Source organism: Micromys minutus (genome assembly GCF_963924665.1).
Source record: "Micromys minutus genome assembly, chromosome: 23".
Taxonomy (NCBI): domain Eukaryota; kingdom Metazoa; phylum Chordata; class Mammalia; order Rodentia; family Muridae; genus Micromys; species Micromys minutus.
Window position 1 is genome coordinate 4,114,515 of NC_137958.1, and position 288,358 is coordinate 4,402,872.

Below are 288,358 nucleotides of genomic sequence, written 5' to 3' on the forward strand. Positions count from 1 at the left end.
GGCTGGAGTTGGGTTTTCATCCCCTTTTGTCTTGCGGTGAGCAGGAGACTGCTGCTGTGGTTGGGCTCGCTCCACCCTGTTGTGTAGAGAGCCAAGTGCAGCTCTGCTAGTAAAGGAGTCATGCACACTGGACACTGGAGAGACCTGTCTAGGAGTGGGGAGTACAGTGTCCGTGCATCCCACCAGGTCCCTGCCTTGCAGCCACCAAACCACAATATGGTCTTGGAGGAGTGAGGGAAACTGGCAAAAGCCTGCCTGTGAGCCAGTTAGGCTTTCCTAAAAGTACTGCTGCTCAGGGCTTTCCATGAGTCATCTCTCAGACAGGCATGAGCACTCTGTCCTGTGCAGCCAACTCCACAGCTGTGGAAACCAGGCCGCCCATGACCCTCCTTCCAAACATCCCATAATAGTTTTTTTTTTTTTTTATTTCCAGACAGTCCTTGAAAGTCAATGTATTTTTACTGCATTAGCCTCTTCTGCCAACTGGGTTAGAAGCAAGACAAGGCTATTGAAACTGGTTTCCCCGTCTGTGCCTTCCACTAGGGACCTGGGGGAGTTGCCTTTCCCTGCAGGTCCTGGCTGACAGACGGTTTTCCTCAAACCCTGAGCTAGATGGCCCTGCGTAGAGCTGCGTGCTGCTGCCGGAGAAGGATCATCTCAAGTGCTCTGTTTCCAGTCAGCCTTCATTTTATATTGGGCCTCTTGTTGCTTAGGAACTGGAATTTGTAGTGCTGTCTCTGCCAGTGAGTGGACCAGTGAGAAGCCAGCCTCACTGCCTGCAGCCAGCTCACTTCCCCATGGAGGCCCTGACCTTCAGGGACATCTGGACTTTGTTCTCCAGCCAGATGTGTAAGACACATAATGATGGGGTTAATCTATACAGGCGTACTTTTTACAACCATGTAAAGAACTCTAGTTTGCTCCCCACCTCCGCCAGTAAGTCCCAAGGTGTAAGGCACCAGACACACAAAAGGGACAGTGACTCTGACATCTTTATTGATGCTCCCTGTCTTTGCACTTATATCGTACCTGTCATTTAAGGAGCCCGGCAGGTTTCATAAATAATGTCTCTTACAGCCACCTCGGTAGCAGGGCCCAGTGAGCAGAGATCAGTACCAGATTGTACCGGCAAGCAACTGTGGGACAGCCCACGCCAGCGCTTCAGTGTGTAGTCTTCTACCTGAAGTGAAGAGTCGCATCCGTACAGTGTCTTCCAGCTGCATCCGGCCCAGCCCAGTCAGCGGGCAGCATGAGCCTCCACTGGTAGCACCTAGTAGGTCCAACCCAGGAACCTCGAACAGAACTGGCTTTTAGGCAGCACAGGAGAAGCCAGCTTCCAGCAAAGGGGACTTAACAAATCTTCTGGTTGTCCAGTTACAGTGACAGAATTCTCACTTCCACAGCTGTTTGGAAACCAAGGGTGGCAGTCTCTACAGGGAGGTAAGGGCTTTATCCTGGGGGCAGGCAGAGTGTGTACAGCGGACTAGTTCAGTGCTCCAGTTACATAAACCAAATATATTAAAGCTTTGGAGTTTTTACAGCCTCTTCCCCTCCTGGTCTCCCTAGAGGTGGGAAAGGAAAGGATACAGGAAAACACCACTAAAGGTGGAGTACATTTCATCAAAGTCTGTGTGAGCCAATCTGCCCCCAGTCACCACAACGTTGACTCCATCCCCTGCCTTCAAGTGCACAATGAGGTGGAAGGCCCCCGGGCCCCCACAGGTATGCACAGCCCCAGGGGGACGATGGTACTCCAGGAACTCCCTCCTATACCCAGCCGTGTGTAGCTGGGCAACACTGGCGTTGGAAACAGACAGGACGGCTTCTACGTAGGCATCTCTCTCAGGGGTGAGGGTGGCTGTGATCAAGTAGCGCCCATCATATGGTGCTGTGAAGATCCCTACAGAGCCAAACACAGGTGAATTCATGTGCGGTCTTGGCCCACACCCTGGTTGCAGACTAACTTGGACCCATCTCACATAAGGCAACTTTAGATTGCCTCCGATTGCCCCTGGGTTTTGGCATCCAGTGTCTTAGGATGATTAGTCACCAAGCCTGTAGAAGGAAGGCTGACTTGGGAGAGTGTACCACCTGCCCACATCTGTTTTTCCAAAATTAAGATCAACCTTAGGGACGGGTGCATTCTAGACAAGCATTCTACCGTCAGCCCCAGTATGGCCGCTCACTTGCAAACCAGAGACTCGGGTCACTCAATTCAGAGCCACTGTCCTATGCTTATAATGTCCAAGCAATAAGAGCTCCAGTATCCCAGGACCTGGAGTAATTTTTTCCTAAATTTACAGCAGGCCAGGAAACAAAAACCACTTGTGGCCGTGCTTAGACGGGCAGCCAGTTGGACCAACAGTCCTGGTCTGCCATCTATGACTTAGCCAGAGGGTAGCAGGGCTTGGAATTGTGGAAAGAGTGGCCAAACATTACCAAGATGATCAAAGCCCTCCCCTCTCTGTGCAGGCCATGTTCATGTCTACATAAATGGGAGCAATAACTGCTAAAGGCAAGGAGACTGGGCTAGACCTCCCTCCCATGAGCCACAGGTTGCCCCATGGTCTAGACGGAATTATCCTTTAAAGGAAAGACCCATGTGTGGCTATCAGGAAGGGCTCTGTGCCAGCAAGTCAGATGGTGGTCTGGGAACCGGTGAGACAGGACAAGCTGGAGGAAGGGAAAGGAGGCTCGATGCAACTTCTACCACAGTCTCCAGGGTTCCCTGGAACACACACGGTGCCATAGGCGCCTTCCCAAGTCCGCTGTGCAATTGCCTCCGTGCGTGAGGCCCCACACTCTAGGCTCAGCCCTTTTTTGCCTCATCATAAAAAAAAAAAAAAAATTGTGAAGGGAGTCTCTGCCTCTGAACATTCGTAGATAAAGCATGTCTGATGACCGATAGAGGGCAGATGGAAGGGGGGGGGCTGGGGTATGACAGGTCATAGCTTATCAAAAAATGAGCAACCATTAAAAATTGAGCAGCAGTTCCAAAAGTGGTGAGTCCACATGCTGCCCTCCCACACCTGCAGACCAAGAACTGGAGGTTTGGTGACAATCCACTGCCCAGCTTATATTCTCCCCAGGTTCCAAGTGCCACACGAGATGACCATTTTAGATACTCACCAGTGTTGGGGTTGTATACATCCCCATCATTCACGAGCACCTTATTAAAGAGGACGATGCCTCCATCACTGGGAAAAGGCTTCTGGGTAAGACCAGCTGAAAAGGACACCAGAGCAGGCAGTGACACCCCTAGGGCAGAGAGAGGCAAGAGCACGTGAACCTGCCTATCTTCTGAAAGTGTTGATGGACACCTAGTACAAGTTATACCTCCTACTGGAAGCCCAGAGACTCCTGGTCAGACCAAGGCTAGTACAGAGAAATGGGGAAACTGGGCATGCGCGCGTGCATATGAAAGCCTCCAAGGGATTGTCTGTGTAGAGTGTGTGCTTGTGAAGCAGAGACAGAGAGAGAGAGAGGGAGAGAGAAAAAGGTGAAGCTGCTGTGCGCTGACTAGCTATGTCTCTGCTGGGTGCAGAGGGTTATCTAGGGATCTGCTTGCTTGAAAGCCAATAAGGCTCATCTGGACCACACGGGACAGCCCATCCAGCCTCCCTTTGATAAACATGAACAGAGACCATGTAGGAGGGAAAATTCCTGCTGCTGAGTTCTCTCTAGAGAGAGTCTTACAGAGGCCAGGACCAGGGGGTCTGCTGGGTGTAGATGGGCCTAGGCTCCAGGCTGTCCGACCGTGGCAGCACCCCCAAGGGAGGAGACAGGAAGTGGGGGCAGAGGCCACCAAGGAGAGCAGTCCCATGCAGGGTTCTGTGTAGACATACCTGGGGTGGCTACAGGAGGTGACTTGGGGTAGCCTGAAAACAAAGAGTGGAATGTCAGCTCCTGCACAGGTATTTCTCAGTCCTCCTCCTCCCTCATGGCATGGCTGTGGTCTGACTCTCCACATCTCTGTTCTCATCCTCCCCGGGGAAACTACACTTTTAAATATTACTTTTGTTCTTCTGGGGTGCTCCTGATACCTACATTTCAGATAAGCAGAAAGAGGTTTCTCTGAACTCTCATGCCCTTTAGAAGCTACCTTTCCGAACATTGTCCCGTAAAGGTGGAATTCTGGACCCACAGAACAAACAAACAAGCATAGGCTAGAACAATCTAGAACAGGCTAGAACACCCCGTGCCTTCTATGGGGCAGACTTACCTGGTGCACCTGCATAGCCTTCTGAGCTAGGAATTGGCCCCTGCCCCATCTGTCCATCCACTCCCTGAGGCAGGCCCCTTCCGGACATGCCCATCCTGCCTGGAGGCCCAGCCTCTCCGGTCTCCATGATAACTCCGCTGGAGCCAGGCAGGAAGGGCAACCCAGTGCGACCAGGCCAGGCAGGCAAAGGCGGTGGCTGCAGGGGCCTCTGGGGCAGTACTGGCTTCTGGCCTGTCTGTGGTGGTCCGGTAGGGTCTTTTGGGAGTGGGGTCAACTGGGGCGGCTCAGTGGGGGCCTCCTCCGAGGGTCTGGTGGATTCTAGGTCTGGGGTCTTCCGAGATGGTTCCTGGGTTGCTTCTGAGGGTTCCTCTGCTAGAAGTGAGAAAACAATGTTCAAATGTCTCCAGGTCCCCTGTGTGAGGCTCCCATGACCTTTGATCAATGTCCCTTGATTGGCTACAACAGGCTGTGACTGTGTAGCTGAGGCACTGTCCCCAGTGGGATGTAAACCATACTAGAGCTTGGGACAGCTCGCCTGGCATCTTCCAAAGAGACTCCAGCCAAGCTGCCTTCCATCACCCAGGGAGCGCGGGGAAGACAGCTGGGGCCTCCTTGATGTAGATGGTGAAACTCCAAAACAGTGTGAGTCTGACTCCAGCACCGCGTGTCCTTCAGCATGTGCTCCCTCACTGATGAGTCACATTACCATGAGGCTAATGCCACCGACTACTGCAGTCTCCAAGTCAAGCCAGCCTCGGTGTCAGGCCAGTGGCCTCACCGCTGGCTTGTGAAGGGCTGTTGTGAAGACCCCCAGGCTGCCCCAGCAGGTGTCAGGAACCTTGGCTGTCCCTACAGTTGGCACAGACCCCAAAGAAGCACCATCACCATTTCCCACTCTCAGATCACCAGTGGAGGAACCTCCTGCTTCAGGTGTCTGCCTGTCTGAGGTGGGCCACCACAGTGACGCAGGCACGAGCTGCCACCTCTTCCTCCCTCTGAATACTCAAGACTGTATCAGGGAGCTCTTGAGCTTTATTTAGAGATCCTGCCCCAATGAACATGGGAGCCATGACCACAGTTCAGTGACATCAACCTCAGCCTCTGCTTCATTTAACAAAGGTGTGCATGCATACAAAGGTGTGCATACATACAAAGGTGTGCATACATACAAAGGTGTGCATGCATACAAAGGTGTGCATGCATGCAAAGGTGTGCATGCATACAAAGGTGTGCATGCATACAAAGGTGTGCATGCATACAAAGGTGCATATATACAAAGCTGTACACACATACAAAGGTGTGCATGCATACAAAGGTGTACACACATACAAAGGTGTGCACGCATACAAAGGTGTGCATGCATACAAAGGTATACATACATACAAAGGTGTGCAAACATACAAAGGTGTGCATTCATACAAAGGTGTGCATACATATAAAGGTATATACACATACAAAGGTGTGCATGCATACAAAGGTGTGCATACATATGAAGGTGTACACACATACAAAGGTATGCATACATACAAAGGTGTACATACATACAAAGGTGTACACACATACAAAGGTGTGCATGCATACATGTGTTTACATGCAGGTAAACATATACACATAGAATTTAAATCTTGGGGCTGGAGAGATGGTTCAGCAGTTACAAACTGGCTACTCTTGAAGACCAAGTTCAATTCTCAGTGTCCACACAGCAGCTCACAACTGTGCATAAATCTACTCCTAGGGATTTGACACCTTCTTGGGCTTCTTTGGCAGTGTTTGTGTATGTGTGTGTGTGTGTGTGTGTTGCACAGTCAGAACACCCATACACATAACAAAGACATTTGGCCTTGATCTCTACCCACCACATATGTTTTTACAAGCATGTGCATAAAAATCTTAAGGGAAGAGGGCGTGCTCGCCTTCACTGTCTCTGATCCCCACGGTTTAGCGTAGGACCTGGCAGGGGACACCAAGATAGAGGCTGTGACGGTTACCATTCAGCCGGGACACTAGGAACCCTAATTCTACCCACAAATCACGGCCACTCTAGGTTCTACTTGGACTGCTTGGGTGCACAGGACCATGGTAATTCATTCTGACTCATTTTCCTTAACACCAGGCTTATCAAAATAGCAAGAACTTAAAATCCTGTTTGAGCAAAGAAATCAGGGCTCCAGGGGCGAGCAGAGCGGCCTGAACCAGACAACACAGAAGGCTGGGCCTGGTTCAGCCCAGCTTGGGCTCCACCCAGTGTCACATGGTCTTTCTACAGACATTCAGTACCAAGTCCTAACAGACGGGAGCAGCACTCTGTTCAGAGAGAGAGTTTCCCTGAATGGACACAGCTCTCACTCAGAAAGGGAATCCCTCCCCTGAAAACTGAGAGAGCACAGGGCCCAGCTGCCAAGGGGGCTGGGGGTGGGGCACACGGGGAAGAGAGAGGAGCCAGGAGGGAGGAGGAGGTTGTTTTTCCCCTGGGTAATCCTGCCCTGTCTTCCAAAGCTCTGATTAAGTTTTATGTGGCAGCTCATGCCTATAATACTAGTACTTGGGAAGCTGAGGCAGGAGGATTGCTATGAGTTTGAGGTCAGTATGAGTTATAGTGAGCTCCAGGCCAGGTAGGGATACAGAATAAAACTATCTCAAAATAAGGGCAGTAGGGGAGCCAATTAAAAGCCAATGTCAAAAACAAGACTCCTGTGGAGGCTGGAATGCTACAGAGCGTGTCCCCATCTGAGCTGATACCCTCCGCCCAGCCACAGGAGTTAGGCTTTTATCTGCTGTCTAGTCACTGACCGATCCTCACTGTTGGTGTTAGAGTCTGCCTTCCAGGGTTCTGGGTCTGGCTGTGGGACAAAACCTCCCTAGCTCTCAGCCTCAGCCTCAGTGCCCCCTTCTGCCATCCAGGCAGAATTCAACCTGGTGCTGACAGGTGTGAATAAATTATTTAATTATTTATTTATTATTATTATTTATTAATGAAAGTCAAGTGAGGGCCATCAGAAGACTGGTGGGAATACCTGGTTTCCAGGTGTCTAGCATTTGCTCAAGTAGTGAGAGACAGAGACAGAGACAGACAGACAGACAGACACAGAAATAGAGAGACAGAAGGACAGATACACAAAGAAAGACAGGAGAGAGATACAGAGAGACACAGAAACAGATAGAAAGACATACAGAGACACAAAGAAAGATGGGAGAGAGATACAGAGAGACATAGAGACAGAGATATGCAGAGAGAGAATCAGAAGAGACAGAAGAACTCCTGGGGAGATGACACCCTGAGTGAGTGCTTGACAAGCAAACGTGAACATCTGAGTTCAGACCCCAGCACCCACCCCTGCAAAGCAACTAGGTGCAGGGGCATTGAGACTCCGGTGCTTTGAGAGGGAGGCAGACACAGCTGGGTCCTGGAGCTTGTTGTAAAGTAGAGAAATGGCGTTCCAGGCTCAGTGAGAGACTGTCTCCAAAATAAGGAAGAAAGACCAGAGATGCCTTGGTGTTAAGAGCGCAGGGTGCCCTTGCAAAGACCCAAATTCAGTTTCCAGCACCTATGCCAGGTGGCTTGCAACTCCAGCTCCAGATACCTGAGGCTTGTAGCCTCTGGGAACATCTGCATTCACGTGCACACATCCACATACATATGATCCTGAAAAGAAAATTAGACACTCAAGGTGAAAATGGCTAAGGAAGTGACCAAGCTTGACTCCTGAGCTTCATCCACACGCACATACAAATACCACATACAAAATCACACACACACCATGTTCCACGTTTATGGCTATGTGTTAGGCCATAGTTGGTCATGGGTTGGACTTGCCTGACCAGAGGATACACCTTCTAGCCATGTCCTAAGGCCAGAGAATCTACACATTGAGACTAAGAAATCCACTATCTATATACAGTGCATGTACGGTATACTCTCAGCACTTAGAAGTTCGAGGCAGGGGACTGCAGTGAGTTCAAGGCTAACCTGGGTACTAGAGTGGCTAGTAAGGGGTACCCACCAAGAGCCTGTCTCACAGAAACAACAGAGTACAGCAGGTTAGCTCAGTGGGGAAGTGGGGAAGCTGCTGTCCAAGCATGGCATCCTGAGTCCCAGCCTTGAACAACACATTTTAAAGGCTGTATGTCATGGTGGCACGTCTGTGATCCCGGAGCTCCAACAGACAGCAGAAAGGGAGGCAGAACTGCATGGAGGTTGAGGACCAGCTAGCCTGGAACACACAGTGTGGCAGAAACGAAACCCTGCTTCACTAGGGGAGGAGAACCCACTCCTGGAAACAGCCCTCTGGCCTCCACATGCCGTGTGTGCGCTCTACTCTCCCTAGTTTAATACAAGTTTTAGATGTGAAAGAACCCAGAGGGGCGGCTCTGGTGCTTTGATTTAATCGGGAATCTGTGAGTACTGACACTGAAGGTCCTTGTTCCCAATTGGTTATTCATCAATCAATAAAAATGCCAGCGGCCAATGGCTAGGCAGAAAAAAAAGGCGGGGCTTCCAGGTTCCGAGGGGCTAGGAGAAGAGAATTGAGATGGGGGTTGGAGGGGTGTGGGAGTGGAACAGTTTCAGAGCTACCGGGGAGATCTTCCAAAGTGTAGGTGGAAAGGGAAAGCGGTCTGTGGGCGTCAGAGAAGGAAACTGGGCAAATAAGTGGAGGGCAGATTTAGAGGTGTTGACCGAGGAGTAAAGATAAGGACACACTAGCCATGCGAGGCTTAGAAGAGCCCAGCCATTGAGCCAGTAAGATAGGTTAAAAATGAGCTAGGGTTTGTGTGTCTTTCACCTGTGGATCTGAGACAGCTGCTGGGCAGGCACACTCCGGAAACTCTCTGGAAACTCAAGCAGTGTAGCCAAAAGTACACGCTACAAAAGAAACCTATCAAACTGACACTTCAGAGTGCTAAGTGACAAACATGGGATGTCCTGCAAGCAATATGGGCCTAGGAGGACGATCTTTACCATTACAGCCTGCAGAGAGAGAAGCAGCTGCTTGCCTATTCAAAACACAGGCTCCAAAGCTCTAGGGCTGCTTACCGCCCCCCCTCCCCTGCAGGGTGAAGAGGTTCCTGCAGGACAGGAGGCCTAGCCATGAAGTAGCAACTGGTGGGCAAGTGAAAGGCCCCTCAGATCTCACAGGCCATCACATGATCTCAACTGTGCCCTTGACAGTGTAGAAGGGGAAATGCACCCAGCGGAGGAAAGGCCCTGCCCTGCCCAAGCCGCTCACAGAGGACACTGCAGGGACCTTCTTCAAGAAGAGCAGAGAGCCTGTGGCCACTCAGCTGGGAGGACTCGGGTGTGAAGGCAGTGAACAGAAGTCAGAACTGGTACAAGGGTCTGATTTCTGCTTGGTCCAAACCAGTGAAGACGGGAATCCCCACACGTCTGCATCACACGTGTGACACCGTGGTGACATCAGAACTGAAGCCCCTTTACCATAGCACTTGGTCCCATGGGGGCAGGGAGAGGGTGAGAAGGGAGGGACCAGCCTCACTTGAGGTTCGTAAAAGATAAATTCACAGTTAATTCTAATATTCACATGAATACGCTATGCAGGGAGACTCATCCTTGGCTGTGGGTGTGGCTCTGTGGTACAGTACTCACTGAGCAAGGCAGCTGACACTGGAGCCGGTACACGGGCTTGCCCACGTAGCTGACCTTGTGTTAGTGTTATGGTATCACTGTTGGTAATTTGTCCCCCTCCCCCATTCTGGGCACCTCTTGCCCTGTGTGGCTCTACCTGCCCTGCTACTTGTGATGCGGTTTCCTTCCATTTCGAGGACAGGTCTGGAAGTGGCTTTGTATTTTAGCAGCCAATTCCCAGGGCTCACCTCGCCTCTGCTGAGTAAACCTCCTGGGTGAGCCATGTCTTCGAAGTTACACAGGGCTCACACATGTGACCACATGGAAGGCTCTGGACTGGAGTGATTCTGTTCAAATTCAGAGTTTTGTTTTACCATGATAACTGTTTAAATTGTGTGATGTGTATGTGAGTGTGTGTGTGAGTGTGTATATGTGTGTGAGTGTGTGTGTGTATGTGAGTGCATGTGTATATGAATATGTGTGTATGTGAGTTTGTGTGTGAGTGTGTGTGTATGTGATTATGTGTGTGTGAGTGTGTATGTGTGAGTTTGTGTGTGAGTGTATGTGTGTTTGTGAGTGTGTGTGTGTGTGTGTATGTGTGTGTGTCCTGGGAACAGAACTCCATCCTCTCTAAAAGCTGTGCATGCTCTTAACTGCTGAACCATCTCTCCAGACACAAAATTCAAAATTTTGATGAATAAAAGCTGCTACTTACAGCAGCTAGAGTATAACAAAACCAGATGCCCCAGGGAAGAACACAGTGTGAGTTGTAACTACCTAACATGCATATTCGTTTGGTTTTTTGGCTTTTTTTTTTCTGAGTTCACAGAATTATAATAGTCCCTCACTGTACCTTGGACACAAGCTGCCCCCAAACTCTGGATTTTAAGCTCAAGGCCAAAGCCATCAGGATGCAGCTGGCAGGTACCAGCCCCAGCCAGACTTTACAGCTCAGGAATCCACCAATCTGTGGTTTTCATTGTTATAGCTTACTGTAGGAAACTTGACCAAAACGGGATCCTTAGTCTGTGGTCTCACAGAATCCCAAGAGGAAGGATTCCCAGGGCAAGACCAGGAGCCCCAGCCAGGCCCTCTCAGCACAGGATGTCGAAAGGCTGTCTGTGGTTGTGTCAAGGCTGTCCCTTCTTGGAAGGAGGACAAGAGACTTCCCCATAGCAACATCTCTCTTTCTCAACTCCAACGCCCTCCCTCCACAAGTTAGAAGGGAAGTGGTGGTTTCTGAGAGAGAGACTCGGCATCAGCTTGTCCTCACACATGCTTGATCTTGCAAAAGTACTTTCTGTTGACATTTGTGCTACAGACTAGGGTCCCTGGCAGGAAGGCAGATCCCACCCTCCGTGCTTATCCTGGAGGGTTAACTTATCCTGGAGGGTTAACTTGTCCTGGAGGTTAATGTTTGGGCACCAAACATTCTTTCGCTCAAGGGCATGCGGGGGGAGAAACCGCAGCTTGAGAAGAATGGAGTGAATAACAAGAAAAGAAAGGCAAAGATGTGTTAAATTGGCTTAAAGGACTAAAAGTGTCCCCCACATAAAAAAATAAAGGCCAGGAATGTAAGGACCCAGGTCTATGCCCCAACAATAAGGTTGTAGAAGGAATCTTTTGTGCAGTGTGCAGGAGCTTCACCACTCAATAAAAATGCCTATGGCCAGTGAGCTAAGGCAGAATTAGAAGGTGGGCCACCCAGCACAGAGAGAGGGGATTCAGAAAATAGGCTCAGGACATTTGCCCTGAACTATGAGGAGACAGATGTATGAAACTGAGACCATGTGGCGCTCTTAGAATAGAATAACTGAATTATTGGAATATGAGCTATTCATGGAACAGAGCCAAAGCTATTGGCTGAAGTTTATCCATACATAAGAAGTCTCAGAGTTGTGATTTCATGTACAAAGAGGCCCGGTAGAAAACCACAGGTCACAGACGGCCCCAAACAGGAAGTCTTGGTGCACAAAGAACAAGGGGCTTGGAAAACTCCCAATGTATTCAGAAGGAGCACACTTGCAGTCAAGAAGGGTGTCAAGATGTGATGTTGTGGGTTCTGGCAGGAGACTTCTAGGCTCAACATTCTCCATTAGACCCCTAATTAGAAAGGAAGGGAGGGGTGGTATTACCCTGCAGCTCTCTGCAGGTCTCCCCAGAAACTGACCCACCCAGGTCTCCACTCTCCTCAGTGACAGCAGGAGTTGGAGTGGGACACATGAGCTCAGCCAGGAGTACATTCTACACCCATTGGGTCGAGAGTGAATTAAAACAGGCTGGGGAGGGGGTTGTTCACTGATCACAGCTGCCATCTTTCTTCTACTCACAAAGCACCATTGTGACTGTTATTTCCAGCGCAAAGACAGAGAAAGGAGGTGGGTAGGTGTTCAGGGTGTAAACCACCTACTCAAGTCACGGAGTTTTAGTACGGATGAACCGGGACTTCAAGCCTGGGGAGGGCCACCGTCTCCCAGTTGTTTCTCATGGGACTTCAAATCCAAGGCCCTGCTCAGAGCCACACAGTGTGGCATAACCAGATTCAGACCCTTTCCCACGCAGCCTTCTTACCTTCTGTTTCAATGAAGCACTTGGCCAAGCTCAGCTTTGCAACAGAACAAACCCACCCCTGTCCCAGCCTCCAGCACATTATTCTCTCTGCCCAGATTGCCACAGGCTTTATGTCCTCAGCATATTTACATCTCGCAGCCCTTCCTACCTTGCTGCTAAAGAAGCCCCTCCCCCACCCCCATCTATTGTGTCTTATCTTTCCTCAAGGTACTGATTGCTAAAGTCGGACCTTCACTTCCTCGGAAGGTTCCTCTTTTCCTCTGAAGTGTCGGATCCATGGTGGCTGAGGCTGGAAGTAGCTTAGGAAAGATCTGCTAAATAAACTAAAGAACTAGGTATGGCAATACCTGTGACCTAAGAACTCAGGGGGCTGAGGTAGAACCATTACCATGTGTTCAAGGCCAGACTGGGATCCAGGTAAGAGACTGAATAAAACATGAATGAGTGAATGAACCAATGAATAAATGACTCAATGGAAATGTAAGGAGGACCACCGTGGTTAGCTGAAATCCCAGGACTGAGGGGCAGGGGAATGCCAAGACTGGGTCCAGTCTGAGTAAGAATAGTAATTATTATTATAATATAATTAGTTGTTCATTGTTCAGAAATTGTATGCTCATCAGGAGATTCTTAGATATATACATGTATGACTATGTATATGAATATATATAAATGTGTGTATATATATATATATATATATTTATAATGCATATACATATTTTTGCATATGAATCCTTCTTAAGGATCTGTGAGCCCACAGCAGGAACCTGAGTTTATATTCTTAACCTGCAATCAGGCTGTACTTTCCTCCCCGTCCTCTGGGCTGGGCTGGGCTGGGTCTAACTGTGGGAGGAGGGACTCCTTCAAAGGCTGGTTTGCTGTGACCCACAGAGTGAATATGGCGGAAGCGGTTCCACGCTAACTCTGGCTCCCGCTGTCAGAGACCACAGCTTACTTTCCCTCTGTAAGCCGGCTGCCATGCTGTAAGCTGGGATATGAAAAAGCCCAAAGGGACACACAGGGAGAGGGGCAACATGGAAGGTCACCAAGATTCCAGGTCTGTGGCCTACATGAACCTGAACCTTCCTCCGAACAGAAACCCAGCTAAGAGGGTGGGTGACTCAGGCTGAATACACCAAAGTGCAGCCAAGCCAAGAGCCAAGCTACCCTGTGCAAGCGCCTGCCCCAGGACGTAGTTAAAACAACCACCATGGAGGTTGGGGAAGGAGATGACATAGCAAAATACACACCTTTCACACCTGCACCTTCCCGTCCTGCCTTTCTTTCTACCTGCTCCTCAGTTATCCATTCACGTTCTTCTGGAAGTGTTTCTCACACGCTCACCTCACGCTCACCCTGCTGCTCACAGCCTCACAGGCCTCTGGTGCTCAGTGATACGTGGCTGCCTTTTAACTGTCTAACCTGTGACTTCAGCCTTAGCACAGGCTCACTCCAGGTTCCAGGTCTGGGCCTGGGGGCTCTGGAGGTCAGAGGTCACCACTCATTTTTGGCTCCTCTCCATCACAAGTGCTCCCAAACCCACAAGGTCTGCACTCACAGCATGATCCCAGTCTGAAGCGGGGACATGGAAAGCACTTTGTCTCCAGAATTACCATCTAACTCCACGGAAGAGCCTCAGAATGGACACAGGTTCCCACGCTGTCCAGCACTGCCAATTAACTGGAAATATGTGGCTGCATCTGTTATTGTAAAACACAGTCCAGACAGCATTTTGACCACAAGGGACAATTACCCTGTGAACACACAGGACTCGTGACCTTAACTCTACATTCCAGAGATACAGGGGCTGAAAGATCTAAGGCGGGGGCTGTGTGGCACAAGATAGCTGAGTCTGGGGACCGTGGCCAGTTCACAGCCATACTTAGATCTGGTGACTCTTTATCTACAAAATGAGCAGCGTGCTCTAGGACAAAGTCCAGAGCATGTCTACCCGACTACCATGAACTCTCCCCATACCTCATGAGGTGTCAGGACCTGGACATGACCCTCTGTCCTCAGTGAGGGCTCAGCTGTGTGGCACCAGCCCTGTGTAACCTTGGTAGAAAAGATGATCTGGGGGACACAAAATGCTGAGCACTGTGTAGCAGCTCAACGACCTTTGCATGCTGCCCCCTCCCACCCCAGATCCACCTTCCATCCCAGGAATTCAGACACATGTCCCTCTCGGAAGCTCTGCCGTCCATGTGGGATAGCTGTGAGCTTATAAGCAAGCATCCCTAAAGGGATTGGGCCATGCTGGTATGCAGAAGGTGTTTTATAACCTTCTGTGCTGGCTAATTTTATGTCAACTTCACACAAGCTAAAGTTATCTGGGAGCAGAGGCTCTCAATTAAGACCACACCTTGGCAGTTTGCAACAAGCCCACAGCCAACATCAAACTACATTCAGAGAAACTCAAAGCAACTCCACTAAAATCAGTAACAAGACAAAGTCGTCCACTCTCTCCGTACCCATTCAGTGTAGAACTTGACTTTTTAACTGAGCAATAAGGAGATCAAAGGGATACAAATCGGAAAGGAAGAAGCCAAAATATCTCTATTTGCAGAGGATATGTTAGTCTACATATGCAACACCAAAAATCCTACCAGAGAACTCTTACAGCTGATAAACACTTTCAGCAAAGTGGCTGGATACAAGACTATCTCACTAGAACCGCTAGCCCTCCTATATACAAATGACAAACAGACTGAGAACTAAGAGAAACAACACCTTTCACAATAGCCTCAAATAATATGAAATATCTTGGGCTAACTCTAAACAAGCAAGTGAAAGAAAGACCTGTGTGATAAGAACTTTAAGACTTTGAGGAAATAAACTAAAGAAGATAAAAGAAGACGGAAAGATCTCCTGTGCTTATGGATTGGTAGGATTAACATAGTAAAATGGCCATTTTACCAAAAGCAATCTACAGATTCAATGCAATTCATATCAAAATTTCAACTTCATAGGAAATGCAAAACACCCAGGATCAGGAAAACAATCACAAACAATAAAAGAACTGCTAGATGTACTGCCACCCATGGTCTCAAGTTACTCTGCAAAGCTATAGTAATAAAAACAGTATGGTATTGGCATGAAAACAGACAGACTGATCAATGGAACTGAAGACCCAGACTAAACTCACACACCTATGAACACCTTATTTTTGAAAAACAAGCCAGAAATACACATTGTAAACAGAGTTAGCATCTTCAGGAAATGGTGCTGTTCAAACTGGAGGCTATACCTGTTTAGGTTTTGTCTTTTACTGTCTATTATACTGCTAAGTGTGGGTCCCCAAGATCTGGAGTCTGCATGTAGACACTGGGACCCTGCCCTCAAGTTAATTCTGATTGGTAAATAAAGATGCCAACAGCCAATAGCTGGGCAGAAGAGACATAGGCGGGGTTGTGGCTTCGAGGCTTGGAGAGAAAGGACCATGAGAAGGGAAGCAGGGAGGAGAGCAGGGAGGAGAGTGTATATGTGTGTGCAGTTTAAATGTATGCATATATACATCTGTGCATGTATGTACATGTGTATGCATGTGAGTAAGTGTATGTGTCTGTATGTGTGTGCAAGACTGTGTGCTTGTGAGTGTATGTGTGCATACATCCATATTTGTGCATGTGGATCTCTTTTGAGACAGGGTTTTATGTAACCTACGTTGGCCTTGAAGCCTTATAATCTTCTGCCCTTGCCTCCCAAGTTCTAGCGTGAGACATGCCTCCCTTGAGCTGGTGCTGGGAACTGTGTGTTAGGCAAGCATTCTACCAGCTGAGCCACACCCACAGCCTGGTCTGTGTCCCCATTGTCGGCGTGTTGCTCCTGAGTCACAGCTGTCACTGATCTATGAACCATACTTGTGGAAGCACTGATATCGTTTAGTTCATTCCGAAACCCTCCAAAGCCACAGCTCTGCTGAAGCTACGAATGTATACAACAGAATGGGGCTGTCAATCAATTCACTTACTCGCTGATGGCTGAAACTTGACCAGATCTTGCAAGTCGGTAGAGATCTGGAAAACATGGCTGTAGAATTGCTGCACAGAATTCTTGAGGCCAGAGATGTCTCTGGAGTGTGATCTGAGCGTCCCATTCATCTGCCGCACGCAGTTCCACAGGCTGCCCACATGCTTGCCGAGTCCCTCCTTGATCCTCTGCAGACTCCCCGAGATGACATCCAGCCTGCTGCATGTCTGCTCCAGCTGGGACACCCTGCCCTCGACCTCAGACACCCCGCTCTGAACCCCGTGAGCACTCTCCTTACACGCGTCTAGCTCAGCCAGCACTTGGTTCTGCAGCCGCTGCCAGCGCTCCTCCAGCTGGCCACAGCATGGAGCCACAGAGGCCCCAGGGGCCGGGACAGTCCCTACTGTCCTGTCTTGCTCCCCTGTCTTAGTAAACCCACTTGCTTCCACGCTGTCACCTGCTCGGCTGTCGCTCACTCCATTCTGCACGCAAGTCCCCGTGCACCCTGAGTGATTCAGTTGAGAATGGAGAGCAATGAAGTCCTCTTGCAGCTTCTGGATGCTGAGACTCGTTTCTTGGAACTGGCTGTGCATCGTAGCATTGAGGGATTCCAAAAGGCCCAGGCCGCCATGCGTGAGGTCCTCTCCACTCGGCAGAGCTCCGTCTACCCCGTGGGGTAAGCTCTGCAGGCAGATGTCCTCAACCACTTGAACTTTGTCCTTCAGGCGGCCCAGCTCCATTAGGACCTTCTCATTTTCTGCCCCTAGCTGCCCTGGCAAGGCTGGGCCCACGGGTGTCAACTCCACATCTGAGCTGTTGGCCGCCTGCAGAACGATTCCCAGACGGTCTTCCAGGGAGTGGATTTTCTGATTGAGAAGCTTCCTCAAGTCATCCACTTCCCCGTGGATGGCGCCCCGCAGGGTCTCCTCGATGTAAAAGCAATGCTCTTCTGCGTTCTTCTCCGTCACGTTGATTCTTGCATCGAGTTCGTTCCATCTCGCGTCAAAGTCTGCGTCTGGCTCCGGGACGGAGAGACGGTCGAACTCATTGTCCAGCCGTCCGTTCAGCATCCTGGTGGCCTCGGCCACTCTCTCGATTTTCTGGTCTAGGGTCTTAATCTGTTGGCCGAAATCGCTGCTCTTTTGACCATCGCAGCAGCTTGGCTGGGTTGCGGGGTCTCGCAGCTGGGCTCGGAGGTCGGCGATGTCTTTTTTCAGGCTTGCCTCCTTCTCCCCGATCAGCTCTATCACCCCTAGGTAGCTGCTGCCATAGTCATCACACTGCTGCTGGAGACCCACCAGTTTGTACTCGCACGTGTCCTTCAGGTCAGCCAGCTTCCGGTCCATGCCTTCCATGAGCTCCTCTCTCAGGGCATCTATCTTGTTATCCACATAGGCTTGGTACAGCTCATTGGTTGTCATGGTGACTGTGGGGCCCTGAGCTGCCTCCTGCAGCTGCTTGAGCTGCCCTTCATAGCCCTTCACCTTCCCATCCAGCTCTTCCAGCTTGTCACTCTTTGTCTTCAGCGTGTCCTTGACCTCCGCCAACTCAGACTTGATGTCCTTCATGCCCGGCTCCTTGCTGTTGAGTATTCCAGGAAGCTGGCTGGGCTCCGCGTCTCCCGCGAAGGTGCTGTCAGGGGTTGGCTGTGGCAGGTGACTGAGCCAGGAGGAGGGCTCTTTGCTGCCGTCATCTTGAACGGTGTGCTTGAGGTTCTCCTTCAGGCCTGCCACAGAGGACTGGAGCTCCAGCACCATCCTGCTGAGCCGGACAACCTTCTCCTCCAGCACCTGGACTTTGCTTTGCTGAGGTTCCGGAGGACCTCGCTCTGGATCTGCAACCCGATCTGGCGCTGCTGCATTTGTTGGTGACGACATTTTCTTAGGCTGTGAGACTTGGCTTGGATCAGTATCTGAATGAAAGAAAGAGTTGGACATGAGTGACCGGTTTCTATGAGGTCCCTGCAGAAGGTACTGAAGTTTTCCATGGCAACCCCACTGCAAGAAGTTCTATGAAGAGGATGAGTTTAGGCTCAAGCCGTTCACTACGCTGTTCTGCTTCCGTTATTTACTATTTGTACACAAGTTAACTTCTGTGAGCTACACTGCCCTCCTATACAAAACTGGGCACCTTGCCTGGGTTGTTCAGAGTGTGCACATGATACAAGATTATCAGTGAGGTCCTTCATCCTGTCATATCACATCATATATCATGTCATACATCACATCATATCAATATCATATCACATCACATATTACATATCATACGTCATAATATCCCAACATATCATGTCATGTCCTATCACATCATATATCATGTCACACATCACATCATATCAATATCATATCACACCACATATTACATATCATATGTCATAATATCCCAACATATCATGTCATGTCCTATCACATCATATATCATGTCACACATCACATCCCAACATATCATGTCATGTCATATCACATCATCACACCACATCATGTCATATCATATTACATCATATATCACATGTCATATCATGATATATCACATCATACCCTATCACATCTTATCACATCATATTATCTATAGTACCATAGGAACACATCATTCCCAGTGAACTCTAGATGCCCCACTAACTGACCTCCAGCTATAAATGCCACAAAGCACTTTGGAGAGATCAAACTTTTGAGCAATGACATTTATTATTGAGGAAAATAAAAAATGACCTTCGGCTACCGGTCCCCACAGAGTCATGGGCCACTGCGCCAGATCTACTTTCCCCAGCTGCTACTCTGCCATGCAGTTCACAGGCCACCCCCCCCCCCCATGTCTCTATTTTAGCTGCCCTTTCTACTCGGTCCCCTAGGTGGGCAGTTACCACGCCTGGCACTCAGACATCTCTGCGGCCTGCGTCCTCACTCTGCACGAACAACAGGGCCGGATCCACACGCCCCAGCTGCCTCTCAGCCATTGTTCTCACACACCGTCCTCCACAGTCTGGTAAAATCATGACTCAATGATCAGTGATTTATCGGGCAGACATATATGGTAAATTCTCCACACAATACATCTACACAATAAGCTTACAACCACTTGACAAAGATGTAAACTGCCCACTTAGATAAAACAAATTGACCCTCTTGCATTGTCTGGCATCTATGGGAGGAGAGGCCTTTGGTCCAGTGAAGGCATGTTTTCCCAGTGTAGGGGAACGCCAAGGCACTGAGGTGGAGAAGGTGGTTAGGAGAGAGAGCACCTTCATGGAAGCAAGGGGAGGGGCAGGGGGATGGGAGGGGAGGGCATAACATGAAATGTAAATACAGAGAATATCCAATTAAAAAAAAAAAAACAAATTGACCCATAGAAACCCTCAGAAATAATCACATCTACCTAAGGCTACTCAGAGCCTCGTGGACAAAGATGGCTCTTCTTTGTTTTTCATCTTGATTCTCCCTTGCTCCTGCACTCTACCGCCTTACAAAATCTTTGGCCCCGCCCCACTCCCTACTGTCCAATCATGTATTGCCTTGACATCAACCTACAATTCACACTTGAGGTTGTCCTCAAAATACCTCCAGAACTGCTCCTCGGCTTTGCTTAGCACCCTTATTATGCCAAGAGTCTTGTTTGGCCTTGTTATGAAGACGGAGGCACTAACTGCAAAGAAGACGTGTCCCAGGTTCAAGGCCGGTGCAAGAAGAGGTGGTGGGGTGGCTTAAAAAGAGATGGAAGCATGCAAACATTTGATTTCTAATAATCTTATTTTGAGAAAAAGAACACAGGGAAACTATCCAAAAGACAAAAAACAATCACAGTAATGAGTCATGGAATGGAATTACATCAACAGAGAGAAAACACTAAATTAAACAAGAAAGGAGATACAGAAACTAAAGCAACTGAATGCAGAGTGAGAAACAAAGCCACCACGGCCTGCATGGCAGTAGAGGAGAGAAACTCTGGACGAAGCTCTCATGGCCAGCCTGGCAGCCAGAGAGAGACTCAACGGAGAGAAGAAACCCAAGCAACTCGGTCGCAATCACATACAATGGGTGTGTGCCAGATAAAAGGTCCTGGAATCTAAATGCTGCACACATCTGCTCTTTACTCTCACACAAGATTGTAATAGCAAGCAGCTTTCATATATAAAGTGCACATACCAGGAAAACAAGATGGAGGAGCAAATATCCAAACTCCTAAGCAAGTACTTGCCTGTAGAGAACTATAAAGAACATACTGGAAATTTTATTCTATCTTAAGATACTAGAAAAAAATGTCCAGGAAGTGGTGGCACACACCTTTAATCCTAGTACCTGGGAGGCAGAGGCAGGTGGATCAGTGAGTTTGAGGCCAGCCTGGTCTACAAAGCAAGTTCTAGGATAACCAGGGCTACAGAGAAACACTGTCACAAACAAACAAACAAAACAATCAAAGATGATTAAAATATTATTTTGAGCAAAGAAAAAAAGAAAGACCAGGGATGGAGGGGTGTGGGGGAGGGGCAGCTGGGTATGGTGGTGCACACTTTTAATCCCAGTGCACAAGAGGCAGGCAGATCTCTGTGAGTTCAAAGCCAACCTGGTCTACAGGAGCTCCAAGACAGCCAGGGATACATAGTGAGAGCTATCTTAAACCCTTCCTCCACCAAAAAATAACTTATAGTAATGAAAAATGTATCTGCAGCTCTGTGGGTTATAGGTTTTGCACTTTCTAAAGCCAGTGAATGAATGATAAAGCAGAAAGCAAAGCATTTGCTCTCACGGTAGGGTCTCACTGTGTAAACCACACTGGCCCTCAGACTTCCAACTCTCCTGTTGTTGCCTTCCATGTGTTGGGATTGTAAGTGCTTTGCCCTCTGATGAAAGGCTAGAAAACAAGCATTCTCTCCCCTGTCTTGTAAGACTCCATTAATATGGCCATAAGGGGAGTGAGGACAAAGAGCAGCCGTAAAGCATATAAAACTTGGAATGAAGTGATTTAAACTTGGTATCAGCAGTATCAAAACACACAGAAAAACTGAGCAATGTCTTAAAAATTCTGAGGAACAAACACACACACACACACACACACACACACACACACACACACACACACACATGCACGCACCATACATGCAAAATAAAAGCTTGTCTCCTACAAAATCTTTTCATGAATGTACTAGATGGGGCTGGGACATATAGCTCAGTGGTAGGTTGCTTGCCTTGCAAGCACAAAGCCCTGGGTTTTAGGTCCAGAACCTCATGGACCAGGCTTGGTAGCTCACACCTGTAAACACTTGGGAGACAGACATAGGCAGGTCAGAAGTTCAAAGTCATTCTTAGCCACATAGCAAGTCTGAGGCTACCCTGGGCTTCATGAAACCTTATCTCAAAGGAAAAATGAAAGAAGAGAAAAGGTAGCAGCCAGAGGCTGCATTCAAGTCACACAAAGGAACAGATGGAGGAAACAGATTCCAACTAAGAGAGGAAGATTAGCACCCCAGGGGATAGATCAGGATGACGAGTTTTGAGAGTTTTGAACGACTGAGGCGATTCCTGGAGGAATCACTTTAAGCAAATGCTGTGCTGTGCCTGGTCAGGGGGCCATAAAGATAACCAGAGATGAGTGTGGGTTGAAATAGGGATTAAATCATTAAAAAACAAAGGAAAAACATATATAATTACCAACTCTAAGGAATTCAGAGTGCACTACAGGGCTTGGCTATAAATGCTACTACATTATATCCAGCAACTATCAATCATGCATAGGGACCGGAAACACTGTTGTGAGCATATACAGCAACTATCAATCATGTATAGGGACCAGAAACACTGTTGTGAGTGTATACAGCAAGTATCAATCAATCATGCATAGGGACTAGAAACACTGTTGTAGAATGGGCAGAGGGAGTTACATCTTCACCTTCCATAATGAGAAGACAAAGATATGAGGCAAAGTCCTAGACTCAGCTAGTACTCAAATGAGCCGAAGGTGTGGCTCAAGAGTAGAGCATCTGCCTACCATGAACAAGGCCCTGGGTTCAATCCCCACTCAGAAAAACACAAAGTGCTCAGGGTAAACTATCTCTGAGGCAGAAGTGAAAAGGGCCATCCATGTCCTTCCCACTATTCCTCATTAAACAACTTGATTTGTGAAGTCACATATATGTTTAAACTTTGATAAAATAAAACTTGAAGCTAAAAGTATTCTGGGACTTCACATCTTCATTGTCTGAAAATTTACTATTTTAAATATATATTAAAATCTAATATATATTTCCTGTGCTATGCATTGCTTTGGTAATAAAATTTATTTAACAATCTACTTTACAAAAATATTTTGACTCACTACTAGTTTCAAAACTTGAAGTAACTCATTAATATAATAATTAAAATAAGAACTAAACCAATTTAACATTTAATTTCACAGAATAAATTGGTCTGCATCTGCTGAAATTAAGAAGAGGGGAAATAAAGCTGATTCAAGGGCAAAATACTAAGGACAGAAGTTACCTGTAAAGTTCACCCTGTCCATCTGATGCTTAAGAACAAAGGTGAGCATCGTGTGAGAATTCTGACTTGGGCTCAGCTTTGCAAACAGCTCATCCAGAGAGTGAACGAGTCCATTTGCTTTTTCACTGATTTATTCATTTGTTGAGACAATATCTCACTATGTAACCCAGGCTGGCATCAGAGCCTCAGTGATCCTCCTGCCTCTGCCTCCCAGATGTGCACCACCACTCCAGGCTGATCTACAAGTGGCCCTAATGAGGCAATTTACTTGCAAGGAAATGTGTCACCAACCACTCCTGCTTCTTCAAATACCATTCCCTCGACATGAGGATTTGCTCAGCCGTCCATTATAGACCACCAGTAACGTCAAATGTGACCACGCACAGCAGGGTACCAACAAGACATTACCTGTGGCTTTCTTTATGTTGTTTCTTGGTCGAGCTGGTGGGGTCCGGGAGGTCTTCATGGGGTCTTTGGGACCTTCTTGGCAGTCTGCTCCTCTAAAGCCAGGACAGCATCTCCATTCCAACTGGGTCACTATCTTGTACCTAGTGACAAATCTGGGTCTGAAGTTTACCCGATACCTGAGGACAGAAAACAGGGTTTCACTTTGGTGACCCTTAGTTATTAAGAGGTTCTCCAGTCCTCCTATGCTGACCCTTGTTACAATGTAAAATGTCCTGCACAGGTTTTGCTATGAAAACTTTGTCCCTAAGTGATAGGGCTATTGTGGAAGGTTCTGAAAGCTTTGAGTGGGGCCTAGCTGGAGGAGGCGGGCTCTTAGAAGTATATTATCCCTGCATAATTCTCTCCACACACACCCTGCTTCCTGCTCAACTGTTGTGGATTTGGTCTGATGCTTGTATTATGTTAATGGAGTTCCCAAAAATTGCATGAGAAGTTTTGTAATTCTTATAAGATGCTGAGGGTCCCTGCCCCCGGCTGGTTCTGATTGGTAAATAAAGTTGCCGGAGGCCAGTGGTTGGGCAGAGAGACAGAGGTGCGACTTTAGGATACACAGGCCAGGGAGGTTCAAGAAGAAGAGGATTCAGAACTGCCATGCAGGGAGAAGCACAGCTCAGAGAGAACCCAGAACATTGGGATGGGTAGCGAGGAACACAGGAATGTGTCGCAGCCACCAGGGCGATTAGAGTAGCATTAATCACCTACTGCTACACCCAACCATCCTGTGTCATATGCTCTCGCTGCTGATCTGTTCAAGAGTGTGGGTCCATGCAGCCACGGACTGGACCTCCGAACCCGTCAGTCAAAATAAACCCTTGTGCCTCTAAGTTGCTTCCATCCGGCACTGAGTTTGGTAGGTTGCGGCCCTCCCTGCTCTCTATTGTTTTATTTTGGTTTTGTGGGCAGTTGTTTGTTTGTTGGTTTGTTTGGTTGTTTTATTTGTAGCCAAAAGTGGCCCTCAACTTGCAATCCTCCTGCCTCAGCCTCCGGAGTGCCATCAGATCTGTTTTTTCCATATCCGTCCTCACAATATCTGTTCAATACAGACACTACCCAAACTTCAAAATGACTTTTTACTTCACCAACAATTTCTGTTCTGCAGTTCACAGCTCTTTAGGGGACACATTTCCACTGCAGCTCGGGACTGGTTTGCTTTGTATTCCCAGGGAACGTCCCTGAAGCCCTGCCTGCCATGAGCTCCCATGGTCACCTCTGTATCTCTTTCCCTGTGGGACATTGGCAGGGGCACTCATGCCTCGTTATAAAGGTGTCTTGACCCATAATTCCAATGGCAGAAATTTGGAAGCTTAGATGAATGTCCCCAAGGCCCATGTGACAAAGGTTAGAGTGCCAGCCTGTGTTTGAACATTTAGGAGACAGGACCCAGCAGGAGGATGTTATGTCATTGGGAGTGTGACCTTGAAGGGGACATTAAAACTTTGGCCCTTCACATGCTCCATCATGATCTGCCTCATCTCAGCCCCCAAAGCAACAGAGCCAGCCAAGGAGTAACCTTTTAATACTTTAACGAAACCTTGAGTCAAAGCAAACCTTCCCTCCGTAAAAGTTGACTGACTAGCAGAGAGGCTCTGAAGCCCTATTTACAGCTTACGTGTCAGAAGTGACAGTGTAGCTCAGTGGTAGAGCCTTCCCTTGACTAGTGTGGACCTGTGATTTGATTTGAAAAATATAAATAAATACAGTATGTGTTTTCTTGATACCAGAGACCTTCCAGGTTCTGTGGCTGGACATGGGACAGTAACAGTCCAGCAGCTCAGGCACACATGAGGGCCAGAGACAAGGGGCTCAGCCAGACCTCTGCTCACAGTGTAGACAAAAGCCCAACCACACAGGACGGCCTTCCTACACTCAACCCAACTCCCAGCTTCTGGCCTGGAGCCATCTCCTCTTGATTTCTCTCCACACTAGTCCAGCAGCTGGACTTCTCTGTGAGCCAACTTCCAGAGAGAAATGGGCTTTGTGTCGCTTCCCTGGGGTTGTCGTGTGCTGCTCAAGGGGGACTCAGTCAACCAGGCAACTCCAGGCCAAGTTCCAGCTGTGGGGGACAAGTTCCACACTGTGCATTCAAAAGTATGTTTCTGGGAAAACCAGGAATTCCTACAGGGAACAATCGTTTACAATGGTCAGAAGTACAACCCTGAGCCCTCCGTGAAGGTTTCCCCACTGCAGAATTCCTGGAAAGCTCCCACTTGGCTGTCCCTGGGGCAGCTAAACAGCTCTCAACTCCAGTGTCAGAACCTGAACCTCAGAGGATCGTGAATGGGCCTGGGCTGGGTCCTGAGTGTGCATATTTCAAGATGCTCCTGAGATGAACCAAAGAGGAACCGCAGGAAGTGAAGGAAAAAGCATGGTGATCATGAGGGGCGAAGATCTCAGAGTGGGAAGGCTCTTCAGTGAGAGACGGCTCGGTGAGAAAAGGGGCTTGCCACTGAGCCTGACATGAGTGTTACCTCGGGATCTGCACAGTAAAAGAAAAAAGGCAATTCTTCCACTGATATCCACATGTACACGTGTGCACATATACTCTCACACACAAGCACATATGCACACACATACCATTTAGACATACAATTAAGCACACACACTGACATATACACTAGAACACACCATACTCACACACACTTGTATTCACACATACAGACACACTTATACATACTACAGACACCACACATGTTCACACACTGTACACACTCAGATATACTCACACATGACTCACACATGCACACATACCACACACTCGCACATGCATATATGCATACATACACAGACATTCATAATCATATGTATATTCTCACACACATACATACTCACACATCCACACATACAGGCACATTTTCAAACACACACACATTCTCTCTCTCTCACACACAGACACATACATTCTCACACATGCTTGTTCACACTCAGAGTCATGAACTCTTGCACATGCTCACTCACACACACTTATATATACTCATTCACATACATAGCCATAATTTTGAACATTAAAAGACAATCACATTGGCTCTACTATGTTTTTTTTTTTTTTTTTTGACAACTTGCAGGTAAGATGAGTTGCCCAAGTTCATTCTCCAGTGGTTGGAATGGAAACTTCCAGGTTCTTCTGTAACACACACACCCTCCCAGCACACAATAACAGCCAGCTGCTCTCTGGCAGGTCCTCTAGTTCAAGGCAGCATCCCACCTGGAGATATTCCAGAAAGCCCTAAGCCCTGCGGGAGGAGGTATCTGACCCCTGCACGGCAGACTTGTGCTTAAGCGTCTGCTTTGGTCCAGGTAGACTCCAGCCTGGGGCCCCTCCCAGCCCGACCCATGGAATCCCTGCCCATCCTGCAGACTCAAGGCGAGCATCACGCTAGAGGAATGTGTAACCTCAGAAACTCTGCTCCTCGGAGCATTAAAGCGGAATGTGGAAATGTGTTTGCGTACGCCAGTAGATGACAGCCTGCAGGAAACCTTTCAGATAAGGCTGCATCCAGCAGAACAAACTGTGTCCCTTGGACAAAAAAACAGTGTGGTGGGCTAATCCCACCCAGCCCTGGAGCCTTTGCTTAACCCTGAACCAGGAGCTAGAGGGTGAAGAAGGACCTGCTCTCCCAACATGCTGTCACTGTGAGGAAGGGCGTAGCTGCTGCCAGCTCATCCCACAGTCAGGTCGCCCTCCTCTGACTGTATGATCTGCTGCCCATCTGACCCAAATCAGCCCTCAGCAGGAGTCTTTGGTGCCTTCAGGTTGTCTTCCTGACATCTCACGGTGAGGAAGAGCTCATACCGCCAGCAGCGACAGCTGGGAGAGACCTGGCAGCAATCTCTGGATACAGAAAAGCTTAGAGCAATTTCTCCCTACATTAAGTGACAGGCCCCTGAGGTGACCTTGGGCCTTGCTAGAGGAACCTCTGAGGGAACAGAATTAGCCAAGCCCCATAAACCCCAGCTAAAATGGGGTTCTCACTAACATAACACCAGCCTAAGAAACTCCAGAGGTTGGGAGGAGCCGTAATCACATGGGGCACTGCAGAAAAAGAAGGAAAAAGTCCCACCACTAACTTTTACAAATATTTAGGGGTGTGGCTTAGTGACAGCTCTTGCTGGCTTGAAGGCCCAGCTCCTCCCAAGCACCATACCAAAAGTAGTCAAGGCCTTTTACCTCATGTACATTTTAGAACTCCCCAAGCAGATATGAAGTGTTCCATTTTCTCCTGTGGGGAGCCTGCCCACCTCCTTAGAACCTAGAGCCTCCACACTGGGGGAAGTAAAGCTGGGCTAAAGGAGTGCTGTGTCCCCAAGCACCCGGTTTGTGCTCACATGGGAGGAGCTCACTAGCTGCTGACTGAGACAGTTAGCTAATGTCCCCAGTGTAGGGCAGACACACCAAGGAAACACACAAGGGTCAGTCAGGGCAGAGAGTACAGGCTGACTCAGGTCACAGCCTGGCTCCCCTCCAAGTCTCTCCCCATTGGGACCATGTCAGCACCCTGTATGTGCGGAGGAGCCTTGTCCACAGCTGAGGCGGACATCTGTTTCAGTTAAAGAGTCTGCATATATACACCACCATCACCCCAGCCCACAGTCTACACAGAGGTTCATGCTTGGTGCTGTGCATTTGAGGGTTGGGACAAAGGCATAGTGACTTGTAGTTACCACTGCGGGGTCATATAGGCAGTTCAACTACCCCAAAAATCCCTGAGTACTTACCCTTCCTTATCCCCCTCCCCAAGGGCCTCTGGTCTTTATTTTCTCCCTCATTTCTCCAGGATATCTCATAGCTGTGGCCACAGGGTTCCTCTCAGTCTGGCTTCTTTTGCTATGAAGGGCATTTCTAGTTCCTCCTGGCTTTTTGTGACTTGGCAGATAGAATAGGCAGGTGATCCACCACTGAGCCTAAAGCCTTGTTTGTTTGTTGGTTGGTTGGTTTTTCAAGACAGGGTTTCTCTTTGTAGCCCGGGCCATCCTGGAACTTACTCTGTAAACCAGGCTGGCCTTGAACTCAGAGAGCTTCGAGTTGCCTCTGCCTCCCGAGTGCTGGGATCAAAGGTGTGCACCACCACTGCCCAGCAAGAGCGTTTCTTTTTAAGGCTAAATTATAATGCATTGTGTAAAACATCATTACTAAATACAGCATGTCTGATTTCAGGAATTCAATGAAAAGTCATTAATCATTAATTGGATTAATAGTTGATTAATCAAACAAAAATACTGTATTTGTCAAAGTTTATGTGATCTAATATCCTATTTTAAGAAGAAAAATGTTTCCTCTGGTCTAAAGAGCTAAGAATTCTCCAGTCTTCTCAGAACTAAACTGGGCCGTGTGGACCCGGGAGACACACACCCAAGGTGCTCACTAGTCACACAAACTATTTAGATTTACATTAAATAAAATTAAACATTTAACCCCAAGGGCAACATTTCAAGTACAGAACAGCATAAATGTGACCACAGAAATTCCCACCAGACAGTTTGCTGCAGAGGATAAAAGAAGCTTTCAGGAGGCTCATTGGTAGACCTGGATTTCTGACCTTTATTAAACTGAGCCCAGCAGAAGGAAACAGACAGTGTCCACAACACACCCGATGGAGCTCACACAGAAAGCTTCTCCGAGAGGAAACACTGGCTGCTGTTCAGGGACCATCCACATGGTGGACCATAGCCGAGGCTCCTAACCCTGTGCCGGGCATTTACATATATTCTATTTACTGAAACATGGCACAGATGCAAAGCCCAGCACCCCTGTGGGACACAGCCTGGGACTTCTGCAGAGAACACACTTTCTAGTAAGTACTTTCCCTTCTATTCACTGGCCTACCACAACCTGAAGCCAGCTTTTCTGGCTTAATTTGGCATATGCAAGTAAGTCCCAATGGCTAGTCAATCTAGAAGGATGGAGAAAGGAACCATAAAGAATGAGTCGGCCCAGAACATCCCAGGAAAGAAATCCATGTGCTACCAAGTCACTTTTCCTGCTTCTACCTCAACTCAACTCCGACTCGCTATGTAGCTGATGCTGACAGCTCATCCTTTTCCATCTTCCCAGTGCTGGGATGATAAGCATGCACCACCACACCCAGTCATGTGTGTGGTGCTGGGGAACTGACTCAGGCACTTGTGCTAAGCCAGCACTGCCAACGGAGCCACATCCCAGCCCTCGATTTGCTTTTATTTTTTTCAAAATAAAATTGCACTAAAATACATAGGACATAAAATTTAGCACCTTGACATTTACTTATATATCTATATATTTATTAGCCCTGTGGGTTCAAACCCAGAGCATTGTGTGTCCTGGCAAATGTTCCAGCTCTGACCTCACCCAGCCCGTTGTGACCAGTATAATAGGTCTGTGGGTCTGTGGATGGCGTTCCTCTCCCTAACTCCCCAAATGGAAACCCTGTAACCACCAAACACAAACTCCCTGACACGCCCAACCCACGTTCTGCAGCCCCGGTCATCACTTCCTCTGTGAACTCAATGGCTCTTGGTGCGTCACGCACACACTCTTAAAGCACGTGTCTTTTTATCTAGCCCTTTCCACACTCTCGTGGGCCCTCCTTGTTGCAGGGTGTGTCTGAACTTCCTTCCCTTTTTGCTAACAATTCACTTGTACAGTCTTGGTCTCCTTGAGGAGCTGACAAGACTGATGTCCTAGGAACCACAGGCTTGCTTTTCTTATTTTGGTGGGTGTTTTGGTCAGTAAATGAGTAAATCAATGATCCTTTTCTGTTTGTTGACCCTCTGCCAAAATAGAATGCAGTCAGGGGGTGAAGGCTATAGAGTGGGAAGTGATTTCCCCCACTGAAACTTTGGAATTTCAAAGCACTGCCCACTTGGATCTTGTGTCTGACTGAAAGCCAAAATGGTCATTTTCCACCTTGGCCATCTCCAAACGTGGGCTATGCAACATCAGGAGATGGACTTTGATCCCTAGGTCCCGTTCATGGCTCCATTCCAAGCCAAGGTCCTCCTCCTTACAGCTTAAAACACAAACTCAAACATCAAGCTTTTCATCTTTTTCTGCTACATTACACATTTGTAATTGGATCCATGCAGAACCTGACACAGGAGAAAGAAACTTAAGACGTAGCATGGCTCTTTAGGAAAATTTGTCCAGACTTTAGCAAGCCAGAATGCTTAGGCCATGATAATTTTTGTGAAATATGAAATGTCTATAAGAATCTAAACGTCAGGTTAATGTGTCTTGATTAAAGTCAGATTGCAAGAAAGTTTTGTGTGTGTTGTAAAGTAACAGATCCTAGATCAAAGCAATGCGTTCAGAATGAAAATGTCCTTCTAGAGAGGGCACCCCGGTTCCTGGAATGAGGGACATGGTTGCCGGGAGAAACGGGATTGTAAGTTTATGGCTTGTTCTATTTCCTCTTGAATTAATTTCCTTATGCACTTAGGGGCAAGTTATGTTTCAAAACCCGCCTAGCATTTTGCCCTGATCATTCAGAGTAATGAGTAGGTTTCCTCCACAATTTATAATTATCCTGGGAGAAAAAAAGGACAATCTTCATTCCTAAAGAAAGGATTAAGGAAACGACCGTGGTCTGTGTCAGGTCTGCCCCAATTCAGATGCAGCCGATAATGGAGCTGTTCTCCTTGGATCTGCTCAGGCAATGGGCCCTTCCTTCGGAGCAACTCCGAGGAGCTTATCTGGTGCTGGCTGCATCCAGTCCATGAACTATAGCCTAAGGCTGTGTTCCAATGAAGCTACATTCTTAGCTCTGAGAAGCACATCCCCAAAGCAAGTCACCGGGTCTTGGGAAAGAAAAGGGAGTCTGAGCCTGAGCCAGCGCACATGTTTTTAAATAAGAGCTCTCTATGGGAGGCCCATCTCTGTTGTAGGCTGTTCCTCCAATGTATATTGCTTCAGTTCCCATACCTCTACCCTGTTTCCACATTCCTAGCAGCAGAATCACAGAGAAGCCAGCTCCCAGTCACTCCCCAGTGAGCTCATCCTGTGTTCCCACAGTGTGGACCATGAGAACATCTGCTGGCCTGGGTCTGTGAGCCAGCCTTTCTACTCAGAGCTACTGAAGAAGAATCTAAGTTTTAGTTGTGTGTGTGTGTGTGAGTGTGTGTGTGTGTGTGTGTGTGAGAGAGTGTGTGTGTGAGTGAGTGTGTGTGTGAGTGAGTGTGTGTGTGTGTGAGTGAGTGTGTGTGAGTGTGTGTGTGTGAGTGTGTGTGTGTGAGTGTGAGTGAGTGAGTATGTGTGTGTGTGAGTGTGTGTGTGTGTGAGTGAGTGTGTGTGAGTGTGTGTGTGTGAGTATGTGTGTGTGAGTATGTGTGTGTGTGAGTGTGTGTGTGTGAGTGTGAGTGAGTGTGTGTGTGTGAGTGAGTGTGTGTGAGTGTGTGTGTGTGTGTGTGAATATACACTACAATGTCCATATATAGGTGGAAGGACAACTTGCACACATCAGTTCTCTGACCATATAGGGTCTGGGCACCAAACTCTCTTTGCCAGTCTCTGTGGCAAGTACCTTCACCCTCTAAGTCATCTTGCCAGCCTAAGAACTCTATTTTGATCACTTCTTTTCTTTTTTAATTGCCCGGATGCTACTATAAAAATCACCATAATTCCACAACTCTCCTTCCCGCGACAGAGGTGTTTCATGACTTCGCAGCCCCGGCTCTCCCATTTCAAAGCTCAAAGCGCCCTATCCGCATGCACCCCCATCCATGTTCTCAAAACTACTTTGGAGTGGTGGATACTATACAAGATTTGCTGTGCCATCCAGGCACTAATCAACTCCAGGCCTTTCAGTGAAGTCTCTGGACTATGGCAAGCCTTTAGGCCACACCCACGGTGAGGTTGCAATCACTCAGAAACAGAACAATCCAGAGACTGAAAACCTTCTCTGTGGATATAAGAGGAGGTTCTTCTGTTGTACCAATTTATTTTCCCTTTAAAATCATCATCTGAAACATGGGGACACTGTGTTTTCTAAGCTGTAATCACACTGGGAGAAAAGATAAAAGCATCAGAAGTAAGAAGTTTGCGCCTCTTCCAGCCTCGGAGTCCGTGAATAACACAGTGACATGAAGTCATTCTCACCCACGTTCTGCTTGGGAGAGCAGGCTTTCTCTGTGGAAGAACACTGTCACAGACCAACCTCCACATCAGGTTCTAAATATGTAATGAGTATCAGGGAGGAGGACACTGCTCACCAAGATAAAGAACTGGGCCTGGGGAGTCAGCAAAGTACCAGTCAGGCCAGTGTGAAGGACCTGAGCTCCGATCTCCAGCCCCTACTATAACTGGTGCTGTAGCCATATCTCTAATCCCAATCCGAAGCAGAGACATGGGATTTCTGTCTATCCAATCAAGTTCAAGGAATAGCTCTACATGTTTTAAAAAGAGGTGGAAAACAATAGAATAATTCAACTATCTATCTTCCTTTGGCCACAACATGTATGTGCCATGGTCATGTACAAACATGAGCACACAGACCTACACACACATTAAAAAACAATTGTAAAGGCTTTTAGTGGGGCAGGAGATGGGGAGGTCCCACGGCAAAAATGAGAACACATTTCCCAAGATTCACTGCAGGGTTACATTGAAGTCCAAGGACATCTACAAGTTGTATGCCATTGGTGTTCTAATCTTCAGAGCTGTCACTCTACTGTGTACTCACAGGACTGGAGTTTTATTAGAGACCTTTAAGGTAGGGGACCCATTTCCAGGCCAGTCCAGGGTGGTTCTGAGAACCACCAAGAACACAGGAGGCTCAACAAGCCATGAAGCTGTTCAAATTAACACTGAACCTGGGAATTGAAAGCCAAACTCAGTTCATATGAGACTTAACAAGAAAAGGAAAATGTACACTTTGCCTCTCACCCATTCTTTAGGGCCCCTAGGCCTATTCAGTGTCTTTCCTTGAGCCACCGGAATCCAATACTTAAATGTTTTTTCCCTATGGTGACCACCTACACGAGAAACATACAGATCTATCACCTCAAACATCAGATTTGTACCTGTTCCAACTTCACCAAAGGTCGGCTGTGTCAGAGCAATCAGGACAAGTCTCAGTTGCCACAAACATAAACTGTTAGCAACGAGAAGTTACCAACTACTGGTTCAGAGTACAGCACAGGTAAAGCTCAAAGCAATTATGCTCATTAAAAAAAACAGGTCAAAGAAAGACTGTATTCTGTGATACTGTTTATAGAAAATTCTACAGCACTCTAAACTGAGCTATAATAATGAAAGGGAAGCAGAAATTGCCAGCTTCCATTGAAGATTTGTTGGCAAGGGTGGATGGAGAAATTAACAAAAGGTTTGAGAGATTGGGGAACAGGGACACCAGCCCAAGGATGGCTCCACCCACAAAGGGTTGATCCCTCCCCCATCAATCACTAAGGAAATGACCTATAGGCGTGCATATAGCCTAACCTTATGGTGTCTAAGTCTCTCTTTTCTCCAATGACTCTAGTTTGTATTAAGTTGACATAAAACTAGCCAGGAAAGCTCTCTCTGTCTCTGTCTCTCTCTCTTTCTCTCTCTCTCTTTCACACACACACACACACACACACACACACACACACACACACACATACACCACTGTTAAATCACAACCTTCCCTTTCTTGCTCATCCTAAGATCATAATTAATATAAATATCACAGTAAAAAACACTGTACAAATTTGAAAAGGCTCACAGTCTTATAAACACTTTAAAAATTTGGTCTCATCTCTTTAAAATATCAAGTCTCCTTAAAATACAAATTCTTTTTGAGGTCAGACTGGTCTATATAGCAAGTTCCAGGGAAGCCAAGGCTACACAGAGAAACCCTGTCTCAAAAAACAAAACAAAACAAAGCAAAGAAACAAAAAAAAAAAAAACAAAACAAAACAAAAAAACACCAAAATCTTATAAGACCCAAAACTTCTCAGCTATGGGCTTCTGTAAAATATACTTTTTTTTTTTTTTTTTTACTTCAAGAGGGAGAAATAGAACACAGTCACAATCTGAACAAATGAAAACCAAACTCCAACTGTGCAGATAACTCAGTGCCCAGGGTCTGGGATCCACTCATGATTCTCCAGGCTCTGGCCGTCTTTATGCCATTCCTACTGCTGTGCCTAGTTGCCGTCCCATGGTCCTAGGATCTCCAAATTCTGGAGTCTCTTACTGCATCTGCACTTTCACCAATAGCCTCTCCTGGGTCCTTTTCAGGGACAACCCCATCACACAGTGCCTCCACTGCCCTCTGTGACCCCTTCTTGATTTCAAAAATCCGTACCACTTGGTGACTCTCACACTACTACCAAGTTCAGCTGCTAACACCAGGTAAGACCTTGCCTGCCTCTGGAATACAGTTTCCAGACTCTGTGCTGACTCTGAGGAAACACTTCCCTTAAATTTCACCTCAGAGAAGCTGGTCTCTTCTTAAGTACCAGGTGACCAGCATGGATTGACCCAGCAAAGAGTTCACTTCATTAGCTCTTGTCTCTTGTTAATCAAAGCTTCAGCTGAAGCTGACCAGACATCATATACTATTAATTCAATCTGGCAAATGCCCCTGAGTCTTTAAACTTCCCTCTAAAACTTTACAAGACTGACCTCCATCTTTTGCATTATTCCCAATCTTATCTTCCAGACTCCCACAAAAGAGCCCACAGAAGAGCAGAGCAGGCTGAACGGCATGAGGAACAAGCCAGTAATCCTCCAATGGCTTTTCTAGCCCAGAGTCCCAAATTCCTACCACAATCCTCCCCAAAAACATGATCAGGTCTACACAGCAATACCCCATAGTCTTGGTACCAATTTTTGTCTTAGTCAGGGTTACTATTGCTGTGACGGAACACCACGATCAAAAGCAATTTGGGAAGTAAGTGTTTTTATTTCACTCACTGTTCCATAAAACAGTTCATCATCCATAGTTCATCGCTGAAGAAAGCAGGGCAGGAACTCAAACAGGGCAAGTACCTGGAGGCAGGAGCTGACGCACAGGCCATGGAGGGATGCTGCTTAGTGGCTTACTGCTCATGAGGTGTTAAGCCTCATGAACTCTCTTATAGAACACAGGACCACCTGCCCAGGGATGGCACCACAAACAATGGGCTAGGTTCTTCCCCATCAACCATTAATTAGAAAAATGCCCTATAGGCTAGCCTACAGTCAGGTCCTATAAAGACATTTTCTCAATTGAGCCCTCCTCCTCTCTCATGATTCTAGCTTCTGTCAAGTTGACATAAACCTAGCTCAGTGCACCACCTTAATCACAATGTTGCTTTGGTGGGAACCTACACACACTGGAACAGTAAGTTACACAATTTCACATATGTATTTTATGCAAACTACACCTCAAAGCTGGTGTGTGTGTGTGATTCGTTTGTTTGATACAGGTTCCCTCAATGTGGACCTTGCTGTTGAGGAACGAGTTATGGAGACCAGGTTAGCTTTGAACTCACATCTATTTGGCTCAGCCTCCTCACTTCTGGGAATAAAGGCGTGTGCAATCACACACAATAAAGCTGTTGTTTTTAAGAAATGAACTGTTTTTTAATTCAAGTATTTTAGCATCTGCAGGTCTAGCTGGCAGTGCAGCTTGGAGCTGTGAGTCTACACACATGAAGACAGGCCCTGATCAACCCCAGCCCCCGAATGTAAAAATTATTAAAATATTCAAGTTTCAGGAAACAAAGTGCTCTGGACTTCAGTTTAGCCAACTACAGTGAATCTCAAGTAGCAACTAAAGGCAGCATCGCTAAGGCCTTTTCAGAATGAGGAGCCATCTTTTTTTTTCCATTAATTTATTCACTTTATACACTGATCAGAGCCTCCCCTGTCTCCTCTCCTTCCAGGCCCTCTCTCTTTCTCACCTCACTTCCCTCTTCTGTCCCCTCCCTTTCTCCTCGGCGAAGAGGAGACCTCCCATGAAAATCAACCCACCTTAGCACATCAAGTTGTGACAGGACTAGGCACATCTTCTACTGAGGCTCTACAGGGCTGTCCAGTTAAGGGAAAGGGATCCAAAGGCAGTCAACAGAGTCAGACAAGTTCCTGCTCCTCATGTGAGAGGTCCCACATTAGAACAAAGCTATACATTTGTTACATACATGTAGGGAGGGGTGTAGGTCTGTCTCATGCCCTCACTCCTCCACAAGATTTCCCAAGCTCTGCCTAATGTCTGGCTGCGGGTCTCTACATCTGTCTACATGTATAGCAGAATACCATTAACAGTGTCTGAGATGGGCTCTTTCTCATGGCATTGGACTCAGGTTGGGCCAGTCATTGGTTGACCATTCCCTCAGTCTCTGCTCCATCCCTGCACTTCTTATAGGCAGGATACATAGTGGGTGGAAGGTTTTGTGGGGTTGGTATCCCCATTCCTCTACTGGAAGTCTTGCCTGGTTATAGAAGGATATGTTCCATATCCCCTATTGCTAGACTCCTGGGAATTTCCATTGGAGGAGCCATCTTTTTATAAAAGGTTTGGCAACACAGTCAATTGTTTTGCCTATTGGAAACAGGTTTAATTTTTTTAACCTTTATAGACTTGAGGACTGGAGAGATGGCTCAGGGGTTAAGAGTACTTTTTGTTCTTTCAGAGGACCCAGGTTCAGTTCCCAACACCTACATACTGGCTCATAACTGTCTGTAACTCCAGTTCCAGGGGATTTGATGTTTTCTTTCTAGCCTTCTTGGGAACCAAGCATGTGCACTGTGGGAATACATACATGCATGCAAAACACAACATACAACACACACACACACACACACACACACACACAACACACACACACACAAAGTAAAATAAAATAAACATAAAATATAAAATAAAACAAGAAGTGTAGAACTGATGATTAAGAAAGACAGTTCAAGGGCTGGAGAGAAAGCTCAGTGGTTAAGAGCACTGGCTGCTCTTCAGGGGTCCTGAGTTCAATTCCCAGCTACCGCATGGTGGCGCACAACCATCTCTAATGGGATCAGATGCCCTCTTCTGGTGTGTCTGAAGACAGATTCAGAACTCATATACATAAAACAAACAAATAAATCTTAAAAAAACAAAAGAGAGAGAAAGACAGTCCAGAGAAGACTCTAAATAACTGCCTTCAGAGTACTAGGTTGTAGAAAAGTATGTATAAAAATGGACATTAGCTTTGAAGATTCAGAGGCTGAGGGTATAGTCCAGTAGCAAAGCACGTACCCAGCATGTACACAACCCTGTGTTCAAGCCCTAGAACCAGAAAGAAAAGAACTTACAACAGATCTTGAAAACGACCCAGTGATTTTTGCCTTTAGTTTCTACTTGAGATTTCTCATAGATTTATTATTCAATTATGCATCACAAAGAATGATCACTGACAAGAGCCTAGTGACACTCTGCTGAAATCCCAGCACTCAGGGCTGAATGAGGAGGGCTGTTAGCTTAAGGCTAGCCTGGGCTACAGGGGCTTCGGTCCCCCCCCCAGGACCCCTCCACCCAAAAAGGCAGGAAACAGCCAGGTGGTGGCAGTACACTCTTTAATCCCAGCACTCAGGAGTCAGAGGCAGGTGGATCTCAAGAGTTCAAGACCATCCTGGTCTTCAAAGTGAGTTCCAGGACAGCCAGGGCTATACAGAAAAACAGTGCCTCAAAACAAACAATCAAACAAACAAAATAGAAAACAGGCCACTGAAATGAATAAAGCACCTGCCACCAAGCCCATCCCAAGGACCTCAGAAGACTTCCTAGCAGATGTCTTCTGACTCACACAAGAAAGCTGTGATACACACCCCACAAAATATAAGAAAAAAAAATGTTGAGAGCCAGTCAGGATTCATGGCTTTCTAGTAATGATTTTGATGTGGGGAGTTGAGAGGTGTCTCATGCTTTGGTTCAAAAACAAGCTACAAATGCTGCTCTGGGTTCCCTCCTGTCCCAAAATTCAAGGGAGCTCTGGGGTTGTCTTCACCTTCTGTTCTGCACGACACAGTGATGCCTTCCCTTTGCAAGGTCAGGTGAAGCTGCAACGCATCATGGGGAAGAGCCTGTGCCCTGACTGCTGTATTGGCCCTGCCTGCAGCATCAGGAAGTCACTCCAGGGTTAGAGACACAAACCAGGCCTGGGTACTGCCACCTCCTCAGGCTAGATACAGAGTTTGAAAAGTTCAAACTATCACGAAAGGCTTGCTACTGCCTCCCTGCCCAAGTCCTTCAACCAAACACGTGAGAGGATTGTGCTTAGCGGATATGAATGAGGCCTCTAGTCCCATCACCAGGAGAGGGAAGGAAGGGCAGAGGGAGAGAGGAAGGGAGGGTGGGTGGGTATGGGAGAGGGCTCTGTGGTCTGGCAGGAGCCAGAGAAGGGCTTTAATGGAGACAAGCCTGCCCACGAAGGGCTGGATTGCATAACCACCCCACCCTGATCTCTGTTGCAATGAACATCACAGCTCCCAACCCTCCTTTCCTCAGATACAGAGAAGCTTCAGTTTGCAGAAAAACAAGCAGTATGTCCCCAGTTCACAGGTTTGGAAGGCCTCCTTCGAATTTACCCGTCTGGCACATTAGTGAAACAACTTCCAGCTGAAAGGAAAGTCTTAGAACCTTTTTGGGTTTTGTTTTGTCTTGGTTTTCCCCCCTTTTGCCTGCCCTGTGTACAACAAACTGCCCTTGAACTTGTAGAGATCTGCCTGCCTCCGTTTCCAGTGTGCATCTCACTCTACAAAGGACCATGCTGAGCTAATCTCTGCAAAGCAATAACCAATTAAGCCCACTCAAGTCCAAAAAAGGACTCTGGAGAAACACAGAGAAGCCACTGCATATTCCTTTTGGTGGAAGTGACCAGCTTAAGAAGGGTAGCCCAAACTGCTTTCCCTTTAGCCAAATGCATAAACGAAGTACATTGTCCTGAAGGGCTGGCCTGGCAAATCAAAAATTTTAAGCACATTACTTCATCTTTTGGTATTCTTGGGGGGAGGGGAAGAACAGCTGGGTCCTTCCAAATGACACACCCCGAAAAGTTTGCCTTCCACAGTGCTTTTGAACCTCCACGACCTCTTTAATAAGAAAGGACAAAAGTTGGTGGCAAGTTTAATTTTAATTCTCTCAGCATCCTCCAATGAGAACAGCTATCAAAACTACCCTGGTCTCCCTTCTCTCCTTCCGGTGAAACTGCTCTTCTTAGCTGCTCTTTCTCACTGTTATCAAGATAATGTTTGATTAGTTGAACCCTACTAATTTTAATCCCAGAAAACTGACTCATGGAAGGACTAAAGCAGTTCATTCCGTGTTGGGGGTGGGGGGGGGAGGAAAGAAAGAAAGTCACGTGACCAGCGGAAACTCTGGACACTCTGACAGACTGGAAGCAATGTGCACATTGGCAGTTTATCAGCCTAAGGTTAAAAACCCTCCTGGGAAGGAGGGTGTGACTGTTCTACTCGCACCTATTGCGTTATATCAGCTCAGCAAGCATGAACGCAGCTTAACGGTCTCCATATGTGGGAAGGTCCTGAAGAATTCGGGGTTGTGTATCGAGGTGGTATAGCTGACCTACTATACTATCCTGGATCTAATTCCCAGCTCCATTAAAAAAAAAAGAAGACAGAAACAAAAGCCAAGCAATGTGGAAACATTTCAGTGGCTGAGGGACGATCACCTAGAGCTGTGCTTGTGGACCACATCAGCATCCTAAGGAGTACTGATGTACCCGTTCCTCAGCACCGCAGAAGCAGCAATCCCTGTGGAAGGGCCTCACTGAGGTGTACTGTTGTTATGCACTCCCCATGGACCCCAGGGCTGGCTCTGTACCCAGCACCTCTTGAGGTTCAAATACTTTTTAAAAGTTGATCTTTAGCACACCGTTTCCTTATTACCTCAGACCACTCGGTCATCCACTCTCTTGAGCACTCCATTCTTCCTCTACAGCAGCAAGACCCTCAGCTCTAAAGGCTTTGGAGACAGTAGCCCTCATGAGGCAGCTGCCTCAGGGCACATGAATGTGTATCCACCAGGTACTGGGCTAAGGTTTGCCTCACTCTTGTGACAGTGAGGTTTTCTCAGGCGGATCAGCTTTCCTCATCTGCGCCTCCTGGACACAGCTCTGCCTTTAGTCCCGAAAAACACGTGCTTTAGGTGCCTGGTAACTTACCTATGCCTCACAGCAAGGGTCTGAGGGTGGTATCTGGAGGCTCAGGCTAACTACTATCTTCTTAGCCAGCACATGTCATCCACATACTTGGACTGAAGCCAGCGTGGGGAGCCTGCCCTGGGTGGCTTATCACAGCTCTGTACAGACCACAACCACACCCACAACCACCTACCCTTTTCTGGCTCCCTCAGTATTTTAACTCAGATACCTACCATGTGTTAATGCATGTCAACAGAGAAAGACTAATTAATGGAAATAAAACACTCCACCAAGAGGTGACTGGTTTTTTTCTTCCTTCTTTGCTGTTGGTGATTTGTTTCTGTGGGCAGGGGAGTTGTTTGGTTTGGGTTTTGTTGAGACAAGGTTTCTCTGTGTAGCCCTAGAACTCTTTCTATAAACCAGGCTGGCCTCTAACTCACAGAGATCTGCCTGCCTCTGCCTCCCTAGTGCTAGGATTAAAGGCCTGTACCACCATCTGGCCAACTGTTGCTGTGTTTTTGCTTGTTTGTTTGTTTTTAAGGCCATGGCTTTTATTTAAATTGTATTCATTCTCTCCAAGATTAAAAACAAAAAGTTAGGAAGAGAAACACAGAAGTTTGGGGTTTTGTTTTGATGATACTGGGGATTGAATCCAGGGTCTTAAACTGCTGAGTCGTTTTCCTGAGACCCCAGTCTGTGTCCTGCCCACAGTAACAAGAAGAATAATAACTATGGGACTATTCTGGAAAAAGCTTTCCAGACACAAACAAGAAACCTGTAAGACAATCTTGAGTTCTATAGGAAGATACAATCCCTAAGGGCTGTAGGATGGGAGCCCCCACCAAAAGACTCCATAGCAGTCATGTGACCTTCACGTTTAAATGTGTGGTCGCTCCGCCCCTTCCGCAGGTGTCCTGTGACACTAGCTTAGCCTTCTGCAGGTGATCTCAATGCTAAGGAGCAAGGCTCTGAACCACCAACTGTGCGCCAAATGTTTGTTTAAAAGGTAACAGGGGAGGAAATACCCTCTCTGTATTGGATGGGATTGTGCTCCAGGAGATGTGTAAGAAATTGTCTGGAGTTTTGTTTTAGCCCTTATGCATCCTGTACTTGGGAGGGGAAGAAAAAAACGAAAATAAACTGTTTTTCCTGGCAAGGACTGGTCTTTAATAGACAACTTTCTTTCCAACTGTATGACCATCTGTTCCCCTTGGAATCTGAAGATTAGAAGTGTCTTGGATCTTGACCCAGAACCAACACCTGCTGCAGATTCCTGGTCTACAGTTTTCCCAGCAGCCACAGGCTCTAAGTGTATCCCACCCAGATCCCTCTTGGGGCTTGTCTTTTTTTTTAAGGAGTTAATAGTAGATGTAGTCAATGGTAGAATCCGCATCCAGCATGTAAAATGCTCCGGGTCCATCCTTAGCAGGGGAGAGGAGGGAGGGGAGGGGAGGGGAGAGGAGGGGAGGGGAGGGGAGGGGAGAGGAGGGGAGAGGAGGGGAGAACACTAGTATCTAATATGGACAAGCATTCTTGCAGAAGAAAAACTACAGGAAAAGCAGAAAGGAGGCTGGGTAATGTCAGGCAGGCAGAAGTGGAGCCTTTCCTGCATTCCGCCTGGGTCCCTACTTCCAAGGTCAGCCCTCTCAACAGCAGCCACACACCCAGACTAACAGCATCCCCATTCTCATTGGAAAAAGACTCCCTCCCCTCCCTCTCTGTCTCTCTGTCTCTGTCTCTCCGTCTCTGTTTCTCTCTCTCCCTCCTTCCTTCCCTCCCTCCCCCCCCCCCCCCCCCCGCTTTCTTGGCTGTTGCTTTACAGAACAGATGATGAAGTGGAACAGAAACAGAGGCCCTAGCACTCAGGAGACCAAGGGAGGAGACGACCTCCATTATAAGGACAGCCTAGCATACAAACCAAACAACAGCATCAAAACAAGAACCAAGGGCCAGAGAGATGGCTCAGTAGTTAATACCACTTGCTGTTTTGCAAAGGACCCATTCTTTAGCTTCTACCTGCCTGGCAACTTATGACTCGAGTTCCAGGGGAATCCAACGCCCTTTTCTGAATCTACAGGTTGTGAACATGTGGACAGTACATATACACTTGGAGACAAAACACCCCGCACATAAAAAATAGATCTTAATCCCAGACAGTGGTTAACCCCTCAACAGTCATGAGCATCAGCGCATGGGTTCTTGGATTCCAGGTTTTAGAAATGCTCTAGGGCTGGGTAAGATGGCTCACTGAGGTAAAGGCAGTTGCCACTGAGCGTGATGACCCGGGTTCAATCTCCCTCCCCAGTACCCACGCAAAGGTAGAAAGGAGAGAACCAAGTCCTGCCATTCTTCTCTGACCCTGACTCAGTGCTGTGCAGTTGGCCCATCCCCATTCCTGCCAAATACATAGAGAAGGAAGGGAAGACTGCCATAGGTGGAAAACCTCTCATCTGGAATTTCCTTCATACACAATACAAAGGGCCAGAAGCTAGCAGGAGAGAGTACAGATTAATGTAATCATTTCCTTAAGAGAAAGGACTATGAACCAGCAAGTGGCCCTCAGCTGAGTCTCTCTGGGCTCTCTTGAGCCTCACTTAGCATCCTAAGCCAGGTAGCAGGAAGGAAGTCCTCACTCCTCTATGACACCTGAGGCTACTGTATAACAGAAAGGCAGAAACTGCTTCCAAATTTGAGCTATAAGCCCCTGGGAAGCATGTACTGTAGCCTCTAGGGACTTTGGGAGGACAGCTCTCAATGAACATGATCTCTCAGCATAGGCAGTGAGCTAGGCATCTGCCTACAGTCACTGAGAAACATCCTACAGAGCCAGTGCTGGAACAGGCTCTGCCTTAATTGATCTTACCGGGAAACATTAGTGGCTATTCTTGTAGGCAGAATGGGGGTCAGAAGATCTACAAGGAGATTCTGGAGGAACCAGACTGGCCAGCAAGTTGGACAGAGGAGCACTGACCTGCGCTGTAATCTGGAATCATGAGTCCTTAGACACACTGCCACCAGTTTGATATCCTTGCTCCTCCCCAGTGTACCCCAAAGTCTGAGGTCCTACGGGGTGATATGTTGGCCTCCAGAGTGGGCAGGCAACATGGAGGTCCAAAATCTCAGGGATGAAGTTGTAGTGTTAGGTGTGTGGTGTGTGTGTGTTTAAATTATGTATATGCAGAAGTGTCTGTGTGTAGATACATGCACATGAGTGTAGGTGTCCTTGGAGGTCTGAAGAGTGTCAGAGCTCCTGGAACAGAAGTTTCAGGCACTTGTGAACCACCCAACAAAGGCACTAGAAAGTGAACTGGGGTCTCCTGAAACGACAGTATGTACTTTTCATTGTTTGAACCCATTTCTCCAGACTGCTTTTTATTTTTGAGAAGAGGTCTCATAGCCTAACGTGGCCTCAAACTCCCATGAACTTCTGACCCTCCTGCCTCTACTTCCAAATGCACTACCATCCTGGCTTGACTCTAGTATTTGCATGTGGCTTCTCTGCCACAAGAACCAGACTCTGGACTTTGAGTGCTTAGGCAAGCTGTCACAATCTTTCCCCAGAACAGATACAGCTAAATATTAGGCTTGATTCAGGTTTATAACAGCAATATAAAGGTCATCAAAACTATGTGCTATCTTAAAGGTCAAAGTTTGAATGTCCAAACTACAACTGAGGGGAAGAATTAGACCATAAGCGACAGCTGCAGAAAGAGTTTCCACAGATACCTGTCTCTGGACATTTACAGAGGCTTCATTCACAAAAGCTCCCACAGAAGCAACACAGTTCCCAGACGGTCCAGGACTCAGAGCCTGTCAGCAGCTCTTCAGTTCCAATGACAAGCTTTCCCTAACAGTGACCCTGAACACAGGCTGCCTGAGCCACATCACCCTAAATGTCTACACTCTGGCCCTTACAGAAAACAGTGGGAACATTTCTAACTCACAAACGGAATAAAGCAGCAGCCGCCAATGACCAAATAACGAATAAGAACATCAACAAGCCAGGTGACCTGCTTTGCCGGTGCCCCAGGTACTCAGGAGGCTGAGGGAGGAACAAACGAATCAAGTCAAAGCCTTCAGCCTGGACATCACGGGAAAACCTCAAAAGTAAATAATTGAGCCGGCATGGTGGGCACACATGCTGACCCACCCCCAAGAATGCTGAAGCTGGAGAACTGAGAGTTCAAGGCCACAGGAAGATCCTATAGAGACCCTACCTCAAAGCAGCAGAAATAACACACACACACACACACACACACAGTCTCATGCTAAGTGGAAGAAGCTAACGTCAAAAGGATCTGTTTGTATCACCTTCTGGATAGACAGAGAAAATAGCACATTTGTTAGCAGTACTGGGGCAGGAGATGGGCACAGGAACTGTTTTCTCCTTGTTTACACGTGTGGCTGCACAGCTGTACGATGTGCCATAACCCATGGGTAGGTGCACTTTGCAAGGTGACCGCAATAGCATGTGAATATGCTTTAACTGAAGTGCCAAGAGCAAGGAAACAAGAGGGGAAAAAATCTATATTATACAAGGCTGGCCGGAAGGGTAAAGGCAGGGTAGGTGCTGACAGCCACAGTCCCTTGATGTTGTGGGAAAACAGAAAACCCCCAGCCCCAAGAGCCTGAGCCCTGAGCTGAAAGGCAGAGCAAATGCATTACATACTATTCACATCTGGGCTCCCTGGACATCCTGGCCATGGAAAGGACGCCTCCAGATGCCACAAACGCTAACAGCTGTTGGTCCAGCAGAAGGTTCTGGAACTATCTGGAATCTCTGCCATAAAGCATGAAAGAGGGGATGGGTAGTCCCATCCAGAGAAGAAACACAATCATTTGCTACCACCAACCAGCCAAACATGAACACTAGAACAGGAGTAATGCACAACAGGCCCTTGCTTCCCCATTCCTACCTAAGAGGGGGGAAGCAATACATACACACACACACAGACACACACACACACACACTGCACACAGACACACACACACACTGCACACAGACACACACACACAGAGACACACACACACACACACACCACACACACACTGCAAAACACATATACACATATGCACACATATACACACACACCACACACATATACACATACATACATATACACACACACACACATACACACATGCACACACACACACATGCACACACAGAGATTTAGACAATAGAAACTACTTGAATATTTGAATTGAGGGAGTAGGAGGCTGAGGCTGGGAGAAAAAAGCAGAGCTGGACTTGGTTCTGCTACTTTCTAATGACTCTCAGGAATTGTTATAAAAATAGCTAATACAGAATGTAAGTTGGCCTCAGTGCCAGGGACTTCACTGCCCAATCAGCCCACAGGAAGAATTCCATGTCTCCCAAAATGTACACCCAAAGCCAGCCTAGGACCAAGAGGGAGTCTTTCTACCGTGATTAAGAATTACAGGTCTAAGGATTATAGGAGTGTGTTACACAGCTGGTTTATGCAATTCGGGGGGTGGGGAGGGTGAGCCATGGCTTATGCATGTCAACTAAGTACTCTACCAATTGAGCCAATCCCCAGCCCCAAATCATCTTTTTAAACAAAAAACAAAGCAGGAAATAGAGCCTGATGTCTATAACTCCAGCACTCTGGAAGTCAAGGCATGATTACCTTGGGCTATATAGTAAATTTTAGGCTACATAGCAAACCTTGCTTCAGATACCCAAATAAAAAACAAAACAACCCCCCACAATTATCACCGAGTATGCTGGTGCATGCCTTTAATCTCAGCCACTCAGAAAACAGACAGGCAGATATCTAAGTTTAAGGCCAACCAGGATTACATAGTAAGACCCAGTCTCGGAAAAACAAAAAAACAAAAAAACAAAAAGCAACAAAACAAAACAAAACCAAAAAAAAAAAAAAAACCCCTACCCTCAGAAACACAAATTTATATGTATGTATGCATGCATATATGTATGTATGTATGTATGTGTATATAAGGCATACATGTATTATATGTTTCCAGTGTGTGAATGTGTACAAGTGTGTTTACATGTGTGCAGGTGTATTTACTGTGTGTGCATGAGTGTTCAATGTGTGCAGGTATATTCAGTGTGTGTATACATGTGTGTAGGTGTGTTGTGTATGTGAAAGTGTGTGTATTTGTGTACAGGCGTGTTCATTGTATGTGCACATATGCACAGATCTGTTCAGTGTGTGTGCAAGTGTGTTCATTGCATGTACATGAGCATACAGTATGTGTGTACAAGTGTGTTTGGTATGAGTGCATATGTGTGCAGGTGCTTGTGGCGGCAGAGATGTCAGGTGTCCAACTCTTATTCCCACTGTACCCTGTAGTGGCGGCAAGCAGGAAGTGACCACCCCACACTCTCCCCCATCAGTGCTGGGATTGCTAGGGATTCAGTCCCAGCCTCAAGCTTAGCAAGTACTCTTTACCTACTGGGCCTTCTCCCCACCCCAGCCCCTTACACTTTATCTTTTATGAAAAATTTATCTCTGAAGTATCCTAGTAAGAATTAAGATTATAGAAAAATGCCAAATATAGCTCTTGTATACAGTGAATGGAATTGTCCTGGCTGACAATCGGATTGTGTTGAATACTGGGTTTGTGTTTCTGTCGCGGTGTAAAAACCTCACTTGGCTGTCCTGTCACCAGCAGCTGGCAATGGCTGTGACGTCTAAATCGAAATACAGACCAATTTAAGGCAGGTGACAGGTCTGAATCCCTGTGATGGGGGGGGGGGGTCTGTATCCTCTGCTTCCCCTCTATTTTACAAAGTAAAGGGCTCCCCTGGGTTTCTACAAGTTTGTTCAACTTTCTTTGTGCCTCCCAGGGAACTCGCTACCCCAGCTTGTGGCTCCCACATGCAGCCTGGGTGGGACCCAGTGCCCTACGTGTCTACAGCCTCGTCTGCTCCCTGCCCCCTGAAGCAGCTTGCCGGGACACAAGCTCAGCCTGTCCTGAGCCTGGCCAGAGACAGAACTGCCCACCACTGGTCATTCTGTGCAGCACTGACAAAGTGCTCGAAGACAAACAACCTATTCTTGGTGGAAACAATCCCTAGCATCACGTGTCCCCAACAGCCTTTCATCCACACCCGCACTCTCCTGATCGCCACTGGATGAGTACGGTGCAGATCTACTAACAAATCATCTCCCCGTTTGTAAGATGCTGGAATGCTTAGGAGCAGAAAGATGGTTAGCTGTTCTGCTCATCTTTAAGGGCCTTTCCGTTCTGAGATCTGCCTCATGGGTCCACAAATCTAACTTGAGAAGAAAGGGGATGTTCTAAAACAACATGAGGAGGGAGTTTAGTTTAGAAAACCATAACGCTGTAGAGGACAGTTGAGACAAAACTCACCTACTTCAAAACTTCAACCAGTCAAACCTCTCAGCTAATCCTTCATTTAAAACATTTTAGAATCTCTCTGCGACCCAGAACATACAATATGGATCTAATTAGGTTCAGCTGCCTTGTGTTAGTAATAAAATTGAAAGAGGGAGAGAGAGATGGGGGTGGGGGGCTTTGTTCACCCTCTCCTGTGGCATAGTGAATCACAAACTCCCAAAATTTGCGCATCTTCAAAGTTCATGCAGAACAGCACACTCTTAAATAGCCCAGCATGGCTGTGAGCCGCGCAGCTCTCAGACTTTGCAGAGGGTCTGGAAGAGATTTCCACAAGGGCTGAAGGCCAGCGCCCCACCTCACCCACCCACCCTCGTGCTCTCCGACTTACACCAGAGCGGATGGACAGGGCATCTGGTTCCAGGGACAGTTGTACTGAGCCTGAATAAAACTCTCGCTTCCCTCCTGCACTGTGCAGCTCACGTTCTTATTCACGATGTAGGCGCACCAGTTCCTGGGGTAAAGAGAAAAGGGCTGGGTAAACTTGGACAACAATGGGGGAAAGGGAAAGAGGAGGTGACCCAACGAGTTAGCGGTCACCACCACCACAGGCAGGAGCTTGCCAAAGCCGCCACCCCAGGGTGCTTCTTGTGTCTGGGGAACATCAAACAGCCCCCCACCCGTGGGCTCCGGGGACCTGTTCACGTTCGGGCTCGGCAGCAGATCCCATAGTTCTGCCGGACACTCCCCACTGCCCAGGTCCGCTTCAGGATGCTCGAGGCGCCCGGTGGGAAGCACATGGTTATCCAGGGGTGGGGACGCCCCCAAAACCCATGGGGATCACTCCGCTACCGCCCGTCGCCATTGGCAGCGCAGCTCCGGAGCCCGCAGGAGTGACCACCGAAAACCTGGGGCCGGGGGCGAGCACAAGGAGCGCACACTTACTTGTTCCTGGCACTGGGCCGCGCGTGGTACCCAGGCTGCGAGCTCGCGTGGCACAGTCCCGCGCCGCCCAGGGCCAGCAGAGCCAGCAGGGCCGGCGTCCAGCAGCTGGGTGCTCGGGGTCGGGGCGGGGTCTCTTGACACATCTTGAGCCCCACAAGGCAGCAGGCTGCGGGGCCGCGGGAACGGGCAGCGGGCTCGGGCGCTCGGCGGCCCCTCTGGCTCCTCGCCCCCACGCCTCCGCACTGGCCGCTCCGCGGTCCCTCAATGACGCACAGGTCCCCCCGGGTGCCGCCCTCTTTATTTCACTTCCCTCTCCGAAACGTGACTCTTCCCTTCACCATCTCTCGGCCCTTCGCCTCTCCGCAGGGGGTTCGGGGGGAAAAGAGCCAAAGGGTTAGGAACCGGGGTCTCGGTTACAGAATTTCCAATTTCACATTCCTTTGGTCTCTTCCCAAACGCCAGCAGCTCCGCCTTTCACCTTCCAAACAGCGCGCCCCCAGCCCTCCGGAAGTGCAGAGAGCGTCGGACGGTCCCCACCTCGATCCCCCGGGGGCCTCTCTCCCGCAAGGAGCCCAGGACTGGTCCATCAGTTAGTTCCTGCGGGGAACCTACGCAGGGGGCTCAGCTTCTATTTCTTCCTCTGGGGCCCCACGGCTGTCCACCCAACAATCTTTAAGGTCTTGGGCAAAAAGTTGAGAACGCGGTAGCTCTCCCAAGCTCAGCCTTGAACATGTGCAGGCTGCAGCCGGACAGTGGGCACTGAAGCTTTCCTCCCTGCAGCAGCAAACTGTCATTTGCTACTCAGTGTTTGGGACGTTATGTCTTGCTCGGTTGTTTCTCTTTCTAGCAGATAGTGCTCTCGGTAAACTGCTGTGCAAACATGAAGACCGGAGTTCAGATCCTCAGGCACCTACACAAAAGTTAGACAGGTTTTCACAAACCTGTAAGCCCAGTACAAAGGAAGTGGAGACAGAAGAATTTCTGAGGCTCCAGGCTCATTGTCCAGACCCTCTCTCAAGTGGCTGGGGGTGGGGTGGGAGAGAGTGAGTGCAAGAGGAAGCAACTGACAAGAGGATACCAGATATCATCCATCTTTGCGTGTGCGCGCACACGTGCATACACACACACACACACACACATGTATGTACCGGCAAACATTTGTAAAAGACCATTTATTATTATATTTTCTTGTCTTTGCATCTAAATAGTTCAGATATTGCTGGTGCCTTCCTGCTTCCCTCCCTCCCTCCATGCCTCCCTCTCTCCCTCCTTCTGTTGGTCATGTGTTCTGCCTATTCAAAAGTTACAGGGGTCTTTGTCGATTTCTCTATACCCCAACTGAAGGGACTCCACGGATAAAATCAGCCACGGAGGGTGTGGTGTCCTACTTGGGAAGCTGGGGCAGGAGATGACATCGGTATGTAGCCTAGGCTACATACTGCACCACCAAAGAACAGTATTCCAGATGGTATAGAGAAACTGTTTCTCTGAGATTAGCGCTGCTCCTATACCCCCAGGCATGCCTCCCAGGCTCACTGTCTACCTGTGAACTACCATGACACCGTTGGCTGTAGGTTGGAGGGACAGGGAAACTTGGCTATGTTTTGATAAAACTAAATGAAGCCTCTGGTTGTTTTATTTCTCATATGCTTTGCTCTGATGGTCTTATTGGGTCATTTTGATTTGCAAATTTAAGAAAGAAAATCCCCAAGATAGAAAATTGTACCATGTAAGGACATAATCTGTTCATGAACTTTCAGAGTGAAAGATTATGCAAATAATGGACTGAAGTCATCTGGCCTTCAAAAGAGCCACTGGGGGAGAAATAACAGAGATAAAAGGCTGTCCTGTGTAACCCGATCTATGCCTTTCTCCTCGACTTCTCTGTCACCCGCTCTGACCTCCATTTTGCTCATTGGGTGTCATGGGGAAGTTATAATCTAGAAATGGAGACTGAGTGAGGGGGAAAAGGGGGACAACCCATGAATTATACCCATCTACAACCAGCAGTATGTGTGTGTGTGTGCATGTATATGCGTGTGCGTCAGTGTGCTGAATTCCTTGGAGCTAGAGTTATATGAAGTTGTAAGCAGGCTGTGAATGTTAGAAATCAAACTACAGTCCCCAGTGTGTGTACACCGAGCCATCTCTCCAGCCCCAATTCTCCTTTTTGTTTCTTTTTGTTTGTTTGTTTTTTGTTGTTGTTTTATTTTGTTTTGTTTTATTTTTGAGACAGGATCTCAGTATGTAGTCCTAGCCTTACTATCTAAATCAGGCTGTCTTCCAACTCACAAAGATCTACCCTGCCTCTGCCTCCCAAGTATTAGCATTAACAGATTCAACACAGCCACCATACCTCGTGCCAACAGCTTTGAGTGTAGGTCACACCCTTTTCTGCTTTTTCTATTGAATAAAAATCCTTCCAGGGAGCGAGGGCCAGGTCTCCACCATCAGAACCCAGTATCTGCCGGCAGAAGGCTGAGCTCCCAGAACAGCCTAACAAGCACTTTTCCACCTGAGCCAAAGGTGAGCCTGACACACAAGCCCACTGACTATCTGGAGCGGGAATGCCGGGAGTTCTCCAAGTGCAGGGAGCATGGTGCTCTCTGGAAAAGGTTCCATTCCGGCCAGAGGGAGAGCAGGGTCTCCACCATCAGAACTTAGAACCTGCAGACAGAAGGCTGAGCTCCCACAAGAGCTCTCACACCTCAGCCCATGAAGACAGAACAGAATCACTGCCATCAGAACTCACTGCCTGACTGCAAAGAGCCAAACGCACAGGAGCAATCTTCCTCCTGAGCCCATGGGCCCTCAGACCCACAGGAGAGACAGCCTCCAGTCAGAGACAACAAGATCACCTATAATCACAGACAACAATTGCTTGGGTTCTTGTGCTTTTTCTCTTGCCATCTTGTCTGTGATTATAGCTGATCTTGTCTAAAAGCACAAGAACCCAAGCAATGAAAACCAAGACAACCTAGCAACATCAGAACCCAGTTCTCCCACCACAGAAAATAGTGGATTTCCAAACACACCAGAGAAACAATATTTAGATTTAAAACAATACTTCATGGTGATGATGGAAATCTTTGAGAAGTGCATAAATAACTTCCTTAAACAATTACAGGAGAACCAGCAGAAATAATTCAAGAACTACAGGAAAACACAACCAAACAGATGAAGGAACTGAAAACGAAAATAGAAACAACAAAGAAATAACAAAAAGAGACAACTCTTAAGATAGAAAACCTAAGAAAAAAATCAGGAGTCATAGATGCAAGCATCACCGACAGACTACAAGAGATGCAAGAGAGGATCTCAGGGTCAGAAGACAACATAGAAAACACAGACAAAATAGTCAGAGGAGATGCAAAAATTAAAAAGCTCCTAACCCAAAATGTCCAGGAGATCCAGGACACAATGAGAAGACCAAACCTAAGGATAATACACATAGATGAGGGCAAAAATTACCAACTAAAAAACACAGTAAATATCTTCAACAAAATCATAGAAGAAAACTTCCTTACTCATAAGAACAAAATGACCACGAACATACAAGAAGCCTACAGAACTCCAAATAGATTGGACCAGAAAAAAAAATTCTTCCCGATATATAATAGTCAAAACAACAAATGTTCAAAACAAAGAAAAAATACTAAAAGCAGTAAGGGAAAAAGGATGTGTAACATATAAAGGCAGACCAATTAGAATTACACCAGACTTCTCAACAGAGACTATGAAAGCTAAAAGATACTGGATAGACATCATACAGACTCTAAGAGAACACAAAAGCCAGCTCAGGTTACTATATCCAGCAAAACTCTCACTTACCATAGATGGAGAGACCAAGATATTCTAGGACAAAACCAAATTTACCCAATATCTGACCACAAATCCAGCTCTATAAAGGATAATAGATGAAAAATCCAACACAAGGAGGGAAACTACACCCTAGGAAAAGCAAGAAAATAATCATGCAAGAAAACAAACAAAAAAAAAAAAAAAAAAAAAGAAAAGAAAAGAAAAGAAAAGAAAAGCACACAAAATAATTTTACCTCTAACAACAAAAATAACAGGAAACAACAATCACTATTCCTTAATATTTTTTAACATCAATGGACTCAAGTCCCCAATAAAGAGATATAGACTATCAGACTGGTTATGTGAACAGAATCCAGCATTTTGCTGCATATAGAAAACTCATCTCAGAGACAAAGACAGACACTACCTCAGAGTAAAAGGCTGGGAAGAAAAACCTTCCAAGCAAATGGTCCCAAGAAACAAGCTTGAGTAGCCATTCTAATATTGAATAAAGTAGATTTTTCAACCAAAAGTTATCAAAAAAATAAGGAAGGACACTTTTTACTCATCACAGGAAAAATCTATCAAGATGAACTCTCAATCCCAAACATCTATGCTCCAAATGCAAGGGCACCCACAGTCATAAAATAAATTCTATTAAGGCTCAAAGCATATATTGCACCACACACAATAATAGTGGGAGACTTCAACACCCCACTCTCATCAATGGACAAATTATGGAAGCAGAAACTGAACAGAGAGACAGCTACACTAGCAGAGGTGATAAGCCAAATGGAATTAACAGACATCTACAGAACATTTCATCCTAAAACAAAAGAATACACCTTCTTCTCAGTACCTTATGGCACCTTCTCCAAATTGACCATATAGTCAGTCACAAAATAGGCCTCAACAGATATAAGAAGATTGAAATACTCCCATGCATCCTATCAGATCACCATGGACTAAGGCTGGTCTTTAATAACAACAAAGATAACAAAAAGCCCAGATACACATGGAAGCTAAACAATGCTCTACTCAATGATACCTTGGTCAAAAAAGAAATAAAGAAAGAAATCAAAGACTTTTTAGAATTTAATAAAAATGAAGGCACAACATAGCCTAACTTATGGGATACAATGAAAGTATCAGTAAGAGGAAAACTCATAGCTCTGAGTGCCTCCAAAAAGGAACTGGAAAGAGTACAGACTAGCAGCTTGACAGCACAACTGAAAGCTCTAGAACACAAAGAAGCTGATACACACAAGAGGAGTACGTGGCAGGAAATAATCAAACTCAGACCAGAAAGCAATCAAGTAGAACAAAAAGAACTATACAAAGAATCTACAAAAGGCAATCTACAAAAAGAATCTACAAAGAACCAGGAGCTGGTTCTTTGAAAAAATCAACAGGATCAATAAAATCTTAGCCAGACTAACTAGAGGGCAAAGAGAGAGTATCCAAATTTACAAAATCAGAAAGGAAAGGGGAAACATAACAACAAAAACTGAGAAAATTCAAGAAATCACCAGATCCTACTACAAAAGCTTATACTCAACAAAACAGGAAAATCTAGAGGAAAAAGATAAATTTCTAGACAGATACCAGATACTGAAATTAAATCAGGATCAGATAAACCATCTAAACAGTCCCATTATATCTAAAGAAATAGAAGCAGTCATCAAAAGACTCTCAAACAAAAAAAGCCCAGGACCAGATGGGTTCAGTGCAGAATTCTATCCGACTTTCAAAGAAGACCTAGTACCAATACTCTCCAAACTATTTCACAAAATAGAGTCAGATGTAACACTACTTAACTCGTTCTTCTAAGCCACAATTATGCTCATACCTAAACCACACAAAGACCCTACAAAGAAAGAGAACTTCAGACCAATTTCCCTCATGAACATTGATGCAAAAATACTCAATAAAATTCTTGCAAACTGAATCCAAGAACACATCAAAATGATCATTCACCATGATTAAGTAGGTTTCATCCCAGGGATGTAGGGATGGTTTAATATACAGAAATCCATCAACAAAATCCATCATATAAACACACTCAAAGGAAAAAAGCCCACATGATCATCTCACTAGATGCTAAGAAAGCATTTGATAAAATTCAACACCCCTCCATGTTAAAAGTCTTGGAAAGATCAGGAATCCAAAGCTCACACCTAAACACAGTAAACGCAATACACAGCAAACTGGTAGCCAACATCAAACTAAATAGTGAAAAACTTGAAGCAATCCCAATAAAACTAAACAAAGCTGCCCTCTCTCCCCTTACCTATTCAATATAGTACTGGAATTTCTGGCCAGAACAATTAGACAACAGAAGGAAGTCAAAGAAATTGGAAAGGAAGAAGTCAAAATATCACTATTTTCTAATGATATGATAGTATACTTACTTAAGTGACCCCAAAAATTTCACCAGAGAACTCCTACAGCTGATAAACAACTTCAGCAAAGTGACTGGTTATAAAATTAACTCAAACAAATCAGTAGCCTTCCTCTATTCAAATGATAAACATGCTGAGAAAAAAATTAGGGAAAAAGATATCCTTTACGATAGTCAAAAAACAATTTGAAATGCCTTGGTGTGACCCTAAATAAACAAATGAAAGATCTGTATGACAAGAACTTCAAATCTCTGAAGAATGAAATTGAAGAAGATCTCAGAAAATGGAAAGATCTCCCATGCTCATGGATTGGAAAGATCAACATCTTACCAAAAGCAATCTACAGATTCAATACAATCTTCATCAAAATCCACCTCTATTCTTCATAGAGTTACCAAGAGCAATTTGCAAATTCATCTGGAATAACAAAAAACCTTGGATAGAGAAATTTATTTTCAACAACAACTAAAAATTTATTCGGGAATCACCATCCCTGACCTCAAGCTATATTACGAAGCAATTGTGATAAAAACCACATGGTACTGGTACAGAGATAGGCAGGTAGATCAATGGAACAGAATTGAAGACCCAGAAATGAACGCTCACACTTATGGTCACTTGATCTTTGACAAAGGAGCTAAAAACATTAAATGGGAAAAGGACAGCCTCTTCAACAAATGGTGTTGGCTCAACTGGCAGTCAGTATGCAGAAGAACGCAAATCAAACTTTTCTTATCTCTTTGTACAAAGCTCAAGTGCAAGTGGATCAAAGATTTCCACATAAAACCAGGTACACTGAAACCATTAGAAGAGAAAGTGGGGGAAAAGCTTAGAACACATAGGCACAGGGGAAATTTCTCTGAACAGAACACCAGTGGCTTGTGCTCTAAGATCAAGAATGGACAAATGAGACCTCATGAAATTGCAAAGTTTCTGTAAGGCTAAGAACACTGTCAAGAAGACAAAACAGCAGCCAACAGATTGGGAAAAGATCTTTACCAATCCTACATCTGACAGAGGGCTAGTATCCAATATACACAAAGAACTCAGGAAGCCAGACTCTAAAGAATCAAATAATCCTATTAAAAAAATGGGGTACAGAGCTAAACAAAGAATTCTTAACTGAGGAATATCGAATGGCTGAGAAGCATCTAAGGAAATGCTCAACATCGTTAGTCATCAGGAAAATGGAAATCAAAAGAACCCTGAGATTCCACCTCACACCAGTCAGAATGGCTAAGATCAAAAACTCAGGTGACAGCAGATGCTGGCGAGGATGTAGAGAAAGAGGAACACTCCTTCACTGTTGATGGGGTTGTAAGCTGGTACAACCCATCTGGGAATCAGTCTGGGGGTTCCTCAGAAAATTGGACATAGTACTACCTGAAGACCCAGCTATTCCACTCCTGAGCATAAACCCCAAAGATGCTCCAACATATAATAAGGACACATGCTCCAGCATGTTCATAGCAGCCTTATGTATAATAGCCAGAAGCTGGAAAGAACCCAGATGTCCTTCAACAGAGGAATGGATAAGGAAAGTTTGGTACATTTACACAATGGAATACTACTCATCTATCAGAAAAAATGACTTTATGAAATTCCTAGGATGGAACTAGAGAATATCATCCTGAGTGAGGTAACCCAGTAACAAAAGAACACACCTGATATGCAGTCACTGATAATTGGATACTAGCCCCAGAAAGCCCTGAATACCCAAGAAACAATTCGCAGACCATAAGAAGCTTAAAGAAGGAAGGCCAAAATGTGGAAGCCTCAGTCCTTCTTAGAAGGGAGAAAAAACAATCAAATGGAGAAGGTACAGGATCAAGTGGAAGATTGGGGATTAAAGAGGTGATCATTCAGGGGCTGCCTCACCTGGGGATTCACCCCATGTGCTGCCACTGGGCCCAAGCACTATGGCTGATGCTGGGAGGTGCTTGTTGGCAGGAACTAGATAGGTTTTCCTCCTCAGGGGCTCTGCCAGAGTCATACAGCTGAGCATGCTTGCGGCTAACCATCAGACTGAGCATGGGGACCCCGGTTAGGGTGCTGGGGGTGGAGATGAAGGAGCTGAAGGGGGTTGTGGCTTCGTGGAAAGAACAACATTGTCGACCAACCAAATCCTCCACAGCTCCCATGGACTAGATCACCAACCATTGAGCACGCACTGAGAGGCCCATGGCTCCAGTTGCATATGTAGCAGAGGACAGCATCATCTGGCATCAATGTGAGAAGAGGCCTTCAGTCCAGTGAGGGCACGTTTTCCCAATGTAGGGGAAGCCAAGGCACTGAGGTGGAGAGGGTGATTGGGAGCTAGTGCACCTTTGTGAAGACAAGTAGAGGGGGAGGGGGGAGGGGAGCTGGATGGGCGAAGGGGATAACATTTCAAATGTAAATATGGAGAGTATCTAGTAAAATATTTTTAAAAAATCATTCCAGGAAGTGCCGTGCATACAACTCAGTGATACAGTGGTGCCTAGTTCATGTAAGGCCATATGTTCAAGTCCCAACACAGAAAACAAAATAAAGCAGGAGGCCGTTCAAGACTTAGCCAACCCTGCTTTGAGACAACAGACTGACCATTCAGCCTTTGTCCCTGTGGGCTATACATCCACACATTCAAACAATCATACCATAAAAACACCTGAAAAGGCATAATTGGGCCTGCATTTAATATGTTATTGCAATTGGTTCCTAAACAACACAACATAGCAACACTGCATTCCATGGACAATGGAATAAGTGGTATTTCCATTGTCAATCATAAGTAGATTTATGTAACTAGATGACATTGTAGATCATAATAATCTGAAGCTAGTTGAGGTTCTTGGGAACTTGTACTCTGATGCAAATGCTATGCACTTTATATAAGGTTCCTATACACTCAAAGGTTTTAGCTTCCACAAGAGTAATGGAAACAATCTTAAGACCCCAAGAGACAACTATACTTAATCAGCAAAAAAAGATGCTTTTCAGTAGATACATTTATTCTGAGCACCAGTTATGCGCAAGTCTCTTTGTTTAGTTGGTATTTGAGATTGAGTCTGACTGTAAAGTCCCCCGGTTGTCTTTAAACTCATGACCTCCTCCTCTAACATTGGAATTACAGGTTTGGGGTGCTACACTTGGCTGCTCTGGGAATCTGTTACCTGCTAGGTGTTGTGAAGAACTAAAAGCCCAAATGTTATAGAGCAATTCCTGTGCAGAGGAGGGAGTGAACCCATGCCGACCGCTGACTTCCAGGCAGAGGCACTGTGTACTTGACTTAGGGCTTCTCCAAGAACATAGAAGAACCCTCGGCACTCATGGGTTTCAGAGTGACAGCCTCTTTTCTCTTTCAGTCAGACAAGGAGACACCACAAGCTCAGGACCCTCCACAAGAAACAGAGCTTTGTGGAGAGAATGTTCAAGCATGTTAAGGAAGAAAGCAATTGGGCATGTCGTTTGATTCCAGCAGTAGCAACATCTTAACTGTAGTGGGCAGAATATTTCAAGTTTGGATTCTGGAACTTTAAAAGATGCATCAGGGGTGTGAGCCTTCGTGTAATTTACGCTGACACCCGAGGAATTCAAACTATACGAAATTGAAAAGAGAAAAGAGCATCTGGCCTTCATGCAGTAAAGTTAGTGTCCGGTTTATCTTTGCCTGCTTTGCAGAGTGGCCACAGAAAATCAAACATGTCGTCTGTATTTCTCATCTGCATTCATGACGGGGTATTCATGACCATATGCTAACCCATGGTGGATGGCTCCCACAGTGGACGCTGGGACACAGGTGTCAACCAATGCTGATGCATTGATTTTTCCAAACAAGAGCTCTCTCTCTCTCTCTCTCTCTCTCTCTCTCTCTCTCTCTCTCTCTCTCTCTCTCTCTCTTCTCTCTCTCTCTCTCTCTCTCTCTCTCCCCCTCCCTCCCCTCCCCCCAAAGGCCCTGGTATGAGACTCAAGAACAGGATGCAGGAGTTGGAGATTCAGCCCAGTTAGTAAAGTACCTATTATGCACACAAGAAGACCTGAATTCTGATCCCAGTACCCATACATAAATGAGGCACAGCAGCACATACCTATAATCCCAGCACCAGGGAAGCAGAGGTAGGGGCATCCTTGGGCTTACTGGCCAGCCAGTCTAGTTCACTCACTGAGCTTCACATTCACCGAGAGAGACTACTGGGTATGATGCTCATGCCTTTAAACCCAGCACTGGGAAGGCAGAGGCAGGCCAATCTGTGAGTTCAAGTCCAGCCTGGTCTACATAATGAGTTCATGGGCCTATATAATGAGACTCTGTATCAAGTAAGTAAATAAATAAATAAAATGGAGAATGATTAAGAAAAGACATGAAATATTGACCTTTGGCCACCACATATACATATGCGCACACATGAACAGAGAGAGACAGGGACACAGAATGAGACAGAGAACTGGGCTCTTGACTTCTCCCCTGTTGATCCCCAAGGAAAGTTCAACTTATGGAGACAATCCCCCACATTCAAAGCAGTTTATTCTCTTGAGTAATTTAATGAGCTGTTTAGGAGGGTTAATAACTCTTCATAAATAATCTCAGAGCACTGGACTATTCAGTAGTAAATATCTTTTTTTTCTCAAAAAATTAGTTATTGATTTCATAGCCTTTCCCTTGTGTTTATTTGGCCTGAGAAAGCTATCTGTACCATAAGTGACATGTGAGATTCCATTGCTGTTTTCCTTTGGGTTGGGGGTTGGGTGTCTTCAGTCTCTCCGTATTCCTGCTTCTGCCTGTTGGGTTCTGGCTGTGCACATGTGCCAGCTCTCTCTTGGCACGTTGTGGTTTTAAACACACTTTTTCTATTTTTTTTCTGTCATAAGAAATAAGGGATAACAGCTACAGTGTACTCATATAAAGAAAACAGTTCTTAAATTTTAAAAAGGTGATAAAATTGGTCTTTTGAGTTGTTTCTGAGAACCTCGTCTGAGTATAGTCATCGCTATGTATGGAGTGAACTTGACTGTTCTCCAATCAATAGTGTTCTAAGTAGACAGGCTGTGGTTAATGACTATTGGCCAATACTGAACACTTGTGCCCAGAAGACACATAGCTTAGGTTCCTACAAGTCTCCAGGCACAATGCTTTGCCAATCAATCAGTCAATCAACCACCAGGATACATTACTTTGTGCCTGTTTCTTACTAAAGACAGAATATATATGCTGTGGTTCAAACATAAAATATCCTTTATAGGCTCGGGTGTTCCACCACTTAGTCTCTAGTTTTCTTTCTTTCTGTGTTTAAGATGTATTTGTTTATGTATGTGAGTACACTGTTGCTCTTTTCAGACACACCAGAAGAGGGCATTGGATCCCAGTACAGATGGTTGTGAGCCACCATGTGGTTGCTGAGAACTGAACTCAGGACCTCTAGAAGTCAGTGCTCTGCACCTCTGAGCCATCTCTCCAGCCCCTCCCTCAACTTTCTTTCATTTCTGCTTTCTGCAGCTGGATGTAGCTGTGACATTCTAGCCCACTGTTCCTGCCCTGTCTTCCTCACTGTGAAGGACTCAACCCCTCTGGAAGTGTGAGCCAAAATAAACACCTTGTCCCTCAAGTTGCTTTTGACAGAGTACTTTATCACAGCAACAAGAGAACAAGGTGTTTTTAATTATTCATAACATCTGTATAGACATAGAAGAAGAAATACCTCATGGGACTTTACACATGAAATAATGTCAAAGGTATTTTTTAAACTTCAGTGGTGCAGTGGTTTGAACTCAGGGCCTTGCCTATGCTCAGCAAACTCTCCCATTGATACCTCAAGGCCAACTGTGTGCATGTTTTGTTTATTTTGAGATAGGACCTTCCCATTTTGCTCACGCTGGCCTGTGAAACATTTCAGAGCAGGCTGGTGTTGACCCACACATTTTGTTCCAGCACTGTGGAGACAGAGGCAGGCAGATCCCTGTGAGTTCTGTGGCTAGCCTGGTCTACAGAGTGAGTTCCAGGACAGCCAGAGCTGCACAAAGAAACCCTGTCTGGCATTGTACCAGGAAGCATTCGAGAACCTCAAAGGATCAACCAGGAGCCAACTTTGATGTAATCACATTAGGGTCTTTATTTACCAGCTGGAGCTTGGCCTGACTTAAAAGAACAGGAGGGAGGAGTCCCAAGTCTGATTTTAAGCAGATATTTATAGAGGCAAAAAGGGAGTGTCTAACCTGGTACACATTTGACTGGGGGCCATTATGGCATTTAACGTAATTGTCTGGTTCTGGGAGACAAACCATAAACTTAAGTTCTGTTGTTCTGTTGGTGGTTGTTAGGAAGTGAAGTGTCAGGGGCAGGCTTGTAACCTGGGGGTGCAGATTTGTTAGGGGGTAGCCTGGAAACTGGTGCAATGTACCGACCTGTTAGTTAACTCGACTTCAAGTCAGGTTTTCTAAGATAGAGTCTAAACCCAAGATATGGTTTCTCACTGAAAAAACAAAAATTTTTTGAAAGATTTATCTTTTTTAATAATTATTTATTTTAGGTATATGAGTACACCGTTGCTGTCTTCAGACACCCCAGAAGAGGGCATCAGATCCCATTACAGATGGTTGTGAGCCACCATGTGGTCACTGGGAGTTGAACTCTGGACCTCTGGAAGAGCAGTCAGTGCTCTTAACCACTGAGCCAGCCCTGAATAATTTATTTTATTTGTACTTACAAGGTATATGTTTGTGCCTGCAGACTATATGCCACATGTATTTAAGAGCCAAAGAAGCCAGAAAAGGGTGCCAGATGCCCTGGGGTTCCAGTTACAGTCAGTTGTAAGCTGAGAGGGTGCGAAGCCCTCCGGAAGGACAGAGAACAGCCTTAACCACTGAGCCACCGCTCCAGCCCCCATGGGACCTTGATCATTCAGTCTTCCTGCCTCCACCACCTGAGTCCTGGGGTTGCAGGCTATGCCAACCATGCAAGCTCCCGTATTTTTAGTAAACAAGACACGGTCCTTACGTGTCCAGGAAGGGAAGGACGCACAGCAGCCACGTAAGACTAGGAAAGTGTGTAAGCGTCAGCTCAGTGGCAAGCACCTGCCCAGACCATCGGTGCTCTGAATTCGCTCCCAACCACTGTGAAGTGGGTTGGAAGTGTGGGGGCGTTGGGGTCGCTGAAAGCCTTCGGGCAAAGCCACTCTCTTCTCGCTTATCATAAGACAGATAGGACAACCAGACGCCTGGTTTGCCAGTGTGAGTTCCAGTTTCTCCTGTTGCCTATCAGCCAAGACTGTTAATTATTTTTAGTATCTCTTCTGAGAACAAATCATATGGTCATTCTGAGAGGACTCAAGCGAAGCAGAAGTAACAGGAGGTTTGTTTAACGCTGCTCTTTTAAAAGGCTGAGCCGTCCTTACATGTTAGTGCAAACAATAAAATCAGGAAGGAGTTGCATTTAGCATCATGGCTGTAGTGGGAGAGCTCCTGTGTTCTTACTACCTGGTTAATTTTAAGAACTTTGGTATTATATTAAAAAAAAAAAAAGAGTAAGTAGAACAGGTAGGCAACACTCAGAAAGTCGAGGCAGGATGGTAGGTTCAAGGCCAGCCTGGGCTTCATAGTAAGTTCTCGTCTCAAATAAACATGTACAAGAAATCAACTCAGTTGAGGCTGGCTTGTTTACTTGGTTCTGCGTGGAGCTGGATATTTGCATGGGTTTTCCTTGGCTGGTTTTCTCAGATTGAATCGGATTACAAATAAATTACTCAGAGACAGTTCGTTGTGCCACACTTTAAACTCCTCAGGAAACGATGCAGCAGTGGGGCACCGTGTCCCCTTCCGTGTCTGGGCTGGACGAGGCGCCACTGGCATCTCAGGACACTTCACATGGTAAGAACACCAGGTCAACAAGGCATTTGCTGTAGGCACATGAAAGTCTCTACTGGCCGTGGACCAATGGAAAACAGGAGGTGAGAACATCATTTCGTATTCAGGCACCACAGAGAGTCAAAGAAGAAAGCCCTCCGGTTTAGGATTACACTCTCATGTCTCCCCCTAACTTCTCAAAACATAAAAACAGAGTGTTTAATTTCTCAACTATTCTGAGGTCATGCTCTCTAAAGGGCTGTTTGGGAGCACAGTGCTGTCTGTGCCGGGGTTCCTGGGGGAAACAGGATTACTAGAACAGGGGGTTCAGAACAGGGTTCAGAACTTGGTTCAGATGGCTCGGTCCTGGGAGAGCTGCTGTTCAGTCTGCTACCAGGGTTTTAAACAGATAGGACAGGCCTGGAGCCATGGCCAGCACGTACTGCTCTTGCAGAGGACCAGGGTTTGGTTCCCGGCATCCACATGGAGGCTTACAACTGTCTCTAATTTCAGGGCATCCAATTCTCTCTTCTAGACTCTGAAGGCTCCTATATACTTAGTACACATAAACTCATGCAAACACACACACACACACACAAATAATAAGTAAATAAATAAATAGTTCTTTTAAAAGTAGATAAAATGGATGTCTGTGGCTGAGTGTCCCCTCCCCCAGCCCCACCCAGGTCTTGCTATATAGTCCAAGGTAGCTTTGATCTTACTGTGTAGCTCGGGTTGGGCTCTTATTTACCATTCTTCTGTCTCCCAAGTGCCACTGGGATGATGGGATTGTGCTGAACACAATCCTTCCCTCCTGCTTGCCACAGGGGATCAAGCTCACAGTTCCGTCCTTACACCTAAACCAGCATTCTTCCACTGAGCTGCGTCTTCAGTGCCTCAGAGTGTGGCTTTCTTAAGTGTAAAGTTCTCAGTTAAAGAATTATAAATCTACCTGACCTAGATCAGAGGTGGAGCCCTTGCCTAGCATGTGCAAGGACCCGAGTCCCATCCTCGGCAGCACACACACACTATAAGCAAATCCACAGAAAGAGAACTGAGCCCTGTAAACATCGCTGACCACGAGACGAACATGAGCACCCTGGGTTTCCTGTGGCCGTCACCCCTAATGTCACATCTGTCCTGCCCATCAACAGATGGGTTATTTTTTTTTCTTTTCCCTTTGCATGTATGTATGTATGTGGTAGGTATGTGGTGTGTATCTGTGCATGTAGGCATGTCTGCATGTGTGTTGGTAAACATGGGATGAATGTGTTTATGTGTAGAACCCCAAGGTTAATGTTGGGAATCATTCTTGATCATTCTTCTTCCTCATTCATTGAGGCAGGGTCCCCAAATCAAACCGAGAGTCCACCAATATGGCTAGTATTCTTTGTTAAAAGAGGAATTTGTTTAAAAAACTGCTATTTGTGTGTACATGTGAGTCTGCAAGGTTATATACACTGTGTGCAGGTGCCCACGGGGGCCACAGGACATCAGACACCCTGGAACTCGAGTTCCAGGCAGTTATTCAGTACTTACCGATTGAAGGAAGGAGAGAAAGCAGGGCGACTTTAGGCCTCTAAAGACTGCCGATCGATTAGTTCCGTGGGTTATGCGGGGCATAGAGTGGATAGTGGCATTCAGAGTCCTGGGTGCTCAACACTGCGGAGTGGAATTCAGGAAACCGATACGTAGTTTGTGCGGAACTCCGCCCTGAGCATGCTAACTCGGAAGCAAGCTGAACGGAAGAACAAACCAGTTTAGTGTATTCCTTTATTTATTCAGGCACTGGGAATGGTAGTTCCACTTAACCACACACGCAATCAGCATCTGCACTTTCAGCAGCAAGGCTGCCCACCCTCACTGTCTCTGGGAACCAAGTCTGGAGGTAAGGTAGGCTTTTCCTTGTAAAATACTCAATAAATGGCACGCGCTTCCCTTTGTCACTCGTGGGATTAAAAACGGAACACTGGGGTACCAGCCTTTGCTGTGTGACAGGTTCTTGCCTACTACTGAAAAGTGGAGGCAGCCCATTTCATGTCACCCAGTGTCTTAGTTACTGTTCTATTGCTGTGAAGGGACTTTGTGACCAGGGCAACTCTATAAAAGGAAGCATTTACTTGAGGCCTTGCTGATATTTTAGAGGGTTAGTCCGTGATCATTGTGGCAGGAAGCAGCAGGGATTGTGCAGGAGCAGTAGCCGATCCTCTCCAGAGGGGAAGACTGGACCTGGCTTGGGCTTTTGAAACCTCAGAGCCCACTCCCAGTGATTCACTTCCTCCAAACAGGCCACACCTGCTAATCCTTCCCATACAGTTCTATGAATTAGGTACCAAGCATTCAAATACATGAACCAGTGGGGGCAATTCTTGTTCAAACCATTACACCCAGGGAGCCAAAGTCAGCAAAGTGCAAGAGTAACAGACTGACCCCCTGGCCTCTCTCCTGGAGTCACAGAGTGTCACTGGGACTGGGTTGGCCTTGACAAGTACTGGCTTCTAGAACTTCCCCTCCAGATCCTAGTGATAGGCCTATATCTCTTTCCTTGACTGCCAGAGACCAACTGTATCCCTGGTTGAACTGTGTGAGGAGACCCCTGAAAGAACTGCAATCATAGACCTTCCCCTAGAGGTAAGGGAGATGGTTCTGGACATATGAAACTTAGCAATGGGAGCAGTAAGGGATGAGTCAGGCCAGAGAAGCTCTCCAAAGCCGAGTCAGCTCTGAGACCGCTTCCTATTGCACAGGAACTGGTCAGTGGCAGAAGGTTTTAAAGGATGAAGAGTTAGCTAGGTGAATTAGGCAGAATTTATGAGACAGAGAAAAGAGGTTTTGCTGGTTGGTTCTGCAGCAGCAAGCTCCCTAAATATCTCTCTAGCCCTCTCCCTAGTCCAGGCTCCCCAGAATATCCTCCAGGAAGCAGGGCCACAGCCCTGCACAATACACAATACAGCCCAAGAATGGAGGTCTCAGGGAGCAGGGAGAAAGCAACTATTTAAATGAGTGAGAATCAGAATGAACATTGTGTACTGTTGATACAGCTCAGTGTAAGAGTGCTTGCCCAGAAGGTATAAGACCCTAGGGTCTGTCCCCAGTATTAGGAAGAAGAAAGAGGAGGAGGAGGAGGAAGAGGAAAAAAGAGGAAGAAGAGGAAGGAGAGGAAAAATAAGAGAAGGAAGAGAAGGAGAAGAAAAGGAGGAGGAAAGGAGGAGAAAGAATTGGCAGGGTACTTCTTGGCAAGAACCACCTGGAAGTTGTCAGTGATGACAAGTAAAAGGAGAGTCACTTAAGCTTTGAGCGGTTTCTAAGCACGTATGCAGCAGTGGCCTCTCCTGAAGGACGGACTCTTTATGACAATCTCACTAGGCAATGGGGGCTTATGTCTGTAGTTCTCACACTCAGAAAGTTAAAGCAGGAGTTCTGCGAGTTTGAGCCTATTGCTCAGGTGTGTTGGAATAGGCCTTGAAATCTCCCTGAATCCCAGTAGAAGTCAGACTGATGTGCAAATCAAGTTCCAGGCCTCCCCACCACCCCAGAGAGAGAGAGAGAGAGAGAGAGAGAGAGAGAGAGAGAATTTTGGGTGATGTAGTTTAGTAGGGTCACAAGTCACAAGTATATGAGGAACTAGGGAACTAATATACTAAGCTCAATCTTCAACATGAAAAAAAAAGAGCAAGGTTATATAACAAACTGATTTTATCATATACTCTACATATAGCATATACGAATAAAATGCTATACATTAATTTTTAAAAATATTTATTTTGGGGCCATGCATGGTGGCACACACCTTTAATTTCAGTACTTGGGAGGTAGAGGCAGGAGGATCTTTGTGAGTTCAAGGCCAGCCTGGTCTACAGACTGAGTTCCAGCACAGTCAGGGATTCAGAGAGAAATCTGTTTTTAAAAAACAAAACAAAAAGTATTTATTTGGGGGCTGTAGAGATGGCTCAGCAATTAAGAGCACTGGCTGCTCTTCCAGAGGATGCAGGTTCGATTCCCCGCACCCACATGGCAGCTCACAACCACCTGTAACTCCAGTCCCAGAGGACCCAACACCCCCACAGGCAGTGTGAGCACATGGTAACAGATATACATGTAGACAAAACCCCACATAAAATTTAAAAATAATTTTACTTGTGTGTGTTACATGTACATGTCACATGTGTGGGTGCCAGGGAGACCAGAGGGTGTTCATTCTCCTGGAGCTGGAGTTACAGGTGCTTGTGAAGGGCCCAGTGTAGATGCAGGGAGTGAATTCCTAACCACTGAGCCATTTGCCCAGCCCCACGAAGTCACTTTTTCTGTTCTGGAGGAAACAGCCTCCCTCTCTCCCTCCCTCCACCAGGTCTTCAGTCTTACCTGGCCTCTCTTCCCTCAATACCCTCTTGCTTTGCTTCTGTGGTGGCGCCATCTTTTGCACAGCTGTGTCTGATCGTAAGAGTGTCATTCTGCAGTCACCTACCTCACACATCCAGGAGTGAGGTCTTTGTGAACACTCATACTCCACAACTTCGTGGAGTTATGTCTTGTTTCTCCTAGGTATGTTCCCAGGACTGGGACCTATGGATCATGAGGTAACTCCAGGTTCGCTTGGCACAGTGGAGGCTCCAGTTCATGTGCCGACCAGGAAGAGTGTGTGGGCTCCAGGTGCTACCCATTCCTGTGAACACTTGCCTTTTATATTAAAGTCACCCAGGTGAATATGTAGTTTATCTTTTTGTGATTTTAACTAGCATTTCCCTGATGACTAACAATTTCTCACATCATTTTGGGTACACAGGAATGAGTTTATCTCCTGTGGAGGAATTTCTAATCTTTGTCCATTCTTAAAAAAAGTTTTTATTAAGTTTTGTTTGTTTGAGACAGAGGTTTTCTATGCAGCCATTGCTGACCTGGAACTCACTTTGAAGACAAGGCTGGTCTCAAACTCAGAGATCTACCCACCTCTGCCTACCAAGTGCCAGGATTAAAGGTATGCGCCATCACCGCCTGGCTCCATTCTTACATTTTTGAGGTGAGGACTTTTTATGAGATGCATGATTTGTAGATATTTTCTCCAGTTCTCCTTGCTGATCTTTCTGGTGCTCATCAACGAGCCTTTGGAAGAGAAAGATTTAAAAACCTTCGCGCAGTACGTCACCTTCCTCCCCCACTCCTTTAATTCTATTCAGATCTTAGACCTATTTTGTGTGAGGTAAGGATTCAACTCAACTGCCTGTGTTTTTCTATTTGTCATGGAGTCAGCCCTGTCACAGGGCTGTGTGAGTTACAAAGTGCTTAGTGATGAATGTACGTCTGCATCTCAGCGCTCATATTCGTCCTGTTTCGCCACACGCTTGTCTTTCTGTTCAGGTCTCATTCTAGCTAGGTGGTGGCGCAGATCTCAGAGAGTTTGAGGACAGCCTGGTTTACATAGTGAGCCAGGGCTACACACAGGGCCTCTGTCTCAAAAGTAAATAAATAATAAATAATAAATAAATAAACAATAGCCTGGCTTCAAACTTGCAGAGATGGACCTGCCTCTACTTTTCAACGGTTGGGATTAAAGGCAGGCACCACCACTGCCAGGCAAAAGTGAGTTATTTTTTATGTGTATTATTCAGTGTGGAGCTCCATATTTGATTAGATGTAGGAAATACCTTAATATATTGACAAAACTATTAATCAGATTTACAAAATTATTTATTTTTTATTATGAATTACCCAGTTATTTTCGGCGGTGCTGGGAAATCACACCAGGACTCTCACACTGTCTCCTGCACACTTCACAGAGCAGTTTGTTTGTATCTTCAAGATCCTCGTTATTGGCGAATGGATACTGACAACAGTGAACTTTTCTGTATGGAAAGTTCCCCTGTCCACTGAGTACAGAAAACAGTTTTGGGGTCTGGATTTACAGCCTCAGAATCTGTATTTATTTCACCAGCCTGAAAAGAACACTCAAATTAAGGTGTTTGTTTTGTGTTGCTGGTCTTTGCTACTTTGTGGGTTCCTCCGCTTTATTCATTCCCATCTCCCTTCCCAGTTCTACCTCCTCTCACTAGATAGGAAAGAAAGGCGAGGAGAGAGAAAGATCCCTGAATTTTACTTCTTTCCTTTTGCTCTTTGACCTACTAACCCACTCCCCACCAACCCTGCCTACCAGGGCTCTAACATTTATACACCCTCTGCAAAGTTCCCAGAATTCCAAACATCACACAACTGAGGAATTCTCTGCAGCTCGCGAAACCATGCCTCTGTCGGGGAGCCCAAGGCAAATCACAGTCAGCTGCTGCGGACAGTCTGAAGCAGCCCCACATCCCTACCCCTGGGATTAAAGTGAAAGTACATTCTTATAATACTCCTGTTTTAAAAAGAACACAAGATTCCAGATTTCTCACTAGCTTTTTGAGACGTGGTCTTCTGTGGTGGGTTGACCTCATGCTGCTTGTATTGTAATGTTAACATTGGGCCCCCAAGATTGGTTGCCCCAGAGACAAGAGTCCGATTGTAGATGCTAGGTAAGCGACCCTGCCTCCAAATTATTTCTGATTCTTAAATAAAGATGCCAACAGTTAATAGCTGAGCAGAAGAGACATAGGTGGGGTTTAGGTTCCACAAGCCTGGAGTTGGAGAACAAGGAAAAGAAGGTGCAGAAGGAGGAAAAAGCCCCCATGGCTTAGGTGAGCCATAAAAACATGCCCTGAGGCCTGGTGGATTAGAGTTAACATAGTAAGTAATAACTTGTGGTTATCTGTAGGAAACTAGACTCTAATAGCATGGGTATCTGCCCAGCTCTGTGCTGTTTAAGGTTATTGTAAATATAAAGTGTGTGTGTGTTTCTGGGAACTAAATGATCAAAGGTGGGGTAGAAACTCTGGGTTGGGATTAAATAATTTCTACAACAGTCTTCCTATGTAGCACTGACTGGCTTGGAACTCACATGTAGAATAGGTTGTCTTCAAACTCGCAGAGATCTGCCTGCCTCTGTCTCCTAAGTGGCAGAATCAGCCGTGCACCACCACACTTAGGCTCTGCACTGTTTTCCCTAGGTCAGTCGGCCAGATACCATTTAAGTGACGAGCTCCTTACACTGCTGCCTTTGTTGCTTGCTGGCTTGCTTCTCTCTGCAGGTAGTAGTTACTTGTTCCGATGATTGTGTGCTTTCATGTAACCGCCACCCCTTCCCGAGTCTTTTATCTGGCTCCTCCATCTTCTTCAGATTTTTCACCTTTATATTTCTCTTACCACTCTGATCATCTGGGAGAGACATTGAGGACTGTGAACCAAGAAGGGCAGTCCTGCGTTCACCACGCAATCTTCTAGTTTGCCAATGATTCGGTTAACCCTGGTCTTGTTTACACTGTCTAGTTTTTCAGTAGAACACCAAGTGCCTTTCTTTATTCACGTTTGTGGCCTGCTCCTGCCCACTCCATCTACGAAGTATCGAGTTATTTCCTGACTGATAGCCTGTGATGCTTTTTCTTTAGACCCAAGAATCCTCTCCAGCTATCGTCTCTTGGATCTTATTAAGGAACTGACTCAGGGCTGAAGTGGCTTCTGAAGGTCCTGAACCAAAGCATGTTTTCTTACAATTCTTTCAGACACTAGGAAGTCTTTTAAGCATCTAACCACTGGTATTACTGGGGACTCCGTCCACGGGAGGCTCTCTTTAGCTAAGGTTTCCTCTGTACTCCTGGCTTTACTCTTCCTGATGTTTTTCAAGCTGTGTTTGTTATTTTCCTCTTCTACTTCTTTCTCAGATTTTTCATCCTATTGTCTATTTTAGTTAGCAAATATCCCATTCCACATTCACTAAAGCATTTTATTCTAATTCCCTTGGACGTGTCTGCACGTAGGAGCCAAGACTCTGAAAACCCTCAACTGCAACATTTTTCCTTGTTTGTTCTTTGGCCATGTTAGGTACTTTATAAATAGCTTACTAACACAATTTGCAGAGAGGATGCTATTGACTGCCTCCCTTGCCTTGCCTGGAGCTAACCATCAGCTCCCATTTTTCCCAGGGCAAAACCAAAGTTAATTTTCTTTTTTCTTTTTCTTTTTTTTTTTTTTTAGGAGCACTTGCTGCATTTTTTAAAAATTAGATATTTACATTTCGAATGTTATCCCCTTTTCTGGTTTCTCCTCTGCAAGCCCCCATCCCCCACCTAACCACCCTAGCATTCCTTTACACTGAGGCATCAAGCCTTCACAGGACGAAGGGTCTCCCCTCCCACTGATGCCAGATAAGGCCCCTTCAGCTCCTTCAGTTCTTCCCTTAACTCCTCCATTGGGGTCTCTGTGATCAGTCCGATGGTTGGATTCAAGCATCCGCATCTGTACTGGTCAGGATCTGGCAGAGCCTCTCAGGAGACAGTACAGCTGTATCAGGCTCCTGTCAGCAAGTACTTTTTGGCATCAGTAATAGTGTCTGGGTTTTGTGTCTGCATGTGGGATGGATCCCCATATCTACAAAGAACTCAAGAAGTTAGACTGCAGAAAACCAAATAGACCTATTAAAAAATGGGCTATAGAGCTAATCAGAGAATTCTCAACTGAGGAAACTTGAACGGCTGAGAAGCACCTAAAGAAATGTTCATCATCCTTAGTCATCAGGGAAATGCAAATCAAAAGAACCCTGAGATTCCACCTCACACCAGTCAGAATGGCAAAGATCAAAAACTCAGGTGACAGCAGATGCTAGTGAGGATTCGGAGAAAAAGGAACACTCCTCCACTGTTGGTGGGATTGTAAACTGGTGCAACCACTTTGGAAATCAGTCTGGCGGTTCCTCAAAAAAGTGGAGATTGTACTACCTGAGGACCCAGCTATACCACTCCTGGGCATATACCCCAAAGATGCTCCAACATATAACAAGAACACATGCTCCACTATGTTCATAGGAGCCATATTTATAATTGCTAAGAGCTGGAAAGAACCCAGATGTCCCTCAACAGATGAATGGATACAGAAAGTGTGGTACATTTACACAATGGAGTACTACTCAGCTATTAAAAACAATGACTTCAAGAAATTTGTAAGCAAATGGATGAATGTAGAAAATAACCTGAGTGAGGTAACTCAGTCACAAAAGGACACATGGTATGCACTCACTGGTATGTGGATATTAGACAAAGAGCTTGGAATACCCACAATACAACTCACAGACCACATGAAGCTCAAGAGGAAGGAAGACCAAAGAGTAGATGCTTCAGTCCTTAGAAGGGGGAACAAAATAATCAAGGGAAGTAGAGGTAGGAAGACTTGGGAGGAAGAGAGGAAGGGGAGGGGAAAAAGAGGCGCAGAATCAGGTGTGGGAGGAGATGTACAGAAGGTCAGGAAATTGAACAGAGGTGTGTAGCAATGGGGGATGGGGAGTTGGGAGTAGCAACCAGAAAGTTCCAGACACCAGAAAAGCAAGAGCTTCCCAGAACCCAACAGCGATGACATTAGCTGATATACTCCACAAAGGGGAGGAGAATCTGTTGAGACCATATCCAGAGGTTAGGCAGTCCCCCCTCCCCAGTTAAAGGATGGGGCCACCCACTCATCTCCAAAATTTTAACCCAGAATTGCTCCTGTCTAAAGGAAATACAGGGACAAAGAGTGGAGCAGAGACAGGAGGAAAGGCCATCCGAGGTTAATTTTTTAAATCTTGATTTCAGATTTTTCTCTTTTTAAAGATTTTTAAATTTTGTGTACATTGGTGATTTACCTTCATCCATGTCTGTGAGAAGATGTCAAATCTCTGAACTGGAGTGACAGACATTATGTCTGCTGTGTGGTGCTGGGAATCAAAAGCAGGCCCTCTGGAAGAGCAGCCAGTACTTTTCATCACTGACCGTCATGCCAACACCGTCTTCAGATTGTTCTAAGACAGGGTCTCGTTAAGTCAGACTGAGCCATATCTCCAAGGATGTTAGGATTACAGGAGAGCTCCGACTGAGTTCCAACGACGTGGAGGAGTCATGTCAGTATTTTGTACTAAGGTTTCCCAGAGCTTTACATGTCAATACAGAAAACCACTAATTTGTTTGGGAAGAGAAATGATTGTTGTTTATTAACCTTGCTGCAGAATCAGAAAGGATTAAACACACACATTTCCTGGGGCAAAAAACTGTACCCAAAGTATTTCTTACAAAATAACTTCACAGAGCAAAAGTCTTACACTTACAGAGACACACAGAGTATGTTAGCGCGAATAATGCACAGTTTCCATGTTTATACAACAGATCCCTAACAAACTCTGCATTCAATGTTTGTCTTCTTTAACCTCTTAAAAATAGTTGTAAAAATTATAAAATAATGCAAATGCAGAACTGAAGCAGAGGCTATAGATAGTATTAATAAATCCAGACAGTACTTATAAAAATCGATGCCGCTGCGTATCTTACTTATATACAGGACACAGTCTTCAGGCTGTCCTATCGTCACCGATGTTTGTGTTTCTGAACATTGAAATCCTCAGACACCTGTGCTTTCTCTGTTTTAATGCAGAATTTAACTTTCCACATATACTTACAATTAAATATCTAGTTCTAGGATTTTCCTTACACAAAAGACAAAACATGTTTGTTAAATAAGTTCACAAAAAGGCAATGAAAAAGGTTGCTTTTAAGAAACAGTTCTAATATATTCATGATTATGCTGAGGAACAGGAAGATATATCTTCAGGGCAGGAATGACCACCGCTGGGTAAAAGTGTGCATTTGCAAGTTGGCAACTGAAGGAAGGGTCCAGTGACTGGAATAACCCCAGTAAATTCGTGCTGCCCCATGAGATTCTGAAAGTTGAATAGCTGCTTCCAGGCCCATTTGGAGAAACAGGACATTCTTGCCAGGATTATTGAAGTCTTCAGAAATGCTCAGTTTGGTACATCACCTTTTGGTCGTCTGAAAGAGACAAAAGCAAGGCATGCTCAGTAAGCACAGCAGCCGTCACCCCACCTCCATCAGACAGGGCTTCAGTTATAACCTTTCTTGAAGCAGAAAAACAGAACAACCACCATGATATACAGTGACTTCTTTCCTAAATTCCTTGATCATTTCAGAATGCTTGAATATCACATGAACTCTGCTCTAACTCTGATCCTAGTGTAAACAGTTAGTACAAGTTTTAATTATTTAGTAATCATACATATCTCATGTGTGTATGCCTATAGCATACATGAACAATTTGAACTTCAGCTCCTCAAACAGTGTAGTCTGAGATACAAACTGCAGACTATTTACTCCCTCACTGTTCCCCCTTTTGAATGAAATTATGATTTCAAGAACAGGCTGAGGACGCAGATGAGTGTGTGTGAGGTCCTGGCCTCAGCTGCTCTGTGACTGTCCCATCTTTTACTCTCCTTCCCTCACATGCAGTAATGAACACAGAAAATGCCTTGGTATTTATGTACTGTTATGCAGATACAACTAAATTCTCTAACAACAGCACCTCCAAACAGATATAGTTTTAAAGAAACCCCACATTTATGTATTTTATTTAGTGTGTGTAGATGTGCATGCCTGAGTTATTTATGTAAATTACATGCATACGGGATATCACAGATCAGGAGAGGTGTCTGATCCACTGGAACTGGGGTTACAGACAATGGTGAGCCATCATGTGGGTGCTGGGAACTGAATCCAGATCCCTGCAAGAGCAAGTGCATCTGTCTGGCCTCTTACTACATTTTTCATGAGTAGAAAACTAGCTAGAGGCACAGGTGTCTGCCTGTCATCTGAGCAATACAAAACCGTATACAGAGATAAGTTCAGGCTCACGTTCTTTCACACTTACACCCTTTAACCCAGACTCTCCTCAGAGGCCATGGTTTAAGTTACAGTTCTGTAATGTTTCTTCTAGCAAATGACATATTAGGGCTAATAAACATGACATGAGATTTTTGTTAAGAGTTAGCACAAATAAGTAAAAAATGGAAAGCTATATAAATATGTGTGTAATTATTTCTTCTTTTCCTATTAAATTGTTCATTTTATGAATGAAATATGGTATTTCTACACTGTTAATGACATTTTGGACCAGCATGCAAAGGGACTTGCTGCCAAACAAGACACCTTCAGTTTGATTCCCAGGGCCCACACAGTAAAAGACAACTAACCCCCTGCAAAGAAACCTCTGGCTTCTGTCCTCAGACCACAGGCATGTGGGAGGCAGACAGAAATGGGCATATCTCAGTGAGTTTGAAGTCAGCCTGGTGCACACAATGAGTTCCAGGACATAGCAAGACCCTATGTTGTCTCAAAAATAAAATAAAATAAATTTACATTGTTTACATGGATACAAAATTGTAAATCTAAACCTTTCATTTTTATGCATGTATGCCTTTGATGAAGGTAATAAACTATTATTATAACCACTATTACTAACAACTGCTAAAATAATTCTCTCCTTTCCATACTGTAAAATCTTTCTTGGGGTGGGGGGTAGGATGATGTCATTATGCAGCAAGGCAGGTCCAGGGTAAGGGGAATCTTATCCCTGGATGAGAAGGAAGGGCAGGCAGGGAAAAGTCCAGGAAGCAGGAGAATCAAGATGGAGGATGATCCAGATCCAGGTGAACTAGATAGATTTATCTTGTCTAGGTGGGCGGTGTGTATCTTTATTAATTGGCAGTGAATTTATTTTGTGGATGTATTGTGGATTGAGAATTTGACATATAAAGGTGCCATGTTAGAGAGGACCGTGCAGAATGTGATGTGTGTATGTGAGGGGTGGTAACTACCTCTTGGGAACAGTGTATGAAAGCAGCTGGTAGAGAGACAGCCAGAGTACGGATCCTGCGGATTTGGGTGGAGTGAGACTGGTAGCCACAGATTATTTTATTTTTAGTGCAACAGTGGGGGATGGGCTGAGATAGGGGGTCACTCACTTAGCAGTATTCTCAAACCCAATATTGCTCATGCTGGCCTCAGTCTTTAGATTCTCCTACCTCACCCTCCTGGGCACTGAGATTGCAGGGATGTGTGTACCTTTGCTTCCAGAATGGTACCAACTAGGTAATACCCTGTGAAAAGCTAAGAAAGCTGCTGTCATTACATTACATTATGTCATTACATAATTCACCCAACAGATCCCTCATCGAGCAAAGATTACTTTCTTTAGGGTACAGTCAGTGACTGAGCAGTGTGATCCCTCCATCGTTAACTTGCCTTCACCTCTCTACCCTGTTATGTGGTAATCACCAATTTTTAATTTCCATATCCACTATTTTAAAAATACTAGCTCAGCCTCAGGAAATTCAGAAATAAATCTATAATGATTTTCAAGTGTAAAAACAGAGGATCTTTGATAAAGTTACCAATGGTAATCGGGTCCCAATATGCTTACCTATTCTGTCTGGTGGATTCTCTTCTCATTCTTTTAGTAGGGATTGGACACTCTGTCACCTCAATCTTTGGTGAGTGACAAAGTGAGTCATTACACCTGCGCATAGGAGTCATTCCTGTGAAAAAAAATGTTAAGTAACTGGTGACCATAAGAAAGAAGAGCAAATATATATTAACCTTTGAAAAGGAACTCAAAACAATACTCTCTTACTTCTTGTGATGGTTAGTTTTTGTCAACAAAAACACCAACTAGAGCCACTTGGAATGAGGAGACCACAATTGGGGAAGTGCCGCCATCAGCCTGAGTGCGTCTGTGGGGCACTTGGATGCGGGAGGGCCCGGCCCAATGAAGGAGGTGTCACCCCGAGGCAGGTGGTCCTGAACTGTCTAAGTAAGTTAAAGTAGCCATGGGAAGCAAGATGGTAGCCAGTATTTCTCCATTGCCTCCATTTAGTTCTTACCCTGGCTTCCCTGGATGACCAGTTGCAGCCTGTGAGCTGAATGAAATAAACCTTTTCCTCCCCAGCAACAGGAACCTTAACTAAGATACCATTCGGGTAAGAGGATGGTTTTAAGCATCTGTCAGACAGCCTGGTGGTTTAAATCAGTTCCAGTCCTAAGTCATTTGCATTCTTTCTTTTTAAATCCAGACTCATCATTAATGTTCACTGTCAAGTAAAAAGTTCACAAAAGTAAACACATACCGAGTTTCTGCTCTATTCGTTTCAGACTTTTTTCCTGTTCATCAAGTTCCTGCTTTTTCTTCTTCATATCAGGAGTGTGAAGATACTGCAGCTGATTGTCCAGGTCCTCGGTCACACTGCTGAGCTTGCAGAGAGCAGTGCGATATTGCTGAATAAGATCTGCAAAGAAGCAGACATCTGAATAAAGAGCCAACACCATACCAAATCCATGTTTTACAAAAACAGAATTAACATCACCAGGTAACCCATAAAAACACATGTTAAAGTCATGAAGCATTCAATGAAAAGAACTAGTTGAGACAACACATAAAACGTAACAGTGGTTACATTTTAATTTTCTTTGATTTAATTTGTTTCAGTGTGAGGAATGAATTTTCAATGACCACCCTCTACATTTTATTTTCCTTTTTCTCAGGACCTGGCACACACGAGGGAAATAGCCTAAGACTAATTACACTCCCAGATACCTCAAGTTTTCTATATGAAAGTGCCTGGTCATTTTGATATCCTGTTTGACTCAGAGCATTCAATAGTGAGCAGAAGAACACGAAATACTGTGCTGTCGGAAACCACTACTTCCCTGGTTTGTAATAAAACCAAGTGTTAACTGTGTGACTGCACACACAGCAACTCCTCACAGACTTGTTTTGTGTACAGAGGATGGGAAGAGTGCAGATCTTTAAATTTAACTGTATGATCCTGGGATAAGAAGGTTGTTCCTATGTAGGTGTGTAACACACAGAAAACTCACGCCCTGTGCCATTCCTCTCACCTGTCCACCCGTCCTACACTTCTTATGTTCCCACTGACTCATTTCTCCTTGTGACACTGATGCCCACATGACCGCCTACCAGTGTCACAAACCTAGGGCTCCCAAGGAGAGAAAACAATATATTTCCTATGACACACTTAATTGTCTCCAACTAAATCTATTTTCTTGCAAAGGGCATGACTTCATTCTCCACTGTGCATGTGACCCTCATCTTACCCATCTCTTTTGTCAGTGGTCGGGTAGGACGGCTCCATAACTTGGCTATAGTGAGTCATGCTACAAGGGCAGGCAGTGGTCTCTTTAATATGCTAATGAATTCTCTGGGATAAATCTCTAGGAGCTCTGTTGGGTCCTGTGGTATTTTTAATCCTTCTGTCTCTTTGAAAACCTCCATATTGTTTCCATAGTGACTGGACCAGAAGTGCACAAGGACTTTGTTGATGTCCTTATCAACAAAATGAGTTTTGATGATATCCTTTTCTGACTAGAGAGAGATGGAATCTTCATGTAATTTTTGCTGAGATAGTATTTTTGTGCACTGTGTGTGAAGGTATGCCTCTGCCCTTCCTCACCTGTTTAAGGCACCTTCTGATTGGTTAAATAAAGAACTGACTACCCAATGGGGCTTCTCAGCAGAGATAAGAACTGTGGGAAAAAAGGTGAGGGGGATTCGCCAGCCAGTCACAGAGGAAGGAACAGGTGCCAGGACTGAAGGAGAGGTAACAGACCACGTGGCAGAACATAGATCAGAATAATGGGTTATTCTAATATAAATATTCCAATAGCTCTATCCAAGTAATAGGTCTAAACAAGCAAGCTGGAAACAAGTCTAAGCTATGGCCTCGGCCTCATAAATAAATATTCGTCTCTGTCGTCATTTGAGTGCTGGCAGGCCAGACAGTCTGGTGATGATTACTTACATTTCACAAGTTTCCGTGTGACGTCGTTAACATAAACAAGCAGGTGTATGAATCCTACCTACACTGTTTTCCAACTACTGTTTTTAAAACTGTTAAAGCTAAAGTGGTATCTCAAAACTGAAAGCTATCCAAATTTAACAGCTGGATTAAAAGTATCCATTTACACAATGAAATATTATTCTGCAATGAAAGTGAATTAGTTACCAACATACAAAGCAGACACAAGTTCTTTACATATATATAACGTACAAAATGGACAAAGGGAACCTGTGCCATGGGGAGTGAACAAAGTGTCAGACAGACGTGGAGAGCAAATGAGCAGCTTCTGTAGAGCTGTGTGTTCTGCTCACTTTCAAACGTTTGCAGTACCACAGATTAAACATGCCAGTCAGTGCTCTACCGCTGACATCATCAAACCTGATTTCTAATTTATTATGAATATGGCGCTATGTTTATAAATGTGTAGTTTTCTATATGTGAATCACACTATCACAACAAAGTGAACCTTGGGTTGTGCCTCCTGCAAACCCAACACGTGGGAGATTAAGACACGAGAATTACCATGAATTCTAGGCAAGCCTGGGCTGCATGGTGTCAAGCCAGCCTAGGGCAGAATAAAATGGTCTCAACCAAAGCACAGCAAGCCAAAAGAACAAAGTGTGACACACACAGTGGAGTATCAGCTGGGTTACCAGGAAAGAAAACTACCATTTGCTATAGTGGAGAAGCCCTGACCTCAGGCTAAGTGAATAGACATAAAAGGATAACATACACTTTCTCCTCTATGGGTTACGTAGAATAGTTCATTTCACAGAGTTTCAGCAGGAGGAAGATTGCCAGGAAAAGGGGGTGGGAAAGTGCTAAGTTTCAGATGTGCAATATGCATTTTGGGAGAGAGAATGCACATCCATGTGAAAGTATTTAACAATACTGAATTGTGCAATGAAAACAGTTAAGATAGAAAATTTTACTGTATAAAATAATAGCATAAAAAGGCTAAGAAATCACTGTTTGGTACACATAGATGTCAAGCACATCACAACCTCATGAAATAAAAGCAGGACTCTGTAAAGTGAGGGCACTCAGCGACTTCCTACTCAGCATACACACTTCGGAGCAGACACGGAGGACCACAGTGGCTGACGTGAAGGAGGTAGCTGAGAGATGAGAAAGTGGCAAAGGGTCCATATCATACTTCATGAAAAAAATATTTTAAGGTTTTGCTGGTCTCAAATTGCTATGCAAGTGAGCCTTCCTGTCTCAGCCTCCCAAATAGTCAGTGCAGGCACATGCTACCTTGGCTGGTTCAAAAACTCAACTATATAAATTGAGACAAAAACAAATGGTTACCTAATAAGCTACTAATTTAACAAGGCAGAATATGCTTTAATACATAGTAAAAAAAGAGGCATTACTCATCCTGCCTACACTACTGCTCTCTTGCAATAATTCAATAAAGGAAGAAGAGAGCATATTTCAACCACTTGGTTTTTATAACAACAAAACCATTTTACATTGTATATATTGGTTACCAGTTAATAATTTTGTTACATTAGACTCTGAATACATAAGCCAAAAGAGAATGTTAAAGTCAAATCAGAACTTGGACTTAGAAACTCATTCAGCTGGGAATGTAGCTTTGGTACAATGCTTGCTTAATAGATGTGAACCCTCTCCCCTTGCACCGAGAAAACAAAGTAGATAAGAATAGGGGATCCTCGGGAGATACTGTAGTGACCTGGAGCTGTTTACCTAACATGCAAAGCCATCAGTCAGTTTAACCCCAACACAGAGACACTGGGTTTGTGGTGATAAGAACTGAGAGGTGGAGGGAGGAGGGTCAGTAAATTCAAGGCCACATCCAATCCCATGGTGAATTCCTGGACAATCTGAGATTTGTAAGGCACTGTGCTAAAACAACAAACAAAACCAAAAACTCACCCCACATTTAACTTACCTATTTGTTTCCCCAAGAGCACACACTGTTTTGGTACTGGAGCTCCAAATACCATTCCCCGGAGTTTGTCCATTGGCGGAGCTTTGTTCTGAAGGCCTCCAAACTTCCCATTACTTCTAATCCTATCTCCATCTCTAGTCAGGAGTGTGGGGCAGTGTGTGATTTTAACAACCTATTGAGGGCACAGACACTAATTAGCAAGAACCCAACTCCAACTGCTCTAAAGAGTAATTAAATCTCAGTTTATAAAGAACATGATCTACAAGGCATGGTGACACACGTCTTTAATACTAGCACTTAGGGAGGCAGATCTCTTTGAGCTCAGGGCGGGCCTGGTCAATAGAGTTCCAGGACATTCAGGGCTCTGTACTGCCTCAAATAAAACAAACCAAAACAAAATAGGAATATTAACAAAAATAAATGAACATCCAAACCAAAAACAACAGCAACAAATTCAATGTGTACATGTATTGATAGGCAAAAAAGTAAATGAATAAGCTGCATGGCTGTGGCAGTGTTTTCACAAAGTTAATTAGCTAATGATATATAAAACGAACTTGGGTTGAAAAGCCCATTGACAAGGAGGGAGCCAGATGAGTTTTCAACTGCTAAATACTAGCTTAAACTAACTTCAATTGGCGAGAAAGGGGTCAAGAATTAGATTTTCCCAATTAATCAAAATAAAAGTATCTCACTGGATGTAGCATTTTATGATCTCTAGAAGTGTATTCAGTAACTCCACTTAGGTATGTACTCAAACATAGTCTAATGAAATACAGTAAACTCACTAAACTAAAAGTTTCACAGTCTGTCCTAGGCTGGCCTAGAAAGTATGTTGTGCTAAATGTTAGCCTTTTACTCACACTGTCCTTAGGAGCTGGAATTAAAATGTAAACCACTACAATCAGCTGAGAGATAGTATTTTTACAGAAACAATCAGTCGTTAATCCAGTGCCACTGTTTTCATCATAAAGGGGAAACGCAGACATGATCACACACACGTCAGAAGAGATGCGAGGAGGCCAGCCAATTGCAAGGAAAGGCAAGAGGCCCTGACACAAACTCTTCCTTCACTCATGGCTTCAGAAGAAATCAACTCTGCTGAACCCTGGACATGGACTTCCAAGCCAACAGATATGAGATAAAAAATTTCAATTATATATGCAAGTTATAGCTTTTCCAATATGAGACTGTCCCTTTTCAGTTTTAGACACCACACTCCTATCATTCTAATTTGTCTCAATTTTACGGTGAGTTTTGCATTGGTTTTCACAAGGTCTGTCATTTGTTTACATATCATCCAATGGAATCTTCTACACACCATATGCACATGCATACACATGCATGCACGCATGCACACAAACACACACATACACACACATGGCTCTGCTACATTACATTTTAACAATTCTAGAACTAGAGCTACAAATTTTAAAAGGACATATGATAGCTCTGTCTATAATTTTCAGAGGAAGGCACAAACTAGCTTCCATGATGGCTGTATCAATTTGCACCCCATGAGCAGGAAGTCAGAGCTCCTCGTTCTCTACATCGTAATGTTTCTCCATGTTTGTGTCAGACTTCCTATGATGGCCATTCTGACTGGGTTAAGTTTTATCTCATAACAGTTTTAATTAAAATTATTCTAGGGATGTTGAATCCTTTAAAAACAATTATTGGTCATGTGTCTATTTGTTGACTGGCGGTTTTAGTCCCTTGGTATTTTATTTCTGCAATTCTTTGTAAATTCTGGGAATTATGCTCACCCCTGGACACGTGCACGAGAACTGCACAGTGTTTTCAGCCATACTCCATGTGCACTGCAGCTCAACTCACTATGGCCAGCAAATGCGGCTAACCCAGCAGTCTACCAAACGATGAATGGATTAAAAAACCTGGCATACTATCTAGCTTTAAAAAAAATGAAACCACAAAATTTGCAAGAAAATGGGTAGGCTTAGAAAGAATCTCAAATATTAAGTAAGGTCATCCAAAGAATAAAAGAACCACACATGTTCTCCCTCACACGTGAACCTCTAGCTTACAGTGCACGCATGAAAGAAATGGTCACGTGCACATAGCACACTACAGCACAGAGGGCGATGTGCAAAGAAACACACTTGATAGTGCAGGCGTGAGACCCAAAGCTGAGCTCTAAGCCTCCCAGCGGCTCCAACTGTGAGGAGTTCACTGAGATGCAGACTGTGGGTCTGGGCAAAAGCCTGTGTAAGTGGCTATACTGATCTATCTGTATGGTGTTTTTATTTCTCCGTTCTTCACAATAGTGATTTAAAAGAATAAATGAAGTACATACCTCTTTTCTATAATGATTGGCTGCATCTATGTTATCCAAAATAATGGTGTCTCCTAACAGCATACCAAAAACTGAAAACATCAAAATATACAAAATTAAATATTGATAAAAGTAGCATTTATAAGGACATAATTTTTCAGTTAATAATTTATAGATTTATGTCAGAAATGTTATAGGTGAACAAAATAAAAATCACCACAGTATTTTTTACCTGTTTCACAATGTTCAATATTATCTGGAAATGTTAACAAATCTCGGGCATAGACTGGATCTCCAAAGGGCTTAAAATGTAATTTACCATTTCGGAAGTGAGGTAGAGGTCTAAATTTAAAAAACAAAACAAAAGAAAGGTACTTAAACAAAGCATACTTAAGTATTTAAATTTAAAAATGCACTTAGAAAACCACAATAATTATATGCACGTTATGTGATCACATATTCTGTTCTAGAAATGAAGATTTGCTATATGAAATATCTGGTTTAGCGACTCTTGAGAATCTGGCAAATAGTATATGGTGCGTACTATAGTTGGATTCTTACATGTTTCTCTCTCCCTCTTAATATGTGTTCTTAAAACTGTGTGTGCACCTTTGATCTCAGCACTTGAGAGCCAGAGGCAAAAGGATTTACAGAACTTCAGGGCAGTCAGGGATACATAGAAAAGAAGTGAAATACTCCTTCCCAAAAAAGAGCGTGTAAAGGTACTAAACAGGAATAGAGCCAATATTCTAGAGTAAATTCTAATTGTAAACATCTTGCTTACATTGAATTTTAGTATTTTATAGCTATTTTGAGAATTTAACACATTCATATTCAACTCTTATCATTTCCCCAGCTCCTTGCAGATCCACCTCCCTATTTCATTGTCTTTTCTCTTTCTTTCTTTCTTTTTTTTTTTAAATCCACCAAGTTCTATTTGTGCTGCCCACATACTCATGGGCACGAGGCTATCCAATGGAGCATGGTCAACCAGCCAGGGCCCACACCCTTCAAGAAAACTGGCTCCTCCCTTTAGAAGCCACTGTCAACAGCTCCTCAGTCAGGCTGGTGCTTGTGAGTTCCTTCCTCTTCCATGCTGGATCTTTATCTTGTGTAGTTCTTGTATATGGGTACAGCAGTCCTCGGTGGGGGCAGGGGTGTGGATCAGAGGACAAGGTCAGCAACTTCTCTCAATTACTCTTCATTTTATTTTTGAGCAGGATCTCCTTCTGTCTGCCTAACCAGCAGTGGGAGTAGAGGAGTGATACGTTTGGTTTCCATGTGGGTGCTGGTAACCTGAACTCGGTTCTTTCTGATAGCACAAGAAGCACTTCATTAACTGAGGCACCCCTCTAGCACCTACCCGCACGAAGCCCCCAAACTCCACTGGGTCTTTAGCAATTACAAAGAGAGAGGCGGCCTTCCTAAATGGAAATGTTTTCTCCTAAGAACTACTATTTTTGGTAAAGTGCATGTGGTATAAGCATGAAAACCTAGGTGTGGCATGCATTTATAACACCAGCATTGGGGATGTGGCAAAAGTTGGATCTCTGGAGCTCACCAATTAGACAACCTAGCAGGATCTGTGAATACCAAAGCCAAGGAGACCTCTGGCTTTTACATATATGTGCATTTACTTGTATGTGTGCATGTACACTCAGCCACACACCCATTATTTAGACAGATGTTTTGATGTGTTGGAATTCTTATGATGCCTAAAACAAATACTAATTAACAGCAGAATGGTAGGCAATAGCCTGTAATAGGTATGATTTAGGATGGAAGCAAAGCAGGAACTCAAATACGAGTTTGTTATGTCAGTAAGATCATCCTGACTGAGAAGATAGTGTAACGTGTATTCAGCGTGTATGAGGCCATAAGGTTGACCCCAAGCACTACAGAACAACAAAGTAGACAAGTATCACTTCCATTTTTCCCTCTAACCTTTTCCAATCTGGAAGAGTTTTCCTGTAAATAGAATCAAGGGGCAACACTTGCTGGCGACCTTGAGTCTCATTGTAGATGCAGCGTGCAGCATCTGTGGTTAGGGTGACCACACAATCCATGTCACTCGCCAGATGCCAAGAAATAACCATGGCGGCTCGATCATCTTCAATTTGTGCCAAATGTGCAATCTAAAGCCATTTTAATGAAAACACATAGAAATTAAAAATAATGGAAAATTTGTCACTAATTAAACACACTTATTTCATATTTAATGTCTATAATAGGGAAGGAAGGTCTTGCTGATCATGAAGTATACTTAAAGATATGCAATAAAACAACCAACTTTTAAGGTTAAGCGTGTATTTAAAATACCTTTCTAAATATATTTCTATCAGAAAAGTAATCTAAATGTTACAAATAAGAACAATTGCTTCATTGGGAATTAGAATAAGTCATTTTCTTACAAATACTTGCCTGTGGTCACAAGCATTTCTGCTCCAAGCCTGCTATCACTGGGATATACTTCTAAAAGCTCTGTGTTGTGCTAGTACAATTAGGTCTACCACTTATCTGATGTGGTAGCACAGACCTGCCTAGAACTAAGAATTTCATTTCACTACAGACCCATCATGATATCTGCCCTACTTCCCTAACTTGCAATACATTAATGGGAAAAAATTAACAAGATGGAGACACAGGCAGGGGTGTTGTAAAGTGCTGTCTAGTATATGGGAAACCCTAGACTCAGTCCTCAGAACCATGGAGTTCAGGAGAGAGAACAGACATAGTCTAAACAACACAAGATAACAAGATGTACTGTTTCTTAAAAAGCTTAAAACACAAACCTTTCCCAAAATATCTGCACTGCGTTTAGTATAGTTTGGAAGGGTGCACAGTCTTCTGGGCCTCTTCTTAAGCTCATTCTGTTCTGTTATCTTTTTTTCCAAAAGTGCTTCAATGTGAGGTATCTGTAATCAGTAAGGAATATCATGTACAGAGTGAGGGATCTGTAATCAGGAAAATTCATGTACAGAGTGAGGGATCGTAATCAGGAAAATTCATGTACAGTGTGAGGGATCTGTAATCAGTAAGGAATATCATGTACAGTGTGAGGGATCTGTAATCAGGAAAATTCATGTACAGAGTGAGGGATCTGTAATCAGAAAAATTCATCTACAAGGTTAATTGTTGTTTTTAACAGGCAACCAAGGATATAGGAAAACCAGTAATTTGGAGTACTTGGGAAAGTTACTCAAATAGGCATTACTTGATAGAAAACTCTCAATATTTACCATGGGATACTGGGCCATGAAGTCCATAGCATGCCCCACCAGTACTTTCATCACTGAGCTACACTCCCAAAGATAAAAAGCCTTCTGAGGAGGGAGAGGAGCAATGCTGGGGCCTTACTAGGCTCTTACATCATAGACTCAGGCTCTACTGCTGAGCAGTTTGTTCAGTGCTTTTTAAACGATCTTAGTTACGAGATGCACTGTCTAGCCAGATCTAGCAGTATTTGCCTGTAATCTCAGCCTTCACACGGCTGAAGAAGGAAGACTGTCTACCAAAGCCAAAACCAAAAACAGAGCAAAAGATTAAAAAAAAAAAATCCCAAACACTCTGTAGTTGTCTTTCCTTTAAAATTATATCACAGACACTAAAGAGTATAAGCTAAACTTATAAACTTATAAGACATATAGTGGGGCTGAAGAGACAGCATAGTAATGAGAATTTATCACTCTTGCAGAGGATCAGGGTTCAATTTCCAGCACCCATATGGTGGCTCTCAACAATTCAAGGCCCCCATCCCAGGTGATTCAACCTGTATGCATGTGAAACATCACATGTATGAAATATTACATCAAGCAATCAAACATAGTGTATGCAGTATACACATGCCATGGTTCACATGTGGTCAGAGGACAAATCCTTGACCCCAAGCCTGTTAGACTCCCCCAAATCCAAATGAAGATTGAAAGAAAAAACAATTCCACAAAGCTGTTCTCTGACTTCCACATGTACACCATGGTACATGTATAGACTATGCAACCACGCACACATACAGTTAAAAGCAACAGTGTCTGTAGAATTCCTAATAAAACAAGCAGTTGAATTTAATAAAATATTACTGGACACTTGAGGCTGTACCTGTTGTGTTGCAGGAATATCAATGTTGTATGCTTTTAGTTCATTTCGTAGCTGGGTCTCTTTTAATTTTGCTTCTTCAGCTTGGCCTAAAATAAAAATTAAAAAAAAAAAAAAACAAACAAAAAACAACAACACACTTTTAATAGTCCTTAAAACATAGCTTTGAAAAAAAAATCAACTACTTTTTTCTTTTAATGAAAACTAACTGGTGATAAGTGGTAAGCTAAGCTCTGACCCCAGGTTCAGTGAGACATTAAGGAGAAGATGATGCACTTGAATCCCTGGGTATCATCCTGCAAACTCATGATTCTGGATTCAATCCTGATCCCACATGTGGACACTCGAGTCACACTGCTGCAAAGGAGCTCTCTCCCAAGTTAAAGGTTTACGAGTTGGGCCGGTGACTCTCCTTTAATCCCAGCACTTGGGAGGCAGAGGCAGGAGGATCTCTGTGAGTTCAGGGCCAGCCTGATCTACAGAGTGAATTCCAGGACAGCCAGAATTGGTATGCAGAAAAACCATGTCTTGAAACCCATCCCCCCAAATTTGTAAACAGTCTGTACAAATGACATGTCAACTTCATCTCTATTACTGTCTACCTGATGTCTTATAAAATATGGAAAGAGGTAACACAGGGAATACATGGTTCTTTCTTAATTGTTCAAAATCGGAACTATATTATAAAATGTGTAAATAACTTTATTTTAAATTTCATTTTATACATATGACTGTTTTGTCTGCATGCTTGTGTGTGCACTACTTGTGTGTCTGGTACCTAGAGAGGCCAAAAGAGGGTGTTGAATACTCAGGAACTGGAGCTACAGATGACAGTGAGTAGCTGTGTGGTTGCTGGGAACTGAACCTGGCTTATCTGGAAAATCAGCTGCTGCTCTTAATCCGTAAAGCATGTCTCCAGTCCCTAGATACTTTAAACCATGTAGCTTATATACAAAAGCACAAAACTAAGGTGGTGAGATGGTTGAGTAGCTAAGAGTGCCGCTGCTCTAACAGAGGACCTGGGTTCAATTCCCAGTACTCACAGGGCAGCTCACAACTGCCTGTAACACCTGTTCCATTGGGCACCCAGGAAAAACATGTAAGCAAGCAAAATTCCTAAACACATAAAAAATGAATGAACTTTCTGTGGTGTGGTGGTAGCAGACGCCTTTAATCCCAGCACACTAGAGGCAGGAGTAGGCAGATCTCTGAGTTTGAAGCCAGTCTGGTCTACAGAATGAGTTCCAGGATAGCCAGGGCCATACAAAGAAACCCTTTCTTGAGAAGAAAAAAAAAAATATATATAAAATTAAAACAAGTTAAAACTCATAGTAAAACAAACAAACAACAAATTAACAAAAAAATCTGGGGACTGGAGAGATGGCTCAGTGGTTAGAGCACTGACTGCTCTTTCAGAGGTCCTGCGTTCAATTCTCAGCAACCACATGATGGCTCACAACCATCTGTAATGAGATCTGGTGCCCTCTTCTGGTGTGTCTGAGGACAGCAACAGGGTACTCACATACACAAAAAACTAACAAATGAAAAACAGAATATGGAGCACAACTCAACAAATGTCTTATTTTAACTGTATATGAAAATCATTTAAAAGATAGCAAACATGTTCTGGGCTAACTGAAGAATAAATTAAATGATTAATTTTTAGTACTTGTAGACCCACACGCTACTGTGGTACATAAAACACAATGAGCTCATAATTAAAACTAAAAATTAAATTACATATCATCCTTCCAGTGATACCTTTTGTCAGAAGCTGAAACTAGATAAGTTAGCTATCAATATTGTCAAAAGCCTTAAATTCTCCACAGGTCCACATTTCTAGAGAAAAAGTTGCAACTTTTAGAATCTGTAAGCCTGCTACAAGCTTAAGTAAGGAATACTTGGTGTTAAAGCTGCCAGATGACCAGTAACAAGCTGTTCTAACCACCCCACTTCTATTTCTAGAAAGCAGTCAGGTGGTCTCTGCCCTGCATTACCTTTGAGTACACGGTAACTTACATTTCATTTCATCTACAAGCTGCTTGTTGGCATCAAAGAGGCTTCTGTACATAATGATGGACTTAGACAACTCATCCTTCTCCTTCGTAAGTGCTGCCATTTGTTGCTGCTTTTTAACATCTAAGGAAACATTTCATATAATTTAAACAACTTATGAACATGTACGCCACACTATGATGCACATGAAAAGCAGAGCAAGGCTGTCTACAGTGCCGCTCACAGCAGAGCACAATCATCTACCCTCCTGAGGCTTACCGTTGTAAAACATAAATGGCAGGCTGTATGATTCTAACGTTCTTGATAAAGCTGACAGCCGGGGCTCAAAGATAATAAAATATTCAGTACTATCCTTTCCAGGACAATTTTCTGCCAGGACTAGAGTCTGTGTAAGTAAAAAAGGAATGAGAAAATAAGATTTAAAAGAGGCATTCCAATGTTACATGTGTGGTCATACAGCTATCAAACAAGCAGTAAAAACTGGCCATGAGAAACACACACTAACTCTTCATTTACTAAACCATCAACACAACCACACAAAACACAAAGAATTTACCCTCGATATTAGCTGCAGACCCAAATGATGTAAAGAATACAACTTAGCAAAAACTACCTATAATGGACAATTATAAGGAAAAGTTGTATTTCCCATCACCCTATCTTTATCAATGGCCATTTCTATCTCAACCTGCAAAATTATTTTGATTCCGACCTTTAGGTTGAAGCAGGGTAAAACTCGCTAATGGAATAAAAGTTACAAAAAACATTCACAAAGAAATACTCCAAGCACTGGGTTTAAGTTACAGCTGTCACCATGGGAGACCAGTCCCAGGTGACAGAACAAGAGGCCCCTGAAAATATTAAAGACTTGTTTTTAAAACCTTTATTCCTTCTTCATCTCACAAAAATATACCTGAGCTCATGACCAAGCATATAATTAGCAACTGATGTAATTACAGATATTTTAATTCAAACGTATTTTCAGTTCTGTAGAAAAAGACCCTAGATTCTTTGCTCTCAAAAATACAATACAACAAAAAAGAAAAAGAAAACAAAAAATCCTAAACTGATAGAACATTACAGATCATAAAAACATAAACCCATAAACATTTACAATTCTTTTTCTTAAAAACTAAAGAACAAGTCATGAATAAGCCAATTCTCTGTTCTACTCCACTTTTGAAAACTATTAGCAATGTATATACAGGAATTTAAGTACATATAACATGTTTCTATTTAAAAAGTAACATTTTAACTTGTTTGGTAACACTTGATTTGTTAATGACAATTCATGAAGTGTTACCAATTTAAAATGTTTATAAATACCGATAAACTACACTATAGTGATGTCTTTGAGTGCCAAACACTTGAAATTTTCACAATTACTTGAGAAATAGGGAACAAGTATATCACTAATTGTTTCCTTGCAAATTAGTTTTCTAGAATGCTAAGAAATATGGCTAATTAAAAGCTTATTTTACTAGATATCAAATGTCCCATAAAGAAGGGAGAAGAAGCTGTATCAGTTTACCTTTTCATCAGCAATGTATAAAAATACCAACTCCCCTGGTGAGGATCAGCATTTCACACTAATAATTATTGCTTTAACTAGCTGCTCTTTAAGCATTACCAAATTCATGGCGATTTATTCTTTTTAATTCAAAGAATTAATTTTCTTTATTTTTATCCTAGATTGCCAAGAATCATCAACAGTTACTTCTTTTAACTATGTTTATCACATGCTCATCACAGAGATTAATATATAATAGTTAAATAAACTATGTGAATAGGAATTTGGCATATGAGATGGACCTGTGCATATTAGAATGAAAACGAGACTGTTTTTAGAAGATTTCAGATCATGTAGGCAAGCAGACTATAAAATGATACAACCTATGAACCTGATACATGACAATACCAGACTATGGTGTAGAACCAAGCCTAGATAGAACATTATATCCAAATACTAACTGTATTCTCGTTGGTGTTTCATATATATTCTTGAAAATGATGGTTCAGCAGTAAAGGATGAAGACTTCAATGTTCAACTCCTAGCACCCAGCCACCAAGATATAAATATGAACTAATATCCTTCCTATCATTCATGGAGAAGCTAAGCAAGACAAGGCTCTCATGTTTACTCAGTGAACAGGAAGGACCTCTGCTGGTGAGGGGGGAATTCATACCATCAAGTTTAGATTTTATAAGCAGCTTCTGGGAATATAACTACGTTTCTGACTTAACTTCAGGCAGAACAACTTTAAATGCAGACAGGGAGGAAGGGGAAGGCTCAAGGAAAGTGGGGCGAGCTACTCTTCCGACACCGTCCCAGTTCGCATGTTAAACCAGCTTACCTACTCTGAGAGGAGCAGCTCTACTCAGGTACCAGAAGGGCTGTCTTAAAAGAGTTCCTCAAGGTAATGCCAACTCGTTAAACTTTTCCAAATTACAATTGTAGATCTTTATTTATTTATTTATTTATTTATTTATTTATTTATTTATTTTTTACTGTTGGTGGTAGGTCTTTATTTATTATTTTTTTTAACAACTTTATTTTACAAAACAAAGATAAATGTAATTGTAGATCTTTATATAAAAACTACACACTTTTAAATGTTGGCTAACATTTCAGTTAATAAAACAATTTGGTTATTCACTGTCCAATAGATTTGCAAGTCTTTGATTTGTCTATGTAAAGATTTAAGAAACATTTTAAATTATATGTAAGCAGGTGTGTGTGCCTACATGTGGGTAAGTGCACTCGAGTGCACGTTCCAAAAGACAACAGAGGCACTGGATCCTTGGAGTTGGAGTTTAGGTAACTATGACTTGGGAATTGAGCCCACATCCTCTGGAGGACCAATAAAAAGTACTCTTAACTGCTTAGCCATCTCTTTAGTCAAAAACTAAAAAGGAACAATAGTGGAACATTGTGAATACACGTGCTACCAATGTACCATAAATAAACAAATAAGTAAATAAAAAGAAAATAATTTAAAAAGAAAACAAATACTTAAAACTAATACTGTCGGGACCAAAGCTAGGGCCTCACACTTGAGTGCTCTGACAATGAGCTACAACCCCAGCTATTCCAGCTCATTTAAAACTTAATTTGAAAAAGAGTCATGGCTAAGGATGGCTTGAACCTTAATCTGTATCAGACAGACCCAACCCTCTTGCCTTAGCACACTGACATCAGCCAGGGACACAAGCCTATGCCACCAGAAAATTAAGTTAAATTGCAAGTCTGACTAGAATCCCAGGATGCAGGAAGACAAGAAAACATCCCTCTCCCCAAAAGATTACACAGTTTTGGTAGAAACATAAATTAAAAAGAACAATAATGATAAAAGAATTTAAAATATGTGTATTTTATAGCCAAGGACTTCTCTTTCTAGTAATCTGTAGAGTCAATCAGTAAATCAGTACTTACTTATCTATCTACATACCAACTATTCTAAAAATAAACATAGAAGAAAACTAAAACATTTCTGATAAAAACACTTTAGAAAGGAAATAAATCTGTACTAAGGACTGATGAAATAAGTGTAGTCACTTTATTAATGATACAGGCTTTTCTTTAACAAAGAAATATGTCAAAAATAAGCTAAACAAGAAAAAGCTGTATCCTATAATATTAAAAAATTCAATAACATCAAAAACGTATATCCTTCATCCTATAGTGAAAGCACTATTCTGTGCTTGTGTGTGTACTATAACTTCAGGTGCTGTGCTAGTGTGTGCACTGCAACTTCAGACGAGTCGGCAACAGAGGACCAGTCACTGCTATTTCTGTACAGTTAACAATAAAACCATTACTATGGAGGTCTTCTTATAGTACATTTTTAAAACTATTCATTTTAGAAAAATAACAATGATAGACTAACAGTTAAAGTTTTACCCAGCCTGTATGTTACCGCCTGTCTGCGTAATAACAGGAACTTACAACAGAACACTACACAGTAGGCGGAAGCCAGGTCATCCCACCTGGATGACAGCTGAGGAAAGGTGGCTCTGGGTCCATTTGTAATAGAAAACTCAGATATTTCAGCAGATTTTTAAATTTACTGCAGCACACACAAACATCAGAACATCTTCCTAGCTGTATAAAGAGACAGGTGTATTATGGATGCCAGAAAACATTTAAGAAACTTACCGTGATTTCAGCAGAACCATTCACAAAGGGAAACTCAAGTGTCCGGACCTTCCCGATGAAGAGTGGGGTATCAGTGTCCTCCTCGTTAAAGCCTTTAATGGTTGCTACTACAGTGCCAACCAGATCCATTCCGGTGTGATTACCATAATTATCCTTAAAATACACAATGGAAAAGAACTAATTAGCAGAACTGGTTAGAAGACAACTGAGAACATTATAAATCCAAAACAAGACAAATTCTCTATTCGTTGATATCTCAGATAATTACAGATAATTTTTTTCTGTAGGCTTAAACTGAACTCTGAAATAGCCATTCAGAACCTGAATTTCAAAGCAATTACTCTTGTTAAGCTCTGTGGTGTTTGTAGAAGATTTAGACATTACTGTAATGCTGAGGCGTAGGTCTTTGACCAAGGTCCTGTTGGCAATTAAGCGAGCATTGGAAACAGCTGGGGTAGCTGGCTGGACATCAGGAACCAACTTCATAGGCTGATTAGGCAGAACATCAACTATAACCTTAAAAACAAAAGCAACATTTGCATTAATAATTCCCTCCTTTGAGGACTTTACAATTTCAGAGAAAAAGAAAAAAGAACAGCATATACTAAATAAAAAGTTAGCCTAAAAATTTCCATTAATTTCTTAAAAATAATTTATCCTAATTTTTTGAAAATTATAGAAGTTGTGCTTAACCACATTTTATTTGTAATGGATCAGTTATCTATCATTAATCACTGGTTTAAAAATATTAAATAAAAAATTCTGGAAATAAATACTTTATAAAATTTTATTAACTTATTTCCATGTGTTACAATAGTATTTTGATTTTATTACTGTTGCTAATCTCAAGTGGATATTTTATTAAGGTTGATTAGATGGATAAATACACAGGACCCACGGGGGTTGTCAAATGCCTCCCATGACTGGGAAAGTGACTTTTGCATCTAACAATTAATTCACCTTAGAAACAAATACTTCATTTATAAAATGAACAAATACCACGGCACACAGAAGTAAATATGCAAACCTGTTCACTGCTGAGCATGTTAGTTTTATCGATCATAAAGTCAAACTGGATACAGTACGCCCCCACTTTGTTAGGGATGGTTTTCTCCCTAAAACACAAAAGTAAGAGCAATGATTTTTAATGGAGTAAATGAACTCAAAGCATTGATAATTGTTTCCTTTCATAACAAGCAAAGAAATAAGAGAATTACCGACGCTGCACATACTTTCACTCACTTAGTATTTATCTTAGATTTAGTTCTTCTGAGTGGTTTTGCCTCCATGTTTGTATAGACACTGAGTGCACAGAAGTCATCAGAAGGTGTTAGATCCCCTAGAACTCTCGATCTCAGTTAGAGATGGAAGAGTGCCAGGAACCAGACTCATGTCCTCTAAAAGAGCAACAAATACTCTCGACTGAGCCACTGCTCCAAGCCAATACTTTATATGTTTAATTCTAGGACCCTCTTACCTCTGCATTTGTTCACACAAGACTCAGAACTAAGCCTCTAGATACTGCAAAGGTGGAGATGACAGTGACACAGATATGAAAGTAAACACAAGAAAGCATAATTATGCGTCCTTTGGATTTTGCTTCATTTCCATATTATCAATTCCCAACTAACAGTTTTATAATTTCAAAGTTATAGGCCATCTTACTCACCTTCCATATAACTTTCATAAGAGGCATTGTTATTTTCTGACTTTACATAGTCAACATGTTTATTGTGATTTAATTACAAATAAGAAATCCAATGCCTATTAAGAGATACACTTAGTCTATTTGAACCATATTCAACCATAATAAAATGTGAAAGCTACAGCAAAAATTAAGCAGTAGTGCTTCTCAGTAGCAAAAAGAGACCACAAAACAAAACAAAACAACGAGAAAACCCACCTTCCTTGAAACCAGTTATGTTAAAGAATTGCTTACAGATGCTTCCAAGGTAACAGCTAAAGGGTATAATGAAGTGCCACAGGAGCCCGAGGCCTGAGTTTCACTGTAAGACTGCATTTTCCTGGGAGTCAATTCTAAAACACAGGTAAAGCTAAGGCAAATGGATTCCCAAGAGAATGTAATCCATCTCTGCATTATTATCTTCATCGCTGACAAGAGAAGCAAATGTACCTTCTCTGGGCAAGGACTGTTCTTAACCAGCACACATCTCCACAGACACTAACACCTAAAAGCTACATAAAATGACAATATATTTTTAAAAGAAGCACATGAAGAAGCAAAGGAGCAGAGACAAGACTAGGAACATGGAGAACTCTGGTCAGACTTTTGCTATGCAGGCTGATGAATAAGATTTTAAAAACTAACAGAGTACAGGATTTTGGGGATGGGGGAAAACAAAAAAAAAAAAAAAAAACAAACAAAAAAAAAAAACAAAAACAAAAAAAAACCCAAAAAACTAAGAACATAAAGAAAGTGGCACACAACTGTAATCCTAGTCTGCTAGAGACCGAAGCAAGGAAAATCAAGAATTGAAGACAGGATTGGGTATGCTAACCAGAAGCCACAGTGTGAAACAAAGTTGGGACAGGCAGAACAGGAGAGGCAGGGGCACCACACTGCAAGCAAGGGTGTAGACCTGCGGAAGTAGCCTCACAAGGTACCCCAGACACTCCAAAGTAGAAGGGAGACCTAAACAGGGTCAAGTTAGAAGGGACTGCAGGGTGGAACACAGCACTCAGTATACAAAGAAAGCACAGGCTAAATCTGACTGACCTACGGTTTAACAGTTTTCCTCCATTTTCTGAACAAGAGTACAAAGGACAAGACTAAGAGGGAGAGAGGCCACATCATTCCACTAAAAAGAGGACGCTAGACCACCCTCCACTGGAAAGAAAAAAAAGGTTTCTTGAATAAAAGAAAACCAACTCCAGATGTACAAGTCCCAATGAAGACACACAAGTAACATACAACACCAAGACAACAAGCACCCTCTAAAGATGACCAATTCCACAGAAAGGGGTCCTAATGAGGGCGACTGAGAAGACATTCCAGACAGAGGATTCAAGAGTATAATTATAAATACGTTTAAACATCTCAAAGAAGACTTGAATGTATCCCAGAAGAGAGCACACAAAGAGCTGAATGAGTTAAGGAACTCAATTCACTATCTAAAGACAGAATTCAAAACGGAAATGATTCTAGATATGAAAAACTCATGTCAAATAAAAAACCTGATTCAAAGTTCATCAATAGACTGATTGCCTACAGGGCAGAGTGCACAGAGTGCCACATTCACCGCTGCTGTAATCCTAACAGCTAGGAATCCCAACCAGCAGAGATGTCCAACAAATGATCTGTATAGCCAGCAGTGGTGGCACATGCCTTTCATCCCATCCCTCAGGAGGCAGAGGGAGGTGGATCTGAGTCTGAGGACAACCTGCTGTACATTGTCAGATCTAGAACAACTAGAGCTATACAGAGAAACTGTCTCAAAAAAAAAATTACCCAGCTATAAAAAGAATTTATTCAGCTATAAACAATTAATTGTGCTAGAAATGGGTATAGCTGGAAGGTACATTAAAGGTTTTATAAAGACCCAGAGAGATAAATGTTCCACATTATCTCACATGTGGACTGCAGGTCTGAATTTTCAAATCTCTGTGTTTAACTTGGAGTACATATGTATACAAAGAGTAGGAATCTAGAAAGGGGGCACATGGGTAAGGGAAGCCTGTAGGTAGACCACAGTAGAACACATGCGTAATGAATGGTTTCAGTGAGGAAAGGCTATGTGGACAGTAATGAGGGAGGGTAGAGGAAGAGGCAAACAAAACTAAAAACATAAAGAAACCTACTGGCTGTTGTGGTAAAAACTGAATAATGGATCGTCACCTACCACTCAGTTGCTTCTCTGAGCCGCCCCCTCTCAGCTGCACCTCTCCCAGCCAAAAATTTTGTTCACATTCCCCAAAGCCCGGTAAAATCATGACTCAATAATCAATAATTTGTCAAATGTTATCCAACTTTGGTTGAGACATATCTGTTCCTAACAGTCCCCCTTTGGTAGATTCAACAAAGAAATTGAACATCTCTACCTCCAGATGACGTAATACTTTGTGGCTAGGCAGTTTCTGCCCAGTGGCTGCCTATTTCACCTACATACTGATATTGTCCAAAAATGGATATATTGTGCAGAATATATTTTTGTCGAGCCAGAATTATCAGTCCTTCAAGATTTCTGCATTTCAAAGGTCTGTCAGTTGATCCTGGGTCAAAGCTGAAGACTTACTCTCATGAATGTTGCTAACAGGGGACTGGAGTAGTGGAAAATTGTCTCTACAACCTGTCTCAGTGCTGGAAGCTGGGTTAGGCTTCCTATGTTTACAGTATTTGGCCGTTCTCATATTTCTGATGGAATTGAAGACTAATTAGTCTCATACCCTACCCAAGCTAATTAACTTTGAGAAAACAGTCATTTAGATAATTTTCAAATGGCAATAGTTGTGCACAGCCTAAATTTGAAAGAAAAAAAATTTAAATTAAACAGAAAAGGTGATGTGTAGTCAATGCCAAGGCAATACATGATTAGACAGTAGAGAGTAGGGTGGGGACAAAGTTTTTGTAAGGCGGGAGAGAGGAGGAAGGGAGGAGAATCAAGATGGAGCCAGAGAAGGAAGATCTACATCCAGGTGGTCTTAACTGGTGATAGGTAGAAAGGATTATTTCTAAGGGCTTCTATGGGTCAATTTGCCTTATCTAAGTGGGTAGTTTATATCTTTGTCAACTGATTGTAAGCTTACTGTGTGGATGGATTGTGGATTGAGAATTTAACATATAAATCTGATTGATAAATTATTGAGTCATGATTTTACTGGGCTGTGTGAAATGTGAGCAAAGTTTCTGGCTGGGAGAAAGACAGCCAGGAGAGGGTGGCTCATGGATTGCTGGGGCCATTCAGTGGCCTCCTCGGATCCACGCAGACAGGAAACTGGTAGTCACTGATTATTTAATTTTTACCACAACAACTGGCATTCCTCATATGTTCAGATAATTAGCACTTGATCCCAACTGGTGGCACTGGGATTGTTTAAGAGGATCAGCATTATTGGAGGAAATCAGTCACTAGAGGTGGGTTTGGGAGTTTAAATGGCCACGCCACTTCACTCACCCCTATATCTGCCTATATTCTTATTGTTATGAGTTTGCTGCCACCAGGGACTTAACCACCTGGAACCTTACACCCAAATGAACTCTTTGGTTTCCGGCCATGTTATTTAGTCCAAGCAAAATCAAACAAACAAAAAACCCAAAAACTATTTTATAAGGTAATTTTAAATACACACACACACAAGCATGAATATTTTAAAATACCAATTTACATCAAGTACTAAGGAAAAATTATATGTAGATAATCCAAGAAGAGATAGGTAACCAAATATCTTAGTGCCAGGCTAGATTTGGTGGCTTACTCACACCTTCAATCCCAGCATTTGGGAGGCAGAGGCAGATGGATCTTTGTGAGTTGGAGGCCAGCCTGGTCTACAGAGGGAGTTTCCAGACAGCCAGGACTGCACAGAGAAACCCTGCCTCAGAGAGAAAGGAAAATTCCCAGGGCCAGTTCGTGAGATGGTAGCATGAGTTGTTAGCCAGAAACCCTAAAAACAACTCAGGCCTCAGGCTACCATGTTTGCATGGTAAACAGTTTACCAACTGAACTATCTCTCCAGCCGTGAGAAAAAGAGTTTGGTAAGATACCTACCCAAAGAAAATCTTCCCTATTGAGGGTGACATTAAAAAGCCACTATCACCAAAGACACTTAGAAGCCCTAGTGAGTTACCAACCAACAAACAGTTCCTACAGGAAGAGAAATGTCAGGATTTATGGACATCTGACACGAGAAACTAGAAATCCTTCTCTCTGAAGATGTTGCTATGTGACCTTTGCCATAATGATTCACAGTAGTGAGTAAAGTTACACTAAGTTCAGTGGGTCTTCCTATTAGTGAATCATCAAACCAACTGACCATGGGAATTGCCTACATCATAATATAGAATGTTTTTATAATCCAAATATAAAGAATTCTTAAAGATAATTAATGATAAAAGAGAGGCTCAACACATCTGAGTACATAAAAATCTATACCTTCTGTTCAAGAGATCACGGAGAATGCAGACACCAGCCTCACAATGAATAAGATATCTAACAGAAACCATGGTGTTACATAATTATATAGAAAATCTCTTGTGTACTATATGATGCAGCATCTGTCAATTAAAGCTGATTAGCCTGTAGCTGAGGCAGGAAATAGAAGGTGAGACATTCTATAGAGCCAGGGCAGGAGACTGGTTCAGGAATAGGGAAGGACATATGCATGGAAGGTGAGTGGTGGTAACCAGCCACATAACAAAACTTAGAACAGAAAAATGGGATATCAATTTACGAGCTAGTTGGAGAACAGCCAAAGCATATTGTCAAAATGTTTGCATATATATTTTGAATCTGAGTAGTTATTTCAGGAGGTTGGGGTGGGGCCAGGAGGAAAACAGCCCTTTACACGTGACTAACCCTAGAACTAAGGAACCTAAAAGCGGGAATCTTGAAAACTCAAGCCCAGCCTGAGCTGGTTTAGTGCATACAGAGCTCACTGTGGTGACCCACGCCTGCAGCCCCACCACTGTTCATGACTGGCAGGCTGAAGCTTCACTGAGGTCCTGTCTCAACATCACCTGATGCTCACCTCTGGCCTCCAGGAGCACTTGTACATACATTCATACAACACTAAAATGATTAAAGAAACAAGAACTGAGTGCTCTGACACATAAAGAAATTCTTTCCAGAGATTCTTTTAAGTGCTAATGTTAATATATAACAACCACCTTCCTCAAAACCATTTTTATAGAGCAACATTAAAAACAAAACCCCCAAAATCTAAAACAACAAAAGCAAAATAGCAAAAATTCATTTCACCAAATAGCTTCTGAAATGTTGAGAAATAAAGTCAACATTTTTCCCCTTGACCATAAACTCCTTTTCCTTAGATAATGCTGCAAATTCAGTAAACATACATAAAAATATGAAATTATTTAAGCAGTACCTGAAACAGAAGCAGCCATCTTCCTTGTCGTTATCTTTTATTTTATTGCAACTAAAGGTTTCTGCCTACAAAGGGGAACAGAAGGGGGAGAAAACAAATGTTACTAGAGTGTATTCAGGATGAACACGTGCACTGGTGAATGAAGGAACAGACTGCATTTGGATTTATATATTTACAGCACCACAGGACTGCTAGTTCTAAATTAGTAAAAGGTTCACATTCCCAGCTGGTAATCTTTAGTATGTTAAACTAGCTTTCAAAACAGATTATTTAAACGAACCATTAACACTGAAGTGGATCATTAAATCATGTGCTCTAACCAATTCTAGGATTTGGTTTCCACTTTGAGATTTATCTCATACAGTACTTTATGAGAGCCAATGGCTGCAAGTGACTACTGAGTACCTGAAATATGTAGTTAGAAATACTCATTATTGAGCAGTTTGAAAACATCAGGCTAGAAGCATGCCTCACTGTGTAAGACTGCTGTGCAGACATCAGGACTTGAGTTCAAATCCCAGCACTGACAGAAACAACTGGGCACAGAGGTGTCTATTAGACGCCCTAGCATCGGTGGTGTGGAAATTAGAAAATTCCAAGACCTTGTGGGGTGGCTAACGCAGTGAATGAGCTTTTGTTGGTGAGAGAATCTATTTCAGGGAAATAATAGAAAAAAGGCAGACACCTGAACCTCTTCTCCAGCATCTGCATGTGCAAGCACGGCATGCACGGAAGTACACATCTGTACACTTGTATGTATGGAGCACATCCTTATAACATATGTGCAAATAAAAGTTAAATAGTCAAAAAAATGTACAATCTCAATTTTTAAAATACCAAGGACATGTTGAAGAGGTAACTTTTTTTGCCATTTGATTTTTGTTTGTGGTTTTGAAACAGAGTCTCTCTATATTCCTGGATGTTCTGAGATCTGCCTCCCTAGTACTGGAATGGAAGGCAACCTTGATGGCTGACTACATTACACTGTTCTAACTTCTGACCTTGCCTGCTGTTACTCACATTTGCTGGGGGCCTGCTCATGCCGCTTGAGAGCTTCCACATTTTCATGGAAATACGTGTTGGATTAATATTCTTGATGACAGTGCCACCTTCAGAAATCACACTAACCATAAAATCTGTCAAATAAGCATAAAATTTCCTTATTTATTTAATAGTATTCTGGTAAAGAAAGTAAGACTACTCAAAGACTAAAACAAAAACTAATGAAATTATTACTTAACCATCAATCTCCAAAAAGGAAATTGTTAATCACAACAGACAACTTTCTAGGGCTGAGTATGAACATCAAGTTCTCCTACATGAATCTAACAAGATCGTCTTCACGAATAATATTTCTTTGTGGTAGTTTCAGTTTGCCGTTGTGTAAATTAATATAGCATGCAAGTCCAGAATGGCATGACTGTATGTGCTTAGTATCTAAGAATCAGGTCAACTGGTCACAGTATTATAGGCCACATATACTTCTAAAACAAAGCTATTTTACTTTTATGCTTCAACAATGTAAAGTAGCTAAAATATTACAGGTAACAATCCCCATTACATTTACCAGATATATACAACATTTTGTACCTCTCAGACTTAAAAAATAAATAAATAAATAAATAAATAAATAAATAAATAAATAAAGGGTTTTATTTCCCCCAGGTTTAACACAAAAACTATAAAGTATAAAGCCTATGAATATGTATATTATGAATATGTATATTTTAAGTAATAACAGTTACTGCTAAACAATTTAACAATAACCTTTTGGTGTGCTCCTTTCTTTGCACATAGATATTCATCTATCTCTTCTCGAATCAATAAGACTCATAGACAGTTAACTTGAATGAAGGACACACTAATTTCCTATTGTCAGCAACAGCCAGTGTGTTTGATTACTGGTTCATATTCTACATAAGTTTGTATTTATTGAGAACTGTAATATTCATGACTAAAATAAAGAACCTGAGTAGTTGTTCAGTGGATGGTAAATGTTCTGAAATACTTTAACTGTCCTGGTTCCAGTGACTTTAAGAAAAAAGTACAGTATGCGTAACAGAGCTGAGTTATATACCAGGCACCATTTAGTTTTTACTTCTTTGTTTTGTGCCTTTAGACTTTGACTACTAGTTTACATATGAGCTCTTATTGTTACAATTGGAGAACTGCAGAGCATCAGGACGAGGGCAAGGCTCTTCAGTCTTCCGTATTTCTTTATCAGTGAAAGGTAATGATATGCATTTTCTAACATGCTGAACATCAAACACAATTTGTCCTACTAATATTGCTGTGAGGGAAGTTATTGTTACAGGTGTATATAACTCTCCAGTACTCACCAGTGAATATGTCCCCTGCTATAAAAGAGACGTCTTTGTCATATTTAACATTGAGACGAATGGGTTTTTCAGGGTCTGGAAGAATCATTAATTTGATTGTAGGTCCTTCTATAGTACTCTTATTATAGACACCTTTAACTTGCACAGTGTGTTCTCCCCTAATAAAATGAGGGGGAAAGGTTCAAATTACATTGCTTGTAACTAAAGCTTAATATATTTAGAGAAAAATTGTATTCCTACTCTGAATTAAAATTCTTGTTTAACACTAAATTGAAGCATAGTTATTATAATCTTGAGTTCAGAAATTAATAAGAAAAATCAATTTTTATAACACTAATGCTGTAAAAGTTTCACTTCTTACCTTGGAGCAAAAACAGTGAACACCCCCAAATTAGCTCTGCCCTTATCATCTGTTTTATGCTGCTGGTTTGAAGGTAGTAGCTATAAATAAAACAGAATAAAAAGGTCGATTAGAAAATTCTAGAAGCCTATCAAGTTCTTGTCTAGTACCATGTTTCTAAACTTACTTTAAGTTATATGTGCAGATAATCATAAAAATAAAAATTTCAAGTCTAAAATTACTTGAAAACTCATGTAATCAAATGCTGTAAAACTCATTCAAAAAGTTATCAAGTTCTTGTCTAGTACCATGTTTCTAAACTTATTTTAAGTTATATGTGCAGATAATCATAAAAATAAAAATTTCAAGTGTAAAATTACTTGAAAACTCATGTAATCAAATGCTGTAAAACTCATTCAAAAAGTTATCAAGTTGCAATGTTCTATATTAACAGTACTGATGTCAGCTGAATGTCAAATAAAGTCTGTCTATAACAAGAGCACAGAAAAATAGTTATCAACACACACATCTGCAAGTGTGGGAATCACAAACTGTCTTTACCCTTTCCTGTCCTACACTCAGGCACGTGTTTTCGTTTTGAAGTTCAAGTGTGCTTCTTCAATTTCTCCTGTAACATTAACCTTCACGGTGATTGTTAGTGACCTAGTCATGATTAGGAGTTATAGATTTTTCATAGACGCTTCTCTATAATCTAGAGCCATAGCCATATTCTAAAGATGGAAACAATCACTACTGAAGTTTCTTAGAAATAAATACTCAGAGAGTGTCTAAGACACAGCAGCAGAAGACCAGACTCCTAAATTCTAATTCTCATGTCTACCTAAGAGAACACAAAAACAGTTTGCAGGGGTGCAGGCTGATAAGAGGGCAGTGTGATCAGGAAGGGGAAATGAGGAGTGACTGGAAAATCTGTCCTCTATCCTCTTTAATTTACCTCTGGGCCAATTATCAGTCAGTAATCTTGATCCTAATCAGAGATGTTTGGATCACATTTCTTTGACAGCCCTAAAAACTGATTTTCATGACTTTACTAGGGACATAGACCTTGAATATCATATAAAAAATTTTAGTACCTTAACTTTAAAGTACCACATAAACTTTTGAAATCAACTTGTGAGATCTCGGGAAAGGTGGGCTGGGATTCTGTCTGAATTAATTACAGTCTGTCAGTTTATACAATATCAACTGTTCTGTTACATTTATAAAGCACCTGTGGAGTAACACGCTAGACTATCTGACACAATCTCAGGAGCATTCTTGGAACTAACTGCCAACAAGTTAGCTAAAAATTCCCTTCAACCTATTGATGAATTAGAATATAAATAATTAATATATATATTTAAAAAAATAAAACAAAAAAAGGGCTCTTTCGTCTTAACCTTATCTTCTCAAGGTTAACCTTGAGCAAAAAAGGTCACCAACTTATACTAAGAGCCTGAAGTCTCTACTAGATTCTGAACAGCTAGCTCTCCCAACAGACATGGAAACAATTAAGACAATCTATGTGTGTCCCATACTGTACAAGACTGTGCTTATAATTGTTCCAGTGACAAAGAATGAAAGGCACAGCACCATTACCCTAGAAGCCAGTCCAGCCCAGGTCTATCAGCTCCGTCCACGTACCTGCAGCTGTTTGTAAGAAGAGAGAAGCCATCCCAAGTGCAGTGATGGCACCTCACTGTATTGGTTATGAGCTACAAGCTTCACTTTATCAAATGTAAAGACACTCTGATTTATAGTAAGCAGTAATAAAGGTTACATATGATTACTTTTTTTTAAAGAGACAAAAATGTGACACCTGATATTATCATGAGAGTGAAGTGATGTATCTTTTGGGACTGCAGGGGAAGGAGATGCTAGAGAACAAATACACATTTTTGTGCATGCTAGGAATCACTTTCCTACTGATCTACAGTCTTAAAATACAGAATTTTTCTTAAAGATTAACTCATTTTTACTTCATCGGCATGGGTGCTTTGTCTGCTTGTGTGTTTATGTTCCAGTTGTGTGCCTGTGGAGCGAGAAGAGGGCATCAGATCCCCTGGAACTGGAGTTATAGATGGTTCTAAGTTGCCTCATTGGTACAGAAACTGTGTCCCCTGCAAGAGCAGCAACTGCCCTTAACACTGAGCCATCTCACCAGCTCAGAAATACAGACTTTTCAGTGAAAAATATCTAAGGAAGCTTGAAACTTACCCTTAAACTGCTTGCTTTTATGAGACATATTTTCACATTTGGGACTAAAGCAGGATTATCCCACTGATCACAAAGTTGAACAATGAGAGGGTTCTGTAATTGTCTTCCATTAATCACCGGAATGGACTGAAACAGATAAAAATATTTACATAAACACAAATAAGTACTCACCTAACAATATAATTACTTGTATAGGGTTGAAGCTAGTCTTTTGCTATGTATTGTAATGCTAAATACTGGCCCCCAAGGCCTGGTTGCCTCCAAGGATGAGAGAATCCACGTGTACAATATGACCTTACTCTTTAATTTTAAACTACTGGTTAAATAAAGATGCTGACAGTCAAAGCTGGGAAGAAGAGATATAAGCAGGGTTTGGGGTCCCTGGGCTTGGGGTCAGAGAAAAACCATGAGGGAGGAGAGAGGAAGATGTAAAGAGGAGAAGACACCATGGTGTAAGAATCTTGGAAATCATTGGCCATGAGGGCTGGCCAATTGGAGTTAAGAGTAGCCCAGACAGAACATGGCAAGCCATATTGGGATTACAGGCAGAGACGTAGATCTAACAGCATAGAGAGTAGATGTCTGCCCAGCTCTAGTGATGATTAAGTCTTGTTGTAATAATAAAGAAACTGTGTTGTTTTTCTGGGAACTGAATGATAAAGGTGAGGTAGAAGCCCCTGACTGAGATCAAACAATTTCTACAACAGAACAATAAGTTGTCATATTTATGCATCACTACTTTCATCAATGAAAGTAAACGCTGGGAAGCCAATTTAAGTATCACACATGACAATCTTACAGGAAAGACTAATAATCTGTTAAGAAGGAAACCAGCATGACATTACTTGCTTCTAGCACCCATCTTTAGGTTAACAGCTCTGTCAGTTTTCAAGCTTTTTTGCATAGTGGCATTTAGCAGTAACATTTAGCCCTTGAGTAAAGATCATACTAATATTCAATGATCTAAGTTCAAATGCTTGCTTTCTCACTAGCAAGTATGAAAGGCTTGGGAAACCCTAGAAATCCATGTAGTGATATATTAATATTGGATATATTCAGAGGATACATTGTTAAGCAAATATACCACATAAGACATCAATCTTATATAAAAATTTTAAAGTTAAGAGGATAAGAAATAAAAGAGTAAAAAATGAAAACTGACTATCTCATGTTTTACTTTCTGTGCCCTCCTGTGTTACCTGAGTTAACTGGCTATCAAACTGGGTGGTAGACTGCCAAAACTGGAAGAAAAAGTAATGCTTTGCTATGGATAAGATATTCAAACAAGTAAGACCTGACAATGGTTATTTACAATGCTTGGTTTATAAGACTACAGGTGACTGCCACCAAAGATGATCAACAGTGTGGATGTGTAACTTGCTCATAGTTTCACACACTGTCTATTGTTGTTGTGAGAGTCTCACAATGGAGTCTAACCGCTTCCTAACTGTGGGTATAGGAAGCCCTGCCAGTCTCAGTCTCCCTGCCCTCCTCACCAGCCCCAGCCCACCCTGCCTCCTGCATGTGGGTGTAGACATGTCCCTCCAGTCTTAGCCTGCCCTGCCTCCTAAATGTTGGTAAAGTTGGAACTCACAAGTTCAAGGCCTACCTTAACTGCTTCTAAAGAATGTTTCTCATTAAAATAAGACTTAAATTTAAGTAGTAGTAGTAAGTTTAGTCATTTTACATTATACATTTTAAATATGTAAAATTTTTATTTCAACAAAATATTGTTTTTTTTTTTTAAACTGGATTCAACATAGAGCAGGCTGGCCTAAACCTGATGATTATGGAAATCATCCCTAACTCTGAGTGCTGGAATTAAAGGTACATGCCACCATGCTACCAGCCTAAATTTACTTGACTCTAAAATTATCAGTAAATGATAATCAAAAGAGGGTTACCAGATGTTTGCAAAATTGGTATTTAAGACTTACATATTTTCATACCAAATCTGTATAGGTGCAATACTCTGACACCTGAAATATGCTTTATAAAAACTTTAACAAGGCTGGAGAGATGGCTTAACTGTTAAAAACACTTGCTATGTAATCATGAGGATCAGAGTTCAAATTCAGCACTCATGAAGGAAGCGAGATGCTGAACACAAGCTATGACCTCAGCTCTGAGTAAGGCAGAGGTAGGGGAGGGTCTGAGGCTTGCTAGCTTCTTTTTTTTTTTTTTTTTTTTTTTTTTTTTTTTAGACATTTTCCATGTCTTACCCATATATTTTATTAAGAATATAAAGTTTCTATATTCTGAAATATCTCACACTTAACGCTTCTTCATTAGTGTAATAATTTATTTTTCTATAAAATCTGTAACATTCTTTTTTTTTGGTTTTTAAACTTTATTTAAAAAAAATAAAAGAACAAATTTTAAGCATTTTTGTATAAACGTATACGAATACATTTGTCAGTGCTTGGCTTTTTTTTTTTTTTTTTAAGGTTTGATACTCTGCATTAAGGTCTTACAAGTTACAATGAGAAAAAAGTACATGTAAAACAGGATGTAACCGAAAATTAGTCAAAGTATTCTTGGTGTGTAAGGAATGAGTATGTTTTTTTTTTCTTGAACTTCACACAGTCTGTGAGTTGTTTCTGAGGTAGGCCGATCTTTTTATGGTTAGTATCCCATTATCAGTGACTTCATATTATTATTATGTCTGTTGTTTTGTGACTGGGTTATCTCATTCAGGATATTCTCTAGATACAACCATTTTCTTAAGAATTTGGTTAAGTCACTGTTTCTGATAGCTGAGTAGTACTTCATTGTGTAAATGTACCACAGTTTTTGTATCCATTCATCTACTGAAAAACATCTGGGTCCTTTCCAGCTTCTGGCTATTATAAATACAGCTACTATGAACATTGTGGTGCATGCGACTTTGTTGTATACTGGAGTGTCTCTGGGGTATATGCCCAGAAGTGGAATAGGTGGATCTTCAGGTAGTACTATGTCCATTTTTCTGAGGAATCGCCAGACTGATTTCCAGAGTAGTTGTATCAGTTTACAACCCCACCATCAGTGGAGAAGTGTTCCTCTTTCTCCACAGCCTTGCCAGCATCTGCTGTCATCTGAGTTTTGGATGATGGCCAACCTGACTGGTGTGAGGTGGAATCTCAGGGTTGTTTTGATTTGCATTTCCCTGATGGCTAAGGATGTTGAGCACTTCCTTAGATGTTTATCAGCCATTTGATATTCCTCAATTGAGAACGTTTTGTTTAGCTCTGTACCCCATTTTTTAATAGGGTTGCTTGATTCTCTGGTGTCTAGCTTTTTGAGTTCTTTGTACACCTTGGATATTAGGCCTCTATCTGATGTGGAGTTAGTAAAGATCATTTCCCATTCTGTTGGCTGCCGTTTTGTTTTCTTGATAGTGTCCTTAACCTTAAAGAAACTTTGCAATCTCATTAAGTCCCATTTGTTAATCTTTGACCTTAGAGCACGTTGGTGTTTTGTTCAGAAAATTTTCTCCTGTGCCTATGTGTTCTAAGGTTTTCCCTACTTTCTCATCTAATAGTTTCAGTGTATCTGGTTTAATGTGGAGATCTTTGATCCATTTACCCTTGAGCGTTATACAAAGAGATAGGAAAGGGTAAATTTTCATTCTTCTGCATGCTGAGTGCCAGTTGGACCAACACCATTTGTTGAATAGGCAGTCCTTTTCCCATTGAATGTTTACAGCTCCTTTGTCAAAAATCAGGTGACCATATATGTGGGGGCTCATTTCTGGGTCTTCTATTCTATTCCATTGATCCATGTGCCTATTTCTGTACCAGTACCATGCAGTTTTCAGCACAATTACCTTGTAATATAGCTTGAGGTCAGGGATAGTGATTCCCGCAGATGTTTTCTTGTTGTTGAAGATGGATTTCGCTATTCTAGGTCTTTTGTTATTCCAGATGAAATTGCACATTGCTCTTTCCAACTCAATAAAGAACTGGGTTGGAATTTTGATGGGGATTGCATTGAATCTGTAGAATGCTTTTGGTAAGATGGCCATTTTTACAATGTTGATCCTTCCAATCCATGAGCATGGGAGAGCTTTCCATTTTCAAAGATCTTCCTCGATTTCCTTCTTTAGAGGTTTGAAGTTCTTGTCATACAGGTCCTTCACTTGCTTAGTTAGAGTCACACCAAGGATTTCATAGTTTTTGTGCCTATTGTGAAGGGTATCTTTTCCCTAATTTCTTTCTCCACGTTTCTCCTTTGAATATAGGAAGGCTACTGATTTGTTTGAATTAATTTTATATCCAGCCACTTTGCTGAACTTGTTTATCAGCTGTAGAAATTCTCTGGTAGAATTTATGGGGTCACTTAAGTACACTATCATGTCATCTGCAAAAAGTGATGTTTTTACTTCTTCCTTTCCGATTTGTATACCTTTGATTTCCTTTTGCTGTGTAATTGCTCCAGCCAGGACTTCCAGTACTATGTTGAATAGGTAGGGGGAGAGTGGACAGCCTTGTCAAGTCCCTGATTTTAGTGGGATTGCTTCAAGTTTCCCACTGTTAAGTTTGATGTTGGCTGTTGGTTTGCTGTATATTGCTTTTATTATGTTTAGGTATGGACCTTGGATTCCTGTTCTTTCCAAGACTTTTAGCATGAACAGGTGTTGGATGTTGTCAAATGCTTTCTCAGCATCTAGTGAGATGACCATGTGATTTTGTTCTTTGAGTTTGTTTATATGGTGGATTACATTCATGGATTTCCGTATATTAAACCATCCCGGAATCCCAGGGATGAAGCCTACTTGGTCATGGTGAATGATCGTTTTGATGTGTTCTTGGATTCGGTTTGCAAGGATTTTGTTGAGTATTTTTGCATCAATGTTCATAAGTGAGATTGGTCTGAAGTTCTCTTATCTTGTAGGGTCTTTGTGTGGTTTAGGAACGAGGGTTATTGTAGCCTCAAAAAATGAGTTAGATAGCATTCCATCTGATTCTATCTTGTGGAATAGTTTGGAGAGTATTGGTATTATTTCGGTAATAAATGTCTGATAAAATTCTGCACTGAACCCATCTGGACCTGGGCTGTTTTTGGTTGGGAGGCTTTTGATGACTGCCTCTATTTCTTTAGGTGTTATGGGATTATTTAGATGGTTTACCTGGTCCTGGTTTAACTTTAGGATCTTGTATCTGGCTAAGAATTCATCCATTTCCTCCAAATTTTCCAATTTTGTGGAGTATAGGCTTTTGTAGTAGGATCTTATGATTTCTTGAATTTCCTCAGTTTCAGTCATTATTTCTCCACTTTCCTTTCTGATTTTGTTAATTTGGATACTCTCTCTTTGCCCTCTAGTTAGTCTGGCTAAGGGTTTATCAATCCTGTTAATTTTCTCAAAGAACCAGCTCTTGGTTTTGTTGATTCTTTCAATGGTTCTTTTTGATTCTATTTGGTCTATTTCTGCCCTAAGTTTAATTATTTCTTGCCATCTACTCCTCTTGGGTGTATCTGCTTCCTTTTGTTCTAGAGCTTTCAATTGTGCTGTCAGGTTGCTAGTGTATGCTCTCTCCAGTTTCTTAATGGAAGCACTCAGAGCTATGAGTTTTCCTCTCAGTACTCCTTTCATTGCATCCCATAGGTTTGGGTATGTCATGTTTTCATTTTCATTGAATTCTAGAAAATCCTTAATTTCTTTATTTCTTCTTTGACCCTGCTATAGTTTAATAGAGCATTTTTTAGTTTCCATGTGTATATGGGCCTTTTGTTGTCTTTGTTGTTATTAAAGATCAGCCTTAGCCCATGGTGATCTGAAAGGATGCATGGGAGTATTTCAATCTTCTTATATTGATTGAGGCTTGTTCTGTGTCCAATTATGTGGTCAATTTTCGAGAAGGTGCCGTGAGGTGCTGAGAAGGTGTATTCTTTTGTTTTAGAATGATATATTCTGTAGATATCTATTAATTCCAGTTGGTACATAGTCTCTGTTAGTTTTACAGTGTCCTTGTTCAGTTTCTGTTTCCCGGATCTGTCCATTGGTGAGAGTGGGGTATTAAAGTCTCCCACTATTATTGTGTGAGGTGAGATGTATTTTTTGAGCTCTAGTTGGGTTTCTTTTATGAATGTGGGTGCCTTTGTATTTGGAGCATATATGTTAAGGATTGAGAGTTCCTCCTGACAGATTTCCCCTGTAATGAGTAAAAAGTGTCCTTCCTTATCTTTTTTGATAACTTTTGGTTGGAAATTTACTTTATTCGATATTAGAATAGCCACTCCAGCTTGCTTCTTGGGGCTGTTTGCTTAAAAGTTTTTTTTTCCCAACCTTTTACTCTGAGATAGTGTCTGTCTTTGTCTCTGAGATGAGTTTCCTGTATGCAGCAGAATGCTGGATTTTGTTTATGTATCCAGTCTGATCACCTATGTCTTTTTATTGGGGAGTTGAGTCCATTTATGTTAATAGATATCAAGGAATAGTGGTTGCTGTTTCCTGCTATTATTGCTTTTGTAGGTTGAATTGTGTCTGTGGCTCTTTCTTCTTTTGGTTTTCTTGCTTAGGAGTTTTCTTGTTTTTACTAGGACGTAGTTCCCCTCATTGTACTGGGTTTTCCACCTATTATTTGTTGTAGTGCTGGGCTTGTGGTCAGATATTGTGTAAATTTAGATTTGTCTTGAAATATCTTCATCTCTCCATCTATGTGATTGATAGTTTTTCTAGGTATAGCAGCTTGGGCTGGCACTTGTGCTCTCTGGGGGTCTGCATGATGTCTGTCCAGGATCTTCTAGCTTTCATAGTCTCTGTTGAGAAATCAGGTGTGATTCTGATTGGTCTGCCTTTATATGTTACCTGACCTTTTTCCCTTACTGCTTTTAGTATTCCTTCTTTGCTTTGGGTACTTGGTGTTTTGACTATCATGTGTCAGGAGAAATTTTTTTCTGGTCCAACCTATTTGGAGTTCTGAAGGCTTCTTTTATGCTCGTGGTCATCTCATTCTTGAGGGTAGGAAAGTTTTCTTCTACAATTTTGTTGAAGATATTTACTGTGCCTCTTAGTTGATATTCTTCTCCTTCTTCTATTCCTATTATCCTTAGGTTTGGTCTTCTCATTGTGTCCTGGATCTCCTGGACATTTTGGGTTAGGAGCTTTTTGGTTTTTGCATCTTCTCTGACTGTTTTTTCTATGTTTTCAATGTTGTCTTCGGCTTCCAAGATTCTCTCTTCCATCTCTTGTAGTCTGTTGGAAATGCTTGAATCTGTAACTTTTGATTTCTTTTTTAAGATTTCTACTTCTAGGATTGTCTCTTTTAATGTTTTCTTTATTGTGTCCATTTCTGTTTTAAATTCCTTCTTCCATTCCTTCATCTCTTTGGTTCTGTTTTTTTCTTGTTCTTTGAGTGTTTTTCTTGTTTCTGCTTTAAAAGCTTCTAATTCTTTATTCTTTTCCTCCCGCTCTTGTTTAAGGATCTCTATCATCATCTTGAGGTAGGATTTCAGGTCTGAGTCTTCTTTTTCTGGAGTGTTTGGCATTCTGCTGTTTGCTGTGATGGGAGAGCTGGGTTCTAGTGTTGGCAGGTTGTCTTGGTTTCCTTGGGATATACTCTTTCGCTTTCCTCTTGCCATCTTGTTGTCAGTGATATGTTCTCGGCTTTCCCTTGTACCTGGCCTGTGTCCCTGGATCTCCGCTGGTCCAGGTGGTGGTTGGTCTGAGTCCTGTTCTGCGCCCCAACACCGCCGGGTGGGAGCAGAGGTCCCAATGCTGGGTTCCTGGTCCCTGGATCAGGCAGGGCAGTGGCGCGCTTTCTGTTTGCGCTCGGCAGAGATCTCCCTGCCCCCTGGCTAGTCTGATCCCCTTCTCACTAGGCCTTTATCTCTGGGGCTCCGCTGGTCCAGGTGGCAGATGGGCCGAGCACTGTTCTGCACTGCTTGCTAGCTTCTAACCTAGCCAAGACCAGCCCCAAGGGGAGAGACCCTACCTTGAAGGAACAGGCTGAGCAACAGACGGAGACACTCAGTGAGACTCCTCAGCCTCTCTGTGCACACCCCGGTACATGTACTCACCCAACACCCCCACACATAATCACACCAAACAGATTCATCTTCAAAGAAAAAAACATCTGTAATTGAGATTATATATTTCTTTAAAAGAACAATGAAACAAAATTAGCAAAAATCAGGTGACTGATGAAATGGGTTTCTAGCAAAATCAGTTTCATTATTGAACTAATTTTTATACATTTCTAGAACAGTTTTAAATGTTTAAATTATTGTATTCAAATTTTCAGAGAACTAAAACACAGTGAGCAACTAAAGTATTAAGACTCATCTTGTCATGTTACTATTATTGTTTCTCTCAAATCAAAGTTTATACTTCCCAGTCCCGGGGGACATGAAGCTGCATACCTCTTTCAGCTCTGGCCAATCAATAAGCAGCAGCTTGCTTGGAGGTCCAGAAACAAGGTGCACTCGAATGAAGTCAGAAAACTCTCGCCAAGTGAAACAAAGATCCTTGGGCCCAGGAGGACCTGGAGTGAATCTGACGCCTTGTACACTTATGCTCTGTGTGCGGGCCTAGTGAAGAAAGGCACATCGAGAAAACACAAGGTTGACACTGCTTATCTTTAAAAAAAACTGCTATCATTGACAGGGAATGTTTGGGTAACAGGCTGGACATATGCCAACACTGGCATGACCCAGGCTTTCTAGGAAGGAAAATGGTATTCTTCTCTTCTTTCAGAGGCAGGGAATCTAAAAGATCAAGTGTTTCACATTTTCCAGTTCTCTAAATATATTTGTTTATTTGTTTAAGATCTAGGTAGCTCTGAGTGGTCTGGAACTACACTATGTAGAGCAGGCTATTCTTGAACTCAAAGAGATTGCCAGGTAGCCTGAAACTTAGAAAAATTTCCCTATATATGCTCTCTCGTGCTGGGAGTAAAGGCACATGCTACCATGTTGAGCTCTCTGAATTTTGTAATTGCATAGACTAGGTAAGATTCTTAATCTAATAATGAACTATAGAAATGATTCTTGAAAGTATAACTGGAAAGGACTCAGATGTCCTTCAACAGAGGAATGGATATAGATAATGTGGTACATTTACACAATGAAGTACTACTAAAGTACTACTACTAAAAACAATGACTTCATGAAATTCTTAGGCAAATGGACAGAACTAGAAAATATCCTGAGTGAGGTAATCCAGTCACCAAAGAACACACATGGTAGGCACTCACTGATAAGTGGATATTAGCTCAAAAGCTTGGATTTCCCAAGATACAATTCAGAGACCACATGAAGCTCAAGAAGAAGGAAGACCAATGTGCAGATGCTTCAATTCTTCTTAGAAGGGGGAAAAAATATTCACAGGAGGAAACACAGAGACAAAGTTTAGAGCAGAGACTGAAGGAAAGGCCATCCAGAGACTGCCCCACCTGGGGACCCAACCTATATATAGTCACCAAACCCAGACAATTTTGCTGATGACAAGAAGTACATGCTGACAGGAGCCTGATATAGCCATCTCCTGAGAGGCTCTGCCAGAGCCTGACAAATATAGAAACCGATGCTTGCTGCCAACCATTAAACTGAGAACGGGATACTTAATGGAAGAGTTAGAGAAAGGATTGAAGGAGGTGAAGGGGTTTGCAACCCCATAAGAACAAGAATACCAACCAACCAGAGCTCAGAGGGACTAAACCACTATCCCAAGAATACACATGGATGGACCCATGGCTCCAGCTGCCTATGTAGCAGAGGATGGCCTTGTTGGGCATCAATGGGAGGAAAGTCCTTAGTTCTGACAAGGCTTGATGCCCAGTGTAGGAGAATATCAGGGCAGGGAGGTAAAAGAGGTTGGGTGTAGGGAGCTGCGCTGCGCCACGCCGCTATGCCACGCCCTAAGATGGCACTGGTGTCCGCCCTCTCTAATCAGTAAACACCCCAGGAGCGCATGCGCCTGTATCATGCCACATTACGGACCAATGATGCTACGACACCTCAGCTATTGGACGGGCTTGGACGGGCGGGGAGGATAAAAGGAAAGAGCTTCCTGGGCTCGGGGCTATCGGGATCCATCAAAGCATCAGGAAAGAGTCCTCAATATACTGCTAAGAGAGAACCTGGCCGTGTTGCGTCTTTTCTTGCGGGACGAGGCTAGGCCTGACAATTGGTGCCGAAACCCGGGAGCATGAAGGTTCAGAACTCTCAAGCAGTGACAGGAGTGGTACCGGTAAGTTCCCTGGGTAATTTGGGACAGTAAAGTTCACGTTATGTGACTATTGGGGAAAAAATTTGAATGTATCACTTCCTCACACTTGCGCTCTTTGTACCAGTGTGGACAGTCCTAGTGCTGATAGTGTTCCTCATTTGCGGGTGCCATCTCCCTGCAGAAGAGCGTTAGGCTCGCTTGGTCATGGTTAAAGAGTCCGCACACGTAGCTAAGTGTGTTGGCAACATGGGAAATAACCAGAGCCATCCCATATACCTGGCGCTCTGAGAATTGCTAAGAGAGAGAAAAGTGAAACTAAGCGAGAAAAACATCCAAACTTTTTTGTCTCAGTACGATCTCCATGCTCCATGGTTTGCAGTCTCCAGGGATCTTAACCTTCCTTGTTGGGACAAGTTAGGAAGAGACTTAGATAGAGCATATGAAGAAAACAGATTAAAACCAGGTATGAGACCTATTTGGAAGTTGATTCATGCCTGTCTTGAAGACAGCAGCTGTAGCGCCACTATTAAAAACAGTCAAAAGGTGCTCAGAGAATATCAAGAGAGCCAGTCAGAATCTGGTGATAGTCATGGTGATAAAAGGGAAATAAGGCATCAAAAGAGTAAGACAGCACAAAAGGATACACTGCCGAAAGACAAGACAGAAAAGAAACTACCAAAAGAGAGGGAAAAGAAATACGTGCCTAAGATATATCCTTCTCTGAGAGAGTTTGAAGATGGAAGTGAATCAGATACTACCCTTAGTGAGGATGATGCTGAGGATCTTGATGAGGAAGCCGTTAAGTATGAGAGAAAAAGGTATGGTCCTGACAGGGCCATAGTTGGCAGATCATCAGCGCCACACCCCTATTTAGAACAGGGTGGGCGCACATTACATCGTGCAACTTGGAGAAGAGTTGGGAGAGAGCTCTCCTGCCCCATATTTGCAGATGTCAATAATCAAAGATACCATGAGCCTTTGGATTTTAAGGTAGTTAAGAGCTTGGCAGAGTCTATTCGTATTTATGAGATTACGGCAGCCTTTACAGTAGCTCAACTGGAATCCCTTGGTCGCGTAGCTATGACACCTTTAGATTGGATGCAATTAGTGAAAGCCTGCCTTAATCCAGGGCAGTACTTAGACTTTAGGGCATTCATGGCAGAGTATGCCAGTGAGCAAGCCTACATAAACTCACAACAGGGCAACCCTGTGTGGGATAGAGACATGCTTCTAGGACAAGGGAGATTTGCACCACAACAAATTGGCTATCCACCTGAGGTATATGAGCAGATTAATCGTATATGCACTAGTTCTAACCTAATAGGGGAGAGGTGAGTGGAAATCTCACAAAGATCTTACAGGGCCTGACAGAGCCATTTTCAGATTTTGTTGCTAGAATGATAGAGGCTGCTGGTAAAGTATTCAGTAATCCAGAGGAGGCTATGCCATTGGTAAAACAGCTAGTGTATGAGCAATGTACCAAAGAATGCCGAGCTGCGATAGCCCCTTATAAAAATAGAGAACTAGAGGCCTGGATGAAATTGTGTAGGGAGTTAGGTGAACCATTAATTAATGCAGGTTTAGCAGCAGCTGTTATGCAAATGACTATAAGAGGAAATGGCAACAAAAATTGTTTTGGATGTGGGAAACCGGGACACTTTAAAAGAAACGGTCCTAACCTTAGACCAAAAGGCCTCCCACGGGGAGGACCGGGTCTGTGCCCCAGATGTAGAAAAGGAAATCATTGGGCAAATGAATGTCGCTCTGTTAAAGACATAGAGGGACAACCTTTAACAGCAGGATACGGAAAACCCCGTCCAAAAAACAGACAATGGGGCCCCCCCGACCCCAGGGCCCTTGAATATATGGGGCAATCACCAACAAAGTAGAGAAAGGAGAGGAGAAAATCAGCCTTAGGAATCCTCAATACAACCAAGGAGAGCCACTGCGGGTTCTGCAGGACTGGACCTCCGTTCCACCTCCAGACTCGTATTAACACCAAATATGGGGGTGCAACTTGTGAAAACAGATTTCTATGGACCTATCCCTAAAGGCACAGTGGGATTATTAATTGGTAGATCCTCAGTCATCATGAGAGGTTTAAAAGTTCACCCTGGAATCATTGGTCCAGATTACACTGGACAAGTAAAAATTATGGTAGAATCCCCCAGGGGCATTACAGCTACAACACCAGGAGACCGAATAGCTCAAATTCTCGTATTACCTAGTCAGCATAATTTGTTTGCAACCGAGCCTAGGATAAGAGGAAAGCAGGATTTTGGATCAACAGGACAGGACATTGCTTATCTTGCTTTAGACATGCACCAGAAACCTACCACAACCCTCCTAGTAGATTTAAAAAAAAAAAAAAAAAAAAACCATATTGTGGCTTTTAGACACTGGAGCGGATCGGAGCATTGTCACCTATAAAGACTGGCCAAAAGGGTGGCCTATTCAAGTCTCAGATCAAACGTTACAAGGCCTCGGATATGCCAAGACACCAGACATCAGCGTTAGACAATTGAGGTGGGAAGATCAAGAAGGTCATTCTGGGACAATTCAACCTTTCGTGCTCGACCTCCCTATAACACTATGGGGCAGAGATGTCTTAAAAGCACAACTAAAACTTACCAATGAATATTTCGTGTTATCCCAAAATATGATGAGTACCATGGGGTATATACCAGGTAAAGGCCTGGGAAAACATTTGCAAGGAAATCCACAAATGATAGACACAAAGCTTAAGTTAGACAGAAAAGGGCTGGGTTTTTCCTAGGGGTCACTGCGGAGGCAATCCCCATCACATGGAAGTGGAGAGATCCAGTGTGGGTGCCGCAGTGGATCCCCATCACGTGGAAGTCGAGAGATCTAGTGTGGGTTCTGCAGTGGCCTTTACCATTAGAAAAGTTTAAGGCAGCAATAGATTTAGTTCAAAAACAGCTTGCATCCAACCACATTAAGGCCTCTATGTCACCGTGGAACACTCCAATATTTGTAATCAAGAAAAAATCTGGTAAATGGCGACTTTTACATGACCTTAGAGCCATCAACCAACAAATGCAACCAATGGGAGCCATACAAAGAGGGCTCCCCCTTTTATCTGCTTTACCATCAGCCTGGATTAGTATTTCCATTGATATTAAAGACTGTTTCTTTTCTATTCCCCTACACCCTAAGGACACTGAAAGATTTGCTTCTACATTACCCTCATGTAACCATGAAGAACCACATAGCAGATATGAGTGGGTCATTCTACCACGAGGTATGACTAATAGCCCTACCATGTATCAACTATATGTAGCATCAGCTATACACCCTATTAGAACAAAATATCCTCAAATTCGTTTTGTGCATTATATGGATAATGTCTTAATAGCAGGAAAATCGGATAAAGAAGTACAGACTGCATTTTCAGACCTTATTAGAGCCTTGCAAAACAAGGGACTATACATTGCCCCAAAGAAGGTACAACAAAATACAGTGGTTAATTATTTGGGAGCGTACATAGCTCCCAATAGTATCACCCCTCAAAAAATAACCATTAGAATAGACAAATTAACAACCTTAAATGATTTTCAAAAATTACTAGGTGACATCAATTGGATCCACCCTTATTTACATATTCCCAATTGTGATTTAAAACCCCTTTATGCTATACTTCAAGGAGATTCAGATCTTAATTCCCCTCGTACCCTTACCCCTGCCGCCTGAGAAGCGTTAGCATTGGTGGAACAAAGGGCACAGCTGACTTGCTGTCATGAAGGTAAAGATGTCGTCTTGTGCATTCTGCCTACTTTACTTCAGCCATCTGCAGTACTTTGGCAAGGTGGTCCACTTTTGTGGATCCACCCCCATGTTTCTCCCAGTCAAGCTATTGAATATTACCCATCAGCCGTAGCAAAACTAGCTACGCTGGGACTCCGCCAATGTATACAGCACTTTGGTAAAACTCTAGCCACTATTATAGTCCCTTACACAGTAAACCAAGTTTCTGTTCTCTGCAACACTCTAGATGATTGGGCTATCCTGTGTTGTACCTATACGGGAAACATTGATAATCATTATCCTAAACATCCCATATTGCAATTTGTCAAGGCCCATCCCATTATATTTCCAAAAATAACGGCATATAACCCACTTCCGGGAACAATTAACATTTATACTGAAGGCTCTAAAACTGGAGTTGGAGCTTATTTAGTAGAAAATGAACAACCTAAGGTCATTCAATTCTCCCCAGGATCACCACAGGTGATAGAATTACAAATAGTCTTGGAAGTTTTCAAAACATATGATTGTCCCTTTAATCTCATCTCTGACTCAGCTTATGTGGTGAATGCAGTGAAAACTCGAGAAGCAGCAGGCACTTTTACATCCACTAGCACTGTATTTGCCCTTTTTGTCCAACTACAGCAATTAATTGGGCAGCACACAAATTGTTTCCATATACTGCATATTAGAGCTCATTCCAATTTACCTGGCCCGTTATCCATGGGCAACCAACCATACAGTAGATGCTCTCACCAGAACCCCTTTTGCCTTTTTTACCTCTTCATTAGACAAAGCTGTAGAATTTCACAAGTTGTATCACGTGCCTTCACGAACTCTACAAACAAAATTTCATATCTCTCGGGCCGATGCCCGCGACATTGTTCTCAACTGCCCACAATGTGTGCCATTTCATAACCCTCCCCATACAGGGATTAACCCTCGGGGCCTACGCCCCCTACAACTCTGGCAAATGGATGTCACACATATATCTGAATTTGGTAACCTAAAATATGTCCATGTATCGGTGGATACTTGCTCAGACATTATCCACACTACATCTCTGACAGGAGAAAAGGCGTGTAACGTGATCACGCATTGCCTTGAGGCATGGGCTGCTTGGGGAAAGCCTGCAAATATTAAGACAGACAATGGTCCGGCTTATACTGCAGCAACTATTGTCACATTTTTTAAACAAATGGAAGTCTCCCTCACCCATGGCCTGCCCTATAATCCTCAAGGGCAAGGCATTGTAGAACATGCACATCGCACCCTCAAAGAATGTTTAATAAAACTAAAAGGGGGAGTTGGCTGTGGTCGTACCCCTAAAGACCGCTTAGCCATTGCACTATTCACCCTTAACTTTTTGCATTGCGACACTGATGGTCGCTCTGCGGCGGATCATCATTCTGATCCCTGACCCACCAATAATCAAGTGCCAGTAAAATGGAAGGATGTGATAACAGGTTTATGGCATGGCCCAGATCCCATGATCACAAGATCTAGGGGAACTGTTTGTGTTTTTCCCCAGGACTGGAGTGATCCTTTGTGGGTACCCGAACGGCTAATGAGAAAGCTGAAAGAAGACAAGAAAAATGCAGAAACTTCTATTACTACTAGCAATGATGACATCTGCCGTGAGAGCTGAAGAAGCCATCTTTTGGGGGGTGGCCAAGACGTGGCCAGTTCCCCTCCCTGTTCATCGTTATTCCCCTATTTTACCAATTTTCTTTTCTACCAATTGCAACTCTGGCCTACCTTGCATACAACCTGACCTTTCGGTAGAGCCTTACTCTATCACAAATTTCTCCCTTGCTGACACCTTGTTTTACCCTAGTTAATTTTAGTACTAATTGCATTTGGCTTCACAATAGTTCCCTTTATAATTGGCTAAACCCCTTGCAAGGTTCTAAGGTGCTGCTAACTCTCCTAAATGAGGTTCTGACACAGGTAACAAGCGGAACGGGCTTTGGGTTGGGGTCTGATAGTAATGATACTAAAATCAACATTACTACATTGATAACGGTTGGACATGGCCTGCGCCCATCAAACGAAGGAAAGATATTTTATAACTCCACTAAATGTAAGATACTCCCATACTGCCTCCCCATAAAGACTTTCCTTCCTGAGTATACCTCTTGCCAGAACCCTATCCACAAACCAAAGCAGATAGCCCCAGGTTTTGAGTTCTCCCCACCTCTGGGTAGAATGCTATTTACCTGGAATAGAACCAAAAGTAATGGATGGCCATGGTATCATTGGATCTTATCTAATGATAAGGGCGACTTTACTACCCTAGAGCCTTTTTCTTTACTGACTACAAAAAAATTTTCTATTTACAATATTTCAGCCACAAGAGACAAGAAGCTCAAACTCACTAACATAAAGTTTAATAGTTTGTATGCTAACTATACTGTACGCAAGGCTGCAGTATGTATACAAGCCCCTTTCTTTTTCTTATTGTTTCACCGCAATAATAATTCTGATGTCCCTAATTGCAATGCTTCCCAAATGCAATGCTATCTTACTAATTGCTGGCATGGACGTAATAACTCAGCTCTAATTGTCCAAGTGCCCACCTTTGTCCCAGTGCCTGTTGTGGCAGATCCAAAACAATTTGCGCTACTGCAACTTCTACACCAAAAGCGTGACTCTGGCATCACAGCAGCAATTATTTCTGCTAGTGTGTCTGCAGCAGCTGCAGCCACAACTGCAGCAGTAGCTGTGGCTAGTACAGTACAGACAGCTATTGCGGTTAATAAGATTGTAGAAAAGACAGCTATGGCATTAGAGACACAAAGAAAAATAGATTTTCATGTAGTATCAGGTATTCTCTCTTTAATCCAAAGAGCTGATCTACTACAACACCAGCTAGATCAACTCCATCAGCTGATAACCCTCTTGTGTGTAGATTCTCAGAATGGTTTGTGTGTTACACCCTATTCGGCTGCAAATTGGACCAATCATAAAAACCAGTCATAAGTAATCAGTAATTATTTAAAAGGCAATTGGTCCTTGCAGGCAGAAAACCTTACTAATCAGCTTTTGTTTGAAATAGTGACCCTCAATAACACAAAGGCTAGCCTTCCCACTGCTCAGTCTATTTTAAATTGGCTGCAAAAATCTTTAAGCTTTATTAAGGAATGGGCAGGGATGGGAGAGCTCATATTCATGCTCCTCCTGGCCTGTCTGGTATGCTGTTGGTGTTTCTGTAAAATACGGCTCAAACAGCGCAGAACTAAAGCAGTCATGGTAGAGGCTATGCAAGCTCTTGAAAACAGCGCGTCACCAGCAGCTTGGTTAGCTACTCTGAAAGACTAGTTTTAGACATGGCACATGGGTTGTCAGGCGGAGCACTGCAGAGAATAGTCGAATTCCAGCTAGACATTCTCTGGGAAGTATATCCAACTAGATGGGGGTTTCAGTGTCCTAGTCCCCCCCCTCAGAAAAACAACACAGGAGCTGGCCAGAATCTCATTGGGTGGTGAGCCCAGCTGTGGTTCTGAGTAAGGCCCCTAAAATTTTGCATATGGGGAGTTGGACCTCTGCCTCCACCCATGCAAGTTGTAAAGACAAAATGCCCACCTCGGCACAATTGGCATAAAACGTCGTCCCTGAACTTTGAAGTGACCCTGCCCAGTGACGGGCACCTTCCCTTTCACCTAAGGCAGGATTCGTGAGGACGACACGGTTATCCAAAGACGGGTACAATAAAGGGATGATCCTAAGACGGGGGGTAGCTGTGCTCAGCTTATGCTATCTAGACTATCTTAATAAAAAGGGGGAACTGTAGGGAGCTGCGCTGCACTACTGTGCCACGCCCTAAGATGGCGCTAGTGTCCGCCCTCTCTAATCAGTAAACACCCCAGGAGCGCATGCGCCTGTATCATGCCACATTACGGACCAATGATGCTACGACACCTCAGCTATTGGACAGGCTCGGATGGGCGGGGAGGATAAAAGGAGAGAGCCTCCCGGGCTCGGGGCTATCGGGATCCATCAAAGCATCAGGAAGGAATCCTGAATAAACTGCTGAGAGAAGAACCTGGCCGTGTTTCGTCTTTCCTTGCAGGATGAGTCTGGGTGTGACAGTTGGGTGGGTGGCACTCTCATAGAAGCAAAGGGAGGGGGATGGGATAGAGGGGTTATAGAGGGAAAACTAAGAAAGGGAATAACATTTGAAATGTAAATAAAATATATCCAATAAAAAATTTTAAAGGGAAAAAAGAAAGATTTAAAAAAAAAAAAAAAAAAGGTTCCTAATATAGCCAGGAATGCTGCTAGTCCCACCATTGGGAGTCAGTACCAGGCAGATCTCTTGTGAATTCAAGACCCGCCTGGTCTATAGAGTGAGTTCCAGGACAGCCAGGTCCATCCTGTCTTGAAGCACCTTCCCTCACCAAAAGAAAAAAAAGGGGGGGGGGTCCTAATTTATAAATATAAAATACTCCAAAAGCTGGCAACTTTGAGTGTCATGTTAGTAGTGAAAACTTTTTGGATTTCAGAATACTTTACATGTTGTGTTAGGAATGGTCAGTCTGTATCTGTGCTTCTTTTTACCTCAGAAACCAGCACAGGCGACTGGGACTTTCCCTGTAGCTTTTCTTTAGCTATTTCTAAAACAATGGAACCTTAATGAACCTTCCTGAACACCCTACACTGTAACAAGGAAGGCCCTTCCTGAACACCCTACACTGTAACAAGGAAGGCCCTTCCTGAACACCCTACACTGTAACAAGGAAGGCCCTTCCTGAACACCCTAGCCCCCATTTTGCTCTCTCTCTCTGTCAAGATGATATTTACACTGACTAGGGCTTTTTGTCACTGCTTATCAATTATTCACACTAATGGTTCCAAACCCTATTAATAAGTCAATGAATTAATAAGCTATTATTCTTTGCAATATGGCTTAACTCATTCTAGACCAGAAATGGCACAAAAGTACTGGCATTTTAATACTGGCTGTTAATGATCCAATGTCCTATATACACTCAAATCAATTTTGTGTGTATGGATGCTTTGTTTGCATTTCTGTTTATGTACCTCTAGTCTGTGAATGTGTACTCCCTAAGATGTGCCACACTATATGCATGCTTATATGCTGAGGGAGAGACTAATACTGGAGGTGTAAATAGGTAGGTTATACTTCCAGACCAATGAGCTCAGAGGAGGAGCCTGTGCACATGGTGTGCACAGGGAGACAAGAAGCAGACTGTCCACACACAGCAACAACCTTGTACATCTTCATTTCATCAACACATATAGTTGAAAAAACAAACAAACAATGGAATAAATAACCTGAAGTCAGAAAGAGCAGACTTTATATAAACACAAAGAATTTGTAAGAGTTCTTTATCAACAGAAACAGTAGCCTAACAGGAGAAGCAGAGACTGTTGAGAAAGGCAACAGCGGAGGCTAGTCTCATGGTTAACATGTCAAGTCAAAAGTACAATGCAGTCAACGAATCAGATCCTGCAGACCTGGGAGAACTCTTTCTAACCTACAGTGTCTAGCAGGGTTTTTCAAGAGCCATTCCAGAATTACCTTTTACCTAATGCTGGCTTAACTTTTTCAAGAAGAACACTTCATGCGTGTTAAGCTACAAGAATTCTATCAGGGCCTTTGCTTTTAAAGCTAAACTGAATTAACTGCTGAGTGGCAAAGTTAAGCAGTGAATGTTCTCCTCAGTATTCTACTTTAATGCAGGGGTAAGCACTAAGTTTCATTTGACTATCTAACTGAAAACATACATGTATGTGTAAACACAGGTGCATTATGTGTATAAGCACATGGAGTAAAGTATTCTAACAATAACAACCTGCTTCAACACACCACGGTTATGCTGGCGAGCAATGGTGGCTGGAGTGAGTGGTGGGATCAGGGTGAACACCTGCTTCCCTTTACTTTTGTTGGCAAATGATCTGGGTCTCAAGGATGCAATCCCACAATTGTTTAAATACAAGTTTTAATGTCTGAAGAATTTTGGATAGAACAATCAAGGCTGGCAAGACGACTAGGTAGAGAAGGCTCCTGCCACCAAGTCCATGTTTAGTGTTGGGGCTCCTGTGGTGGAAGGAGAGACCTGACTCCTACAAGTCCTCGTTTTCCACACCGGCACTATAGCAAGCATTTAGCCAGGAGTAGCAAATAAAACTTATTAGAAATAATACATGTAAAGTTAAACTTCCACCTATTCTCAGACACAAATGCAGTTTGACATGGTAGCCATACCTCCAAAGTGGTCTTCAAGTTTGACCTGTCAAGCCCATCTCCAGAAATTGACAAAGCAGATAAGGAATCAGGTGAAAATGCTGAAATCTGGTTTCCATACTGATCTGTAATTAATACAACTTAAAAAAGAAAAAAGTTTAAGTTAAAATCCTTTTCAAGATGTATTGTACACATAAAATATATTTGGAAGCTTTAATTTACTTTCACACATAGGTAATATATGTAATTATTTCTCTTATAACCATTAAACGATATCAAGAACCTGTGCAGGACTATTTAAAAACTGCTTTTAATTTTTGAGGTACACCAATGTTACTTATTGTAACATGTAATCATCTGTAAGGTGACTGAGCATAGGCTCACATACATGGTAGACATGCTCTACCAACGAGCTATGTCCTAGTGCCTCAATCGGACTTGTTATTACAACTTAAGAAAACACTTAATGGTATATAATTTTCTAGCTATAATAAAAACTACAGAAAAATAGATTCGTACTTTTAACACTGATTATTATTTCTTGTAACAAATGCAAGATTTTAAAAATAAACTATAACATGGAGTTTCAGTGTATGCCACAAAGTATCTTTCAGACCATATATTTTAAAATATTAATTGAAGCCAGCATCATACAAAGATAAGTCGGCATACTAACCTATTTCTTCTTGAAGCTCTTGGCCCATCTGCACTGTTTTTCCTCCTTTTAACTCGCATTTTAAATGTTTGGGATCATCAGGAAGTGGTCTAAAATTAGTTTGGTTAAAAGGCTTTAATTAACCATTAATTGCAGAAAAGAGGCAAAGAGCAACACATATGTAATGTCCTAACATTAAATACAACAGCATCCCTCCAAATCTTTCACTTTTAATAGCTACTGATTGCAAGCAAAGGTTCCATTATATTCTTTATACTGCATTAGAGGAAGTTATGATAAGGACATACTGTCGATAGAGGTGAGGATGGATCACGGTACAGCATGGAAGCAGGTGGGGGATTTCCAGTGCTGGGAGTTACTGGGTCAGCAGCCAAGACGTTGCTGTGACAGAGGGTGGCCTTCTGCGGCACCCTATACTAAGCTCTGCTCTTTTCTCTGAGTTGTAAATATTAATTCTGACTGAACTCAGTTTCAAAATTCACCACTAATCAATGTGATAATTTTTTCTTCTAAAACCACACCCTATCTTTTGTGTTTTTCAGGCCTCTGTTGTTTGGGTTGAAGAACCTTCCTTTGACTCACTGTTAGTTACTAATGGATCAATAAAGTGCAGGGTTTTAATCATGAAAGAATTAATCTCTATCAATCATATACAGTGATGCCACATGTAATTCCAGCACTTGGGAGACTGAGGCAGGAGGATCATGAATTTGAAGTCATTCTTGGCTGCATAGAAAGGGACTCTGCAACAAAGCCCAACAATTAACCACTATGTACAATGAAGATTTTTGTAAAGACAATGTCCATATTCTATAGAAACTAAAACCTCTTTTTTTAAAATCCTCAAAGCAACTTGTTTAAAAAAAAAAAAAAAAGAGTATACTGCAGAAAACTATCCTGTTGTGGTACGCTAAGTCTGAAAATATCTGAACATGTAGCAAGTTCACGAACCTTACTGTAAAGGAACTGTCCAGAGACACATGGTCATCTTGGAAGGAAACCTGGCAGTAGCGTACATCTTTCACAGATGTTGGTACCTGCACATCAGGAAGCAGACCTTGTGCCAAATGTTCTTTGTTAACCTCAGGAGTCCAATTAACCTAGGAGAGAAATTATGTAACACAATGCTTACAGGTCACTCAAAACCTTCCAATAACCACTTAGGGTCTAAAGATTCTTTTTCTTATTTTCCTTCTTCTTTTTTAATCTTTTGAAACGGGGTTCCAGATCAGGCTGCCCCCAAACTCATGTTGCTTAGGATGGGCATGAACTCATGATCCTCCACCTTCCAACTACCAGGATTACAGGAATGTGCCACCACACCACACCTATTTATTGAAGAAGCTTAAAGATAAATTATAATTTACCCCTCTCACAGCCAAAGGAGGGAAAAAAGTCTATTTTCTTCTTCTTCTTCTCTCTCTCTCTCTCTCTCTCTCTCTCTCCCCCCCTCCCTCCCTCTCTTTCTCTCTCTCTCTCTCTCCCTCCCTCCCTCCCTCCCTCCCTCCCTCCCTCCCTCCCTCCCTCCCTCCCTCCCTCCCTCTCTCTCTCTCTCTCTCTCTCTCTCTCTCTCTCTCTCTCTCTCTAAAATGTATTTTCCTGAGACTGTCCTGGAACACTCTATAGAAACCTGGTTGGCCTTAAAAACCATTGATCCCTCTGTCTAAGTCTCTCTCTGACATTAAAGGCAAACATCAACAAGCCCAGCTACAAAGTCACTCTATGATCAGAAACAACAGTATATCATAGTTACATATTTGGTTTTGCTGCAGTCTTCATAATAAAAACTGAAAGCCAAGAAGGCTTGTATTTTTAGAGCTTTGCTACAAGGCTGTCACTGTGCCACTGCATCTTAAAGTGATCAGCTGGCCTCGATGGCATTTCCAGGAGTCTATAGTAGATGATCCCAGGGTGAGAGTTAGTGGAAACCTAAGTGTTTACCTACAACCCTAGCCGTTAGGAGACACAGGCAAGATGACTAGCAGCCACAGGCCAGCGTGGCCTACATGTGATGATTATCTCAAAACAGAAACAAAAGACCCATCAGCTGAGGAGTCCATGGAAGGAAAGCAGGGTGTATGTGTGTCGTCCCTTCTGGAGGTCTGGCAGACGTTCTGAATGTGATCCCCATGGGCTCTTACTCCTGCTACTCTGTAACTGATGTTCTAACTTTCTGGTCACCTTTTGGTTTACATTCTTAAGTATTTTTACCTTAAAATTCTTTATCACCTGAGTTTCATATATTAGTCTGACATTTAAAGAAGCCAATAGCCTATCTGTCTGTCCAAAAGACTTGATCCTGTTTCTGGCAGTAGCCCAACTTGTTTGTGGGCAGTTGCCTTTAAAAAAACTGACAAACTGACTTTGGGCCAGCAACTGTTCCTAATCTCTCCACACTCTGGAGTCTAACATCTAAAATACCGATCAGGCACTTTTCCTGGACCAGCCCTTATTGGACTTCATAAAACTACAACCACCAGCTCAGACAGCCTGCTGGCAATGATAACCCAAACAGATATGCCAGGGGACCCCATCCAACTCTCATGAAGGTAGATATCAGGGTCTCTTTGGCTCCAGCCAGAAGAGCCTGAAGCTCAGATTGTCCAGACAGGTTCTGGCAATATGGAAACCCTCACAACTGTGATAAAAGATGGACTCAGCTTCTGATGCTCCAAATGCTTGCTACCCTACCTGTATCCTCCACTGTCAGGGGCTTTGTCTGCACTGCAGCTTCAGCCGGAAGTGACTGACACAAGAGGACTGATGTTGTCCCACCATCAGACCTACCCTAATGGGTTAGGTGAACCACTAGGAGAAGCGGTCTTGGTCTTAAACAATGAGGAGAGCAGTTCTGTTCAACATAAAATCAGGTATGATAGGCCCTCGGCAACAGAAAGGGCTGAGCTCTCGTTAACCCAGGGGCTGCACAGGAACAATGCAAAGTCATCACTGTGCACACGGACATTCAGTTTGTATTTACCATGGCTCATAGCCATGGGACCCTCTATATAGAGAAGGGGCATCTCACCTCAGCTGGAAAGGAAATAAAAAACAGGAGACCCTTCCCAAAGCCAAACAGAACAAGGCAGCAGACTTGGCTGTCTGAAAGGAAGACCTAGAACCAGTGGGGCGTCTCCAGATTTTAATTACCTTAACTGAACCCAGACTACTCCAGATCCCAATGTACACAAAGAAACCAAAAACCCAACAACAAAATAAAAAGATGATAAAAAGGACACAAATGGTGGGGGTACTTGCTAGGCAAAAGACTCCACTCCTCATCGTTCAGAAAGATAAATGGTCAACAAACTCCACCAAGTTACCCATCCGGAGACAATTAAAACTCCTGAGTTTCCCAAACAGATTTTATTTCTAGACTGGGGTTGCTCTCTTTCCTGGAGTTACCCTAAATCTGACAACAGTTCAGAAAAGCAGGCCCTAGGGTCTTTACCTGCTGAGCCATCTTGCCTACCCAGAGATCATTTCTCTAAGTACTAGATTTTCCACATGCAAATCATCCACATTTCAATCAAGTCCACACACACAAAAAACTTAGTCAGTCCAGAATATAAATTATTAAGCTAGTGCAAAACAATTGTACTATTGACATTTGTTGTCTGACACCTAAGTGCATGTTTAAACAATGGTGGTTATATCACATCTTAGTGTAACTCTCAGTGTATGTTATTTTGCAAATGAATCATTACCTGCTGTTTTTTATTTAATACTACAAAATGACATTAAACAAAAGGACAAATCTGAATGATTTTCTTATGTATGTAGTACGTAGTATGTATGTATGTATAGACAGGGTCTCTCTACAAAGCTCTGGGTGATTTTTTTCTATTTATTTATTAATAGACAGATAGGGTTTCCTCACATAGCTCTGGCTATCCTAGAACTCACTGTGTAGAACAGACTGGCCTTGAAATTGAATATGAGATTTGCTTGCTTCTGTCCCCAAGTGTTGGGATTGAGGGTCCTCACATCCGGCTTGAGTGATTTTCTTATTCAAGATCAAAATGAGTCATCAAACAGCAGAGAAAACTTGAAACACTATCAGTCCATTTGGCCAGGGAGCTAATGAACATATTTGTACAGCTCTGGCTCAAAAAGTTTTGCAAGGAAACAGTCTGGAGGAAACGGAACACAATGGAGCCCTTGGAAGCTGGCACTCCAATGTTACTGCACTCTCAGTGGCTACTCAGCATTTGCCACCACTGGAAGGGAAGCCTAAGAAGAAAACTGATGCTGCCTCATCTCATGCTTTCTACGAGTTCACTGATTTCCTATCTCTATTTTATAAGAACACACAAGCTCATTTCTCACTGGCAAAAATGTACTGATTGTAATGGTTCAAATGTTAATTAACAAATATGTGTTTGAGTCGAGTTATAATGATTTACTTGTTACAATCCAACACCATGATTTATTTATTTAGCACCAACAAAATAACAGTTATTTCTCTTTGGTAAACATAGGCTATCCATAAAATTTCAATTTTCAAAACATAAACGAGTTTTTACAAGTAAACAATTTGTCTAAAATACTTACCTTAATTTTTTCTGCCAAGGATGGTGTAATATTAATTTCTCTTTCTCCTTCATCATACATTTGAAAAATTAGATTGCGCATTACATCACCCGCTATCCAATTAACCTCATCCTGATGTTTAATCTGGATTGCCTTTTGTCCCTCTACACTAAAGATCTGTAGGCAAGCAACATGGCTACTTGGAAGTAACTTGATAGTCTTTTCAACAGGTGACACATCTTTACAACTCTAAAAGAGAAAACAAAACATACACTAAGTCCATGGCACTGCTTGACATTTTAGTATTAATATTAGGGAAGATCATTTCCAACAGTTACACATGAAGGTTTTTATCGTTAGAAAGGCGTTATAAGCCAGATGTGGTGGTACCCACCTGCATGCCCACAACTTGGGAGGCGTAGGCAGGAGGTCAGGAGTTCAAGCCAGGCTCAGCTACACAGTAAGTTCAAGGTCACCCTGGAATATACAAGAGACCCATGCCTTTAAAAAGAACAAACAAAACAAAAAAAGTATAAAGGTATTATACTTTAATAATATCTAAAATATTTAATAATTCATACCATCAGGCATAAATGGGACTGGTTAGTTAGTTCTAAAAACTACTAACAAAGATAACTTTTTAAAATTCATTAAAAATTTATAGATTTACATGATTTAAATTAAGTCAGAGATTCAATAACCGTCACTTAGTAAGAATAAAGAGGTGGGAAGACCCTTTCAGCGGTGAAGGTGAGGGAGCATGGGGTGAAGAACTCGGAGGGGGAGACCAGAGGACAACATTTGGGATGTAAATAAATGAAATAATTAATTTTAAAAACAGAATAAAGAAGAAATCATGAATTTTCAATAAAATTGGAGAGAAGTTACTACATAGAAGTTAGTACTTTTTATTACTAAGCTTTATTGACATTTTATTTTTTTAGTTAGTAGCACAATGGAATCAATGAACAAATGTCAATAGCAAGAAGGATTTCAGATGATCTGGAAGCCGAGCTTACCAGCATACTGAGAAATTTATAATGATTATTAGTACACCACAGCTGTACAGACCCATCATATACAAGTTACTTATAGGCATAGAAAATTAAACTATTGCAACACTTCTTTAATAAACGAGAATACCTTCAACAGCACAAAGTTATTTATAATAACTTAATCCTAAATAACTTTAAATATTACTTATTACACGTCCTTCCTTACCTATTTACAGCTATTCCAATATAAACCCATTTAGGAGCATGATTTACATTTTATTTATTTAAAATTCCTATATTACAAAATATCAAACAGTTTATTTTAAAAGTATACAGACTTACTTGACTCCTTTTACTCAAGGTTGATGCCTTTGGCAAGACATAATAAACTGCATAAAAGCAGATATTACTTGCTATTTGTTTAAACTGTAATGGATTTCTGGTCTTTTGATAGTGCTGTTTAATTACATAAGGCCCATTTGCTTCAAGAGCCAGATCCTCCCAACACCCACAAAACTACACTATACTTTTGACAGTTTGCAAAATGCAAACGCACACAAACACAGGTTTCTATGTTTTAGTATTATCAAGGCACATAATGCTTTTGTGGATCCACCTGAATTCACTTCCCATTACCCACCCTGGTGGCTCACAGTTGCCTGTCACTCTAGCTTCAAGGGGTCCAATGCCTTTGTTCTCATACACACCTACCCCCACATAGACATACAACCCCCAACTTAATATACACCTTTAATATATAAAGGAAAATATAACTATTAGTAATTATAAACACTGTAAGAAAGAAGATCAAGATTACTAAGATATGATATAAGATGTGAAGACACTGGCTTACTTCACATTGTTTTAAAGAGAACCATAAATCCTCCACAGCTGTGAAGGACCTTAGAGTGTGCAGCACCAATGAGAGCAGGACTTACAGGTATCTCGATCCTGGCCGTCAGTGTCTGGTCTTTCTTAATGTTCTGAACTTGAATTGGTGACCCGGTTAGGATGCTCGTTCCAGAGCTACTGCAGTCCACAGTATAGACTGGTAGGTTTGGAGCACCTAGAAACTAGAAGGAGGGTAGAAAGACCATTAACTATCCATAACTACTCAGTAACTGTTCAAATTCTTCAATAATTGACTACAGCTAACATTACTGCCTCTACTCTAGAAAAGTTCTAAATAAAACTCAAAACACTAGATTTTAAAATAAAAAGTGACTTCCTATGCTACATAAAATTTATCCTTTTAGAAAAGCACTCTTTACTTAGAAAACTACAAGGAGCTGGGTCACAGACACAACAACCATGTCTTCAGCCCACCTCCCCACCCACCAACCCTCCCCACCCACCAACCCTTCCCACCCACCAACCTTCCCCACCCCCACCTTTACTTTCTTGGTTTCTTTTGTGGTAGACCTTAACCCACTTTTGCTTATACACTAACTAAAAATTCTGAAAGACAATTTTATCATTCTATTTATAAACGAAATGCTTTATCTAAAGCTAGGGGAGGGAGATGGGGAGATGGCTCATTAGTTGGTAAAGCACTGCCATGTAAGCAAGAGGATTGGAGTTCGAATCCCTAGAAAACAGGCAAAGCTAGTTACAGTATGGTATCTCTCCAATGCCAGTGCTCCTAAAGCAAGGAAGGAGTCAGAGACAGGAGTCTCCTGAAGCCCTCTGGCCAGTACTCTGCCATATGCATTCTGACACACGAAACAGTCATGCACAGACATATGTGAGAAGGCAAAGGAAAGAGAAGGGAGAAAACGTTCACCACTTGAATCCCAAATACTACAGAGCCCAAGGCAGTAGAAAGAATCATAAACGCAAGTCTTCTTGGGCTACATGGTGAGTTCAAGGCCAGCTTGAACAATTTTAAAATCCTGTCTCAAAATACAAAATCAAAGAGGGCTAAGGAGATGGCTTACTGGTAGAGCACTTGATCGGTATGAGCAAGGTTATCAGTTCAACTCCAAACAGCAAAGGAACAAAGAGAGAAGGAAAAAAACAGAAACAACTGGGGAGAACCGGTGTTTTTATTGAAAGCTCTGGGTTATTGAAAACCTTTTGACAACAAAATGTCCTAAGATTTTTTTTCCATGGAACATCATTAAGACTTGGTTTAAAACAAACAAAACCAGACAAAAAGACAGAGTTGGATTTGTTTCCTTTGGTTTCATTAAATGTTGTAACTTACAAAAGGCTTAACTTTAAAGCTGCAAAGATGGTTGCTACCATTTACTATCAGAAAAATCAAAGCAAAATCTGAGTATTAATAACTTACAGTGGACAATCACACAGCACACTCACCTTACAGTGGACAATCAGCTTTGGTTGTGTTGTTATGTTGTCTGACTCGTCCACAGCTTCCACCTGAAATGGGAAAGCTGTTCCGTTCTCTATAACTAGAATTTCTGAGTCAGGTTTCACTTTTAGTCGATGAGGGGGACCTATCAAGAAATTATGTAATTAAAAAATATTTAGTAGATAAATAGACTAAAGTCTTTTTATATGTAACAATTATAAATAAGAAAGAAAGAATAAATGCAAAACAATAACTTCTACCTTCCAAATGTAATATGTATGTGACTAAGCTATCTCAATGACATAAATATCTAATGTGTATGTAGGTTTAGTTTTATATAAGCTATACCACAGTGATTAACTCATACTAGAAATGATCTAAACAGTCCTGAGAAAAAATTTAAAATGTCTGAGAGAGAAAACACATACAAAGCAAAATAAGTTTTTAAAGATAAACATACTTATCATTGTTAGCTTTACACAATGGCTGATGTCTCCAGCACAAGGAAGAGCAATATTCAGTCCTGCGTCTAGCACCTACGAGCTGGAGACTAGCACTGGCTATGGAATAGAACACCAGGAGGCAAGGACACTGCTCACTGTCCTCGGTATCATAAAGTTACATCATACATTCCCTGTAAGACTAAAGTGTCTACACTTCTATAATAAATTGACTATATGTTTCACAATTTCTAATACTTTAAAATTTAATTTATGCTAACTACTGATAATAAAAATGTTTCTTACTTTATAATACTGATTACTATTCATATTTAATATGGGCCAACTATTGTGTCTCATTTTAAGTAATCACCAAAATTCTCATTATACACAACACAAGACACGACATAGCAATGGAGGCATCCACAAACACCAGAAGATATTTAATCAAGAGACTACATTAAAAAATGCTTAATACAAAGAGATGTACTAAACTCAGGGTTAGTCCATGGGAAAGCCAAGCCCAAGTCCTGGGTTGTGATGAAGCTTCTTGGCTTCTACCACAGCACTGTGCTATTTTCTATTTTGCCATTTCTATCCAATAAAACAAAACACCAAAAATGTACCAATGTAATAAGATTTCTACCAGTCAATTTCCTATGCCTTGGCTTACTTCTAAAAGTCTCCATGTTTAATACTATAAATGAACTTCTTTTTTCTCACTAGGGTCAATTTTCACTTCTTTATCAATGTGCCTGGGTAAAACACTAAGAACTTCCATTTTTAAATGCAAATAAGCTAGTGTTCCCATCTGCTAAAATCCAGTATGAACAGGATTTTATCATTTATGGACAAAGTGTTAAGAGTCAAGGTTTCTAATTCTCACAGCTACAACTTGGGTGCCAATGGTTCCTTGCTTGTCTAGAATCAAGTGTAAAACACTAAATAACCATAATCTTAAGTGTTTCACAATGCAGGCGGATCTCACTTTGCACAGGATAGTGCTAAAGAAAGCTCATGTGCAATTAATACTAGGTTCTCTATTCAACAAACACACAGGGAAGACTATCCATATTAATTCATGTAACTGCTACAACCCTGTGAGAACAGGTAAATATTCTATTCATTATTTTAAGAAGCAGCCAAAGTTTACCTATACTGAAACACAAATGGTTTGATTCAAAAATATTCTTTTTAGATCCTTACAACAGATCATCTCTTAAAATAAGCAACAATTCTATCCTATGTAACTTTAATAGTTTCATTTTCCCAATATAAATCCTCATCAAATATGAATCTATAATTTTTGAAATATAAAAGGTTTATCAATAAGACTGATATAGCAGACCCAGTTTTAACCAAAGTCTAATAAGCCTATCTCTAGATAATGACTCCTTATTACACAGTCAGTACTTAAAACTTTCCCTCAACACTGAGTTACATCTAGCACCTCAAATGTACTGTTGAGATTTACACTCAAGCTGGGGACCTACCTCAGGTGACAGAGTACTTGCCTAGACTGCAGCTCTGAGTTCAATCCCAGCACCACACAAACCAGGTATGGGAGGTAGTAAGTGCCCAAAAGCCATCACTTGGGAGGATTGTGCACTCAAGACCATCCTTGGCTACTTAAGGCATCTCTAAGGCCAGCCTGGTCAACATTGTCTCAATTTTTTTCTTTTCTAAGAGACAGAATCTTGGAGCTACTGCCAGTCTTCCTCAAACATTAAACAGTATACACAGAATCAGTACACTTCTATCACAGTGCCATCTTTTTTCATTTTTGCTTTTGCTTTTTGATAGAATCTCATTATTACAGGCCATTGTAGGGTCAACACTGCAGTTCTTCAGGGCCCAGGAGCTGTTCCTGGGGGAATCTGTCATCCCTGCCTGCCACAGGCATTGCTATTCACAAGCACAAGCCACTCCCATATACATAATTAAGTTGTAGTCTTTTCTGCCTCAACAACCCACATTCTGGCCAGTCACCACAACTGCAATCAAAGAATACTTAAAAAAAAAAAAAACTATTCTAAATACTTCTTAAAATAATATTACCAGGTAGCAATCTAATTTTCAAAATCTGTGAGTCTTCTTTTAAACCCGGAAGAATAACCTTCAGATTAAAATTCTGTTGGAAAAAAAAAAAGACAGCCAAAATTAAACCCAAGATTTAAATAAGTAGCTTAACATTTCAATTCTGACTTGTGTTTAATTTTTAGTTTCCTTATCATTATATAAATTTACTCATAAAATTATTAGAAATATATAAGAATCCAGGGGAGGGGGCGCAGGCACTTTCTTCATCTCAGAAATGGCATACCTCAAGTAGTTATCAGAATAAGGCGGTATTTCTAAAAATGTAAAAGAAGGGGTAGAAAGACAGCTCAGTGGCAAAGAGAACTTGCTGCTCTTGCAGTCCCAGAGCCCACATGTTGGCTACAGTCACCCATACTCTATTCTAGAGAATCCAATTAGCTCTTCTGGACTCCACAGGCATCAGACACCCATGAGGTACACATAGACACATGCAGGTAAAAGTCAGAGATTTAATACAAATAACTAAAACTATTTCTGACGTGAAACAACACAGGAGAAGGAAAGAAAACAGATGGGACTCTGAACAATAACCACAGATCTGAGTAAAAGACCTATTTAAAAGATGGACAAGAAACTGTATAACTTTCTAACAAAGAAATAAAATTGGCTAAGAATTCTTAGAAAATGTGCAGCATCCCTCATAATTAAGAAAATGCAAATCAAAACAACTTTGAGGTTTCATCGTATCCCATTCAGAGTGGCAAAGACCAACGGAACAGCCTACAACACCAAATGATGTAAGGGATAAGGAGAAAGGGAACGGATATTCACTGTTGCGATTGCAAATCAGTCCACTCACCCTGCAAATCAGTGCAGAAAACCCTCAGAACAATGAAAGTAAATCTTTCATATGACCCAGGAACACCACTCCTTGTCACATGCCCAGAGGACTCAATACTATACACTCTACAAATACTTACTTATCTAACATCACTGCTGTTCTATGTACAATAGCTAGGAAATACAAACGGCCCAAATGTCCTTCAACTGATGAATGGGTAATAAATGTTGTACATATACACTATGGAACACTATTCAGATGTAAAGAAAAATGAAATCATGAACTTTGCAGGGAAATGAATAGAATTAAAAAGATTATATTGAGTATGGTAACTCAGACCTAGAAAGACAAATACCATGCTTTCTTCTCATCTAAGACTCCTTGTTCTAAATCTTTAGATGTGAGTACATAGCTTATAACTGAAAGAAACCAGTAAAACAGAAAGTTATCACAGAGAGCAGGCAGTAGACAGGAATAACAGGCTGCAGGTGATTTGAAGGGAGAAAATATGGGGGGAGTTATTAATAAGGAGGGTAAATATAAAAGGAGAAGGGGGAAGGTATAATTACAATGTCTGAAAAGGGTCCTAAGGTCTAATATTATTATCTATTTACCTAAAATTATAATGTAATTTATGTAAATCTATGTGTATATATATGCATAGTTTAATAAGTTGTTCACACCAGGGATGACGAGGTCTCCCTCAAGAGCCACAGACTAAAACAAAACCCATACCAGGCACAAGACACCTCCTTTCAAGCTGTTGCTTAGGGGAGTCCAAGAGACTTCTAAAACATTATAGGCTATTGCTGCTGTCCTTGATGCATCCGAGGTTGAAGGTAAATTCCTTTTGCTGAAGACCCCATGCACTTACAACACAAAGCAGGATCTGTTCTGAACATTTCATCCCTTCAGAACTAGCTTTATGGTATCAGAAGATGCTACGCAAGATTCTGAGAGAGGGAGGCAACCAACAGTCCCACCCAGCTCGATGCCTAAGATCCAGTGATCATCTACGGCACAATGACCTTACACAAGCAAGAGTGGTGTGCACAACTTGGTAGTAACAAACAGCTTTCTAATTGGATATAGGGCTTACTCAACAAAAGAGAAATCATGCCTACTAACGAAAGCCTAGACAATTATTCAGGGCTAGTAAGGTCACGGGTCTTGGAGAACCCATATCACCACATTACATAACCAGTGTAATCCATGATACTCTAAATAAGCATCCTTATACCCATGGCCTTCATCACACACACTTTTTTGCGTTAGAGAGAGATCGTTACGGAAAACCACAACCAATCAAAATTCACAGAACAAATGATCCTGTGGTTCCTAGTCCCAACAGATAAATCAACTATACATATCTTGCACCCAAGGCTCAGGGAACACCAGAGAAGATGGGGCATAAAGATTCTAAGAATCAGAGGAACAGGAAGTCTGCTATGTGACTGCATCTCCCTGAAATGTCACAAAAGCTATACTTACTAAGTCTCAATCAACATGGCTGCCTAAATATGACCTGAATAAGAATGACAACAGACATGCTGACAGAGAAGGGAACATCTCATAGGATATAATCCTAGACCAAGAGGCAACTAAGGAAATCTGAGAGCAGGAAAAATAGTCTTCCCCAGGGAAGAGGATCCCAATTTGATTTTCCAACATCAAACGATCAGCCCTGGAAACAAAGACATACAAGAAACAATAATATAGAGTGAGCAGAAAACGCACATACGCACATGCACACTTGAAGAAAAAGAGGCTATGAATTTGAGAGAGAGCAGGGGGAGAATAAATGGGAGGAACCAGAAGGAAGGAAAGAAAAGGAGGAAAATGTTGTAATTACATTTCAATTTTTTAAAAAAGAAAGTAAACAAAATATTAAAAACTAAACCTAGAAACTTCTAAATGGAATGCAAAATTCCAGCCTGGACTCCAAACTGAAAGGGAACAGTAACAAGAGACATCTGAATAAAGTCTAGTTTTCTTACTTGTACTATCTCAATGTTTGCTAGTGTAGATTAGCATATGGGGTTCTGAGCTATTAACATAGGAACTCTGGAAGCTCATGCTATCTCTGAACTCTCCTATAAATTTAAAGTTATTTCAAACTAAGGTTTTGAAAATCGAGATAGAAATCACTTTAAAGCCTATCTAACATTTAAAATTTGACACAAATCTCAAATTACTTCAGAGAAATCTCAATTCAGAAAGATATATAAACCTGATGTTTAGTGTCATTTGATAATATGAAGCAGTATGTAGGTTAAGTAATGCTTATTAAAATGTTTTCTACATCACTCTAGATGGTTAAGAGCACTGATTACTATTCTAGAGGACCTGGGTTTAATTCTCAGAACCCACATCGCAGCTCACAACTATGAGACTCCTGTTTCGGGGCATCCAATGTCCTCTTCTGGCCTCCTTGGACACCTGGATGCACTTGGTAGGCACAGGTGTACTCACAGGCGAAAGTATTTTGAATTTTAGGAAATCTGTGTAAACAAAGCTATTTGGGAAACAAAGCAAGTCTAAACATGGAATTCATCTATTATCTTTAATACTTGAGGTAACATTTGTATTTCAGGTATGTCCATTTTGACTGTCATCCATTAAATGAGTCAGGGGTACATGTCAACATTCCAAATATGTCAGATCAGGGCTGCATTGCTGGAAATATCTGAAGAAACGTACATATTTCTTCTCTTTCTGTTGGGCTGTGCTGGGAGGTTAAACCTAAGACATTCCAAATATTCTAACATACACCTAGGCATCAGCAAGCTCTATTTTAAACACAATATTTACAGAAAAATATCTTTATCTTTCTTAACCACATATCATTAAACAAATACTTCCCTGTTAAAATAGTCTGCAGTGACAGCTTTAGAATTTTGATTTTTTTAAATTTAAGAATGTGTTTTTGCTTTAATCCCAGGTGGGATATGGGGCTGCTTTGGACTGTCTGCAGTAGCTGGCTATGATTTCCACATGCTCTAGCAGAATGGTTTTGACAGCCACAGATAATTTCAGATAATTTCTGTGATTATGTAATATTTGGAATTCTAAGAACTTTTCAGAGGGTACATAAATGAAAGCCCAGCCCCTCTCCAGTTGTGGTTGGTGGTCACTGGCCATTCACAGGGGTTGGTTGTGGTTTGTTAGTAGTCATGCTCAAAGAAGAAACAAAAGGAAAGAAACAGATTTGAGGATCTTTTTCTCCTCCTCCCTCTCTCCCCTCTATCCTTCTTTCTCTCTTATCTAGTGATTGGGGGTGAAGAAAGGTGGGGGGGGGGGATAGAATGGGAAAAAGAAGAACCACCATAAGAGAAAGCAAACAACAAATATTATAACATTTATTTATAATGCTTACCTTGCCTTGACAAGAGTTAACTGGACCCTTAGCTACAACACCTTGAATTACACAATTTGGGCCTTTGGTTATTCCTTCATAATGTAAAGACAGACCACTAGAGAGAAAAAACAAAACAGATTATTTGTAAATTCCCTTGTGCCATCTATAAAATTTGCATATGTGATACTGGCATTTTTAATTCATCTTTTGAATAAAAAAATTAATTTGGTTAGAAATAAAGAAGAAGCTTTTCCGGCGGTGACGACCTCCCTACTAGAACATGCCTCTCGCAAAGGATCTCCTTCATCCCTCTCCGGAAGAGAAGAGGAAACACAAGAAAAAGCGCCTGGTGCAGAGCCCCAATTCCTACTTTATGGACGTGAAATGCCCAGGATGCTATAAAATCACCACGGTCTTTAGCCATGCACAAACGGTAGTCTTGTGTGTTGGCTGCTCCACTGTCCTCTGTCAGCCCACAGGTGGAAAAGCAAGGCTGACAGAAGGATGCTCCTTTAGCACTGAAAGCCCCTGATTCAAGATGAGTGGGAACCTTCTCAATAAACACATTTTGGATATTAAAAAAAAAAAAGAAATAAAGAAATAAAGAAGAAAATTTCCAAGAAAATTATCTTTGTCCCCCTTGAGTCAGGGGTTCCCTTATAAAGTCAACTATGCCTCAAACTCATAATCCTCCCTCCTCAGCCTCCCAGAACTGCAATTACAGATGTGCTGTTCTAGTTAGCTTAGCTTTAAAGGTTGTTACAGAAAAAAATATGAGCAAACAAATACTGTGAGCTGTACTGACGAGGTCAATGCTGGGAACAGTACCACAGACTGTCATACAACAAAGAAACCAAGCGTGTTAATAGTCAAGACACAGCAATGGGGAGAAACAAGCTGTATGTCAGCTTGAGCATGACATGATAACATGCCTGCCATTGTTCAACTATTCCTACAGTGAAACCCAAGGCCTTGCCATACTGGCTTGGACCAACAGGGCTGAGTGCTAACTATTCTTTGCTTCATTGTAATGGATTCTCCCTAACACTAGTATTCTAGACTTGGCTTTTCTGTTATGCATCTAGTACCATGACAATATTATTAAAATAAACCAAAAAAAAAAAAAAAAAAAAAAAAAAAACCCAAAGGAAAGAAAAAAGTGTGTATAAAAAAAAAAAAAAAAAAAAAAGAGAGAAGATACAAACAAAAACTATATCCTAGTCTAGACTAGCCACCCTAACAACCACCCCTGGAGTCTACCTTAGCTTTCTTTCATTAGGCTTGTCCATAAGAGTGTGACCTAGTGGGAATATCAACATGTAACCCTTGACTGCGTCTCATCAGGACTCCTACCGCTGCTAGACTAAGGAAGAACACTAAGAGAAGAAACACTCAAGCACACCAGGTCAATATGGTAGACTGATGCTATCCTCATCTTGTCTAGGGATCACTTCAAATCTTTACTTAGTAAATTGTAGGCAAGTTTTGCTGCCTCATGGGGTTTGTGGAGATTTTTTAAAAAGGCACAGAGAAGCCATGGGCTTTTTTCTGCAACTCCTCCACAAGTCCTGATCCACTGTGTACAGTGTAAGACCTGCCATGGCTCCTGACAGTTTATATCCAGGTTACAATCAGATTCTTTGAGCCCACACTGATTCTTAGAGCAGACATGTGCATGCCCAGCAGAGTGAGCCATTAGTAGAAGAAATAAAATGCAAAGGCTTCCAACTGCTTCCCAAAGCCTGGTACTGCAACTACTCTTAGATAACTTCCACAACAGCACTGGTCACAAGCTGTAAGTGTATGTGCCCTTTGTCTGGTGTCTTTACTGTGCCGGTCACAGACCTGCTGACATGCACTTCACAGAGCTGTGCTGTGTGTGCCTATGGAGCTTGCCAAAGCACTCACTTTTACTTCAATCTGCTTCAAGCTCCCCTGCGGGGACTCCCCCTCCTACTCTTGTGTAGTTCTGTACGTTAGGGTCACTTAGTTCTCCGTTCATTACTTCTGGACTTCTCTTGCTCTGCCTACTCTTCACTGTACTTCAGTGCCTTCCCACAGCATGTATTCTTTTAAACAAGCAGAGAACCATTAAAGTTATAACCATCACTAATCCACCATTTCCAAGAAAATCATTTGAAAGGCATAAATTTAAAAAATATCAAAACAACAAAAACACCAGAGTCAGATTTTTTTCCCCTGACTTTTAAATTTTCCTTAGCAGGTTGCCTGTAATCACATGATGATTTTAACATTTATTCAACAATAGAACATTTCTATTGTGTCTATCTTTGTTTTCTGGAATAAAAAACAGAATTTGGGTGTAATTCTCTTTCCTGATCATGCAATACAAAAGAGAATAAAGGAACCTCACGTATAAAGGTGGAAGAAGAATGAGAGAATAACAATTATAAAAGTTAAAGAATAATCAGGTAGGCATGGCTGTGCATACCTATAATCCTAAAACTTAGGAGGTACATGCAGAGGAATTACCCCTAGTTGAAGACCAGCTTGATCTACATAGTGAGTTCTAGGTCAACCAATACCATATAACAAGACTGTTTTACAAAAAGAAAAGAAACAGTGTCTTCCATGTTCAAACACAAGCCCAATTACCTGGGTTTGGGCTTAAAGGCAAGAGTTTGTTGGCTGAACTGTCCTCTAGACCTCAGCTATCATCACTGACCAAACAACAGAGTTGCCACAGGACAACACACCATGCTTGCAAAAAGGAATGGAGTAAGACCATCTACTTCAACAGTAAATCTAATAAATATACTTCCTCGAAGTGATTTATAAATGACACTGTAGTCTCAGAGGATGGCCTGGGGCCAAATAAATCCCCTGGAATCATAATACCAATGCTAATCTTATATAATTTACACATGAAAGAGCAAATACTTAGCACATACAAAAGCAAATACTCAACAAAATACAAATCAATCCTTCAATTACCTTGCTTCAAGAACTGGCTGAATATCAGATAACAGTTGGGTAGTATGACCAAATTCATCTTGTAACTCCAGAGGAATATTAAATGGAACTCCAACACGAAAAGGAGAATCCAGAAGACGAAACAAAAACTTTTCTGGCTTACCCTCTTTAACAGAACAAATGGGAAAAGAAATTAATTACCTAGTAATGTATCCAATTTATAAAACTTTTATCTAATTTATTTAATAATATATTGAAGGTAAGAAATAGCTCCAACTACAAGGAAATAATAAAGATGATGCTTTAAGTCTGTACAAGGACTGAAGATGGCTCAGCAGTTGAGCACCTCACTGCTCCTGCAGAGGACACAAGTCTGTCAGGTAGCTTAAGATGCAGTAACTTTAGCTCCGGGGTATCTGGTGCCCTCTTCTGGTCTCTGTGGGCACTTGCACACATTCCCACACACTGATATGTCATCAAAAATAAAACAAACACTTAGAAAAAAATCTGTGCAAAAAATTAGCTAGTGCCAAAATGTAAAAATAAGTGTAGAAATTCAGGGGGTAGATATCAAAGTGTTTCTTTAATTTTGTTCATATTACTATCATTGAAACAGTCCCACTATGTAGGCTGCCCTTAAGCTTGTGGCAATCCTTCAATCTAACTTCCCAAGGCTAGATTATAGATAGGTATACTACATCATGCTAAACTTAAAATTGTTTCTAAACTGTCAAAGTGTAAGACTATAACAAAGGATGCCTATGCCCTTAATAAAGAATTTCTAAGATCAAACAGTTTTCGTTAACTATAGATGGATTCTTACAACAAGAAAATAAGGAAAGAAAACTACAATACACAATAAGAAACTAAAAAGGAAAAATGACCTGCTCGTATGTCTCGTTTATTTAGTGTGGATAGATACAGGCTCCTGTGTGCACATAGTCACGCACTGTGAGGAACCAGTTCAGCCTTGAGTATACTCTATCACTGAGCTTACATCCTATCCATGAGCCATCTAGTCTCAAAGTGTGATCTCTACGCTTCTGGTTCCAACTGTCCCTTGGAATTAACTGGAAATAAAACTTAAGAATCATCCTTAATACAAAAATTGTGGTACATTTACACAATGGAATACTACTCAGCCACCAGAAACAATGACTTAACCAAATTCTTAAGAAAATGGCTGGATCTAGAGAATATCATCCTGAGTGAGATAACCCAGTCACAAAAGAACAGACATTATATGCAGGCACTGATAGTGGGATGCTAACCCCAGAGGCTCGGACTGCCCCAGAAATAACTCACAGACTGTATGAAGTCCAAGAAATAAAGAAAACAAAACAAAACAAAACAAAACAAAAATAGTCATGCTCACCAAGAACACAATGACAAATTCCGGGTTGTACCCTGTATTACATGTACTGTCTGCTCATTGTAAAAAAAAAAAAAAAAAAAAAATCTTTACACACCAAGAAAACTTTGACTATTTCCAGGTTGCTTCTTGTTTTACATGTACTTTATGCTCATTGTTACTGGTGAGATCTTTATCACACTATCAAACCTTTAAAAAAAAAAAAAAAGTACTGACAAAAATGTATTGTATAATTTTATGCAAAAAATGCTTAAAATCTGTACATGTATCTTTGTTTTGTAAAATAAAGTTGTTAAAAAAATAAAAATAAAAAATATTATAAATGATAAAAAAAAAAAAAAAAGAATCATCCTTAAACATGCTGAATCAGAAACTCCTATAGCCAGGGCTACTGACACAGATATTTAGGAGGCTGTCTAGCTAAATAATTCAAGGTGAGCTGAGACACATTGCTGAGGTCCTGTCTAAAAACAAAGATCACTGAAGAGGTCACCCTAGTGAGGGTTAGCTGAACATCCACAAGGCCCCAGATTCAATGCACAGCACAAACACACACACATGAAGATATCCTTAAAGTGACACCCAGGAGGCTGTACTTAACAAGCCTTTCAAGGCAGTTCAGTTACAAACTCAAATTGAGAAGCACACATCAAACTAATAAAATAAGCACTATTAAAAAAAAAAAAAAAAAAAAGCAGCCCTTACCTGAAAAGGTAGAGAGATTGCTTAACCACTAATTTTGCTATGTAAATACTGAGGTCAGATGAAATTAGCTTGTAGGACATAAATTTTATGTCTATTGTGTTCTACACATAACTTTTGAGGTTTCTTGCTATTAACCCTAAAGAAACTAACAACAACAAAAGGCTTTTTTTTTTTTTGGTCAAAAAAACTAAATGGTTCACCAGAAAACTATTTAAAATATAACAAATCTACACCATGTAGTAGATGTCCAGAACAAGAATAATTTTAACAGATATAACTTTGGGGCTGGAGAAATGGCTCAGTGGTTGAGGTCCCAGGTTCAATTCTCAGCACCCACATGGCTGCTCACAACCACCTGACACCCCAGATACAAGGCTTCAGAGGTGTTTTCTGGCCTCCATGGGCACCAGGCACAAACACGGTGCACAGACACATGCAAGAGAAACACCCATACATATTAAGTAATATAAAAAAGCACAGCACTCAAGCCTCTTTAAAAAGCACTAATAATAATGACACTGCAGATTTTATGTACTACATCTACAAAACAAACAAGGAAAAGAACATGAACACTGAAGACCACACGGGCAAATGTAACTGAGCATTAGTGACACAGGCTAAGATCACTAAATCCTTAAATGCCAACAAATCAAGGCAACAGTAAACCACACAACAGTATATTCAAGCTACAATGAAACTGGAACACAACCAAAAGATTTGTTGAAATCACTGTTCCTGAGCACAGAGAACAGTCACTTGTCTTCCTCATCCCCAGCAAAATATTCTCTGTGGATATATGAAACTGACTACGCAAGGTAGAAAAAACACTACCAAGAAAAAAAAAATTACTATTATTAATAGCCCCACAGAACAAAGTTATTTAATCCATGGAATGGGAAGATAATGCTTTAAAAAGGGAGTAACAAAGAATGACTCAACCAGATAAAAAATTCAATATTAAGCAAAGAAATGTTAAAGCTACTTCAAGTAATAAACAAATAAAAATAGATAAAAGCAAGAGATGAAAAGGAGAAAAAAAGAGTGTAACAATCTAGAAACCCAGTATTTTCATATTAGATATTTTTAAAAAATAGAAAATCAAGTATTTCAAGGAAAATAAAATGATTCAAAACTAAAATGTATAAACTACACAGCACCTGATAAAAATGAATCTATAAACATGAAACTCAGAACTTCAGAAACTGAGGAAAAAGCTTCCCCAAACATCTGAAACTATCCAAAGATATAAGAACTAGAACAGCCATACAGTATGAAAAGAATAAACTAATTAAATTCAAATGTAAAAACATGCCTTCAGAATTAAGAAAGGACAGGAATCACTATATACTTTTATTTCCCCTTGATTTAAAAATGGCACCACCAGCAGACTGAGATACAGTCTTTTGCTTACCTTTTACAGAAAACTTGATTGCTTTGGATGGCAGTGACCTTCCTGCATAGGTATCTGCATTACTTTCATTCAACACCACTTGTAATTTCAATGTATAATTACCCAGTTTCTGGATATTTTCTGGTTAAGTAAAGAAAAATTGAAAACCGTGTCAACATATACTGATTTATAATTTTCTTTTTGAGGTACATGGGGATCTCACAAGACTGCCCACTGTTCTTAACCCAGTACACTCAGTAGTTCTCACGCTGGGCTCCCTGAGGAGCTACTACAGATATGAACCACATGCAGGGGTGGGGTGGGGGTTGTTTGTAGTGGTGATGGGGATCAAACCCAAGGCTCAACCATGGCAGACAAGCATGGTAAAACCATCCAGAGCTTCATTCTCAGAGGACTTGATTCTACCCTTCTCCTCTGGCACAACATATGAATATATACATGCAGACAAAACACATAAAAACTTATAATCTAAGAAATAAAATTCAGAGTAACTCACCCATTTTTTTAAACCAGTAAGGCCATTTCCCTCCATGTTGACTGATGTGTGAAATGATTTCTTTATTTCCACTTGAAGCTTGATAAAAGAAAACAGAAATACTGCCTTGAGAAACTGAGTATAAAATTACAGCATCAAATATATTTATTTATATTTATTTGCTGTTTTGAAGCATCACACTACATAATACTATCTTATGCAAATGAGCAAAACAATGAGAGTGTGTATTACTTAGCTCATTACAGTGCTTTCGTTTGAAGGGTGAAGTAGTGGGCCAGAAGTACCTCTGACCTAAGAAACGCAGTCCTTCGGATAGATGCCCAGATAAGTAAGTACTGATGGATATGGTTTCTATTTTTGACTTTTTGAAAAACTTCTACACTTACTTCCATAATATGTGTGCTAGTTTACAAGCCCAGCAGTGAGGACGGGCTTGCCCTTTTCCATGCTCATCAGCATAGATGGTATTTGTTTCTTGATGATAGCCACTTTGCCATGACATACATTGTCAACATTTTTTAATTTGCATTTCCCTGGTGGCTAAGAATATTGAACACTTCAGAATATTGGTCATTTGTTTTCCTTCTTTTGATAATTCTATATTCTGCTCTTGGTCTATTTGTGTGTGTGTGCACTTTTATCGTTTAGTTTTTTTAAATCTAAGTTATACTCTAGATGCTGACCCTATCAGATGTGGGCAGAGACTCTCTCTCAGTTGGTAGACCGAGTCTTCATGTGACTGTTTCCTGTGCTGTACAGAAGCTTGTCCATACCATGGAGCCCATCTGTGAAACGCTGGCCTCATTTCCTGCCTAAATCATTTTTCAGGAGTCTTTACTTGATGCTTCTGTTATGTGACGGCCTCAGATTCATTTGAAGTGCATTTCTAATGTAGAATGACGGACAAGGGTTTGGCTGCACAGTTCTATAGGCAGAGATAACCAGTTTTCCCAGCACCATTTCCAAGGAAAAGGTTACGTTTGGAATCTTTACCAAAAAAAAAAGTCTAAATCTTATATTCTGCTCCATTGATTCACAAGTGTGATTCTGTGCTAGTATCTTGCTGTGATCATTAGAGACAGGGCCTCGCTATGTAGCCCTGCCTGCCATGGAACCTTATAGACCAGGCTGGCCTCAAACTCACAGAAATCTGCCTGCACTTGCCCCTGCCCCTGCTTCTGGGTCTCTCATCCATTACTCTTCATCAATGTTGCTTTCTGTGTTTCTGAGAGATCATCTAAGCCTGGAGAAAATGGCCTTGGTCCTTAAGCATCTGTGGTTATTGTTTAACTTCCTGAAACTGGCCCTGCTTTGTGTTGCTTGCCTTTAAAGAACACTGAGAGAATACACTTGAGTGCTGCACTTACTGTTAGTCCTCCCAAACTCTAACCTCCTTCACTCTTCCTAATCCCACTCCCCGAGCTGTGCTTTTCCCGTTGACTGACTGGAGGTCTGACTACAGGGGTCGTCGAGGTTGGACAGTGAATGACACACCTGGAAGGGAGCGGTCCAGACAAGTGGAAGTGTTGGAGGCTTTTGGATAAGACCAGATGTCTTGAGTGTATATTTCAACAATTATTTCTGTTAGCGTGTGGCTTTGCTTTCCACGGTATTATGTAGTGTAAAAAGGCTGAGAAAAATAATCTCATTGCTGGCATGGTATTGACCCATAGCCCTCCCATATCTGTCTCTTGCTACTCCTTTCTGCCTTCTCTATGTGGGAGCCTCGCTCCCCCTCACAGGATGTCTGACTTGTGCTGGCAGGTAGTTACAAGGGGCGCCAGAACAGCCTGGTTCTGAACCATCCTCGGTTTCATCAAATCATATCCTTTCCAATTCCTGGAAATGGATAACAAATTCCTAGACAAACTCATAGGAATTTACAGATTGCATTTTTTTTTTTCCAAGCAATGAAAATCTCCTTATTCCTTGAGTTTTGGGCATATAACTATTCCTCAGTTGGGTTGCCCCACCTGACTTTTTGTTAGAGTATATCTTATTCTATTTTGAAACTTTAACCAAATTCTCTTTATTAACCATATAGAAGACATGAAAAGTTAAAGACATTCATCTTTTTATCACATATTTACAGAGTCCAAGCTAATCTACATACTGTGCAGTATAACTTTAAGTTCAACCAGCAGCTTCTTTGATCCTCCATGACTTGTTCCTGGGAGCTTCTGCATTGCTTCCCCCTTCTTGTTTAGGATTTCAATTCTTAATGCACCTGTGAGCCCAGAATGAAAAGAAAGGGTGTCGTAATTACCCACTGAGAATCTGGAAGCCCTTCGTGCTTCATTTTAGTATTTTATAGTTTTCTATATATTAGAAGTAGACAATTAAAAAGAAGAAAGAAACAGTGAGAGGGACATTAGCAAACAGCATACCGATTGGCGTTCCTGCAGGTCTGACTTCATTTGGCACTAATTCATCTCCTTCAGGCCAAGTTACAGACAATCTATCAGGAAGCCTATTATAAAGTAAGCATATTAATGCTTTGTGAATTCAGTTAATGACAACATTAACTAAAATATGCAAATTACCAGAATATTAGGTACTATTGATATATTAGAAAAGTTAGGCCTACTCTTGCTTTGCCTAATAAAAAGCCAAAATAAAAATCTACCTTCATATTAACACTTAGATATGACATTTCTCTTGATTTATAGTATAAAATACCCTTTAAAGACAAAATAAAATAGCATTATTAACTTAGCTCAAATATGGAAATCAAATCTATTTCATTTCCTTTCCTTTTTTTTGGTTTAAGTGAAGGTGGTAGGGCCTGTCCACGCTAATACAGCTGTCCTGGAACTTACTATGTAGCTCAGGCTGGCCCTCAATGTCCCGCCTCAGTCTCCTGGGGGACCTTCTGCTACTATGCTACTAGCTACTACTTTTTCACTGTTCTTTACTTCTTAGAAAGTACTAGCTTCCTCTAGCTAAGCTACACAAAATTATTTTAAATGCCTTTGTCAACGTATAAACAGATGTGACACTTTAGACAAAATTTGTATCTTTTTCTACAAATCTAGGTTCCTGTCTAGTTATAACTCTCAATATTTAATGCCAAAAAGTTTACCTCAGGCCACATGACACATACAAAAATACTGAATAGCACTACAATATTGGGTTAAAACAAGATAAAAAAAAATTTTTTGAGATAGGGTATCACAGGTAGGACTGGCTGTCCTGGGGCTGTAGGAACTGGCCTGCCACTGAACTCCCTCTGTGCTAGTGTCTGGCCCAACTCTTACGTTGTGTCTTGAAATTCAACTTACCTTGCCATTTCATCTTCTACATATTTTCTAATTGTTTTCTCAGCTACTGTCCTGTCCAGCTTTGCAATGGGCACAGTTTTTATTTCATCATATAGTGCCTGGGGTTCCTGGACAAAAATTTATATCAACATTGTAAATAAAACAATTTAAACTTAGTTACAAAGCTAGATTGCTTAATGACTAAACAATCTAATCTATTAATTTTTTTCAAAGAAATCAATTTCATCCTGATTAAGTATATAAATGAGTTAACTATTTTTAAATATTTAACTCTTGATCTTCACTTTAAAAAAAATCTAACTTTAAAAACATATTCCTCTATGCACACACAGAATGAGTGTGTCGACACCCATACAACTCTTGGCGAGCAGACTTCTCACCTCTAGTGACTGTTCTCACTTTTTATTTGACCTATATAATCCTAACAAAATTCAAATAAGAAGAAACAGTATAAAAAGAGAAAAAAAAATTTAAATCTTGGAGTTATTTATTCTTGAAATAGAATTGTGTCCAAGGATTATTTGTCTGTCAAAATTATATAAATTTGCTTTTTACAAAAAGTACTATGATACTAATAGTAATATGCATATATGTAAAAAACTGGACATATAAAGTAATATAGATTATTACAAACATTAAACATAGAACAGAAAATTATCCTGACAACAATCACTTCCAAAATGGAAGTGAATTTTGCATTTATAATATAAAATGAAACAAGAGTTACACTACCTCAGTAGCTTTCTTACCATTGCGATCTGAACTTCACCTCCTGTGGCATACACTTCTCCATCATGATCACCATGAAGGAAAAATCTTACAATGCTTCCATAAAAAAGAGGAAGTGTCTTGATTGTCTTGACCTAATATTTAACACAGGACACAATTCAGTTTAAAAATAACTACTTCATAACTCTTAAGCGTGTGAAAAATTTATTAACAATCACTACAAAAGCCAATGAAGCGAACTAATAGAGTGTGAAGCTTCGCACTTACTCTAAGCAAATCTGTGTTGATAGGAGCTTCCTGTTTATAATCTCTACACTTGAGAGTTCAACACTAGATCACACAGTTACAGGCCAGCCTAAAGTCACATAGTAACACTGTCTCAACACTCAAAATCTAACCCTCTTCCCTTGAAAAGGTAGTACAAGTATTCTCATTGAGAATGTAAAACCAATCAGAAATCACTCTAAGTTATTTTGATTATCTGTGTATTAGGTAGCAGGACAAACCTACCAACTCAATGGTTTATTATTTTCAGAACTGGCTATCTAAAAATGCATTTGCTCAGGTCCATGATGAAACTGGAAACGGATTACTCCCTGCTCCTTGCACCTCTTTCCCTGGCTGCCTGGATGCTGTGAGTTCTAGTTTCCTCCCAGTCCTTTCCATCCCCTTTGTCATCTGCTCTCAGTCCTTGCTACCTCTAGGACTTAACCCTATGCTGGCACGCCACAGTAACGGAGGGCGTGGCTGTTTTTCTACCTTTGCAACTGTTGAATATATATAAACTTCTTCCTCTCTTGAGGCTAACTCAAATGCCACTTTTCACCCAAAGAAGTTTATGATTTGGTCTCTTCTTCCAAGTCCTAACATTATCCAGTGTCAGAAAACACTCCTCTCCTAACTTTTCATTCAAATCTTCATCTCAGCTATGCTTACATGACTTCCATTTGTAGGTTAAACTATTCCGAGACCCAAGCACATCTCATGTCTCTATGTTCACAACACATTTAAAATCAGAAAATACTGTTCAGTGACAAAAATAACTAAAGAAAATTATAACACATTAAAAAATGCTTTTACTCCAAGTGTGTAAGGTTAATGTTAAGAAAAGAAACAATACTTTGTTAATGGAGCCTTTGGCAAATAAATAGAATATTTAAAGAGACAGAAATTATATATTAAAATTGCTTTTTTTCATACTTTACTGGTTCCACTGAAACTAAGATAACCATTTTTGTAGTTAATAAACTTCAATACACCTATAATAGCAGGCAATTCTGAGAACTTAGTTTGGATGCAAGCCGAACCTACCAGTTGACCTGCTTTGTATATTTTTCCGTCCCATTCTATTGCTGAGAACGTTGCCCAGGGGCCTTGCTTTTTAGTGGGAAGATCTGGACGGGTAATTGTTCCTTTAAAAAGTGTAAATTTTATTTGTTTGTCATGCTTCTCATGACAGTCCTTCAGCCACAAAGCAAATTCTCTGTCAATTTTCATCCTCTGCTCCTGTAAAAATGGGAAATGTTCCATGAAACACGGCTATCACTAAACACAGACAGCCACGGTTTGCCGCTCATCTTACTGTCCCTCCATACTGCATACATCAGGAAACCTAGGTAGAAATTAAACTACCTTGCTATGTATTTTCTTATACAAACTTAGATTTTGGAAAATCAAGGCATGTTTTCCTTATACAACTTGATTAATACAGATTTCTTTTATAGAAAAAAATGGAGTAGAATTTAAAATAACATAACTTACAAGAATGAAGGAGCATAAACACTGTGCTATGTGACAGACTTGTCTGGTAACTTAAGGCTGGTCATTACCCATCTTTTAGCAGCTAAGCATTAAACTTCTGAAACAGCAGTGCAGAGTAAATGACTCTGAAGTACACAGGTAGAAAGCACAGTCTTATCAAAGTCTTATCAAACTTCTAACACTTTCTTCACAATGGAATTGTTTTGGTTGTGTTTCATTACCAGTGATGTAACTTTAATACTGATCAACCTCAAATCACCTTTAAGCAAAAGCATTCCATAACTACACACCCTGGGTGACTCACAAACAAGATGAGAATTGCAGTTAGTGGGTAGTCAGGTAGCTGACCCGGTAAAGACATTTGTCCTCAAGCCTGAAAACCTGCATCCCATCTTTAGAACTCACATGGTAGAAGGAGGTAACTCACTCCATACACATGCACACACACACACACACACACACACACACACACACACACACACACAGAATTAATTAAATCCTTAAAGAGTAGTTAATGTTCTGATCCCATGAAACACAACTAAACCTATTTTTATTAAGTAGAGATGCTAAATGATACCAAAGTCCCATATTAAAACCTAATAAAGCTGGGCATGGTGGCACATATATATATATATATATATATAATTCTAGCACTTAGGAGATAGAGGCAGGAGGACCAGGAGTTCAAGGCCAGGCTAGGTCATAAAACGTTTGCGGCAAGCCTGCCTTACATAAGACTATCTCAAGAGAGGAAAAGACAGAGCGGCGGGGGAGGGAGAGGAAGAGAATATTTAATAAAGGTGAAGTAAAGGAGTAAATTTTACCCAAACATAGTTTAGCTAACTTAATTTTTTTAGTAGAATAATTAAAAACTCAACAAAAGTTAAACCAGCAGTCTCACAAAAAAAAAAATTAGCTGATATACAAAAGCATAAAAGTTACACATACTGGTGGGGTAGTATGTAATATCTTATATACTATAAAATATTCAAATACAATTAAGCAAGTTTATTATGGGGAAATGACTCAGCTGTTAGGTTTATTTGCTGCTCTCAAGGCAGGGCACTGCTTATGAGTCTTGTTCTATGAGAACTGATGCCCTCCTCTGGCCTCGGTGGGCATATGATTTCACAGACAAACATATACACATATAATCATAATATTTAAATATTTATCCTAGCAAACACTGTTTATTTAAACACAGTAGTCTTCTGAGTAAATAAATAAAAAGTATATAAAATATTAGTACAAACCAACTTAGCGTATACATTTGGTCTTATTTAAAGAGAGATCATTGACAAATATTCAAAGCTAGACACTTAAAAGGCATACCTGTCCATTTAAAATTCTTGTAAAAAGGGTGTTCTTATCTTTCAATTTCAGCTCAAGATCCATAAATGTCAGCTTATTTGTGCTGACCTGAAATTTGTCATTAGTGAATAATGCACCAGATATTCTATTAAAGCACTCAATTGGGGCAAGCCCTCTCTTCTTAGGAGGCGCACACCAGTCAAAGCTGGAACAGAACAATATTATTGGTCAGTAAAAAGATTAGGTTAATAGATGCCAACCCAGACTACGATAACCAGTAAAATTTTCAATTACAATAAAAAAAAAGAAAAAAAAAACCACTGTACTATAAAAACAGGTTTAATCAATATCTATTTGCAAATCCAGCACTACAGAAAGCACCAAACAAAGACCAAAAAAATCCTTCAACTTGAAAAGGTTAACTACACCCAAGAAAACACAAGGAATACATAATCCCAAAAGAGTGGAGCACCCACACATAGCGACATAAGAGAAAGCAACGAACACTGTTCATTGATCTCCAATAGTGATGATCTCAATTTCCCAGTAAAGGGAAACTAAAACACACTAAAGAATGTATGCGAACAGGATCCATCCTTCTGCTCCATCAAAGAAACACCTTAACACCAAGGGCAGACATCACCACAGGGCAAAATGATGGGAAAAGATATTCCAAGCAAATGAACCTAAATGAACCTATAAACAAGCTGGTATAGCCATAGTAATATCTGAGGAAAATAGAGTTCAAACCAACACTAGCCAGAAGAGATAGAGAAGGACATTACATTCTCAAAGGAAAAATTTACTAAGAGGACATTTCGATTCTTAACATCTATGCATCAACCACAAGGGCATCCAAAGTAATTAAAACAAAACAAAACGAGACATTACTACAGCGACATACTATAGTGGAAGACGTCAAGCCAACTCTCACCAAGAGCAGATCATCCAAACAAAAATTAAACAGAGCAATGCTGGAACTAATTAATGTCATAAACCAAATGGACCTAACAGACATTTACAGAACATTTTTTTTCTCCCAAACACAAAAGAATATACCCTTTTCTCTGCCCAACCCTCACTGAATGTTCTCCAAAACTGACCATGCACTTGGAAAACTGATGCAAAACCACTGGTGAAAGGCTGGATATCAGCAACAATAGAAACAACAAAAAGTTTAAAAGTTCATGGCAACTGAACAACTCAGTGTTTAATGAAAAATGAGTCAAAACAGAAATTAAGAAGGAAATTTTAGGACTGGACAGATGGCTCAGCAGTTAAGAGCACTGACTGCTGTTCCAGAGGATCTGAGTTCAATTCCCAGCAACCACATGGTGGCTCACAACCATCTGTAAAGGAATACAACACCCTCTTCTGGTGTGTCTGAAGACAGCAACTGTGTACTCACATACATAAAGTAAATAAATCTTTTTTTAAAAAAGGAAATTTTTTAAATTTTAGAATTGAAAGAAATGAAAACACAACTTACCCAGGCAAGATAGCATTAGGTGACTATCTTTTTAAAAAAAAAATTAGAGGGCTGGAGAGATGGCTCAGTGGTTAGAGCACTGATTGCTCTCCCAGAGGTCCTGAGTTCAATTCCCAGCAACCACATGGTGGCTCAGAACCATCTGTCATGGGATCTGGTGCTCTCTTCTGGTATGTCTGAAGACAGCTACAGTGCACTCACATACATAAAATAAATAAATGAATTAAAAAAAATAAAAATAAACATCTCATACTACTAACTTAATAGCATTCCAGAAATCTCTAGAACAAAAAGAAACCATACCCAAAACAATTAGCAAGAAATATTAAAATCAAGGCTGAAATCAACAAAACAGAAACAAAAATACAAAGATTCAATGAAACAGAGATGGTTTTGAAAAAAATCAGTAAGATTGAAAGACTCTTATTTAAATTTATTAAAAGACAAAAAAAGAATATCCAAATTAACAAAGTTAGAAATAAAAGGGGGGGACAAAAATAGACCATCCAAGAAATCCAGAGAATAAGGACTATCCATAACCTACATTCCATAAAACTGGAAAACCTAAAAGAAATGGATAATTTTCTCCATTTAACAAAGTTAAATCAGAGTCAAATAAACAATTTAAATAAATCTATAAGCCCTAGTGAAACAGAAGCAGCCATTAAAAGTCTTCCAACCAAAACAATTCTAAGGCAGATGGTTTTAGGACAGAATGCTACCAGACTTTCAGAGAAGAGTCAATGCAACACTCCTTTGTATTCCACAAAATAGAAACAGGAGGAACATTATCAGATTCATTATCACAGTTACCTTGATACCCAAAGGACATACTAAACATAGAGAATTAGACCAATTTCCCTTATGAGTATAGATGCAAAAATACTCAAAGAAATATTTGCAAACCAAATCTAAGAACATAACAAAAAGATCACCTACCATGATTAAGTAGCCTTCATCCCAGAGATGCAGGGATGGTTTAACATATGAAAACCAACAAATGTAAATCTAATAAACTGGAAAAAGAAGAAAAAGCCTATGACAAAATCCAACACCCCTTCATGATAAAAGTGGAGAGATTAAAGATTCAAGGGACATACCTAAACATATAATAAAGATAGTTTACAGCAAACCCATAGCCAACATCAATTTAAATGAAGAGAAACTCAAAGCAATCCTACTAAAATCAGAAACAAGACAAGGTGGTCCACTCTACTCTACCTATTCAATATAGTACTTGAATCTCAGCTAGGGTAATAAGACAACTCAAGGAGATCAAAGGATACAAATTGAAAAGGAAAAAGCAACACATCTTTATTTGCAGAGAATATGATAGTACACGCAATCACCTTGAAACATTCTATAGGGGAACTAATAGAGCTGGTAAACACTTTTAGCAAAAAAGCTAGTACAAAGTTAGCTCAAAAAAAAAAAAACCCAAATAAACAAAACAACAAACAAAAACAAATGCAACAACAAAAAACAAAAACAAAAAAAAGAAAATTGCCACAGAAACCCTCTACATACAAAATCACAAGGAACTAAGAAAAAAATTCAGGGAACTGACTTTTATACCTTTTATTAAAAAATCACCTTTTATAATAGCCTCAAACAATATAAAATTCATCTTGGGGTATCTCTAATCAAGCAAGTGAAATACTTGTATGTTAAAAATTTGAAGACACTTAAGAAACTGGCAAAGATAACAGGGGATGCAAAGATAGTTTCTTTAAAAAACATGGCCATCCTACCAAGAGCAGATTCAATGTAATCCCCATCAAAATTCAAGCACAATTTCTCACAGATTTTGAAAGAGCAATTTTCAGCTTCATAAAGAAACACAAAATTCCCAGCACAGCTTAAAACAACCCTAGACAATAAAAGAACTGCTGGAGGAATTACCACCCCTTACTTAAATTTATTTAAACTACAGAGCTGTAGAAATAAAAAACATGCTATGGGCATAAACACAGGCATGTTGATAAACGAAATCAAACCGAAGACGCAGACATCAATCCACACACCTAGGAACACCTGAGTTTTGACAAAAGAAACCAGAAATACACACTGGGGAAAAGACAGCATCTTCAATAAACAATGATGTCAAACTGGATATTTGTGATTCAAAGAATCCAAATAGATCCATACTTATCACCCTGCACAAAACTCAACTCCAAAGAAATCAAAGACCTCAACTTAACAGATACCTTGAGTAGGGCAGGAGAGAAAGTAGGGGATAGTCTTGAACTCACTGGCAAAGAAAAAGACTTTCTGAACAGAACAGCATTAAAACACAGAACCTTATGATATTCAAAAGCATCTGTATGTCAGTAGACATTTGGGCAAAGTGGCACCCTACAGAATGAGTAAAGATTTTTTTTTTACCAACTATGCATCCAATAGAGGAGATAATATCTAAAATATATAAAGAACTAAAATCAATAAAATTAATGACAGCTCATGCTGGCGAGGACATAGGGTAAGGAGAACTCATCCATTGCTGGTGGAAGTACAAATTTGTACAGCCACTGTGGAAATCAGTGTGGCTCTTCCTTAGGAACCCGGGTATCAATCTACTTCATGCTCCAAGTATATCATTCTTGGGCATTTGCCCTAAGAACTCTACATCCTACTACAGAAAAATTTGCTCAGCCATATTTATTACTGCTCTATTCATAATAGCCAGAAAAACTGGAAACAGCCTAGATGTATTTCAACAGATGGAATGGATGAAGAACATGGATTACACCATGGAATATCATTCAGCAGAAGAAAGAAAGAGAGAGGGAATGAGGAAGGAAGGGAGAGAGAGAGAAGGAAAGAAAGGGAGAGAGAACAGGAGGAAGGAAATACTGAAATTTGCAGGTAAATAGATCTAGAAAAAAATCCATGATGAATTAGGAAACTCAGACTCAAAAGGAGAATGGTATGTATTCTCTTATATGTGGATGTTAGCTATTAAGTTTTAGATAACCCAGCTATAGTCTGCATAACCACAGAGATTATGTATAGAAGTGACTAGGGGTGGGGTGGAGAAGTGTTTCCCTGGGAGGGAGAAATAGATAGTTATGGATGGATAGGGATGAGGAGACTTAGAACAGGAGAGTAAATGAAGAGAAGGAAGGAAGTGGTGGTTACGAGAGGAACTGCAGGGAGAGCCAGCTAAAGGTAGAGCCATTTAAAGGGCCATGGCGACTCACTACAGTAAGAGCATCTTAAGATATATGTATTTATAAAAGGAACCTAAATGAAATCATCAAACCTTTCCCTGAATGGAAGACACCAAGGCCTTCTAGACACAGCAGGACTGACACACAGTAGAACTCAGAGACTATGGCAGCATGTACGGTTCCAGAGCTGAGGGGGAGGCAGACACAAGGCCCATCCCTCACCCAAAAGATACGTCCAATTGATAACCACTTATAAAGGAAAAATTAGTTTTCTCCAATGAAGCATCAGAAGGTGAATACATCACACTTACAGAAGGCCCCGTGCCCAGCAGGGGATAGGCAACACAGAATAAGCTCAGCAGCAGCTTTTGAGGTGTTTTTGTTGGTGTTGCTGTTGGGTTTGTTTGTTTCTGGGCCTTATAGGTCTTTTCCGGCTTTGTGCCTTTATGAGAAGTCTGTGTGTAAATAACTGTCTCTACCTGTGTGTGCTTCTTGTGTGTTTTCTTTGCTTATCTTTTTTCCTACTTTTTTTTTTTTTTTTTTTTTGCCCTGTTCAGGTTTGTTTGTTTTTATTTTACCTTATTTTATTATTATTATTCTTTCTTTCTTTTAGGTGCCTGTTTTCAAATGAGAAAGAGCAAGAAAAGGTATGGATTCAGGGAGGTAGGAAGGATCTGGAAGGAGTTGGGGAAGGGAAAAGTGTAATCAGAATATAATGAATGAAAAAAATCTATTTTCAATTTAAAAAAAAGATTAGGTCAAAAAGATGTAATCCAGAACAATGAAAACTTACTCTTCAACTGATGTATATGGTATTAACCGTCCATTCCAAAAACACTCAAATATAGGCCTTTTCCCTCTTGCTGCTTTCTCGGGTATGATACAGTCATCATCGTCATCTTCGTCTCTTAACTCTACAGCAGAAAGTTAAGTAGGACACTTTTACCTCTACACACCAGGAACAGCTTTATCAATTTCTCTAAGGGCTTAAATTAAAGTTGCTTCAGAAAAATGTAGCCTATAGTCCTTCAAGCTGTATCAGATAATCTTATTAGTTAGAAACGCACACGGATTTCTAAGAGCTCAGTTAACATAAATGATTACCCACATAAAATCTAATAGGATAGCACACTAGCTGACAGGACTGGGATCTTTCAGGCTCTCTCTCCCTCTCTCTTTCTCCACCTAACCCCCGCCTTCCTTCCTTCCTTCCTTCTTTTCTTTCCTTTCTCTTTTCTTTTCCTTTTCCTTTTTCCAGACAGGGTTTCTCTTGTGTACCCCTGGCTGTCCTGGAACTCACTCGTGATCGGCTGACCTCAAACTCCCAGATTCCCCTGCCTCTGCCTCTGCCCCCAAGTGCTGGGAGTGAACCAGCTTTTAAATCTATTTATACTTTTTAAAAAAGAATTTCTACATCCCAAAAGATTTTTCTATAGTGAATTCTGTCTTCTCCACAAATAGGCTCTTGAAATCTGTACCTGAAACACAATTTTGACAATTCTATTAAACTAGCAATGCTCATTCAAAAATCATCTGACAAATTTACAATGTCAAGTAGCAGCAAATTCATCTATTTTGAACAAATGAATCAAGAGCATACAATTTAACTTTATATATGTTTCCAAATTCAGACAGGCAAAAAATGACACACTATCATGTATCAAAAGCAAATTGGTACAATCATCAACAATACTGTGCTTTTTAGCAATATATTCCTATATACCCAGATAAAGTAAGCATATGCTCCTGATGTATTAATGAATACTGGCATTAAGTCTTCTACCTAAATTAACAGAGCCTTCTCCTCCCAAAAAGCCTTGTAAGAAAGCTTCAGTCAATTTTATATGTAATATGTCACTCTGGTCTGAAAAGACTTTCTCTGAGCATCATCAGCATCATTTGAAGAATTCTATCACTCTGTCTAGAAGACTTTTTAAAAAATCAGAAATAGCAAATGTAGTAGGGACCAGAGACCCTCAGGACACAGTAGCCCTGACTGACTGACAGACAGAGATCCACAGGAGACAGCAGGACTGACTGACTGACTGACTGACAGAGATCCACGGGAGACAGCAGCCCTGACTGAATGACAGACAGAGATCCATGGGAGACAGCAGCCCTGACTGACTGACTGACAGACAGAGATCCACGGGAGACAGCAGCCCTGACTGACTGACTGACAGACAGAGATCCATGGGAGACAGCAGCCCTGACTGACTGACAGACAGAGATCCACAGGAGACAGCAGCCCTGACTGACTGACTGACAGACAGAGATCCACGGGAGACAGCAGGACTGACTGACTGACAGACAGAGATCCACAGGAGACAGCAGCCCTGACTGACTGACAGACAGAGATCCACAGGAGACAGCAGCCCTGACTGACAGACAGACAGAGATCCACAGGAGACAGCAGCCCTGACTGACTGACTGACAGACAGAGATCCACAGGAGACAGCAGGACTGACTGACTGACTGACAGACAGAGATCCACAGGAGACAGCAGCCCTGACTGACTGACTGACAGACAGAGATCCATGGGAGACAGCAGCCCTGACTGACTGACAGACAGAGATCCATGGGAGACAGCAGCACTGACTGACTGACTGACAGACAGAGATCCATGGGAGACAGCAGCCCTGACTGACTGACAGACAGAGATCCACAGGAGACAGCAGCCCTGACTGACTGACAGACAGAGATCCACAGGAGACAGCAGGACTGACTGACTGACAGACAGAGATCCACAGGAGACAGCAGCACTGACTGACTGACTGACAGACAGAGATCCATGGGAGACAGCAGCCCTGACTGACAGACAGAGATCCACAGGAGACAGCAGGACTGACTGACTGACAGACAGAGATCCATGGGAGACAGCAGCCCTGACTGACTGACAGACAGAGATCCACAGGAGACAGCAGCACTGACTGACTGACTGACAGACAGAGATCCATGGGAGACAGCAGCCCTGACTGACTGACTGACTGACAGAGATCCATGGGAGACAGCAGGACTGATTGACTGACTACTCTTGTACTGATGCCTTCGTTAAAGCATGTCTGCACTATTTCAGCAACTGACCCTAGTTTCCCTCTTTCCCTACTTTTAAAGACAGAGTCTGGCCATATATGTTGGCCATGAACATTCCTCCCATTTCAGCCTCACAAGTGTCAGTTTCTTATTTAACACTCATAACATCACTCAAAGAAAGGAACTTATTTTACATATGGCAACATCAACATAGGGAATGGTCTGAGTAAAACAACAAAAGCAGGACTGACAAAGACAGCACTTGAGTCAGAAAACTAAAGACAGCTAAAGAATCTGAAAGTTTTAAAACTGAATTTATAGCGTCAATGCATTGTGAGGCATTATTGTGTACTCCTTACGTTGCAACCCAGAAGAAAGTGAGGCACTGTTGCACACGCCTGTAACTGTAATACAGGAGGTTAACAGGATCTTGGCTGAGCTACAGGCCAGACAGAAAAATATATTTTCCAATTCAATCATCAATAAACTCACTGGATATTGTTTGTGTTGCTTTAAGTAAAAGAACACTGTATGGAAAATATTAAGGTAAATACCTATCTTACTGAGCACACTCACACACAAAACAGAGACATAATACACATGAAATTACATACATACATACAAAGAAACAAAACAAAATCCTAAAGGATTTTTAAAAAGAACTTTGAAGTATGAAAAGCCTTACAAAAGCCTTACTTAAAAATGAGTAGATATGATTATATAAAATATAAAAATGTAATAAATACACATAAAAGAAAGCTACTGTAGAGAACACAAACAGGAATCTCATGCATACACATAAAAATTGAGCTCAGTAAGAGATTAAAAGTTTCTCAAAGTCGAGTGCTTTATTTTTTAACATGGAAATGAATATAAATAAAAATTAAGTGTTTATAGAAATATATGAAGCTATCAAAAAAAGAAGTATATGAATTAAACAGACAATTCGTAAATTTATTTTAAAACACAAACAAAAGGCTATAAAAGTTACAAACACTAAATGATGTAAGGAAAATTGTTGAAACTTTATCTAGTCCTACTAGCCCAACTAGGAATCACTCAGAGAATACTATCCAAAATCACGGCATGGTATTTGTAGCTAACATCAAATTAACATACTTGATGGAAAGCATGGGTCATCAGGATAAGTCTCTCTGTCATATAAGAAGGGATGATACCGGATAACCCCTTCCACTACTCCGTCTCCTTCAACATGAGCCTTGAACTCAAAGCTGTCAGACGCTGTGTTTATATACAACGTCTGCATGTCGTCTTGGATATCCCTTAGGTTGACAATCTTAGGTGTCTTCCCTTTTTCAAACAAAGAAATCTAAAATAAAAATAAAATAAAAATAATTAAATTCTATGGTAACTTTACTTTTCCCAACCAAAATCCACCGTGCTTTGTAAAGTAGTCATCTAGTTAAGGGGATATACAATCTGCACAAGATATACATATTTACACACTGGTTAATACCTCTAAAGAGCAGCTCAGTAAAGACAGGAGTAATCAGAACTGAGAGGCAGATAAGTCATAAGCATATTTAAGTTTTCTTGTTGGATGAACAAAGAAGAATATTTTATGTGAGACTCCTCTGTGTGTTCGGACAAGGACAAGCAGAACCGAGGTCTGAAATGCTCTGTGCTGTAAGTCCTACCACACCACAAGACTTCTATAAACAAGCACGGTGCCATAAACAGATACACCCCCTTTCTCCTTGCTGTCAAAAGCATAATGCTCAATCACAGTTCTTATCTCCACAGAAGACTGAATAAAGGGTTGTTTACCAAAATGGTTAAAAAAACAAAACAAAACAAAACAAAACAAACAAAGAAAAAGCCATTGTTTGGGGTAAGACTGTAAGATCCTGAGGTGTACTTTTGTCTTACTTCAATATCAATATTGTTGAAAGGTCCAACGTCTCTTGCTGTAGTTTTTTCATTTCCTTTTGGTCCATGAATATAGTAATGATAAATATGCCTAAAATGAAGAATAACATTATTCTTTACTAACATGACACTATAGTTGACATAATCTCCCACCAGAAAAATGTCATTTAGCATACTTCCTTGTCCAGCACTTCATCCTTGGGGATGTAGCAATAGGGTCTCGGGCATGCCGCAGGGGCCACCCCCCACTGAGCTACACATCAAGCCCTGCACTCCCAGAATGTTTTTAAAAACAATATTCCAATGGCAAAATAAACTCTGAAATTCAGCATTACATCTCGGCTGATAGAGTCAGACCCACAATGTGTCTAGGCTACGGAGTGAGAGCTGGGTAAATGCAGCTTTATTTAACCCAGTCCTACTCACCTTCCAAAGCCACACACATTCTACTTCAAAACAATTTACCAAATTCTAGAGAGTACTGAAGGATCTGGGAGCACACTGAGATACACGCCTTTAGCAATCTCCAGAGTGCAGCGGGGAGTTATTCTACAAGTGTGGTTTCTCAACATTGGTACCAACATTTCAAAATAAAATTTAATAAATTCAAATTATACCAACATTTCAAAATAAAATTTAATAAATTCAAGAAAATTCCATTAAAAATCACCAGGAATCTTTGCTAGCTTATTTTTTAAATAAAGGTTAAACAAACAAAATAACATTTTAAGACAATAAAATATTTCTCTAATTATTCCTGAAGGATTTAGATAATTCCTTCTCAGAAATTAAAAACAAACACAAAAACAGAACCTTAGATTTGCAGGGATTCAGAGTATACACCTGTAGTCCCAGAACTTAGAGAGGCAGGAGGATTCCAAGTTCCAGGACAGCCTGAAACACAGAGAGAGCATCTATCTCTAAAGAGATAGGGAAAGAGAAGGTGGGAAGAGGGTGGGCAGGAGAGAGAACAGTAAGACAGCACAGTACCCTAGCCACTCTTGAAAATACTAACATAAAGAAAAATGATTCTCCTAAGAGTTGTCTTTTATATATAAAAAAATTTACTGTTAATATGTATGTGTATGTAATATAGACTTAAGTATAATAGACTTTAAAGTAAATATGATTTTTAAATATTAATTTTGTAAAGATACACCCATTTTAAAAGACTCCATATTACAGACTAATAAAAAACTATGTAAACAATCTAGTAAGAGTAAACACCATTTAGAGATACAAGGAAAACTTAAGCAAATCTGATTTGGTCAATGAGATATAAACAATCAGGTTTATTAGAATAGCAATAATACTTTAGTATTTGGCATTACTTATTGGTAACATAGTAATTTTAAGGAATGCTTGTGCATTTCTTATTCCAACAGGCTCAGTGTGTTCCTCTGCAGGAACATAGAGGACATTCCTGTAGACACTGGAGATACAGGCACGAACCCTGAGATTACAGATGGGAAACTGCAGCTGCAGGACAGAAGCTCCCAGTATGACATCAGAGAAGCGGAGAAGCTCAACCAAGTCTCGAGCTGTTCTGTTCGCTGGAGCAGGAGTCAGAAACCTTATGCTTCAGTCAATGCTGAATACATAAGGTAATCTATTTTAATTTTTTAAATGAGCAGATGAATAACTGCTTTAAAAAACCAACATTTTTAAACATTAAAACATCTGTGTACTGTACCAATGCAAAGAAAAACTGAACAAAAGGATATCAAAGAGACTTCAATGCCTCTCTATTTTCTGTCTTTAGAAGATAGAGGGCAAAGGGTAAACTGTAAACTGGGTGTGGGGCTCCTGCCTGTAACCCCAATACTTGGGAGACAGGAAAGAGGAGAATGGAAAGAGTGCCAGGCCAGCTTGGGGTGCATAGCAAGACCATGTCTCCAAAAGAAAGAGAAAAAGGAAGCAGGAACATTGGAACAAATTACTTACGTCAGCTGTCGTGTCCAAAGATTAAAGTAATTTTTCAAGTACTGGATGTGTTCTGGTTGTACCCCTGTGATAACCACAGCAGTAAAGCTGTCTTTCTCTTTCTCCTCTACAATAAGACTGTGTAGGAATCTTTCATCATCATTTGTAATGTGAACAGAATCAGCTGGCTAAAAGGGTGAATACAAACACAACAGATTAGGTCATCTATAATTATAATTATATTTAAGTGTTAGAGTGATTCAAAAACCTCATTTTTAATGTTTCAAAAACAATTTCAATGCTGAGTATGGTAGCCCCATGCCTCTGATCCCAGAACTTGGGAGAGGCAAAGGCAGGTTGATCTCTGAATTTGAATCCAGTCTAGGCTATGGAAAGAGAACTCCAGGCCAGTCAAAGCTGAGATTGGTAGACTGGGCTGTGGAGAAGCAACACCCCAGAAGCTTGTTGTGAACAGTTCAACAGAGAGAGGGTATTACCTCATACAGCTGAACAGAAAGATGGTATTATTATATACAGCTGAACGAAGAAGCAGACAACTGACAGGAACATTCTCTGCAAAGAACTGTCTCTATAGGGAGCAGTCTTCGGGCCATGGGCATCAGAAGGAGGGAGCAACAGACATTGTTTGCATATACTATCAACATTTCCACTCAGATCAGAAAGGAATGGTACTATTCCATGAACCTGGACCAAGGAAGACACTGCCATTTTCCCACAGGACTGAGACTTTGGTCTTTGATATGGCCAGCTCACATCATCAACAACACACATCATTTAATACTTCATTTGCTCCCTACAAAGAGAACCTCAAATCCATCCACATTCTAAAAAGTCAGTAACAAAGAGAAAAGAGTTAGACAGAAATAGCTGAAAAGAATTATTTAAAGGGGGCTACAGAGAAAATATACCAGGAAGAGAGCAATCTGCTCAATTCCCAGCACCCACAAAGGCTTATGGTTAACCACCTACAACTCCAGTTCCAGGCACCAGATGATTCTGGTCTCCATATGCATCTGCATGTCAATACACAAGCACAGCCCCTCTCCAACCCTGGACAGAAATATAAAAAATAAAAAAGATAAGAAGCAAGCACCACTGGCACCCATAGTGCGCTTGTTCAGATGAAGTGCTCCATCCTTACACTGGAGGGAAAACAAGAACAGTGCTGTGGCTGATTTAACAAAATCTAGAATCCCAGGAACAGTTCAGCCAGGCACACCTTCCAGAAATTACCTTGATGAAAGTTAGCCTCTGCGAATGTCGGTGATAGATTATCTTGATTAGGCTAATTAGTGTGAGGAGACCCAGTCTCCTGAACGGATCTGTAAGAGCTGAGCTGTATAATGAGCACCAGACCAGCCCAAACAAACATGTGAGGCCCTGCCTCAGGCAAGCAAGCAAAAGGCAAATCCACGAACAAACAGTCGTTGCTCTCTATTGCTGTGAAGGGACAACATGACCATGACAACTTGGAAAAGAATTTAGGTTGGGGGATGAGGGGGTAATGGTCCCAGAGATTAGTAGCATCCATGACCACCAGGATGGGGAGCACAGCAGCACGAAGCATGCATGGCACGGAGAAGGAGCTGAGAGCTGCCATCTGATCCACAAGCATGAAGCAAAGGGAGAGCCAACTGGCCTTTTGACATTTTAAAACTGTTACTTGTATTTTAAAGACATTTTTATTAGGTGTAGATGTATACATAAAGAAATATGTGCAAGTGTGGGGACATGGTTGTAACAAAATCTCATGCCTCTCAAGTTCCAATTTCCTGAAATTACATTACCTCTGGTTCCTATTATTACTTCATAACAAAGACTTTAAAATTGATGATGGGCCAGAGGATAGAACTTGGCACCAACCTGAGTTCAATCCCTGGGACCCTCTCTCCTTCAGGTTGTCCTCTGACCACCACATGTACACTGTGACACATGCACACACACCCCGTGTAAAATGAATGAATAAAATCTCAATTTTGAACACCGATCCAAACCAAGGTTTGCAACTTTTTAAGTAATTTACATAGTTTCCTATGCTAACTTATATGAAAACTTTTAGCTTAAAAAAGAGAAAAACACATAAATGATCATTTTGCTACTGACATAACTAAAGGAAAATATGAAGATATAATGTTTTTAAAATTTCTTATCTTCAAGTTTTTAAAACACTGACATCTCAGTAATAGGTCAGAAGAAATATCCTGTCTTCCCATGTAGCCAAAGGAATAAATGTGTAATTTTGAGCTATAGGATGTACTGTACCTTTCTGTTTCTAATGTATCCACTATATATTGCCTCCTTATTTTTTTCCTTCTTCTCAAAATCTTCTTTAGAAAGCACAAGCTCATGAACATCCTTGGAGTCTATAGGTTTGCTTATCATCTGTCAAACAATTTTAAAAAATCACATTAATTCCTAATAGTTAAGTTTGTCAATCCAAAATGTTTTGATCAATTTTCACTATCAGGAAAATCTTCCACTTACTCTGGCTGATTGCCCAACAAAGAAAACAGCCTGTTTGCCTCCAACACCAAAATAGGAAATATCACTGTTCAAACTGCGTGGGACTGGTGATGGCCGGACATAACCTGAGTGGTCACTGGAAGAGAACGTTGTATCAATACAGTGCTTTAAAACAATCTTCTCAAAACCTCACATCCACTAAAAGCCTCCCGAATCATCAAATGTATGCTAGGACCAGGGATGTGATGGTGTCGAGCCTCTGCCTAGCATCTGCAAAGTTGTGGGTGTGATACAAAACACACATACACACACATACACATAAGATAAAGCTTTTAAAGAACCACAGTAGATAAATGCAACAGAAATTAATTACAAGACAAACATTTTAAACAACTATATTTAAGTTTTCAAAAAACAGAAATCATAACTATAAAGTATAAGAGTACTTCACCAAATATATCAGTAAAAAAATCGCTGACAGTAAAATAAATAATTTTTGTTATCCAGAACTTGAAAAGGGCAGGTAAGTGGCTGGGTCATGAACAGATCTGATCTGGGAGAAGAATGAACCCATAAACTTGAGGACAAGGTGAGCTTATTTGGTCTGAAGAATAAAATGGCTAGTGGTACAGAATCTGCCCACTATGTGTGAAGACATGGGTTTACTCCTCAGTACTACAAAAAGTTAAGGAAAATGTACACAAGGCATTTGAGGTCTACAGGATCATCACTGCACCCAAATGAAAGGAACTGCAAAGGAAGAATAGAGAAAAAAATTATTTGGAGAATAAATGGGGTACACTTTCCTAATATAAAAAAAAAAAATTCTTACACAACTTTTTAAAAATTGAATTAATTCTAAAGAGGATAAAATTATAAAGACTAATAGCTGGACACATGAGAATTTAAGTATTTAAAGTCAGAAAGAGAAACACAACTGGTGGTATATGCCTGTAATCCTGGAATTTGAGAGGTAGCAGCTGGTGGACCTCTGTGAGTTCAAAACGATCCTGGTCCACACACATATCAAGTCCCAGGCCAGCTGGGGCTACAAAAGTGAGACTCCTCCTCAAGAATAAGAGCGGGAAGGAATGAAACATTTCTGTGTGCTATAAATGTTTAAGCCAAACTATAATATTATAAATCAGGTGCTGCTGATAATATCTAGAAAAATTAAAAGCTGAAATGGACCTTTACCACCTGTTAAGATATATGAGAGTGGAGAGATGCTTCCTCAGTTAAGAGCACTAGCTTCTCCCCAAAGGACTTAAGTTTGATCTCCAGAACCCACACTCATGTGCAGCTACAATTCCAGGAGATTCAATGCCCTCTTCTAGCTTCTGTGGGCAATGCACAAATGTGGTGGATAAGTACACCTACAGACAAAATACCCCTCACACACCCCTTATATGAAAATATAGGTACTAGAAACTGAACATGGCTTACAACTATCTGTAACTACAATCCCAGGAGATCAGATTTCTCTCTTCTGGGCTTCACAAGCACCTACACATACATAGTAAGGCACACACATACACATAAAAGAAATTAACAACTGATGGAAAGACCCACACATGAGTGCATTCATAGTAGAATCTCAACTTTTTGCATGTTTGAAAATATTCATATAAAATATTAAGGAAAGAAAAAGTGCTGAGAAAATATTCAGTGTAAGACTGTTGACTATTCTACAAAACTGAATTCCACCAAAAACAACCCCGCATACAAATAAGCACGAACAATGCAGGAACAAAGAACAGAGGAACTGAGAGATACAAAAAGAGGGAACTTAGAGTGCTGTGGAATCAATGTAGGTGAATGATGGATGAACAAATGGGTGAGAGAGACAGACAGACAGACATCTCTAGAGCTAGAGTTACAGGTTGCTGTCAGTCACCCAACATGGGTGCTAGAAACCAAGTATCTTTGGTTTTGTTGGGTTTCCTTCCTTCATCCATCCACCTACCTACCCACCTACCTATCTAGGTAATCTCACTCCATGGCACAGGGTAGCCTGTTAATCCTCATTCCTTCAGCATGAACACAGAGTACTGAGGACTAAAGAGATGGCTCAGTAGTTAAGAACACTTGGTGCTCTTGAGAATACTGTATATCATTCTCTACACACACATTAGGTGGCTCACAACCACTGGTAACTCCAGCTCCAAAGGATACGATACCCTCTTTTAGCTTAGTGGGTACTTGAATACACATACATAAACACACATACATGCTGGTGTGCACACATAAAAATAAATCTCAGAGTATTAGAACTACATGTAAAATGCCTTCTTTCTTGAAGAAAGTCTCAACTCAAACATACTGTTACAACAGCTAAGCTCTGTCACATTACATTTTCTTCACAATTCTAGCCAATAATTCAAAATGTTTATGTTTTTGTGTATTCACATTTCTCAATAGAGCAAATATAAAGCAAAAGGTGTTTTCTTCTGTGAGCCTTCCTTTTTCCATAGCCTGTCTCTTATAACATCACCCTTGGATCAAATTGAAACTGAAAAACAAGCAGTAAAAGCAACCAATAATTTATTCTATTTAAGTGGATTCCAGATTAAAGGCTAACACATGATGAAGTGGCAGAAATTGGAGTGGGTCAAGGGATGGGTACTGCATCCAAAGAAAGACACTATGAAGATGTAGCAGCTATAATTATTTACAGACTCTTTCCCCGCCTACCTCTCCACTGTCCAGTCATATATTACTTAACATAAACCTATATCTCTAGCTTGATGAGGTTGTTAGGATTATTTTTAAGGGTTTCTATGAGTCTAATTTATCTCATATAGATGGGCAGTTAATATCTTTGTCCACTGGTCATAAGCTTATTGGATAGAGGATTTGTGGATTGAGAATTTAACATACAAACCCCGGCTGTGAAGAATGTAAGCTAAATTCTAGGCTGGTAGAGAAGCAGCTGGGGCAAGCCATTTTAGTGTGGTGACCTGAAGCTCCACATGGGAACCGGTAGCCAAAGTTCTAGACTAAAAGAAAGACAGCTGGGAGAGGGCGGTTTAGGGACCGCTTGGTAGAGAAGGAGCCCAGGTGCCAACACTGGTGCCAGATAAAAGGTTTCCACAATTCAATATTTACCACAACACATACATATATACACATATACATAACTTAATCCAGAAAAGGGATGCTTTGTACCAAAAATGGAAATTTCCTTAACTTTTGAGTTAAGTTAAAAATTTGGTTAAGGGGGCTATAGAGATGACTCAGTGGTTAAGGACACTGACTACTCTTCCAAAGATCCTGAGTTCAATTCCCAACAACCACATGGTGGCTCACAACCACCTGTCATGGGATCTGATGCCCTCTTGTGGTGTGTCTGAAGAGTGTCAGTAAAATAACTAACTTGTCTTTAAAAATTGGTTATGGTGCAGAGAAAAATCAGTGTCTGGTGAGTCCAATGAAAACAGAGCTGTAATTAGACTGTAGACTACACCAGTTAAACCAACTGGAAAGGCAGGAAGATGATTCCCTGGCTCCCCTTCCCCTAGTTTCCCACTTTTCTTTATCATGTTTTATCACTCTTCTTTATCTTTGTCAATCAGATGCAAAATCCTACACTCAGACGGTAAAATCGTAGTGCTGTACACCTTCAGGCCTGTGCCCCCCCAACCCCCAGCCGGTCTTTTTTTAGACAAGGTTTATCTGTACAGCCTTGGCTGCCCAGAAACTTGCTCTTTAGATCAGGCTACAAGAGATCCACCTGCTTCTCAGTGCTGAGAATAAAGGCACTTGCCACCATGCCGAGCTTCATGCTGGCTTCTTAACCACTCTTGAGTGTCATGCATTTGTGAAAACGGTACAAAAGATGGTTACGGAGAGAAGCGTTGTGTCAGGAGTAAGAAATAACTAAGGCGACAGCTCATGCATATGGCAGGCACTAGCTAAAATATTGTTTCCTAGCTCAGTTTTCACAAAACCTTGATGGACTATATCCCCATTTCCTAAGTACTAAAGTGACACTGAGGTAAAGTGTTAATGACAAGTGTCCCATAACCAATAAATAGTCAGGTAATCCAAACCAGGTGGAATGATAGCCAGGACTGGGGATGTGGCTCAGTAGAAGGCACCTGCCTGAGTTCTACTGTCAACACCACAAAACCTGGACAATCACTGAAAATCTTTGCTCATAGGATTAAACTCTGAGTGTGCTGAAACGGATTACAGGCATGAGTTCCCACACCTAGCTCCCCTGTGCAGTAAGCACATCCTACAAGTATGTTCTGATACAAAGCTGGATTGTATTCCCTAATAGCTGTGATAGTCTGAAAAACTGAGGCTGGAAAGAGAAATACAGAATTTTAATGAATAGTATGCAATTCTAAGGATTTTCAAGTAGTATGAAATGGTTTATAAAAATTATCCTAAGCACCATTCTACTATCCTAAATCAATATCCAATGTTAACATAACTCACACAGACCTCAGAAAATGCAAAAAGTATCATTCAATGGAAAAGCACATGTTCTATTTTGGATGTAGTATATATTACAACACCCTGTAATAAAACAAACATGCTGATAAAAGCAAGCCTTCTAATACATCATCTATATCCTAGAACACACTAGAGTTCTTACCCTTATTAAAATATACAAGTATCATTTAGAAGGAAAAGCATGATTTTCTAACCTTTCGAAGTCACCTTGTCTTGTAAATTTTGACAGCCTATACACAGCCCAGTTATTAAGCTGTTTAGAGGTCATTCCTCTTCCATTGTCTACCACGGCGACAGCAGGTCTCCCTTGTGTCTCATCAAAAAGCTATGAAATAAAAAGACAGGAAAGCTCCAATCAGTATTTAAAACATGAAAAGTTGAGTGTGAAGTTCAACAGGCTCGCCCATATCACTGGTATAAGTAGAAATAGTTTTCTTAGGCAGCCGGGAGGTGGTGGTGCATGCCTTTAATCCCAGCTCTTCTTTGAGTTCAAGATCAGCCTACTCTACAGAGTGAGTACCAGGACAGCCAAGGATACACAGAGAAACCCTGTCTCAAAAAACAAAACAAAACAAACAAAAACACACAAGAAAAAGTCTTAAAGGCACTAGTATATGTATCAAATGCTTTAGAATTTTTAACTTTTTTTTAACCTGAAAATATCATTTCTCAAAATTTAACTTAAAAAATAATCAAGGCATATATAAATATACACTATTCTCACATTGCTTCTTATGGCAAAACTATAGGAGGGAAAATAATCTGGGAACAGAAGACTGATTCTGTAAACTACACTGTAGTTAACAAAACCTTCTGCATTAATATTGTAAAATATTCAAGTGTTTACAATGCAGTGTTAAAAAAATTATAAATAAAAATGAATACCTAAGACATGTATAAGTACGTACAAACATACACAAAAGAAGTTAAAAATGTTTCCAATATACTACTAACAAAAAAATACAGTTCTGTATGTATGATTTTCTTACCAACTTGATCTGTATTCTCCTAACACCAACATTTCGAGAAGTAGCTGACAATGAATTGTCAATTAATTCTGCAAGAGCAAATGCTGGAAGAGATTGAGAAAACACTGCTTAGCCCCTCCATCCCAAATGTTTTATAAAAGTTCAAAGTAGAAGAAACTCCAGTAGCTTAAAGCAACCACTTTTATTTTCCAAACAGCTACAAGTATTAAGCATTACGCTGAGTCTAATGATGTTATTCAAAATAAGTTTCATGGCTAATCACTACGTATAAAAAAAGTCATTAGGCACAAATTTGAGCAACACAGTATCAAAAACAGCAGCAATGAAAAAGAGCATATTTAGGAAGCTAGTCTGGTGACCAAAGGCCTGTAGCCTCAACTACTAGAAGGCTGGGGCAAGATTTAAGTTCAAGGTCTGCTTGGGTTACAAAGTGCGTTCCAGAGCAACCTGAGTAATTCACTGAGAACATACCCTAGATTCAATCCTCTGTAGACACACACACACTCACACAGAGCTAGCTAGCTTGCACATAGAATTCTAAAGACTAACAAAACCATGTTAAACAGCAGCCTCATATATTGGTACATAGCTAGTGTGCTGCTTTAAATGTTTAAGTCTCCAGCTGGTGAACTATTTGGGAAGTTAGGTGGTATGGCCTTGTTGGAGGAGGAGTGTCACTGGGTGGAATATGAGCTTTCGGAAGAAAGGTTCCTACCTTCCCAATGTGCCATCTGCCTCACACTTGCATATCCAGGCGTGGATCTCAGCTGCCACTCAAGGTGCTTACCTCTGGGCCCTAGCACCACTATCAAAGCTCTAACCCTCTGAAATCATAAGCCCAACTCAATGCTTTCTTCTTTATGTTGCCTTGGCCACAGAGTCTCCTCTCGGCAACAGAAAAGTTCCCAGGCACCTGTGATCTCAGTACTCCAGAGACTGAGGTCAGAGCTTTGGTCAGGAGCTCAAAGAGAGGCTGCACTCCCAAACATAGTTCCTATGGTGATTTAAATCATCAGCATGGCAGGATCTAGAATTAGCTTGGAGACAACTCCTTGGGAATATCTGCGATGGATTTCTTTTTAAAGATTAAGTTAATTGAGTAGGAAGACCTATTCCAGCTATCAGATTGAGTACACAAGTAAAGACAGTATACCAGTACAATCTAAATTTGCCTGGGAAGAGGAAGCCTTACTTGAGGAACTGCCCAAATGAGGCTGGCCTGTGGGCATGCCTGTCTTGATAAGAATTGGTGTGGGATGGCTAAATGGTTAAGAGCAATGACTGCTCTTCCAGAGGTCCTGAGTTCAATTCCCAGCAACAAGGTGGCTCCCAACCATCTGTAATGAGACCTGATGCCCTCTTCTGGTGTGTCTGAACGCAGCTACAGTGTACTCATATACATAAAATAAATAAATTAAAAAAAAAAAAAAAAAAAAAAAAAAAAAGAATTGGTGTGGAAGGGCCCATTCCTAGGCAGATGATAGCAATGGAGCCAGAGAGTGAGTGAGTTAACAGCACTTCGTGGTTTCTGCTTGAGTTCTTGCTTGAATTCCTGCCCTGACTTCCCTCAGTGAATTTGTGACCCAGAAATTCAAGACAAGTAAAGCCTTTTCTTCCTTAAGTTGCTTCAAGTAATATTTGAAAAAACCAAAAGCCAAAAGGATATCGGGTATGAGCATTCACCCTTCTCTTCTCTCTGACGGGGTGGGATATGACTAGATTGCTTTCTGTTCAGACTATGTCTTTTTGTCTATGATGAAATGTAAAAATCAGAACAAATATACCCTTCCTTAGACTGCTTTTTGTCAGATATGTCATCATAGCAACAAAAAGAATGTTATATTCTTACTACATAAACCAAGTCAAAAAAATGTTAAATAATATTGCTTTACTATTTCCTTCAAATTAAAATATTCTCTCCCATAAACTCACAGGACCCAGGAAGTAAGCAAAACTGACAAGGCTCTAGACTCTAAAATAGGCCCAAGCCAGGCTTGGGGGCACATGTTTAGTCCCAGGACTCAGGGCAGAGCCAGGAGATCTGTGTGTGTTTGAGGTTTTACTAACACATCTTGTGTGAATTCTAACTAGCCTGAGTTACGAAATAAGACCCTGTCTCAAAAAACAAACAAACAAAACAAACAAAAAGCAATAAACAAATAAACAAGGCTCGGAAAAAACTCTTGAATCTTACAAGATCCCTTTCCAGAGTTATAAAAGTGTAGGCAGTTGCTGGCTGAGTGGCCTGTAAACTATGCAGGGAGTACTCTAGGTATAGCTTTCAAGAGTCACCACCATGACAGGTGGGCTTTTTCAAGTGTACAAGTGCTTTTCAATTGCGCATGCTCCTGAAAGTACCCCTAACGTCACTGGTTTGCTAAGCTAGACGAAGGTGGGATGGTTTATTTGGTAGTCACTGGAACCCTTTCTGTTCATCTCTCTTCCAGAAAATCTACAACAAATGGCAATACACTGACTCCACGCCACTGGCTCCTAGCACACTACCAACCTCAAATTCACTACTGGCAGGACTGTTTTACACTCTCCTCCCTGCAAAGCAACCACTCGACTATTTCTCACACTCTTCTCTAATTGAAAAGAAATAATGTGCAGGGCAGTGGTGGCACACACCTTTAATCTCAGCACTTGGGAGGCAGAGGCAGGCAGATCTCTGTGAATTCAAGGCCACCCAGAGCTAGTTCCAGGAAAGCCAAGGCTACACAAAGAAATCCTGTCTAGAAACCAATGTTCCCCCTGTCCCACCCCCAAAAAGAAACAGGGAAAGGACCGCTGAGACAGGTTTGAATTTCTGCCTCTAGAAATCTAAACAATTTATATAAGTGAGTGTTAAGTATTACATAGGAAGCCGAAACAGACACTGTCCTTAACAAAGAAACTATGCAGCGGGAAGTAAAGCCTTTGTTTCACTGCTATACAGACAAAACAACCTCAGACCTGTCGTCTCAAAGAAAATAGATAAAAGAAATGATGAACATGACCTGAAGCCTAGCCACAGCAAATAAGGACGAACTGAAGCAAAGACATGAGAAGAGATCTTGGAATACACAAAGGTTAAACAGAGGTTCCCCACTTATCTAGGTAATGAAGGCACAGCTGAAAACTGATACAATCTGTACAGTAATTAAACTACTCCCACAGCCTTTAAAACAAATGTATCTGTTGACTACACAGTATATATTCAGAAATGTATCTCCAAGGAAATTATTTAAAACTGACTAAAATTTCAAATATTTAAGCACCTACTACTATCTGCCAGACACTGCTCTAGGGATAGCAAAATACAAAAGTTCTATTTTTGAGTTCAACATTTTACTGGAAGATGAGAAATAAAATGTAATTATGAGACAGGCAGATAGCTCATCAGTAAAGGTGCTGCCATCAAGCCTGACAACCTGAATTTCATCCCTAGGACTCATGGTAGCAGAGAAGCATCTACTACAGAAGCTGTCAGGACTTCTAAGCTTTTAAAGACATGATTACAGACGAAGGATAGTTGCATGTGTTTTTTTTTTTTTTTTTAAGATTTATTTATTGTATGTGAGCACATTGTTGCTGTTTCAGACACACCAGAAGAGGGCATAAGACCCCACTATACATGGTTGTAAGCCACCATGTGGCCGCTGGGAACCAAACTCAGGACCTCTGGAAAAGCAGTCAGCGCTCTTAACCACTGAGCCATCTCCCCAGCCCCAGTTGCATGTGTTTTTAATCCCAGAACTTGGGAAGCAAAGTATAAAGATCTCTGAGAGTTCAAGACCAAGCTGACAAACAAGTTCTAGGACAGGCCCTAGTGGGCTAGAGATAAAGCTCTATGTCAAAGAGCACGTGATGCTCAGAGATCAGTCCATATCAGGTGACATATGACAGCCTGAAACTCCAGTTCCAGGGGACCTAGTGCCCTCGTCTGGACTCCACTCCACATACATAGTATACACATACATATGCAGAGACTCTCACATGCACACAAAAGTAAATCTTTAAAAAAATGATGTAGAGCTGTACCTATGGGTTAGGGGTTAAAGATACTGGCTATTCTAGAGGACCCAGGTTCATTCTCAACACCCTCATGCTGGCTCATGTCATCTATAACTCCAGTTCAAAGGGATCAACAGCCTAGTCTGCTTCTGCCTTCTGGCAGGTAGATGAGTTCAAGCCAAGCCTATCTACATAGAGTTACAGGACAATCAGGGTTACATAGACAATAGACAGACAGACAGATAAAATAAGTAGACAGATAAGTAAATGAATGCATGCATGCATACATACATACATACAAAAATCATGATCACAGTTAGATGTGATGGTGCAGGTAGATCTCAGTGAGTCTGAGGTCAGATTAGTCTACACAGCAGGAGAGCTCCAGGCCAGCCAGAGCTATAAAGTGAGACACTGTCTTAAAAGCAGGGAAAGGGGGCAGAAAGAAAAGAAAAGAAAGAAAGTGGTAACCGCAAGTGTGGTGGTTTGAATGACAGTGGCCCCACGTTTCAAGGCTTGGTGCCCAGCTGGAGGTGTGTCACTGAGAGTGGGCTCTGAGGTTCATTTAGCTCTCTCCACTACCAACTTGCACATCAGATGTAAACTCTACGCTACTCCAGCACCACGCCTGTCTGCTGCCTCACTCCCACCATGATGATCATGGACTCTATCCTCTTCTGTTAAGAGCTCCAAATTCTTTTATATGTTGCTGTGGCCACAGTGTCTCTTCACAGCAACTGAAAAGTAACTAAGGAAGTGAGTAAATTCTACAGCGTATTAGAAGGTAGTATTGCTGGAGGGTGAAATGAGCAAAGGGATCAAATAACAAAGGCACAGGTATACACATAGGCAAAGACAGAAATAGATCTAGTGTTTAAAGCTTATTTCCTGGGGGGGAGATGGCCCAGCATAAGGGCACTGGCTGCTCCTCCAGAGGACTTAGGTTCAAGTCCCAGCACCCACATAGACACTCACCACCTCTGTAAGAGTCTGAGGGCTATAATGCCCTCTTCTGGTCTCTGTGGATACTGTGTGCACATGGTATATAGATCTACATACACACAAGTACTCACATACATTAAATAAAATAAATACTTTTTAAAAAGCTTGTTCTACTCCAAACTTTCTGGTTACTGTAGGTTCTATAGTGATCTGAAGATAGCTGAAGGGGAGGACAGCAGACTGACAGGCATTTGAATGGTTGAAAGGAGATACAAACTAGAGGTACTGTCAAGTAGAGTGGGCCATAAAAGAACTTTCCACTTGTCTGTTAATACCATGTCTGCACTTAACATATAGAAAATATATTTTTTAAAATCAACTAATAGAAATGATAAACATCAAGGTGTTGGTGATGATCAGGTAATATCAATATGGCTGTTTTTCACTACCTGTTTTTTAATTTGTATCAGTAAGACACTTTTAAGAAAAAAGAATTTTAATACAGTTTTCTAATGAACACACTAATGGCATAAGGTACTTTGGAGTCTAAAGAGAAGATCTGGTATACCACAGTCTATAACAACAAAAAAGGCAAGCTGTTAAGGTTTAGAAGAAGATATTAAAGACAGGACAATAGGCACACAAATTTATTTTCACAATTAAATTTACAAAGCAGAGACTGGTTATAACTCTGGAGTAGAATGCTAACCCTCTATGTGCAAGGCTAATCCAGAATAAGCAAATAAAAAATAAGTAGAAAGTAAAAGGTATTTTTTAGAGACATCTATAGCTAGTAGGAAGAATAAATCAAGAGACAAGTATTCAAGACATAGAAACATGTCTAACTATGAGGTCCCTAATTCTATTAATGGTTAGCAGTGACTGTTTTTACCTTTGGGTTCAATGGGTAAGTCAAATGTGTAGCAGCACACACCTGCAATCTCTGTGCTCCTATAGGCACAGACAACAGAATGCTTGGAAGCTCTCGTTCTGTTAGCCTGGCAGTCACACCAGCAAAGATACCCCCCCCCCCCGCTTTAAACTTTGTAGAAGGCGAGGGGCTGTCTTCTGACTTTCACATGTACATGGTGGCAGAGAGATCTGCACACAAATATCACACGCTATTAAAAGAAAACAGACTGGGGCTGGAGAGACTACTCAGCAGTCAAGAACAGTTGCTCCTCTTAAGGAGGACCTGAGTTTGGTTTCCAGCCCTCCCATCATATATCCCAGTGGATGACAAATCATGACTCCAGCTACAAAAGATCTGACACCCTCTTTTGGCCTTCCTGGGAAACCACTCATATGATATACATCCATCCACTCAAGTACACACACATATACATGAATAAATTAAAAAATTAAAGAAAAATCCCAATTTCAGTCAAATACACACAAAGAAACTAAGAAAGTAGATCAACACAAGATATCATGACTTATAATAAAGAGGAACTAAAGGAATGTAAAGGAACAGCCTATGTGACCAAAGGATCAAAGACTAGATTTTGAAAACATGCGGGAACAGATTACTTACGCAAAGGATTCTGCCCTTCACTTGCATAATACTCATACATGCCACTTTTAACCAGAGTGTCGTAGTGAGGTAGAAAGTCGATTCTCTCTTTTGTCGCTGTCAGTAGTGACTGGTCAACTGACTTCAGCAGGTACAGAGTGACTCCATCTCTAACAATGTCATCTGTAATCAAGAGTTAAAACCCTAAGTGTAGCACAGCGTCAGAACCTTGAATTATGTAAATTATATCTATGAAATGCCCTTGACAGCATAACCAAACTGTTAATGGCTCAACTTAGAAATTCCAGTTATAAATAAAAAAGCATAAACATTTTCACAACTCTAAAATACTCAAGTATTTAAATATACGTGAGCACATGTGTGTGTGTGCTCACGTGCGCGCGTGTGTATATATGTACAGATGCCAGCACACATGTGGGCAAATGCATATCACAGTACACATGTAAAAGTCAGAAAATGCCTTTCTGAAGTCAGTTCTCTCCTTCCATGGTGTGATCAAGGATCAGGCAAGTGTTTTTACCTGCTGATCCAATGTAGTTTCCCTTGTTTTTTGTTTCTCTGTTTGTTTCTTTGTCTTTTTAAAGGCAAGGTCTCATAACATATCTCTGGCTGACCTCAAACTTACCTTCCTGCCTCAGCCTCCTGAATGCTAGGATTACAAGTGTGCCAATGTATGTACCTTTAAAATATTTCTTTATTGGAGATTGATTGGGTAGCACTGACTGCCCTGGAATTCATTATGTAGACAGGTCTTGAACTCAGGGAGAGTTTGTCACCCAAATGCTGGGGCTACAAGTATACATTACCATGCTCAACGTCATTTGTCTGTTTGTTGAAACAGGATCTCACTGTAGCCTCAGCTTGCCTGTGATTCACTATATTATCCAGGCTGGTCGGCAAGTCTTAGTTTCCTGAGTGGTGGGATTATAGGAGTAAGCTACCATGGTAGCTAAAACACACTTTTTATTTTTAGTTTTGTAAAAACCATCACAGGCTGAGTCAGCAAGATTGTTCCATGGATAAAGGAACCAGCTGGCCAAATCTGAGAGCCTGTGTTCAACCCCTGGGAACCACACTGTAGAATGAGGGAAAACTATTCAAAGTTGTCCTCTGACCTCTGTACTAACACACACATACACAAATAAAGACATGCAAGTAAGAATGATTTTACAAATACAGTAAAACACAAGTTTACATCACACAATCTGTTAAGTTTTAGAACATAAGAGGCTGGTACCTAGTGAAGGCCTGCTAGAAACTCAGTATTTCTGAGACAGGGAGTCTGATACAGCCCAAGCACGTCTTGAACTCCTGACCCTTCTGACCACACATCCTAACTGCTCAGGTTATAGGCACCTACCACACACCTAGGTTTTTAAACACTCAGTTCTTTTTTTTTTTTTTTTCTTTAAGATTTATTTTATGGGGCTGGAGAGATGGCTCAGTGGTTAAGAGCACTGACTGTTCTTCCAGAGGTCCTGAGTTCAATTCCCAGCAACCACATGGTGGCTCACAACCATCTGTAATGGGATCTGATGCCCTCTTCTGGTGTGTCTGAGGACAGTGACAGTGTACTCACATACATGAAATAAATAAATAATTCTTTTAAAAAAATTTATTTTATCTACATTAATGTTTTGCCTGCATGTATGTCTGTGCACTAAGTGCATGCCTTGTGCATATGGAGATCAGAAAGTATGAGTCTCTAGTATTGGAGTCAGGGATGGTTATAAACTACCATGTGAGAGGTGGTGGTAAAGTCAAGCCTCACTCTCCTATGGGCCCAGCTGACAGCAGGAAAACTGTGATCTGTGAAAGCAATGGCCTTTCTTCTCTTGCTTCCCAAGTACTCCAAATAATCAAAGCTCTGGTCAGACAATGCTGTACAGCTACTGCTCTCTTACTACACAAAGAAATAAATAAATAAACACAAAAGAACACTTTTCTACTTACCAAAATTATCACAGGTAATTTCTTTCCTACTTGTAGTTGTAATAACAAACTTTTCTTCAGATGAAATGCCAATTGTCTATCCAAAATAAAGGAAATAAAACCAATCATTACTTAAAGTATATAAATGTACTATTCACGTTTGCAAGAATGTGAACATACTGATATTACAAATACTACACTCATTTGTCTAGGAAATATAGAACTCAGTATTTTTAAGTTTGACTTTGCAAAATCAATCACTATAAGCCATATAAGTTGCTTATTTAACAATATTATTTTTTCCTGCTATTTGCTATGCAGAGCACATAAAAATCATCAGATAATGAAAATGTGGTGTGTACACAGAGTAATTTTATTCAGCAGTAAAAAAAAAAAACAGTTTGTGAAATGTTCAGATTAGGGATAGAAATAGAAAATATCTTAAGTAACTCAAGCCCGGGAAACAAATGCATGTTCTCCTTCATATGCAGATCGTAGCTTCGGATTTTAAATTTCTACAATTAACCTGGAGTGTCTGTAGAGGTCATGAAGCCAAAAATGATCTACAAGAGGGAGGACTGGACTAGGGCTTGAAAGGGAAGAGGGGAAGGTAGAAGGCATGTGATCCAGGCGTAGAGGGGAACGCTGGAGTTACAGGTTTATGTGGGGATGCAGTCACAGATGAGGTGGAAGAAGGGGTGGAACGTTTGGTAACCAGTGCTAAGGATGTATAAAAAGCCTTACAAAAACCAAATGCTTTATATGCTAATTACAAATATATAGTTTCCTGGGGATTTTGATTCATGCCTTTAGTTCCAGAGGTTGGAAAGCAGAAGCATGCAGCTGAGTTCCAGGCACCAGGGCCATTTAGTGAGGTAAGAATGAGACCATTCTAACTGGGTTTAAGGCCCACTCCCCAAGGTGAAACCCTGTCAGGGCCAAGAGCTTGTGGCTAGATGGTCACAGTCCCTGGCAGAGGTCCTGCTACTCTTCTGCTAAACTGGCACAGTATTAAACTATTTCTAACACTTTCCACTGTATCCATAGATTAGTGTTATCTCTCAACCCTCATAAGATAAGTTCTGCTCATAATAAACAGTGATTAACACAGACCCACAAGTGACCAAGGTACAGAGAATAAGAGACTGGGATGCTCAGCACTAAATGGTATATCCACATCACACCTAGTCTTCTCGAGGTTCAGGGATCATTCTGGAAGGGGCTGGAGAATGCCTACAAGGAAATAGTATTTTCCAGATATAGCAGGGTGGCTGCACACATGAACGCATGGTAGTTACGAAAGAACACACAGGCCTGCACAAGCCCACACCAGAAAAACAAACTCCCAACAATGGAGAGGAGGTGGGCACTACAGCCTGCCCCTCACGGACATGACAATACTGACTAACAGCTGCCAGGACAGGGAGAACCCTATTGAAGGTTATAGGCCCTGGGAGTCAGCTGTGCTCTAGCAGACAGCTCCAAAACCAAGAGTATATGAGCAACGTGAATAGATTTAATGGGCTTTGTTAAAAAAATCAAAAGGGGGGCTGGAGAGATGGCTCAGTGGTTAAGAGCACCGGCTGCTCTTCCAGAGGTCCTGAGTTCAATTCCCAGCAACCACATGGTGGCTCCCAACCATCTGTAATTAGATCCAATGCCTTCTTCTGGTGTGTGTGAATAGAGTGACAGTGTACTCGTATGCATAAAATAAATAAATCTTAATTAATGAATAAATAAATAAATAAATAAATAAATAATCAAAAGGACACAAACTTGGGTGAGTAGGGACTGTGGATGTAGCAAAAAAAATAAAGTCCTGTCTAAATTATCAAAGAATAACATATGTGTGTATATAAATATATATATGTAGATTTTAAAGAATTTTAAAGACAATTGAACAGAGGTGTTCTGCATAGGTGGACAATGCTTCCTCCAGAAGACAGGGGTTATTGAAAGAAATTTTCAGACACAGGTTGCCCTCCTATAAGCTATTGGTCATGGAGGCCCCAAAGCCCTCCAAAACAACACAAGCTATTGTATTGCTCTTTGCCTACTACAACTAATGCTAAGACCCTATTACTGAAGATGCAACACACTATGGTTGTAGGACAAAGATCAAATAGGAAGTGACCTGGAAAGTTCCTTTCTGATGGCTAGCTTTCACAGTGACAGTTAGATAGGAAAGTCACAGTGGTCTCCCCCAGTAATGCAGCCCCACATACTACCATACTGACCTGCCAGACAAGACATGCCCTTCTAATACAACAGTGACATACTTGCTTCTGACTGAACCTGAAGCCTGCTCTACAGGTGGGACTTCATGCCTGGTACTGTAAATCTGGTCATAAGCCCATGACTTGGGAAGGTCACTGGATTTAAGGGAAGATTATCTTGCTGTTGAGTGGACATGTCAAACTGCCTTCTAAATATTCACATTTAACTCATGATCAGAGAAGTTTGATTTTGCAATAGGCAGCAGTCAATGCAGAGACTCATAATTGGCCAAAGGCTGAGGAAAAAGTGGGACATTTATATCAAAGCTCCCCATTCCCTTCAGGGAGCACACTGGAAGCAGCAGTGTGTGAGAGCTGGGAGGTGGGAAGAGCTGGGGACATGACACGGCCAGTACACACACCTGCACAAAACCTACAAAATCAAGCCAGTGAACATTCCCATGTGGAATGAAGACTTCATCTCCAGCTGAGGAGCTACAGGCAACTGATGTCAGATGGGAAGGAGTTGCCATTTTTCTTTAAGGTGTGGCTGCTGGGAAGATGGCCCCACAGCTGAGCATGTCAGATGCAGCAATTGGATTCAGTGAGTTACATTCCGTGGGGATGAGGGAAGTACTGGGGAGGTATGGAGTAAAGGCAAGAAGACTTAGGTGGGTATGATCAGGATACACTATACACACACACAAAATTGCTAAAGAACAAATTAAAAGATCTTATAGGAAAAGCCACTAGTGACTAGGTGAGACGTTTTGAAAGGATTAACTTTTTTACATTCATTTATTCATTTATGGGGACACATCTGCCAATGGCACATGTGTAGGAGTCAGAGGACAACCTGAGAGGGTCATTCTCTCCTTCCACCATGTGGGTCTTGGACGTGGAATTCAGGTCCTGAGGCTTGGTGGCAAGCACCTGCATCCACTGGTCATCTCAAAAGCCCTTGATTTTAACATCAAGAGGAACCACCCAAAAGTAAGCTTTACCATCCCATTATATAAGAAATCAATTCATTTGAAACAAAGCATTACAATCACTTATTTTATACAAATCAGATATATAGATATGTTGAAAGACAATAGGTGTTTTATACAATAGGTGAATATGTATGCTACAGGTACCTAAAGAAGCTTGACCTTTTTCTAAAAACATTATTACAAAACTTTTAAATCAAATTACAAATCAAAGAAAGAATATTACAAAATGAAAGAAGTTACAAAAAGGCTTCCTTAATTAGGAAGGTTAAGTCAAACAAAATGAGCAAGAGCCTGAGTAATCAGAAGGAAAATACAGAACTGATGAGACAATTGAACAAGCATGAGGACCCGAGTTCAATCCCTGGGACCCACAGGATGGAAGGAGAGAGACAACTCTTGCAAACTGCCGTCTAGCCACAGCACCCACACCCTACAGACTAAACAACTAATAAGTGAATATAATAAAAAATAATTTTTTAAAAAGGAAAAACTGATGACAATGACAAAAATCAAAAAGATCAAAAAAATATCAAAAATAATTAAAATAAAGTAACACTCATTAAAATTAAAAGGGAAAGTCATACTATTTCTAAAATGAAACAATCTTTCCTACCTAAGGGTACCTAAGACAATTTTAAGTTATCAGTGCAAACCTTCCAGTAATACAAAATAAAATTGTTTTTCTCAAAGATTTTTAATTCTCTCTCTTTCTGTCTCTCTCTGAATCTTTGCCTCTCTCTCTCTCTCTCTCTCTCTCTCTCTCTCTCTCTCTGTGTGTGTGTGTGTGTGTGTGTGTGTGTGTGCGCTCGAGCGTGCAATCTCGAAGACCATCAGATGCTGAGGCTGGAGTTGCAGGCAGCTGTGAGCCACCCAACTTAGGTGTTGGGGACAGATCTCAGGTCATCTGGAAGAGCAGTCAGTGCTTTAATAACCTCCAAGCCATCTCTCCAGCCCCTCAAAATAAAATTCTTAGGATTAATTATAGAACTAACTGGAATGCTAACCCTAGACCACTTTTTTCCTTCAAAACAATTATGCTTCACAAAAGCAATGCGGTTCCTCCCTGCTCCCTTGGGGAGGGGATATGGATTTTTTTTTTTTTTTTTTTTTTTGAAACAGGGCTTTCATTACCTAGCTCAAACTTGCAGCAATCCTCCTGCCTCAATCTTCAGTTACACAAATGAAGATAAATACCACAATGCTCAGCTTAAAGGCTGCTGTTAAAGAATCCCAGCTAGGGCTAGGTCCATAGCTAAACACTGTCTACCTGCATAAAATCCTCATGTAGCAGGGGCTGGAGACCCCTTAGCAAATAAGCAGAGAAGGGAGATCAAAATAACACCATCATCAGATGAACCATGCAATCTAGCACAGTGGCTCACACTTGTAATCCCAAAACTAAGGAGACGGGAGGTCTGCTTTAAATTAGAGGCTATCCTGGGCCACAGATTAATAATAGATAAAAATAAATTTGGGTGTGTTGGCAAATATCTGTAATAACAGAATTTGGGAATCAGAAGCAGGTGGACTGCCAGAAGCTCCAGGCCAGGCTGCCAGGGTTACATAATAAGACCTTGTCTAAAACAAAACAATAGGTGGCCATTAAATCAGAATTTAATGGATGAATCCAGCTGAGACCATCTGAATCCTCTTGAACTTATTAAATGTATTGAATGAAGCCTTTCAGCTAAATTGTAGTTTACAGGATACATATGGAAATAGATAAGTCACATAATACTGTAAGGGGGCAAGTCAGGGAATGGTATCTCACCCTTGTTATTTGAGCACTCAGGATGCAGAGAGAGAAAGGTCATTATCAGCTACACAGAGGCTACCCAGGAACACAGAAAACTCTAAATACAAACCTGTGAGATGGCTCAGCTACTAAAGATGCTTGCTGCCAAACCCAACAATCCCAGGACCCTTACCATAGGAAGAGCCAGCCTAGCCCACTTGGTAACTGTAGGTCAATGAGAACCTCTGTCTCAAAAATAATTAATAACTAAGCTTGTCCTCTGACTTAATCACAAAAGTTAACACACATACACACCCCAAGGAGGACAATGCTGAATGACACTCCAGGTTGACCTCTGGCCTACACATGCACACAACTGCACACATGTACACATATACAAAACTATGTGCAAATATTCAAGATTAATGTACAACTGGAAAATATTATAAGTATCTAATTATTTCATACAATATAGCCATAAAGCTATTGTTTGTAAGGTTTTAAGGATTCTTTTAGAATAATGGATTAGCATACTTAATCCAGTTTATGACTAACTTCATAGATGGTTTCTGCCTTTCAACTATCAATATACCTACCTACATATCTATAGATAGGAATGCTATCTAAATGTTACCTGAATTCATTTTTACTCAACTAAGAATATACAAAACATTCCTTTATAAGGGAAGTAGCTGAAAATTAAAATGTGTTTCATAAACCTAACCTTCCAAATATTATAGCTTGGCCCTCTTATTACAGAATATTTGATCACATTGTGAACCCTGAGATTATGTTTCTAGTTATGGTGTGGCTCAGCCCTTAACATTAATCCCAAACAAGGAAGGTAAAGTTTGTTTGTAAAAAGGAAGCACCCATGTTTGAAAGTGTCTAATTTAGTGGCAGACAAATCGAGCAGAAAAAGTGACAAATCAGAGATATGCTCAACTCTCAAGGAAACAGAGGAAAGGGAAGCTATGCAAGAGATAAAGAGAGGAAGGAGGAAGCAGGGTTTTACAGACAGGTTGCACAGACAGAACATGCCAGACAGAGGTGAAGAAAGAATGAGGAGCCAAAAGATTAGAATAGATTGCCAGAGTTAGTTTGAGACCAAGCAGAATAATTCAGGAAAGCTGAGAGAAGACAGAGTCAGTCAGCATGTGTTTAACCAAAACAAAATCCAGGATTCACACAGGGAAAGGCAAGAACCCAACTCCTTATAGCTATCCTCTGATGATACACAGCAGCATGCCCATAAACATGTGCCTGTGTAATGTGTACATACACTCACAATAAATCTAATGTTAAGAATCAAAATAATATCTTGTATATTTGAAAACTGTTAAGAGTAAATTTTGTGTTCTTGCTACATAACAGCCAAAACAGCTGAGTTGAATCTGCCAGAGATCAGAAAGCACTAGCAAGGGGAGAGCGTATTCAACAGTATGTCTCAGAGACATTCTAGGCCTAGATTGTAGAGAGGCTAGAAGCTTCCAGGACTAGGCCTAGGTTAGCAGATGGAGGCAAATCAGTATTTGCCAGACATGACAGATCAGCTACACACACAAATTCATAGCAACTGGGACTGTGTGCACAAGACTTGTACATGATCACACCAGCCTGAAATCCCAGCAAGGACTGGAGAGGAGCTCAAGACAGCTCATCCATATCTGAGGAGTTACTGGCAATTTGAAGGCTGCTGAGGGAGAGGGCCCTGCCAGGTTACCCATGCTCCATGCAGGTAGTAATAAATGGGCCCAGTGCGTATTCTTAAAGAAAGAAAGGGAGCACATTAAATGATGAAGGGCAAAGGAGAATTGGAGGAGAGAATGGGGGTGGATCTGACCCAAACCCATGATGTACATGTATGAATATTACATAAGGTATTTTTTTATGTGTATGGGTGATTTACCTACACACACACACACACACACACACACACACACACATATATATATATGCTGGGATTTGAACTCAGGCCCTCTGGAAGAGCAGTCAGTGCTCTTAACCACTGAACCATCTCTTCAGCCCGAGGACCCAGGTTTGATTCCCAGCACTCACATAGCAGCTCACAACTGTCTGTCCCAAGGGATCTGACACCTTCTTCTGGCTTCCATGGGTAACACTGTACCAGAGCAAGAAGCATGCATGTAATACACTGACATAAAATATTCTTTAAGATAAGAATTCAAGTTGGGCGTGCCCTGGCTGCCCTCAATGATGGACAAACCCTTTTCTCCCCAAAGCTGCTTTTGGTCAGAATGTTTTATCACATCCTAGAAAACAAGCTAGGACTGAAGAAATGACTCAGTGATTAAGAGCACCAACCTCTTCCAGAGGTTCAATTCCCAGCAACCACATGGTGGCTCACAACCATCTGTAATGGAATTCGATGCCCTCTTCTGGTGTGTCTGAAAAGAGTGACAGTGTACTCACATACGTAAAATAAATAAAAATTTAAAAAGAAAAGGAAACAAACAAACCAGGACAAAGGCACTTGAGTAATGCAAGCACCACCATGGGATCTGTAGCACAAAGCAACAGTGCAAAGAAGACAGATCCAAGGAGCTGGAGAAGACGTGGTGGTTCAGAGCAATGCTACTCTTGCAGAGGACCTAGCTTTGATTCCTAGCACTCATATGCCAGCTCACAAGACACCCCTCTGATGGTCTCTGAAGGCACCAGCCAAGGACCAGTGCACAGACATACACACAGGCAAGCACCCATACGCATAAATAATAATCAAATAAATTTTACTTTTTAAGAATAAAAAGTAAAAGACACATCCCTGGCAATATTAAGTGGGAAAAAAAAGAAACTAAATTTAAAACATGTATTACAGTGATATATACATATATATATATATATATATATATATATATATATATATACACACACACACATATATATATATATATATATATATATATATATATATATATATATATATATATATACACATATATATATATATGGACTCGTGGGAATAATATTGAGGCTCCTTCATTTTTAACTTGCTGGCACTGAGATACATGGCAGAGGCCAGCCATGACTACAGAATGAGAATTAGACTTAAAACAAGCCACGGAGAATCTACCCCCATATGCGACAGGCAAAGAATGAACTTCGGTGTTTACCTAGTTTTGTCCTACTTCATGTATCCACTCCCACCTGTGAGAGCAGTTACCCTTGTGTCCAGCAAGACACTGGGAATAGAGCTACAAACATAAGAAAGCCCACCTTGGCAAAGTGAAACTCAATGTGAATTTTTTCAACAAATATGAACAGAGAAACACACAGGTAATTACATTTTATTTATAATTTATAACAGTAGCAAAGTTACAGTTATTAAGTAGCAACGAAAATAATTTTTTGGTGGGGGGGGGGGTCACCACAGCATAGGAAACTGTATAAAAGGACGGCAACATTAAGGTAGGCTGAGAATTAGTGTCCTAGGCCAATCCTAAACTAAGTTTTCTGGAAGCAAAACACAGGTTAAATCGGTCACTGCCATATATATATTCCTCTTTTAAAAAGTTCAGAGCCCAGAGCGGTGGCAGTTGAGCGTCTGACTACCAACACTGGACAGCAAAGGCAGAAGGATAATCGAAAGTTCGAGGCCAACCTGGTCAACTGAGGCTTCTAGGCTAGCCAGCAAGACCCTGACTCAAAACAAAACCCCGCGATTCCCCTCCTCCAAACATATCTCAAGCTCTGGCAACAGTAACAGCACCGCCTTTAAGCATCTCACAGCATAAAGTACGTTTTGCTACGTAGTCATTCTTTTTTTTCCCCCCAAACCGGTACACTCGTTCTTTGTTGTCCCCATGGGTACTTGGAGCTAGTTCAAGAACTCCCAAATAAGTTGGAACTCAGAAAACCAGAAGGGCAGCTCTGAATACTTAGTAACTTAGTGTTACTCTGAGAGAAGAATCCTGCTGGGACGGACTAGGCAAACGTTTCTGACAAGACAACCTGGGAACTGACTCCATCGCCTCCCTGAAACCTGGGATTCCCCGGACTCCCGGAATGTCACCCCCTCTAAACAGGGCAACCCTCGCAATGCTGACTGTCCTGTGGATACAACTTTTGAAGTTACGAACTAAGACACAGGTGCTTCTTCTACAGGATGATTCCCTCACTGCTTCGCAACGATAAAGCGTAGTAGCTCAGCCCAAAAAGCTCCCACTAACTTCTAGGTCCCGAACGCTAGACCAGCACAGGCCCCCGGAGGGGCGGGACCCCATCCTCCTCGGCCAAAGCCAGGCGGGCCGGGAACCATCCGCAACGCGGGCACCCGACAGAGGCCAAGGCCGCAGGATCCAGGCCATCTGACAAGTTTATGGCGGTGACCCGTGACCCACCCAGGCTTCGCGCCACCTACCCTCACCTCCTCGCGAGCATCCCTCCAGCGCCCCGGGTCGTACCTGACACACAGAAGCGCGGAACCCCGCGTAGCCCGCGCGCTCCGGGACCTGCAGTGCACGATCCCCGATTTCCGAGTCCTTCCCGCGCCGGTCAAACAAGTACACCGTCCTACAGCCGTCGACGCCGCCATCCCTCCCAGACCCCTCAGAGAGGCCGCCGGGATCCTTGGCGCCCTCCGAGGCCATGTTGAGGGAAGAAAAGAGAAGCCCCCGCGGCTCTCGGGCGCGCCTCCCAGAGACGCGGATTCCGCACGTGCCCTCGGCTTCAGCCCCGCGGCTCCGGGCCTCAGCGGGCCGGGCAGCACCGACTGGGCAGCGGCCTGGAAGCAACCCGGGAACCGATTCAAACGCGCTTCTGCCGGGGTGCCGCACGTCACTTCCGCGACCCGCGGAGACAGGGACGCGCTGCGCGCGCCTCGGAGACCGCCAGCTGCGTGCGCCGCCGCCCACGCGGCCTGGTTCCGTGACCTGAGAGACGGCCGCCACCGCTGCTGCTGCGCAGGAGGAAGAGGACCGCGGACGGAGACAGGGCCAGTCCAGCAGGCCGCGGGGCGGGGCGGGGCTTCGCGCGCCCCTGGCCACGCCTCCCGAGCCTCACGCGGAGCGCCGGGACTGGGGCCGGCCGGAAGACCGCTCCCAGCGCCTCGGGGACCCCCGCGGGAGGACGACTCGCAGGCGCGTCGCTCCAGGGTCTATGTGGGCTCCGTCCGCAGTGCCCAGGCGCCTCTCCACCTCGCCACGTGGTCTCCGGGGCAGGACCGGGTCGAGCGGAGGCTGGGAGCGAGCACCACCTGGGTTCCTCGTGCGGCCGACACTGTGGCTAAAACACCGGGCGCCGCTTTGCGCGCACGCTTCCTTCGAGGTCACGGGTGGGTTCTAGTGTGGGACAATGAGACAAAGCTCGGCCTTAAGGAAGAACCGGGTCTCTGACGTCACGGCGGCCGCGATGCGCGCCCGGGTTTGCCAGGCTCTGAGGCTCTCCGAGGCTGCGAGGCCGAAATAACCCCTAACCTACTCACAGAGGTTGAGTCAGCCTCTAAGGACACCCTCCTCGAAAACTTTAGCATCGTTTTTTTTTGGGGGGGAGGGTGCGGGGGATGCGTTTCTGACTATACAGATAACACAGCGTGCGCTAAACAGATGCTTGACTTACTCTGGTTCTTAAAACCTGGATGCTTTGTGCTTGAAAGCAACATGTAAATTAGTGAAACCCATTAATTCATTGAGTGCTTTTATGTTTCTAGAAGCTGGATCAGATTTAAGGGTTTTCAGGAGACTTTATGATTAATGATAATAAAGCTAGACTCAAACTCACTGCACCTTGGAAACAGACCTGGTTGTTGGCACCAAGCTATAACTGAAGATACAAAAGTGTGAAGGTGTGCTTTGAGCGACATAAATAGTAAGACTGGGAGAAGAGGAAATGAAATAGTAGGTGGCAGGTAAAACTGTGGCCAAAGCTGTTCATGTACCTGAAAGGGTGCTTGGGAGACAGGGGACACAAGATTAACCCTCAATTATCATGAGATTTCTGTGAAGTCTTACTGTAGTTTGCTTTTTGTCGGTCTTCCTAGGCTGTCCAGGCCCACCTCGAACTTTGATCCTCCTACCTTGACCCAACCCTCACCCTAACCCTAATTGCTGGAGAGGTGTGACTCACTACTGCTAGCTGACATTTTACATTTCATCTTTAAAACTCACACGGCCTTTTCTTTCTATCCCTTTTATGGACCGTTTTTGATTTGAACAACTGGAGAAAAATCATTTCTCTTAATCTTAGTTAAGGAGCAAGATAAATTGCCTTTGTGGTTCAGCAAATTGGGACTTAACAGCCAAAGGGTCAACAGGGCAATTTCTCTGTAATACTAAATTATAAATCTCATAAATAAAAACAGAAGCACTTTGAAGGTCTGAGGACTCAGAGTCTCTGGGGTAGTAGGTGGTTTCGAGCCTCCAGATGCAGGGACAGGAAATCAAATCCTTAACAGCAGGTCCTAATGTGGAGCTTTTTTTGTTTGTTTGTTTGTTCTCATTATTTAAAGAACATTAGTTTCTGTAACCCAGCCCTCATAGATAGTACCTGACATATTTAATATGCTGTGTAATTCTCAGACTAATAGAAAAATATAAGCATAATGTTTCTAGATCAGTTTACTGTGATGTCAACTCAGCATGGTGATCTAGGATACTTTTGCCAAACATCATTGCATAGCTAGCTAGTGTCTCCACTGAGTCAAATCCTCTATGTGTAGATATTTCCATTAAAACTGTAACAACGAGAGTGGTATGTTATGCATCAATAGCAGTGACAGCGTTCACAGATCCAGCTGTAATTTAAGCAAATTTGTAGACATTCAGAACACCCCGTTCAAAGGGGGAGGGATCCCAGAATACAGCCCAATTCTGTTACTATTATACTTGCTGCCTTGCTTTTTTAAAAAATTATCTTCTCAGTTGTCTGAAAAAAAAAGATCTGAGTAACATTAAAGACAGCTTTAAGGCACACACCTTTAATCCTAACATTCAGGAGACCGGCAGGCGAACCTCTTGAGCTCTAGGCCAGCCTGGCCTATGAGTTTCAGGACGGCCAGGACTACACAGAGAAGCCCTGTCTCAAGAAAATGATCATTAATAATAATAATAATAAATCCTTTAAAAGAAAGAAGTGTCAACTGTAATGCTAGGTGAATCAGTGTGTTCCTGAAATCCTAGCACTAGGGAAGCAGGCAGAAAGATCACAAATCAAAAGCCAATCATGACTATATCTTCAGTTGCTTACATGGCAGTGTAGCAGCCTAGAATAGTGTCAGAATATTTCCTTGACTCAAGTGTCTCAAGTCACCTTTGATCCTTCAAAAAACTTTAACATATGGGGGAGGGGGCCTGTTCTTTATGAGAAATTAATAAAGTGGGTTTAAAATGACCCAGTCCCCTGCTCTGGTCACTTGTCATCAGTTATAATACCTACTGAATACATTTTATTTTAAACACAGCTACCCCTTCCCCCCCCCACACACACACTTTTTATTTGAAGGGTGGCTCTGGGGCAGGTATTGAGGTCAGAGGACAATTTGTGTAAATTAGTTCTCCACTCCCACCACATGTGTTTTGTGTCAATTTCCTGTTGTACAGCAAACTACTAGGAAGCTTAGTGGCCCTTGGACGAGTCCCCTCCCTCCCCCTTGGGATGAGAGTCAAGTGGTGGGTGAGAATGTCCTGAGATATTACAGAGTTGCTTTAGGAACAGCTTGGGAAGTTAGGTGAATAGTTACTGTTAAGTCTGCAATTTAAAACAGCTAGTTAAAGATGGGCGATGGTACTGTGGAGGCAGAGGCAGGCAGATCTCAGAGTTCAAGGCCATCTGTAATCATCAAAGTGAGTTCCAGGACAATCAGAGCCACGTAACAGACCCTGTCTCAGAAGGAAAAAAAAAGATCTTTTAACACCCGCTGAAGTACATAGATGGACAGACTGTTAAAATGTATTCTATTGGCCCTGCATCTTTTTTTCCTCACTACCACTCATTTTTAAATCTTTAGTGTTTTTATTAGTGGTTTAGGAGAAACTAGAAAAAAAAAGCAGTAACATGTTCTGTGAATCTGTTGGATGCTTTGTTGTAAATGTTGGTCTATGGGAGTGTGTGTATCTGTCTCGTGCTAATGTAATCAAGTTTGGCTTCTGTATGTCAGTACTTCAGATTCCACTTTCTGAGAGCTGACCTTCCATATTATCCCCTTGTGTGTTTGCACGTGTGAGTATTTAAATGTAGAACCTTTAACACTAGCAAGCTGCCTGGGATCTGTAAATTAAACCACACCCATGCTCTTGAGTACAAGCAACCCTCACCCAGAGACTGTGGGGGAGGGGGAAACTGTTTTAAAAGGACGTGAAAGTCGGAAGGGGAGAAGTTGGCAAGAAGAGTTAGAGACGGTTCTGAGGGTGAATATGAATGGAACACATTATATAAATATATAAAGTTATCAAAGATTAGATTTTCATTTTTCTTCCTGTGTAGCCCTGGATGTTCTGAAACTAAGTCTGTCAGCTCAGGCTAGCCTTGAACTCAGAAGTCTGCCTGCCTCTGCCTCCCGAGTGGTAGGGTTAAAGGTCGACACCACCATGCCCAGCTGTATTTTTTTTTTCTAAAACTGTAATGTAGCAGCTTAACGCAGGAACCATTCTGGCTCACGGCACTGTAATTTGGCTGAGATCTGCTGTGCAGCTGTGCTGGTGAGATGGCTTGCTTAGTGTAATCAGCATCTTAAGCCTGGTGAGCGGCCTATGATAGGCTCACCACCACACTTGGCAGTCAAGCTGAGGCTGTTGGCTTAATTACGTGCGCTCTCCTCTAATTAGACATCTCTACCAGGAAAACCTAGTGTTTCACCTGATCGTCACATTCCGAAAACAAAAACATCAGTGTGCAAGTGTTTATGAATGCCCTGCTTGGCTCCTTTGGAATGTCCCAGTAGCCAACAATAGTCGCATAGCTAACCCGATCTGTGATCTCTCCACGACAGAAACAGGTTTGCAAAAATTCTTAGTGATTTTGAGAATAATTGTCTTTGAGGGGTAGTATATAAATCTGTAATGATAACTCCGCATGATGTGTGGATGAGGAGTCCTTAGGTTCGGTCTCCAGCACCATCAACTAAGGAAGAGAAAGAGAAAGCATCATATCAGAGAGCAGGAAAACAAAATACAGTTGATTGGTAATAGAAAACACCCTCTAGGCTGGTGATTCCTTGTTGCTCCTAAATTAAAGACGTTTGTTTTGTCTAGATGGTATAGAGGTTCAAGGTCAAGGGGCACACCTGATGGGAAGCCTTCTAGTTGGCAGAGCCCTTAGGCAGTGTGCACCTTGTGGGGATTAGGAGTCTGTGTCTGTCTCCTGCTTACTCACCTGACACCCCCCACACACCTAAATGACTTTATCGCTCCCTGTGGCCAGACTCTAAATACCTTAATTGGATTAAGTTTCCACCCTCTTAATTACAAAAAGTAATGATTATACTCCAGCAGGAATTTCCCAGAAGACAAACATAGCTGGCTGATCCTCCAAATGTAAAAAGTGCTTTAAAGGGGGGCAAGAAGGGTGTCTTTCTATGTCCTTATGTCCTCAAAAGTTATTTTATTCTGGAAATAAAGGGTGGTCTCAGTGGCATAAATTCAGGTTTTGCCAGCTAAAAAGCTCTTCGGCTCTGAGCCCCTGACAGGCCAGACTGGTAAAGATCGTTTTAGGCTCCTTTCTTATTCCAGTTTCAACCAATTTCATGTTTTTCCTGAAGAGATTGTATATGCAGCTCTATAACTGAGGGGGGAGGACCATCTGTTTTAACTACCTACAGGTAATCGTTTTAAATCTGGATAATAATTGCCCCTCCTCCATCCCTAGGATTAAATCCAGGGCTTCATAGAAGCTGAGCTACACTCAGCTTTTTCTTCCCTCTTTGTCCCAAGGACACTGTATCATTGCACATAAATCCTTACTTATTTTCTGTCTCTGAAATCTATGGGCACAGGTGTTTGGAAACATGTCCCCAACAGCAAGCATCTTTTCAACTCTCCAATGTTACCAGTTATGGATTGTCGAAAAACAAGTTGCCTGAAACCTACTCATGTTCTCAAAGGCAGGTGAGAAGCACAAAACCTCCCACCCACAACTTACCCTACCTACAAGATGGAATAGAAACTGAGAGATGGCCAAGCAATGGCTGGTCCAGCTTGAGACGCATTCCACGAGAGGGTGCCCACCCTTGACACTGTTAATGACATACTTGCAGACAGGAACTTAGCATAACTGTCATCTGAGAGCTTCACCCTGCAACTGATGGAAACAGATGCAGAGAACACAGCCAAACATTAGGCAGAGCCTGGGGAGTCCTGTGAAAGAGAGCGAGGAAGGATTGAAAAGGCCAGCGGAGTCAAGGACACCAGGAAAAAAAAACCTACAGAATCAACTAACGTGGGCCCATGGGAACCAGAGAGTCTGAACCAACAACCAGGGAGCAATGCACGGGACTGACCCAGGCCCTCGTATAGTCTGGTTCTTCTGTGGGACTCCTAATGGCAGGAGCAGGAGCTGCCTCTGAACCGGCTGCCTGCTTTGGGACCCCCTCCGTATCAGGGCTGCCTTGTCTAGCCTTAGTAGGAGAGGATTCAAGATGTGTCTAGTCTTCCTGCCACTTGATATGCCAAGGCTGGTCGATACCCACAGGCCGCCTCCCCTTTTCTGAAGAAAGGGAGGAGGGGTGGATGACGGTGGGGAGGGGATTGCAGAGAAGGACCAGGAGCAGAGAAAGGAGGGGAAACTGGTTGGAATGTAAAGTAAGTCAGTTACTTAATTGGAAAACAAGCAGGTGGGCGGAGGGTCTTATAAGGCCATTTCACATCGAAGGTGTAAAGACTACCTACCTACAGGCAAAAACAGCCCAGTTCTTTGGGAATCACTGAAGGAACAATCTGACCAAGGCCTGAGACAAGAGCATAGATACCACTACATTTGAAATCTTTATTGTGTGCATAAGCCTGGGCTGTTAGTTGTTGTCTCAAGTGGGCTGAGTGTAGATCATATCCTAAGCTTTTAAATCGGACAGGTGGCACTACTTGTACTGGAAGCACTTGGCTGTGGTGGGAAAGTTGCTGTCTGCTCTCCAAAGTCATTATTCTCTGCCACCGCTCTTGTTCCCTTCCTGGTGTTCCCACAATGTACCCAGTACATTCTGATGCAACCGTGTTGTGAGCCAGGTTCCCTAAAGAAACGGGAGGAAAATTCTTTAACTCACAGGCTGCTTCAAAAACGCTTCCTCCCCAGCTGGGCACAGTGATGCTCCTCTACAGTCTCAGCATGTAAAGCTGAGGCCGGTGGGTCTAAAGTGGAAAGCCAGTTTAGACTGCATAGCATGACACTACTGTAAACAAAATTTTTCTTCCTTAGTTTCTTTTATTTTTTTCAGTTGAACATAAGAACTTGTTTGTGTATGCTAGGTAGGCACTCAACCCCTAGGCCACATTTATTTTTGAGGTAGTTTCAGATAGCTCACTTTGGCCTTAGCTATGTAGCAGAGGCTGGTCTTTTTTTTTTTTAAAGCTTTATTATTTTTATATGAGACTGGGGTTACAGATGCTTGTGAGCCACCACGTGGTTTCTGGGAGTTGAACCCACTCCCCTAGAAGAGCAGTCACTGCTCTAAACTGCCTGCTCTCCAGCCTCCCAGAGGCTGGTCTCGAACACCTTTTCCTCCTGTCTCTACCTTCATGTGCTGCCGTTGTTACTTTGTTAGTTGGTTGAGTTTTAGGACTGGGTCTCACTGTATTGCTTACCCATGTGGCCTGAAACCCACTATGTAGACAAGGTTGGTCTTGAACTCAGACTTCTGCCTCTCAGGAACTTCCAGACAGGGTCTGTGAACTGCAATCTGAACTCCTGCCTCAGCCTCCCGAGTAGCAGGGATTACAGGCCCGCCATTCCTTCCTCAGCTTTCACCCAACCACATGAAATGGAAAAGTGAGCTCTCTTAACTTTGCTTGCTTAATATAAAGAGAAGTAAAAGTGGAAACTTCTTAACCAAACCTCCCCCTCCTCTCTCCTCTCTCTCTCTCTCTCTCTCTCTCTCTCTCTCTCTCTCTCTCTCTCTCTCTCACACACACACACACACACACACACACGCTGCTGACCATCTGGAATGATATATTCTTTTATCCTGTAGCTCCCTCACCTCTCCATACCCACAAACTGAGAAGGATGGTTCTCAGCAGTAAGAGGCAATAGGACAGTTATACACATAATAGATAAATATCTGTCCTAAAGATACAAATGACAGTGGTGTGAAAGAGGGATACTATGTTGCACATACTTTTTATCTGTATGGAAGGGAGGGCGTTGTATATGTACAGGCCAGAGGAGGACATCAGACGTCTTCTATCCCTCTGCCTCAATTCTCTTGAATCAAGATTTTTCTCTCGTGGGCTGGAGAGATGGCTCAGTGGTCAAGAGCACTGACTACTCTTCCAGAGGTTCTGAGTTCAATTCCCAGCAACCACATGGTGGCTCACAACCATCTGTAATGAGATCTGATGCCCTCTTCTGGTGTGTCTGAAGAGAGTGACAGTGTATTAGCTTGGAGTATGGACTCCCTTTCCAAAAAAATAAAAATAAAACCTGTACCTGGGGCCAGTGAGGTGGCTCCTCAGGATAAGGCACTTGCTGCTAAGCCTGACAACCTGGGTTGGTAGTCCCTAGAACCCATGTGGTAGAAGAAGAGAATCAACTCTAGAAAGGTGTCCTCTCACCTCTATCCCAATGCACTGTTATGCACCATGTATGCACGTGTGTGTGCATCATGTTCTTGTACATACACAATAAAAAAGGTAATAAAAGAAAAACCCAACTCAGTAAGATGTCATAATTGCTACTCACCGAAAGAAGCACTTATTTCAGTGACTTATGTAGAGAGATGGGACAGAAGTCATGTGGTTAATAGTTAGAAAAGGTGGAGATACAAGGTAAATATATTTGGCCCCAAGAAATAATCGTCATATAGAAATTGTTGAAGTGTTTTTAACTCTCTATAAGCCCTCTCTAAACTCGGTTCTCCTTGTGGCATCTGTGAGTAGGCTCAGCAGATGTTGGCCTTTCCTCAGACTTCTTTGAAACTTTAAAACTTGGGGCTGAAGCATTAGATGTATTGCTCTTTTGAAAAATTGTTCACAATCCAATAAAAGCCAAAACTCAAAGAAATTCTAATAATTTTTAGTATTGTTTGACATTTGGACAATTAGTTTCTATTTTTTATGAAAGCTTAAGCTTTTTTTTTTTAAATGTGTTTTATTTTGTTCTGTAGAGGGGCAGGAGAGGAGGGCATGCTTGTGCCACTTTGTGTATGTGAAGGTCAGAGGACAGTACTTCTATTCTGTGGGTCCCAGGAAAACTCAAGTCTTCAGTCTTGACAACAGGCGCCGTTACTAACTGAACCAGTGCTCTTCTGGGGGTGGGAGTTGGGAGGGAGGCTTTCAATTTTAACAGACCTGGTCTTGATCAGTCAGAAGTTGGAAGTGGGCTAAGAAGATGGCTACCTTAGGGTTTTACTGCTGTGAACAGACCAAGACAACACATATAAAGACAACATTTAATTGGGGCTGGCTTACAGGTTCAGAGGTTCAGTCCATTATCATGAAGGCAGGAACAAGGCAGCATCCAGGCAGGCATGGTGCTGGAGGAGCTGAGAGTTCTACATCTTCATCTGAAGGCTACTAGGACAAAGGTCTTAAAGCTCATGCCCACAGTGACACACCTACTCTAAAAAGGCCACACCTCCTAATCATGCCACTCTCTGGGCCAAGCATATACAAATCACCACAATGGCTTAGTCAGCAGAGTGCCGGCCCTACCAGCACAAAGACTGAGTTTCAATCCCAGGGGCCATATAAAAGCCAACATGCATGGCACACGTATCTGTAACTCAGTGATGGGGGGCTGGAGAGAGGTAAATCCCTGGTGCTTGTTGGTCAAGCATCTTAGCCAAATGGATGAGCTCCAGATTCAGCAGAAGGGACCCTTTCTCAAAGAAATTAGAGAACAAATAAGGAAAAGGTCTGACATCAACTTCAGGTCTCCACATGTATACACACATGATCCTGAGCACTCACACACACTCACACACACACCGTGCATACAAAGAGAAGCAGACGTAAAGTGCTGTATTAGTCAGCACGCCGAACTCATCTTCAGATTTCATCTATTAGAGACATGTGTAATGCAGCAGAGCACCCTCCATGCTATTGTAAATAAAGCCACTACAGGTAATGAAAACAAGAATGATAGAGAGCAGATGGGGTGTGTCCAGTCTGTGGCCCATGGGTCACATGACTCAGGATGCTTGTGAACACCCGTTCAACACTTTTGGAGTCAACGGCATCATATTGCAATGTCAAAAGGTTGTGTCATCTCTGATAGGTACAAATTCTTGAAACTTACATCAGGGTAATCACGGAAACTTGTCTGTGAGAAATGTGACTAAGCCTTGTCTACGTGGTGAGTAGGCTGCATAGTAAGGTGCTGTCTCCAGAAAAGAAATGTGGTTAAGGAGGGTCAAAAATGAGCGTCACAAAGAGGCTATGCTTTGTGAACCTTGAGAAGCACAAGGGAGGATCTCGCTTGGTGGGGTCTTTTGTTTTCGAGCACAGAAAACATGGATTTATCCAGGAAAAATGAGAAAGAGTTCTGGAGATAGGACGGGTTCCAAGAAGGTTATCTTATGTTGTAGCGTTTTATTTGTAGTGTATTGAAGTGCTGGCATGTGCTAGAGACAAGAAAACTGGGCTTGGAGTAAAGACCTATGCTCCCACGAGTTAGACCCAATTCCGGTTTAGCTGTGCAAGCACAATGTGAAAGAAGATAAAACAAGTGCAGAAAGAAAATTATAATGTCAATTTGGAAGTATTAACTTATGCACTAAATTTATTTAGCATTTGTTTCCAAACACACATCTACAATGGGCTCAGCACTGGGGGCAAGTGGCCCAGGAAGAGCCCATTTCTAGGCTTGCTGTGGTACTGAATTCCATACCTGCCCTCAGCAAGCTTCTCTCTTTCCTTGGCCCGTCCCAGCCTTTTCTGGCTTTTACCAACTGCCTCCCCCCATCCTTAGTTAACTCACTTTAGAGATTATCCCCACAAATAATCTTATTTGTGCCCCTGCCTTTTCTTATTCTAATTGCCACCCCTGGGGACACAGCCAGATTCAGAACCACCCCTCCCCCATAAGACATGGTCCTGCTTTTCGATTCAAAAAAAAAAAAAAAAAAATGAAACCAACACAGAACTCTATGATAAGGAGAACCATTTGCAATCAACCGGATGTGGTGGTACACATCTGTAAAGCCAGCACAGACAGTGAGGCCGCAGAATACAAGGTCACCCTGGAATACACAGGGCTTCTCAGGCTAGCCTGATCTACGGGTCACAAAAGTCAAACCTAAGTAGGGTGGCTGCCATGAAGAGATTTCCCCAGGGCTCATAGAGGCAGCGTCTGCAAAGCCCTGTCTGACATGTTCTTCCACCTAAGTCAGCCATCATGGTTTACAGGCCCGTAACCGATTCTCTCTGTCCTCACCAGCATGGCCTAGTGATAGCTCACCCCTCGGTCACACTCCTTACTCATCCCTCTGCTGAGATCTTGGACCCCATGACACACCTATGGTACGCTGAGGTTCCTTGCTGTGGCAGACATCTGCTGCTTACCCCCAGCTCGGTGATGCAGAATTTGCTGTCGTGGTGGATTCAGGTGGAGAATATCAGCTCCCAACTGGCCCTATGCTCCAAGTTCCAGCCTCAGAGCCTGGCCTTCCTGGATCTTTACCAACCCCAAAGCACTATTAGAAGATAGGTTGAGAGAAACCTTGCCTGTGCGGCAATCTGCTGTCAACTGCAATAAGAGCTATGAGCTCAAGCCTGGTAACTCCGTGTCCACTGTCACGTGGGTGTGGGCTTTGACACTCCCTGGAGTATAACACAAATCAACCGATCAAACAAATATAAGACGAGAGAGAAGGAGAGTGAACAGGGGCAAAGGCGGCCACTTTCTGCTGGAGATCACAGCTCCCTGTACTAGAAAGGGGCTTCCCCACCTTCTCTGCGTGTGGGCATAGATTGGATAGAGAGAAGAAAAGGTCAAATTCCATCCTTCCCCAGTCAAGCAAGTAGGCCCTCCAAAAGGAATTCTCAATTATAAATTTAAACTTGGTAAGATCACGTTCATTGTAACTTCATGTCCTTTTCTGTGTCTAGACACGACATGGCCATTAAATCCGTGAATTCACGTCAGGTGTTGTTGCCAGCCCAAGACGCAAGGTCAGGCTAAACAGGAGCAGTCCATGTTTCAGTAGGCTGCATTGATTTTCTGCTGGAGTTACAAAAAAGAAAAGAAAAGAAAAATCCGTGTTATTTTGACACAGTGGTTGAAGAGCATCAAGCTGGGCGGGGGGAGTGAAAAATACTCTTAAAAGGCTGTGTTGGTGGGTGCTGTTTGCTATGCATTGTGGGAAGGTGTACAAACTTCATAGAAGTGAAAACCACCAAAGACAGGAAGATGGCTCTGCGGGTAAAAAGCTCTATGCAAGTCTGAGAACCTGAGTTTGAACCTGTGAGTCATTCCAGGGGAAGATGGGGTTAGCTAGATTGGTGTACACAGCAGGAAAAAAAAAATACAGACCCTTTCTCAAAAGAGACGTAAGGTGTGGATGACATTTAAGGTTTCCTTGGCTTTCATATATGCTCAGTGACACACCCCACATTTTTTTACTTAAATGCTCTTGCACACAACATTTGCACACAATGTGAACGGTACAGTAAATGACGCTTTTGGTAATAATGAGATGCAGGTGGCGGCTCCCCAGTTGTAACAAATGCATCGTTCTGGCAGAGCGCAGGAGGCTGTTCGGGTACAGAGGCAAAAGCTGTGGCAGAATGGGAGAAGCATCGACGTTCCTTTCAATTTTGCTGCAAACCAGAAACTTCTTTAAGAAAATGAAAGTACTGTTTGATTGATTGAGGCAGGTCCTCCTGTAACCCAGGCTGGACTCAACATGTAGATAAGGATGGCCTTCAACCCCTGCTCCTCCTGCCTCCATCTCCAGGGTTAGAGGGTTACAGGTATGAGCCCTCCTGCACATTTTGCGTTGTAAAAGTATATATTCGTGTGGGAGAGTCTTCACGTACTGTTTGCCGGCATTAATGCTCGCCTGAGCTAGAATTGCCTAGGCGCCACTGTAGGATGAGAAGAGTGTGTAAAACAATGTCACACGGCCTTCATCTTGTTTAAAATGACAATAAGCTTAATTCTTCTCAAAACTGGGTTTTTCTTTTGAAATTCTAACCGTTTTACTTTTGGGTTTAATAAACTATTGCTAGCTGAAGCCAGTTTGACATGGTACCAGAGCCGCCTGAGGGAGGGAGGTGCGCAACCTGGTTTAAATCCTTTCTTAAAGAACAGTAAAACCTTTGACAGTCTACGGAATCTGCCGCCTACACTCCTCCTCTGACAGGTACCTGCGCTCATCCACACATTACTTCAGTTGCTGTCCCGGGCAGAGGGAAAGCAGTGCCCCTCTGCCGTCTGACTTGTTTCTCATCTAGGTTTCAGTTTCCTAAAAGAGAAGTCAAGTGTTCTGTGAAAACTGGCTAGTTCTCACAGGCCTGTTAGTTTCTTAGTGGCTGCATTCAGCATCCCTGGAAGCCAAGTACACAGTACCTGTGGCATCATTCCGTTATGTATGGTCATGGGACACATGAACGGTGAACAGCGCTCTTTCCTGCATTCCTCAAAGTCTCTGAGTTTTCGGGTTTAATGGCCCCACACCAAGTGTAGTTTTGCCAAGCCCAGGTCAGTTCCCCTTTTAGCCATCCTCTGGCTTGAAGTGACTGCAGCCACTCTTCTAACTGCCCTTCGCTGTGCCTCCGAACTGAGTTCCTAACACTTGTGAAATGGGAGCTCTGTTAGGGTTTTCTAGAGGACACGGTTACACAAATCACCCCGGATGTGCTCCACACAGAAAGCCAAGCTTCTCCATTGCACTCACACACAGAAAGGCCGGCTTCAAAAGGCAAGCTACCCAGAACAGAATGCAGAGATACTCAGAGTTGTCCTGCTTCCTCCTAGCCCCCTTTCGGTTTTACAATAACTGTTTCCTGCTTCTACAGCTGCTGGGTGTGTCCCTCCTCCTGTTTGTGATCTCAACCTTAAAAAAAAAAAAAAAAAAAAAGGAATCTCAAAAGAAAGAAGTTAAGCCAAGTTACAAGTTCACACATTTTCACACACACACTGTCTCTTTACAGGGCCCCACCTTAGATTCTCAGGGTCCCTTTCCATTTTGGAGAAAGTTTTAGCCTTCCTGCAGAACTAAATATTCCCAAATGTTGCTTTTCAGAACAACAACAATAACAAAAACAAACAAACAACACTGTTGGCATTAAATAGCATATTGTTTGAGCTTTGCAAGTCTAAAACCTAACTACTGCTTCTGACTCAAAACTGCATTCCTTTAGATTCATCAAAGCCACAGTCCTTAAGGTTCCCTCAAAACCAAGTACGCAATGAAGAGACAATAGAAGAGTTACAGGTGTAATTGTGTTGTTCTGTCCCCTTTGTCTCCCAAGCCTCTAAACTTTCTCCCAGAAGAGCACTGGGACTTTTGTGAAACAGCCTGAGGGGATGGGAGACAATTGCCCCAGACCTTTAACAGCTTGGGACTTCATCAGGCTTCACAGAGTTCCCACTTCCCTCTGTCCTGGATGCAGTTTTCAGAGTGCTCCTCTTGGAGCTACAGCCCCACTAGACTTTTCTGTATCATGTTTCCGGGCACAGAGGTAAATATCCTTTATCACCATTATCAAAGTTTTCCCAGTCCCAGTTAGAGTTTAGGGTGCTCTTTAGGGACATGGTTTTAAGGAATAAAATGAAGGCTATTCTGCATTTGTACTAAAATGACTACTTTGTCATTGGTTGGTTGACCTACAGTAAACCTTATAAGACCCTCTTCACTTGAACTTATGAAGATACTCCTCCATCTTATGATCTTGTGAAGATACTCCTCCATCTTATGATCTTGTGAAGATACTCCTCCATCTTATGACCTTGTGAAGATACTCTTCCATCTTATGATCTTATGAAGATACTCCTCCATCTTATGATCTTGGGAAGATACTCCTCCATCTTATGATCTTATGAAGATACTCCTGGGTCTTATGATATTGTGAAGATACTCCTCCATCTTATGATCTTATGAAGATACTCCTCCGTCTTACTCACTGACAAATATAGTTTTGATTATGGCCTTTCCTATGGCTAATGAAGTTTGTTTACTTTACATTAATCTTTAAGATATTTATATTATATGCATTGGTGTTTTGCCTGCATATGTGTGTGTGTGGGGGTGACAGATCCCTGAGAGCTGGAGTTACAGACAGTTGTAAACTACATGTAGGTGCTGGGAATTGAACCCAGGTTCTCTGGAAAACCCACCAGTGCTCTTAACCGCTAAGTCATCTCTAATTTTAATTATTTTTGCTTGTGTTTGTGTTTGTGTGTTGTATACACACGTGTAGGTATGCACGCAGGCATCCATAGAGGCCAGGAGGGGGATTTGGAGCTGCTGGAGCTGGAGTTACAGGTGGTTGTGAAGTCTCCTGGTATGTATGTTCTTAACTGCTGAGTCAGCGTTCCAACCCATTTTATTTGTTTTTGGTTTTTCAATACAGGAAGTCTCCTCAGAGGCCCTGCCAGAGCCACACTGATACAGAGGAGGATGCTAGCAGCTAACCATCAGACTGGACATGGGGACCCCAGTGAAAGAGCTAGAGAAAGGACTGAAGGAGCTGAAAGGGTTTGTAACCCCATGGGAAGAACAACATTATCAACCAACCAAACCCTCCACAGCTCCTGTGGACTAAAACACCAACCAATGAATATGAATGGAGAGACCCATGGTCCTAGTTGCATATGCAGCAGAGGATAGCAGTGTCTGGCATCAATGGGAGGAGAGGCCTTTGGTCCAGGGAATGCCCGTTTTCCCAGTGTAGGGGAACGTCAAGGTGCTGAGGTGGGAGAGGGTGGTTGGGAGAGGGTGGTTTTGAGAGGAAGCACCTTCTTGGAGGCAAGGGGAGGGAGAGGGGAATGAGAATGAGGGGGAGAAGGGGATAGCATTTGAAATGTAAATACAGAGAATAGCCAATAAAATGGGGGAGGGCAGGCTTTCTCTGCATAGCCCTAGAAACTAGTTCTGTTAATGCTGGCCTTAAACTCACAGAGATCTGCCTCCCAAGTGCTGGGATTAAAGGTTTATGCCATTGCAACTGGCATTTACTTACTTATTTATTGAAGTTTTACTGCATTGTTCTAGTTGTTCTTAAACGTCCAAATTCAAGCTGAATAACCCTGTGCTTCTCAGGTTAGGGCTACAGATGGGCTAGCTTTGAAGATTTCTTGATTATTAGATGTTCTAAACTCGATTAAACCCCCCAGTTCCTTTTCTTCTCTTTCTCCCCTCTCTCTTCCATCCCCCCCCCCCCCTTATTTGGCCCAGGCAGGCTCCTATTCACCACGTAGCCCAGCATATCATTGAATTCATTGCCCTATGGTGCTGGGATACCACAACATCTAATATCTTAGTTACTTTTTTATTGCTTTGATAAGGCACATGAACAAGGCAACCGTAGAAGAAAATGTCAGAGGATGAGCCCATGACTAGTATAGCAGGGAACATGGCTGCCAACAGACAGGACTGGCTCTGGAGCAGTAGCTGAAGGACTGGCACTGGAGCAGTAGCTGAAGGACTGGCACTGGAGCAGTAGCTGAAGGACTGGCTCTGGAGCAGTAGCTGAGAGCTTACATCTTGAGACACAACCGGGAATTGTGTGAGCTTCTGAAACCTCAAAGCCCGAATCCTTTAATATAGCTCCTGATTCTTCTCACTCAGTAGTTTCACCAACTGGGGAGGGAACCAAATATTGACATATATGAGCCTTTGTGGGGGCTCATTTTCATTCAAACCAACACCACATCCAGTTTATGGGTGCTGGGAATCAAACAGGGTTTCAAGCATGCCAGGCAAGTACTCTATCAACTAAACCACACCCCTATCCTCTAGTCCCTTTATTTGCCATGGGATAGAAATTTTCTTCTGGACATGACACTGTAGCTTTCAGTCTTCGGTTCACCTTTGGACACCCAGTAGGTTGTGAACTTCTGGACTTGTTTTTATCTGTGACTCTCTCACTCTCTATACCCCGTTTGCCACCTTCAATCCCTGTGTCTTCTGGCTTGTCAGAATTCATTAGCCATTTTCCCTCCTCTTCAGTCAACTCCAGGTCTAGCTTAACCTGGTTCAACTTCTTTTCCTTTGCTCGTGAAGATGGAACAGTCGAGAGAATACACGTTTCACTTTTCCTCATTTCTTCCATGATAGAAAGAATGAAGGTGTCAGGGAACTGGGGTTCTTTTCCTGTCTTCTAAACTTGCACTGAACCCTGAATCACATGTGGCAGAAGTTAAGTCACCTCATGATAGAAAGGAAACAGTAGGATGTCACCAGGTATAGTTTACATGGCCATTCCACTCTAGTGACATACTTCCACCAGCTAGGTGTCACCTAAAGCTTCTACCACCTCCCCAAGCAGCACCATCACCTGGGGATGAAGCACTCAATACATGAACCTGTAATGGGACATTTCACATTCAAAGCAGATACACTCCAAAGATTCTGGATAAACCAGGTTTGCTATTACGTGCCTGTGATCCTAGCAGTCTGGGGGTGGGGGGTGGGATAACTGTGAGTTCAGGGCCTGAGTGTACTACCTAATTTCTGGAGAGAAGACACTTTTCTACTTGTGATGCTGAAAGGTTAGTCTCTTGGTTAGGGTTTTATTGCTGTGAAGAGACACCATGACCATGGCAACTCTTACAGAGAAAAATATTTAATTGAGACTGGCTTTGTTTCAGAGGTTTAGTTCATTATCACCATGATAGGAAGCATGGCAGTATCCAGGCAGACATGGTACTGGAGAAGGAGCTGAGAGTTCTACAACTTGATCTCTATGAAGCAGAAGTAGACGGTCTGTCACACTGGGTGTAGCTTGAGCATAGGAGACCTCAGAGCCCACCCGCATAGTGACACACTTTCTCCCACAAGGCCATACCTCTTACTAGTGCCACTCCCCATGGGCCAAGCATTCAAACACATGTCAATGGGGGGCTATACCTATTCAAGCCACCATAGTAATAAAGGATTTGTTTTCCTAATAAAGGATTAGTCCATCCCCCTGGTAGCACACAGCTGTTTGAATCTTTTATGTGCATCTACATGTGTTTGCAGGCACATGGAGGCCAGAGGTCCAGTGTAGGTGTCTTCCTTTATCTCTCTACATCTTATTTTCTGAAGCAAGGTTTCTATTGGACCTGGAGCTCACAGATCAGCTATGTGGGCTAGCCAATCAGCTCCAGGATCCTTTCTGTCCAAATCCCCAGCACTGGGGTTAGAGACACCCCACCAAGCCTGGCTATTTACAGGGGTGCTAGGGATCTGAACTCAGGTCGTCATGCCTACACAAGCATTTTACACATCTCCCTAATCTCCTGCGGTTTGTGCCTTATTGATTTGTTCTGCCTTTTGAGATAGGGTCTCACTATGCAGTCCAGGCTGGCCTGGAACTCGTGGCTATCGTTTGGAGCTGGAATTACAGGCATGTACAGCTGCCCATATTCTTTGTAAAGACAGAGCACCCTCAACGTTCCCCAAGATGGTTTCTTAAAAAAAATTTTTTTGTGTGTGTGCAGTGCGTGTGGGATCCCCGGAACTGGAGTTACACCAAGTATGCGCAGTACCTATGGAGACCTAAAGACAGTGTCACATCCCCTGGGACTGCAGGTACAGGTGGTTGTGAGCCACTGTGGGTAGGCTGGGGACTGAACCAGAGGAACCAGTGCCCTTAAGCACCGAGATCTCTCTCCAGCCCCGTGAACAGGCTGCTTTGATCTTCTCAGGACAGCTCACCTCACTCCACCCTTCCCTCACTGAGCCTAACCCTGCTGGGGTCCAGTGGGTACCCGCTTTAAAGCTGATCAATCTCGTTCACTTTGAGGCTGGAAAGTCTATAAAGGACAAGCAGCTCCACGATGACGGCCTTTCACAACTCTGTTGCTGTAGCCCGTTCTCCACCCACCCACTCAGCCATTTTACCAGTCCACATTTAACCTCGTCTTCCTGTGCCACTGTACCACACCCTTGGTTAGCGTAGTGTTCCTCGGCGACATGAAAGCCAAAGTCGCAGAACATTTAGTTTCTTTTGCTTTGTTCACGTCACCATTTTGCTCAGTTCAGCTTCTTGGACAACTGCTTGATTACTAGGGAGCTTGGCAGAACTGCGTTGCTCCTTCCGCTTTTGTGTGTTCTGGAGGTCAAACTCAGGTTACCAGGCCTGCGCCGCAGCGCCTTTGACCCACTGAACCAGCTCACTAGCCGCAAGGCCAACCTAAAATACCTACCTAATTACTGAGCCTGAGAACAGACACGCTGCACTAAGTTCTCTGGAATCCAGGTAGTTTACCTTCAGTCTAATTTCTCGCCAGGCCCTCTTTGCCTGAGTGTGTGTGAGCTAGGATCCCAGGCTGGCCTCAGGCTCCAGATCTTCCCACCTTAGCCACCAAATGCTGGGATGACAGGCGTGTAGTATCACTCCTAGACCTTAATGCTTTTATATTATCCCAGAGTTTACCCTTTATTCTTACTTTTTGGGTACGCTTTAAGAAGTAAAACAGAGTGCTGCGGTGTACAGTTAGTCCCAGCTGCTTGAAGACTAAAGTGGAGGCTGAGGTCACTGAGTGTGAGACCAGCATGGGCAGCCTAGGGAGACTCCAGCTCAGAAAACAAAAAAGCTGGGCCTGTCTGTCCATCTGTGTACCTACCTACCTACTACCTTTCTACAGTTTAGAATCTGTACTCTTAGCTCATTGGAGGTTGAGACGGGAAGTCAGCCATGGGTTGCCAGACCATCCCACAAAAACAAACCAACAGGGCTGAAGAAATGGCTCCGGAGGACCTAGATTTCATTCACAGCACTTGGAAGGTGGCTGAAAACCATCTGCAATTCCAGTTCCGGAGATCCAACATCCTCTGGCCTCTGTGGGCACAGGCATGCATGATTTAAAACTGTGAATTCTCACCTGGGCTCAGTTTAGTAGCAACTCGAGGCTTGTTTTTTTGTTACAATGTTTCACATATTAAGCAGCTGCAGTGGAATGATTGGACAGCTCCAGGTTTTACATTGTTACCACAGGGATTGCCTCACAGAAGGGACGGCCTGATGAATAAAGCCCTGGCTTGGTGAGGGTGGAAGGGTCATGGAGGGTCAGCTTCCTACCGAATTCCCAGTTGTTCTCCTGTGTCAGGTCAGTGTTCTGTGGCTCAGTGAGCAGTGCAAGTTTGGCAGTTTTGGCAGGCAGTTCTTGCCACACGGCTTGCACACTTGTTTATGATGTCAGGCCCATGCTGACACCCTATACATGGGGCTCATGCTTAACTTGAACTGGCACCGAGCCTTCTGTGTTTCTTCCCAGCACATCTTATTAACATGGCTTTCAGACTGTGCCTACTCTTATGTGTGTCCCTTTAGCTGTCTGAAGGTCGAAGTCTAAGTTTCTGGTTGTGTCATGTGATGCAGATTCTCATTGTTTAGCTGAGGCAAGGCCAGAGGGAGGACAGGTGATGTCTGGAGAGAGTGTGTGGATGGTGACAGGCCTCTGCATAGTTAGTTTTGCAACGCTTCATTGGCCTCACACCTCGGCTGGTCTTCATTGAGAGGCACTGCAGAGAACTCAGGGCGTTCTGGCTGGTCTTGGCGCTCCCACTGACGCCTGGCAGTTTCTGGTGGATTGTACCCCTGCCACTGATCTGTTTGCTATCCTGACACTACTAAGCTGGACTGCTGCTATCCTAACAGATGAAATCGCCCCAAAGGACCACCAAACAGGGCCACAGCCCTTTGTCCCATCTGCCATTTGGATGGTGGGCTAGAAGGGGAGTCAAAGTGTTTAAAAGCCCTTATTAAAAATAAATCTAAGCCTACAACTGTCTTTTAACTGCTTATTCTTGGGTGCTGGGGATGGAATCTATAACTTTGAACATGCTGGGCAAATTCTCTACCTGGGCTACATCCCCAGTGCAAGAACTTTTAAAAGCAGGCAGTCTTTAAACAATCTGAAATTTATTAAAGGACTGTGCACGTCTCCTAGAGGCTTCAGGAAGAGCTGCTCCCTCCATTCCCACCCGGATGGAGTGGGGAGGCTTACAGGGCTCAGCCCTGGGTCCTCTGAAGTGCCTTGCCCCGGGTTATAGAAAAGGCACAAGGCTGACTGACGTGGGAAAACCCGTGGTTGAATAGCCTCCCTTAAGTTGCCTAAGGCTCTTCCATGGTGCTGCTGAGTTATCCTGTGGGTGGGACTCTTCACGGCACATCTGCCTGTGTTGTCCAGGGGATTTCCTGGTGGTGTAGCTGCCTTGGGTCAGTTTTGATTCTGACAGTAACCCTGATGAATTTACTGAGTCAGCTGGATTTGGATGGAATCCTCTTGTTACCTTTTCCACGTGGGTGAACAGAAGCTTCTTCACATCTCCCCAGGAAAAGACACCGAGCAGGGAACCCGAGTCAATGCCTCTGGCTTTGCAGGCTGAGTAGCCTCTGCTGCACACTGCCTGCCCTTACAGCAGGAATTAACAGCAGCAGTGAGTGGGTGTGTCCAACGTGGGTCAGACCGAATTTGCTAACTCCCAGTTTAGCCCATGCCACGAATCCTCTCATCACATCAGAAGTGAGTCACAGAAACGGGAGGGAGCACCCACACTGCACTAGTACACTTTATTAACTGATATGTCTAAAAGGTTAATCTGCCATGTTACCATAATTTTGGGATAATTACTATGCTGTGCACGGAGGACTGATTGACCTTCATTTGTCAGGAGCCTTGAGCTGGGCAGCGCTGCTCTTATACTTCTCTGTGACCTCTCTGACGTGTTCCAGGAGATCCTCGGACGCGCACTCCTCATACTCTCTGTCGGCTTTAGCAATCTGCTCTTCAAGGTGTTTCTAGTGGAAGCAATGCACAATTTTTAATGTACAAACACACATTTGTTTTAAGTGTGATATTTACATGCAATGACATTTATAAATTAAAAGAACCAGTTGGGTAAAATAGACGACTGTAATCTCGACACTGGAAAGGCGGAGGCAGGAAGATCCCAGTTCAATACTAGTCTGGGCTGCTAAGCAAGACCATCTCAAATGAAGACAAAAAAAAAAAAAAAAAAAAGGATTCACATCTGGCCACCAGCTGTTTCCCTGCGCACAGCAGTCTGGCACCAGGCCCCAGGCTAGCAGGACAGCTCTATTAGCCTAGTCACAGTGGCACAACTCCAAATGAGACTTTCAAGGCCCAGGAGAACAAAGAGCAGCCCCTGCAGAAGGGTTAGAAAAACTGCCCTTTGGGAGGAAGTAATGGCCACTAGCCCGAAGCAAACCACCACAACTGAAGAAGGCAGGTGCCATGACCTGCCAGGACTTTCAATGGGCCATACTCAATAGGCAGATTAACGATGGAGATGGAGATATGGAAATGCTCATGGAAGAGGTGAGAGAAATAAGGAGAAAGCTTAGGGAGCTACAGCTGAGAAATCCAGACATTCTTACGGGTGGAGTGCCCTAATCACCGTGATCATGAGAAATTCTGCCTTAGGCCTTAACTTTGGCCATTTCCCATGAGCTTCATACCGCCATTCGTGCGTGACATGCCTTTGCTGGTCTGACTTCGGTGAGCTTTGGGTTATTACCATGTGCCAGGTGGGGCCTGTGCTGCCAGCTTCTAATTGGACATTGCTTACCCGCTCAGTGTGAGCGGCTACTAACAGTACAGTGTTGCCATTTGCATGGAAGGATGTAAATAAAGCAACTAAAAAGCAAAAATAAAACTGTTCACATGTATTCCATTTTATTTATGCTTTTTTTTTTTTTTTGAGACAGGATTTGTGTAGTCCTGGCTGTCCTCACCTCCTCTGCCTCGTGACTGCTGGAGTTAAGGGCGGGCACGCATGGACTACTACAGCCACGCTGCATTCCATCTTCTTAATCGTGTTCTCCCTTGCTTTTTCAGAGATGACCATTTGCCTAAGTGACGTGCCTTTAAAGCCTACAATCTTCTCAGAGCCATGTGTGTATTTATAATTACATACTCATTTCTGCAGATGTTCTGGTGACTAGACAGCACATATGAAGTCTCCTGAGAATACAATCTCTAACAAAAGGTGGGCTTGTCCAAGGACATTATAGTACGTTCACAACCAGCCCCGGTGCCTTGTGAAGCACATCTCAGAATGTAACCCATCATTATGCAACATGTAACTGTACTGTTGTACTGAGACTTGGTTTTAAGGTTTATATTTACTGCATGTATTTATGATTGTGGTTAAGCTTTTATTTTTATTATTTTATGTATATGAGTGCTCTATCTGCATGTATACTTACATGCCAGAAGAGGGCATCAGATTATACATGGTCGTGAGGTACTATGTGGTTGCTGGGAATCAAACACAGGACCTCTGGAAGAGCAGACAGTGCTTTTACTGGCTGAGCCATCTCTCCAGCCAGTTTTGTAAGACAGGGTCTCTGTGTAATAGCCCTGGCTGTCCTCAAATTCACAAAGATCTACCTATGTCTGTCTCCAAGTGCTGAGATTAAAGACATGGACCACAGTGCGCTGTGACTATTACTTGTAATCTGTAGCTCAGGGTGACCTCAAGTCATCACAGTCCTGCTGCTTCAGGTTCTGGGGACTAGAATTCCAACCATGCCCACTGTGTGCGTGCTATCTCGGTCCGCTCACGCTGATTTGTTTTGTGAGACAGTGTCTCCCTCTGTAGTTCAGGCTGGTTTTAAACCTGTGATCCCCCTGGCTGGGCCTACCTTGTTTATGGATTATAATCATATACCATTAATTATACCTGCCCATAAGCTAAGTATCTTGACATTCCAAGCACTGGAATTACAGGGTATGAGTCCTTAATTTTAATTAAGTTGAATTTATAAAAAAACTTTTTTCACCAAATTTAAGAACATTTTATAATTGCTGAATTGTAAAGACAGTCTCAGTCTAGTTGCCCTTGGCTCATTGTGAGGCAGGATCTCCCTCCCTGTCTGTCCTGCAGCCTTCCCCTCCTTTCTTTTCCCTTCCCTTCTCCTTCCCTTTCCCTTTCATTCCCCTCCTTCCCCTTTCTTCCCTCCCCTCCCTCCACTGTTCCAATGTCACTTCCTTGCTCATGCATCTATGTTTAGACTCTCTGAGACAGGCTGGCTGTTAATTAACAGCAACTCTCCAGCCCTGGCTTCCTAAACGCTGGGATAACAAGGGCACTATGCCTGCCTGACCTACTCCCCTTCCCTCCACTTTGTGTGGTGTACATGAACGTGCCAAAATGTTATTTTATAAAGTGTACAAGTGGCCTCTTGTAACCACACCAGGACGCCAGATCCTTCTAACAGATTACTAGTTTTCACGAAACCAAGAATTGTAATTTAGTTCCTATAGATACAAAGTAGAAAATTTCTCTTAGAATTCAGTAAAGACCTCTACCCTTACCTCCAAAGACCCTACATGTGTGGCAACCATCTCCAAAAGACGTTGTAAGTTGTTTCCCACCTTTCTTCTTTCTTCAGTTGTGGTCTGCACAGCTAACTGGTATCTACAAAATTAAGATTAAAAAAAAAAAAAGAATAACTTGTTTAATGTCTAAGGACTAAATCAGCACAATGTAGAAACCTGAGAAAAATGCAAATTTTACATTTACTTATTCTACCTACTGCTTTCCCTGGGAAATATTTGGTGAATGTAGAAAACCATACCTGGTAGAATTCATGCAAATGCCGTATAAAGGCACACCAGCTGCTTCAGGTCATTGCATGTGTGGCCAGCTACCCTGGCGTGGACACCTTCCATCCCATTCCTACCTCTTAGCTCAAGTGCAAGGCTACAGTGCCTGGCTTTGCAGGTCTTCTTAAGTTGAAGAGCTCTATATATTTACTGTATTATACTTATGTATTTAACAATTTAAGATGTGCCCAGCTGGGCATGGTGGAGCCAAAAAGGCAGGTGGATCTCTGTGGGTTACAGAACAGCCTAGGCCGCATATAAAGACTGTCTCGAAAAACAAAAATCAAAGCAAAACTAAACAACAACAAAAATGATGTTTCCAGGCATTAAAAGCCATTCAAGAATCTAGTTGGGCAATAACTCTAATAGTGGAAGGTGTCCTATGTTGTAAGTCTTTCTCCAAAAATTCTTCAATCGCCTCATTCCGCACACCCCAAATAGCTTTATAATAGGAATCAAAGGAAAATCATAATTAGCTCTTTTCCCTCTTGCTTTGTTTTTGAGACAGGGTTTCTTTGTTTAACTGCTGTTGTTAGAAGACCAGGCTTGGTCCTGAACTCAGAGATCCATCTTCTTCTCTCTGCCTCCCAAGTGCTTTGACTAAAGGTGTATGCCATGGCACCTGGCCAACACCAGTTTTACCGAGCTGAAAGGCTCAGATCTTGGTGCGGTGAACTTACTCCCACTGGACGGCGTCCAGCTCATCCATGGCCTCGCTGAGACCCTCGTTCACCAGGCTCTCCATCTGGTGCTTGTGTTTCTCCAGAGACTCGAGCTCACTGGCGCACTTCTTGTCTTCTTCCTCAGCTTCCTGCAGGAAAAAGTTTTCCTTGATATTCATGTTCTATTTGCTCAGCGTGTACTAAAGAAGTGTAAAGCATTTAAAAAACATAATGTTGTAACTGCAGACACAAATGGGCCCTTTCCAAGAGGCCTCTGGGTAGCAACTCATTCACTAGTGTCCCAAGACTAATTTATAGAAAGCCTGGTATTCTGAATCAAGATCTCCACACAGGCATTAACTATGTATAGCAAAATCAGTCCCAATCTCAGATTCCCAGGTTTGTGAAGATGAAGTCTATGGATTTATAAAGTCTTTCCTTTAAGTGCCTCAAAGAATAAACTTAACCTTTCATGGAGGAAGTGTGATAAAAATAAAAATGACCAAATATCTCACATGCAGATCAGATTAGTTTTATATTTTCTAAAACTTTTACACTGCTCAAAAACAAAAACCAACCAACCAACCAACCCAACCCAAACCAAAACAACCCATTCCATATATAAAATATAGGACAAGACAAACTTTATGTTCTACTGGCATAACTAGTAACGGCACAGCTGTAAGTTATCACTACAATGTGTACGTGCCAATGAATCTTAATACCTGTTTGATAAGATGCAGCAGAGGTCTGACGGCGCTGGCTAGCCCCATGCCTTACCCACTTTCTGGGGCTCTTGCAGCAGTTGGGAATTTAGTTAGGACAGTCCATCTGCAATGATCCCTGATGGACAATTACTTATATAAAGCACATGACTGGGGCTCACTCTTTAGGAGTGCATAACACTAACTCAATAAAAATACACAAGAGACTAGACTTTTATTATTTACCGAGACATGGTGTTGCTATGTATGTGTAGCCCAGGTGGGTCTCAAGCCTGTGCCAATCTTCCCATCAGGGTCCTCCACATATTGAGATACCAGACCTGACTTTTTGGGTCGAGTTTTGAAACTGCTCCCTCAGCGTATGTGTGCCACCACATCCCGCTAAGATTTCAGAGTGACGTCAGAGAGTGTGCATGGACAACCAGTCACGACAGAGCCGTGGCGGAGGTTAACAGCCTGGACAGGTTCTTACCTTAACCTTTTGTTGGTAAAGGTCATCCAGCTTTTGAACCTCTTCCTTCAGCATCTTCACAGTCCTCTTGCTTTCTGTTTTCATAGTGTTCAGCTTGGAGATAAAAGCTTGGTTGAGAAATCACAACGAATACAAAACACTAAAATCTCTTGAACATAAAATTTTATACTTTCTTTTATACAGAGTATTTGTTTATTTTCTGTGTATATGGATGTTTTGCCAGCATATGTGTCTGTGGACCATGTGTGTGCCTGGTACCCTCTAAAGAAAGAAGAGAGCATCAGATCCTAGATTGTTGTGAGCTGCCACATGGGTGCTGCGAATCAAACCTGGGCCCTTTCCAAGGTCGACAAAGGCTTTTTTTTAAAAACAACTTTATCTTAAAAAAACAGAGATACATGTACAGATTTTTAAAAGCATAAAACTATATGAATGACAAAGGCTCTTAACCAGAGTCAACTCTCAGCTCTTGTTTTAAAAAATTTCATTTTTTAAAAAGATTCTATTTTATGTGTATAAGTACTTTACCTGCATGTATGTGAACCATGTGCACACCTGGTGCCCCTGGAGTCCCTGGAACTGGAGCTACAAGTGGTTGTGAGCTGCTATCTGCATGCTGGCAACTGAACCTGGGTCCTCTGCAAGAGCTCTGAATCACTGAGCCACCTTTCTAGCTCCAGTGGCTACTTAACTTTTTTTTTTTTTAAACAAAGATGTCAAAACACACATTAGAAAAAAGCCTCTGACAGATGTTGCTGAGAAAACTGAGTATGTACTGTAGAAAAATGAAACCAGGCCCTGAGTCTCACCCTACATAAAACATTCATGTTCTACATCACACCAACAATCCTCTTATGCAAGGACAGGAACTTCCGAAAGGACAGTAACAATATAGAAAATAACCTCAAGTACCGGCAGATTTAAAATGTACAACAGACGTCTACGCATCAGCTAGATGTCTGCTATTTAAGAAACAACAGTGAACACCACATCCAAGGCCTACATGAGGCGGTAAGGGAACAGACGGTTCTTAAAGGAGGGACTAAATGGCCAATGATATCCGATGAAGGGTCTAACATCCCCAGTTTCCAGGGAATGCAAATTAAAATGATTTATGACTCCACCTTATTTGCTCAGAATGACTTTCATCAAGAAAGGACAGCAGAGGCTGGCAAGCATTTGGGGCAAGAAGAATCCTGGTGAGAATAGAATTGTTGCAGCTACTATGGAAATCAGCATGAAGATTTGTCAAAAACTAGAAAAGGGTGGAGCAGATTGCTCAGTGTTTAAGAACACTGTTCTACAGAGGACCAGGGTTTGGTTCCTAGTACCCAGATGGTGGCTCACAACCATCTATAACCCCACTTCCAGGGAATCTCACATCCTTTTTTGGTTTCCACAGGTACCAGGCATAGACATGGTACACACATACATGCAGGAACAATACTCACACACACATAAAAGTGAAAATACCCTTGAAAACTAAAACCAGAAGTATCATACGACCTGGCTACCTCACACAAGAGACGCTGAGTCCTGCCACAGGCATACTTGGACATTTATGCTTACTGCTGCATTATTTACAATAGCTGGGAAATGCGATCATTCCACATGTCTATCTACAAAAACGACAGACAAGTAGAACGTCGTATATGGATGCAATATAACTTTACTCATCTCTGTTAAATAAGGTCATGGGTTTGGAGAGAGGGCTCAGTAGTTAAGAGCACTTGTGGTTCTTCCAGAGAACCAGAACTTGATTCCCAACACCAACACCAGATGGTCACAAGCACCTGGAACATCAGCTTCAGGAGGGTCTGACATCTCTCATCTTTACGGGCACCTGCGCTCACATGCACATATACATATTTAAAAGTTAAAAAAAAAAGACATTTTCAGGAAAATGGGTCAAATTATAAATCATTATGTTAACTGAGATAAGTTGTACTCGGAAAAATACTGTTTTCCTTCATATGTGAAGCCTGGTTTCTGTGTGTGATTGTGTGTGCGCATGGATGGTTCATGGGGGGGGGTGGTTTGAGATAAGGTAATGGCTCACTGTGCCAGGAATACAGAAAGAAGGCAACTACAGGCAAGGGAATGGAAGGAGAGGGCAGCCAGTAGGGAGCAGAACTGAGCATGCACGCCAGAAATCTACTTTGTAGCTAATTTAATCATCCTCTAATGGAAAATTCTAGTACAAAATTGTTCTTGTAGCCCTCTTCCCACTTAAAATGAAGTCCACAGGGCAGATGCTGGCTATATCAGTACTGGTGACATCTAATACAGTACCAGGCGTACGGTCATGTATAAAGCATTTGCTGAACCAGCTGTTGCTATGCATGCATCTAATTCCAGCACTCAGAAGGCAAGGCCCGAAGACTGCGGGTTAGAGACTCTCCTGTGCTGAGCAAGGTCCCGTCTTAAATAAGACAGATGCATCTGCTAAGTACATTTCAGTGGTGATTAGCTCTTCCATGATGACCTTCAGTTTGCTGTATAGGCTCACAGTAACCCCATGATAATTATGCTCTGATAATTCTCAAGTCCTAAAGTCATCTGGCCTTTAATGCTTGAAAACACTCCTCTCTAAAATAACTTGATAATGAAACCTTTTTTTGAGAGCCAATCCTTTTTCTGGTTACTCATTCTTACTTTTCATTTGGAGCCAATTTTGAGATTTTATTTCTTATGCTGTAATCCATCTTATTAGTTTTCTGAATTTTTAAAGACAGGTTTTTGTTATATAAGCCAGGCTGGTCTTGAACTTGCTATGTAGCTCAGGCTAACCTTGAACTCAAGATTCTCCTGCTTCATCTTTCAGAGTGCTGGGACTACCGGCACGTACCGCTGTGTCTAGCTCATCAACTATTATTTAAATAACTTATGGATATGGGTATTTTATAAGCATGTTTGTATTCTGTGTCCATAGTGCTCAAGGAGGCCAGGAGAGGGAGTCACATCGGCCGGGATGGAAGGTCCTGATGGCTGTGAGCCACTGTGTAGGTGCTGGGCACTGAACTCAGGTTGCAGTAGCAACCAGTGTTCTCACCCAACTCTTCAGCCATATGTGCTCGTGCATATATACACGCGTGCACGCGCGTGCACACACACACACTCACACACACACACTTTTGTTTTCCTGAGTCATGAGCTCATGTAGCGCAGGCTGGCTTTGAACTTCCCGTGTAGCCTTCAGTACTGGACTGTCTCTCCAGCTGGGATTACAGGTTTTAACTCCTGCACTCAGGTTTAACTCACTTTTATGTTTAACACATTGACTTTTGTTTATGTTTTCTCATAATTCAAACTAACTTGCTTTATTTCTAACCATAGCTCATTCTTCATTTTAAAATTTCCTATCTTTGATTTTGTGGGCTCACGGCTCATGCTAAGGATGTATGTACGAGACCGTGCTTGCAGTCCACGATGCCAGAGCCCGTGGACACTATTAACATTGAAAACAGCTCTCTGTGGGTCACTTGGATAGCTACTTATGAAATGACAGTTTATTTGCAGATTTAAAAAAGGAACAACTTTCTGTTTTGAGTCAGGAAGATACATCAAGTCTTGGCTAGAACAGTTTCTAAAGAATTGCTTTAGCCAGGGCTTCATTCACTGTTTTGAGTTACTGAATACAGTGGCCGTGGTATCTCACGGCTAAAGGCATTGTCTTAGGTGTCCTCCTCCTCAGCCTCCTGAGTGCTGGGGTGACATGCTTGTCACACCACATCCAGCTGAAAACTCCCTAAAACATCCACAGGCATTTGATTCATTCCCAGACTTCACAGTCCCAGCTGACTAGCTTCTGAGCGTTAATGGGACATAAGAAGCCCGCCTCAAATCCACCTGGATATAAAAAGCACACTGGACTATGTCAGGAAGCAAATGAAGAAAAGTGAGTTATCCCACTTTATCATGACAGTAAATGAAGACTCAAATGGTTAAAGAACTTAGTTCCTTTACATGTACCAGTCAAGGTTAGCACCAACTTTCATTTTTCATAATTTTAATTAAAATTTATGGGAGGCAGAGGCAGACGGATCTTTGAGTTCAAGGCCAGCCTGGTGTACAGAGGGAGTTCCAGGATGGCCAGGACTGTACAGAGAAACCTTGTCTTGAAAAACAATTAAAATGGTTATTGCTCAGAAAGCACAAGTCACACTCAGGGTTGCTCTTCAGTCACCTGCGCTGGTACTCACTTGCTCTAAAGTGTCCTCCAGACCCATCTTTTTATTCAGAGCTTTGTTAATTTCTTCTTCGGTTTCATTCAAGAGTTCTTTGAGAGGTGCCTAGAAAATATATCACACTGGTGAGAAAATATCTGATTATAAACTTCTCCCATGAAGCTTGTCTATATTGTGATGTAAGTCATTTTTGGAGAAATAAAATAAAGCCATGAAATTTAAAATCTAATATATAGTATGCCCATGAGGAGAAAACACCTTTGACAGTTTTGAAGACAAGGTTTAGAAAAACAAAAAGCTAGTTTCAAACTTCATCCTCCCACAGGCTGGGAGTATGTGTCACAGTGCCTCACACATGTCTATGTATCATGTGTCTGCATGTATGTACCTGTGAGTCCAAGTACCTGCTGAAGCCACACCTATTGGGTCCTCATTATAGGACCCTGGAGATGGATTATTGGTTATGAGTTGATATATGTGGGTGCCCAGGATAGAACCTGGGTCCTCTACAAGAGCAGTCAGTACACTCTCTTAACCAAGAGTCACCTCTAGCCCATTTCTCTTAATACCTAGCAATGATTTAGTCTCATAATTCTGGTAGGACTTCTATTTGGCTTCTCATCTACTGGTTTTATTTCAACACTATACTTTTTAAAAGTGAGAGAATACCTACTTTAAGATGATAAATAGAATAGTTACGTGAAAATAAACTTGAAACTAAACTTAGTGAATTTAGTATACTTACAGTTTGTACACAACAGATACACTGCACATAATTACTTCTCCCATCCAAGTACCAACCAGAACTGATCCTGCTTAGCTTCTGATTAGATGAGATCAGCAGGTTCAGGGTGGCTTGGCTATAGACTAGATGAACAGTTCTCAAGGGTTAGCTTTTGGGTCTATGTTTCTGTATTCAAAAGCTAAGTATTTCAAAGATGGTGTTTTGGTACCGACAATAAAACTATAACACTTACAAATAATCTAAACACTGTAATATAGCAATAAACTTTTTCTTCTTAAAATTAGCTCCTTGGTCATTTCTTATTCTTGTCAATTACTGACATTTCTTTTTCTTTCCTTCCTTCCTTCTTTCCCTCTTTCTTTGTTTTTTTTTTTTTTTTGCCTTAAAAAATCCATTATAGTTCATGCCTTCAAGTGAGTGGTTGTACCTAGAAATTTTCCCATAGATATACTGCAAAAACTTCATCTTTCAAGATTTCACTGTAGGGCCATTACCTTTCAGTCTTCTGGCCAGAGAGAACATCTGTTTATCAACAAGAAGGGCTTCCAGTAAAGCAGAGCTAGCACTGCTCTCCCAAGAGGGGCTGAAGGTAACTTGAAAACAAGGTTATCTCAGATTACTTGTAATCAACTTTCCTTGTGGATAGTTGGATGGAGTAAAGTAGGCACAGAGAACAAGGCTTTTTAAGTTCAAAAGTTACGTGTGAAGTAAGATTTCTGCTACTCAGAAGAAAGGGAGAGCAGTTTCTCACTCCTGAGTCTAGTCCTAGGCGGTGGATCGACTCAGCGGAACACATACTTACATACACTTGAGTCCTGTATTTGACAAGGCAGTTGGCACCAGCCTCAGGATTAAACTTAATTTCAAAGTCGTAACCTTTGGAATTTTCGGCACCTTTGGGGATAAGCTTCAGTTTTCTAGCCAGCTTGTGGTACTCTGCTAACTGTGCTTCAATCTGGGAAAGAGAACACAGCAGAAACGTGAACGTGAAGCAGCTACGCTGAGTGTCGGTGAGTGTGAGCAGCACACCACTACCCCCTTCATTAACTCTGGGTTACACTAAGTCCATGTTCCACTATCAACCAAAATCTACCTTTTCAAACCCACTTAGAAATAAGAAATAAAGCTAACACTTAGATCTGACAATATATAAAACACTTTAATTACCAAAAATAAACAAAACACATTTACATTTCGAACTGTTAACTCTTTTGAAAAATCTTTAGTAGTTCATACTTCTCTCTGAGTTCCTTTACCAGGAAGGCATTCTTTCTCTCTAATGACATCCCACTTTTCTCACGCTCTAACTTTTGCACTGGTGTGTGACTATTTTGGTTTGACTAGCTGAATGTAGGCGCCACAGAAGAGATAGAGCCCTCCCTTGGCCCAGAACACAGCCTGGCGCTCCCTTTCTCTTTTGTTGCCTTCTGCAATGCAGTGGCTGTCTAAGACCTCCCGCCTCCTCTTAGTCTAAAGAGAGCCTCCAGGAGCTCCCTGCAGCAGCCTCTGGCTTCCTTCCCACAGTCAACACCTCTGCTCCCCTAGATGCAGCTGCAGCATTACACTTCGCAGAAGTGCTGGGAAGTGACGGCCAGAGCCCAAATGTGTGTGGGGCAAACATTTAGTACAGAAGGTTCCAGATGGATCGCTAGAGCGAGCTCATGTCCCACACACACTCTTTATTAGAGCGAGCTCATGTCCTACACACAGTCTTCATTAGAGCGAGCTCGTGTCCCACACACACTCTTGTTTAGAGCGAGCTCGTGTCCTACAGATACTCTCATTAGAGCGAGCTCGTGCACTATAGATAATCTCATTTAGAGCGAGCTGGTGTCCTACAGATACTGATACTCTGCTCTCAGGTACCCAGCACACTAGGCTTTTCACCAAATTCTAGGTTCAAAGACTTTAGGTGTGGCATCCTGCTCTTTGTTATCACGGACTGAACATGCTAAGCTTGTGTCCATCACTGAGGAATATTCGTTAGTTCTTATAAATGTGTATATAAACCTCTTTTCTACACAAGTGTGGAGCTTTCCCCCAAGGGTCAGGAATATAAGGGAATGCAGGTGACTACTTACATGAATCCCCCATTTCTTGGTTCACAATCAGAAAACTGAGTTTGTCTTAAATTTGACATGTATGTGTGTTAACTTGTGAGAAAATGTCAGCACCAGGAAGATTTATCATCCTGCCGTCTCAATTCCTCTGGGTCACACAGACCCGTACTGACGACAGTTGGGATGAGGCTGCTAAGAACATGGCAGACTTACCGCCTCCTTGCCTCTGGCGTACTTTAACTCCTCATTCCACATTTGTTGTTGTTCAGCCTCCAGGTCTTTGGTTAATTTATTAATAGTCTGCTGCAGTTCATTTTTCTCATGATTGATCCTCTCGATGTCAGCGATGGAATACTTCTGGTTATCAATCACACTCTGCAGGCGAGTGTTTTCCTGCTTAAGTGTTTCACACTCTAGCTCTGCATTGGAAGGAACAGAAATGTCAAGTTTCTTTAATTTCTACCAAGAAGCTGATGGCGTCATTTAAGATGGCTGACGCTTAGATACCCATTTTGTACAAATACACCCTTTCTTTTGGTAACTGATCCTACTTCAATAAGGATATAAACCAATACAACTGAAGTTTTGTGTTAACCTCTTCCACACTGGCTTTAGAACAGCTCCAGAAAGAATGATACGACAAATAGGCCTATCCAAGGTTACACTTAAAACTTGAAAACAGATACAGTTTGGCTCTGTTAATGTTCATTTTAAGCGCTTCCCACACTCTCGTACAAACTCTGAATTATTCAGAAACGTGGTTTTTGCAGTGTAATTGGTAAGCTCTACTTTTGAGTTGGTTTACATAACTTTAGGCATATGTTACATATCTGCACAAAAGCATAATAGACGTACAGAATTGAAATATGCCCTAATCTTTTGTAGTCACAAAAAGATATTTAGAGAATTAAAACAAAGTATTATTCTTCAACTCAGCTTACAATTTTTTGGACAAAATATTCTGATAAGACACGGGAGGTGCTAAAATGGTGTGGTTGATACAGTGTCCATGCGAGAAACTGCAGTCTCAGGAAAACTGTACATGTTTATAGACTTACTTCTAAACTGCAGTTTGATGGCTCTGTGGTTTTACGCAGCCTCTGCCCTGCTTCTGATGTCACAGACGTTGGCAAGCAATTTCCGTCATAGCATTTCCCAAAGCTTAACTAAGGTTGTTATGTGTTCCTGAACAGATGTTACAAAGACACAGGACACACATGAGCCTCCTTAGCTGTGTTTCTGATTTTTACAGAAGGGTGATGTGTAGTTTCCATCTTATTTCAGCTGCTGACTTGCTTACAGAGGACTAACAGAGGATAAGACATCAAGAACCTAGCTGATTACGGCCAGTAAGACTGCTCATCCAGTAGACCCTGGATATGCAAGTGTGGAAACTGATTTCCAGAACCAAATGAACTCTGTAAGAACTGACCTTTTACCTCCACGTGTGCCCTGTGGTATGGTCTCACACATATGACACATACATGCTAAGTAAAAATATAAAATTATCAAAAAGGAATCTAGCTTATAACATAATATATTCATATAGAGTACTCTATGATATATACATATAAAAACACATGCAAGTTCATATACAGAAGACCTCTGTTCTTCAATAGCCTGTCTATCGCTTCAGAAGCCATGCGCTCGGGCCAGGCAGGAACAGTGGTGCACAGCTATAACCCTAGGACTTGGGAGGTGAGCTGAGGCCGATCTGAGTTGCTCAGCAAGTCCCTGTCTAAAACCAAAAAAGTTATGTACTGAAAATGAGTCACAGTGGGTGAGCAAGGGCCACTTTTCTCTGGAACACGTCAATATCACCTTATCTGGAAAACGGTCTTTGTAGGTGGATCTGAGAATGCTGGTGTGAGACAACACTGGACGATGCAAGTGTGCCTTCAGCAGCGTCATCGCTGTCACCGTGAGATAAAGGCAAAGGGAGAGCTCATGCAGATAGGAAGAAGACATAGGGGCCAGAGAGATGCTCAGAAGTTTGGACTTGTTGCTTTTGCAGAGGTTCAGGCTCAGAACACAGAACCTACATGGATGGTTTACAACTACCTACAACTCCAGTTCCAGCAGATGTGACACTCACTTCTGACCCGAAGGCACCAAGTAGTGCACTTAGATACAAGCAGGAGAAACACTCATAAAATTAAAAACAAATAGAAGGAGGAAGAAGAGGAGAAAGATGACGATTGAAGGGTGTGGTGGCAATTTACAATCGTAGCTGAGGAGTCAGGATTTTGAGTTTGAGGCAAGCATGGGCTATATATTAAAGACTTCTGGAGGCTGAGGCAGAGGATTGTCAATTCAAAGCCATGTGGGAAACAAAGCCAGTCTTGAGGAAACAGAAAAGGCAATGGAAAGACAGAGGCGGAGATTAGGAGTGATCTGGCCATAAACTCAGAAATGCTGCCAGTCTCAGGAGCTGGAACTAATTTTCCAAATTTTCCGAGTCCTTTAGTGAGCATAAATTTATTAAATCTTAGATTACATTTATTACTGTGAGAGTTAAAATGTATTATTATTTTGGGTATTTTGAGACAGGTTCTCTCAGGCTGGCCTTGAACTCACAGAGATCCACCCACCTGTATTCCAAGTGCTGGGATTAAAGAACTACACCACTATGCCTAAATGAAAGAACAAATTCTTACTGTTTTAAGCCATGAACTGTGTGTTAATTTGTTACAGCAGACTACAAAAAGCACTGTGAAACTTGGTAGGTGACAGACAGTTATCACAGAAGGAAAGGATTACCTAGCTGCTTGCATATCCGGTATGTCCGCAGAAGCCCATAGGCCAAACTGAATGACTTCATTACCATTAGCTCTGCTTACCTAATCTACCGATTTCTTCATCAAGACTACTCAATTTCTGTTCCAGAATAGATGAATGAGACTCCAAATTGCTCATGTATGCTTTATAGTTTTGAACATCTGCTTGTAAGGAAGCTTTCAGTTTCTTCAATGATATCAGACGGTTCTTGAAAGAATGTATTAAATTAGTTATTTTCAAGAAGCATTCCATATTTTAAAGAAAGCAATATTATTTATGCTTATCTTAGAGGAAGTCAAAGAACTTTAAAAAAAAGCTATAGTATTATTATAACAATAATTTAGTGAGAGACATCAAACAATTTAGAATAGGGGAAAAAGACAATGTAGCTCAAATACTTAATCTCTGGTTACCATACAGAACAATCGGGGTGTTCCACTAACAAAACACAAGATCAGGTTAAGATACTGCTATCGGGGATGGAGAGATGGCTCACGGTTAAAGCACTGGACCTGCATTAGATTCCCAGCACCCACACGGTAGCTAACCACCCTCTGAATCTGGACTTCAGGGGATCCGACACCCTTTTCTAGTTTCTGTTAACATGTGGTACATAGGTATGTATGCAGGCAAAATATACACACACACACACACACACCCCAGAAAACCAAAACTAAACCCATGTCACCATCTTATTATAAACTCTTGCAGGCTGTTCTATAATCTATAAGTCAGTTTGTACTGTTCTGTTTTCACTGAAACTTAGGGCCTCTTGAGAACAGTGCTCCCTGCAAGTAAATACTCCAGGGGCCTTGTTCAAAAGATCTGTAAACAGGCAGGAATCTTTCGTCATATTCTGAGCACCATTAGTCCAGGGCTGATAGACCACAAGGGAAAAACAAAGCACCACAGACACCATGCAGTTTCATTGAGAGGTCAATAATATGTTAAAAATGAGTTCAGAAACATGTTTACTAACCGGTTCTTTTTCTCTTTCCTGCTCCAGTCTTGCAATCTGTTCATTTAGTGCTTTGTTTTCTGCTGCTAACGATTCCAGCTTGGATGCATCTACCTTATACAAGTCCTCTGGAGACAAAACCCAAACACCGCATCAAAGCCAACCCACAGTGCTCTCCAGCTTTTCCGCAGCTTAGTCCCTTCCCCAAACCACGAACGCAGCAGATGCCGCTGTCTGTACTGGCAAGCCTGCTTTTTCCGCCTGGAATGTCCCGGTGCCCTTAGCCTGCTTAAGCTTCCTTCCACCACACTGTTTGCCTACAGTTCCTTACTGAGTTACCATTCCTTTCTACCTAACAGAATACAAGCTCCTGAGGGCAAGGTTTTCGGTTCTTCATTACTGTATGTTTAGTGCCTGACACTTAGGTACATAATAAACATTTATTTGAGTGAATTCAGTGTATGTTTAATTAGATATAAAAATATTAAGTGCTTCAGGGTGACACAGTCCTAGGAACCCTAAGGAAGTGCTTTTGGTTTCTTCTCCCCTTTTGTGACATGGGTGTCAAGGTCACTTTCCCATATCGATGCAGAGCACTGAATGAAAAGTCGCTCACTTGGAAATGCAATGGCCTGCTGACTCCCTCCAAGTTGCTATGTAGAGACTTTACAGGCTCCCTAAGCAGTACATATTAAGGACAGGTATCTTTGTCTTCCCAACAAAGGCCATTTTGTATTTCATTTTATATCTTTTTGAGACAAGGTTTCTCTATGTCGTCCTGGCTGTTCTCAAACTCACTTTGAAGACCAGGTTGGCTCTGACCTCAGCAATCGCCTTCCTTTGTACCTTGAGTACTGGGATTAAAGTCATGTGCCATCACTGTCTGGCTTATTTAATTGCATTTGCTCTCTAGTGTGCAAAGCATCCAGGAGACAATGCATTTCTGTAATTCCTGTCAGGATTACGACTCAGGCCTGACTGTAACAGTTATTATTTAACCATTACTTCTCCCTCATTAAAGAACAATTTGTATTAATTGTAGAAGTCAGGCGTGGCGAGATAAACAAGGGCCCAGGATGACGTGGCAGTGCATGGGGGGAGGGGACACTCACTCAGCTTCGCCTGCAGCTCGGCATCCACGTCTTCGAAGGTGTCGGCCCCGGTCATGAACTTCTCATAGCATTTTTTGGTGTAGTCCAAAAACAACTGATTGGGTTAAGCAGATTTTTAAAAACAAAGACATGACTCTCTACTTGGTTTCATTTTTTTTTTTAGACTGAAAATTCAAATTTGAATAAAAATTAAGCCAAGAATAATAAGAAGTTATGCACATTTCTAAGAAGAAAAATTAAAAAACTTGTCACTATGCTACAAAGATAAACACAATACATCACTTCTAAATATGAATAGGTGTAAAAATATCTAATTAGGATAGAGAAGATGTTTTGAAGCCAAGCCAGAAGCCACATGGTGCCTCACAACTTCCACAGCGGCAGTCCCAGAGGGCTCTGATGTCTTCTCTCACTTCCCTGGACACCAGGCATGCATGCGGCGCACATACATATATGCAGGCAAAATACTCATAAACATAGGAAAAGTAAACCAGAAAGAACGCTGGGAGTTGGGAGAGGGGGGCTTACAAGTTAAGAGCAATTGTTGCTACTAAAAATGACCTGGTTTGGTTCCCAGCAGAGCATCTGACATCCTCTTTTGGCCTCCACAGGCACTGCACACAGGTACAGGCGCTGCACACAGGTACAGGCGCTGCACACAGGTACAGGCACTGACTGCACACAGGTACAGGTGCTGCACACAGGTACAGGCACTGACTGCACACAGGTACAGGCACTGACTGCACACAGGTACAGGCACTGACTGCACACAGCTACAGGCGCTGCACACAGGTACAGGCGCTGACTGCACACAGGTACAGGCACTGACTGCACACAGGTACAGGTGCTGCACACAGGTACAGGCGCTGCACACAGGCACAGGCACTGCACACAGGTACAGGCGCTGCACACAGGTACAGGAGCTGCACACAGGTACAGGAGATGCACACAAATACAGGCACATACATGCCGACACAGCACTCATACATACACTGTGAGGCACTTCTATAGATTGATAGAATAGACCAAAAAGGATGGACCTTACGAAAAATTGAAATGAGGTATGATCATCTCAGTCCAACTAAACAGGGATTAATGATAAAAGCTACAACCACATGGACACCTCTGGTGCATAATAACACATAAGTAGAGGCCAAAGCCCGGGGCTATGAGAGCTGTGAATCCTTAGTCAAGAGAAAGGAACTCCTTGTTTTCTGCCATGAAGCATTTTGATCAATGTAGTGTAGGCTGGTCTCCGACTGGTGACCCTCCTTCCTTAGCCTCCTTGAATGTTGGAATCATAGTGTGTGCCACCACATCTGACTCTAAGAGTGGCTAATCAAAATGTTCTATAGCCTAGAAGAAGTCTATATCCCCAAGATGAACAAATCCCCTTTGCACCCATTCTGTGCTTACTAAGAAACCCTCTCATCCCCTTGCTGAAATGGAAGGGATACCCTAAACAGGCAGAGAGCACTCCTGTAAGCAGAAAGGTAGGCCACTATGGCGAATTAATACATTTTTCTGGGCTGGGGAGATTGCTCAGTGGTTAAGAGCACTGACTACTTTTCCAGAGGTTCTGAGTTCAAATCCCAGCAACCACATGGTGGCTCACAACCATCTGTAATGAGATCTGATGCCCTCTTCTGGTGTGTCTGAAAACAGTTACAGTGTACTCACGTGAATATAAATAAATACTTAAAAGAATACACTTGTATGCCACTTCAGCTTACTTTCTTGTGGACTGGTTAAGAGTGAATCAGCTTCTCTGGTTGTGATCAGTTTGGACTGAAGAGGTTTATAATCCCACAAAGCTGGTGAAGTTATCCTGTGATAGTGCTATAAATGTGAAGGGTACTCAGCAGTTCCCAAAGTGCGTCTCTGTACACTGTCATCTGAATACTGGGCTTAGATGGCCAGTAGCTCTCACTGCTTAACCTTTAGGATGAAGGTCAAGAGGGCTGACAGCCATACTTGGAAGCTGAGGCAGAAATAAGTGTGGTCTGGAAAGCGTGCTGTACCATGGATAACTCTCCCTGTGACCGTTGTTGACGACTGAGCCCAGGCCTCGGGATATGTGAGGCAAGTGCTCTGAAGGGCACACACACAGGCACACACACACACACACACACACACACACACACACACACACACAGTCACAAGCACACACACAAAGGTGCATGCACACACACACACACACACACACACACACACACACACACGCACACACAGAAATTTGTAAGAAAGCAAAAGAAAAGTTCTATAAAAGAATAATTTTTAGTTAAACATCAAAGCAACCTCTTTGTATGTTATTTACGGTAATATATAGCATATAGTATACCTTATTATGTTTAATTCCATCTTCAGTTTCTTCTCCCCACGCCTGCCCATCATCAAATAAAGGTGAGCTTTGTTTCATGGCATCATGAATCTAATTAATGTACAAACAACACATTGAGTTGGTTGACTGGGAGATTTGTAATTTCTGGAAGCATTTAATCATACAACTTGGGAGTTCTAAAAAAGAGATTATATTCAGTCTTACATATGACCCTTCATATTTTAATAATTAAACACTGTGGAATTTAGAAAGAATGGTTCTGTATTTAGTTCTGCTCCATAGAGAGACATATCCAGATGCTTTTGCTGTGATTAATACAGTGTGAATATGTACCTATATTTAGATGTATGTATGTATATACGTATGTACACACACACACACACACACACACATGGATGCACGTGTGTGTAACACACCCTGCATGTGAAGACCAGAGGACAACTTGTGGGAGTTGGGTTCCTTCTTCCACCACGTGGGTTCTGCATACTGAACTCACACCATCTTGGCAGCAAGTGCCTCTACCTACTGAGCCAACTCAGTGCACTATCTACACAGTTTAATAACTCCAGGAATGCAAAACAGAATGGCCACATACAGGGAAAATCAATTCGTTCTCTTATACAAACTCAATTTACATGTTCAGATGAATTAACTGGCTTATATACATACATTCAAATATAAACTTTATGCTTTTCTTTCTTTTTTTTTTTTTTTGAGACAGGGTCTCTCTGTTGCTCTGGCTACCCTGGAACTCAGTAGACCTCTCTGACCCCAAACTCAGAGATCAGCCTGCCTCTGTCTCCCAAATTTGAGGAGTAGGACATACATTCTATTCTACACCCAGCTCTTAAACTTCCAACTTTAGCCACAAATATGAAGTTTAGATTGAATTTTACAGTATGAAACTTTAGAAGCACTATACTTGCTTAAATTTGAAATAGGTAAGAATGTGCTTGTCTATAGTGTTGGTACTCAGGAGGCTAATGCAGAGTTTTGCCCAGACTTGGGTACATGGCAAGACCCCGTCTCAAGCAACTAACAAGCAAAACAACCCAAAGGTGGGTTTCACTTGAAAACAACTAAATCTCGGGACTACAGGTGAAATCCTAGGAAGATGCTGCTTTCTACTTAGCAGAGTTGCTTGTCCTGGTACCTTTTCCTATGCTGAAGACATTCTCTAGGACTTGGGCAGCTTCAGGGAAATGGTAGAAATGTACCACTTGCTTGCCCTTCTTAGACAGGTGCAAAGTGACAGATTTCATGGAGTCTCAGAGAAGGGGAGCACGGAGCCCAGAAGTCTGTTATCTCTCAGGTAGTCTGTCTCTGCTGCCTTGTCAGTACTGCTACACCAGACATCAATAATAACTTTTATTCTGAAGTTCTGGGAACTGAACCTAGAGTCAGATGCACGTTAGACCAGCAGACCATCACTGAGACATTAAGTTCTCTTTTACTTTTTATCTTGAGACAGGATTTAAGTTGCCCCCACTGGCAAACCTCTCTTTCTGTAGAGTAGCCTGGTCTGGAACCCATGACTCCTTCCTAAGGAGCTGATATTATAAGCCTAAGCAGATTAACTCCAGTAGGAAAAACACTATCTTCTATCTGAATATATCATGATTAGATAATTTAAAAAAATTCCTTTCTTTGTAAACAGTTGTTGTATTAGAGAATAATTTAGAACAGGGTAATACCGTTCAAGAGCAATGAGATAAAATGCTCAGCAACAATAACTTAGAAATACCCTTACAAAAGCATCAAAACAAATGGACTTAAACACGTTGTTTCCTATGAAGAAAACTACATTTTACTGAAGAAACAAATGAATAAATAATAAAATAAACACTGTCCCAAGTGACAATTATCCCAAATTGTTAAGATGGAATCCTTCCCTAAATGTTTTTTAATGTAATTTGAAAATAATGGAAGTGCGTGTGTGCGAGCATAAGTGCGTGTGTGCGAGCATGTGTGCGTGTGTGCATGCGTGTGGTAACAAGACACAGAACTTTAAGGAATGTAAGTAGGCTGGGGAAATGCTCCACGGATCAAGTGCTTACTACACAGCACGAGGCCTGTGCCTCTGTAGCTGGTGCTGGGAGGTGGAGACAGGTGGATCTGTGGTCGGGCAACGCTCAGTGGGTGAAGGGCTCAGCAAACATGAGGACCTCAGCTTGGATCCTGGCACCATGTAAAAGCTGGGCAAGTCTGTGGGTCCCTGTGAACCCAGTGGTGGGAGGTTGGCTGGGCTGCTGAGACATGAGAATCCACATCTGACCATAATATGACCCTCATGGGCTAAACATAAGGCGGTCACAGTGTGAGTCCAGAGCGTACACAGCCTTGACCTTGTCTCCTGCACCCTGACCAGAAACAATAAGCTTCCCCCCAAAACCAGCATTCTTGCACATTAATAAGAAAAAAGGAAGAGAGGGTCGGAGAGAGGGAGGTAGAGGCATGTTATACAGCCCCGGCAACCTGGGCTTGATCTCACTCGTCACTGCACGTATGTGGGTGCACTTGCACTTGCACAGGCACAGACAGAGAAGTGATAATGATGAAAAGGAAAAAAAAACGAGAGGCAGTTACTCTTGTATGAAACTTTTATGTCCAACTTTAAAAACAAAAAAATATGAAAACAAATTAGCTATATGTTTTTTTTCTTGTCATGCTGTAAACTATTAAAAACATGAACAAGAGACCTGGCTCAGTAACCAACTCCAAAAAGTTGTCCTCTGACCCTCTCATGTGTGCCACAGCACAAGCATGTCTTCACATAGCTTACACACTCAGAGTTAGTAAATTAATAAGCCCTTTAAGGACAAGAGGGCTGGGGGGTGCAGTTCAGTTTAAGAGTGCTTGCATGGCGTACTAAAGGCTCCAACACTAACAGGGCAGATCAGGGGCAGGCAGTAAGTTTAGGGAACTACAAGTCAGGTGAAACCCGGACAGAAGCCAATCATGGGAGTCCCGGGCTCATTTGAGGTGGGAAACACAAACACAAAGTTTCCATTCCAGAAGCCAAAGCAAAACAACCACTCACGATATCCTAGCCTTTCTTCCTCAAATCCAAAGCAACCTGATAACAAAACAAAACACGTAAAACAACACACTCTTCTCCCCAAATCCCTGACTCAGTTTCAGTGTAAGGAGTTTCATACAAAAGGAAAAAAGCTGGATACAGTGGCGCACACTTACAGCCCAGCTATTCACCAAACTGCAGTAGGAAGATCACTTGAGCCCATAGTCTGAGTGCAGCCTAGACAACAGTGAGATCCACTCCCAAAAAACCCAGCCAACCAACCGGGACAGGTTTAAATCAAGAGCAGAGATGTAAAACTATGAAAACAAGCTGTTTTCAAGGTTTCGAACAGGTAGAGTTTAAAACAATCATGCCCATCTGCAGGCAAGCAATGTTCATACACAACAGAGCAGAGACAGGGCTTCTCTGTAAACCAGGCTGGCCTTGAACTCCGAGATCTGTCTGCCTGTTTCTTGAGTGCTAAGACTACAGGAGTATGCTACCACAGGCAGTGACTGAGAAGTCTGATAGCCACAAGTGTCCCTGGAGGAAGATTTGTCAGTACTTAGTTTAAAAAAAGTACAGTTAATGATGTAATTAACTAGTTAATTAACCCACTAGTTTATGGCGGAGATACATTCTGAGAAACGATTGGTGATTGTGTGCCGTGAACTCGGCTGTGTACTTCTGCAGACCTAGGCAGGATAGGTCAATTTGACATGGCCCTGTTCATCTAGTCAAGAGATGTGAGGCATGAGGCTGCTTGCAGTGAACGTTACTTGTCTTAAACACGCTAGGCAGCACAACTCCGTATGCTACGTGCTTTTATATGGCTGCAGCACAGATTTCTATCAGAATCACCAGAGACGGGGCACATTTTACAATGGCTCAGTCACTAAGTGACAGAAATGTTCATATCTGTGATGATTTTTATGGCACCACCATGCCATCCAGCATTCGACTCGGGACTGTATGGTTTATAGAGTAAACAGGACTTTAAAACCTATACCCAGGGCTTAGGTGCTCAGTGGTAGGACCATCCTGGATTCGACTCTTAATACCACAAAACCAAATAAAACTATATCCAAAGATAATGATTTAAGTTGTCTATAAGTTGGGAGAACACTCATTGTATATCCCCCTGTCCCCAATTATTATTAAGTTTGGATAAATACTGATTTCATTTGAAAAAAGAAGAAAACGAATTTCATGAAGAAAACTATGGACTCATTTTCTTCGAAGCTCTAACACCTCATGAGAACAAACTCAGGTCAGGCAGAACTTCCCCTGCCCACCTCTCACAGTGCTAACAGTTGGAAGAACTTCCCCTGCCCACCTCTCACAGTGCTAACAGCTGGAAGAATCCCCTGCCCACCTCTCACAGTGCTAATTTGGAAGAACTTCAAATCAAATGTGATTTGAAACTGAAGCAGATTTTCAGACAAGCTGCAAACATTGAGACTGGGGAGAGAAATGGAAAATCTTCGTGAGGAAAAGGACAGAACAAAACCCGAATGTTTATAGGTAGCGTAGAAACTCTTGGCTAAATACCTTGATGCAGTCTGTTAGCCACACCAAGGCGGCCACAATGTGAGGCCATGTGTGCGGGGCTCCCACTGTATACATGGAGCTCTTGGACAGCGCGAAGGGGTACCTATGAGAACAGGGAAAAAGGTGCCGTCACATTAGGAAGCATACCACGACACTCCAAGTTACATTTTAAAGCTCCGTGTGCCGCTGGAGTCCTAGCTTGTTGTGAAGGGATTTGAGTCTATCCTGGTGAGCGTACTTATCAGGGATTTAGTGTATTTATTCAATTCCAGATCACTACACCTACAACTCCTCACATTGCAGTGTTAACAACCGAGTATAGTGGGCATCTCTTAAAATCCATTCCTGATTATCTGTCACTAAATCTGCTCCCCTCCCTGTGCTGCTTCTTCTTCTTCCTTTTTTTGATTTTGGAGAAAGCTTCAGACTATAACCCACGGTCCTTTTTCCTCAGTTTCCCCAAGTGTTGGGATCACAGGCATACGGTACCACATTTGTTCTGTGCTTTTATAGATATAAATGCTTTTTAACTATCTCTGTGCCGCTTTTGTCAACCAGACAGATGAAAGGTCGATAAAGGAATTGCCTCCATTAGGTTGGCCCTTGGTTGTCTGTGGAGCACTTTCTTAACATGGCTGATGGGAGAGGGCTTAGCCCACCGCAGGTCCTTCCAGTCTTGGGCAGGTGGTACTGGGTTGTAGGAAAAAGCAAACTGAGCAAGCCACAGAGAACAAGCCACTAAGTAGTTTCCCTCCATGGTTCCTGCCTTCACTTTCCTCAATGATCAATGTAACAGGAATATGTAAGGCAGATAAGCTCCCCCCCGCCCCGTTCGCCTTGTTCTGTGTTTTATCCAAGTATCAGAAAATCAAATTAAGATGGTTTCACTGTTCTCACCATCAAGACCTTACCGTTACAGTGCTATTACCACAAACTATGGCAACCAGGTTGCCCTTATTCATGTTGTTGTTTTGAGACAGGATCTCACCGGAAAGCATTGGCTAGCCTAGTATTCACCACAAAGACCAGGGTAGCCTTGAACTCAGATCTACCTGCCTCAGCTCTCAAGAGTGCTGGGATTAAAGGCCTGTATGACCATGCCAGGCTGCACTTCACATTCCTCACTGTTTCAGCCTTTGATCTATTCCCCAAAGTTCTGTAATATTGAACTGCTATGGTCTGAATGTCTATTCTGCAGGATTCAAGTTGGGAACTTAGTCTCCAGTAATATGTTAATGATACAGAGATGAGACCTTTGGAAGGTGACAGAGCCCACATGAATGAATCTATTTCTTTATTAATAGGCTAGTGAAGGAGTGGCCTCGTTAGAAATGTAATCTCTTTGACACATTTGTTCTTTCTTGCCATACCTTCTAGTATATCACGACCCACCAAGAAAGCCCTTCCTTATTAGAGGCTGAGTAGATGCTGTACCCATGCTTTGGGGCTTCCTGTCCATCATAACCAAGAATTAAGCCACTCACCTGTTTTTAGCCCACAGATTTTCTGTATCACAGTCTAATATCTACATAAATCTTACAATATTTATTACATAAATATATATGTACTTATATACTTTCAATTACACACACACACACGCACACACACACATACACACGCACGCACACACACACGCGCACACACACACACTCGCGCACACACACACACACGCGCGCGCACACACACACACACACGCACACGCGCGCACACACACACGCGCTCGCGCACGCGCACACACACACACGCGCACACACACACACACACACACACACACACACACACACACACACACACACATGAATGGATGTTTTGGCTGCATGCATGGATAACATATGTATGTGGAGACCAGAAGAAGAATCGTTATACATGATTGTAAACCATCACTTGGTTGCTCAGACTCTAACCCGAGTCCCCTGGAAGAGCAGCCAGCAGTTTTAACCACTGAGCACTTTAGTTCAATGACTCCTATATTTTATGAATTACTGAGCATTGGTGTTTTGCTACAGAACAAAAAAAGTGGTATACTCCAGTATCTATTAATTTTCCTTTCTCTTCAATTTATTCTACAAATACTGCTCATCTTAAAACCCAAACTATTCACAAACTTACTATAAGTCCTCATTTGTTTCTTTGTTGTGACTTGATAAGGTCTCTAGAGTAAGGAGAAACATACCCAAGCTCTTTAAAAATTCTCGGGACCTCTTCTTCACACTTTGTATCAGGAAGTTCATATGATGGGCACAGAAAGCCATAAATAAAGGTGAAGATCTTCAGGAAATCCTTGGTAGATGGAGCCTGTAGAGACTTCATGGACACACTATATACATAACCGTTTTCTGTAAGAAACTACAGACATCTTCATGAAGCACTGAAAGCTTTGGACTAGAAAAATTACCGGATACAAAAACACTCAGTTCAGAAAATTTAAATTACTGAATACCTCATAGAGTTGTCGAATACACTGCTGAATGAACGCCTTGTCATTAAGGGGTCTTGGGTCCTTGATTTTTTCAGAACTGGAAAATATACCAAGCTGACTATTCCTGGAGCCATGTCCGCTAGTCCTAGAAGCATGTTTTTAAAAAGTCTATATTATTTCTAGGCTTTACATAACATACACAGTGTAACAACATCAAAAACCACCAACTTTAATTTTTCAATAATTAAACACAATTGTATTACTTAAGGCAGAAGGAGAGAGTATTGTGTGGGGTTACAGGAGTTCGTTTCAGGCACAGAACGAGGTGGAAACAGAACGTGCTCTGGGACTGGGGCTACAGCTCGGAGTTTTGTTCAGCATTCACAGCCCTTCATGCTCAATCCTCAGCACCACAAATTCCAAACCGAACCAAACCAAATTTCCCTGTGCGCCACACTGCCAGCACGCTCATCCTGAAGGTACTCCTCCAGTACACGGGTCTCCTGCACAAGTCTGTCCAGCCACCTGTGTCTACTGACCCACAGCCGCTCCCTACTCACCAGTCACCATTCCTAATGGAAACAATTGCAGCATTAAGGGTTAACAAAGAACTTAAAACATTTGGCCTTTGTGAAAACTCAGTAAATATTACATTCTGTAAATATTCATTTTTATCCATTAATCCTTAGAACTGCTCTAAAAGGAGATACTGCAATTATCTCTCTAAAAAATGAAACTGTTTTTGTCTGTGTATAGTGTGTCTGTATAAGTGTAAGCTGTGTGTGTGTGTGTGTGTGTGTGTGTGTGTGTGTGTGTGTGTGTGTGTGAGTGCTCCGTACTGAATTTGGGTCTTTGATTGAGCAGCAAGGATTCTTAATCACCAAGCCATCTCCCATTATCTCCACAAGGAATTCAAAGTGCAAAAAGGTGAGGTTACACCCCAGGTTGTACAAGTAACAGAATGTTTCCTGTTAATCTGTATCAAACTTTCCCCACTGCTAGTCCAGACAGCTGCTGATCTAGTGTAGAGAGGGTGCTCAACTAGTATTCAGGTATCACTACCTCAAATCTATTTTCACGATAACCTAAGGTGCATTTCATCTTCTCATTCTCTCCCGAGTATAGTTTTCTGGAGACTGGATGCTACAACAGTCTGGATGTAGCTGTGTAGATTCTCACCACCTTCCATTAAGTCAGAGAGTAAAGGTATCTGCATAAGTGGGAGACACTCCGCTTCTCAATGAAATGGCTTTGTAGCTTTGTATTGGAAATGATCTAATTCTGTTTCATTTACTTATTGTGTGTGTGTATGTGTGTATGTGTGGTGGGGGAAGATATAGAGGACAGGACAGCCTGTAGGAGGAGGTTACCACAAGGGAAGTTGAAAACTGACTGCTGAACTGAGAGGTAAGTACCTTTACCTGCTGAGCCATCTTGTTGGCCCAGAAATGTTTTTAAAAAGTAAAAGCATTATATTTTTGTAACCATATGAGATTATTATGATTTAAAAATTGAGTTTATATGACATTTTCTTAGCTTAATTTCTAATATAACCAATACTGTCAGACATAGGCCACAAAACAAAAGCTCTGTGAAGTCACTATTAGCCTTCAGAGTAAGAAAGAGTCGAAACCCAAAGGTTGAACTGGAAGATGACTCCTCTTTTCCCATCTGAGAACTAGGTACAGAACACAGCACCTTACAATCCATTACTATTATTTTTACTGATCTCTAAGTGAGCGAATGAATGTCTATAAGAATATACTCACTAAGTATAATTAAAAACCACATTACCTTTTCCCAAATATTGAGACTTTCCTCTCAGAGGTAGGTTTGTGTGTACTCAGCTTTCCAAAGGTTGATCTCTCCTTGCTTTAAAGAAAGATAGAAAACAACTTTTTAAAATAAATGTACAAATACCAGTTTAAGTAATTTTTGAAATATGTTAGAGCTAATACCTCTTTCCCACCACGCACAAAAATTTTTGAAAATCATATAAGTTTTTGGTAGCTGTTTCCATTGAGATGAGCTGAAAGATAGTATAATTTTAAAATGCTAAAAATTTCAATCTATGCTTTTTAATCTTAAAATATATTTATGTAGTGCTGGAGAGATGGCTCAGCAGTTAATAACACTGCTTTTCCAGAGGTCCTGAGTTCAATTTCCAGCAACCACATGGTGGCTCACAACCATCTGTAATGGGATGGGATGCCCTCTTCTGGTCCTCACACACATAAAATAAATAAATTACAAAAACAAAACAAAAAAACACAAACCCTAAGTAAAGTAGGTTTAAAAAATTCATTTATGTATGAATACAATTTTATGTATGGATAAAAATATAGGTTGACAGCTTTGTTTAATTTTTTTCTTTTAAAGCCTACTTTTTAAAATTTTCAGATAGGGTCTTAATCTGTATTCCAGGATGTCTTAAGACTTAGTATGTAGTTTGGGTTAGCCTCAGACTCAAATTTTTTCTCTCAGCACTGTACTAAGTACAGCTATTTAAGTCATACTTTTTTTAACTATAAAAAAACTGGCAATGGTAACATTTTTACTTTTAATACAGTTCAACACAAAATCTTTTTTGGTGTTAAGAATGTGTAGTGGTTTAAAAAAAGTGCTTCAAGTATCCAGAGGGAAAATATGTAAATAGTTCAAATTTCTAAAAGTAGCAGAGCCTCATACTATATCAACTCAAGTGACTTAAGATGGCTTATTAAATAGCTAGCTTGTCTGTAGACTATAGGATACATATACACAGTGTGGTTAGAGATAGCCTTCTGGTAACTGGAAGAAACATCTCTGAGTGAAAAACTCACGTTTACCATAAGAAATTCTTTGGTTGATTGTTCTGTGAACTCTATAGGCTGGGGAACTTACTATATAGCCACACTGGCCTTGAACTCAGTCAGATTGAGCCATCTTCTTCCTAGAGTCTTTTGAACCCTGGGAGTGTAGGTGTGTGCTCCTGTTTGTGTGTATGTGTGTGACCACACTGAGCTATGTAGCAAGTTCACCTGGACACCCGCCCCCAAAACTTTATAGCTTATCCCAAAACAAGTAAATCTACTTTGATTTTATTACTACCTTTGGTAGTTGGAAACATCTTAATAAATTGTGAGTTATGCCATGGTGACTGCTTAAGAGGTTAATTCCAAAGGAAAAGGAGGAAAGCAAGCATGGACAACCATTTCCTAGCATGCCTAGTAAGGAATCTGATTTTGGGGATTGGAGAGAGCTAAAACCTAGCATCATGTACACTTTCAGATTTTACCGGCCCAATCCATTACTACCCGGAAGCGATTCACCACGACATCACCTACGCCTCTATACTAACCATTCTGTAAAGTAAGCCGTGGAGAGCCACAGGAGGAGGCACTTACACTTGAGGGGTATGAAGGCCTGGTTTATTGAGGTCCAGGGATCTTAACTCCTGCATAGAGAGGCGGCCAGCACCACAGGTGGAAACTGAACTTCGCTTCATGCTTGTAACCTAATTCAGGATGTCAATATTAGGAAAACGTTCCCCATGTAAGCAGTTCATCAAACAACAGCTATTATCTTTATCCTCGAGGAGAAAGGCAACTAAGTTTGTTTCTTTACAACAACCTTTTTCCTTGTGTGCTATATTTATTTGTCATGTAAACTGACATTTTCACAAAGAACACCTATGCAACTTCAAGTATTAAATACACTTAAACACCAGGCGCATACAACACACTACAAGGATGAACAATGTATGACCTCTGCACCTCACAGCAATCCATGATCATGGGTGACATTTCTGTATGTTCGCCCTGAGCACATCACTGCTGTTGACTGTGTCTATTTTAATGGTAATTCTTGGGCTGCCTGACAAGAAACCCCAGGTCCCTTTACACATTGCAGAAAATCATCCTCCACCATCTATTTTACTACACCTGGATTACGATTAATGCAGTTTCTCAGCTAATACTCACCGTTGCCTTTCTGGTTTTCATCCCCCTCTCAACAAAGATAAACAATCCGGTCCACAACATGACGTACAGGCTGCTCCCACTTTCAAAACAAGTACTAAAAGAATGCCTATGTCGGATCCGGTCTCCATCTCTGAAGCATTAGACACTATGCACTCAGCGCTAGCTTCTACGGAGGGTTAGACAGATCGCATTTTATCGTTGTTTTGAGCTGGGGATGGAAAGCCAGGCCCTTCAGCATGCTAGGCTTTGCACTGAGTCACATCCCTCCTTGTTTCGGCGGCTTGCATTCCACTCAATTTTACTCTCCTGATTTCACTGTTTTCCAGACCCTATCCGTACACGGCTTTTAAGATGCAGCATTAGGACGGGAGCACAGCATACCAATCACCTCCCCCTGTCAGACCCCAGCACCTAGCATCTCCCTCTCCCGCTACAAACGCTGCCGGCACAGAGCAGATCCGGGCAGATTCCACCCCAGCTCCCACAACAGTTAGCTCTAGCGGAGCATTTCAACACAGAGCTGATCCACCGCAGCAGTTACCTTTCTCTCGGCTTCTCAACGAGATCCAGCGCCCAGCTTTCAGCAAACTCCACGACTGCACACGAAAACAACCGCCAAAACAAGAGCTTTCGTCTGGGTCCACTCTGGGCGGTTTGAATTTTAAAATTTCCGCCAGCGCTGACATCAGGACGCCTGCGGCGGCGAGTACGCATGCGCGCTCCCTTCGCGCCCGCCCTCTTCACCGGAAGTGTGCGAGTCAGCGCCGCGGCCCGTTCCGGAACCCTCGCCGGTCGCTGTTGGCGTCCGTGTCCGAGGGGGTGTCTCGCTCTTTCCGCGGAGCTGGCGAGTAGCGCCGTCGGGGCGGAGCGGCCCGAGTCCTCTTGGAGCCGCGTTCCGTACAGCAATATGGCTGCGCCCTGGAACTAGGGAAGCGAGGGTTTGTTTCCGAAAGGATGGCGGCCAGGACCAGTAGATAAGTGCTGTTTCCACGGGGCGAGCCTGGGAGGTGGCATGAGGTTTCCTGACGGTAGGAGAGGCTGTCGAGTGCGGCGGTGGAAGAAGGATGTTTATCATCAGGGTGCTCCAAATGCTGTGGATTACCGCCGCCCAGAGTCGAAACTACAGGCTGGCGTTGCCTGTTCCCCGACGGTGATGGCGGGTACCTGGGCTAAAGTTTAGAATCCCGGATCTCGGAGCTATTGTGCCATTAGCTAGAAATGTAGTTTTGGGCTAAGCAACCCTAGCGGTCACCGTGTGTCTTCTCAACTCACGTCTGGACTGGGCAACCAAAGTCTCAGGTATCTCCATCACCAGATAGTAGTCAGCAGATATATTAGCCAGTGTTGTATTTCACACTTTCTGAGGAGCAGTTCATGGGGGATTATCTCATTTACTTCTTCAAACTAATGGCAACAGAACGTAAAAGTGATCCTTTTGATCGGGCGGTGTGGTACACGCCTTTTAATTTCCACACTCCGGAGGCAGGGGGGTCTCTGTGAATTCGAGGCCAGCCTGGTTTACACAGTGACTTCCTGGACAACTAGAGCAACATAGTAAGACACTATTTCAAAACAAAACAACCAAATAAAACCTCCTCCAAACCCCAAACAACAAAACACTCTCCTCCTCACAAAACGAACAAACAAAGCACACACACACACACACACACACACACACACACACAAAACAACCCCCAAAACCAAACATAAACTTTGAGGCTCAGTGAAATCAAGTAACTTAGCTTTAATGCAGAACACACCTTTAATACCAGTACTTGAAGCAGAGACGGGTCGATTCCTGGGAGTCTGTTGAATTTGAGGCCAGTCTGATCTACCTGTCGTGCTCCAGGGCAACCTAATGACACCCTGTCTTTAAAGAACAAAACACTAGTTTACAGTCAGTTGCACAAGAAATTTGACTATAAATGCTATTAGATATGCCTTTAATTTATTATTCTGTGCCCTCTTAAGGTTTCCAGAAATGCAAAACATTTTAAGTGAAGATAAAGACGTTCTGAAAAACTGGCTCAAACAGATTATAAACCTTGAGGTTCTGACCTATTAAACTAATTAAGTTGTGTGCTTCTGATGTACTATTCATATTGCACTTGGCTTGGCTGGAACAGTCTTTTAATCTGCTCCTCCACTGATCTCAATTAGGTAGTGCAGGGATCAGAGTAATGACTTACTGTGGCAAATCCTATGGTATAGAGGGTTTGTGGATTGAGAGGTTGCTATAAACCTGTATGAAAAAAAAAAAAAAAGAAAATGCAACGGTTCTCTTCCCTTGAAATTCTGTGGCTCTCTCTAAATAGGTTTCTATCATTTAAAAAGGGCAGATTCTTGTAGGTAATTACTATCATTTGACTCAACAGGACACTCACCTTTTAAGGATTTAGTGACTGAATACTTGGACAATGTGGACTAGTGCCTTGATTCAAGGACAAAACAAACAGGACCATAGAGGGCACCCGAAGAAAGGAGGATCGAACTAAAAAGCATCTGTGGCTAAACTGTCTGAAAAGTTTGAATGACTAGTTCTGAACTGAAAAGACATTTAAAATGGTGCATTTTCCTTAGGGGTGGTATATACACACCTTATATGTTTAAATATAAAACCTCCTGTGTGCACAAAGTACGTCTTTGAGATATAGGACATTAAGAACTTAATTACAACATTGGGTATCAAACCCGGAACCCTTATACTGAGCACTCCCAGCACTAGTTGTGATTCTTGATTATCAGATTTTTTTTTCCCTCGGGAATGTCTGTGGTGCGTCATTTGCCACCTGGGTGGTTACTGGACCATTTTTCTTTCATTAACAAAATCAACTATCAACTTCGCCAGCATCAGGAACCTTTTTGTAGTAGAAACAAGCCTACGTCTTATATCTACCTGGACTCTCTTCAGCCGGATCCCGTGTCTCCTTTTGGAACTCCTGCTCCGAGCTCCGCCCCTGACCCCACTGCTGTGGTAGGCAACGAGGATGGAGGAAGTTGTAACATGACCACCCAAAAATATGTTTTCCGAGCTGAGCTATTTAATGTCACCAAACCTTACATAACTCCAGCTGTTCGCAAAGAACGACAACAAAGTAACAAAAGTGAGAATCTAGTGGCTGGTGATAAACAAGAGGTCTCTGTTGGGAAGGTAGGAAGTTTTAAATGTCTTTTTTTCTTTTTTAAACATGAGACAAAAGTTTCATTAACTATCTCAAACATCTTCCCATTTTCTAAGTATAAAAAGAGTTAATGCAGAAGGTGTTAGCATATCCAAGAGCAATTGTGGGTTGCCTTCCCACTCATTGTGTGGCTGAGGATGACAAACTTCTTATTCTCCTGCCTCCACTTCCCAAGAGCTGGGGTTCTTAGCACGTGCCGTCACCCACTTTAATTATATTGTCTAACATTCTACTATTAAGGACAACACATTGCATGTTTCAAAATGTAAACAGAGGCCGGGAGAGATGGCCCAGCAGGTTAAGGTGCCTGCTGCTGAGCCTTGTGGTCCAAGTTTGATCACAAGGGCCCACTTGGTGGAAGGAGAAAACTGCCTCCCAGAAGTTGTCCTCTCACCTCCACCTGGTGCCACGGCTATGCACCTCTCCCTACAATGCACATACATGAATAAATGTATTCTAAATGCTTGTGAGAAAACATCAGAGAAAGCAAGAGTCTTGTGACCTAAGATTCTTCAAAATCAGGAAATTGTTCTTGGGATGTGCTTTTGTATCCCAGGTGTAGTAGGTAAACGTGAATTTATTCATCACAACTGGATTTTGTTGCTTGCTTTTATGCCTTTATGGAAGAACATGATTTTACCACACCTTGCTTGTCAGCCTCTTTTGGCTTGCCTTTGTGATTGTACATGTTACTCATGTGGCTCTTCTTAACCCTTAGAATATCAATTGTCTGACACTTTGATTAACTGATAAAGTTGGCTATTGAATGAAACTTTAGTCTGTCTCGTCGGCTGGCTTCATTCTCGCAGGCCTCACTGCCAGCAAGAGTGGTAATCAATAACGAATGTTTTACACCTGTTTTTGCTTTCAAAATGTCTGTGAAAAATTTCCAATTATTCAGTGGGTTTTAGGGAATTTTAAAGTCCTGTCTTTATATTATATGAGGAATGTGCTCATATAATAAAAGTCTGAGGGAAGGTATTTTTGGAAAGTTTTCTAGTGATGAGGATTTCTAGCTTCTGTGGAATACGTATATTTAGAAGGCACTTGTGTTTGAGCGTATACTTTGGGGCAGCTTCCCAGAAGTGTGAGTCTGATACAGTGGTAACTGAGCACGTGGGGGGGGGGGTGAGCAGGAGGATCAGGAGCACAAGGCCACCCTTGGCCACCCAGTGAGTTCGTGGTCAGTTTGAGCTGTATGAGGTCCTTTCCTCCCCCACCAAAGCGCCCCCCCCAAACAACAGACCCCCCATCCAAAAAAGACATTGAGTATACCACACAGGATTAAATGGTGGGAGTAGGGTTTTTTCTTCTACCATGTTGACCGATGGCCCTGGGAATTGAACCGAGGTCCTCAGGCTCAGCAGCAAGCACCTTCAGTGTATGCTTTGATCTTTTGGGTGTGTCTCATGACAGTTTCATTTCCTGATATTGCAGGCTTGAGGTGCCACACTTGGTGTTAAGTTTAGAATGTATCTGTCTGTCTGTCTGTCTCCCTCTCTCTCCCCCTCCTTTTTTCCCTCTCTCCCTCCCTCCCTCCCTCCCTTCTTCCCTTCCTTCTCTCCCTCCCTTTCTAGTTATTTGATTTGATGTGTATAAATGTTTTGCCTGTGTGAACCTCTGAGCACTGTGTGTGTGTGTCTGGTGCCCGCGGAGCCCAGGAAAGGGTATCAGATCCTTTACAACTGAAATTATAGCTATGAGCCACCAAGTGGGTGCTGGGAACTGAGCTTGGGTCTTTTGCAAGAGCAATGCCCTTAACCACTGATCCTTTGCTACAGCCCTAGATTTTCTTTTATAACTTTCTAGATGGTTTGTGTTCCGAAGAAAGTTGAGAGTAATTATGTCATATGCATATAAATTGATAGGAACTATGTCAGCTGCTTATGAAGAATCATAGTTCTTATTCCATAGGCACTAGTACCCTTCGCATTGATTTTGGTCTCAATGGAACTTTTTACCTTTTAAAAATAGATACAGTATTAAAAATGTAGTACAAAAAATAAATTCTAGCAGGTTTCAAGATGTCAGCTTTGTGGTAGACTACAACATTATTTTTTTTTCATCACCCTCTCTTTAGAAGCGTAAAAGATGCGTTGCTTTCAATCAAGGGGAATTGGACGCCATGGAGTATCATACAAAGGTAGGACTAAAACATTGATCATGCAGGAAGATTAGTGTAAAGTAGCATAAAAATATGACCAAAATAAATAAACAACTAAATAAGAATAAATGCTCAGAAATAAAGCATTTGTTTGGTCAGAGCTAGAACTTGATAGTGGTTTATTGTTTCTTCTTTGTAATGAATACTTTAGGCCACTTTTATTAACACTACACATGCTTCTGTTGGCTCAGGTGGTTGATGGGCATGACCTTGTGGTGTTGGTTGAGTTCCTGCCATGTGCTGAATTTAGTTCAGCAGCAGACAGCTGAGCATAGACTGTTTTCTGATTGTATATTTGTATACATGGCATGAAAACAGGGTTATTTGGGGGTAAGAAGGGGACCAGTGTCAGGAGAGTGGAATGAGGCTATTTTATACATGAAGTCAGCAGGGTAATGTGCTTTTGTACAGCCAGATCTGCTAAAATATTGCATAGACTGAATTAGAACTTAAAAAAATGTCTGCATAATCTGTATCTTCAGTATTGAAAATAATGTGTGTTGTTAAAAGATGACGTCCCGGGTTTCAGCACCAATGTTAGGAAAAGGATGGGGGTGGGTATAGCCCATGGAGGTGCCGTGAGGCCTGGAGTAAGGGAGATGCCTCTGAGGGACCCATGTTGGGAATCCCTTCCCCTGAGGGACCAGCCACATGATGGTATAGTACAGAGTTTACTCAGGTCATGGGGGAGTTAAGCGGGTGCTAGAGGGAAAGAGAGAGAGAGAGAGAGAGAGAGAGAGAGAGAGAGAGAGAGAGAGAGAGAGAGGTAGAGAGAGAGAGGTAGATGCCAGCCATGAGCACATGGAGGGAGAGAGGGGAAGGGAAGGGAAGAGGAGGGGTAATGGGGGGGAGAACAAGAAGGCAAGAGAGAGAGGAGGGTCAAGCAGCCCCTTTTATAGTGTCAGGTAATTGGGGCGGAGCATACCTGGCTGTTGCCAGGTAACTGAGGGGTGGGGTTTACAGAATCCCAACAATGTGAGGATGAAATATATAACATAAAATAATGAAAAAATGCCAACAATTTACATTAGGGAAAAAAAATCCCTGAAAACGACAAGAAAACTTTCAAATTATTAAACGTCAGAGCAAATATACTGCAGCAGTAGATGCGACAGACAGCTGCAGAGAGGTCAGAGGGCCAGCTCCCAGGGTCATATTTGACGCCTTGTACCATGATGAACTGTTGATTTTTGAATGAATTATTTTAGTTACCTAGAAAATAATGAGGCTTATCATGACATTTCTTTTTTTTTGTGATATTTATTTATTTTATTTATATGAATACACTGTCCTCAGACACACCAGAAGAGGGCGCTGGATCCCATTACAGATGGTTGTGAGCCACCATGTGGTTGCTGGGAATTAAACTCAGGACCTCTGGAAGAGCAGTCAGTGCTCTAACCACTGAGCCATCTCTCCAGCCCTTATCACGACATCTCAAACGTATGCATCATTGTGCTTTGCTCATATTCCACCTCTACTACTCAGCTCTACGACTCTTCTTTCTTTTTAACCCTTCTTGCTAGTCCAAGTTGTCTCTTTTCTTCCTTCATGAAGAAACACACACACACACACACACACACACACACACACACACACACACACATGCAGTTAAATAATGATATGTATATATATATCATCAAATCTACACTTTGCATAAGGGAAAGCATTCATTATTTTGTTCCCCTTACCCCCAGTTTTCTTCTTTTGGTATGAACATTTGGCAGGTATGAATGTAATCTTGTGATTTTGTGTATCTTAACATTTTATATTTTTACTTCCATTGTGAGAAAAAAGTTTTATAATCTCTCTTGTGATTTCATCTTTGACCTGCATGAATTATTTAGAAAAGAACTATTATTTCATTTGCATTTGGGGTTGATCTTAGTATAATTTTGTTCTTGATCTTTAGTTGTTTGGGGTATAAAAATAAATTCTAGTTCTTTAAAGTTTATTGAGCATTGTTTCATTGCCCAGAATATGAATTATCTTGGAGATTATACTCTGGGGAGGCATCAAAAAGGATATATATATATATATATATATATATATATATATATATATATATATAATATATATTATATATATATATTCAGTAGCTGCTAAATACAGCGCTCCTATGTGCAGTATTGAGTACTGTGGTGTCTGCACAAGTTTTGTGGTGTTAATTGTATTTTATGTTAGTTGTTTTGCTCTTACTGGGTAGTGCTGCAGGATACTGATCACACTGTGAATCCTGAAATTGTGTTGTTTCCTGGAAAACCTGTTTCTAGTTGTGGTGCAGCTCAGCCCTAGCACACACTTTTAATCCAAGAGCTTTCTGCTTATTGTTTTAGAATTAAATAAAGTCACCCATAGGCCAAGAGGTAGAGCAAGCAAACAGTGGACAGGGAGTGAACATAGGAAAATATCATAGAGTTAGAGAAAGTCAGGAGGATGGATAAAGAGATACACAGGAAGTAGAAGGGAGGGACATTCATAGAAGTTAGGTCTTGGTTCTACCTCCAGTCCCATGTACCCAGAAATAAGCCTCAGACTCAAAATATATTTACTTATATCTTTGCCACATAGCTAGGCTTTTCTCAGACTAGAATCATAACTTAAGATAACCCATTTATTTTAATCTACTTTATGTCATGTGGCTGGTTACCCATGCTCAGGTACCATGAATCTGTCTCCTCACATCTTCCCAGGCTGATCTCCCACGGGGCTTTATCCCAGAATTCTTTCTCCCCTCGATTTCCCACTGGTAGGTTTTAAAAGATGGGTTTAGAGCAGTGTGTATGGTCAGTATTTGTCCCATACTGAAAGATGTGAGATGTGATTCCTAGCACTCCTGTGAAGGCTGAGATTTTAGGAAGTAAACAAGGTAGTCAACCATGACGTTTTAAGGATGGTGGCAAAAGGTATAGGTTGTCTGAGTCAGAACACAGAACTCTGGTTCTGCTGTATGTTCACAGGTGCTCTTTGTACCCCACATCCTACAAGAATGTCATGAGGCTTTGCTGTGCAGAGCATATGTGGTGGTTATTTTTCTCATCACCACGTCCAGATATCTGACAGAAACAACCCAAGCCAGGAAAATGCATTTTTGGCTCGAAGTTTCAGCACTTCGTATACCGATTGTCACACTACTTAATAGTGAGCTTATGTGGTGTGCTTCATTCTGTAGACTTCAGAAGTATGCTCCTAGGAGTCTTACAATCTCATTATAGTATAAAATTACTCTATACAAGTGGATTTGAATATATTAATTAAGATATTCAAAGTACAGTAGAAATTTAATTATCTAAAAAAGGCTTAAATCAAATTAAATTTTATTTTTTGTATATGGATATGTTGTCCACATGCATGTTTGTGTACTGTTTGTGTGCCTGATGCCTTTGGAGACCAGAGAGGGTGACAGATGTTGTGAAACTATATTGATAGGTGGTTATGAGACTATGGAAAAGCTGGGAATTGAACTCAGAGTGTCTTTAACAGCAGCTGGTGCTCCTGCTGAGCTATCTCTTCAGCTCCTGGAAAATGATGTTAAAACCATTCGACTGTACTTCAAACACTTTTTTTTTTTTACAGATTAGAGAGCTGATTTTGGGTGGATCTGCACAGTTAATCCAAGAAGGTCTCAGAAGCGGTGTCCTTTACCCACTTGTGGAAAAGCAGGACGGCAGCAGTGCACCTGTCACTTTACCTCCTGATGCCTGCAGTTTGTCAGAGTTGTGCGAGATGGCAAAGCATTTGCCTTCCTTGAATGAAACGGAGCTTCAAACGCTGCAGTTGACGGGAGATGATGTGTCTGTTATAGAGCTGGATTTATCTTCCCAGATCATTGAAAACACCTCTAGCTTTTCCAAAATGATTACTTTAATGGGACAGAAATACCTGCTGCCACCAAAAAGCAGCTTTCTTTTGTCTGACATTTCTTGCATGCAGCCACTTCTTAGCTGTAAGTACCTTATGAGTCTTAGGACAAGGAATTCTTCTGTTGTCTCAGAAACGACATGCTGACTTTTGCTCTGTTGCTTATCTTTGAGACAAAGTCTTGTTAAGTAGCCCAGGCTGGCATGGAGCTTGCTGTTTATTCCAGGATGGCCTTGGTATCTCAATTTTGCCTTAACTTTCTAGGTGCTAGGGTTACAGGTCCAGAACTCAGAGGTTCAGTGTTACAGTGTCTTTGAATAAGTCCTATAAACTCTTTAGTTGTATTTATTATATTTGTGTTTATGGCAGTCTATTCTTGGGTTGGGTTTGCAGCTCAGCTGAGCATGTCCAAGGCCCCAAATTTAAAAAAAAGTACTGTATTTTTGAAATGTATTAATTTCTTATTATCCCTGTGAATGTCTATTATGTGTGTAGAGGTCAGAGGGTAGTTTTGTGGAGCCTCTTTTCCCCTTCCACACTTATGTGGGTTCTGGAGACCCATCATAGCTTAGCACGTTTGGTAGCCTTTACCTGCAGATCAGCTTGCTGGTCCCTCTTTAAAGTTTTTTGTCTTAACAATATTTGTGTGTGTGTGTGTGTGTGTGTGTGTGTGTGTGTACACGTGTATGTGCACGGGCAAGTGCTTTAATTTTGGGGAACATGCTTATCTTTTTTTTGAAGAATTCTGTGTATTCAGACCAGAGCTTTGCTTATGAGAGTGTGGGCTCTGTGGGATGTCCTCAGTCTCCATGTTTAGCTCTTAGACTTACCACATACGGAGGGTGTTCCTGAGACTGTGCTTTTGATTTCAGGTAGTAAGACATTCGATGTAATTGTGATTGATCCACCGTGGGAGAACAAATCAGTTAAAAGAAGTAACAGGTATGTGGGATGACTTATCTGTCAGACTGAATTCTACAACTGCAGTCCCTGAACACTTTAAACACAATATGTGTTATCTAACATGCTCCTATCAAAGATTGATTTCTTTAATCTAGGTACTTGAGCTGGAGGTGATGTATGTGTTCTTACATATTAGTGATCTGTGACTGACATGGCAGTGTCTGCAGCTGTCACTGAGGAAAGCTTTCGTTTTATTTTGTCCTTGTCGCATTTTGAAACTTAGATATGTGCCATACTTGTAGTTTATAACAGCATGCTGGGCGTGAGTTTATCTAGTCCGTCCTGCATTTGTATTTGTAGTTTATGTCTGCTTGTAGGATGAGCGGGGTTAGGTACTAGGATGGCAGTTACTTTAGAAACATCTTTATAACTTGACGACACTCTCCCCCTACTTCTAATGAATGCTTCTAGTTACGTTTTTCAGCTTTCAGTGTACCAGACATAATAATTCTTGTTTTGTTGTAAACTTAGACTGAAGTTCTTCTTCAAGAGTTATCTTTAGCTTACTAAGGAATACGGTGGGTGTGATAGTTCTGTTTTTTAGTTGTAAGAGTTGTGCAAAGAATTCATGTGTCTATTCTGAGAGTGTATATATATTTGTATCTCTGTATGTGTCTTTATTTTTCTGAAACATACAGACTTGAAATATGGACTGAAATATAAAAACTTGAAATAAGATAAAGTTGTGAATCACCATGTGGATGCTGGAAATCAAACCCATATTCTCTGGAAGAGCAGTCAGTGCTCCAAACTGCTTAGCCATCTCTCCAGCCCCGAAACAAGGGAAAGTTACTCTTAAAATTTTGGCATATATCTAAAAAAAAAGCAGAGGTGCTGCATATCTTCACCATAACGTGGTTGTCTAGTAGATAACTGACACTCCTGTGAAGCTCCTATGGTCACATTAGTGTCACCTGTGAGTTTATGAGTTCAGCATTTGTAGAAAGCCTACAGAAACTGTGATCATGTTCTGTGCTAAGATGTACGCCCTCAGGGTCCAGTGGTTCCTCTGTGACTCCTAACTGCGCTGTAATGACAGGCAGTAAGTTCTGTGAAACTTTCCGACAGATGGTTGAGTCTGAGGTGATCTCAGAGAAGGAAAGTTGGTTTCAGGAGTGGGCTCAGCTGTGGAAACTGCTGCAGACCTTGTAGTGTAGCTGTTTCAGTGCATTAATGTCCTCTTGGACACTTACCTGCATAGAGTTGCTGTACCGTGATGAATCTAGCCTTAAAAATTTGAGATACCAGAGGGAGCATGAACATTTCCTTAGCTCCAAACAGTCCAGTTAAGCAAAGTTAAGGAATTTGAAGGCATTGAAAACATGTCAGTGCAGAGTTTTGACCTCACACTTTTCCTACTGTGACAGGGATAGCTGCAGTGCTGGCAGTGCTGGTGGGTGGCAGGAGCAGGGGGCTCCTGGGTTCTTTAGCTGTTTATCTGCTTAATGAGAAGCGTTTGCTAGCCATTCCTGACCCCTTTAATATAGTGTTGCCTACATTAGAAACCAGATGCCTGAGCCTGCCCTCTGGGAGACGCATTGTTTCTTTTTCTTTTTCTGAATGAGTAGTGTACACAGGTTCTCTGGAGTTGACTGAGGAATGAAACAAAGTGGAGGAAGTGGGAAGACTTATGTCCATGTGTCCCTTGCCTAGTTACTTACTGATGAGAGGAAATTGACAAAATCCCTAATAGAAGCAGCTTACAGAAGGAATGGTATGGTTTTGGCTCATGGTTTTAAGAATGTCAGGCCATCGTATTAGGAAAGACTGGCACCTCTTTTCACAATTTTGGGAGCATGTAGCAGCAGACAGGAAGTTGAGAACATGAAGTTGGGACCCTGGGTGGGCTTAGCCTTCGAAGATTCCCCCACCCCTCCTATTGGTCTACTTGAGCCAGCCAGTCTCCACCCCTAAGGCTGTCCAGTCTTTAGAACAGCACCACAATCCAGACTGAACATTCACCAGTGAGCCAGCAGAGGTGCTGTCTCATTTGATGGGAGGCAGTCCAGGTTAAAACAATACTTGGGCCAGCGAGACGTCTCACTGGTAAAGCAATCACACCAAGCCTGGCTTTAGTTCCTGAAATTCTCTTGATGGAAGCAAAGAACTGACTCCCTCCACACACACCCTACAGTAGGCGCACACCTATGCGAATGAACAAACAGACAACACATTATTTAAGAAGCCTGATCCATCCTCTCTTCTCCCTCCTTTCCCAGCCTTTTCATTTCCCTTGTCTTCTTTTCTTTTAAAGTGTATAATCCAAGAATGCTTACAGGTTGATAATGAACTACCAGCGGGTTAAAGATGCAGAAGCAGGGGAGTGATTGGCATTACAGAACGTCAGAATATAGAAATGGGGAGACAGAGTTGGTAGGATAAACTTAAGTAGACAATGCCATACATTTTCCAGTAGAGAAGATGTGTTGAAGTAGATAAATAAAGTATATAAAAAGGGAGGAGATAGTTTGGTAGGTGAAGAGACTTGGTGCCTTTTATTTTAATTAAAGTCTGAGATAACTTCATCTGCCAAGGCATGGGCAAAGGACCTGAAAGCAATGAAGATTTTGCAGTATTTGACCATGGATCAATAAAAGAATTCATGATTGTTTTGAGAACTGGAGAATAGACTTGAAGTTTCTTTTGCTATGTGTTTACCTTCACTTCATTTGCCTGTATGAAGTTGAATACGTTTGTGGTATTGGTGTGTGTGGGGCACACTTCAGTGATGGAGTGTGTGCTTTGCATGCACAGGGCCTTGGCTTCAGTCCCATTGTGTACATGTATATGCACATGCAGACGCACACATGCATGAAGACAAGACCTAGTTTATGTAGTTGGAATGGGCTGTTGGAGAGTGAGTGTAGTTGTTTGTGTAGGTGGATTAACAGTTGTGTGCACATTATATAGGTTGTGTTTGAAGTTGCCCAGGATAGTGTCATAGCTTTACTTTTTGAGGTATAGGGACCTCAGAGATTTAGCACACTGGATATTGAGAGGGAGGACAAAATGTGTTCAGTGAGGAAGGGTTAGGGCTGATGTGGCTGGATAACATACTTCCTAAAGAGAAGGGAGATTTTGCCAAAGATGAGTCTAGAAGCAATAATGGGACATTAGAATACAGCTTGTCATCTCCAGTCGTATGGAATGTTGGAGAAAGAGTTGTGTTTGTTTGGTTATTTATATTGTTAATGGCCAGGAGGCATGAGACAATGAGCCCAGTGGGACTGATTGAACAGGAAGACAGGAGCCGTTGGTAGATGAGTCCTTGAAACTAAAGGGAAGGTGAGAGGTGACCTAGGGGTCAGCAGTGTGTGCAAGACATGAGGCTTACAGTGGGGCAGGGCTCCTTGCTGAAGTCGGTCTGCTCTTACATTGCTGGCCTCACGCCAGTGCTTTTTAGTGTCAAGTGATGTCACCATTTGGTTATTGGGACATCAGTTTCAAGCTCACTCTGATGGGGCTCGTGTAAAACACAGGGTGACGAAATCCAGACAATATTTGTTTAATTCTGAATGAAAGAAAATGCATATTAGATGTGGAAAAATTACTGAAATGTAAATCACATGAAATTAAAAAACCAAAACCATACAGCCTGTCAATTTAAAACTAGTAAGAAAAAAAAAATTGGTACATGTGTAAGTGCCAATTAAGTCCACCAGGTGTCACTGTGACTCCATATTTAGCCATACGTGTATGGATGGCTCCCAGACCTTTGTTTTTGTGGGGTCTTTTCCTTGATTATATGTCCTTATTGGGGTGAATTTTCTTAGTCTTTTTTTGTTTGTTTATTTTTAGGTATAATAGTTTATCACCACAACAGATAAAGCGAATGCCTGTCCCTAAGCTGGCTGCTGCTGACTGTCTTGTTGTTACTTGGGTGACCAACAGGCAGAAGCATCTGTGTTTTGTGAAGGAGGAACTGTATCCTTCGTGGTCTGTGGAAGTCATCGCAGAGTGGTACTGGGTAAAAGTGAGTTCAGAAGTTATCTCAGCGTCCCTGTCCACTCACAGGAAGACTACCTGTTCTGTGTGTCCATGGCACCGCTGTCCTCAGGCTCTGATGACAACTGTCCATGCCTTATATCTGGACACCCATCTTCCTGTGTCTCTGTAGTGGGGTCCCAGACTGTTGGCCTGCTGTTTTTTAAACAAAATCTTAACTGTTCAATTTTACCAATGAAGACTCAGGAGCCAGATGTTTGTGGTGAAAGCCAGCTAGCTCAGAGAGGTAGAGAAAGCCCACAGCCTACCTTCCTCCTCAGCAGACATCCCACAAGAGATCTCCTTTCTCACACTGTCTCAAGAAAACTCTTTCCAAATGAACGTCCCTCCCTTCTTCCTGTATCTCTCCATCCATCCTCCCGACTCCCTCTTAATCTGTTTTCTTTTCTTAAATAATCCTATGTTCACTTTCTATCAACTGCTTGCTTGCTGTCCGTCTTGACCTTTTGATAGGTTGACTTTAATTTTGTTTACAGTATTGAAACAGAGAGCTCTTGGATTAAAGGAAACAGTTTTTTTTTTCAGTAAGTAACACGATCTCAGGGTTCACAGTGTGACTAAATATCCTGCAACACTGGCCTTGGGAGATCAGGGAGAGATCGGAATAAAGCTATAAAAAGAGTGTGTGCGCACACACGTGATAACTGGCTGACAGAAGTTAGGACTGCCTTGCCTTTGTCCCTGCCCTACACAAGTCCCATTGCCCTTTACACTGCCCCAGAGAACAGCAGGAGCAGGAGGACCAACAATCTGTCATTCTCTGTCTGTCCTTGGGACAGGGTCTCCTGTGTTCCTCACTGTCTTGAAGGATGACCACGGATCTATGTAACCATGGCCAGCCAACCACCTTCTAGGCTCCCAGTCTGTTGTATTTTATTTTGGAGAAGTTGCCAGGCTAGAATTTATAGCACCAAGAGCCGGCCTCTGCCCCAGGTCCTTTCTCCTTCATCACCTGCTCCACTTTCTTCCCTGACTAAACTGTGACTCTCACATCCTGCCATCTTAACTGTAGAAGGCCTTATTTTTAACTACTTGGTCACGTGGCTGGTAATCAGTGAATGGCATTTGAGTGAATCAATGACTGAATTAAAGATGGCCTGGTCTTCAGGAACAAGTAATCATAAGAAGTAGAGATTGTATGGGAGCGAGCTGACAGTGAGTGTCAGACATGCCTTGTAGCTACATTGTCCAGTGTGGTGGCTGCGGTGACACTTGACTTGTGCTCTTCAGATAGAGAGAGGTGTTGTTAGTGTTAAATATGTGTTGGACTTGAAAGACCCACTACCGAGGAAAAATATCATACATCATGATACCTTTAAAACTGATTGCATGGGGAAATTCTGTTTCAGACATGCTAGATTAAATGAGATTAAAGTAAATTACCTTTAATCTATTTTTTTATGTCTTTCTAATGTTACTACTAGAGAATTTAAAATTATATGTTGCTTGCATATGTGGCTCATACACTATTTTTTATTGGACAATACTGGCCTGGAGGTTTAATAACTTCTCCTTTCACTGGAAACTGTATAATGATAGTAAAAAAAATTATACCTTTCCTTGGTTCCTTCCTTTCAGATCACAAAGTCAGGAGAGTTTGTGTTCCCGTTGGATTCTCCACACAAAAAGCCTTATGAATGTCTTGTACTAGGGAGAGTTAAAGAAAAAACTGCTTTAGCATTAAGGTAAGAAAAGCTATTTTTTTAAAATTATATAAATATAGGCTTTTAAAATTAATACAGTGATCATTGGTTTTCCTTAGTTTTTATACTTTTGAAATCTGAAAATGGCCCAGAGCTGAAGAGTATGTTATATACTAAATAAAAATTTATATTACCTTTTGTTTTATCAAGGGTAAATAGTTAATATGAAAATAGACATTCTAAAAATGTTTGAATTTTTAAATTGATTTCTCTCATCGAGTCTATCCTCAAATTATTTATTAATAGAATTAATTACTATTTGAAAGACCAAAAATATCAATGCAACTATAGCATATAATTAAAAATTATCCTTCAGGTACTAGTTGGTTGTTCTGTTGTGTTTTAATTAGGAAGGCAGACGTAAGAGCACCCCCGGTTCCGGATCAGAAGTTGATAGTCAGTGTACCCTGTGTCCTTCACTCACACAAGCCACCGCTTGCCGGTATGTTTCTGTGAAACAGGCCTCGTAGAATTTGAAAATATTCAGAGATGGATTGGATTTAGCATTTGGATGTTCTGTAGGCTTGTGCACTGGATATTTGTTTTAATATTCTGAAGCGTTGTAGAATTCACAGCAGAATTTATGAAATAGAGCACAGGTTAGCTTATAGTATCTCAGGTTTGCTTGGCCGTCTGTGTCCCTCCAGTTGTGTGGTCTTGACAGGTGAAAGTTATTAGGGCCTCAAGTGGCCTTGTTTTGCCCTCAGGTTTAGGATTCAGAGCCAGAAAGTCCCTTGCTTGTTCTGAAACCAGTAACCCAGCATAGTAACGGAGGTGTCTAGGACCCCGGAATGTGGTAATTTGTTTCTTCTGAAGGCAGGCTACCATTTGCAACACGGGGAAGGCAGCTGCCGAGGCTGCAGTTCCCCGGGCTGAGTGCTCAGGGCTCCACTCCTCCTTCGGTGAGGCTGGCCTGGGGCATCGGCTCCACGAGTGTGTGTGTGTGTGTGTGTGTGTGTGTGTGTGTGTGTGTGTGTGTGAGAGAGAGAGAGAGTGAGTCTCGGCCTTGTGCTCTAGCAGGTTATCTGAGTCCTTCTCCTGCCCCTCATCCCAAGAGCAACTCTCTCCTCCCGAGGAGTGGGAAGGACTGCTTACACTGAGTGGATTTAAAAGTCAACAAATGCTAGTTTAGTCATGAAGAGTCTGAACCTCATAGTCAAGGTCTATCTTTTAGGTAACTTCTTCAGGAAAATATTTTATTAATTTGATCATTACTGCTTTAAAAGGGAGGCAAATACAAAACAAAACCAGCAAGCAGCAAGAGAACTTCTATAAGCTGCCACTCAAGAGAACTATGGTCCGCTTGTTGTTTTTACTTTTGCAGGATATAATTCATGAGCTAGGAAAGAAAATATAAGAAGGTAAACTTAGGGGAGCTGGGAGCTGGCTCAGTGGGTGTAAAAAGCCAGGCACGGCTGTGTCTTCTGGTAAGCTCCTCATTAGGAGCAGAGACAGGTACTTCAGAGAGCTCACCGACCAGCCAGTCTAGTCAGATGGTGTGCAGTTCAGTGAAGGACCTTATCTGAAGGTAGCGTGGCAGGAACTAGGAAGGACACCTGCTCCGACCTACAGCTACACATGCAGACACACCACACACAAGATGAAGTATACCCAGGGTTTCTGGTACCCTGGACAACTTTACAAAGGAGTCCTTACAGTGCCTTTAGTTTGAGAAATATCCATATGTGTTTGGCCTAGAAGGATGATGCTCTGAAACCTCACCTTTGGGACTGTGCAAATGCTACTAATGCATTAGCCTGTGACCTGGTGAACGTGAACTTTAATGCTCCTTGAGAAAAAAATTATTCACCATCAGTTGTACTTTAAGGAAATCTAATCTGTATACTTGAATTTTATCATTTGGTATGTACCAAAGCTTAATTTATGGGCCATTTGTCTTAGGGTTTATAATTTGCTGCAAAAGATTTACAAAGACATAATGCCCTAATCCTTTTATTCCGAAATAAATTTTAATATATTTGTCATTTCATTTAAAATAGAATAAAAATATGTTTAAGGATTACTTAAAAGATTTAGTCTTGCCAGATAGTCTGTAAAGTGCAGTTTGGCTGTACTGCCAGTAGAGAGCAGCACTAACACATCTTAGAATCAAAAACATAGCAACCCAAAGTTGTATTTGTGGGGAGAGTCTGAATGACTCAGCGTAGTTAATCTGCAAGCCTTGGTTATGTGGTAATATACAACAAGTATTTGTAGTCCTTTCTTAAACAGGTAAACGTTAAACCTGTTAGAAAGTAACTCAAAGATTCCTGTGGTGCATTTAACAGTGAACTCAAAATCCTAGGGGTTTGCGTGATACATAGTCTGTACATAGTACTTAGAATATTTTCCTGTGAATCTCATTAAACTGTTTTATGTATACTCAAAACATGAACTGCTCTCTTTTGCTTCAGATCCTCAAGATATATCTTTTTAATTAAATTATAAATATTTTAGAACATAAATATAAAATATAAGTATAAAAACATTTTTTAAATTGCAAAACAATTTTTATATGTATAAGTGTTTTGTTTACACGTTTATCTGTACACCTTATATGTCTCAGATGCCTGTAGAGGCCAGAAGAGGGCATTGCATCCCCTGGAACCAGAGTCACAGATGGTTATAAACTACAGTGTGGGTGCCAGGATCAAATCCTGCTCCTTTGTAAGAGCAGCAAGCATTTGTTTGTTTTTGTTGAAAACATTCCTTTCTCACACAATCCATCTAGATCATAGTGTCCCTTACCCCTCTCTTCTCAGTTCCTCCCCTCCCCCACTCCTCCCGGTTTCTTCCCCTCCCCTCCCCTCCCCTCCCCTCCAAAGTTTTTCTCCCTCCATTTCTCATCGAAAAAGAACAGGTCTCAAAGACACAACAACCAAACATGACAGAATAAAATGCAGTAAGATTAAGCAAACCTATGACATCAAGGTTGGACATGGCAACCCAACAGGAGGAAGAGTCCTAAGAGCAGGCAGGAGTCAGGCCCACTTCTCTCACAGTTGAAGGAAGTGCTCCTCACCACGGAGCCACCTCTCCAGCCCCATCATTAAGAGAACATCTTTGTGCCAGAAGATGAGGAAGCAAAGTAAAAGCTCACATTACTGTGCCTTAGACCATTTAACTTCTAGAAATTAAAAGGGAGATTTGGGTTTTGTCCTCTAGGTCGCTAGGAAAATCTTTCTCTTTCGAGTTGTCCAGTGTTTAATTCTATACTTAAATAAGTACAGTCTTTTATGTCAACATTGAAACTTATCAAAGTCTAAATTTGAGTTAGTTCAATTGCAGACAATAACAGCTTTAAATTTCTCTTTAATTTTTGATATGTAATAGTATACTCTCAGACAAAGGATATTCTGAAATTCAAAATGTTTTTAATAATAATATAATAATTTTATTAATTATTTGAGAGTTCCATATATTTTAATCCTATCTATTTCCTCTCTCTCCCCAAGGACCCACCCCTGCTATATTGTGTTACAGTTATTATCTCTTAAATCTTTGGATTATTTCTAAAGAAGGCACAAGGCTGGAAGTGCTGGTCAGGAGTAGAGTGATCGGGTAGCACATGCAGGCCCCTGGGCTGATCCTTACTTCCCAAGGGGAAAAACGAAAACCTGCAGAAGCCTGCCTTTCATTCTTAGACTCTGATAGGCTTCTAAGACCAACCCAAAATAGCAACCTTGAACTGTGTTCTACGTGCTCAAGTACTTACTTCCTGGAACTATTTCATATCCAATTCCTGTTATGTGGTTAGTAGAGCAGCCAGAACGGGATCAGTGTCACAGTGATTTAGTTATTTGTCCTCTATGTGAATGGGCTGTGACACAAGCTGCTGTGCTCTCCCTTTCTCCCAGGAAGGGTGGACCACAGTTATGTCATCCTTTTTTCCATAAAGATGGCCTCTCAGTGTAGTATTCACACATATTTAGATAAGGGCTCATGGTGGAATTTAGGCAAAGTGCTACAGTGTGAAAGCAGGGCGGCGCAGCACCCCCAGGATGCAGCTGTGGGGCTGTCTTGACACTCTCTCCAGTGCTTGTGCTTGTGCACAGCTCTTTGCTTACTCTGTCACGGACGTGTGTACTGGAACTAAACTCACAGCTCAGCTTCTGTGGTCAAGCAGGCTGGCCCCGTATTATTTTCGTGTTTTTAAGGCATGGGTTGTATTTTGTAAAAGAGAAAGTAAATGACTTCTCAGGAGATGTGTGAGAATATTGGAGAGTCAGTATGTGGGCGCTGTAGCTTTCCTCATCTTCAGAAGAAAAGCAGTAACTCAGCCGGCACAGGTTCAGTGGCCTGCAGATACTTGCTCGTCTGGTTCCTGACAGGACAGCAGAACGGCCATGATATGTTTGACTCCAGTCTGCTGCTGTCTCAAAAATGGACATATCCACCTCTTCTACTCTTCCCTGCGTCTTTTTTTTAAAAAAATGTTTCTTTCTTAATATTGTTTTCTTTTTCCCCAACAGAAGTTCTGAAAGACTACATTAAACCAGGTGGCCAGTGTTTGGAATTGTTTGCTCGAAATTTACAGCCAGGTTGGATGAGTTGGGGCAATGAAGTCCTCAAGTTTCAGCACGTAGATTATTTCATCGCTCAGGAGTCTGGACACTGTAAAAGTTGTGCTGTGTTTACCTCAGCATCTTCCTCCAAACTCGTTCCCTCTTGTTCCAGTCAGAGTGCTTAGACACACGAACTTTGATACCAATCAGTGTGCATAGACGTGTAAATTTTATACCAACCAGTGTGCTTAGAAATGTACATACATCTCCCAAGCCCTTTGCAGTGAGTCTCACCCTTCCTTCCCTGATCTCTGGCACAGTGGTTTGTTTTGTCAAGTTAGTGTTTCCTGCTTAGAAACCCTGGATGTGGAGTCACGTGGTCAGCTTCTTCCACTTAGTATGTAGGAAAGCCACTAACACTGTTTGTTTTTTTATTTTTTTTGAGTGATGTCATTTATGAAAACTGTGCAGAATAGACAGACTGGGGGTTGCCTGGGCTCGGGGAGGGAATGGGAGTGACTACCAGTGGGGATGTTTCTTTTGGAGGAATCTGGGGTTGGACGCACAACATTGTGAGTATCCCACAACACACTGAGTTGTGTACTTTAAAAGAGTGAATTTGATATGTAAATTCTCTTAATAAAACTATTTTAAGAAAACCAGATTATAAAGTGCTATTTATCTACTGTGAAGGCTCCAATTTGGAGGTTCTGTAGAACACATGCCTGAAACATCCCCTCCTGCTGTTGGCCATACACAGCTGGGAGGGTGAGTCACAGAGACCCAGACAAGTTCCAGCAGCTTGACCAGAAGTTCCTGGAGGTACCATTCAAGGCTCCCATATGATACGGTTTTATTATTAGACACAACTTTCCTTCTTCTCTCTAGTCCCCAGGGCTATCCCGTCCACAGAGACACGTTACAAAGGTCCAGTGAAGGCACCTCTGAGCTCACAGCTCTGAGCTATGAGGCTCCTAAGAGAAAGGACTTCTTTAGGGTCACTATGAGGGAGAAAATGAGATCAGCTACAGATCTGTCAAGAAGAAAACCTCCAACCCTCCCATGGATGATTGCGGCTTCGCGTTGGGAAGGGAGAAAAGGAGGGGCCTGTAGCAAGCCCCTCCGCCTGAGAGAAGCGGGACTGTGAGCAGTAGTGCCGCCTCTGAGGGCTGCCTTCGCTTCCGGCTCTGTCCACTAGCACTGATTATAACCCGCTCCCTGCTTACGTAGGAGATGCTTAGACTGAAAGTGCTTGGACAAGCTCACTCACCTACTCTCTGATTTCATCAGACATTATTTTTGAGGTTTGTTCATCTTTTGAAGGCATAAGGCAAATATCTTTTATTATTACTTTAATCTGCTAGTTGAATACAAGGCTCATTGAATTATTAAATATTTCCTTTAAGCTTTCTATGGAGTTTTCCTGTATAAATTTGTTTTGTTTTGTTTGTTTGTTTCCATGCACCTGATATCCTGACCTGCACCCAACTTTCTGCCTTAAAATTAAATCAAGGCCTCACCAGGCCCAGGACTGGCTTAGTTGTGGCCCTTGTTCTGCCCTCAGGATTCAGCTACTTCCTATCCTACAGATTGTCCAATTGCACACACTGAGATGTTTTGGAAGCAGCTGTCTAGTCTAGACTCTATATAATGGTGCCTTTATAGAGACATTGGAAAACATTGTTCCTAAAACGTGAATGTCTCTGGTGTGGTAGATGGAGGAACAGTTGATCTCCTTCCCAGACTACTACCTAACTTGGCAACTAGCATTCAGAAGGAATCTGCACTATGATTGGCCATCAGGACCAGGTTTGCAAGCTGTGAATCATGGATCAGTCCTATTATTGGTCATTGCTATCCTAAGTTAAACTTGAAAACGTGTGGGCTGTGTGAGTTGTGTGTGACTATGTAAGTGGTGGACCAGTTGAACAGATTATCAACCTCATTCATTGTGGTACAATGTTACCATCAACAAGTCTCTTAGCAGCTTAGCTAAGAACATTGAGAACATTCTAGTTCTTCAAGAGGCCACTTGAAGTATTTTCCCGGCTTCTGTGTGGTATGTGTGTTGAGGGCCAGCTGCAGTTGTGTATCCTCCCTATCTTCCCACAGGCATGGGGTCTCCAAGGATTTTAGTGTTTGAGCTTTTCAGGCAATACTTGAAACAGCATAGATGAAGATCTTAGATGATCTTCAGTGAAACAGGTGGTATGCATTTGGAGTGACTGAGGGTTATATATGAGCCCTGTAGAACGGGAAGAAGTTTTCATGGTGAATGTAGAATCATCGGCAGGAGCTTAACATACTGCCAATGTCTCATTTGTATAGAGAAGCATTCTAGGATTCCTAGGTTCTTGCTGGGTGGGTTCTTATTGGGAAAGAGAAAGTTGAACTTGTAGGTTTGCCAAGGACTATGTGACATTCTTCAGATAGAAGACTGGGGTCGGGCTAAGAAAAGGGTGTCTTCTATTTTGTGCTAAGCTCAGAGGTTCTGTCTGGACATGGTAGACTACAGTCTTAGTAGTGAGGTGCAACACTTCTGGGTTGCTGTGAGGTAGGATATGAAATAAAACAGGAAGCATTTGCTCAGTAGCAGCTAACAGGTGCAGAGTTCTTGTAAAAGGAGAAACAGAAGTTTGGAGGCATTTAGTTAACATTGCCTGAGCCAAGAATGACACCAGGAGCTACACAAAGAGCCAGCGGTAGGTTGTTGACACCATACTTGAATCTCACTGAGAAGGGTAAATAAAATAGTCATCTGAGGGGGATGGAGGGAGGGAATTGGATGGGAGAGGGGATGTAGAGCCAAATAGCACTACAATTAATTCTGGGATCATAATGTCGATGTTTGTTCGTTTTTAGATTTGTTTAGGGGGTGTGTGTATATGAGGGTATATGAGGGTAGGTACCTACGAAGGCCAAAAGAGGCCCTGGGATCCACTGGAGGTGGAATTACAGAGCTGTGAGCTTCCCTGTGTGTGTGCTAGGAGCTGAATGTGGGTCCTCTGCAAGAGCAGTACACGCTTTTAACTGCCAAGCCATCTCACCAACCCGTGATAGTTATTTTTGACAGCATACTTCATTGATTGAAAGTGCCTTAAGAGAATTACAAACCACATCGGGTGTGCCTGGGAATGTTCTCAGGGAGTGTTAACCCAGGGAGAAAACTCCTGCTGCATCTGGGAGGCTATATCTGATTTGCCAGGGGTCTGTGTGAAATAACAGGGAAGGAAAAAGTCAGCTAGTATGAGCATACTTTTGCTCTCTGGCTGTCATGTAAACAGCTTTGCCATGCCCTCCCCAGCCCATCCTAATGGACCAAACTGAAAACGGAGCAAAACTGAGCTTTCCTTCTGTATTAGTCAGGGCTCTCTAGAGTCACAGAACTTATCTATATCGTAAGGGAATTGTTGGTGACTTACAGTCTGTAGTCCAACTCCCCAACAATGGTCAGCAGCAGCTGTGAGTGGAAGTCCAAGGATCTAGCAGATGCTCAGTCCCACAAGACAAGGAGGTGAAGAGAGAGCCTTCCTTCTTCCAGTGTCCTTATGTAGGCCTCCATCATACGGTGTGTCCCATTACTCCTGGATCTGGGACTTGCTTTGTCCCAGATGACCTTGAACTCAGAGATCTCCTTGCCTTAGTGTCCTGGGATTCATAGCCACTATGCCTCAAGATCTCCATGCCAAGATCCAGGTCAGAAACTCGTATCTCCCAGCCTCAAGATCAGGGTCAGAAGAGGTGAGCCTTTCAATTCTGGATTGTGGTTCATTCCAGATATAGTCTAGTTGACAACCAGGAATAACCACTGCCTTCCCCTTAAGTTGTTCATGTCAGCTGTGCTGTACAGGGACGAGGAAGCTAAAGCCTAGTATTTTCAGCGGCTTGCAGCTTACCCTCCCAGCTGTTGCTCATGACTGACTGCAGCAGCATCAGGACATAGGCACCCTTCTCCTGCCATGAAGTAACAGCATCAGGGAGTGCTATTTCTCCTCCACAGCATGTCTCCTCTGCCCTTCCCAGCACCAGTTCAAGTTAGGTACTTGGTACTGGCTCACTTCCGGATGGTATTTGCATCCAGAGTCTGTTAAGATTTGCCCTTGGTGTACACTGCTGCAAGACCAGGAGAAAGCTGAGCTCACACCAGAGGGAGAACTGTCAGACCCCAGCTGGGCTGCTTTTGGAATCTTTCAGTGTGGCTCAGATAATTTCTCTCTGTCCTGTTAGATTATGTGAGGTAGGACCACTTTTCTGTAGCTTCTCATACCAATGTAGGGCAGCCCAATCTGCCAAAGTGTGCTTGGGACTGAGGTTGATTTTAAGCTGCAGACTAAGAATCAGAAATGAGAAAAGATCCCACCCTTGACCCCATGTGTTAAAAAGCAGGATATGAGTTTATAAAGGTGGCTGTCCCTTCTCTATAAGGAGAGACTAAGGGCCAATGTTCCTCACAAACCTGAGGGTATTCTGTCCTTATCATTCTGGGGACAGAACCCCAGAAAGGCACCAGCACTGGCTTCTCCACATCTCATCGGGTAAGAGATTCAGATCCTTTCCTTTGTTTTAGCTCGTCTCTGGCTTATTTTTCTCTGTTGAAAATATTTTTCTAAACCAGACTACTAAACCACTTGTGGGGATTTCTTATTCCCTGGGTAACTCCTATGTGGGTTTGAAATACACATGTTAATAAGCTTCTGTTTGTTTTTCTCTTGTTAATCTGTCTTTTATTACAGAGGCCCCAGCCAAGAATTTATACAGATAGAGGAAACATTTCCCCCTCCCTCATACCACATTGGAACTGCCGATATATAATGGCTGAATGAGCAGACTTTTACCTTAATGTCTCCTTGGACTTAACTGAACAGACATGACTTGTGTAAGAAATTATCAGACTGTGGCAGACTACAGCATCGTCAACCCTGGAGCTGTGGAGTAGGGCTGGAGTTTAGGGGTCACTAAGAGAAGAGTGGAGGGGCACCTTGATTAAATTTCTGCTTATTTCCTAACTCAGGCTACTGGTTGTAATGTTAAGAGACAATAGGCAGCTAGGTCGTGCTGTTTCAAAAGAGCTACAAAGACACATTGTCCTCTAGATCGTATACTTAAAAAAATGAATGCACATGATTTTGTCAATTTAATAAAATAATATTAAATATACTGATGAATTAAAGAGTTGTTTTTCTACATTACCCATTTAAAATAAATTACAGTATTTAAAACATGTAGTTTTTGAGTTTTAATTTATGTATATTTACATGAAGTTACCACTTTATAAGATAACAATCAATTTAGTTATATAATTCTTATCACAACCTGAATTTTCTCATGGACCTTCATAACCCATCTTCCTTAACTACTCCCATTCCATCCTTAGACTATAGATATATATTATAGGATATTTGATTATTGTATATAGAAAAAATAATTGCTAGCAAAATATAAAAGCTTAAATAGATGTCAGATGCAGTTAGGTCTGTCCTGAGAAGATCCAGTTTGGGTGTGTCTATAAAAGGGTCCACAGATAAGAATGCTAAAGAATGAAAAGCTCCTACCTATTTTACGGCAGCTTGCTTGGCAAAGGTCTTTTGGTCTTTGCTCTATGACACGAAGCAAAGTCAGCTGGATGACCATGAGCTACCTTACCTTAAAAGGTAACATGTTTCAGCCTTTACTGACTTGCCTTGGAGCTCTCCCACCAAGATGGTGACATCTTTCAGTCTGCCAAGGGTATATAGGAAGAGCTAGGGACGTTTAGAAACTTAATTTATTTATTCACTTAATATTCCAGTATCAGTCCCCCATCCCTCCCCATTCCACCCTTCCCTTCTCCTTTGAGAAGGAGTCCCCTCTATGTCTCACTAACTAGGTACCTCCCCCTGTCCCCAGATCAGGTTGCTGCAGGAGGACTAGGCACACTCTCTCCCACTGAGACCAGACAAAGTGGTTCCTTTAGAACAGGAACTACAGGCTGGCAGGCAGGCAGGCAGGCAGGCAGTGAATTCAGGGCAGCCTCTGCTCCATTTGTTGGGGAACCCACTTGAAGACCAAGCTGCTCATCTGCTACATGTGGGCCTAGGTGCACCCCTGCTTGCTCTCTGGTGATCCAGTCTCTGGGAGTCCTCAAGAGTTCAGGTTAGTTGAGCCTGTTGGTCATCCTGTGGAGTCCTTGTCTTTGGGTCTCTCAGTCCTCTTTCCCCAACTCTTCCATGAGACTCTCCAAGTTCCACCTAATGTCTGGCTGTGAGTTTCTGCATCTTTTTCCATTGGTTGCTGGGTGGAGCCTTTCAGAGGACAGTTATGCTAGGCTCCTGTCTACAAACATAACAGAATCATTAATAGTGTTGGGGATTGGTTCTTGCCCATGGGATAGGTCTCAGTTTGGGTCAGTCATTGGTGGGTCATTCTTTTAGTCTCTGCTCTGTCTTTGTCCCCACACATCTTATAGGTAGTACACATTTTGAGTTGAAGGTTTTGTGGGTGGGTTCCTGTCTTTATTTCTCAACTGGAAGTCCTGCCTGGCTACAGAAAGGATCTATATCCCTTATTACTAGGAGTCTCAGCTAGAGTCTCCCTGATAGAACCATGGATCACAGACCTCAATGTAAAACCAGATACACTAAATCTAATAGAAGAGAAGGTGGGGTACCCTTGAACTCCTCTGTACAGGAGACAACTTCCTAAACACAACACCAATGGCTCAGGCACTAAGATCAACAATTAATAAACAGGACCTTAAGCTGAAAAGCCTTGGCAGGTTGAACCTTTGACTTCTATGAGTCAAAGGACACTATCATTAGCTCAAAATGACAGCCTAGAGACTGGGAAAAGATCTTTACCAACTCTACATATGACAGAGGGCTAATATCCAAAACAATAAGAACTCAAGACATTAGGCACCAGAAAACCCAATTAAAAAGTGGGACACACATCTAAACAGAATTCTCAACAGAGAAGCTCAAATGGCTGAGAAGCACTTATATGTTCAATGTCCTTAGTCATAAGGAAAAATGAAAAACAAAATGACTCAGACTTACACCCATCAAAATGTCTAAGATCAAAAACTCAAGGAACAGCATATACTGTCAGAGTTGTGGAGCAAGGGGAACACTCCGCCATTGCTGCTGAGAGCACAAACTTGTACAGCCACACTGGGAATCAATCTTTGGTTTCTCAGAAGATTTCGAATAGTTCTACTTCAAGACCCAGCTATACCACCCCTGGGCATATACCCAAAAGAAGCTCTACCATCCCATAAGGACACTTGCTCAACTATGTTCATAGAACCTTTCAAGAAACAACCTAGATGTCCATCAACTGAAGAGTGGATAAAGAAAATATGGCATATTTACACAATGGAATACTATACTTTTCAGCTATTAAAACTAAGGACATCATGAAATTTGTAGGCAAATGAATAGAACTAGAAAATATCCTGAGTGATGTAACTTAGACCCAAAAGGACATATATGGTATGTACTTATTATAAAGTGGATATTAGCCATAAAGTACAAGATAACCATGTGTCTTAGTTTGACTTTTAGTGCTGTGAAGAGACACCATGACCGAAGCAACTCATAAAGGCAAACCTTTAGTTGGGGCTCCCTTACAGTGTCAGAGGTTCAGTTCATTATCATTATGATGGGAAGCATGGCAGAGCCCAGGCAGGCAGATGTGGAGAAGGAGCCGTGAGCTCTAGATCTTGTGCAGGCAGCTGAAGGGGACTGGATTCTACAGGGAGAAGGAGGAGGCTCTGGATCACTCTGGCCAGACTTGAGTATATCTAAAGCCCTGCCCCCACAGTGACACACTTACTCTTACAAGACCACACCTCCTCCAATAAGGCCACACTTCCTAATAGGCCACTTCCCATGAGCCAAACATATTCAAACTACCACATCATGACCCAATCCACAGACCCAAAGAAGATAAATAATAAGGGGCCATTCAAGGAAAGATTCTTGAATCTCACTCAGAAGGGGAAATAAAATAGACATTGGAGGAATGCCTTTTTAAAAAGCTCACACTGAAGGCCTAGTGAGACTGTGCTGTGAGTAGCCGGGGTGCAGAAAGGACTAGGCCTGGGACATGGAAAGCACAGACCCCGGATTGGTTCAGGGGAGCAGGAACTCTGCCATAGGGACTCGATTTCCACCTGGAAGGCCCTTGCTTGTGAACCAAACTCTCAGGCCATTTGCCACCAGGAACAGCGGAGAACCAGGAACATAGGATAGGTACACGGGAGAGACAGGAACCAATCACTGACAGCAAAACCACATATAATCACAGACAACAGGATGGCAAGAGGAAAGCAAAAGAACTTACTCAATGGAAACCAAGACAACCTGGCAACATTAGAACCCAGTTCTCCCATCACAGCAAACAGCGGAATGCCAAACACTCCAGAAAAAGAAGACTCAGACCCGAAATCATACCTCAAGATTATGATGGAGATCCTTAAACAAGAACGGGAGAAAAAACATAAAGAAATAAAAGCTTTTAAAGACTAAACAAGAAAAACACTCAAAGAAAACAAAGAACGGGCGGAAAACAGAACCAAAGAGATGAAGGAATTGAAGAAGGAATTTAAAATGGAAATGGAAACAAGAAAGAAAACACTAAAAGAGACAACCCTGGAGATAGAAAACCTAAAAAGGAAATCAGGAGTCAAAGATGCAAGCATCTCCAACAGACTACAAGAGATGGAAGAGAGAATCTCAGGGGCCAAAAACAACATTGAAAACATAGACAAAAAGTCAGAGAAAATCTAAAAGCCAAAAAGCTCCTAACCCAAAATGTCCAGGAGATCCAGGACACAATGAGAAGACCAAATCTAAGGATAATAGGAATAGAAGAGGGTGAAGAATATCTAATACTAAGAGGCACAGTAAATATCTTCAACAAAATTGTGGAAGAAAACTTCCCTACCCTTAAGAATGAGATGACTATGAGCAAAAAAGAATCCTACAGAACTCCAAATAGAGTGGACCAGAAAAGAAATTCCTCCAGACACATAATAGTCAAAACGCCAAGTGCCTAAAGCAAAGAAAGAATACTAAAAACAGTAAGAGAAAAAGGTCATGTAACATATTAAGGCAGACCAATCAGATTCACACCCGACTTCTCAACAGAGACTATGAAAGCTAGAAGATCCTGGACAGACATCATGCAGACCCTAAGAGAACACAAGTGTCAGCCCAAGCTGCAATACACAGCAAAACTCTCAATCACCATAGATGAAGAGACCAAGATATTCCAGGACAAAACTAAATTTACACAATATCTGACCACAAACCAAGCACTACAACAAATTATAGGTGGAAAACCCAAAACAAGGAGGGAAACTACATGCTAGTAAAAACAAGAAAATACCTAAGCAAGAAAACCAAAAGAAGAAATACACACAGGCACAATTCTACCCCTAAAAGCAAAAACAGCAACCACTATTCCTTAATATCTGTTAATATAAGTGGACTCAATTCCCCCAATAAAAAAACATAGGCTATTAGACTGGATACATAAACAGAATCCAGCATTTTGCTGCATACAGGAAACTCATCTCAGAGACAAAGACAGACTCTATCTTAGAGTAAGAGGTTGGGAAAAATCCTTCCAAGCAAACAACCCCAAGAAAAAAGCTGGAGTAATCATTCTAATATTGAATAAAGTAGATTTTCAACCAAAAGTTATCAAAAAAAGATAAGGAAGGACACTTTTTACTCATTACAGGGAAAATTTGTCAGGAGAAACTCTCAATCCTTAATATATATGCTCCAAACACAAGAGCACCCATATTTATAAAAGAAACCCTACTAAAGCTCAAAAATACATTGCACCCCACACAGTAATAGTGGGAGACCTCAACATTACACTCTTATCAATGGAAAGATCATGGAAACAGAAACTTAACAAGGACACAGTAAAACAAGCAGAGGTTATGAACCAATTGGAATTAGTAGACATCTACAGAACATTTCATCCTAAAACAAAAGAATACACCTTCTTCACAGCACCTCATGGCACCCTCTGCAAAATTGACCATATAGTCGGTCACAAAACAAGCCTCAATAGATATAAGAAGATTGTAATACTCCCATGCACCCTATCAGATCACCATGGACTAAGGCTGGTCTTTAATAACAACAAAGACAACAAAAAGACCATATACACATGGAAACTAAACAATGCTTTATTAAATGATAGCATGGTCAAAGAAGAAATAAAGAAAGAAATTAAGGATTTTCTAGAATTCAATGAAAACAAAAACACAACATACCCAAACCTATGGATGCAATGAAAGGAGTACTGAGAGGAAATCTCATACTTCTGAGTGCTTCCAAAAAGAAACTGGAGAAAGCATACACTAGCAACTTGACAGCACAGTTGAAAGCTCTAGAACAAAAGAGAGCAGATACACCCAAGAGGAGTAGACGGCAAGAAATAATAAAAATTAGGGCAGAAATAGACCAAATAGAAACAAAAAGCACCAAAAAATCAGCAAAACCAAAAGATGGTCCTTTGAGAAAATTAACAAGATTGATAAACCCTTAGCCAGACTAACTAGAGGGCAAAGAGAGAGTATCCAAATCAACAAAATCAGAAAGGAAAGTGGAGACATAACAACTAAAACTGAGGAAATTTAAGAAATCATCAGATCCTACTACAAAAGCCTATACACAACAAAGTTGAAAAATCTGGAGGAAATGGATCAATTCCTAGACAGATACCAGACAATAAGTTAAACCAGGACCAGGTAAACCATCTAAATAATCCCATTACACCTAAAGAAATAGAGCCAGTCATCAAAAGGCTCCCAACAAAAAAAAAGCCCAGGTCCAGATGGGTTCAGTGCAGAATTTTATCAGACATTCATTGACGACCTAATACTAATACTCTCCAAACTATTCCACAAAATAGAGTCAGATGGAACACTATCTAACTCATTTTTTCGAGGCCACCATAACCCTTGTTCCTAAACCACACAAAGACCCTACAAGTATAGAGAACTTCAGACCAATTTCACTCATGAACATTGATGCAAAAATACTCAACAAAATCCTTGCAAACTGAATCCAAGAACACATCAAAACGATCATTCATCATGACCAAGTAGGCTTCATCCTTGGGATGCAGGAATAGTATAATATATGGAAATCCATCAATGTAATCCACCATATAAACAAAGTCAAAGAAGAAAACCACATGGTAATCTCACTAGATGCTGAGAAAGCATTTGACAAAATTCAACACCCCTTCGTGTTAAAAGTCTTGGAAAGAGCAGGAATCCAAGGCTCATACTTAAACATAATAAAAGCAATATACAGCAAACCAATAGCCAATATCAAACTTAACAGTGAAAAACTTGAAGCAGTCCCACAAAATCAGGGACTAGACAAGGCTGCCCACTCTCCCCCTACCTATTCAACATAAAACTGGAAATCCTGGCCGGAGCAATTAGACAGCAAAAGGAAACCAAATCGATACAAATTGGAAATGAAGAAGTAAAAACATCACTGTTGCAGATGACATGTTAGTGTACTTAAGTGACCCCAAAAATTCTACCAGAAAACTTCTACAGCTGAAAAACAAGTTCAGCAAAGTGGCTGGATACGAAATTAACTCAAACAAAATCAGTAGCCTTCCTCTACTCAAAGGACAAACATGCGGAGAAAGAAATTAGGAAAAAGATAACCTTTACAATAGTCACCAACAATATGAAATACCTTAGTGTGACTCTAACTAAGCAAGTGAAGGACCTGTATGACAAGAACTTCAAACCTCTAAAGAAAGAAATCAAGAAAGATCTCAGAAAATGAAAAGATCTCCCATGCTCATGGATTGGAAGGATCAACACTGTAAAAATGGCTTCATCTTACCAAAAGAAATCTACAGATTCAATGCAATCCCCATCAAAATTCCAACCCAATTCTTCATAGAGTTGGAAAGAACAATGTGCAATTTCATCTGGAATAACAAAAGACCTAGAATAGTGAAATCCATCGTCAACAATAAGAAAACATCTGTGGGAATCACTATTTCTGACTTCAAGCTATACTACAAGGCAATTGTAGTAAAAACTGCATGGTATTGGTACAGAGATAGGCACGTCGATCAATGGAACAGAAGATCCAGAAATGAGCCCTCACATATATGGTCACTTGATTTTTGACCAAGGAGCTGTAAACATTCAATGGAAAAAGGACAGCCTATTCAACAAATGGTGTTGGCTCAACTGGCACTCAGCATGCTGAAGAATGAAAATAGATCCTTTCTTATCTCCTTGTACAAAGCTCAAGTGCAAGTGGATCAAAGATCCCCACATTAAACCAGGTACACTGAAACTATTTGAAGAGAAAGTAGGGAAAACCTTAGAACACATAGGCACAGGAGAAAATTTCCTGAACAGAACACCAGTGGCTTGTGCTCTAAGGTCAAAGATTGACAAATGGGACTTAATGAGATTGCAAAGTTTCTGTAAGGCTAAGGACACTGTCAAGAAAACAAAACAGCAGCTAACAAATTGGAAAAATATCTTTACTAACCTCACATCTGATAGAGGCCTAATATCCAAGGTATACAAAGAACTCAAGTATTTAAACACCAGAGAATCAAACATCCCTATTAAATAATGGGGTACAGAGCTAAACAAAAAGTTCTCAATTGAGGAATATCAAATGGCTGAGAAGCATTTAAGGAAGTGCTCGACATCCTTAGCCATCAGGGAAATGCAAATCAAAACAACCCTGTGATTCCACCTCACACCACTCAGAATGGCTAAGATCAAAAATTGAGATGACTCTGTACCCCATTTTTTAATAGGGTTATTTGATTCTCTGGTGTCTAGCTTTTTGAGTTCTTTGTATACCTTAGATATTAGGCCCCTATCTGATGTGGAGTTGGTAAAAATCTTTTCCGATTCTGTTGGCTGCCATTTTGTTTTCTTGACAATGTCAGCCTTACAGAAACTTTGCAATCTCATTAAGTCCCATTTGTTAATCTTTGACCTTAGAGCTTGAGCCATTGGTGTTTTGTTCAGAAAATTTTCTCCTGTGCCTATGTGTTCTAAGGTTTTCCCTACTTTCTCATCGAATAGTTTCAGTGTATCTGGTTTCATGTGGAGATCTTTGATCCACTTACACTTGAGCTTTGTACAAGGAGATAAGAAAGGGTCTATTTTCATTCTTTTGCATGTTGAGTGCCAGTTGGACCAGTACCATTTGTTGAATAGGCTGTCTTTTTTCCATTGAATGTTTACGGATCCTTTGTCAAAAATCAGGTGACCATATATGTGAGGGCTCATTTCTGGATCTTCTATTCTATTCCATTGATCCACATGCCTATTTCTGTACCAGTACCATGCAGTTTTCAGCACAATTGCCTTGTAATATAGCTTGAGGTCAGGGATAGTGATTCCCGCAGATGTTTTCTTGTTGTTGAGGATGGATTGCACTATTCTAGGTCTTTTGTTATTCCATATGAAATTGCACATTGATCTTTCCAATTCCATGAAGAACTGTGTTGGAAATTTGATGGGGATTGCGTTGAATCTGTAGATTGCTTTTGGTAGGATGGCCATTTTTAAAATGTTGATCTTTCCAATCCATGAGCAAGGAAGATCTTTCCATTTTCTGAGATCCCCCTCAATTTCCTTCTTTAGAGGTTTGAAGTTCTTGTCGTACAGGTCCTTCACTTGCTTAGTTAGAGTCACACCAAGGTATTTCATAGTTTTTGTGACAATTGTGAAGGGTACCGTTTCCCTCATTTCTTTCTCCACATGTTTGTCCTTTGAGTATAGGAAGGCTACTGATTTGTTTGAGTTGATTTTGTATCCAGCCACTTTGCTGAACTTGTTTATCAGCAGTAGGAGTTCTCTGGTGGAGTTTTTGGGGTCACTTAAGTACACTATCATGTCATCTGCAAAGAGTGATGTTTTTATCTCTTCCTTTCCGATTTGTACCCCCTTGATCTCCTTTTGCTGTCTAATTGCTACAGCCAGGACTTCCAGTACTATGTTGAATAGGTAGGGGGAGAGTGGGCAGCCTTGTCGAGTCCCTGATTTTTGTGGAACTGCTTCAAGTTTCCCACCGTTAAGTTTGATGTTGGCTGTTGGTTTGCTGTATATTGCTTTTATTATGTTTAAGTATGGACCTTGGATTCCTGTTCTTTCCAGGACTTTTAACATGAAGGGGTGTTGAATTTTGTCAAATGCTTTTTCAGCATCTAGTGAGATGACCATGTGATTTTGTTCTTTGAGTTTGTTTATATGGTGGATTACGTTGATGGATTTCCTTATTTTAAACCATCCCTGCATCCCAGGGATGAAGCCTACTTGGTCATGATGAATGATTGTTTTGATGTGTTCTTGGGTTCGGTTTGCAAGGATTTTGTTGAGTATTTTTGTGTCCATGTTCATAAGTGAGATTAGTCTGAAGTTCTCTTTCCTTGTAGGGTCTTTGTGTAGTTTAGGTACGAGGGTTATTGTTGCCTCAAAAAATGAGTTGGGTAGTATTCCATCTGATTCTATCTTTTGGAATAGTTTGGAGAGTATTTGGTGTTATATCTGCAATAAACAAAACATTCTCAGTTGAGGAATATCGAATGGCTGAGTAATATCTGAGAAAATGCTCGACATCCTTAGCCATCAGGGAAATGCAAATCAAAACAACCCTGAGATTCCACCTCACATCAGTCAGATTGGCCAAGATCCAAAACTCAGACGACAACAGATGCTGGCGAGGTTGCGGAGAAAGAGGAACCCTTCTCCACTGTTGGTGGGGTTGCAAACTAATACAACCACTCCGGAAATCAGTCTGGTGATTCCTCAGAAAATTGGACATAGTACTATTTGAAGACCCAGTTATTCCACTTCTGGGCATATACCCCAGAGACACTCCAATATACAGCAAAGATACATGTACCACAATGTTCATAGCAGCCCTATTTATAATAGCCAGAAGCTGGAAAGAACCCAGATGTCTTTCAGTAGATGAATGGATACAAAAATTGTGGTATATTTACACAATGGATTACTACTCAGCTATCAGTAACAATGACTTTATGAAATTCTTAAGAAAATGGCTGCAATCTAGAGAATATCATCCTGAGTGAGGTAACCCAGTCACAAAAGAGCAGACATACTATGCAGTCACTGATAATAGGATACTAACCCCAGAAAGCTCTGAACATCCCAGATACAACTCATAGACTATATGAAGTTCAAGAAAATTCAAAGGCCAAAAAAAAAAAAAAAGAAAAATCAATATGTTTAATCTTTACACACCATGAAAACTTTGACAATTTTTAGGTTACATCTTGTTTACATGTACTTAATGTTCATTGAAACTAGTAAAATTTTAATGCATACTATCAAACCTTTAAAAAAAATCAAATACTGACGAAAATGTATTCATATACTTTTATGCAAATATGCTTTTAAAATCTGTACATTGATCTCTGTTTTTTAAAATAAAGTTATTCAATTAAAAAAAAAAAGCTTGCACTGGTAAAGAAGAATCAGCACTTCCCCATGCATCCTGTTACCTTGGCCAATGCAAATCTCTCACAGTACCCAAGGGCCACTGATCGTCTGTTCACTTGAGTCTCCAGCTTCAAAGTCACAATAGCATACTACTTCAAAGCAAAGCAAAGCAAAGCAAAGTAAAGCAAAGCAAAGCAAAGCAAAGCAAAGCAAAGCAAAGCAAAGCAAAGCAAAGCAAAGCAAACCAAACCAAACCAAACCAAACCAAATTGGGCCTTGAACTTGATATGTCAAGCTCTACCACTGAACCATAGTCAGTCCTTAAAAAAAAAGAAAAATTTAACTCAGTTCCACTAAGTTGCCCAGGTAGGACTGGATCTTTCGATCCTCCTGCCTCAGCCTTCTGAGTAGCAGAAATTAAAGTTTTGTTGTTTGAATCTGATATTCATTTATACTGCCATAAAAATTCACTACTTTTGGAACCTGTACCTGCCCTGTCGGGTGGGCAGGCAGCAGAAGGGCCAGCCAGGCTCATGCCCCACTGGGCTGTACCCTTTTCGAGGCTGGGTTGATATGTGTAGCACGTTTCCACTAAACCATTCAAAGTCCATGGTCCGTGTTGCATCCTGAAGTCACGATGATGTCTGTAAGCTGTGGTGCTGCTGGAAGCCATATTGATGTAGGTGGCCTGTGATGCCACCTGAGGCTACATTGTTTGTCATTTGAGCATCCTCCAAGCGGCTTGTCTGAATCAGCAGTACTGCTACAGCAGTAAGGTGTGATTGTGGTCTGAGCTCCTGCTGACCGTGAGGAAGGCGCTTCTGCTCTGATATTGATGACTGCGAATTTACTTGAGAGGGAGAGACACGGAAGGCTTTTGTGACAACCTCTCCTTCTTACCCTCCTCCATAAAAAGGTAGCAGCCATTGAAGAGAACTTTTAGTGAGTGTGGTGAGGATGCTGAAGTTAGCTCTCCGCAGTTGATGGCTTCTGGTGAAGGTGTGGGAGGGGAAGGACCCAGTTCCGTTTAGGGGACAGGACACCAAGGGATTGACCATGGTTCAGTGAGTATATAGATAACACAAATTGGACCTTGTTTTATTTTTTATTAATTTTACTTATAATTTTATCTGGAGGGAGCATGAGGGGGAGTGGAAATGGAAGGACTGGGAAGCGATTGTGAAACTCCCAAAGAATCAATAAAAATGTTATATGGGGGGAAAAAGTGTCACTGTTTTTAATGGGTTTCTGATTGGGTTTGAGCATACCCAAATAATCTCTTTTTAAGTATATTGTTAATTGCTAATATTTTGTTGACTATTTAAAAATCTTTGCTATATCATGCTAAACATGAGTTTCATATATGTATATACTGAAATATGATCATACCCACTCCCCATTTTCCCCAACTCCTAATCCCATCATCCTTCCATCTTATCTGTCTGTCTATCTGTCCGTCCATCCATCCATCATCTATCTATCTATCTATCTATCTATCTATCTATCTATCTATCTATCTATCTCAGTACCTTAAAACAGATTGTTCCCCTCCCAGCAGCTCTCACCTGTGGATAAGCTACTCAGTCAGGTGTGGACCTAGAGATCTATCTAACCTATACTGGGAATTTGACTGGTTTGATCTTGTACAGTTTTTGTGTAGGTAACCACAGCTGCTGAGGAGTCCTGGGTGCAGGGTCATGTTCGGAATGCCTCACTTCACAGTACTTTCTTTTTTCTTCTTCTTCATTTTGTTTTTATTATAGCATCTTTGCTTAATTTACAGCAAGCAGAAAATAAGCTGGGTTTTGTTTTGATCCAAACATTGATGTTTTGAAGGCTGTACACAATATTTGTTAAAAAGAACATATAAAAATACCTTTTTAGAAGCTTCTATAAGAAAAAAAATACAACTTTCCTCTTTGCTAGAACTGCAAACTACCACTACAGCTTTAAATAGACTTTGTTGTTTAAACTATACATCCAGGAAAATCTAAAGAAATTAAAGAAACATGCATGTAAGTGATTGTATATCAGAACAAGGACATTAACTGCAAATAGTAGAGAAACAAAAGTTAGAAATACTATTAAATATACAAAGGTTCTAGAATTAATCTTCCAAACACACTCTACAAACAGTTCTTAAAACCATCTTTTGTTGTTTACAAGTAAGGACTAGATTTTTAAAAACAAAACTGAAAGAAAAAATAAGGAAATCCTCTGGGAGGATCACCCACAGTATCTTCACTCACATCTGTAAGCAAGGAGTCTAAGATCTCAGAGATGCTGGCTTTGTATTCTGAAAGGACACCGGACATTTCAAGTCACTTTGTTGCTGCCAAAACAACTGGAAGTACTAGAAATTATAAACATTTAAGGGTGTTGTTTCGTTATTTTTTTAGTCATGTCCTACATTACCAAAGACTGATGTGGCTTCTGCTTAAAACTTAACTTTTCCCAAAAACTTCTCGGCACCACAGAATCACCTAGGAGTGTCATCTTAACTTGTCTCAGATTAATAAACTGAGGTGGGAAGGGCAAGCCTCCCCTATGAAGAACAGGCAGATTTTGATACAAATGCACGTCAAGTGCTGTGAGCATCAAAATTCCGTTTGTTTTACACTATGCATATAAACAATGTATTTCTGAACAGTTTACTTGTTTCTAACAAAAAACAAACAACAAAACCCCTAAATAACAAGGACCAACAATAGTTAAATTTTAGAGAAACTATGGTAAGAACAGTCTTTTCCCCTTAAAATGATTTCTGGGATCATCGACACACTCAAAACTTAAAGGGAGGTGCTTCCCTTATGCTTTAATGTTTCAAATCTTAGAAACCAGCAGGAATTGAGGTGGGGAAAGCAGTGAGGGCTCCATGTTTCAGTGAAAAGGTCAGTCTCCCTGAAAACACTGTGTAACCCAGTTGGCATCAATCCCCAGACAGTGGAGTTAACAGAAGAACTATTCCACATGGTATCATAAATAATCATCATGGGCTTAGACATCTTGACAAGACATAAAGGTCCACCCTGAACCTAAGTGTCTGAGCAGTCAGTGTTGTAATGTGGCTACCACGTCACTTCTGTATCATTCTATCTTATTAGCAAGCTACGTTAACAGTTCTACCAAATAGGAATATGAAAATTTATTTAATAAGACAATGTTGCAAATTATGGTCACCAACATCTTTTCACCAAATACCTCAAGCATAAAAAATGAGAATCTTTACAAAAATATACAGAGACACCACAAATTGGTAGCTGCCCATAACATTAAACAAACTGGACTCTTAAGAATGGCTTCTCAACAGCGTATCATTTTAATTATAACTATTGCCCAATACAGGGAAAACTAACAAGTTAAGTTTGTTTGTTTTTAAAAGCATCATTGCAACATCATATTCCTGATAATTTAAGTATACCAAACTATGAGTAAACGAATGATACATGCCTAGAAGTATCGTGATTTATATTATCAGTGGCCACTGGACTTCGGACTAGTCTAAGACCTTGATCTAGATTTTTATCTAGACCTAGACTGTGATCTTGACTGAGATTTGGATCTAGGTGGTTCTTTTTTCCTTGATTCCTTTTCATATCTCGAGCCAGACTTATAATGTGTTTTAGAATCTGTTTTAGAGGTGCCTCTAGTTTTGGTGTGAGATGTAGACCTAGAACATGATTTAGCCTCCATTTCTTTCTTGGGCTGGGACTTGGACGGTGATCTTGAATTGGATTTAGATCTTGAGAAAAGATCAATTTCGGTGTTCGAATTTATTGTTGTCGGAATGGCTTCGGCTACGCCTTGGTCTTCCAGACGGTCTACTGTTTCTAGGACTGTAAGATCTCCTATAGTTATAATCAAAGGAGCGACTCCTTGATGTCCTTTCATAACTTCAGCTTCCAGAACGTCTATATTGGTCATAATCGTCATATTGTGAAGAGCTGTATATATTCCTCCCTTCCTTGGCTTTCATTTGATTTGGTGTCTTTCGATCTCCCTGTGCGAACTGTATTTCAATTTGATGCCCACAAATCCATTGTCTGTCCAAATTATGTAAAGCATCTTCAGCATCACGAACATCCTCAAATTGAACATATGCAAATCCTCTTGGACGTCGTGTGTAGAAATCAAATGGAACATAAACATCTACTATTGGACCATAACGACCAAATTCCCAACGTAATCTTCAGACCTGGTGTCGTCTGCCACGTTTCTGACAAACAGAGAGGTGTTGGGGGGGGGGCGCAGGTATCGGGACATGACGGCGACGGGACTCTAGGCCAGGGGCGCTAAGGGGCTCGGCAAACCGTCTGCAGCTCCAGCGGCGGCTCATGTCCACTCACTTCGCAGCACTTTCTATGCACCGGCTCTAACATTCATTCTGAGACTTCTGTGGTGTTCCCTGAGTCTTGGCTATGGGGAGCTTAGTTTATATGTTTCATTCAGAGCTGAGAGTACTGAATGAAAAATCAGGTATATTTCTCAGCTCTACGGCCAGCTTCACACCACTTCATTGATGGCTGCCTTCTGCAAAAGGAAGCTTCTTTGTCCAAGGTTGAGAGCAGCCCTGGTCTATGACTGTATGTACAAACACTTAGAAGGCAGTTTGAGAGCACAGCCATGAGTGATGGCTAATCTTGGTTTCCAACCTGGCACATAGGGGAAGAGAGAGCCTACATTGAACTGCCTTTATTAGATTGGCCTGTGGGGCATTGTCTTGATGAATGATTAATGTGGGATGGCCCTGCTGACTGTGGGTACTGTCATTCTTGGACAGGTGGTCCTTATTTGTGTTAAGAAAGCTAACTGAGCAGCAAGCCAGGGAGAAAGCCAGTATTAGTGTTTCACTGTGGCCTCTGCTTCAATCCCTGCCTCCAGGTTACTGCCTCCTTGATGGACTGTAATCGTTAAGGCAAATAATGCAACACTCCCTCCCCCAAGTTGTTTTTGGTTATAGAAAGCAAGCTAGAATACCATTTAACAAAACAATAGTAGGTTCTATTCCTAGAGCCTATAATCTCCCCAAGAGCTTTTGACCAGGATTACAGTACCAGGTATGAAGTTCCTTCTTGTGCAGCAGGTCTCAAATCCAATCAGAATGACATCAGTAATAGTGTTAGGATTTTGGTAAAAGCCCATTTCTAGTTTCCTGGATTCCCTTGTGTTCCTGGTTAAACACAAAACAAACAATTTTAAAACTGGAATCTATATATGAGAGATAACATATGGTATCAGTGTTTGCCTTTCTGAACCTGAGTCGCCCTGCTCAATGTAATTTTGTTTATTTCTATCCATTTCCTTAAAGTTGTCATGATTTGTTTTTTCTTCAGATTTCATGTGAATGGAGGGGATTATCCTTTGTATACACATACCACACTTTTCTCATCCATCCATCTGTCCATGGCTGTCAGGTTGTTTCCATATCCTATCTTCTATGACAGAGCAGCAGTGAGCATGTATGTGCAAGCATCTCTGTAGAAGTGTGCTGGACACTTTTATGACACAAGCTAGAGTTATCCGAAAGGAGGGAGCCTCAATTAAGAAGATGTCTCCATAAGATCAGGCTTCAGGCAGGCTTGTAGGGCATTTTCTTAATTAGTGATTGAGGGGAAGGGCTTAGCCCATTGTGGGTGGTGTCATCCCTGGGCTGGTGGCTCTGGGTTCTGTAAGAAAGCAAGCTGAGCAAGCCATGGGGAGCAAGCAAATAAGCAGCACCCTTCTGTGGCCTCTGAATAAGTTCCTTCCTCCAGGTTCCTGCCCTGCTTGGGTTTCTGCCCTCAGTACTTTTGGTGATAAACAGTGACATGAACCTGTAAGTGAAATAAACCCTTTCCTCCTCAGGCTATTTTTGGTTATGGTGTTCCATCATAGAGCAATAGTAACTCCAACACAAGTAGGATACAAAGTCTATTTGCTATGTACTAAGTAGCGTCATGCTATGTACTCAGCTGGGTCATATACATTTCTGCTTCTAGTTTTTGAGACACCTCCAGACTTACTTCCAAAATGGCTGCACCAGCTTACACTTCATCAACAGTATATGAAAGTTTTGTTTGTGTGTTTGTGTGTGTGTGTATGCCAGAATGTGTATGTAGAGATCAGAGGACAACTTGTCTCACTCTACCATGTGGGTCCTGGGGATCAGACTTAGGTCATCACGCTTGGCAGCTTCTGGTTGACAATTTTTGTGTCTTGGTTTGTGAGGAATAAGCCTCTAGTTATCTATTTCTGCTCTCTCTCTCTCTCTCTCTCTCTCTCTCTCTCTCTTTCTCGGTGATGAAGTAATATTGCCTCATACCATGAGTTGAAAAATGTTCCTTTATGTTCAGGTTTCTCAGAGATCGCATACAAAGCTGATGTCTATCAAGTCTTTAAGTATTTGGTGGATTTTGTTAGGATAATCTGTGCTTGGACAGTGAAGTGTTTGGAAGTTCTTAAATGACATATTTAATTTAGTAGTTAAGAGGTTCATTGAATTTTCTGGGTTTTTGTTTAACATTTTGACAATTTATGATTTAGAAGAACAGACCTCCCTTCCTCATTCCCGCTCTCTCCTTTTGTTTGCTTACGGTGCCTGAGGTGGGACTCAGAGCCTCGGGCATGTTCATTCTTTCAAATGTTAACCAGTTGATAACAGCATTATTTATTGATAAACCCCTTCTTCTGATAACAAAACAAAACTACAGAAAAAGATACCTGAGTCTATTTGTGCTCAGTTCTGTCTCATCAAATTACATTTTGCCAGTTCTGTAGTGTTGACTAAAATAGTTTTATAGGCCTTAAAATCAGATCAAATTCGTCCACAAATCTGATTCTTTTAAAAACACACCACTTGTTAACTGTGTACACACACATGCCACAGTGGGCATCTGGAGGTCAGATGCCAACTTTGTTCCCTCCTTCCATGGGTTCCAGCAACTGAAATGAGATTGGTAGGCTTAATGGCAAGTGTCTTTACAAGTAAAACCAAAACATCTTGCCAGATCTTCTTCCTCCTACTCTTTCTTCTCTTCTCCTCTTTGTTTTTTCATCTTAAGACTAAACTTTTATATAAGTTCTGAAATCAGGTCTTCAATTTTCATTAAGAAAAAATCCTATTGGGTTTTGATTGAGAAGAAATGGAGTCAATCTATCAATATAGTGAATGACTGCCAAGGCCCATTATCCAGGCAGTTGCTGTTCAGCTCCTGCCCCACCCCACCTCTACCTTCTGCAGCCACCCGACTCTGGGCACTGCTAAGTATGCTTGACATCTCAATTAACATGCCTCTCCTCATTCACATGTCCCATCTTGGGGGCCAGTAGACATGCAATGATGATTCACATGTCCCACTCCCATCTCTGCTTGCTATAAATTCTTCCACCTTAGGAAGACGATAGAAATAAAGGCAGAAGGAGAATAGGATGATGAAAAATGGAATGTGGGAAGAAAAAGAAGCTGAAATTTCTGAAGCCATGTAAAGAAAATGCTGAAGACAGGCATGGTTGTGGACACATGTACTCCCAGACTGTGGAAGGGCTTGGTCAAAGAGTTGCAAGTTCCAGGGTTAATATGGAGTTAATAGGGAGACTGTGAGGATTAAAAGGGAAAGGTTAAACAGATATTGTCAACCACATTGATGCTGCATGTATGTGAAGTGAGATGTTTGCTCATCATATTTGGCAAATGAGAACTTACTACTCGGTTTGGTAAGAGTGGAAAATAAGGAAGGCCAGAGCCAGTCCAGTTTCATCAGGACTGGCGGCCTGCCTGCAGATTGCTGGGCACCTGGAAGAGCTGCAGGACTTCTCTCACTCCTGAGCCCATGGGTGTGTCCACACTTCCTCTCCACTGACTCTCAGGGGAGAGACTGCCCAGAACTCTCAGGGCGCAGGCAGCTCAGTCTGCCTGGGAACGGACTATCCAGGACCAAACCCAGAGCTGGACCACTGTCATAGAAACTCGCAGCCTACCAAGACAGCTGAATGCCCAGGAGCAGTTTTCCTTCAGTGCCCATGGGCCCACAGACCCACGGGAGAGACTAGCTCCAGTCAGAGACAACAAAATCACCTAGCATTACTGATAACAAGATGGCAAGAGGCAAGCACAAGAAACTAAGGAGCAGAAACCAAGACAACCTGGCAACATCAGAACCAAGTTCTCCTACCATAGCAAATAGTGGATCTCCCAACACACCAGAAAAACAAGGTTTAGACTGAAAATCACACTTCATGATGATGATGGAGGTCCTTGAGAAGTACATAAATAGCACAGTTAAAGAAGTACAGGAAATGTCAATAACCAGGTATGCTTCACCCAAGTTACCTGACACTATAAAAAGGAGCTGCTTGCCCCCTCCTCTCTCTCTTGCTCTTACACTTTCTTACTCTCTTTTGCTTTTCCCCTGCCCCTCCTCTTCCCATTCCCTTCTGCCCTCTCTCCACGTGATCATGGCTGGCCTCTACTTCTCCACTCCTCTGTCTCTTTCTCTGTCTCTACTACCCTCTTAACTTCCCCCATGATCTGAATAAACTCTATTCTATACTATAAAAAAAAAAAGGTACAGGAAAGTCAGGAGAACATACGCAAACAAATTGAAGTACTTAAAGAGGAAACACAAAAACAACAAAAATCACTTAAAGAGCTAAAGAAAAGCACAAACAAACAGGTGAAGAAACTGAAAACAGAAATAGAAAGAATGAAGAAAACAAAAGGAGACAACCCTGAAGTTGGAAAACCTAGGAAAGACATCAAAAGTCATAGATGCAAGCATCACCAACAGAATACAAGAGATGGAAGAGAAAATCTCAGGAGCAGAAGATACCATAGAAATTGTTGACACAACAGTCAGAGAAAATGCAAAAATAAAAAAGATTCTAATCCAAAACATCCAGGAAATCCAGGACACAATGAGAAGACAAAACCTAAGGATAATAGGTGTAGAAGAAAGTACAGACTCCCATCTAAAAGGACCAATAAATATCTTCACAAAATTATAGAAGAAAACTTTCCTAACCTAAAAAAAGAGATGACTACAAACATACAAGAAGAACCCAAATAGATTGGACCAGAAAAGAAATTCTTCCCGACACATAATAGTCAAAACAACAAATGTTCAAAACAGAGAAGGAACACAAAAAGGAGTAAGGGAAAAAGGACTGGTAACATATAAAGGCAGACCAATCAGAGTTACACCAGACTTTTCAACAGAGACTATGAAAGCTAGAAGATCTTGTACTGAAGTCATACAGACCCTAAGAAAACACAAATGCCAGCCCAGGTTACTATATCCAGCAAAACTCTCAATTACCATAGATGGAGAAACCAAGATATTCCAGGACAAAACCAAATTTACACAATATCTGTCCACAAATCCAGCCCCACAAAGGGTAAAAGATGGAAAACTCCACTACAGATAGAGAAACCTCACCCTAGAAAAATTAAAAAACTAATCCAGTTGCAAAAAACACCAAAGAAGCAAAGCACACAAACATAAATCTACCTCTAAGAGGGCACAGAGTGAGTATCGAAATTAACAAAATCAGAAATAACAACAGAACCTGAAGAAATTCAAGAAGTCATCAGATCTTCCTACAAAAGCCTATACTCAACAAAACTGGAAAATCAAGAGGAAAAGAACAATTTCCTAGACAGATATCAGGCACACAGATAAACA

General features: G+C 42.0%; 5 protein-coding genes and 1 pseudogene across 7 annotated transcripts; 2 read left to right on the top strand and 4 right to left on the bottom strand.

Moving 5' to 3' along the window:
• Window positions 1-1,042: 1,042 nt before the first annotated feature.
• Window positions 1,043-48,852, bottom strand: EMILIN2 (elastin microfibril interfacer 2). Of its 2 annotated transcripts, none has more exons than XM_080936405.1 (8): window positions 48,647-48,852; window positions 48,093-48,215; window positions 23,222-23,397; window positions 16,345-18,255; window positions 4,223-4,591; window positions 3,846-3,878; window positions 3,130-3,258; window positions 1,043-1,900 (listed from the first exon to the last, which is right to left on the bottom strand). In XM_080936405.1, exons 1-8 carry the CDS (start codon window positions 48,787-48,789, stop codon window positions 1,563-1,565), a joined length of 3,222 nt encoding a protein of 1,073 aa, XP_080792531.1. In that variant the 5' UTR covers window positions 48,790-48,852; the 3' UTR covers window positions 1,043-1,562. The 2 variants fall into 2 exon arrangements, with proteins under 2 accessions (XP_080792531.1, XP_080792530.1); XM_080936404.1 differs by having other exon boundaries at window positions 4,223-4,594.
• A 23,891-nt stretch (window positions 48,853-72,743) lies between these two features.
• SMCHD1 (structural maintenance of chromosomes flexible hinge domain containing 1) lies at window positions 72,744-191,851 on the bottom strand. Its single transcript, XM_080936447.1, has 48 exons — window positions 191,385-191,851; window positions 182,036-182,111; window positions 180,083-180,244; window positions 173,611-173,693; window positions 172,816-172,946; window positions 168,179-168,293; window positions 167,957-168,076; window positions 165,695-165,861; window positions 163,751-163,841; window positions 162,980-163,190; window positions 159,621-159,741; window positions 154,190-154,373; window positions 152,408-152,602; window positions 151,117-151,230; window positions 150,368-150,474; window positions 149,474-149,556; window positions 149,200-149,313; window positions 147,087-147,164; window positions 146,591-146,710; window positions 143,124-143,268; window positions 140,187-140,283; window positions 135,988-136,060; window positions 133,495-133,634; window positions 132,114-132,248; window positions 130,202-130,429; window positions 126,599-126,747; window positions 125,648-125,736; window positions 124,993-125,111; window positions 113,189-113,356; window positions 104,846-104,971; window positions 102,650-102,729; window positions 102,289-102,446; window positions 100,970-101,085; window positions 99,950-100,014; window positions 93,918-94,005; window positions 93,275-93,406; window positions 92,891-93,043; window positions 88,993-89,119; window positions 88,738-88,857; window positions 86,722-86,807; window positions 85,419-85,541; window positions 84,571-84,761; window positions 82,859-82,968; window positions 82,648-82,718; window positions 80,334-80,505; window positions 76,685-76,843; window positions 75,982-76,096; window positions 72,744-73,538 (listed from the first exon to the last, which is right to left on the bottom strand). The coding sequence occupies exons 1-48, from the start codon at window positions 191,568-191,570 to the stop codon at window positions 73,511-73,513; spliced, it is 6,021 nt and encodes a 2,006-aa protein (XP_080792573.1). The 5' UTR covers window positions 191,571-191,851; the 3' UTR covers window positions 72,744-73,510.
• Window positions 140,449-140,700, top strand: LOC308435598 (small ribosomal subunit protein eS27-like; the record flags this gene model as incomplete). The annotated part of the gene is made up of 1 exon (XM_080936336.1): window positions 140,449-140,700. One exon carries the CDS (start codon window positions 140,449-140,451, stop codon window positions 140,698-140,700), a length of 252 nt encoding a protein of 83 aa, XP_080792462.1.
• A 21,028-nt stretch (window positions 191,852-212,879) lies between the features above and the next one.
• On the bottom strand, window positions 212,880-242,369 carry NDC80 (NDC80 kinetochore complex component; the record flags this gene model as incomplete). Its single annotated transcript, XM_080936059.1, has 16 exons — window positions 242,266-242,369; window positions 240,674-240,751; window positions 238,901-239,024; window positions 238,634-238,806; window positions 236,461-236,563; window positions 231,891-231,980; window positions 229,550-229,643; window positions 228,459-228,565; window positions 227,542-227,686; window positions 224,915-225,120; window positions 223,444-223,596; window positions 221,912-222,001; window positions 217,710-217,802; window positions 216,531-216,661; window positions 215,560-215,662; window positions 212,880-213,017 (listed from the first exon to the last, which is right to left on the bottom strand). Exons 1-16 carry the CDS (start codon window positions 242,364-242,366, stop codon window positions 212,880-212,882), a joined length of 1,929 nt encoding a protein of 642 aa, XP_080792185.1. The 5' UTR covers window positions 242,367-242,369.
• Window positions 242,370-243,747: 1,378 nt separating this feature from the next.
• Window positions 243,748-263,705, top strand: METTL4 (methyltransferase 4, N6-adenosine). Its single transcript, XM_080936268.1, has 9 exons — window positions 243,748-244,140; window positions 245,217-245,992; window positions 248,104-248,166; window positions 251,764-252,133; window positions 252,921-252,990; window positions 256,810-256,984; window positions 258,595-258,701; window positions 259,070-259,161; window positions 263,192-263,705. The coding sequence occupies exons 2-9, from the start codon at window positions 245,606-245,608 to the stop codon at window positions 263,407-263,409; spliced, it is 1,482 nt and encodes a 493-aa protein (XP_080792394.1). The 5' UTR covers window positions 243,748-244,140; window positions 245,217-245,605; the 3' UTR covers window positions 263,410-263,705.
• An 18,495-nt stretch (window positions 263,706-282,200) lies between these two features.
• LOC308435718 lies at window positions 282,201-282,962 on the bottom strand (annotated as a pseudogene). Its single transcript has one exon. The product of its transcript is annotated as an uncharacterized misc_RNA (transcript).
• Window positions 282,963-288,358: the final 5,396 nt, after the last annotated feature.

Bases quoted from the DNA above. Each gene is read 5' to 3' on its own strand.
- EMILIN2 (XM_080936404.1), bottom strand. From the start codon at position 48,789: ATGTGTCAAGAGACCCCGCCCCGACCCCGAGCACCCAGCTGCTGGACG. The intron at 23,398-48,092 runs GTAAGTCGGAGA...TTCTGTCCTCAG, and splicing joins CCCTGTCCATCCGCTCTGGT to GTATCGGGTAAACTTCAGAC. The intron at 18,256-23,221 runs GTAATGTCTTGT...TCTTTCATTCAG, and splicing joins CAACATAAAGAAAGCCACAG to ATACTGATCCAAGCCAAGTC.
- SMCHD1 (XM_080936447.1), bottom strand. From the start codon at position 191,570: ATGGCCTCGGAGGGCGCCAAGGATCCCGGCGGCCTCTCTGAGGGGTCT. The intron at 163,191-163,750 runs GTAAGACAAAAG...TTTTTATTTTAG, and splicing joins TCAACAATATTGATATTGAA to ATTTCTTTGTTTGAAAAAGG. The intron at 76,844-80,333 runs GTAAGTTAAATG...GCTTCTTTGCAG, and splicing joins GCTCTTGGGGAAACAAATAG to ATCTTATTCAGCAATATCGC.
- METTL4 (XM_080936268.1), top strand. From the start codon at position 245,606: ATGTCTGTGGTGCGTCATTTGCCACCTGGGTGGTTACTGGACCATTTT. The intron at 258,702-259,069 runs GTAAGAAAAGCT...TGTTTTAATTAG, and splicing joins AAAACTGCTTTAGCATTAAG to GAAGGCAGACGTAAGAGCAC. The intron at 259,162-263,191 runs GTATGTTTCTGT...TTTCCCCAACAG, and splicing joins ACACAAGCCACCGCTTGCCG to AAGTTCTGAAAGACTACATT.